Source organism: Schistocerca piceifrons, chromosome 4 (genome assembly GCF_021461385.2).
Source record: "Schistocerca piceifrons isolate TAMUIC-IGC-003096 chromosome 4, iqSchPice1.1, whole genome shotgun sequence".
NCBI classification, from domain to species: Eukaryota; Metazoa; Arthropoda; class Insecta; order Orthoptera; family Acrididae; genus Schistocerca; species Schistocerca piceifrons.
The window spans coordinates 2380095-2582441 of NC_060141.1; the positions used below are offsets into that span (position 1 = coordinate 2380095).

The following is a 202347-nucleotide window of genomic DNA, read 5'->3' on the forward strand; positions in this document are numbered from 1 at the left end:
TCGGAAACTCTCGGTCATTAGAGGTTCGGTCGCCTGACACTGTCACGTTCGTATCAGACAGACAGACACCCGCTCTCGCTCTCAGAGCCGGAAGACGAACGTTTGCCGGGTGGTTGGAACGCACTGTTTGTTGGATAAAGTGCTCGTGAAGGTCGGGTGAAGTGGTGGGGCATTGGCTTTCGGATAGTCGTACCCAGCTGACCTTCCGAGAAGAAATGTTGGTCTGTTGGCCAAACTGCCTACATACGTCCATTTTGTCGGACGGTCGGTCGGTCGGTTGTTGTCTGCATAGGGCGTTTTAATTGCACGCCGTCAAGTTCTGTGCATTCTTATTGCCCCAGCAGCCACATTGTAAAACACTATTTACACAACACAGTAATTACTCTGTAAGAAAACCAATAACATTTCACGACTGGACTTGTGATGTAACATCTAATTTTGTTTTGTATCTTTGTTCTACAACTGGACCTGATGCACATTAAATTGGCTATTTGAATTCTCATATCATTGTCCATGAGGCATCAAGGGATCACCAATTTAGTATTGGAGGGCAGCGTGGAGGGTAAAAATGGTAGAGGGAGACCAAGAGATGAATACCCTAAACAGATTCAGAAGGATGTAGGTTGCAGTAGGTACTGGGAGATGAAGAAGCTTGCACAGGATAGAGTAGCATGGAGATCTGCATCAAACCAGTCTCAGGACTGAAGACCACAACAACAACAATATCATTGTTCAAAATCGCATTGCTGTTTCTTTGGTAGTGTTCTTGCCTCTGTGGTTTGATACTAGGCAAGCACATATTTCCATTTGTGAAAAATCCCAGCAAAATCTTGCATTATACATGGGCCCATAAGTCGATAGTCGTCTACAGGCAGTTGGAAGTTTGTGGTAAGGTGTTACGGGACCAAACTGCTGTGGTCATCAGTCCCAAAGCTTACGCACTACTTAATCTAACTTTCGCTGAGGACGACACACACACACACACACACACACACACACACCCGTGCCCGAGGGAGGACTCGAACCTCCCACGGGGGCAGCCGCGCCGTCAGCAGGAAGCTGCTGCAATATGCCGCGCAGCTGGTGCATTAGCAACAGCCTTTTTAACATCAGCGTTTCTACTTTATATGGTATAGCCATAGGATCATTACATTTCCTCGAAATTGTTGCCTGTGCTTCCTTGCCGATTTTTTCTAAATTGTCTCTTGCTGTCACAATATCACTAGTGTGTAAGTGAAATGATAGTTTCACCTCGATGGTGTCTCGCAGAGGTGAACTTGGAGATATTAGCACACAGACAATCAAATGGTCGAAATGGCTCTGAGCACTATGGGACTTAACATCTGATGTCATCGGTCCCCTAGAGTTAGAACTACTTAAACCTAAGTAACCTAAGGACATCACACACATCCATGCCCGAGGCAGGATTCGAACCTCCGACCGTAGCAGCAGCTCGGTTCCGGACTGAAGCGCCTAGAACCGCTGGGCCACAACGGCCGGCTGGGAAGTTGCACAAGCATCGAACACCCAAGGAAGGATATAAGTGTAACACGCGGCCGGCACACAAACAATCGTTAAATGTCCTACACATTTCCTTGTTTAACATTAGAGATCGACTGTTCACAACTGTCGTAAGCACAGCATGCAGCATTAGGCAGTGCCACGTCGACTACCCACTCCAGAAACGGCGTGCAGTCCACCAACTAAGAAGTCGCCGCGCTGCCGCCGCCATAGCAGTGACTGGCGCCAGCGCCACAGCAGAGCGGCCAGTTCCAAGTCAGCTCGACTACCGGGGAGACCGCCCTCTACTGTGCAGTCCGCGCCGCATCGTCTAGCCTTCTAGCTGGTCCACACCAGCCCGTCTTCAGTGAACGTTCTACTGGGACAAGAACTGTTTACCATCCAGCCTTAGTCTCTGCAATAGTAGTTGAACTTCACGATCTGCTGCCTGAGACGCTTTGTACAAAGTTGACTGTTCGTCAATAAATGTGTGTGTTCTTGTCACTTTCATTAACATTGTTTCAGTGTCTTCCTCGTTCTCCTCTCATAGTGTTTCTCTTTTCTTTCTTATTTACTTATTTTTTATTTGAGTAATCAGTCTTCTCACTGGTTTGATGTGGCCAGCCAGGAATTCCTCTCCTGTGCCAATCTCTTCATCTCAGAGTAGCACTTGCAACCTACGTCCTAAATTATCTGCTGGATGTATTCCAATCTCTGTCTTCCTCGACATTTTTTGCCGTAACAGCTTCCTCTAGAAACATAGAAGTCATTCTCTGATGTCTTCTTAGTGTGTTCTCAGTGTTTTCCACATATTCGTTTCCTCTCCGATTCTCTGCAGAACCTCCTCATTCCTTACCTTATCAGTCCACCTAATTTTCAACATTCGTCCGTAGCACCACATCCCAAATGCTTCGATTCTCTTCTGTTCCGGTTTTTCTACGGTCCATGTTCCACTACCATACAATGCTGTGATCCGAACGCATATTCTCAGAAATTTCTTCCTCAAAGTAAGGCCAATTTTTGATATTGGTAGACTTCTCTTGGCCAAGAATGCCGTTTTTTCCAGTGCTAGTCTACTTTTGATGTACTCCTTGCCCCATCCGTCATAGGTTATTTTGCTGCCTAGGTAGCAGAATTCCTTAACTACCTCTACTTCGTGACCATCGATCCAAATGTTAATTTTCTCGCTGTTCTCGTTTCCGCTACTTCTCATTACTTTCGTCTTTCTTCGATATATTCTCATTCCACATTCTGTACTCATTAGACTGTTCATTCCATTCAGCATGCCGTGTAATTCTTCTTCACTTCCACTCAGGATAAAAATGTCATCAACGAATCGTATAATTGATATCTTTTCATCCTGAATTTTAATTCCACTCCTGCACCTTCCTTTTATTTCCATCATTGCTTCTGCGATGTACAGATTTATTAGTAGGGGCGAGAGACCACATCCCTGTCTTACGCCCTTTTTAATCCGAGCACCTCGTTCCTGGTCGTCCACTCTTATTATTCCCTCTTGTCTCTTCGGTGTACGTGTTGCATATTACCAGCCTCTCCCTATATGTCGACCGAGGTGGCCGAGCGGTTCTAGGCCCTACAGTATGGAACCGCGCGACCGCTACAGTCGCAGGTTCGAATCCTGCCTCGGGTATTGGTGTGTGTGATGTCCTTAGGTTAGTTAGGTTAAAGTAGTTCTAAGTTCTAGGGGATTGATGAGCTCAGGGGTTAAGTCCCATAGTGCACAGAGCCATTTGAACCATTTTCTTCCTATAGCTTACCCCTATTTTTCTCAGAATTTCGAACATCTAGCACCATCTTACAATGTCGAACGCTTTTTCCACGTCGACAAAAACTGTGAATATGTCTTGATTTTTCTGCAGTCTTACTTCCATTATGAAGCGCAATGTCAGAATTGCCCCTCTGGTGCCTTTACCTTTCCTAAAGCCAAACTGATTCTCATCTAACATCTCCTCGATTTTCTTCTCCATTCTTCTGCATATTATTCTTGTCAAGAATTAGGATGCTTGAGCTGTTAAGCTGATTGTGGAATAATTCTCTCACTTGTCAACCCTTGCAGTCTTGGGATTCTGTGGATGACATTTCTCCCAAAATCAGATTTTATGTGGCCAGGCTCTTACATTCTACTCACCAACTTGAGTAGTCGTTTTGTTGCCACTTCTACCAATCATTTTAGAAATTTTGATTTAATGTTGTCTATCCGTTCTTCCTTATTTGATTTTAAGACCTCCAAGGCTTTCTTAAATCCTAATTCTACTTCTGGATCCTCCATATTTCCTAGATCGACTCTTGTTTCTTCTTCTGTCACATCAGACAAATCTTGCCCCTGACAGAGGCCTTCAATCTACTCTTCACATCTATCCGCTCTCTGCTCCGCATTTGGTAGTGGAATACCCCATTACGCACTTAATGTTACCGCCCTTTCTTTTAATTTCACCGAAGGTTATTTTGATTTGACTTTCGCATGCTGAGTCAGTCCTTCCGACAGTCATTTCGTTTTCGATTTCTTCACATTTTTCATGCAGCCACTTCGTCTTACCTTCCCTGCACATCCTATTTTTCTCATGCCACAGATACTGGTATTTTTGTATTCTTGAATTTACCTGAACATTGTTGTAAGTCCTCTGTGATTGCCCTTTTTAGAGATATCCATTCCTCTTCAACTGTACAGCCTACTGAGCTATTCGTTATTGCTGCATCTATAACCTGCGACCGAACCGCTGAATCTTTCCATCAGTAAATGGGGTATGTTCTCCACTGACTCGGTTGTTTTAACCCCCTCCACTGACGGAATGACCCACTTCCCAATTCCGTATGTATAAAACCAATACGGACTTGTAGCTGTCACGCCTTTGCGCTTACTGCTACGTATTTTAACTGTAAATAGTTCAGTCCCAATGGTAAGAGGCAGTAGTGAATTCACGTGGTTAATATTTGAATCCAGCACAGCTGCCACAAGCTCAGCTCACTTTTACTCCACTCCTACCCTCGCCATTGCACCACATTAACTAGGAGCTACGTGGACCTTGCTAAATTCACTTGCGTATACATTTTTGACCGTTACTCGCCAGTATTTACCTAATGATTAGTACACTCCTAACCGGACTATTTCCCTAAGAGCTGTGATGATTGAACGGGTTCGATCCACGGCCTATAGTGCCCTACAGTTCACACGGTAACACTGCCTACCTGACCCACTTAACTTGGTAGTGAGCTTACGTATCCAATCACCACTGCTAGCAGCAGTGGATAATCCTATCAGCACGACGAGAGCAGCAGACTTACCGTCGAATCCTCCTGAAAATACTTATAACTACGGTCGCCAGCTCTGAAGGAGCAAAAGAATAAATCAATTTTTGGGCTCGTTTCAAAGTGAAATGGCTTGAGTTGAATTTAAACTTAATTCTGAATATTACTATTTCTGATCATTCTAGATGATTCTACAAAGCAAATACTCTCTCAATTTCTGTGAGTTGGCTTGGTAATTACTACCAAGACAGGTTATGCAACTTCGGTTAACAAAATTCTATCCTTCAACTTATTTAATGATTTTGGATATTACTCTTTGGACCATTGATACAGAATTAGTTAAGTGACTTTACTTGAAAGGTTGCTCAGAAAAATTTAAGTAACTGTAAATAGGCGACTCATTCTGGTGTGACCATTGCTCTTTTCAACATTCTTATACGCTAAAGTATTCTACAACCAAAAGAATTGTAAATGAAAGAGGCGATGGTGGCCTCAGTCTGATTTCACTATACTATGTTTGAGGTTACTACACTTTACAATGAACAACATGCGTCGTAATTTTACTCATTACTATATTCTGTCCTCTGCACTTGCATAAAAGAAAACTGGTATTCTCCTTTTACATGTTTACAAAGTTCGACTTAACAATTGCAAGCAGTCTTGCCTTGGGTAGACGTGTCGGTGCTGGTGGTGAGATGCATGTGGCTAACGCAGCTCTTCACGCCTCATGCCCTTAATGGCGGCTGGAACTATGAGCTGTAGCACTCGTATAAGCTACTGCACGTCCGCCATAAAATCTGGGCACAGGAACTCTTACAATCAGCCCCAGTGGCATAGAGGCGGCTTCAACAACCATTCGTCGCGTTTTACTCCAAAAACGGCGACGATATTCGCCTCTTCGCTGTTGCACAATCACTTTTGCGTGAGCACAGTTACGCACGTCCGATCACGTCAACACTCCCCAGGCCATTCCATTGTTCAGTCCCTGTGTCTCCAGCTACCCCTAGCTACGCTCGTATCACCAAGAGTGGGGGCGTTCCCCTACCACCTTTTTACCGAAATCATTTAGTATTTAAGAATATTTATATTTACTACCCTGGAGTCCATACCAGTCATAATAATTTACTACTAGCGCTTTACAACATTAAATTATACAGTAATAACTTATAATTACCAAGAAAAAGAATACATTTGACTCCAATAGCTTAGTGCATTGTCTGACAGGCAGCGCTAATTCCCAGCTTCGCCAATAGATGGCATCAGGGTGCACTCCCTGGCAGTCTCACACAAGCGCGCCCGTTTCCGACGCGCGGGCTCCAAATTACTGTCCGCCCACCATCATTTCAGTTCCGTTACAAACCTTAGAGAACTTCAAGGGTATCTCGTCATTCTTTATTACTTCCGTATCCCACTTCTATGCATATTGATCCTTCCTGACTAATCTCTTAAATTTGAACCTACTCTTCATCACTACTGTATCGTGATCTGCGCCTATATCTGCTCCTGGGACGCCTTACGATCCAGTATCTGATTTCGGAATCTCTGTCTGACCATGATGTAATCTAACTGAAATCTTCCCCTATCACCGACCTCGTCCAAGTATACCTCCTTCGCTTGTGATTCTTGAACAGAGTATTCGCTATTACTAGCTGCAATTGATTGCAGGTCTCAACTAGTCTTTCTCCTCTCTCTTCCCTAGTCCCAACCCCATATACTCCTGTAACCTTTTCTTCTACTCCTTCCCCTACAACTGGATTCTTGTCCACCATGACTATTATATTCTCATCTCCGTTTATGTACTATATTACCCTTTTAATATACTCATATACTTTCTCTGTCTCTCCATCGTCAGATTACGATGTCGGCTTGTGTATCTGAACTATGGTTGTCGGTGTTGGTTTCCTGTCGATTCTGATAGGAAGAACCCCGTAACTGAACTGTTCACAGTAACTGTTCACAGTAACATCCTTTCCTGCTCTACCATCCTGTTCATAACGAATCCTACTCCCGTTGTACCATTTTCTGCTGCTGTTGATATTACCATGTACTCCTCTGACCAGAGATCCTTGTCTCCTCTCCACTTCACTACACTGACGCCTACTGTATCTACACTACTGACCATTAAAATTACTACACCAAGACGAAATGCAGATGATAAACTGGTATTCATTGGACAAATATATTATACCAGAAATGACATGTGATTACATTTTCACGCAATTTGGGTGCATAGATCCTGAGAAATCAGTACCCAGGACAACCACCTCTGGCCGTAATAACGGCCTTGATACGCCTGGGCATTGAGTCAAATAGAGCTTGGATGGCGTTTACAGGTACAGCTGCCTATGCAGCTTCAACACGATACCACAGTTCATCAAGAGTAGTGACTGGCGTATTGTGACGAGCCAGTTGCTCGGCCACCGTTGACTAGACGTTTTCAGTTGGTGAAAGATCTGGAGAATGTGCTGGCCAGGGCAGCAGTCGAACATTTTCTGTATCCAGAAAGGCCCGTACAGGACCTGCAACATGCGGTCGTGCATTATCCTTCTGAAATGTAGGGTTTCGCAGGGATGGAATGAACGGTAGGGCCACGGGTCGTAACACATCTGAAATGTAACGTCCACTGTTCAAAGTGCTGTCAATGCGAACAAGAGGTGACAGAGACGTGTAACCAATGGCACCCCATATCATGACGGTGGGTGATACGCCAGTATGGCGATGACGAATACACGCTTCCAAAATGTTCAAATGTGTGTGAAATCTTAACTGCTAAGATCATCAGTCCCTAAGCTTACACACTAGTTAACCTAAATTATCCTAAGGACAAACACACACACCCATGCCCTAGGGAGGACTCGAACCTCCGCCGGGACGAGCCGCACAGTCCAGGACTGCAGCGCCCTTGACCGCTCGGCTAATCCCGCGCGGCAATACACCCTTCCAATGTGCGTTCATCGCGATGTCGCTAAACACGGATGCGACCATCATGATGCTGCAAACAGAACCTGGATTCATCCGAAAAAAAATGACGTTTTGCCATTCGTGCACCCAGGTTCGTCTTTGAGTACACCATCGAAGGCGCTCCTGTCTGTGATGCAGCGTCAAGGGTAACCTCAGCCATGGTCTCCGAGCTGACAGTTTATGCTGCTGCAAACGTCGTCGAACTGTTCGTGCAGTTGGTTGTTGTCTTGCAAACGTCCCCATCTGTTGACTCAGGGATCCGTTACAGCCATGCGGATAAGATGCCTGTCATCTCGACTGCTAGTGACACGAGGCCGTTGGGATCCAGCACGGCGTTCCGTATTATCCTCCTGAACCACCGATTCCATATTCTGCTTACAGTCATTGGATCTCGACCAACGCGAGCAGCAATGTCGCGATACGATAAACCGCAATCGCGATAGGCTACAATCCGACCTTTATCAAAGTCGGAAACGTGATGGTACGCATTTCTCCTCCTTATACGAGGCACCACAACAACGTTTCACCAGACAACGCCGGTCAACTGCTGTTTGTGTATGAGAAATCGTTAGGAAACTTTCCTCATTCCAGTACGTTGTAGGTGTCGCCACCGGTGCCAACCTTGTGTGAATGCTCTGAAAAGCTACTCATTTGCATATCACAGCATCTTCTTCCCGTCGGTTAAATTTCGCGTCTGTAGCACGTCATCTTCGTGGTGTAGCAATTTTAATGGCCAGTAGTGTAGATTGAGCCTTTACATTTCCCTTTTTAGATTTTCTAGCTTGCCTACCACATTCAAGTTTCTGACATTTGACACCTCGACTAGTAGAACTTTATCCTTTCGTTGGTTATTCCATCTTTTCACATGGTCACCTGCCCCTATGAAGTCCCATCCCGAATATCCGAATCGTGGACTGTTCCGGAATCTTTTGCCAGTGGAGAGATCATCATGACAATTACAGGTCACATGTGTTTAGTTACACGTTATGTGTCGTTAATGCAGCGATTTCCATTGACTTCTGCATCCTGATGCCTTTGATCTTGCCGATCTTCCGCCTGTACGGCAGTCCCCCACCCCAAGTACAAGAGGGTGCCCCGAGCCTCTGTCCGCTCCTCCGCCCTCAGCGCACTACAAATAGTTGAGGGTGGCGACGAGTGAACTCTCCTCCTGCGGTTGTGTCAGAAATACAATACAACAGCTGGGGACCAGGGTGGGCCAGGATCTGCACAAATTACAGGATTAATTTTGTTTTGCCTACCCACCCATCCTTGTTACTTGCTATTTATTTCTTGCTACTTCTTTTTATGTGTCTAGTACAGTAGTGTGTGGACTTTTCACTCATGACGGACACTACTACTGATACGAGTTTGTTATTTTGTGCGCAGCGTCTAGTCCAAATTCCTTACAGGCGTGGCTTCTGCGTCACAAGGTGGTTCTCCAACCCGTGTTATTCAGTGAAAGAGAGAGGAAATCCAGTCGCCGCTGCAAGCCGCGACAACAGTAACAGGCAGGAAGTGATAGTTCTGTCTTACACGTGGAACGTAGTTGGGACAAGGTGTTTGTTACTTTGATAGTAGCTAAGAAAGATGTCAAATTGCAGCTGGACATTGGTACTTCAGTTACATATGTGGATAACCTTACTTATGAACGGTTAGATAAACCACTGCTGAGTCGAGCTAAGTTGGTGTTGTCAATTTATACTGGACAGGAAATTCCAGTTTTAGGAACTTTCAGTACACCAACTACCTTTCAAGGTCTAACGAAGATACTTGTATTCACAGTGGTTTCTGCGAAATCTTAGCAGAATATTTCTGGCTTAGATTCTTTAGACATTCTTGGATTGTCAATCCACAAGTCAATGTCGCAAATTCCAGCAGATGTGCCTATAGACAATCTTCGAGCTCTGTGAGACAAATTTTTTGAACTTTTTAGTGACGGTCTCGGTTGTGTGAATAACTTTTAGCCCACGTGTCACTCCAACACAACGCACAACCGAAGTTTCGTCGTGCTAGACAAGTATCTATCGCCATTAGGCAACAGGTCGCTGAGCATTTACGGCTTTGGCAAGCTGGTGGGGTCATCAAGCATTTACCTGAGCGTTGAAAGTCTCTTTGGGTCGCTACTTAATCCTAAAATAAATTCGATTCGATATTTCGGCGATCCAACTGGTCGCCATCTTCAGGAGAATGCTGCTTCTGCTGATGAGTCCCGCTGAGAACTCGGAGCTAAGCCGGACTCATCAGCAGGAGCAGGAGTCTCCTGAAGATGGCGACCAGTTACGTCGCCGAAATATCGAATGGAGTTGATTTTAGGTTCCGGTAGCAAACCCGAAGAGATTTTCAAGACTTATTACGCCTACGAAGTCACATTTGCCTGTGCGATTTAGGAAAATCACGGGAAACCTAAATCAGAATGGCCGGACGCGGGTTTGAACAGTCATCCTCCAGAATGCGAGTCCAGTGTGCTAACCACTGTGCCACCTCGCTCGGCAGATTCATAACGAATCCTACTCCAGTTATATCATTTCCTGCTGTTGTAGATAATACGCTATAGTCGTCTCACCAGAAATCACTATCTGCTTTCCATTCACTGATTTCCACTATATGTAGATCCAGCCTTTGCATTTCCCTTTTTAGTTTTTCTAGCTTCCTTAGCACCCTCAAACTTCTGGAATACCACGTTACGATTCTTAGTACATTACTGTTTCGTTGGTGGGGAACGAGCGGGGGTGGGGGAAGTAAATCTTATGCCACTGGGGTGACCATCATTACAGGCCACATGTCGTGTGGATACACCTTAAGCGCCTTTCATTCTGTAGTTCCCATCGCCTTCTGCATCCTCATGCTGTTTGATCATAGCTGATTCTTCTTTTAGGGGCAGTTTACCGCACCAAGGGGAAAAGGATGTGATCCGCTGCCCTTCTTTGAAATAGCCTTTGCCAAAACGATGTTGACATCTTATTCCAGAAGTCTTCAGCCTCCAATGCTAATAACTTATATTCTAAAATTAAGCAGTCGCTGGGATAGAATCCGGGATCCCTTAAGTTTTGGTTACTAGTCACAGATGCTACGGTGTCCCAAATTATGTGACGGTAACACGACTGTCGATCAACAGATGGTAAGACCTCGAGGTCGATATCCTTGCAGATAGTATGTAGGCTACAGTCCAAGGAGAGCAACACACTACTTGACTGAAACAATGGCGCTTTCGGACAGTGAAACTTCGTAATGTACTGAAAACGAAAATTTATGTACACAAAGCGCCAGGAAGTGCTTAATGACAAGTGAACCAAGATGTCAGAACACAAACTATGACAACATTTTTACTTCTTATGATTTGGAACAAACTGATAAAAAAAAGGAACTGACAAGCGCCGGCCGGTGTGGCCGTGCGGTTCTAGGCGCTGCAGTCTGGAACCGCACGACCGCTACGGTCGCAGGTTCGAATCCTGCCTCGGGCATGGATGTGTGTGATGTCCTTAGGTTAGTTAGGTTTAATTAGTTCTAAGTTCTAGGCGACTGATGACCTCAGAAGTTAAGTCGCATAGTGCTCAGAGCCATTTGAACCATTTGCCAAGCGATGACTTTATGGGTAAATAGATAAAAGGGGAACTCATAGCTCTAAAACCCAAAGAAAAAAAAGAACTGAATTTTGGAGTAGGCTGGCGAAATCATGGATAAGGATCATAAAAAATACCATAAATTACCTTGGATTGCAAGAGTACTAAAGAGACTGTTGACACACTCGATCAGGTAACAACTCACTTATAAACGTAAGACTGATCGATAGCCAATATTTCGGCGCAGGATTCTTGGCGTTTCTGCTAAGAAAATTGATGTCATTCATGTTGGGACGCAAATAAATTGACGTTTTATCGTCAGAAGAACTTGTCAATTCGACCGCAAGGCGACATGATGTGCCAAGAATACTCCTTGAAAAATCAGATAGAGAACTGATGATCGTCAAGAGCAGACAACAACCTCGAAATAGTATTTTAGTGTCAAAGTTTGAAACTACAGAAAATAATACAAAATCTGTGAACTGTAAGTTCTGCCGATGAAACAACGGGAAGAAACGTAACTTGCGTGCAACGGGCCACAGAGCTATTTAGCTACCCACGTCACTTGCTGGTTCCAAAATAGTAACTAAGGAATAGGAATGCTGTTTCCATTTTTGTATATCTTACAGTTAAATGTGTTTAGTAGTTTCTTCTTTTACTGCAAGTATTAGTTATATAATACTATCATAAAAATATTATTATTTTAAAAGGCGTACTCAGCTGTACATAGAGATTGCTAAACCTTCCAGTTTTCCAGTAACTGAATGTAACGAATTTATTTTCCATTTAGTGTCGAATTTAAATCGACAGGATAATGTTGGTCCCACGAAGTAACGTCGAGAACAGCATACACAGGTGGACAGAAGTATTCTGACACAGGTCACATGGGTATCTCACGGTCAATTGTGACTGATGCATACACGGAATGTGTATTTGCGTATGTGCCATAATGCAGGGAATATTTCGAAAGACGTCGACTATGCGAATGTCACAGTACCCTCTACCTGGAACGATTTGTTCTGTGTCACCATCACGGGCGTGTGTTTCACTCGGGACAAAAGTAGTCAGACACCGCCCCGCTTGACAAAGTGGCCGCAGTCTGAAGGCACAACCCGGCGGCAGCAGCAGTCAGTGTGCGCAAGGAAGCTGTCTCGTACTGCAGCAAAGCACAGGCCTAGCCGGGAAAGAGCAACGTAACGCCACGCCCCGTGCAGGTGGGAGAGCGAAGGCTTCTTGTGCGGCTGCGTAGTGAGGGAAAATCGTGTGCAGAAGTACGCGAGGTCGTCAAGCGAAGCCGAAAAACTATATTTAATACTGTCCAGACATGGAAAGAAGAAAACTCGTCAATCGCCAACGGCAGAGGCGTCCTTAGAAACTCACGAACAGAGACAGTAGGAAGATATTTCGAATGGTGAGAAACCACCTGCGGACAACGGTCCCTGCTATATGTGCAGAACTGGCGGAACTCGTTGGTACCGACGTTGGTGGCAGAACAGTGCGCAGGTGGCTGGACGGTGCTGGGTACAGTGCCAGAGTGCCAAGGCGCAGAACGTTCGTCACTAAGTGTAACGCAAAAAAGCGGATGGTTTTTGCAGAAGAATAATTTGCCGGCATGGGTGTGACCTTCTGGGACAAGATTCTGTGGAGTGATGAATGCAAATTTACTTTGAGGCACGTGGATGGCCGCAGTTTAGTGTGTCGCCAAGCCACACAGAGTGGGAGCCCAAAAACATGCAAGCAACCATCGAACATGGAGGCGGCAGTGTGACGGTGTGGGGATGCATGTCTTCCAGACGTGTTGGCGAGCTTGTGTTTATTGAAGGCACAGTGGACAAATTTCTCTCGATAGACTCAAACAAAATTTGACGAAACGTGCTGCGAAGTTAGCTCTTGGAGGTGAGTTTTATTTCCAACAAGACAATGATCCTAAGCATACGGCAGAAATTGTCCAACTGTGGGCACCGTACAACACGCCTCATCGCCTCTTTACCCACCGCAGTGTCCGGACCTCAATCCCATCGAAAACATCTGGAATGAGCTGAAGACGAGACTACACATACGACATGTGAGCAGTTTGACACGTTTGCGTGCATTGATAGAAGAAGAATGGGTGAATATCGGTTCGGATGTAACGAAAAAGGTTGTTTACTCCATGCCATAAAGACTAAGGGCTGTAATACAGAGAAAGGGACGTATTACCAAATACTGACTGCTGAGTGTCTCAATACTTTTGCCCATTATATATTTCGATTATCTTTCTTTTTTTTTACACAAAACGTGTTTTGTTACTTGTTGTTCTGCATATGTTCAGACTGAAATATGTATTACACATTTGTAAAGAATAAAATATATGTTTTGCGTTAAAACACATTTAAGGTTTACTTCTCTGATTACTCCCAGTGTCTGAATACTTTTGTCCGCTTCTGTACATCGTTGCACAGCAAAAGCTTTACATTTCTCTTTGTAAACATGTCTTACAGGAAAACATTCCGCGTGACAAATGTTTCAAAATGGACCCCAATGGCTGACAGACGTTCAGCTAGCAACTGTCAAACTTCACAGTGCATTTTTCAAATTATCGAGATGCCACTTATTTGACATATTTGTAAGAGCATGTTTCTTAAATCTGAGAGTGTTCCGAAGCAGTGCTTCACTGTACAGCCAGCGGCAAGCAGTTCCACAGTAGTGCTTCACACAAAGAGCGGCGTTGGAACACCTGTTACTGACCTTTGCGGCGGTAGCCTGGGAGTGATGCAGCGGTGGCCAGCGCCTCTGCCGGACTCCTGTTGATAGACTGAGAGCCGCGCCGCAGCTGGAGTCTTAGTGGGGGGGGAGGTGGAGGGGAGGAGCGGACGTCACGCGACTGTCAGGATCCCGCAAAAAAGGGCACCGTAACACCTGCCTGCGTCACGCCAGATCCGACAGACTTCGTATCTTATTCGATCGTTATCTCGTGGCTCCCTCCCGATATTTTAAACGCGGCGGTGACTTTCCAGTTACTCCTTTCCACTGTCCGCTTCCGCATCAGAGAGGTCATTACCCTTCATAACATATGAGAGACAAAGGAGAGGGGGGGGGGGAGTATGGGGAGGGCGCCAAGGGGCACACATGATCCCTGAAACTACTCGTTACTTTTCCTTTTATGGTGCCTGGAACGTGGTGCATTTAGGAGCTACTTAAAGAAGTAGTGGTTCCGGTTTGAAAAGATGGTTTCAACAGGCTCAACGCATTTGCCATCTATTATCTAACGACACCGTAACGTGCTATGAAGTTTATATCAGTCTACGCTTACCGGTCACCTGATACCGGTTTTGTTTTTTCAGTCATTATCAGTAGTCCAAAACATGAATGAAACAATGTCAAAAACGACACAGCCAATAAATAAATATTACACAATATGAGTGTTGACTAAAACAAACTTCATAGTGACAGCTCAAGGACATGAACAAACGATTAGCTGTAGTTGACATCTCATGGCGCTCTGGACAGTTGTCACTTTTACTGTTTGTACCATGCAGTTTACTTACCTGTATCAATACAAAAAACAACGCAATGGATGTTACCCTATCTGTATACTCATCTCCACCTCAAGTAAATACTCTTGTCTGTTCCGTTCATATTTTCTCGTGTTTCTTCCTTCTTCCGTTTGGTACTCGACAGCTAGTTTGGGAAAAATATTCTCTTCTATCCGTTAAGCATGTGGACTATACGGCCTTGTGGAGACCAATGGCTTAGATTCTCCTCGTGCTGAGACACTCGTTTCACATTCGAATGGATCGGGCTTCAGATCCCTCTAAGCCGTCCGGATTTCTCCGAATCGATTAAAGCCCCTATCAGCGCGTTGCCTTCGAAATTGGCACGGCTGATGTCCTCCCCTCTCCATCTCCCACCCGAGTTTGCGCTCTGTCTCTTGCGAATTCGTCGTCAGTGGTACGTAATACTTTAACCGTCCTTATTTTCTTCCTCATATAGTGTTATATTTGGTGTCTGTTAATTTCTTTGTGTTTAGTGTACTGTATAAAGGAAGGGTCACCTTCATCTCGAAAACAGCCTCGAATGTGGTTTCTCCAAATGGACGTTATTAAAAGATCTGTGACTAATACCCGAGTTTGTACGTTTGACGTTTGAATGGTTTAACGTCGTCTATCAAACATCAGAATAGACAATGCTCTTTTGTGGTCGGCTCCCTCAATCGTTGCCACAAAGTCAATCCAACGTAATATCTTTAATATCTATTAGGCTTATGTTCAACTGCCACCTAATTAGTTGAAACTGCCAGTGCTTTTCCGATATTTTCACCATCTTTTGGTGGGATCTCAGCGTCCATAAAACGACTGTGAAGATCAAAGAATATTAGACATGGTCGGCCTTACGGAAGCATATCCGCAGGTCAGTGGGGGAGTGAGACGAAGCCACTAAGCTGGATCTCAACTCTTGAACGGGGCTTCTTCAATCAACGCGTGAGCGCAATCCTATGGAAAAGTTGTTTATTACGTTGGGTGTTTTCTACCGACCCGGGACGGGAACTGCTACATTCTCGTTTCTTTAGACGCCTTTTCCAGTTACAGTGAAGTTACTGCCTCTTTAACCATTCCCTGTTTCTCTCAAAACTTCTATCGTTGGCCCTCCCAGAATATACTGATAATGCGCCGGCGTCTTTATCCAAGGTCTCCAAGAAGTTCTAGTTTGGAAGCGCGGTAAAACATTTCTCTATGATTCTGTATTACCCCCGCCCTCATTTGCGCAGAGGATCAATCGTGACCGCAAATTCGTGTCGATAATAGGCCATGCACACACTCAGAACAAATGGAATACATCCATACGCTGCCTGAATCTAGCACTTTACTCGTTCCATCACGGAGCCATCAGGGCAACACCCACGTATTTGATTTTTAGCTACCGTCTCAGGTCTCCCTTGAGCAATTTGTAGTCCGTGAACGACCTTCTTGCTGACAAAACTACCTCTGATATTATCCAACAAAATGGGAGACGAACCAGGAGCAATATCATTTCGCACACAGGGGACACGTGCAGCTTTATAATAAGGGCCGGCGTGCATTTAAGGCAAATGTCGGTGACCAAGTCTTCATTCGTAACTCCAGCGTGCGAGGGTAGGGTGATGTTGCCACTTGGCTCAAGCTGTCGCCCTGTTTTGTGGGACCTTGCGAGGTGGCTAACGTACTGAATCCAGTCAACCTCAGTCCGCAATCTCGTTGCAGGCGAGACATCCATAGTGCATTCCATCCAGACGAATAGCTTCTCTTAATTATACCTGTTTCCAGTCCCTCCCGCAAAGGGAGGGGGAGCTCGAAGTGGGGGAGGACGACCTGTGCGAGCCCTTGTCGATCTTCTTTGTCGATGGGAGTTGTAATAGTTGCCAGTAGGACAAGCGGGGGAGTCACAGGGGGTGTGCGGAGTGAGTGTGGTGGGCGGGCGTGCGAAGCGCCGGCCGGCAGCCGGGAAGGACGCCTCGGCCAGCCGCCGGGAACTGAGGAGCCGTAACGAGGCGCAAGTGCAGCGAGGCGGGGTCACTCGCTGTGGTGTGGCTGCAGGTGGTTGGTCGTGTACTGAGTCACCCGCATGGGTACTGGGCTGTACCGTGTGGCCGTGACTGGTGGAGTGCCTTGCGCTGCATTTCGTGCACCCTGACGTCAGCTGCCTTTACCGGGAACGTGGATGTGTTAATTCACCTGCCTATTGTCGAGAGTACGTGTCACTCGTGAGCCATTTCGATGTTTGTATAATGCGGTGCTGTACTTTGCATCTGCCTGCTGATGTGGGACTCAAGATTATATTCAGGGCAAAACCTTACGTGTTTGGTATTCAATAATTATTGTTTCTGTTCAGTTTTCGTGATGCGTGATAGGAATAAGTAAATATGCTACCTTCTTCTGTTGGGTGAGCAAAGAGCTTTCGACTTGATAACTGTAGTCTTCTTATATTGTGCAAATCGATTACAACTCTTTGTTGATTACAAAGATTATGTGTTTTTGTGTTTGATTACAAAGGTTCTGTAACGATCCTGTGCAGTCTGAGTCATGTTGTGGAGTCAACACTGAGTCTTGTGCTGGGGGTTAAACAACGGTCTCATTTACTGTAGGTAGTTTCATTTATAAATGGCAGCTGCCGCTCGAGGGCCGTCACATGGCCGTTTTCTTTTAATAAACATAAATTTCACTGTGTAGTTGGCCGTATCCGTTCCGAACACTGTTTATAAAGAAAAAAATAACATGAAGCATGTATTTGCTCTGAAGTTAATGTTTTCAAATATTTCTAATACTATATATGAAGACAGTAGCTGGTCTCGAAAGAACAGGTACCATTGATGACCGTGCAGATTCTCTAGAATAAATTATAATTAACTGAAACCATCACCTGCCGACATGTGTTGTTGATATCCCTCGATGGGGAGAGCTGAAAATGTGTGCCCAGACCGGGACTCGAACCCGAGATATCCTGCTTACATGGCAGACACTACATCCATCTGAGCCACCGAGGACACAGATGAATAGTGCGACTGCAGGGACATTACGTATGTAGATATTGGACGGTTGGGAATGTGGGTCTTACGGGAAGAGTGCAAGGGATACGTCCCTGCAGTCGCGCTATTCATCTGTGTCCTCGGTGGCTGAGATGGACAGATAGTCTGCCATGTAACATTTTCAGCTGTCTCCATCGAGGTATATCAACAACACCTGTCGGCAGCTGACGGTTTCAGCTAATTATCATTCATTTGTAATACATTCTTGTGATTAGTGCTGTTGAAGCAGGAGGCCTTTTAGAAGCACATTGGAATCTTCTTGAAGGAACTGAATAGTGTAAGGTTTAAATTTCTGGTGGCCATCTAACTGCAGTATACAATTTTTTTTAAATATGTTCTTTATCTTCCTACTGTACCATCATTTAAGAAGATCAGGTGCTTAAACTGCGGTTAAAAAAGGAAAAGGGTAAATATTATCGGTATTCTGTTTGTGTGTGAAATGTAATTCTGAACTGTAGTCTGTTGTAGCGATCGGTTGCAACTGCCCCCCTGCCCTTCCCTCCGAGCCTGTACGGCCTGCTGCGGGGTACGCCGTCGTTCTTATCGCCGAAGGCGTCTGCATAACGATATACGTACAAAAACTTTTCTAAATGATAAACTCAAGATTTAAGTAATCGTGTTACCAATTGATTGAAAATTAATTATTCTTGGCGAAGACGGCTACCTATAATATTCTTGTCCAATAATTTTGTAAAGAGCTTAAGTAATTTTGCTATTAAACAATCGTAATTTAATTTCTTTTGTCGAAGGTAGATATCTATAGAGTCTTGCTCAGATTCTTTTGGTAAACGGTTTACAATCATGATTTAAGTAATTTCAAGTCACTTGTGTGTAAATTAATTCCTTAAAATAAATGTTTATTGAACTTCGCCTTCTAATTGTGAATGATGTTTGAAATATAATTTAGGTTACTTGTTGTGGATGACCTTCCCATCCAAGAGCTGATTACGCTGACGCCAAGGTGGCATGTCAGATTTCAATGCCTCTCCATAGTTCACAGAGTAACCAGCTGAAAAATACTCCGTTCGGAGCATAAAAAAGGCGAATGTGTTTCGACAGAGAAGTGCAGAACCAACTCTCTCAATTCTCATTCCATCTTCCTCATAACAACTTTTGGCATGCGAACATATTTGCGCTCTTTGAACATAAATCATTCTAAATCTTTTTATCCAGTCTCTCGTTGTAGTTAAGCCTTCATACTCAGCATCTACCTCTCACTGCCACTGTCTGTATTAGTCTTCGTCTTTTTCGCCCATAGATTTACAGTATATACCACCGCCACTGTCTCCTTTCTCACTTACATTGTCTCCTTTTATGTTTCTTTCCCACTTGCATTGTCTCCACCATACCTCAGCAGCTCAAAAATTCTGGAGTCCACCCTGTTTTTTCACCTTCGCCTACATGTTTAACATTTCAGTCCAAAATGCGCCCTCCCCTATGTATATGTGTTAAGGTTCGCGTCCAGACGCTCCAAGTCTATGTATGGTCTCCAATCATCTGTAGTTTTCATTTGCACCGTCTCCTCTATGTTTTGTTCCAACTGCTTCTAACCCTCTCTTTCTCTTTTGCTGCCACTCTTTCTCACTGACCATCAATATACCCTCTCCCTTTGGTTCCACTGGTGTTGCCTTCATTCTCGTTCTCAGTCGCTGTCACATTCTCTCTCCCACCATCACTGTCCCCTCTCTCTTTCTCTCCCACTGGCAATGACTCCCCTCTTTACCATCGTCATTGACTCTCTTCTACTTTCTTTCAGCACAAAAAAGCTCTAATATGTTCACATGATAAATATTTTGGTGAGGAAGGCGGAATAAAGATTTAGACAACTTGTTCCGCACTTTTCTGTTAGAGTCGTGCAAGGAGGAATGTATTCACCTTTTTTGTGCTCTCATAGGAAAAACTTTCTGCTGCTTCCCTTCTTTTCCCTGCTACAGAGTGTGCTGCTTGTGTAAGACGAATTCTATAGCTCGCTAAAGTTCTGACAGTTCATTTACATACATCGACACATTTGTATGCGTAGGCACCTATAAACAGCAAACAAGGACATGTAATATAAGTTTAACGCAAAATTGTTTGCTTTATATTTTTTCTTGATCGTAGTTACAGTCCAGATTATTTATTTCTATCTTAAAAGAGCGAAAATATTATTACATACATTTACTGAATTTGTAGACATTCGGGTTTTACACAGTTTTTTTGCAGTTATTTTGTTATTTTCAAGCCTCTTGAGACCCTTTGTATCAGTCTTTAACATCATGCAGCGCGTCAGCAACCGTATATGTATAGAAAATAAACAATTTTTTTCAGCCTTCAGTTGCAAGGTAATTTTTTACTCGTTTACCTAGGTTTCAATTCCAGTAATGGAATCTTCTTCAGAACAAAAATTAAATTATTTTGAGAGCCAAACACTGGCCATGTCACAGATTAAAAATTAAAACAATAAAGACGCATAATCATTAGATTATGTCTGTCAAGATTAAAACCATTAAGGCGAACGTAGACGGAGCTACGCCGGCTGGCGTAAACGAGTAAAAAATTGTGTGTCCGACCGAGACTCGAACTCGGGACCTTTGCCTTCCGCGGGCAAGTGCTCTACCAAGTGCTGGTAGAGCACTTTCCCGCGAAAGGCAAAGGTCCCGAGTTCGAGTCTCGGTCGGGCACGCAGTGTTAATCTGCCAGGAAGTTTCATATCAGCGCACACTCCGCTGCAGAGTGAAAATCTCATTCTGGTGTAAAAAATTTCCTTGCAACTGAAGGCTGAAAAAAATTGTTTATTTCCTTTGTATCAGATTTTTGTCGCTGCAGTACCACTTATGGGCATATTTGTATAGGAATGAAGTGCCCATTATATAGAGACCAATGTCATAAAGTTTTATTGGTGACAAATAGGTGACTAAGAACGTAGTTTGATGACCTCAGAATCCTTGTAATGACACTAGAATCCTTACCATGTGATCACAACGTTAGTTAAATTTAAATTTACGTCACAGACCAGATATTGAGTACATTTTTACACGCATAAGTACGGTAATATTGAACCTCTGGACCTCGGTAAAGGATGATGACATCGAAAAAATTTCAAAGTTTCCAGAGACAGTCATTTTAAAAATTTAGGGTAAAAATTCCGACGATCTGCCCTGAAGAGAAATTATAGAAGTTCAAATGTTCAAATGTGCGTGAAATTTTATAGGACTTAACTGCTAAGGTCAACAGTCCCAAAGCTTACACACTACTTAACCTAAATTATCCTAAGGACAAATACACACACCCATGCCCGAGGGAGGACTTGAACCTCCGCCGGGACGAGCCGCACAGTCCATGACTGCAGCGCCTTCGACCGCTCGGCTAATCCCGCGCGGCAAATTATACAAGTGACCATCCCCACAGTTTGTACTTTTCTTACCCAAATATATCGGTTTCTCTATGTTTCCTCAAGAACGGCCCATGAACCAATAGTGCTGGTATAAACCGCTCACATCCTCCCTAGACCTCAGCTAATGCAAAAGAACCAACCGATTTCCTTTGTTTTCCTGGGCTGGAGGAAGTGTGTGATGCTTAAAGTTTGACCAGTACGACAGGATGGTTACAGCATGCCTGTTCCTCAGCTAAGTATGTAACACCGACAGTTTCCAGAGACCTTTATGTGTCTAAATCTCTACAGTGGTCCAGCCCAATCCCTGTACAGAGCAAGGGGATAATATATATTTAAAACTGCTTCTCCGTTCGCAAGTTCGGCTTACTATACAATTAAGATTTTGTTGGTGGTAGGAATGGCGCTGTGCCCTGCTCTATTAAAAGAACGAAGACCTTAATTAGCTTCAATATGCATTAAAAGTAATTTTGTGAAGACGTCTTTAACCAAAGATATTTGAGTCTCTGAGTCTCTACGCGAGCCTATCTCAGTATCTCTAGCACCTGAGTTTACGGTGCAGTTAGTGAATTTCCTCCACTATGAAAATGAGTGAACAGCTGAGTGCGTTCAATCAGTCAAAGTTTACGTAATCTTCATATTTTTGTACTGAAATTGTCTGATAATTACCCGATTTAGATTTACTTGTACAATGTGCATTAAGTTTTCTCTGAGTCACACGCTCGTGTTTACAATGTCTGAGTGCCATATTCCATTCCATCTGTCCTTTTATTTCCCTCTTTGAACAATAAAAACGGATGAATGTGTGTATGTACAGTTATGAATTATACGTACATAACTGCGGGAGTAGAGTAGTGTGTTAAGATGACAGTGTGACCAGCTTCAGTAGATACTTGGTTGGTACCAAAAACGTTTGTGTTTCAAAATTCTGTACATGGCTGCACGTTCAGAGACGGTGAATAGTTACAATTGAAAGAAAATAGCCCTCGTTTACTATTTTTAATGAATTAACCGGGTTTAAACACTGTTAAGAGTGTCTTCCTCAGAATTTAAATCAAAGAATGGTCTATAACATGGTCACAGAATTATGACTAAAAACGTATGATATAGAGTATAAGTACAGAATCATCGTGAAAGACTGGCAGTACTTATATGTCATTTATAAAATAATAAATATCCCTAAAGGGCATTAGTCTCAAAGATATATAAGATAAAAATCTGTGATGGCGAGCCACTAAGGGCTGCTCGTTACTTACGCGGTTACAGGGTGCAAACGGACTGAAGGCGCCTGCGTTAAAAAATGCGGTCTGGTGAACATGTCACTGCAACGAGCGCGCCATCTAGTAGCCGTAGATACAATTAGGCTACTTCACATTGAAATATAGGCAGAAACGATTATAAATGATCAGTATTTGGTACATAATGGAAATCTATGTTTGTTTGATAGTAGCATACAACATAACATTTTGTCTACATCAAAGCTTATTACAGTAAGATGAAACATGAAAACATCATTATGAAAATGTAGATAGGATTGAATGACAACTTGTAGAAAGCAATATTGATGTGAAATACAGCCAAGAAACATTTGATAATTGAAAAACATAGGACTACCTTAGAAGGAAAAGAATATTTCGGCACCTGCACAAGGAGACCCGAAGTCAGATATCGAGTGATGGCTTTAGACCGTTGAAAAATTTTTTGTTACATAGCTATAGCTGTTCGTTAAGGATGAGGCTCTCCTTTCAAGCAAGATGTTTGGAGATCTCCAATTCTTCTAGAATATCTAGTCTACGCCCTTTCTTTTCGATGTGCAAAATGTTTCTATCGCAGATGGCTTTCAGTGAATGACCTGTAATTAGAAGATGGTTGGCAAAAGACGAATTTTGGGGGCTAGTGCCATTTTTTCTTAGCAAGTGTCCTTAATATCTGGTAATGAAGGCACGTCCAGTTTGTCCTATATAGTAAGAGGAGCAAGTATTGCAGACAATTTTGTAAACACCAGAATTTTCTAAAGGGGAACGAATAGAATGTAAATTATGAATGAAGTTTATTTTCAAATTGTTATTAGAAGAAAAAGCAACGTTGCAATCGTATTTCTTTCGAAGAATGCATTGGATCTGATAAGAGATAGGCCCCATAAAAAGAGTTTTTGAGTTAGACTATATAACAGAAGTGCCTAGCGTAGTAATTCTTTTAGCAGTTTTCTTTTTAAGGACGCCATCTACTATGTTAGGTTTATACTGGTTGTTAACTAATATTGTTTTAAGTAAATTGGTTTTGTCGTTCAGCTTTTCTTTAGAAAGTGGGATGGAAATGGCTCGGTGAACAACAGAATGAAGAAAGGTTTTTTTATGCGATTGTGGATGAGTAGAAGATTCAGGAACTTTCTGGTTGGTATATGTTACTTTACGAAATATATTGAAAGAAATTTTATTTGTTTCTATGGTAAGCGTCTAGTCAAGGAAGTTTAATTGACTGGTTTCATTTTCCAATTCGATAGAGAAAGAAATTTTCTGATGAAGATCATTGAATAGGTTAAAAGATACGATTAACACTGTCAGCGGGTCCTTTGTAGATGATTAGAATATCGTCTACGTATCTGGAATAAGAAATTCATTAAGTACAACTATTTAGAATTTAATGGACATTTGTACCAGCAATCCGACAGTCTCGCTATGGTAAATCTGTTAGCTGGTATCCCTGCTGATATTTTCATCAACTCCCTAGAAGAAAAAAATTTTTTTTTTGCTTTCAAGCTGCATCACTAGGCATTTAGGACATAATGTTTATCATATCTATTGTGCAGAAGATGGAAATTTATTTTATCCTTGTTATATTTTTGGAAATTATTATATTCACAAATACATAGCAAGTTTAGTTGGACTTAATTATGAATATCCACCATTCATGCTAGACTTTTTTAAACAGAATAATATATATATTCCAGATAAATTCGAAACAACTAAAACAGATTCATAGAATATACAGCAAACTGGACGTTGTTGGCAGTAACATCCATAATATACATATAAAAATTAAACAACAATCACAAGTCTTTCTTTATGCTTGTTTGGCGTTGTTTTAATTTTATCTAGTTTAACTTTAATCTTATAATTTACATCTACATTTTTATTTTTTATTTCTTCTTCCAACCAATGATTGGAAAAATAACAATCTGGTATATTTTCAAATTTAAAAATAAATCTATCTTTTCCTCAATAATTTTCGATTTTTATGTTGGAAATAATTAGCTGTAATCCTTGTTCTAGATCTTCTAAACGTTTACAATTTTTTTATTTTTATATTTCCTAGTATTTGGCCCATTTTTACATTTTCTATTATTTCTTTATCTTATTCTTTATACAGTAAACTATCTTTGCCTTCGAAAATCGTTATTGTTTTTAAGTAAATTATTTTAGGATAGCATGTGCATTAAAAGTCGAAAAACCATATGTTTTTATTTCTGAAAATGGTTCTTCCTTTGGATAGTAAAAAATTTCTAATTCTTGTCAAAGACTGTTATATGGAATACAAACAAATCCTTCTCTTTTTAGAATATTATTATTTTCTTAATTTCTATAAATGTATTTTTTGTAACTTTTTAGAAATATTTTGTATTATTTGCTATTAGTTCTAAACAATGTGTTAATAGATTAAATTCTTGTTCTTTTTGGAAATCTAGATTATGTAATTATAAAATGTTGCTTCTAATCTTGTAATTCCATTTTCTTTAGCTAATGTAGAAGCAAATGTTTCCCTTAATCATTTATCAGGACGATTTAAAAATCTATAATATGGTTACCAAGCTGTTTGTTAACACCAGGACTTGTTAACTGGCAAATAAATTTATTGTAGATTTTAACTCTAGAATTAGAATTGATCCATGTTAAACAGTCATTTCCAACAGAATTATGGTTGTTAACTATTACATTAAAATTTTCTTTATACTCTCCTTGTTTTCGAAAATTAAAATTGTTTGTTAAATGTTTACACATTTCTTCTTTGTTAAAAGTTGCTGCAAAAACTTACGTTATGTCTAAATCCAATAAATAACAGTGTTCCTTTTTAAGCTCTAAAATTTTTGGTAATTCTCTTAAAAATGTATCAAGTTTAACATCTGCTAATTCTATTTTGTAGGGAATAACAACAGGATTTTTATACTTTTGTTCTATAATTTTTATATCTTTGTTAATAATTTGTTTAGTGCCTTTAATTGTTTGTGTGTTAGAATTTAATAAATATGGAATTTTTGCTTTAACTCCATCTCTTGCAAAATTATATGTAGAAAATCTAGATCTTGAAAAACTATTAAAACTCCCACAAGCTTCCTTTTTTACAAGAAATTTTCCATTTTTAATTTCTCCTTCACAATCTATAAAATCTGTTATTTCAATTACCATTATATTATCGCAAAATGATTCTGTAATTGCTTTAAATTCCTTTAATTTTTGTTCTTCATTTGTATATATTATATATCTAATATTTGTAACAAGATTAATATTATTTAAATTTTCTGTAAGTAACCACAATGCAAATCTTTCATTAGTTGGTTTTACTTTATTTCCCAAAAGTTGTGTTAAGGAATATTTATTTTTGTTTGTAGCACATATTTTAATTTCAGCTTCCATTTAGAGATATAAAAATTTATTAGTCTTGCAAAAAAGTAGCTAGAAGTGGGAAAGGTTAAAAAATAGAAAAATAAAAACTAACTGAAACTGGGTAGCTGAAAGCATAGCGATGTGATTTGATTAAATATATGAAAGTGGTAGAACTGTAAATATGCGTTCCCTCAAAAAACATTTACAAACAATAAATCATAATAATCTTATGGCTGCTAAAGCAGAAAGTAAATAATTTTATATATTTAATTTATCATATATTTATTATTTTGACTTTATTACATTCACCTGTGGGAATGTACGTAAAATAAGTGATTTTTTATGATAGTTATATTATTATATATTATATTATATTATACTTATTAAATATTAGGTAAAGGGATGTAGGATGATTTTGTAGATTCTGGATAATTGGGTCAATTTTGTCAAAAATAACAAAATTGTGAGTGTTAACGAGCAATATTTTATTTTTTATAAAATTGAGCTAGTGAGCCAGAATCTACAAAATCATCCTACTACGGAATGACATAAATGTCTTCAGTGATTGTAGCTCAGCATACCGTTTTTCAGCTCTCTCTAAAATCAATGCACATTCGCAAGTAGGTGGTACCCACCAAGTTTCTGATGACCACATGAAAACCTCTCTGAGTCTACTCAACATGAAATAACAGTGAGTGTATCAGTGATTCACTCATTAAGGTATCTACTTGGAGGAAGCTCTTGTACTGGAGACGTCCTGCTACCAATGGTTCGGCACATCATGCAACTGGGCTATCGTCACACTTACTGACGCGCGATACTAGCATATTTTATCGCGGATAGATGGTAGATGTCTTGGCATGCGACTCTCCACCGCCGAGGCCGTGCAGTGATCGAATGTATCACGCGTCGTCGTGTCAGGGATGAACTGTATGTCGACTGGAGGAGAACAATCGTCACCAGATTCAAGTGCCGTGTGCTGTATAGTGTTAACGCCACACTTCGCCTTTGGCAGTCGCACCCTGTAACGGCTATCGCAGTGCAGCACTCATCGGCCGTTTCATTGATGGACAACAACAGTCAACGAGCAACCAATACTTAAGCTTGCCATTGGTGCTCGAAGTATAGAGAAAGCTCGGCTTAATCAATGAGCCGCGGTAACAAAAGTACATGCCAAATGCAGAATGTGACCACGTTGAAAACTGCATGACGAACTGTACTGATACCAACAGACAGATTTTTCCCAGACTATGAAGATACAAAGGATAAAGTTTAACTCTTCTCCTTAAACAATAAATCTCCCTCTTTCTGTCCATTTTTTATTGCAGTTAGGTGTCTGCAGTCCAGATAAACACATACTAGAGTACCGTAAGAGGCCGCTAGAGGAGCCAAAAGAATATGGCGCAGCCAGTTTTAGGAGGAAGAACGCTGGAAAGATGGTTTTTGAGTTCCGCATTAACGTGCCATCATATTACACAGTGCTTGTCGCACCAGACGCTTTCACCATAGTCAAACAATTGTGGGGTTCTAAGAAAGAACTGGGAGACCATTTTTCTGTAAAGACTCGGAAACTGCAAGAGGAAGATCTGGTGCTCGAAGACCAACGTATCATAATCGAGGCGACAGTGCCAAAAGAGAAATTGAGAGATGGATCAGTTCTCATCACCTTGCACTACATTTTTAGCGTGACAAATGCCACCGACTGCTGTGTTCACCATACAAAAAGCCCGCCAAGCCGAGGCGGTGATGATACTGTTGCAGCTGTGTCAGGGCAATTCAGGCGATTTCTTTACCCGAGTAGTCGCCTTGGAAGAGTGTTGGTTGCATCACTACAACCACGGCACAAAAGAGCAACGCTGTCACTGGTAACTTGAGGGTTTACCATTACTGACAATGGTAAATCTATTACACAGGCCAATGATGGAAAAACGTTTTTGCTAAAATTTCTTGTTCTTACATCTTTATTATGGGAAATCACCCACCATTTATTTACATTTTACAGTTAAATTTATTAAATTAAACGATTTTTTTAAAGAATTTAACAGCTTTTATTTAGTTAAAATAATTTCAAAAGGAGGTCTAATGAATGTAGATGACGATGGTAGCACTGTTGAAAAACGTCTGCTAGCAAAGAAAGGTCGATTCTATATTTGTGTTAACAGATGGTGTTTTGTTTACTTTCAACCTAACCTCACTTTCCTGTTTCCTGTACAGTGCTCAGTACAATGTCTAATCGTCGCTGTAAAAACACTGCTAACAGTTTTTGTTATATTTGTGGCGAATTTATGATTAAAAACACCAAATGACCATTACAGAGTTTGTGAAAAAATTTATCTATCATACTTTTGATCTAAACTTATTGATCAAGATAAATCTTGGACGCTGCATAAAGTATGTTATGTGTGTGTTGAAGATCTGAGAAAATGATCCAAAAAGGAGAAAAAAGCCTTTAGATTTGCTGTTCCTATGATATGGAGGGAGCCGATAAATCATTCCGATGATTGTTACTTTTGCAGTGTTGATATTACTGGTCATAATTCGAAAAACACGAAGGTAATAAGCTACCGTAACCTTCCGTCCGCCATCCGACAGGTGGGGCATGGAGTAGATTTGCTGGTTCCTGAACCACCAGGAGATATAAATTCTATTCCAAAAGAACTATTTTCTGATGTACAATGTGATTTAGGTGAACCAGCTGATAATTAATGAGTTACATTGTAATACAGAAAGTCTAGGGCCCAAATTGTTTACTCAGACGAGCTTAACGATTTGGTTAAGGACCTGGGCTTAACGAAAGAAAAATCTGAATTTCGTTGCTCCAGATTAAAAGAAAAGAACATATTGGCAGTTGGAACCAGTATATACATGCATAGAAAGAGAGAGCAGCAATTTTCCAAGTTTTTTCAACAAGAAGGTGATTTAGTGGACTGGTCAGATATTCCCAGTCTGATGAATGAGCCTGGTATTGAATACAAGAAGGTTGTTTATTGATTCATCCAAAACTAGTTTAAACGCTGCTTTATTACTCAATGGTAACATGAACGCATCTATACTTGTTGGACATTCTGTACATATGAAAGAAAGCTATGAAAACCTAGAAATAGTGCTAAATAAAATAGGCTGTTCTGCTCGGGGTTGGATGATATGTGGCGATCTAAAAGTAACATGTATGCTCCTTGGCCAGCAAGATGGCTTTACCAAATTTCCATGTTTCTTGTGTGAGTGGGACAGTAGGGCTAGGGATCAACACTGGTGCAGAAAGAACTGGCCTGTGAGGGAGTCTTTAAAACTGGGTGAGAAGAAAATTCTACACAAAAACCTTGTAGGTCCAAAAAAACGTGCTCCTACCACCTCTACATATAAAGTTAGGCCTAATGAAACAGTTTGTAAATGCTTTGCCTAAAGATGGACCATGTTTGAAGTATCTCTGCCAAAAGTTTCCAAACCTTTCAGATGCTAAACTAAAAGAAGGCGTCTTTGTTGGACCTGTCATGAGAAAATTGATGTTTGATGTTAACTTTGAATTCACAGTGACCTTAAATGAAAAGAAGCATGGATATCACTCAAGCAAGTCGTTACAAAGTTCTTAGCGCACGAAAAAGACCCAGAATATGTTTCTATTATAGCTACAACGTTAAAGAAGTTTACAACTTTAGGATGTTTAATGAGCCTGAAAGTTCACTTTTTGAACAGTCATCTTGATTACATCCCGGATAGTATGGGAGATGTTAGTGAGGAGCAAGTAGAGCGTTTTCAGCAGGACATTAAAGTGATGGAAAAATGCTACGAAGGCCGCTGCAACAACAACATGATGGGGGACTACTGTTGGTCATTTCATAGAGAAGTTCAGCAAGCGACTCAACGTAGAAAAAGCAACACAAGAAGCTACAAAGAAAAAAGAGAAAGAAAATACAAACCAATTCCAGCTGACAAGTGAAGCCTCTATTAACACATATCATTGTTTGAAGTAGCTTACCGTAAATACAAACCATACTTATGTTGTAACAAAGCGTTTCATTAATTTCCCCATTTACCGTATAACTTAGGATTTTTGTACTATATAATAAAATGCATATCGCTCTAAAACTATGGGTGATACAAAAAAACTGACGCCATATTTGGATTCAGCTCATAAAAATATATAAAGATCAGCTGTCAAAGTAAAAAAAAGTTTAAAAAAAATTTTATCGTTGACCTGTGTTATCGAACCAAGTGATGCTGAATTTCTTGGGGCTACCATGGTTTGGTGGTAACAGATTATTGCTCGAAAGGGGAAAACTGCAACAGGAGCATACCACTGAAATCTCCACACAAGGCTAGGACAAGTGCCACAGACTGAGTTTTTCGAGGTAATAATGAAAACTATCCCTCATGAGAAAAATGAGGCGCCTATTATTTCCACCCTCTTGTTCCATCTGCGAACGATACATGCACCTAGCACCCGATCGTGTGTATCCCTTTGTTCGTCCACAACACACCAGAGAGTACTTGCACTTTCGTCAAGACAACGCAGCTCTCCATGGTAGCAAAATTTTGTCGGTTGATTTGAGGAAAACGTCATGCAAGTGAGGTTGCTTGTGGTGCGCCACAGATCATATAATGACAGTCCTACTGACCGCATCCCCAGTCAGCTGTGAATAGCGGGTGAACTATCTTGAATCAGCATCGCTCCCCGTTGCATTTGGTGTCTCGTGGAGTCCATGTCACAATGCGTCCTTGCATTATCAGGATGAAAAGGCGTGCTTTACACAGCTAAAGATATGGTCTGAAACTTCAGGCAAAAATGTGAAAAAATAGAAACCTTTATGAAGACGAGAAAATAAGATGTTCTACGAGGTGCATTCAAGGTCTAAGGCCTCCGGTTTTTTTCTAATTAACTACTCACCCGAAATCGATGAAACTGGCGTTACTTCTCGACGTAATCGCCCTGCAGACGTACACATTTTTCACAACGCTGACGCCATGATTCCATGGCAGCGGCGAAGGCTTCTTTAGGAGTCTCTTTTGACCACTGGAAAATCGCTGAGGCAATAGCAGCACGGCTGGTGAATGTGCGGCCGCGGAGAGTGTCTTTCATTGTTGGAAAAAGCCAAAAGTCATTAGCAGCCAGGTCAGGTGAGTAGGGAGCATGACGAATCACTTCAAAGTTGTTATCACGAAGAAACTGATGCGTAACGTTAGCTCGATGTGCGGATGCGTTGTCTTGGTGAAACAGCACACGCGCAGCCCTTCCCGGACGTTTTTGTTGCAGTGCAGGAAGGAATTTGTTCTTCAAAACATTTTCGTAGGATGCACCTGTTACCGTAGTGCCCTTTGGAACGCAATGGGTAAGGATTACGCCCTCGCTGTCCCAGAACATGGACACCATCATTTTTTCAGCACTGGCGGTTACCCGAAATTTTTTTGGTGGCAGTGAATCTGTGTGCTTCCATTGGCTGACTGGCGTTTTGCTTATGGATTGAAAAATGGCATCCACGTCTCATCCATTGTCACAACCGACGAAAAGAAAGTCCCATTCATGCTGTCGTTGTGCGTCAACATTGCTTGGAAACATGCCACACGGGCAGCCATGTGGTCGTCCGTCAGCATTCGTGGCACCCACCGGGATGACACTTTTCGCATTTTCAGGTCGTCATGCAGGATTGTGTGCACAGAACCCATAGAAATGCCAACTCTGGAGGCGATCTGTTCAACAGTCATTCGGCGATCCCCCAAAACAATTCTCTCCACTTTCTTGATCATGTCGTCAGACCCGCTTGCGCAAGCCCGAGGTTGTTTCGGTTTGTTGTCACACGATGTTCTGCCTTCATTAAACTGTCACACCCAAAAACGCACTTTCGAAACATCCATAACACCATCACCACATGTCTCCTTCAACTGTCAATGAATTTCAATTGGTTTCACACTACACAAATTCAGAAAACGAATGATTGCACGCTGTTCAAGTAAGGAAAACGTCGCCATTTTAAGTATTTAAAAAAGCTCTCATTCTCGCCGCTGGCGGTAAAATTCAATCTGCCGTACGGTGCTCCCATCTCTGGGACGTATTGACAATGAACACGGCCTCATTTTAAAACAATGCGCATGTTTTTATCTCTTTCCAGTCCAGAGAAAAAAAATCGGAGGCCTTTGAACTTGAATGCACCTCGTACAAATCAGTGGCCTTACTGCGTTTGCGACACATACTGAAACTTAACCAGTTGCGAAACGTTTGAGAGTTGTGTCACGAATTAGCAATTCGTGACACAGTTGAATTCCCTCCTTGCACAGCAGATGGCACTGGTGTTCTTCGTGAAGTTCGGCTGCGCTGCAGGGTGCACTTATCAGCCAGCAGGTGGACGCAGCCCCCTGCTGAGGTGGGGTGCGGCTGTGGGGAGTCTGGTGACTGCTGCACCTGAAGCGGCGACAACAGCTTGTGCCAGGCGGCGCCTGGGACCTGCTGACCAGTGCCGGACACGCCCTCATCTGGCGCTGGGGCCACGCATAGCGCGCTGGCTAAGCTGCTCGGTGTACCGTCGTGGGTTGTTCAGGGAGCTGCCAGCGACAAAGCAGCTTCATGTGGTTGGTGGCGCTGTCAAGGCGGCCGTTGAAGAAGAACCACTACTAGCATCTTGGAGTGTGAGAACAGCTGGCTGGAGGGGCTGAGCAGACAGAGTGGGGCAGAGCAGCGGGCGAGGCGGCCTCGCCGAGGCAGGTGGTGGCTCGACGCCAACGCAGGGCGCTGTTGGTTGGTCGATTTGGGGGGAGGGGACCGAACAGCAAGGTCTTCGGTCCCATCGGATTGGGGAAGGAAATCGGCCGTGCCTTTTCAAAGGAACCATCCCGGCATTTGCCTGAAGCGGTGTTGGGAAATCACGGAAAACCTAAATCAGGATTACCGGACGCGGGTTTGAAGCGTCGTCCTCCCGAATGCGAGTCCAGTGTGCTAACCAATGCGTCATCTAGCTCGGTACAGGGAGTTGTTCCGACCACTGCCGCTGACGGAGCGTGGCTTCGTGATCCAGGACACACACAGCGCAGCCAGGAAGGAGTGCTTGGTTGCTGTGGCGTGTTCTCGGATACAACGGTTAGATGAGAGTGACTCAGGGGTAGCTTAGCCTATTCGTGAAACGCAGTGAAACCGCAGTTGGGCCTAGTGTATTCACTAGAAAAGTTATGTTTGGTCAAGTGTCTCTAGTGAGATTTCATTTGCCACTGCTCTTGACTTCATTATTTATTATTATTCTGTGTGCAGCAGAGTGTCCATATGATCGGTCTGACTGTGGATTTTGTCTCTCTTGTGTTGCCTGTCTGGTATTAAATAAGGTGTCGGCTCTGGTTGGCTGCGTTTTAGAATTTGGTTGTCAGGTAAGAATGTTTGCAGAGTACTCTCGTGTCCTACATTTACTGTGCGTTGCTATTTGTGTATGTTAAATCCTGAACGAATTCACAGGCGCTGATTTATTGATACTCTGTCCTAATATATTTGATATTAGTATTTATCTTGTCTTCATCTACATCATACTTCGTAAGCTACGAAACGGTGTGTGGCAGAAGGTACTTGTGGTACCATTAACTAACAGCCTCAGCCCCATTCCCTGTTCAATCGGGAATGCCGCAAGAGAAGAATGATTGTCGCTAAGCCCCTGTAGTAGCTCTTATTTGTCGAATTTTCTAGTCGTGGTCATTTCGTTACATACATGTGGGAGGAAGTAATATGCTGTCCGGCTGTTCCCGGAAAGTGATCTCTCGAAATTTCAGTAGTGAACTCCTTCGCGATGCACAACGCCTCCCTTGTAACGTCTGCCACTGCAGTTTGTCGGTAATCTCTGTAACGTTCTCACGTCGACTAAACGATCCCGTGACGAAACGCGCCGCTCTTCTCTGGATCTTCTCTATGTCTTCTATCAGTCCTACCTGGTATGGATCCCAGATAGATGAGCAATAGTTTTGTTTTCAGATAGGGCCCGCCTTGAGCAAAACACAGTTTTTATCTTTTATTTCCTAGACATGTTTCGGTGTGTGTGTGTGTGTGTGTGTGTGTGTGTGTGTGTGTGTGTGTGTGTGTGCGTGCGTGCGTGGGTGTGCGTTTGTGCGCGTCTGCACTCGCGTGTTGGTGGGTGGGCGTGGAGAGAGGAGGATTTAGGGTGTTTTTGGGTTGATGTTGTCTGATAGTTCTTTGAGGGCGGAGGACAGACTAGAGTTCTGTTGCAAACAACTGTGTACCCATTTATTATTTGTTTTCCGTCAACTTTGGCTTTTTGTATTTGACAGCTTTCTTTAATTATTGTTTTTGTGGGGAACGTTTGCTGCATTTGAGGATTTTTGAGTCAGTGTTGATGTTTGTTGGATTGTGTTGCATGTCCATAACGTCTTCCACAAATCTATTATGACAGCTGCTATTTCTTAATGCTCTTCTGTGATCTGTGTATCTCGTATTAAAGTTTCTGCTTGTCTGTTCTATATAAACTGATTTGCAGTCCTTGCATGTCTTTTGGTAAATGTTGTGTTCGTCCATGTTTATATTGGTTACCCTTCGTTTCCTCTGTATTGAGTAGTCTGTTGTTTTGAGTGTATTGCCTTTTCTTTGAGCTGTTTTATTATTGTAAGTGAGAATGTACCATTTCTTTGTTGGTATGTGTGTTCCTTGTTCTTGAGTGCCTGTCGTTTTTTCTGTGTGTTTGTGTTCTGTGCGTTTATATTCTGTGTGTCTGTGTTCGTTCTTATGGTTGTCTCTTGTTAAGGTGTGCTTGTGTGTGTATTCTACGTGTTTGTGTCGTGTTTGTTTACGTTCAGTGTATCTGTGTTTACAAGTTGATGATGGGCTGTTTGTTTTTGTGTGCTATGTGTTCCGTTTATCTTTGTTTAAATTTTTGATTCAGATTCCCTGTGATGTTTGCATAATATCCATTCTCTATAACTGTTTGTTTGAGAGCCTGCAATTCATTTTTGTAGTTTCCATACTGAGTGTATTTTTGTTCAGTCCGCGCAGCATATCCTGGAAACCAGCTAGTTTATGTGCAATTGGATGATTAGAGTATTTTTGTGTGGCTGAGCAGAATGTGGAGAGTTGGTGTTGGTTGTGTGTCTTTATACTGCAAAGTCAACAAAATTTAAAGTTTTGTCATTTTTTGTTTCGATGGTGAATCTTATTTTGGGGTAAACTGTGTGTATATCATTGTGGAGTTACTTGAAGGAAAACAGATGATAAATGAATACACAGTTTTCTGCACTGGAACTCTGTTCACTGCCCACGTACACACACATACACACACACATACATACAGACATACATGAGCAGACAATGTTCCACACGCAATTAATTAATGTTTAGCGTAGCCATAACGATCAAACTCGTAAAATTTCGAAGTAAATTACTGTCCCACATTAAGTTCCATATGGTTGCACATGACAAACTGTGAAATAAAACGACGACTATAGAATACATAAAAATCTAGGAAACGTACTGCATGTGGTAACGAGGTATATATGCAAACCTCGGTCTGGCATAGAGTTTTAATCTGCCAGAAAGTTTCAAAACTTTGTTTGTCATAAAAACCCGATTTTATGCGGGTTCAAGTAACAAAGTCCATTTTTCTTCTTTAATAGAAAGATAATAAAAGCCCACTGATGATGGTGAAACTTCAGCGAAACATGCCTCGTAAATGAAAGACAAAAAAATGTGTTTTGCTCATGGCGGACTCTCTTAAAAAACAAATTTATTTGAAAGCAAACACGAACAGAAGAGCTTCAATCTCAAATGATTGGCTGAACACTTATATAGAATTGGTCGAAAAAGCGCCTTGTGCGCTACTTCTTTCGTGGATGAGTTAAGTTCCCGTAAGATTATTCATAAGGCTCTTGGTCTGGCATCAGCTTTTCCCACTGTTTGGTTTATGAGGTCATTCCATTTAGGGTCGCTCTGGATACCTAGTCCTAGATATTTTACGGTTGATACTGCTTCGAGCAGTTTGTCATTAACAGTGTAGTTATGGAGCAGAGGATTTGTTTTCCTGTGTATGTGTAATATGTTACATTTATTTATGTGCAGGGTCAACTGCTAGAACCTCCACCTCTAATCAGTCCTTTGCAAATGATGCCGTCTTCTGGCGTTGCCACTTTCTTGTAGACATGCGATGGCCTTAAATAGATTCCGACGCTTTCAGTTAGATAGTTTACACTCTATACACTTGCTTGGGTTACTCCGCAAATTACATTTATATCTGTCGATTTTGTCCCGTTAAGAGCGACGTGTTGAGTTCTGTATGCAAGAAAGTCAAGAATCGCGTCGCGAATTTGATACGATACTCTGTAAGCTCATGTTTCTTTCACTCACGTTCATCTAGAAAGTATTTACTGACGTTAACGAAGGCGATGTTGGCCTGATGTACTCGACGATACCCTGTCTAAAAGATCGTCCTGAGAAATACCAAATTAAGATCAGCCTAAATAAGGCGAACCGCGTAGTTGATAAATAAAAAAAGTAAAATCGCAACCAAGACTGTTTTCAACTAATACATTGTAAACTTCTTTGAGGATTTCATTTGCTTTCCCTGCACAGAGTTCTCTTATTTGTCGCAAAGTATAATATTGTTGTCATCAAACAACAGAACTTCTTCCCGACGACTAAATCTATTGGAAATATGTAAATACTTTTGGACTGAAGTACTCACCGAAAAGCAGAAGTGTTGAGTTATCAGTAGGCACACACAAACAGAAAGAAAACTTCCTACCTTTGGAGAAGAAATTTTTCAAGCTAGTGTAAAAAAACCACACACACACACACACACATACCGACGCCCCTTCATGGTAATGGCTGGACACACAGCACGAGAGCTGCATTTCAGCAGGTGCACTAGGCTGTGGTGGGCGTTATATCGAGTGGGAGGGGGATAGAGGGGAAGAGAGCAGAGGAGTGGGACGCTGGGATAACAACTGGTGGCAGGCAGGCGGCCGGCAGCTGAGAGGGAGGCACCAGACCAGGTCTGCTGACTAGGAATGCTCGAGGGACAGGTGGTAGGTTCACAGGCTGGACACGTAGTGCATGGTGTCAGAACTGGTGGTGGGCAGCACACACTGAAGATGATGTGGGGATGTGAATTTGGAGGGAGTGTCAAGCAGACGAATAGGAAACTGTTGGGTCGAGGACGTCGGGACAGTGGGTTACTGGAGACTGAGCCCAGGACGATTACTGGATGAACTCAGTAGTTCAGAGAATCTTATGGTGGAAGGAAGGATCCAAATGGCCTTCATTGTGAAGCAACCATTGAAATTGAGCAAGTTATCCTTATCCTTCCACCTGTGCTCTAGGTGTGGCGTCTTTTATTCGTAATCAAATCTTCTTCGACGCCGCTGCTGCTTAGATTTGGATTAATAATCAGCATTGGCGGCCGAAGACTTCTGGCATAAGAAGTCAGCCTCATTCTGCCAACGGCCTTGTCAAAGAGGGCGGAGGAGCTGACAGAGGTTCAGGGCACTCTCTTGTCCTAGGGGTGGGAAACTGCCCTTAAAGGCGGAAGAATCAGCAATGATCAACGTCATGAGGATGCAGAAGGCAATGGAAACCACGGCATTAAAGACACGTAACGTTTATCCACAGGACATGTGGCCTGTAATTGAAGAAGTGTCATGATGATCTCTCAATTGGAAAAAGATTCCGGAATAGACCTCATTCGGATCTCCGGGAGGGGACTGGCAGGGGGAAGGTTACCATGGGAAAACGATTGAACAATCAACGAAAGGATAACGTTCTACGTGTCAGGGCGTGGAATGTCAGAAGGTTGAATGTGGTACGGAAACTAGAAAAACTAAAAATGGAGATGCAAAGGCTCAGTCTAGATATAGTAGAGGACAGTGAAATGAATTGGAGAGAAGACAAGGATATCTGGTCAGATGACTGTAGGGTAATATCAACAGCAGCAGAAAATGGTAAAATGGGAGTAGGATTCGTTATAAATAGGAAGGTAGGGCAGAGAGTGTGTTACCGTGAACAGTTCAGTGACAGGGTTGTTCTTATCAGAAACGACAGCAAACCAACATCCACGACGATAGTTCAGGTAAACATGCCAACGTCGTAAGCAGAAGATGAACAGATAGAGAAAGTGTATGAGGATATTGAAAGGGTAATACAATATGTAAAGAGGAATGAAAATCTAATAGTCATGGGGGTCTGCAATGGAGTCGTAGGGTAACGAGTAGAAGAAAAGGTTACAGGAGAATATGGGCTTGGGACAAGGAATGAGAGAGGAGAAAGACTAATTGAGTTCTGTAACAAGTTGCAGCTAATAATAGGGAATACTCTGTTCAAGAATCACAAGAGGAAGAGGTATACTTGGAAAACGCCTGGTGATACGGGAAGATTTCAATTCGATTATATCATGGTTAGACAGAGATTCCGAAATCAGATACTGAATTGTAAGCCATACCCAGGATCAGATATAGACTCATATCACAGAATAGTAGTGATGAAGAGCAGGCTGAGGCTTAGGACATTAGTCAGGAAAAATCAATATGCAAAGAAGTGGTATACAGAAGTACTAAGGAATGACGAGATATGGTGGAAGTGCTCTAAGGCTATAGATACAGGAATAAGGAATAGCTCAGTAGGCAGTACAATTGAAGAGGAATGGACATCTCTGAAAAGGGCCATCACAGAAGTTGGAAAGGAAACCATAGGTACAAAGGAGGTAACTGCGAAGAAACCATGGGTAACAGAAGAAATACTTCAATTGATCATTAAAAGGAGCAAGTACAAAAATGTTCTGGGAAACTCAGGAATACAGAAATACAAGTCGCTGAGGAATGAAATTAATAGGAAGTGCAGGCGAGCTAAGACAAAATGGCTGCAGGAAAAATATGGAGACATCGAAAAAGAAATCTTTATTAGGAGGACAGACTCAGCATACAGGAAAGTCAAAACAACGTTCGGTGACGTTAAAAGCAAGGTTGATAACATTAAGAGTGCAACGGGAATTCCACTGTCAAATGCAGAGGAGAGAGCGGATAGGTGGAAAGAATATATTGAAAATCTCTATGAGGGGGAAGATTTGTCTGATGTAGTAGAAGAAGAAACAGGAGTCGATTTAGAAAAGATAGGGTATCCAATTTTAGAATCAGAATTTAAAAGAGCTTTGGAGGACTTAAGATCAAATAAGGCAGAAGGGATGGATAACATTCCATCAGAATTTCTATAATCATTGGGGGAAGTGGCAAAAAAACGACTATGCACTTTGGTGTGTAGTATGTATGAGTCTGGTGACATACCATCTGACTTTCGGAAAGCATCATTCACATAATTCCGAAGACGGTAAGAGCTGAGAAATGCGAGAATTATCGCACAATCAGCTTAACAGCTCATGCACCCAAGTTGCTTACAAGAATAATATACAGAAGAATGGAAAAGAAAGTTGAGGATGTACTGGATAAGGATCAGTTTGGCTTTAGGAAACGTAAAGGCGTGAGAGAGGCAATTCTGACGTTGCGGTTAATAATGGAAGCAAGACTAAAGAAAAATCAAGACACGTTCATAGGATTTGTCGACCTGGAAAAAGCGTTCGACAATGTAAAATGGTGCAAGATGTTGTAAAATCTGAGAAAAATAGGGGTAAACTATTGGGAGAGACGGGTCATATATGAGGGCTGTCCAGAAAGTAAGTTCCGATCAGTCACGAAATGGACAGCACAGTGAAAACCCGATGAAGCTTTGCACAGATGTGTTGGCAGGGGCTCTGGTATTACCGTCGATCGCATGAAGACGCTCTTTTCAGTTGTGTGCGCACTGCGAGCGAGTAAAGGTGCCTAGAACAACGATGTCTCCCGCCAAATAGGAGGGACAGTTGGGAGGCTTCAACTTAATGAATGCAACCCACCTAACACAACTGCCACGCACTTCCTTCTTCATGGCAATTCTCAGCCGCAGTCTGCAGGGGCAGTGAAGACGCTCCTGCAGCCTTTTCGATGGGAAGTGTTCGATCACCCACAACACAGCCCTAATTGGCTTGTCCTGAGCATCATCTCTGTTCACACGAAACGCTGGATACGAAGACAACACTTGGGTGCAAGCTACGCGCTGTAGACCAGCGTAGAGAATCATCGGAAGGCACAGACGGCTGCCTTCTATGACGATGGTGTTGGAAGTTTGGTATACCGTGTAACACCACAGCTCTTATGTTGTATGGATTAATTTTTTTTTTTTTGCTTTATTTAATGTCACATTGTTGACCTTCTGTAAATGAGTTTGAATCGATAACATAATATTGTCTACTCTTTTCTTTGTCAAACCTTTGATGTCGTGATTTGATTCTATGCAAAGTAGTGTATCTGCAATTTATATTCTTTGTCCCATTTGGAGGGAACAAAACTTACTGTATATGACTGTAATTTTGTGTGAATAATTTTTTGTAGAAATGTTAATATGTGCAAATGTTCTGTTTTATTTAATGTATTTGGTTACTGTTATGTAAATTGCTGATCCTCACTTAGGGTTCTTAGTTGGTTTGTATGTAAATGGTGTAGTGGTTCCCCTCAGGAACGGAACTGTGTAGCGCGCGCAAATTGTGGTTGGCCTAGGTGGAAAAGGTGGAACTGATAGTCAGTCGGGGACGAGCCAGCAGTCGGGGACGAGCTACGAGTCGGAGACGAGCTACGAGTCCGTGCACTGCTATTATAAAGGTGCATATTGTGCTGATTCAGAGAGAGGCTTTTCTTGCTTCTTTCCAAGGCCTCGGATGGGTGGATAAATAGCTGGAACTATTCTGGAATTTGTATATATCATCGCCACCAAGAAATGATAGAGTCCAGCAATTCTGCCTACAATTCCACCTACCAACACGCAGTTGCCACCACATTGCGCAATCATTGCAACGTAATACTATAACGATGTACAGTGAAGGATCAGCCTAATGGATGTGTTAGTGTGCTGAAATATAAGGTAATTCATATCTGAATTTATGTACCTACCTTGATTTTACTCCTCATCATAACACCTTTCAGGGTCCTCTCCGTTTGAAGTAAAGTGATTACCGAGTGTCCTTACTGAAAGTACATTGAAACCCAGTTTTCTAATTTATGCCCTTTGAACATAGTAAAGAGAAAGTTAAAGTCAATGATGCTTGCTGAAAACAATTTTCCTAGTAAAACTGCTTATTAAAGTGCTGTTGCTAACTTAAAAATTAAAAGTTCTTAAGACTGAGGCTTATAAAGTAAATGAACACATTGTTACCTGTAGTAAATTCTAGAAGATGAGTCAGTTTCTTGCAATTTTGTCAACATTGTGTTTCGTTGTAGTAAAAGTGAGAAAGCTGCAGTTGTGAAACGTTACATTCTCATGTTTGCTAAGTGTTTGTCTCTCTTGTGTATTAGAAGTGCATATTAATAATAATGTTATAAAGACCATTCACTTTGTGTAAACCCTGAAAGTAATAGTGTGTTTCGGTATCTGTTATAATTTTGAAAATAGTTCCTGCTGCTCCAGTTGTTAGCTTCAATCTTAAAACATATGTGTGTCAGAGTTCATTGCACTCGCGTGTGGCTAAGTCTAGGTTGTGTTTGTCCATTATAGTTACTTATACCTACTTTCATAAACGAGAATGTTAATCTTTCTCTTGCCTAATTAGGCTGGCGACCGTTTCCCTTATTCTATAAACAGTATAGCTAGGCAAAATTTTGTTTGTCACTATTCCAATATTTACGTAATTCTTACTTTCATTTTCGATAAGCCACCTCCGTTAGGAACAACACGGTCAAACTAACAAAATTCCTCTCAGAGGGTAACACTGCTCTGTTGCTTTGTGCCATAGTTTCTTTTACAAAATTGTTTTATGTTACAACCTGCTTCTAGCATTGAGGTTATGGTACAGTAGTAGCAGACAGGTAGTGTTATACGTGGCGCTGCGTGACAGGACGTTGTTCAGTTTGCACCTACAGACGGAAAAAATTACAAGTAGTTAGGATTTTACAAACATAGAGTGAACATAAAACGTCCAGCGGCACGAACCTGTACATTAGTTGACAGAACTAGTAGTGGGAGTTCAGTTTAAATTAAAAATAAAAGGTATCAGTACTTAATAGTATCTAAAATGGACAGGAAACTAGAAATAAATGGAGACACGCGAGAGCAGAATGCAACCGAGAGCAGTTCAGGCAGCACACCAACAGATGGCATGACGCGCGAGTTAAATTACGTACGTTATCACGCAGACGTTAATAAACAGATCGAAGCTATGTGTGTAGCGCGTACTAAGCAAGACAATGTAGGCGATGTTGTCGAAGACAGTGGCTATGCTGATGAATCGAGGGATATGTTTGAATCACCAAAAACTGAAAGGGAAGTAGGACACGAACACAAAAATGTAGCAGAACCTAAAAGTGGAAAGACACCAGATCTGACTGATTTACTTAGAATACTGTCTGCGCAATTTGCAGCGCAAAATGACAATATCAATGACAGTATTAAGACGCAAATTGCAGCGCAAAATGACAATATCAATGACAATATTAAGGCACAAATTGCAGCACACAGTGACAATATTAATGCACAAATCGCAGCATTGGGGCAACAAAGTAAACAAATCGAAATGCAGGATACCAGACTTAGTAAACAAACTGAAGAAGTCAACTCAAGGGTAGGAACAGTGAGTAATGAAATCAAAAGTATTAAAAGCGAAATTACTGTCATCAGTGGCAATATTGCCAATGTACAAGGACAAATTGATGACATTAACGAAAGATTTGACTCTGAAGTAATTAAAATTCAAGGTCAAGTTGAACCCTTAGTCTGTACTAAGGTTGACGAAAAGGTATTCGGTATTAAATCCGAAATACAAACCGAATGTAACGCAGAATTTGCACAGATTAAACAATCTGTAACAGAAACAAGTAGAGAATTAACCAAACAGATTGTTACTTGCGAAAAGAAGTGTGAACATAACACTTCACAAATCCAAGGCAAAGTGTATGACTTGGAAAGGAAAATACAAACCGGACCTACACATTTTACTGAAAGAATGCCTCTCAGTAAAATATTAGAGGGCGAAGAGAAATTCGACCCTGCAAAGAGGCATAACGGATGGCACCCCCTAGACTTTGTAAAGAATTGCGAAAGAAATTTTCCTGAATATTTGTCTGATCAGGAAAAAATTAATGTTGTAATTAGTGCACTAACAGGAGAATAAAAAAGATGGGGGTTGAATCTGGATACTAACCAGATGTATTTTGAAACGTTTAAACAAAACTTTATTGACGAATACTGGTCCGAACAAAAACAAGACCAGTTGTGGCGTGAATTTCTAATGGCCAGGTTGTATGACATCAGAAGTAGGCAAACCATGAAAGAATTCTGCGAATCATGGTACATAAAACTGATACATTTGAAGGCTAGAAGAACTGAAGCTGAGATCGTTTGGGTTCTTTGGCAGAAACTGCCTGAGGATTCGAAACGATATGTTGGGAGTACACACAGAAGCTTTTCTGCGTTCTTGGAAAGGGTAGAGGATGAAGATCACTGGCGAAGAAATCGCGAGTACCGTCCCCATAATAACAATAATTATTCGCGAGAAAGTAATGACCAAGCTGAGCGACAGGAAAACGATAGATTTCGTGTAAACACGATTCAAAGAGGTCGTGCGAGAGGTAGAGGAAATTATACGACGCGCGGCAGAGGGTACATAGCACGGAATTCCCAAACTAGAGACGAAATGGAAAACTAAAAACCGCGTGTGTTACGGGCGGGATTCACGCGGAAACCGGTTTTGGGCCCAAAGAAAAGATGCCAAATATTAGATTCGAGAAGGAAAGATGTAAACTATGGGGCAGGAAGGTTAAGGGCGCGCCTATAGCAGACGGGCGCGGAGTGATACATAGTGGCATTCCCAGTGCGAAGTCACGTGACCGTTCGTGCTCGGGCCAGCGGTTGCCGGAGCAGCGTACATTGCACTTGGCAGCACACACAAATGGCAGACGTCAGAACAAGATGGCTGCCGTAGAGAGAGACAGAAGAGGCGGGATCGGACACTTCCGATGGCCGGTTTCAGTAGTAGATGAATGTAGAAATGAAAATAAAGTTAATATGTCATATGATAATGATAACTCGGTTTCGGAATCGTGTGAAAAGACTTTATTAAAGAATAAAAGGGAGCCAGAAAAGGCGAGTGAAAAGGAGAACATTTGTACTGTTAATGATGTGTATAAGGTAAAAGACGTAGATGTGGGGGAGGTTGTGATGAATAAAGAGGAAAGGAAGGTAAAATACGCCACGCAAAAGACGTGTGCTCAGTTAATAGTAGGTGAAAATGACGTAGAGAAGGAAGTTAGTAAACATTGCATTATAAGCAGTGCAGACGAAATTGTTGTTGATGGAAAGGTGTTCTGTGATTATAATGCAGAAGAGTCTAGTAGGAATTTCGCACGATTACCTGAGAATGACAACAAAGGGGAAAATGAAATGAAAGTTATCGAAGTATGTGACGATTATACTAAGTATGAAGTTAAGGCTGAAATCGTTCAAAGTGATATAACAGAAGTGCCTGACTGTCCAAACGATGTGCATTGTGTAGAAAATGAGACGGAAAACGAAGTGACTGAAACACCTAGTGATAATCTGCCTCACTGTTTAAAAGTTGCCTTCCTGCTCGAATCTGATAACGAAATAGAACCTAGTGATATCTCAGACGAAGGAGAGACGACAGATTCAGATACAGATGAGTTTTCGGAGGTCGACAAACATAATTATACCTTTACAGAAAGAGGTTACGAAAAAATTAACGACATCTTTTCGAAACAAAATCCGGAATGTGTAACTGAAACAAAACCGAAAGAGCCGCCGGATGATACTATATTAGGGCGGGCTTTACTAAATGAAATGACAGAAATAGATTTACAGAAACCTAAAGAATGTTCAGAGATAAATATAGTAGACCATGAACTGTTAAAGATCTGTAAAGATGTAGAGGTCCACAAACCCAAAAAGCCACCTGATGTACAACTGAAATCAGTAGGTAATATTTCATGGAAAGACATTATGATTGAGCAGGATTTATTATGGGAAGAACAGGAGGAAAAGGAACAGAGAATTATTAAACAAACTATAATACCTGTAAATGTTTGTAACACTGAACTGCAACTACTTTTAGACACAGGATCCCAAATCAGTGCCATATCAGAATCTTTCTTTGATCATATTTCATGTAAACCAGGGTTAGTAATAATGTCTGTTAGTGGAGTGAAAATTATAGGAGCTACTGGTAGGTCCAGCAAGCCCATTCAAAAACAAGTATTGATGGACTTTGAAATAGGAAGCCAAAAATTTGAACATGATTTTTTAGTGGTCCCTGAACTAAGTGCTGAAATGATTCTAGGTATTGATTGGCTAGACAAGGAAAAAGTAATTTTAGATTGTGGTAGGGGAACTGTTAAGATTAATAGGGAAACCGAAACAATAGAAATTAAATTTGAAGGTGACAACCAGGTCCAAGCTGTGAATGTAGAACCCATTGTATTAAAAATAGAATCTGAAAATGATGGTTTATCCCAACTATATGAAATATACCATGTGAGAGGTTTATTGCAGGATGATCAAAAAACTGACAGTTTTAGGGAAATTGTTGCTGTTATCCAAGAAATATCATGTGAACAGAAAGATGATTTATTTAATATCTTGAATAATAATAAGAAAGTGTTCTCTGATAAACCAGGAGTCGTAAATAACTTTGAATACCGTATGGATATCCTGGAACATGAACCATTCTTTGTCAGACCATATCCAATACCTATAGCTAAGAAAGAGGCAGTACAAGCTGAAATTGATAAAATGTTGGAATGGGGGGTAATAGAAAGAAGCAATAGTGAATACAATAGTCCACTTATTATAGTCAATAAGAAGGATGGAGGCGTAAGAGTAGTCATTGATGCACGGACACTGAATAAAATTGTCAGGAGAGAAGTAGACAGACCTGAAAATTTAGACGATTTATTACAAAAGTTCCATAATGTAAAATATTTAACTAGTTTAGACCTCACTGCTGGATATTGGCAAATCCCATTACACAAAGATTCTAGGAAATATACAGCTTTTTTGTTTGCAGGAAAGTGTTACCAATACAAAGTTGTACCATTTGGTTTAAATACCTCTGTTTCTGTTTTCATTAGGGCTTTGGATTCTGTATTAGGAAAAGAACTTTGTGCCAGATTGACTGTATATGTAGATGACCTATTGATTGCTACTGATAACTGGGAAGAACATTGTGACCTGTTAAAGAAAACCCTTATTGCTCTTCAAGCAGGGGGCATGACTTTAAAGTTAAAAAAGTGTGAATTTGTGAGACAAGAAATTAAGTTTTTAGGACACATAATAACCACATCTGGGATTAGCAAGGACCCAGAAAAGCTTAATGCTATTGAAAAGTGCCCTCCTCCAAAGAACAGGAAACAGTTGAAAGCGTTTTTAGGTCTTTGCGGGTTTTACCGCAAATTTGTGAAAGGGCAAGCTTTTAACAGCCCACATTTGAATAGCTTGTTAAAGAAAAATAGTGTATATATTTGGACATCTGAATGTCAGAAAGATTTTGAAAATTTGAAAACTGAGTTAGTAAGGGAAAACATTTTGCATCATCCAGTTTTAATTGAGCCATTCCACATGATTACGGACAGTAGTGCTTATGGTATTGGTGTTGATATATTTCAGGAAAACACAGAATCTGGGGAAACTGAACATAATACCATTGCTTTTGCTAGTAGAACTTTAACTAAATATGAGAAAAACTATACTATTTCAGAGAAAGAGGCTTTAGCAATCATTTGGGGATTAAAGAAATTTAGGAATTATTTATGGGGACATAAAACTATAATTCATACAGACCACAAGGCGTTAACCTTTCTAAAAAACTGTCGACTGTTTACCAGCAGGTTGAGTCGATGGGCCCTGTACTTACAACAGTTTGATTATGAGATATTATACATTAAAGGTAGTGACAATTATGTAGCTGATGCTTTATCACGGTTGCCTGATGGTATGAACAATTTACCAAGGGAATATAATGAAGATGGCAAATTTCATGTAAGATATATTAAGGAGGTTCCAGGTAGGAAAAGAATTGAGCGAATTTGTAAAAGTATGCGGTTCCACCAGAATGACGATGAAATTTGGAAGTCAGTGAAAGTTAATTTTAGTAACCCAAATTCCCCACAAATCTGTAGATTTTGCAAGATATTTAATGGAATTTTATACAGGAGAAAGAATACCAGCACTGAAGAATGGAAGGTGTGTTGGCCTAGGCAATTTGAGACTGAAGTAATTGATTATTTTCATCTTGCCTTAGGGGATTGTGATCCCAAGAAGTGTATGTAAAAATTAACTGATGTGGTTGTGATTAATGTAGGTGCTACTAAGAAAATTACTCAGAGAATAAGATCTTGTGATGTATGTCAGAGGGCAAAAGTAACAAATAAAAAAAAATCAAGGTTTCATGCAGAATACAATACCAGAGGACACATTAGAATTATTGTCAGTGGATTTGTATGGTCCTTTACCTAAAACCTTAGGTAATTGGTCTTACATTGTTGTAGTGTTGGAAGTGTTCTCCAAATTTATTAAATTATATCCAATCAGGAAAGCCACTGCTAAAGCAGTCTTTAGCAAGATGACTGAGTATTTTAACACCATTGGTAAACCTAAAGCAGTTTTGTCTGATAATGGACCACAGTTTACCTCAAAAATCTGGAAGGAAGGTATGAAGCAACATGGTGTTCAAGTTAAATATATTTCAGCTTACCACCCGGCTAGTAACCCTGTCGAAAGATATATGCGTGAATTAGGAAGGTTAGGTAGAACCTACTGTCACCATAACCATAAGGCTTGGGGCAGATTTGTAAATGACTTTGAAAAGACCATGAACACCTTATACCATGAAACCACAGGTTTTACCCCTGAAGAAATTCTGTTGGACCGTAAAAGTAAAAGTATTATTGAAGAGATCTTCCAATTCCCACCTATTGTAGGAATTAACCTGCATGCGAAAAAAGAGTTAGTTAAGAAAAGAATGAAAGAGAAAGCGGCTGCTAGATCTAAAAGGCATGATAATAATCTCAAAACAACTAAATTTAAGCTTGGAGATTATGTTTTAGTGAAGACCCATGAAAAATCTAGTGAAATTAATAATGAAATTTCTAAATTCAAATACATTTACAATGGGCCTTTTGAAGTGCAAGGAACTCCACATGCAAATGCTTATTTTCTTGTGTACCCTAGGTCAAGGAAGCCTTTAGGAGTTAGAAATATAGTCGACCTGAAATTGTATGTCCACAGAAACCAATGATGAATAAAATGTAGTAACCCTCAGGGGGCAATGCACTCTTTGCATTGTCAGGTGCCTGACGAGCACCAGGGACCCGAGTCGTTGCTAGCACTACTTCCGTTTCTTTTCGTGCTGCCAACCTTCCTCTTCATCATTCAGAACTTTTACTATCTTCCTTCCTTCTTCTCTATCAAAGTGTATTGAATAGTGTGGAAATAATGTAGAATACTGTGGGTACACTAGAAAATGGCCAAGAATAATGGAAGCATAGTGGATATTGTAAAGAGAAAATGTAATGGAAAAGTAAAGGGAAAAGTATAGATGAGAAAAGAATAAGTTACTGAAAACAAAAAGATAAATGAATGCCATAATATGACTAAATGTAAATGTTCTTGAAAATAGGGATAAATATGATAAAAAAACCTGTATGTGGTCAAAACTGAGGAGAGAAACCTGATTAATATGTGTAAAGTAGATATGAGATAAATGTGTCTAGTGCCATAAAAGGATTGGCAGAAATCACTTGCAATAGGATATGCAATTATTGTCCTGATCTTGATGTATGTAATGACCTAACTGTGTGTAGAAAAGCAATGGTAAAGGAGTAGTAAGAAATTCTTAATCCTGACTTGATCCAAAGTATGACATTTAATTTATGTTACCTGAACATTGTCATTATACCAAAAATGCCATTTAAAAATTTCTCTATTAATGATGTGTATGTTACCTGATTTGGTCATGGTGTAAAGAAATGATTTTGTTGCCAGTGTCTAGTTACTGTTTCAAAGTTGCAGGTTTAATGTTTTATACCATTAAAGCAAATTTTACCAAAGATGTGACATAATGATGAAAAAGCTTAAAGATGATGACTATAAACTGCTCAAAAATATGTTGTTGGGGAGCAAAACAAGACAAAAGAATAAGAATGCTGTGGTCCTGAAGTTGAGGACTACAAAATATGCTATGTGAGCAGTAGCCAAAGGACTTGCCATTGTGGGGCAAGAAGTTGATAAGTGGTCACGAACTGCCAAACCTAGAGGATGGGTCAGTGTGTCAATTTAAAAATGTGTTTTTTTGTGTGTTCTTAATTTAAATTGTGTTTTGTGTCTAAATGTTATAGGTAAAGACTGCCAAACCAATAATGGGCAGAATGTGTAACATGGACTGTTAGTGCTGAGGCAAACAGTGAACTAAGTTAGGTTTTTTGAGCAATATGTTATGAACTGACTATTCTTATTGAAGTCAGTGAAAAGTTATTATAAAATATATATGCATTCTTATTTAAATGGATGTTGATGTTTTTGATTCTAGGTTTTTTTAAATAACTTAAAGTTTTGGACTGCCTTGTTTTAAAACACAGCAGTGATGATTAAAGATACGCTCTGAATATGTTAGTTTGTTTATGTGCAACAAATATTTTGGACTGCTATTAATGAAGAGCAGCTTTATTTTGAAACATCCTTGCGAAGTTACTTTTGTATTTAAGGAGTCAGTTGGAAAAGGTTTCCATAGCTGTTTGTGTAAATATTCGTACATATGTGGATGCAAACTGATATTTTCAATATTTCATTAATTGCTGAACCTTGTAAAATGTACTGTGATCATTAATATGCTTGTGTGTCTGTGAAATTTTACATTCTTTTAAAAATATTGAGAGACAAACTTCTGTTTTGCTAAGTTAGAATGTTCTGTGTTGTTGTATATGTGTATTTTCTTTATTTTATTTGTAGGCTATACTATATTCTACTAATATGCAGATTATTTTTGTACTGTTTGTCTGTTACTTGAACTGTATGTGTATGGAAAGAACATGCTTGAAGATATCTTGTGTAATGATGCAAAATTAGTTTCCTTAAACCAGTGTGAAATTGAAAATTGCTTTAGATGTCTTATTTTGAAAATATTTTGGAAGAATGGTATGAAGTTTCTTAGTGTGTATACTGTATGTTTGTAATGTGTGTCTTTTTTTTCTCCCAACTGAAGTTGGATGGAATAATTTTTTTTGCAGCCAACACCACTTTGGTGTTATAGATGTTTCCTTGAAGTATCCCTGACAGGAAACTTCAACGAAACATGGGGCATGTGTAACACCACAGCTCTTATGCTGTATGGATTTTTTTTTTTTTTGCTTTATTTAATGTCACATTGTTGATCTTCTGTAAATGTGTTTGAATCGATAACATAAAATTGTGTACTCTTTTCTTTGTCAAACCTTTGATGTCGTGATTTGATTCTATGCAAAGTAGTGTATCTGCAATTTATATTCTTTGTCCCATTTGGAGGGAACAAAACTTACTGTATATGACTGTAATTTTGTGTGAATAATTTTTTGTAGAAATGTTAATATGTGCAAATGTTCTGTTTTATTTAATGTATTTGGTTACTGTTATGTAAATTGCTGATCCTCACTTAGGGTTCTTAGTTGGTTTGTATGTAAATGGTGTAGTGGTTCCCCTCAGGAACGGAACTGTGTAACGCGCGCAAATTGTGGTTGGCCTAGGTGGAAAAGGTGGAACTGATAGTCAGTCGGGGACGAGCCAGCAGTCGGGGACGAGCTACGAGTCGGAGACGAGCTACGAGTCCGTGCACTGCTATTATAAAGATGCATATTGTGCTGATTCAGAGAGAGGCTTTTCCTGCTTCTTTCCAAGGCCTCGGATGGGTGGATAAATAGCTGGAACTATTCTGGAATTTGTATATATCATCACCACCAAGAAATGATAGAGTCCAGCAATTCTGCCTACAATTCCACCTACCAACATGCAGTTGCCACCACATTGCGCAATCATTGCAACGTAATACTATAACGATGTACAGTGAAGGATCAGCCTAATGGATGTGTTAGTGTGCTGAAATATAAGGTAATTCATATCTGAATTTATGTACCTACCTTGATTTTACTCCTCATCATAACACCTCTCAGGGTCCTCTCCGTTTGAAGTAAAGTGATTACCGAGTGTCCTTACTGAAAGTGCATTGAAACCCAGTTTTCTAATTGATGCCCTTTGAACATAGTAAAGAGAAAGTTAAAGTCAATGATGCTTGCTGAAAACAAATTTCCTAGTAAAACTGCTTATTAAAGTGCTGTTGCTAACTTAAAAATTAAAAGTTCTTAAGACTGAGGCTTATAAAGTAAATTCTAGAAGATGAGTCAGTTTCTTGCAATTTTGTCAACATTGTGTTTCGTTGTAGTAAAAGAGAGAAAGCTGCAGTTGTGAAACGTTACATTCTCATGTTTGCTAAGTGTTTGTCTCTCTTGTGTATTAGAAGTGCATATTAATAATAATGTTATAAAGACCATTCACTTTGTGTAAACCCTGAAAGTAATAGTGTGTTTCGGTATCTGTTATAATTTTGAAAATAGTTCCTGCTGCTCCAGTTGTTAGCTTCAATCTTAAAACATATGTGTGTCAGAGTTCATTGCACTCGCGTGTGGCTAAGTCTAGGTTGTGTTTGTCCATTATAGTTACTTATACCTACTTTCATAAACGAGAATGTTAATCTTTCTCTTGCCTAATTAGGCTGGCGACCGTTTCCCTTATTCTATAAACAGTATAGCTAGGCAAAATTTTGTTTGTCACTATTCCAATATTTACGTAATTCTTACTTTCATTTTCGATAAGCCACCTCCGTTAGGAACAACACGGTCAAACTAACAAAATTCCTCTCAGAGGGTAACACTGCTCTGTTGCTTTGTGCCATAGTTTCTTTTACAAAATTGTTTTATGTTACAACCTGCTTCTAGCATTGAGGTTATGGTACAGTAGTAGCAGACAGGTAGTGTTATAACCGCTCCGACAAACGTCTAAGTCGGAGCGGCGACTATGTAGAGAAGCATCTGGAAAGTGTGATTTCCACTGTGGTTTCCATTTAGCGAGCTATCGGAACTTACGTTCTGGACTACCCTTGTACAATATGTCCAATAGCCAAGTAAAAATAATAAGAGTGGACGGCCAAGAACGAAGTGCTCGTATTAAAGAGGGTGTTGGACAAGGATGTAGCCTTTCGCCCCTACTGTTAAATCTGTACACTGAGGAAGCAATGATGGAAATAAAGGAAAGGTTCAGGATGGAATTAAAATTCAAGGTGAAAGGATATCATTGGTAAGTTTCAGTGATGACATTGCTATCCTGTGTGGAAGTGAAGAAGGATTACATTATCTGCTGAACGGAATGAACATTCTGAGTACAGAGTATGGATTGAGAGTAAATCAAAGGAAGCCGAAGGTAACGAGAAGTAGTAGAAATGAGAACAGCGAGAGAGTTGACATCAGCATTGATGGTCACGAAGTAGATGAAGTTAAGCAATTCTGCTACCTAGGCAGTAAAATAACCAATGACGGATGGAGCAAGGAGGACATCAAAAGCAGACTAGCAATGACAAAAAGTCCAAGAGAAGTCTACTAATATCAAATATCGGCCTTAATTTGAGGAAGAAATTGCTGAGAATGTACGTCTGGAGTAAGGTATTGTACGGTAGTGAAACGTGGACTGTAAGAAAACCGGAACAGAAGAGAATCGAATTATTTGAGATGTGGTGCCACAGACTAATGTTGAAAATTAGATGGACCGATAAGGTAAGGAATGAGGAGGTTCTGTACAGAATTGCAGAGGACAGGAAAATGTGGAAAACCTTGATAAGGAGAAGGGACAGGATGATAGGACATCTGTTAAGATGTGAGAGAATGACTTCCATGGTACCAGAGGGAGCTGTAGAGAGCAAAAAGTGTTGAGGAAGACAGAGATTGGAATACATTCAGCAAATAATTGAGGATGTAGGTTGCAAGTGCTACTCCGAGAAGAAGAGATTAGCACAGGAGAGGAATTCGTGGCGCAAACCAGTCAGAAGACTGATGACCAAAAACAGAAAAAAATGCTTAGCTATGTGTTCTACCACAAATTGGTCAACTTTGTTCTTGGCAACGGCTTGGCCAGCAGCTGGTTGTTGTCTTACCAACATTAACAGCTGTGCTGTGTTTATAGCAGAGTTGATATATGATTTGGCTGCTTTCTCAGGTGGCGTGGCGTATGATGGTGTAGGATTAGTCTGTAATAGGACTTGGGTAGCAAGCGCTGTGCAGGTCTTGCAAGCTGATCTACCACAAGGAAACCGCATCTGTGGCAAGAGGTTTGAAGACGAAATGGCATAGGGATAGACTAGGACGTTGTGTAGGTTGGGAGGGCTACCGCAAACCACTTCAGGAAGAGTCTAAAGGATCTTGGGCGGTATCCCTCATTTCAAGGTGTGGTAAGAGATAATCAAATCGTGATGAAAGGTATGGTTCAGCTGTTCCAGTCAATGGTGATATTGCGTGATTCGTGTTGCTTTGTAGCTGATTCTTTGGGGTGATGGTAGGGCTGGTGGTGTGTGCAAATATGCATGGGAAAAATGTTCAGCAACTAGGTCTGGGGATAGGACCTGTTTTGAGGGCTTCTATATTCTGGACAAAGGAGTTCTCATCACTGCAGATACATCATCCACAGGTAGTTATGCTGCATGGGATGGATTATTTTGAGTGGGAGGGATGACAGATGCCTAAATGCAGGTACTGTCGGTGGTTAGTGGTTTTCGTGTGGACAGAGGTGTGGGTGGAATCATCAGAGATGTGGACATCAACATCCAGAAAGGTAGCCCATTGGATTGTGGAGAACAGGTGAAGTGGATGGGAGAGAAGGTGTTGAGATTCTAAAGAAATGAGGGGTTTCTTGGTCCTGAGTCCAGATCATGAAGATATCATAAATGAATCTGAACCAAACTAGGATCTGGGAGTTTTGGGAGCCTAGGAATGTTTCCTCTAGAGGGACGATATTAAACAGCTTGATATAGGAGGGTTCAGTGTAGGAACCCATGGCTGTGTCACAGATTTTTTTATATACCTTCCCTTCAAAAGAAAAGTAGTTGTGGGTGAGCGTATAGTTGCATATAAGCAACAAGGTGCTGGGTTAGGATTCTGAAGGACTTTGAGAGAAGTAGTGTTCAATAGCAGCAAGGTCATGGGCATGAGGGATTTATATGGAGGTCGCATCATCAGTGGCGAGTGGGGATAAGGGTGGTAAGGGGGCGAGGATGGTAGAGAGTTGGTTAAGGAAGTGGTTAGTATCTTTGATGTGGGAGATTAGATTTTGGGCAGTTGATTGGAGGTGTTGGCCAATAAGAGCGGAAGCTCTCTCAAAGGGAGCACAATATCTGGCTACAATGGGGCATTGTATGTGATGTGAACGCAACGTGCATCATATGAAGACATTGCCCACCAGACGTATCCTTTGCACGCAGCCTCGCTGTGCGGTTATGTGGAGCCCCCCACAGTTGACTGCTGTCCTGGATGTGGAGCGACACGAGGTGTTCACCTGGTGCCAAATGAATGGACCCAGACACGTTGCCATACGCCGCTGTTCCCTGCTGTGCTGCTGATACGATGCGTGAAGGTGCACTTACACCTGTGTACCTCGGTAACGTGCGGCCAGTTGCCCCATATGCAAGAGAAGGCGCCAAGTGTGAACACAGGTGCGAGTGGGAGCTCTCGCACTCACATGCTGAGGAAGAGGCATGCAACCTACACACGTCTATACTTGCGTGTGGGGAAAGCACAGTCACATTACGACTAGGAGAAAGGTGCACAGATGTAAACAGGTGTTTACTGTCATCTACTGCTTCGCCACGATGTGAAGACTCCCCTCATAGGCTGCCTCCTTGAAGGTGGCGCGACGCGAGGTACGCACCTGGCGGCTGGTGAGCGGACGCAGACACGTTGCTGCTTGCCGCTGCTCGCTGCCGGGTCGCCGTCACTCGTGGCCTGTCCCCCAGGACGTGGAGTGGTGCGAGGTACGCGCCAAGTGGTTAGTGTGCGACTGCGCAGGCCGCTGCTCACCTTTACTGCCGACCACTGCTACCCTTCTCTCCACTCCCGGGGCTGCACTTCTCCATACATGACTCTGCACGTAACTGTAGCAATTGCACTGTCCACACTGCTTCTGCAGCAGTATATGAAGCTTTCTGGATCTAGATCGTTCTTTTTGTAGGACAACCAATCCTGAAACTAAGATTCTCAACAATAAATCACAAACAGGCCATACCCTCGCCAGAAATTTGAATCTTAAGTTTCAAGCCACGTGGGAAATATCATTTACAATTCCATCACTGTCGAAAAACCATCAAATGAACGCAACAGAAGGGGAAATGCACGACCAGATTAGTTGGCTTGACTCATGAAATCTTATTGATTGGTCATGCATATTACTGTAAAGCCCATACATCTAATTTAGAACTAAATGTAGAAAACTCTTTTGAAACGTGATCAGTTGTGAATAATAAATTAATATGTGAAATGACTGATTAAATCCTATAGGACTGATAACGTTGAGGAAAACAGAGTATTATAGTTTAAACCGAAGTAAGTACTTGCTGAATATTATTCACTTGTGTGAATGATGGCCTTACATATTGCACATTCAAATAAAAACAATTCAACACTAATTACTGCATACAATGCGAGCAGATCATCGAGTACAAAAAAGGGTGCAAGTGGAGTTCTTTTAAGTGCACATTAATACACGAAAATCAACACCAGACAGTCAATTTCCAAAACTACAGCTTCTCACTACGAGTCATCCTAAGTAACCACTAAGAAAAACATACAAGTCCATCACAAGCGAATAAAAATTATACGGCAGCAAAAACTGTAATGCATAGCTGCCTCGACTTCCGTAAAAAAATTTAAAGTTTCAAAAGCCGCGCAAGATCAGTAAAAAAAACATACAAATAATGTGATTACAATAAATGTGTAACTCGCGCTCGCAAAAATTATTCCAAGCCGACGAACAGTTAACGAACGTAATAGTAACCCACGTGGCTGCTGGGCAACAAAGCCCGCTCCACAAAAGGACAGTCAGCGACCACTCACCACCAAACGACGACCAAAAGACACAAATGCGCGGACTACAGCACACCATTTAAACTTTTCAGTGACCGCACATATTATTGAACCTATGTTAAGCGCATGCATAATGAACACTATTGTGACTGTACAGCTTCTTTGGGAACATACGAGTACATGTGGCGTAAATGCCGAAATAAAATAAATCTCTTTTATCAACTCGCCGAAAATCAAAGTTATAAGCTGTTCACAAGTTCTATATCAGCTCGAAAGATTTACTGCACGAAAAGATTTACCCACACATTGCACAGTACAAACAGTTCAGTGGGCCCCATAAATGCCGTTTGGCTACGTTTCGTCTATGGAACGCAAGCTCACATTCGCCTTACTTACTCGTTCGGCATCACAGAGGCATAATTTACAATATTATTATCACTACATACTAAAAAAGAAACCAATATAATTCTACACTATACTAGAAATGTTTTTGAGCCACTCTATGGCTGAGTCACTGAGTCTATGTATGTCCATGAGTTCACCACCATAGCCATACACTTTGCACACGAGTAGATGGTCCATTGCTGTATTTCACCGCACTCACATACAGCGCTGTCTGCCAGGCCCTACTTGTTCATCAGGTGTTTACATCTCCCAACACTCGTTCTGACCCGGTTTAGAGCTGTCCACACTCTTCTTGGTAGGTTGAAGCCATCAATCTTCTTGTTCGGATCGTGTACTAAATTTTTGTTCTTAAATTCACTTGCCGACCATACTTTGTTCCAGGCCGTTCTCGGTTCAAAGGGTTGTAGTTCTTCGCCGATTTTCCAAAAAGGTGATCTGGATTTAAGCCTGTTTGTCGGTGTCAGATCTTGGTGGATAGGGAGGTCCGGGTTGTCTATAATTTTCCTGTAGGTTTTTAGGGCTAGCTGTGATCGCCTGATTTCTGGAGTCTCTATGTTCGCTAGTACAGGAAGCCATGCACAGGGGATGGTCCTGAGTGTTCCCGAGATTATTCGCATTGTCTCCCTCAGCTGGACATCCACTTTAGATACGTGTGCACTTCTCCTCCAGACTGGTGAACAGTATTCAGCTACACTGTAGACAAGGGCTAGTGCTGAAGTTCTCAAAGTGCTCGCTCCACATCCCCATGTTGTTCCAGCCAGTTTCGAAAGGATAGCATTGCGGGATTTTAGTTTTTGCTTTGTGTCTTCGAGGTGTGAGCTGTACGTTAGGGTCCGGTCTAGTTTCACTCCCAAATATTTAGGTTTATCCTCATGTCTTATGCTTTGGCCATTCGAAGAGATCTGTAATTTTCTGTGTGTCTCTCTGTTGTTGAGGTGCATTATGGTGCTGGTTGTTTTGTTGGGGTTGGGAAGTAGGTGCCACTTGGAGTGATAGGTGTTCAGGACTTCAAGGTCTGCATTCAGTGTTTCGTCGAGATCGTTGTAGTTCTTACTCTGATATGCGATGGCCAGGTCGTCTGCATATGCAAATTTGCGTGATTTAGTTTCTGGCAAGTCAGCTATATATAGACTGAAGAGAGCGGGTGCTAGTGCCGAACCCTGTGGCAGACCATTATTCAGAACCATGCTCTTACTGTTCGTACCATGGCGTGAGACCTTGATTTTCCTGTTCGTTAGTATGTTCTTGAGTAGTTTGTGAGTCTGCTTGCAGTTTATGATTCTAGTTAGCTTAAGCAGTAACCCTTCAATCCATACTGTGTCGTAAGCTGATGTGAGGTCTATGAGGACCAGGCCAGTTTTCATCTTGTTCTGGAAGCCTTTCTCAATATAGGTTGTGAGGGACAGCACTTGATCGCAGCAGTTTCTACCTGCTCGGAAACCCGCTTGGTATGTTGGGAGGTTGGCTTCGATGTATGGAGTTAATCTAGTCAGCAATATTCTCTCGAATAATTTATAGGAGGTACATAGCAGGTATATTGGTCTGTAATTCCTAGGATTGTCTCCAGTCTTTCCGGGTTTCAGCACTGCGATGACTTTTGCTTCTTCCATTCCTTATGCACAACCCCCGTGCTTATGCATTCCGTACAAAGTCTGGCCAGCCACCTTCTTCCTAAAGTTCCCAATTCCTTTAAGAATTCTGGTAGGATGTTGTCGGGTCCGGCTGCTTTTCCTGTCTTCATTTGCTTCAAGGCCTGGGATATCTCTTCTGTCTCCACTTCTTTTACAATGCCCATGTTGGTTGGGTTATTAAGCAATAAACTGCTTAGCTCTTGGGAAGTTTCTCTCTTTTCGGCTGTTTTTAGCTGGATTTTGGAGGTCTGCTTCGGGACAGCTGCAATCTCAGATGCGCTGGTTCCAAGAGTCGGCCTGTTAGGCGCTGTGGCACCGCCTAATTTCCTCAGCAGGCCCCAGCTCCTCCTGCTGGAGTGGGTAAAATCTAGATTTCCCATCGCCTCCTTCCATCTACTCCTACGTTCCCCATTCATGGCGTTGATCAGTTGGTCTGCACTCTCCTGGTCCCCAGTCTTCTCATATTCCTCCAGTAGTGTTTCACACTCTTTCGTCCAGCAGGGGGTGTATTCCTTTCTCGATCCTCGTGGAATTGCATTTAGGGCCGCCTTTTGTAGACATTATACAGTGTCATCTCTTCACATTCGCCGAAATGTACCTAATGTTCCACAAAAGTATTTAATATAAATGTAGGCAGGATTTGCTATGCAGAAAATGACGTACACGCTCATTTATTTTTTAAAGCTTCACAAATTCGTTTTATTTCCAATAAGAACACAGAAAAATCGAGAGTCGTAGTTCAAAATAAATTAGTCTCGCAGCCCAGGCGAATTTCTTAAGGTGTTGGAGGCGGCTGAATAAACCATGATTAATTGCGTGAGTTATCTCAAACCATAAATTCCACATTGGCTAGGACAGAAACCTTCTATGAGTAGCTTGTATCACATGCGACCCGAAAAATAACAAGTCTATCACATGCCAAAAAATTTTTATGTCTGAAAGTAGGAACTCTCAATAACTCAGACACGCAAACTAGCGGCTGTTTCGCCGCTTATCAGATAAAACTTTCTCGAAACACACACTAACACAGCCTTACCGCTTCCAACGGCGTCCGAACACAAGCTCCCTTTTAAAATGCCGCTGTTCACCAGGGAACCTCGGTCAAGCACAACTGAAGTCAGTTAACTATTGAACATTAAAATTGCTGAAATTCTTAATTTTAACCTTTTATACACATATGATACATCAGATCATAGGGTATTTTTCCGCTAAATACTATGCTGTTACCAGTTTTCTTTTATCTTCCATAGTTTATTTACAAATAATAGTTTCTATGGTTTTCCTCCACTTTCGGATTTATAATTGTTAATATTAAGAAACGATTTAAATTACACATTAAATAATTTCCTGTACACCTCAAGTTTGCAGTACTGCCACTAGTTTTAATGTTTATCAATTTATTTAGTAATTCTCATTTAAATATGTGAATAATTTCAGTAACTATACTATCAGAGTCCGATAAAGTTCTACGTGATGTATCCGCAGACAGCTCATTCCTAGCAATCTCGTAATTCGTTGCCGAGATATTCACTTTTCCAGTTCAGGAATCATTTATAGCATTTAACTTACAATAGCTTATAAACTAATGTGGATATCGAACGCCTGTCTTCACGGTCGTACTCATTCATCTTTTCCGCTTCAAATGAATCTACTGGCTCTTCAGTGACACGTATGTTTCAATATTTTGTTAATTTTGGGGTGAGCTTTAATTTTCCACAGGACGCGAAAAGCGGCCATGAGAGAGGAGCAGCCATTCTGCTGGCTGACGGACGTGTTTCCCCGGTCACGTGATCGCCTTAGCGGCCTGTGGAAGTCCTGAGACAGCCCGCCCCACCTGTGTGAAGACGGCCCTCCACGTGATCCTCCTCTCAAGCTGACGTCAGCTGTCCACACGATTGTGACTCTATCTCAGCCGCCGCCTGTACGTCCGCAGTAGCGTGTTTGTGATTGAATAAAATGTCTCTTCCCTTTGCAATAGGCTGTCACATTACACCATTCATATCTAAAACTAATTACACCTACACATAAAATAGTACAATACAGTTAAAATTGTTGTGATCATTTTGCGATCTCTTGTTAAAGGGGGACTACAGCATCAGACAGGTAGGTTATCAACAAAACCCATGAAGCATGGCTGCATGGAATTTTAGAAAATGACTGTAAATTACATAAATTACAACTGCAAATTATAGGACTTGTTTGAAGAACAAGTGTCCGGCTCTTTAGCTGCAATCTCTATTATTTTCATAACAGTTCACGCCTCCATAGTGGTTCTACATTGTTTTGTTAATTGTTAGCTACATATCTAAACAATGAAAGCCTGTCAGACAGTAAACTGTGCATTCGCATCCAGTAGAAAGATTAGTTAAGTATCTAGAAAACTCACGAGGAACTCTGTGCCGCCTTCATACTACGTGTAACTGTGTAGGATTTATAGTAGTGACACATTTGCTTGTATACTTTCAATAAACCCATATTTATTTACACGTTTGCATGATTTCAAAAGCAGTTTGTTGTAGCGTTGGTTTACATTGTCAGTTTTCATTTGAAACTTCATTTAATAAGATCTCTACAGTGGTCCAGTTGAATTATTTTTATAATCCATCATAGTTAAAACAGTTGTAATTTTCGTAATATTTGTCGTAGAATCATGCTTGAAGATGCAACGAACTCGTCCCATTGTCGCGATTTTTCTGGTGTACCTGGTGTTCATGTATCATATCTGTAGGTTCTGTAACGTAGTTTTTTAAAATATGATATTCATCTTTCACTTAGTCCATCTTGGCGGCCACTGAGCCGTCTCCATCCTTTAGTCAAACATGCGCGCTTCCACCTCACTGAAAACACCGCACTCTGTCGCCAGGTACCATGTGTCGCTCGCCCCGTCAGGTAGCGGCCGCGAACTGTCAGAGCTCTCACCTGAGCCTCTCTTTCTGCAGGCCAGCTTCTGGTAGCGTAACGTTCCATGTTGACGATGAGCTCCTCATACATTGAGATAAACTCGGAAATTTGCAGCTGACTGCGTGGTCGGAGAAGACGTAGCACCAATCACCATTGATACCTATTCGATTGACTGTCGGTCTGAAGGAGGAGATAACAATCTTTGTCACTACAATGATGTGTAGGTACACTTAGGTGTACTTTAATGACGCTTGCGCGCAGGTCTCTCAACTTCCTCTTGCGGCTCCTTCAGCTCAGCAACGAATGGCGTAGTAGCCAGCAGGCCGTTGTGCTACTTTGTGGAGGGATGGATTTTCCTTTCCTCCAGCTATTCTGCACAATGTCAGTTTTCTTTCGCATAACTTGGTAAGCAAATAACACTAGATGAACTGGACATTTCGTGTACATAAGCCACTTTCTTAGAATTTCTGCATGTTGTCAGAGCGTTACATGCCGAAGCGATGTTTCCGAAGTGCTTTTTAACATATGAAGTATCTGTAATGTAAGACCGTAACCACACACATAACTCGGTTTTAATAAATTGTGGAAACTAATACTAGCTAAATATGGTAGTAAATGCTGCCACCAGTTGCAATCTACTGTTGTTCACCAATATAATACTTTTGCTATGAGTGATATCTTTACTTCTGATTCTGCCTTAACGTCACATATTTTCGTAATCGTGATATCTTTCTAATTAAAACTCATGAACTCCAAGGCGTTTATTATTTGAAAACACTGCCGTCTGACGCTATATACAGTGGATGACTCTGCTTGTAGAGTCCGATTGCTGACGTAGGAAGTTTCAGTCTTCCAACAATTCACTGTAAAGTTTATCGAAGAGCGAAAAACTTCAAAAACTTCTATCTTCACACTCGAGAACACATTCTGACACTTCGTGTTCCGTTGTCAATTCCCGGTGTCATTTCAGCTGGCATGTCTTCAGGAGAAATGAGCGGAGAAGTTCTCTTGTTTAATTGGATGTGATTCCAATCTGCCGAGCCAGCAAAATTTCTGAGAGTGTGTTTTACAGATCCTATGATCCATTTTCTCCCAGTGAGAACCTGCAAAGGACGTAATCAACATTTTAAAGCAACTAGGTTTTCTGTAGAGATTTGAGGCTTCATTTTCAACTCTTGAGTACCTAGGAGAAAAATGGTCGAGTATTTACTTAACTTAATATATCTTATATTCTGTCAGTCCAAAAAGTTTCGTGACTGAATTAATAAAAAAAGAGAAAACTTAAGATAGCGCTTTTAACGCCCAGGTGTACTTCATATATCCTGCATCCTGTTAGTCCAAAAAGTTCCGTGACTCGATTAATAAAAAAAAGAGAAAAGTTAAGTAGCGGATTTAAACCCTCGGGTGTTCTACATAGTGGAACGCACAGAACATTCATGCAATCGTATAAAACTGTTGTTTATCTCGCGCGAAACATTTTGCTTGAATGTCGGTTATGTTGACAACGCGTTGAGCCTTCGTTGGATTTCTGCACTGTCGTTTTGTGGTTGTTTCGTTCTGATAACACCAAATCTTGTCAGCTGTGATAACTTTTTCCAGAAAATAATTATCCTTGTTTTGCATTTCAGTCAAGTAGTGGCAACCGTCCACATGTCGTAGGTGTATGGGACGAACTTTGTGCATACTTTTCTCGTCTTTAAAACATTGCGAAAAATGGCTTCTTGCTTCATTACTATTTCTGACGACAACGTTCACATTACAAGCGCACGTCTACTACTTAACACAGAACTAACTGGTCGAATGCACGTATGTTGTTTACAGTTACTACTTCAAGCTGCCACTGCTGTTTCTGCACTGACGTCGTTTGTACGCCAGGAATAAAATCAGTCTCTCAATTCTTTGGACAGACGGTGTATGGCTGGGCTGAGCAAGTGCCCTAGATCCAGATTGTTAAGGTTTACAATTCTCCAAAACACGCTACTTTTCGATGTCGCACTCAATGATGGCTGCTGGTTACAGTACTGGACGACTGTGGTGCTGAACAGGCACAGCTTGGAAAACTCTCACTAGGCAGATCCATGCACGGTCAATGTCCCTGAGTTGATCGCCATTTGGCACAACCGTCGGAGCACGTGGTAGCTTATAAAGCATTAAAAACGTGAAAAGCAGTAGCCGACACGTTACGCAGAAGTTTCCTACCATTTATATATCGATTTCTTACGTGAGCTCTATTCATACAGGTAAATACACTCCTGGAAATGGAAAAAAGAACACATTGACACCGGTGTGTCAGACCCACCATACTTGCTCCGGACACTGCGAGAGGGCTGTACAAGCAATGATCACACGCACGGCACAGCGGACACACCAGGAACCGCGGTGTTGGCCGTCGAATGGCGCTAGCTGCGCAGCATTTGTGCACCGCCGCCGTCAGTGTCAGCCAATTTGCCGTGGCATACGGAGCTCCATCGCAGTCTTTAACACTGGTAGCATGCCGCGACAGCGTGGACGTGAACCGTATGTGCAGTTGACGGACTTTGAGCGAGGGCGTATAGTGGGCATGCGGGAGGCCGGGTGGACGTACCGCCGAATTGCTCAACACGTGGGGCGTGAGGTCTCCACAGTACATCGATGTTGTCGCCAGTGGTCGGCGGAAGGTGCACGTGCCCGTCGACCTGGGACCGGACCGCAGCGACGCACGGATGCACGCCAAGACCGTAGGATCCTACGCAGTGCCGTAGGGGACCGCACCGCCACTTCCCAGCAAATTAGGTTCACTGTTGCTCCTGGGGTATCGGCGAGGACCATTCGCAACCGTCTCCATGAAGCTGGGCTACGGTCCCGCACACCGTTAGGCCGTCTTCCGCTGACGCCCCAACATTGTGCAGCCCGCCTCCAGTGGTGTCGCGACAGGCGTGAATGGAGGGACGAATGGAGACGTGTCGTCTTCAGCGCTGAGAGTCGCTTCTGCCTTGGTGCCAATGATGGTCGTATGCGTGTTTGGCGCCGTGCAGGTGAGCGCCACAATCAGGACTGCATACGACCGAGGCACACACGGCCAACACCCGGCATCATGGTGTGGGAAGCGATCTCCTACACTGGCCGTACACCACTGGTGATCGTCGAGGGGACACTGAATAGTGCACGGTACATCCAAACCGTCATCGAATCCATCGTTCTACCATTCCTAGACCGGCAAGGGAACTTGCTGTTCCAACAGGACAATGCACGTCCGCATGTATCCCGTGCCACCCAACGTGCTCTAGAAGGTGTAAGTCAACTACCCTGGCCAGCAAGATCTCCGGATCTGTCCCCCATTGAGCATGTTTGGGACTGGATGAAGCGTCGTCTCACGCGGTCTGCACGTCCAGCACGAACGCTGGTCCAACTGAGGCGCCAGGTGGAAATGGCATGGCAAGCTGTTCCACAGGACTACATCCAGCATCTCTACGATCGTCTCCATGGGAGAATAGCAGCCTGCATTGCTGCGAAAGGTGGATATACACTGTACTAGTGCCGACATTGTGCATGCTCTGTTGCCTGTGTCTATGTGCCTGTGGTTCTGTCAGTGTGATCATGTGATGTATCTGACCCCAGGAATGTGTCAATAAAGTTTCCCGTTCCTGGGACAATGAATTCACGGTGTTCTTATTTCAATTTCCAGGAGTGTAGTAATGAAAAATAGCGGTGTTAAATATAGCAAACTGGAAACTCTCCTCTTCATGTACTAAGCAACACTATTCTCTTACGCAGGAGATACATAGAATGGAACGAAGTCAAACGAAAAAGTAAGGAAAAAGTAATAAAGATGTAAGTCAAGATTAAACACACTCTGCCACCAAAATAAAATCTATTGCAACACATCATTTGATTAGTTTGTGACGTGGTAGCTTGCATAAATACGTGCAGTGAAATACGGTTGTATTAAATTCTTGCTGTGTATTCAGAGACAATTAGTATTTTACCGAAGGTGTCATACTTTTTTTCATTCGAAATGCCAACAATTAGCACCGCATTTGGGAAACGAATATGCAGGTTTCAACGTTTTCAGTCCACGTAGCTCCGAGGAAGAATAGGCTGTGGCCTTCTTGAAGGAATCATCCACAGAAATCTAAACTAGGGTAACGAGGATCTGAAGGCTGTTCCTCACGATTACAAACCTCACTGCTAATCCCACATCACACTTCTTTGATCTACATGTGATTAAAGTATGTGGGTTATTACAGGATATCTTAAGCCGAAAGCCATTGACAAACTAAGTATCCGAACTTCAACCGCACCACTAGAGATGCGAACTGTTTGCAAATGCAGAATAATAATATATGGAACACAATAAATGATGCCTATGAGCAGCTATTAACCACTCACAGATTCTGAAGTCCGGAAGAAACTTCCTCAACAGTACAACTTCTGTAGACACCGTACTTCATCTAGACTCGAGATATGGCGAGCTAGGCTGAGCAACCTGCCTCGGTTGGTATTTCCTAGAGAAACTCTACCAGCTAATGAAAAGCGGAGCTAAGTCCCTACACAGATTAAGGAGCACAGTGAGAAAGACAGAAGTATTTCGTGCAACACGTAATCTTTCCAGCGTCCGAACCACTCTCTGTAACCGCAGAGAGCTACGAACTAGACAGCACCAGTACTTGCTGTCCATAGGTGTTCACTGAAAGCCCTTCTTCGTCCCAGAGAAGGGAGGAATTTCCGAGCTCAACCAGTTTAGTAATTTTCAGAGGCTGAGGTTGTAAGTGTTCATTTTTTCTTTAGCTTTTTTCTTGATACTGTTTACTTACTCTGGTGCATTTATAAATCGTATCAGTCTGCGTTCTCTTCTTTCATCAGAAAAACATAATTTGTGTGGCTGCTATATGCACAGGTTTTGACACAAACTAAAAGGAGACTTCTAGAATTTGACGGATGAGATTTTCCATTCTTTGCTAACTGCGATCTTTGTTTAAAATTATTGTGGGTGATGAACTAAGTTTTTCGTTTCGTCGTCCACTCTAAAATCTTGGAGAAAAGGTCGCAAATGTAGCTTAAGAATTTTCTTTTACATTTCTGTGTTTGTAATCTTGGTTTGTAAAAGGTTTTTCGTATGCAGTATTAACCATTAGAGACAAAACAACGGAGATGGAAAATTAACAGACACACACATATTTCTATACAAACAAGCGATAATTTATTAATGAGATAATGTAGCGTGAACACTTGAACAATCTTGAACAACTACTCGTAAGCATCTACAAGTTTATATGTGTAAAATAATTTTGAAAATGCATTTCATGCGATAACAGCTGAAAGGGGCTTGTTGCTACTTATTACAATATAGTACTAGAAGTAATATAGTTGTAAACAAAAAATATAGCCACGTTTACTCATGCGTGATGTGTATCATATTTATTGCGTGAAACGACTTCAGTTATCAATACCATTTACAAAAATCTTACGACAATTTAATATGACTGAAGTTTTCATGGAGAACAAAGCGTCGTGCATGTAGTGTATTATAATAGGCTGAAGACAAGCACTTATAATCAGTAATCGTTTATCAAAGCTATGTTGCATGATACTAACATATCTGCCAACGTAATATCGAATTTACCAAATCGCGTTCGAAATATTCTATAATTCGCGTTGACTTACATCGTCGCATTGCCTCCGTTGCATGTTCATCGACAACTAACCGTCTTGAACAATAGTTACTACGACATTCTGCACGACAATGCATGTGGGTGGATGAATATTAGCATCCATCCTCTGACAGACAACAGATAACTATTCATGTCTGGGGTTGGTGATAACAGAATGGCAGATCAAACACCTTTCAGCCTTCTATTTCCCAAACTGTTATGTTATTTGGCTATTAGTTTCGACGATTTACGACGCCAGCTTCTGACCCCTTGATAGACGTGTAGGATGATTCCAACCTCGGTTCCGGTCAAAATAGGGGCCAGACTAGTATCTGTAGATTTCTGCTTGACACAGTGTTCACGTCAACCATCATCACATTGGATGATGGTTAGAGTGATCGCTATATCGAGCAGAATCTACAGGTATCAATGTGGCCCTATAACCGATGCTGTAATCTTTCCACACGTCGATAAAGGGGGCAGAAGCTGGCGTAGTAAATCCTCGAAACTGGTAGCCAAATAAAATAACAGTTTGGGAATTAGGTGTTGGATTTGACATTCTGTGCTGCACAGCCGAGTGCTGTACCCATGGACATACACAGAGACTTTGTGATAATAGTCGCTCCTTCTTATCCCACTGACATTTATCCCAAAACTAGTGTAGCCGGCCGCGGTGACCGAGCGGTTCTATGCGCTTCAGTCCGAAACCGCGCGACTGCTACGGTCGCAGGTTCGAATCCTGCCTCGGGCATGGACGTGTGTGATGTGCTTAGATTAGTTACGTTGAAGTAGTCAGTCCCCTAGAACTTAGAACTACTTAAACCTAACTAACCTAAGGACATCACACACATCCATGCCCGAGGCAGGATTCGAACCTGCGACCGTAGCGGTCGCTCAGTTCCAGACTGTAGCGCCGAGAACGGCTCGGCCACTCCTCTGTTATTCCATACGGTTGTTTACGCCCTGAAGTAATATAAATAAAAGCGTATAGGTTCACTTTCTGGAGGGACGTCAAAGTGTCACTCATTACACTAGAAGCGTGCTTAATCACTCGTGCATCAAATTCTATCCGCTAAGAAAAACACTAAATGGCCTCGTTAAATCCTATAAAGTCTAGCTGAGATCTTGAATCATGTCATATAATCTACTTAAATTGGTAGTATGGTATATAAGATAAACAGAGCAAGTGAACAAAAGTAACAGAATAATATTATGGAGGCTACAGACAAAAGCACACTTAAAACGACACACTTGCACTTAAAACAGTAGCATAGCTCTTTGTGACGTAGTAACCGTTTTGCTCTGACACGTATGATTTCACAGGCACAGTACGTTTTACAAGTGCGTGTAACGTTGTGTGGTGAGGAGCGGCTGGGGCGCTGGCTCAGACCCTCAGACCCTGCTTCGAATCCCGAGCCAGGCGCCGCCTTTGACGGAGAGCGTGGCGCTGTCCGGCTGGAGTCTGAGCGGCACCGGCGTCTCGGCGACCGCCTGGAGGCTGAACCTGGACAGCAGCTGGACCAGCACCGCCTTGGACTCCATCAGCGCGAACCTCTGGGCTGCAAAGGCGTAAGTCAGCAGTGGACTACACGGAGACTCTATAGGCGAGCAAAGAGAGGGCAGTGATAGGAAACCAGTTTCGATGGAAAAAGTCAAACAGAAACACCATGAAGGAAGTAACGCAATGTGACAACAGCAAGGCCGCGAAAGATAGTACAACGTCTTTCACAGTCCTGGTTCGCTTCTCGAGTCCAGCGGTGCTGGGGCAACGTCGACAGATCGACAACGTCTGCTGGGAAAAAAAATGTTCAAATGTGTTTGAATTCGTAATGGACCAAACTGCTTAGGTCATCGGTCCCTAGACTTGCACACTACTTAAACTAACTTACGCTAAGGACAACACAAACACCCATGCCCGAGGGAGGACTCGAACCTCCAGCGGGAGGGGCCCCGCAGTCCGTGACATGGCGCCTCGAACAACTGTAACGTTCCCTGGCATTCTCACAATTTATTTGTAACATATACGCCGATCTGGGCAAGTCGTATATACATCGTAATTATTCAACCAAAGATATTACTGAATGTGGTATAAAATATGTTTGTTATTTTCATTATATTTTTATTGTAATATTTCTCTGTATTTAGGATAGGAATTTTTCTGTATTTTTTATGTGAATGTAAAACGTGTCAGTATTTGCGGTATCAGCGATATAAAAATTTGCCAGAAATCAATTTACAAAGAAATGTTAATAGTCGCGCCGCTGTTTATCTTTGCGTGTGGAGACTCTCTGTCGCGTGGAGGACAGAGTAGCTTGAGTGAGGAAAGAGGGAGGAAGTGTCAGTTGGCCGCTCTAGCAGACGCGATGTGCAGCTATGCTCGCGCCCATTAGACGCGCCTGATTCGTTAACCCGTATTGTGGGCACTGTAACGTTCTCTGGCATTTTCACAGTTTATTTGTGACATGTGCGCCGATCTGGGCGAGTTGTGTATCCATCGTGGTTGTTCAGCAGAGTTAAGACGTTATCGAGGTAGGACGCTGTGGAGAAGCTTTTAACGAATTTATAGACTTCTCTTGTCTCTGTCTGGACTTAGCCGCCATTAGATGAAGAGTTACGAATTAATGTGAGTTGACTTGTTGTTTGTGCGAAATATATCAGTATTTATCAAAAGTGTGAATTATTATGTAAATTAGCTTGCCCACGTCATCTATAAATCAAATGAGTAGTGAAGTAGGTTTGATCAGTGATAAATGTCGGCTTGGCAGTAATTAAAACATTTTCTGCTGATAGAGATAATCTTGTGTTCTATGGCTAGTGCCGGGATAAACTTCAGTAAAAAATATTTAACAAAAAAAAAAACCACTGCATCTGGAAAGTGTATGCCAAGGCCGAATGATTTAAAGGACTCAGTTCTCAACCAAATATTACTATCCGGTTAATATGAGTGCACGTAATATTTTTCTTTAAATGTACGTAATCCTTAAGACATTTTGTTTTACCACAATAAATTAAGAGAGTGGTTCTACAACAAGGTTCGCACGACAGTAAATTAAGTTAAAAGCAAAAGATAAAATTTAATATTTCTTTAACGACATTTCATAATCAATAGCATTCCATTATTTGACGGAGAGGCGAAATTGCCACATATGGCGCCCAGCGTGGGGCCCGAATATGCAGTGGCCACTAAATACCCGTGAGATAACTAGGGAATTAATATAGTCGAACTTTGTTGGAGAACATTTAATAATTTTTTCATGTATTGTATGTATTGCGTGTAGTAATACCTGTGTATGATTTTTTGCATGAGAACACTATGTATCCGGAGCAAGCTGAAGAAGAGAGCTCATTATTTTGAAAAATTAATAACCTTCCACAATATCAGGGGGCAGCTGCACCCAAGATAGATCACCAAAAGGTAAAGCTACAGTGTAGTTGTCCTGTGGGTAGTAAAGTAGCCTCAGTGCAGTGTTCTCGGATCATTAGTGGTGTGCTTGTTGTTAGTATTTTGTTTTAAAATAACAGGACACTTAAGTAGTTAGTCATTGTAGTATATAGTAAGTGTGTATTAGTTAATGTCCATTTCTTGTGTGATTATGTCAGTGAAACCTGAGTGTTAGGATATTTAGTTCAGATTTTATTTCCTTTGCTTACTATGGTTAAATTGCGTAGTCAGAAAGATATCAACATGGATAAAGAGCAACAGTCAGTCAGTAGTGATACCGAGTTGGAAAGTGGGACACAAAGTAATATTAGTGACGTAGTTCAGGAAGTACAATGTGAGAATCTGGGGGCAGAAGGGCAAGAAATGTTGCCACTGCCACCCAGTAATTCAGTTGATAGTGAAAATACTGTGCCCACCGCAAGCACTGGACACGGACCAGAGAGTGGTGTGATGTCAGAAGTGCAATCATTAAGAGTTATGTTCGAGCGCATGCTCAATTTCCAAGCTGAATTTGTACAAATGCAAGCAGAACGGGACCAGAGATTGGTAGCTGAATTTGCCTGTATGCAAGCAGAACGCGATAAAGAACGTGATGCTAAACAAGCAGAGCGTGACCGACGCCTGCGAGAGAGGGACTTGCAGTTGATGCAAACTTTAGAAGTTATGCAAGGTGACATTGTCAGCTTGAAACAAAAATATGAAACCATGCCCCAAACGATGCAAGAATTAAGCGAAAGACTAGATAGTATTCAAGTGGCTAATGCCAATATCGCAGAGGAAGTCAGTGTCCTGACTAATAGGGTCGAACAACTAGAACTTAACACAACTCACGTAATTGAGAACAAAGTGATCGAACATGTGCACAAAGTAGAACGTAACTTCACAAAGGAATTAGATGAGAAAGTGCACGCCGCAATTGAGGCCAGAGAGGTGGACTCAACTACGGATGTGCAAAATCTTAAAAAGATAGTGCAAAAGGACATTCCGCTGTGGCAGCGGAGTGTGGACCGCCGTCTTGCCGAAATGGAGCTAAGCCTGCGGCAAGACGATGCGCAGGCGTATGTCACGCCAGCCACGTCCAACAATGATAGGCATATAAATACTGCAGTAAAAAATTGCGACTGCGAGACAGAACAGGCAACCAATGTAAGCGGAACAAATAAATGTCATTCTAAAGTAGTAATTGAAGAAAGTCTGATTAGGAATCGACAGTTTCAGATCTTTACAACGGAGAAGAAATCTGTTCACCCTGTAGTGTTTATCAAGGGATTTAGAAACATTTTGCCTAGCGTTTGGAGTCATACCCAGAAAATACAGTTTGTTATGTCTTACATACAAGGAGATGCTGCATTATGGGCAACCGAAGCAGCTGACAGTTGTGATACATATGAGCAATTCGAAAAGGCATTCTTGGCCAAATATTGGTCAACATGTATTCAGGAGAGATTACGGAAGGAAGTATATAATCCAGAGCCGTATTCTCCACGACTAGGCAATTTGCGAAAATATTTTGAGAAGTACATTAATAAGACCCGTTACTGGGACGAACAGATTTCATCTCGGGATTTGATCAGACTTTTGAAATCACACTTGCCGATACATGTAAAGGAAAAGCTTATACACGTGCCCGAAAATGATATGGAACATTTCTTGTCTGTTCTGGACTCAATTGACCTGATTCAGGAGGACGTTAAGGCAGCCTCTGAACAGGCTAGAAGTAACGGAAACGGTTATAGAAATGGTAGAAATAACACGCCCCCAACCAGTAATGGAAACGGCGGAGGTAATAATAGGAGACAAGAGTATGCACAAAACGGAAATAGAGGTAGAGACCGGAACGGCAATAGTCAGCCGGTGAATAATGACCGGAAGAGGAGGTTCGATGACCGGTATGAAACAGGCCCACCAAGCAATTATAGATGGAAAAATGCCGGGGGGCCGTACAACACTAATACTTATAATGATGCAAACCGAACTTGGCCACAGAACCAGAGGCCCAGTCCGGACCGGCAAAACAGTGATAACCGACCGCCACCACAAAATGCGCCAATTGCGCAGCCGTGGCGGCCGACGCAACACAACGTGCACATAGTGGAGGTCAGTGACACAGAGCAGTCACGCCCATCCACTAGCAATAATTCAACAAACTAGATGCAGCCGAGATACGCTCTCCATCGTCGGCTGAGGTTTGGAGTGAGAGCAGCCCGACACAAAACAAAACACCGAACAAAATCTATATCCTTAGGTATAATGACGGGGTACAGATGGGAGATGAATTAATAACTGAACCATCCACGTGCATAAAGGAACACAAAGACAAAGTACAAGTGATAATAGAAATTAAAATTAACAATATTGATGTGCAAGCGGTCGTAGATACAGGTGCTACTGTTAGTGTCATGAGTATGGACTTATTCAAGGTACTGGGGAAGGAAAGGCGTATGCTGACTTTTCCCGTGAATAATTGTAGAGTCACTGGAGCCATAAGTGCACAGCGACAAATAATTAAACTCCAAGTGCGGGTAGAGATGTATATAGGGGAAGAAGCCATAGCGAGCTCATTCCTGGTAGTAAAGGGTTTAAAGGTAGCCTGCATTTTGGGGGTAGATTTTTTGAGAGAAAGGGACGCAATAATCGACCTTTCTCGGGGAAAATTAAGTTTGATGAATGCTGGTAGGAGAATAGAATTGTCGATGCTCAGATCAGAAGAGGTACCTGTACCTAATTGTAACGCTATTAATATCAAATGTAGGAATCAGTCGATACTACAATTAGACAATCATTGTCCAGGACAGAATCTCTATTATCCTGACGTACAAGGTGATCAATTAAAAGCGAATATGGACGTATTAGTGAACAAAGTGTCACAGTCCGAAAATTTAAATTCAATGCAACAGCAGGAATTAGTACAGTTATTATCTAATTATGCAGATGTATTTTCTGAACGACCAGGAGTTGTTAAGGGATATCAATACAAGATCGAGGTAAAGCCTCACAAAACTTACTGTCGAGCCTCATACTCCATTCCTTGGTCCAAGAAGGAAATAGTAGTTAAAGAAATAAGAAAACTAATCGAGTGGGGAATAATAGAACCGTCTTTGTCCCCTTATAGTAGTCCATTTCTTGGCACATTCCTTTCTATTATGTGTATGTATGTATGTATGTGTAGCTGTCAGATTGACAGATCCGAACCCAGAACAATATCAGTAATATAAGGCCCTGAGAACTTTATTATCTCACCAGTATTATAAAAAAAAAAAAAAAAAAAAAAAAAAAAAATAATGCACCCAGTAGTGACCCGAGGGCACCACGGGAGGCAACCTTGTTGTAAAGTTATGGAATGTGAAGTTACTCACAAAAAAAAAAAAAAAAAAAAAAAAAGCTTCAATTGAAGCATGTGCAGATTCAGTCAATAAGAAAGAGCTAGCTAGATACAGTCCAAGTAAATTTTTGCCTACAGAGACTACACTGTAGTTACGTAGGACGTTGATAGTAAAGTGTGACATGTGAACAAAGGAGTTATTGAACAATATGCCTGAATCCGGCTGGAATGCACAAATATAATCTAATCGAACACGAATATAGATGACTTTGGGCAAACTAATACGAATTTTGAATATTTGTTACCATGTACGCAAATCTCACACCCTGGTAAAGAGTTACGAATGTGCTGTTACAAACAAAATTGAGCAGCGGACATTGTAAATAGAAATAAAGGAACTTTAACAAAAGTGCAGTATTGTGCGGCAGAGACAGACAGTGACTGTTAAACCTGCAGCAATACGTCACGGAGTAGTGGTGTATAAGTAATAACTGTATCATCGCCGTGTGTGCAAGTGGATAGGGAACTAGCACAACACGAACAGTGAACCGATAACGGACGGTGGATAAACTTAGTGTCAAATTTTAACTCTTTGTGTGTCAAGGGACGCTAGGAAAGCGCATTGACTACAAAAATACATTTTGATTTTGTCCTAAGGTGAAAACTTGTGTGTGACTAATGACAAGTCATGACATGGTGAAGAATATTGTGTGCCCATAAAAGTGTTACTGTGACAACGAAACATTGTGCAAACCAGACTAGTGAAGGCCTACTGAGTAATAACTACCACTAACTGTGTGCGTTCTTTCCCACAGCAGGAAATAAGGATAGTATACTGTTTGTGAACTTGTTGCATGTTTCCTGGAGCACCGCGAGAGGACGTCGCACGGGCGAGCTGATATCCAACGCGCATCCGGCTACATCAGCTATGCAGCGGCCACAGCAGCCCGTAGCAGACCAGACAGCCACGCCCCTCCGCGCCGTAGCTGTCAACGATGGGGGCAGTGGCCTACACGGAGTCAGCGCGCCGCGCCGAGCGCCGCCCAACAATCACTCCGCACCGGTCACCAAATACATTATTGACTTTGTGAAATGTTCACATAAACTGAATAACATGTTAATGACTTCATTTTGATAAACATTGAACATGTGTATGTGACTGTGATATTGTGTAATTGTGTAACCTCGTTTGTGACAAACTGCAAATTTAATTCAAATGAATAACTGGTAAAAGGACAATACTGACTATAAACCAACTGGGATGGCTGGGCTCCGGCACAGTTTTGCCCAGGTTTCCTGATTGCCTACGCCCAAATGGGGGAGCCATGAACTTATATAACCCTGGGACTAAATGAAAGAGCCATTCCATAAAACATACAGAAGTGTAAAGAACGTTACTGGCACCATTGTGTCAAAGTGTAAAACTTCTTTGCCAAATGCTGCCAGGGGGCAATGTAACGTTCCCTGGCATTCTCACAATTTATTTGTAACATATACGCCGATCTGGGCAAGTCGTATATACATCGTAATTATTCAACCAAAGATATTACTGAATGTGGTATAAAATATGTTTGTTATTTTCATTATATTTTTATTGTAATATTTCTCTGTATTTAGGATAGGAATTTTTCTGTATTTTTTATGTGAATGTAAAACGTGTCAGTATTTGCGGTATCAGCGATATAAAAATTTGCCAGAAATCAATTTACAAAGAAATGTTAATAGTCGCGCCGCTGTTTATCTTTGCGTGTGGAGACTCTCTGTCGCGTGGAGGACAGAGTAGCTTGAGTGAGGAAAGAGGGAGGAAGTGTCAGTTGGCCGCTCTAGCAGACGCGATGTGCAGCTGTGCTCGCGCCCATTAGACGCGCCTGATTCGTTAACCCGTATTGTGGGCACTGTAACGTTCTCTGGCATTTTCACAGTTTATTTGTGACATGTGCGCCGATCTGGGCGAGTTGTGTATCCATCGTGGTTGTTCAGCAGAGTTAAGACGTTATCGAGGTAGGACGCTGTGGAGAAGCTTTTAACGAATTTATAGACTTCTCTTGTCTCTGTCTGGACTTAGCCGCCATTAGATGAAGAGTTACGAATTAATGTGAGTTGACTTGTTGTTTGTGCGAAATATATCAGTATTTATCAAAAGTGTGAATTATTATGTAAATTAGCTTGCCCACGTCATCTATAAATCAAATGAGTAGTGAAGTAGGTTTGATCAGTGATAAATGTCGGCTTGGCAGTAATTAAAACATTTTCTGCTGATAGAGATAATCTTGTGTTCTATGGCTAGTGCCGGGATAAACTTCAGTAAAAAATATTTAACAAAAAAAAAAAACCACTGCATCTGGAAAGTGTATGCCAAGGCCGAATGATTTAAAGGACTCAGTTCTCAACCAAATATTACTATCCGGTTAATATGAGTGCACGTAATATTTTTCTTTAAATGTACGTAATCCTTAAGACATTTTGTTTTACCACAATAAATTAAGAGAGTGGTTCTACAACAAGGTTCGCACGACAGTAAATTAAGTTAAAAGCAAAAGATAAAATTTAATATTTCTTTAACGACATTTCATAATCAATAGCATTCCATTATTTGACGGAGAGGCGAAATTGCCACACAACACGGCTACTCCGCGCGGCCCCGTCTGCTGGACTGTTGCCATTGTGTTGCACTGTGGTTGTCAGAAACCACCTGGACATTATCGTTGGCTCGTGGAGTGGGAAAATGCAGTGTATTCGGGACTCCTTCAAGCAGTCGAGGAGGGACCTCAGCCTGTGATTCACCGACTTCGATGAGCTTTTAAATGCCAGTCAGATGTCGCTCGAATAAAGTAACTGTGAAACCGTCTAGGTCACTACGCTCCCGTTTATGAAACAACAGAACTCAGAGAGCATGACGCAGAATCCAGGTGGAACCGTTAGCACACACGAAAATATGGAAATTGTATTTATACGTTTCAGCCCTGCAACCAAGTTATTCGTGACAAATCGTGGAATTAGTGATTAGATCTGTTGCAGAGATGCTCGGGGATGGAAACCCCTACCAACACGGGCAGTGGCTACGTGAAATTAAAAAAAAAGAAATGAAAAGTAATAAAAGGCCTGCATTCAGATCAGAGTGAAGGGTTTCGAGTCGCACTTCTGGCAACATATTTCCTCTTTTTCCAAAGGAATGGAGGCTGTCGCAGAAGTTATATACTGTTGTCACAAATAAAATAAATTGATCGTGAAAAAGGAAAGAAATATGATCAGTTTATGTGCCTACAAGCTGCGGTGACAAGTGTTTGATCCACGGTGCAGGCTTTGCTCCTTTCCCCATCCCTCTCTAATCCGATGTGACCCAAGACTTCGCTGTTTGCCCCCCCCCCCCCCCCCCCCCCCCCCGAAATGAACCAACCAACTAATCTTTCTGTTTCTTGAAGGCTCGCTTATTTTCACCTTATAATGGTAAGTTAAGTATCGTGTAATTAGGAGAAGCAGAGAAATCCTTTGCAAATGCACATTGCGCACGCTGGCTTCCAGCCGAGTACGCTTCGGGGGGCATGCTTTGTTATCGTTTTATAAAGGCATTTCTCTTGGATATTAATTTCACCACGTTCATGACCAATACAGATAAAAGTTCCTTAGTTTCGAGCTATCGAACGATACCATCTTGTCTGAAATGCATTCTTCGTCGTAGCATTTGATGTCGGTCACTTCGGGAACGAACATGGTAGTGACGTAAACCTTCCATAGGCGGTCCTTTCGAGGAGTCCCCGACCATTGCCAGTAAGCCAAAGGTCGTCGAAATTGGTAGATCGCACGATCCAGTCTCCCCTTTGGAACTGCAGAGACGGTCCTGTTCATACTGCACACTGACTACAGTTGTGTGCAAGTAGGACGGCATCATTCGCAGAGAGGGACGGTCAGTGCTGAGCCGAGTCACCTCTGGCCTTCCTGACCCACGCCTCATACTCCAGCTGGTGCGTACCCTGAGAACTGGTCATACAGCGGGTAAGCAACACGAAGTCCACCGTTTCTGTTTGTGACCACTCTACAAAAAATTATATATTAAGAAGCCGTCACTCGATAACGTAACAAAATAGAAAGGATTTGAGCAATTCAGAAAGGATCTGCGAAATTTCAGTGGAACATGTACACAACACACCTGATGGGAATGAAAAATGTAGTGTGTTCTGTAGCATAGTTATAGGGCACTATGAAAACTGTTTTCCTTAGAAATTAATTGGTGAAACAAGATTAAACGCAACTAAAGCCTCGATTACAAAAGGCGTGTGAATATTATGCCTAAAGGAAAGAAGACTCTACTTGGGATCAAGGAACACATACACTCCTGGAAATTGAAATAAGAACACCGTGAATTCATTGTCCCAGGAAGGGGAAACTTTATTGACACATTCCTGGGGTCAGATACATCACATGATCACACTGACAGAACCACAGGCACATAGACACAGGCAACAGAGCATGCACAATGTCGGCACTAGTACAGTGTATATCCACCTTTCGCAGCAATGCAGGCTGCTATTCTCCCATGGAGACGATCGTAGAGATGCTGGATGTACTCCTGTGGAACAGCTTGCCATGCCATTTCCACCTGGCGCCTCAGTTGGACCAGCGTTCGTGCTGGACGTGCAGACCGCGTGAGACGACGCTTCATCCAGTCCCAAACATGCTCAATGGGGGACAGATCCGGAGATCTTGCTGGCCAGGGTAGTTGACTTACACCTTCTAGAGCACGTTGGGTGGCACGGGATACATGCGGACGTGCATTGTCCTGTTGGAACAGCAAGTTCCCTTGCCGGTCTAGGAATGGTAGAACGATGGGTTCGATGACGGTTTGGATGTACCGTGCACTATTCAGTGTCCCCTCGACGATCACCAGTGGTGTACGGCCAGTGTAGGAGATCGCTCCCCACACCATGATGCCGGGTGTTGGCCCTGTGTGCCTCGGTCGTATGCAGTCCTGATTGTGGCGCTCACCTGCACGGCGCCAAACACGCATACGACCATCATTGGCACCAAGGCAGAAGCGACTCTCATCGCTGAAGACGACACGTCTCCATTCGTCCCTCCATTCACGCCTGTTGCGACATTACTGGAGGCGGGCTGCACGATGTTGGGGCGTGAGCGGAAGACGGCCTAACAGTGTGCGGGACCGTAGCCCAGATTCATGGAGACGGTTGCGAATGGTCCTCGCCGATACCCCAGGAGCAACAGTGTCCCTAATTTGCTGGGAAGTGACAGTGCGGTCCCCTACGGCACTGCGTAGGATCCTACGGTCTTGGCGTGCATCCGTGCGTCGCTGCGGTCCGGTCCCAGGTCGACGGGCACGTGCACCTTCCGCCGACCACTGACGACAACATCGATGTACTGTGGAGACCTCACGCCCCACGTGTTGAGCAATTCGGCGGTACGTCCACCCGGCCTCCCGCATGCCCACTATACGCCCTCGCTCAAAGTCCGTCAACTGCACATACGGTTCACGTCCACGCTGTCGCGGCATGCTACGAGTGTTAAAGACTGCGATGGAGCTCCGTATGCCACGGCAAACTGGCTGACACTGACGGCGGCGGTGCACAAATGCTGCGCAGCTAGCGCCATTCGACGGCCAACACCGCGGTTCCTGGTGTGTCCGCTGTGCCGTGCGTGTGATCATTGCTTGTACAGCCCTCTCGCAGTGTCCGGAGCAAGTATGGTGGGTCTGACACACCGGTGTCAATGTGTTCTTTTTTCCATTTCCAGGAGTGTATGACATCAAGATAAAATCTCGTTAGAAAGCGTACTTTAAAATTCTAAGCAAAGTAATCAAATCATCAAAATGTATGTGCTCCTCGCACTTTCAAGACAAAAATAAACTACTCCTGCCACAACAAAGAACTATCTGGAACAAAGTAAAAGATGAGACAGGAGACACAAATCAACAAAATGAATACGAATCCATCATAAATAACCCTAGGGTTATAGAAACATTCAATAACTTTTTTTCTGTCACTAGCAGATAATTTAGTTTTGAACCCTTCTTTAGGAGACAGCCCATAGTTCCTAAGAAAGACCTTCCAAAACAAACCTGAAAAAATTCAGCTTCTCTAAAAGAAGATTTCAGTGTTATCAGCCGCATTAAAAATAAATGTTCAATCGGGAATAAAGACATCAGTAGCAAAACAATGAAATGGAGTTAAGCTCTGCTTCAGCAGTTACTTGCGTAATCAATCTTTCCACAACCATATTTCCTAGAGACGTTTAAAAATGCTGTTTTCAAGCTATTTCACAGAAAAGGAGACAAAAAGTTAGTACAGAATTACCGACTCATCTCATTACTACCACTATTTTCAAAAACTTTCGAGAATATAACGTACAATAAACATAATAGTACATAAACTTAGTACAATAAAACATGCTCAATACCGAACAGTACTGACAAGTGAACACGCTATATTTACATTGACAGATGAATGAGCCGTGGCGGATATCGATAACTTCTAGCTAGCCTCTCACCAGGTGGCGCGTATTACTAATGTGCGGTTACCTCTGCCCCAGATAGGCTCCGAAAGCGGCCGCTAGAGGGGCGTCGAGAAAGTCCTTGCAACAGCGCAGTGTAGGCAGTCTACGTGTAGACTTCGCGCAGTGTGGAGCTGGGACACGCGGTGCGGATCGGCAAGACGTCTTTTCCAGATCGTCGCTCACTCTTTTTGCCAGGACTGGGTCGAAGGCAAAAGATTTGTTTCTCCTATGTCGTGCGTATCTGGTTGTTGGGCTCTGGGCACCGATTTACCGCTCTGCAAGCTGTTTGCGCAGATGTTCGTGTTTATATTCATTGAATCGTCACGCATGCCTTTGTTATTTGACTCTGTGTGATTCTAGGACAAACTAAACAGATTCTGCCTACTCTGTGTGCCTTTAAGGTGACTTGTGTTAGTATGTTGGGCAGCGTTCTCTCTAAAATTGTTAATGTTGTTATGGCGATTTTTAATGTGCCCAGTTATCACGCATAATTATGTCAGGGACCTATGAATTATGTAGTTTTTTAAAATTTCACGTTTCTTTTTAAATTGTCTTATCTGAGAGAACAAATTGTTTCTGAATTTTAATATTTGTTTTCACTGTGTTTTAGGAGCTGGTGTGCTCTCTGGTATTACTACTGTCCAGCCCTTTAAGTTTTGTGTGTTATGACACCAAGCGAATGGTAAGACCTTAGAGAGTCCTTCTTTATACTCACTCCTTCCTGGAAGAATTTACGGCTCCATTTCAGTAGTTCTCTTTTACATCTTATACGTTTAGCGATGCTTATTTACTGTGGCGTATGACCTTATTGGAAAGGTTCTATAAGTGGAATCGTGGTTAAACAGTAATTTTCATTTGTACACTACTGGCCATTACAACTGCTACACCACGAAGATTACGTGCTACAGACGCGAACATTAACCGGCAGGAAGAAGATGCTGTGATATGCAAATGATTAGCTTTTCAGAGCATTCACACAAGGTTGGCGCCGGTGGCGACACCTACTACGTGCTGACATGAGGAAAGTTTCCAACCGATTTCTCATACCCAAAACAGCAGTTGACCGGCGTTGCCTGTTGAAACGTTGTTGTGATGCCTCGTGTAAGGAGGAGAAATGCGTACCATCACGTTTCCGACTTTGATAAAGGTCATATTGTAGCCTATCGCGATTGCGGTTTATCGTATCGCGACATTGCTGCTCGCGTTGGTCGAGATCCAGTGACTGTTAGCACAATATGGAATCGGTGGGTTCAGGAGGGTAATACGGAACGCCGTGCTGGATCCCAACGGACTCGTATCACTAGCAGTCGAGATGACAGGCATCTTATCCCCATGGCTGTAACGAATCGTGCAGCCACGTCTCGATCCCTGAGTCAACAGACAGGGACGTTTGCAACACAAAAAGAAATATTGGAACACGTGAGGCAATACTGACCCTACGGCTTATCTTAGAAGCTAGATTAAGGAAAGGCAAACCTACGTTTCTAGCATTTGTAGACTTAGAAAAAGTTTTGACAATGTTGACTGGAATACTGTCTTTCAAATTCTGAAGGTGGCAGGGGTAAAATATAGGGAGCGAAATGCTATTTACAATTTGTGTAGAAACCAAATGGCAGTTATAAGAGTTGAGGGGCATGAAAGGGAAGCAGTGGTTGGGAAGGGAGTGAGGCAGGGTTGTAGCCTATCCCCGATGTTATTCAATCTGTATATTGAGCAAGCAGTGAAGGAAACATAAGAAGGTATTAAAATCCATGGAGAAGAAATAAAAACTTTGAGGTTCGCCGATGACATTGTAATTCTGTCAGAGACAGCAAAGGACTTGGAAGATCAGTTGAACAGAATGGATGGTGTCTTGAAGGGAGGATATAAGATGAACATCAACAAAAGCAAAACGAGGATCATGGAATGTAGTCGAATTAAGTCGGGTGATGCTGAGGAAATTAGATTAGGGAATAAGACACTTTAAGTAGTAAAGGAGTTTTGCCATTTGGGGAGCAAAATAACTGATGATGGTCGAAGTAGAGAGGATATAAAATCGAGTATTGGTTTAAGTGTTAGGAAGTCGTTTCTGAAAGTATTTGTGTGGAGTGTAGCCATGTATGGAAGTGAAACATGGACGATAAATAGTTTAGACAAGAAGAGAATAGAAGCTTTCGAAATGTGGTGCTACAGAAGAATGCTGAAGATTAGATAGGTAGATCACATAACTAATGAGGAGGTGTTGAATAGGATTGGGGAGAAGAGACGTTTGTGGCACAAATTGACAGAAGAAGGGATCGGTTTGCTAGGACATGTTCTGAGGCATCAAGGGATCACCAATTTATTATTGGAGGGCAGCGTGGAGGGTAAAAATCGTAAGACAGATACCAAGAGATGAATACACTAAGCAGATTCAGAAGGCTGTAGGCTGGAGTAGGTACTGGGAGATGAAGAAGCTTGCACAGGATAGAGTAGCATGGAGAGCTGCATCAAACCAGTCTCAGGACTGAAGACCACAACAACAACAACAACTACCTGCACGAACAGTTTCGACGACGTTTGCAGGTGCATGGACTATCAGCGCGGAGACCATGGCTGCGGGTCACCCTTGACGCTGCATGACAGACAGGAGCGCCTACGATGGTTGTACTCAACGACGAACCTGGGTGCACGAATGGCAAAACGTTACTTTTTCGGATGAATCCAGGTTCTGTTTACAGCATTGTGATGTTCGCATCCGTGTTTGGCGACATCGAAGTGAACACACATTGGAAGCGTGTATTCGTCATCGCCACACTGGCGTATCACCCGGCGGTGGTGGTATGGGGTGCCATTGATTACACGTCTCGGTCAGCTCTTGTTCGCACTGACGGCACTTTGAAAAGTGGGCGTTACATTTCAGATTGTGTTACGACCCGTGGCTCTACCTTCATTCGATCCCTGCGAAACCCTAGATTTCAGCAGGATAATGCACGACCGCATGTTGCAGGTCCTGTACGGGCCTTTCTGGATACAGAAAATGTTCGACTGCTGCCCTGGCCAGCACTTTCTCCAGATCTGTCACCAATTGAAAACGTCTGGTCAGTGGTGGCCGAGCAACTGGCTCGTGACAATACGCCAGTCACTACTGTTGATGAACTGTGGTATCGTGTTGAAGCTGCATGGGCAGCTGTACCTGCACACGCCATCCAAGCTCTGTTTGACTCAATGCTCAGGCATATCAAGGCCGTTATTATAGGCAAAGGTGGTTGTTCTGGGTAATAATTTCTGAGGGTCTATGCACCCAAATTGCGTGAAAATGTAATCACATGTCAGTTCTAGTGTAATATATTTGTCCAATGAATACCCGTTTCTCATCTGCATTTCTTCTTGGTGTAGCAATTTATTGGCCAGTAGCGTAGTATGATTCTGTGAGACATTTGTGTTCTTTGTTTGTTGACAGTACTAACTAAGTTCTGAGGAGAGCATTCCATGTGTGCGGCTTCTTGGTGCTTGGACCCGGGATGCTTGCAGCCGCGTGGACGGCTCTCGAGCGCTTCCGAGCCTGGCTTGCTACTAGTTCGCGGTCGCGTCCCGTGACTGTGTGCACTCAAGTTGAGTACCTTATGTTTATCTGACTTGCACCGTAAATGAAATTTTGCTTTCTGCGAAAAGCCCTTTCTCTGAGTAACTGGCTTCGCACAGGGAATTGTCCCTTTAAGTTTATTGTTGTGTTTAACACACATTGTAGCCTTATTTTAAATTTTGTTTTAAATTATTTGCTGTAAACGCTTTGGATAAGGCGTAAAGGCGATCTGTTACGTCTTGTTAACTAGTTAACATCTGTCTTTTGGAGGACTGCCTAACGTCTTCGTTTTGAGATCGCTTGCAGAAATTTATCTAGAGCTCGGTTTTAATTGTTTGCTGGTTTATTTAATTTTCTTTTAATTTAAACGTTTCATAGGTCAATGTTGTTAGTCTTATTCTTCTTGCATTTTGTTAAAAGACATCAAAAGGGCAATTGTATTATTCACTATTTTTAACGCTTTCAAGTGTGTAAATTTAACAAGGCAAATTAACTTTTGATTTCCTTACCTGTTTTTTTTTTAAAGAGGACCTGTTGTTAATTTAAAAAATACACTGGTATCCAAATTTAAAGTAACAAACCGATTTTTGCCCGTCCTGTCGTCAACAGAAGTCCGTACGACGGTGTTCTGCACGGCAGACGGCATTCCGGCCACCGAACAACCACGCCATCGATCAGGACAGGGCACCTGTCAGAGGGGACGCAGTTTGCCAGCTAGTGCCACATCCACAGTCGCCGTGGGCACAGTCACAGACGGTGCAGTACGGCACAGAGAAGACGCACGCCTACCACACTCTCTGCGGTGGAGGGCCTGAGGAAGAATGGAAGCAGTGCAGTCGAAGACTGGTGTGGCCCGATGGTTTAATGTGAGTCGTTTTGTTGCTTCTCCTATTGCCGACAGTTTATAGAGGCTGAACTGTATTCCGAAGACCAGGATGGGGCCGACCATATGTGACACACGAAAGAGAGGACCATTATTTGGTTGTAAGGGCACGGCGGTACCGCCTCAGCACTACACAGCACCTGGCATCTGACCTCGAGGCATCCACAGGACGTGTTGTGTCGAGACAGACGGTGTGCAGAAGGCTTCTAGAGAGTGGCCTGTATTGTCGGAGTCCTGCTGTATGTGCACCTCTGACGCTTCTTCAGAGAAGGGAACCTACAGAGTGGAGTCGTCGACATGCTACTTGGACGGTCAAATAATGAGCCAATGTTCTTTTCACAGATGAGTCCCGAATTGGTCTGGAGAGTGATTCTCGACGGATTCACATCTGGAGGGAAAGTGGAACAGGATTTCCGAACCCAAACACTCTGGAAAGAGCCTGATATCGAGGAGTATCCCTAATGGTGTGGGCAGGGACCACCCGACCACTCAAATACCTCTTCGTGAAATTGCCTGGGTGAATCGAGAAGGTTTAACTGCTGATACCAATTTCAATCTGAACTTGCCTGGGATGCACTAGGGAGACGGGCTGCATCACGTCAGCATTCACCAACCACCGTCCAAGATTTGCGAGCAGCGCTGCAGGAAGAATGGGAGTTATTGCCTCAACATGGGACTGGTGACATTGTGCACATGTCCCATCGTTGTCAGGCCTGTATTGCTGCAAAAAGTGAGCCCATTAGCCAGTTGTCAGAATGTGTGCGCAAAGTTGGAAACATGAAGAACATTTTAGTTTACCGTTATGTACGTTGCAGTTGTTCACGTTTTGTATTCTTTAAATTTTTTCTACTTGACTATCATCGTTTGTACTGCTTTGTGGCAAATAAAAGCAACGTTGCAAAATGTTCGTTTGTTGCTTTTATTTTGGACAACAGTGTAAATGTCTGTTGTCAAAAGGATTAACGACGATAGTTAACGGTGCCTAGTCCTTCCATGTCATTTCCATGATGCTGGGATTTCCTGATCACTGATACACTATAATCAATAAATCGGGAATGATTACCGTTGGGAGTATTTTATGACTTGACTGAGGGTTTTGTTTGTGTGATCCATGATACGCTTGGGTAAAAGTTAAGATATTCGGTTTATAGGATATTAGGCACAGCAGATTCATGGTTTTTATCTTATGAAAATGACATAATGCAAAGTGTTTCGGCTCCGTGTCAATCACGTAGCAATACTCACTCAGAATTTGATAGAATGGTGTAAAACAAGATTCGTTTGTGGATCCTCTTATTTCTGATAAACCGAAATAATCTTACACATTTTTGACATCTTTTTCCACATCAAAGAAATAAAAATGCAGTATTTAGCATGTTTGTTTTATGCCATCCATAAAGAACACTCATCATAAGAAAACTAACACGAAAACCCATGCCAAATGTAGCATGCTCACCCCAAAGCACACACGACTGACAGACACATTTAAATGCCGCTACTGGCTGGAGAATCATACGATATATTCCTACTGCACATCGACCCACCACCCGCCTTCTTACGTGCTCACCATATGTGACTGCAAACTATCTCTTCCCTCGTGCAACTCTACACAGCTGCTTTCAGCAGTACGACAGCCACTTGACGAGAACGACCAGCACGACTTCTTTCGAAGAACGAGTTGTACCACTTCCTCAGTGCCCTCCACATTCGTCTGACACGCCGCCTTTTGAACATGTTTGGATCAAGACTGTAGGGTAAATCAAGATTGTAGGGCCACTTGCTCTCCGTGGTCCTCCAGTCAACACTGCTGATTCTTCACTGACGTACTTAACAGCCATGTGGAGAAGGATATCCAGATGGCAGAATGCAGCAACCAGTGGCGAATGATCTGAATTTATTGCAGATCGATTACGACTATATAAAAGCCATAATCGGTGCTAGAGGTAAAAGAAACAAATAAGATACAAGATTTTACAAGATAGTGTAATGCAGTAAAAATACTAAGGGGAAAAATGTGTGCCACTCATCACCCAGTATGGTCACATCAAACTTGTGCTCAAGCGCGTATATCTTTCAGATTCGAATGCATAGTCACATGTATAAGCATACTGAGAAAAAGAAGCAGCACATTTTGCAGAATATCAATTTATAAGTGAAGTAGTTGTTTACAGACTATTGTAGCACCAATGGTTTTGCCAAATTGACCAAGAGCACCATCAACGTGGGTAAATAATCAAGCTAAATAATATTTTTGTAAAAACTTCAAGATAGGTGAGTGGCATACATATAGACATAACATAACTGTTAATAATAGAAGCTACCAAATAATTTATAAAAATTAAATGAACAATCTAAATACAAATATAAACATAACTATGTCAATACATTCTAAAACCAGTTAAAAAAATGTAGGAAGTGTCATCTATGGATGGCGAGAGCATACATTTGCATACAAAAACATAAAATTTAGAAAACCATGGACGCAATGTCGTACAAATACAATGAAATACAATGAAATTTAATAAAACGATAGTTTTGTGTAAAATATAAAACGTGGTCATTTACAGAGGACTCAAGAAAACGTTTATAAGTTAGCCTGAACTTACAAAAACTAAGAGATGACACTGGCAAACAAGCAGCATCAAAAATGACAAACTCTCAAATAACATTTTTACAAAGCTAAATGTAAAACTTTACAATAAGCACTTAAAAGCGTAAATGTTTCCTACCCCATCTTGACATAAAGTTAAAAAGGAATACATGATAATCTAGAGCCTATAAGAAATGCATTCAAACTAACATATAAAGACCTGTATTATAAAGTAGGTGCAAATCTGCTCAAATATCGCACACATTATAGGCTGTGACACCTGATCCTATCTTACAGACGGTTTTTAGACAAGAGGACATTTTTAACTACCACGAGGTTAATGCCAGATATATCACATATAGTCGTCTTCTTAACTCCTCTATAGATGGTCGTGTTTCTCGCATCCCTTTCCTTTTCTGTGTCACGGTTTTATGTTTTGAATAAAGTTGTTATCCCATTAAATTTCTTATGACCTATCTTTTAAAAAAAAAAATTATGCCGTTGTATGCATTGTATCCTCTCGCCATTCATAGATGCCACTATCTACATGTTTGTAACCGGTTTTTCGATGTACTGAATTCGTGTTGTTGTTGTTGTGGTCTTCAGTCCTGAGACTGGTTTGATGCTGCTCTCCATGGTACTCTATCCTGTGCAAGCTTCTTCATCTCCCAGTACCTACTGCAATCTTCATCCCTCTACATCTGCTTGGTGTATTCATCTCTTGGTCTCCCTCTATGATTTTTACCCCCCCCCCCCCCCCCCCCCCCCCCCCGCTGCCCTCCAATACTAAATTGGTGATCCCTTTATGCCTCAGAACATGTCATACCGACCGATCCCTTCTTCTAGTCAAGTTGGGCCACAAAGTTCTCTTCTCCCCAATCCTATTCAATACTTCCTCATTAGTTATGTGATCTACCCATCTAATCTTCAGCATTCTTTTGTAGCACCACATTTCGAAAGCTTTTATTCTCTTCTTGTCCAAACTATTTATCATCCATGTTTCACTTCCGTACATGGCTACATTACATACAAATACTTTCAGAAACGACTTCCTGACACTTAAATCTGTACTCAATGCTAACAAATTTCTCGTATTCAGAAACGCTTTCCTTGCCATTGCCAGTCTACATTTTATGTCCCCTCTACTTCGAACACATCAGTTATTTTGCTCCCGAAATAGAAAAACTCCTTTACTACTTTAAGTGCCTCATTTCCTAATCTAATTCCCTCAGCATCACCCGAGTCAACTCGACTACATTCCATTATCCTCGTTTTGCTTTTGTTGATGTTCATCACATATCCTCCTTTTATGACACTATCCATTCCGTTCAGCTGGTCTTCCAAGTCCTTTTCTGTCTCTGACAGAATTACAATGTCAGCGGCGAACCTCAACGTTTTTTTTTTTTTCTTCTCCATGGACTTTAATACCTACTCCGAATTTTTCTTTTGTTTCCTACACTGCTTGCTCGATATACAGATTGAATAACATCGGGGAGAGGCTACAAAACTGTCTCACTCCCTTCCCAACCACTGCTTCCCTTTCACGTCCCTCGATTCTTATAACTGCCATCTGGTTTCTGTACAAATTGTAAATAGCCTTTCGCTCCCTGTATTTCACCCCTGCCACGTTCAGAATTTGAAAGAGAGTATTCCAGTCAACATTGTCAAAAGCTTTCTATAAGTCTACAAATGCTACAAACGTAGGTTTGCCTTTCCTTAATCTAGCTTTTAAGATAAGTCATAGGGTCAGTATTGCTTCACGTGCTCCGATATTTCTACGGAATCCTAACTGATCTTCCCCGAGGTCGGCTTCTACTAGTTTTTCCATTCGTCTGTAAAGAATTCGCGTTAGTATTTTGCAGCCGTGACTTATTGAACACCGACCAATGTGGCCGAGCGGTTCTAGGCGCTTCAGTCTGGAACCGCGCGACCGCTACGGTTGCAGGTTCGAATCCTGCCTCGGGCATGGATGTGTGTGATGTCCTTAGGTTAGTTAGGTTTAAGTACTTCTAAGTTCTAGGGCACTGATGACCTCAAATGTTAAGTGCCACAGTGCTCAGAGCCATTTGAACCATTTGAACCATCTTCAGTAGTCCCCGCCCGGAGATCCGAATGGGGGACTATTTTACCTCCGGAATATTTTACCCAGGAGAACGGCATTATCATTTAGGCATACAGTAAAGCTGCATGCCCTCGGGAAAAATTAGGGCTGTTATTTCCCCTTGCTTTCAGCCGTTCGCAGTACCAGCACAGCAAGGCCGTTTCGGCTAGTGTTACAGGGCCAGATGAGGTAATCGTCCAGACTGTTGCCCCTGCAACTACTGAAAAGGCTGCTGCCCCTCTTCAGGAACCACACGTTTGTCTGGCCTCTCAACAGATACCCCTCCGTTGTAGTTGCACCTACGGTACGGCTATCTGTATCGCTGAGGCACGTAAGCCTCCCCACCAACGGCAAGGTCATGGGGGAATTTGGGGGGGGGGATTCGGGTTAACACTGTTAATTTGCTTTTCATAAATTATTTGGTAGCTTCTAATATTAGCAATATGTGCTCCATCTATGTGTACCAATTTGGAACTAATGAGATGTATCTGTCTTGATACCTTTACAAAAATAAACTTTAGCTTGACTATGTGCCCTCATAGAGAGGCCTCTTCATCGAGGTGACCAAACCTGTGGTTTTTCAGTAGCCTGTAAACAATAACTTCAATTCATGCTGGTATTCTGTAAGATTGTCTGCTTCTTTTTGTCAGTATGCTTATGTGGGTGACTATGTGTTAAATAAGTGAGTTGTTGTGTTGAAGCACAAGTTTGATGTGACCACGTTTAGTGACGTACGGACATATTTTCCTCGCTGGTATTTTTACTGCGTTACAGTGCCCTGTGTATGCTTGTATCTTACTTCTTGTTGTTCCTCTAGCACTGAAGATGGCTATTCTACAGTCGAGATCGATCTGCAATAAATTCAGGTTATTCACGACTGACCACTGCATTCTTCAATTTGTGTATCCAATGGCCGCTGCGCATGGGAGTCCTATGGATTTCAACATAAATAGAGTTCCCAAGGCTTACCTCCAGGCCGATTCCTCGCCACAGCTCTTAGAGGTTCTGACTGTAGTAAGCAGAGGCCTTACACCATACTGATCTTTGAGAGAACAAATACACTTCGAGAATTCTAATCATGTCTGAATTTTCCTCTGACTAATGTGTGGTGAACCGTTCATTTCAGTCATATGTATTCTGCTGATGTTGCGTTTTCACAAACAGTATGTTTAGTAAATCTGTGAAAGAATTTCTTAAATACATCGTATTAACACGAAACAATATACACTCCTGGAAATGGAAAAAAGAACACATTGACACCGGTGTGTCAGACCCACCATACTTGCTCCGGACACTGCGAGAGGGCTGTACAAGCAATGATCACACGCACGGCACAGCGGACAGACCAGGAACCGCGGTGTTGGCCGTCGAATGGCGCTAGCTGCGCAGCATTTGTGCACCGCCGCCGTCAGTGTCAGCCACTTTGCAGTGGCATACGGAGCTCCATCGCAGTCTTTAACACTGGTAGCATGCCGCGACAGCGTGGACGTGAACCGTATGTGCAGTTGACGGACTTTGAGCGAGGGCGTATAGTGGGCATGCGGGAGGCCGGGTGGACGTACCGCCGAAATGCTCAACACGTGGGGCGTGAGGTCTCCACGGTACATCGATGTTGTCGCCAGTGGTCGGCGGAAGGTGCACGTGCCCGTCGACCTGGGACCGGACCGCAGCGACGCACGGATGCACGCCAAGACCGTAGGATCCTACGCAGTGCCGTAGGGGACCGCACCGCCACTTCCCAGCAAATTAGGGACCCTGTTGCTCCTGGGGTATCGGCGAGGACCATTCGCAACCGTCTCCATGAAGCTGGGCTACGGTCCCGCACACCGTTAGGCCGTCTTCCGCTCACGCCCCAACATCGTGCAGCCCGCCTCCAGTGGTGTCGCGACAGGCGTGAATGGAGGGACGAATGGAGACGTGTCGTCTTCAGCGATGAGAGTCGCTTCTGCCTTGGTGCCAATGATGGTCGTATGCGTGTTTGGCGCCGTGCAGGTGAGCGCCACAATCAGGACTGCATACGACCGAGGCACACAGGGCCAACACCCGGCATCATGGTGTGGGGAGCGATCTCCTACACTGGCCGTACACCACTGGTAATCGTCGAGGGGACACTGAATAGTGCACGGTACATCCAAACCGTCATCGAACCCATCGTTCTACCATTCCTAGACCGGCAAGGGAACTTGCTGTTCCAACAGGACAATGCACGTCCGCATGTATCCCGTGCCACCCAACGTGCTCTAGAAGGTGTAAGTCAACTACCCTGGCCAGCTAGATCTCCGGATCTGTCCCCCATTGAGCATGTTTGGGACTGGATGAAGCGTTGTCTCACGCGGTCTGCACGTCCAGCACGAACGCTGGTCCAACTGAGGCGCCAGGTGGAAATGGCATGGCAAGCCGTTCCACAGGACTACATCCAGCATCTCTACGATCGTCTCCATGGGAGAATAGCAGCCTGCTTTGCTGCGAAAGGTGGATATACACTGTACTAGTGCCGACATTGTGCATGCTCTGTTGCCTGTGTCTATGTGCCTGTGGTTCTGTCAGTGTAATCATGTGATGTATCTGACCCCAGGAATGTGTCAATAAAGTTTCCCTTCCTGGGACAATGAATTCACGGTGTTCTTATTTCAATTTCCAGGAGTGTAGTATAAGAAATATGTTGTTCAGTTTGGGTAGCTAAACTTTCGAAGTTTTAAAAGATGTGAGACGTTACGATGATGCTTACCAATGCAAATGCGAGGTCCAGACCCGAAGGGGAAGTAGGTGAACGACTTGATGAGGTGCTTCCTCTCCGGGCTGAAGCGCTCCGGGTCGAAACGTTCCGGGTCTGGGAAGTACTCGGGGTCGTAGTGGATGCCGAGCACCGGCATCCAGACGCCGTCGCCGGGTCGCAGTCCAAGGCCCGGGCAGCCCCCTGTGGCCGGCAGCCTGTAGGGGCGCACGCACGTGCGTTCCAGGGAGGCCAGCGGCGTGTACATGCGGAGGGTCTCTGAGGACACGGGCAGCGGCGGCGTCAGTGAAAGTACGCGCCCGTGAGCAGCCGAACTGAAGACGGCTGGTGGGTTGGATGGAGGGTGGTTCTGGCGCCACGGCGAATCGAATGCATCTAATCTACATCAATTTTTTTATACACCACTGTGAGGCGTATGGTACGGGATACTTTCCATGGTACCATGCACTGGGTTTTCTTCCAGTTACATTAACTAATGAGGAGGTATTGAATACAATTGGGGAGAAGAGGAGTTTGTGGCACAACTTGACTAGAAGAAGGGACCGGTTGGTAGGACATGTTCTGAGGCATCAAGGGATCACAAATTTAGCATTGGAGGGCAGCGTGGAGGGTAAAAATCGCAGAGGGAGACCAAGATATGAATACACTAAGCAGATGCAGAAGGATGTAGGTTGCAGTAGGTACTGGGAGATGAAGAATCTTGCACAGGATAGGGTAGCATGGAGAGCTGCATCAAACCAGTCTCAGGACTGAAGACCACAACAACAACACATTCGGAAATGGAGCACAAGGAGAATGAAAGGGTCACTGCTCCAGTGCACGTCGTAATTAGTTTAATCTTGTACCCGAGATCCCTTGAGAACTATATGTAGGAGTCTGTAGCACTTTATTGTCCTCAGAGTCTTTCGTACCGGCATGACTCAATGAAATTTTGTCGACTTTGAAGCCGCATCAGTTTGAATAAAATGCTCGATTTTTTGATGGAAATTTCCGCCATCGTCTCCAGGAGTAAAACCGCTGGCGCTGTTTTTCCACTTCTACAGCCACGACAGCGTCCTCTGGCACTAGTGGGAGAGGGCTGGAGCGACGCCTGCCTGGAAGCTGGTCGGGCAGGTCGCTCACCCCAGCTCCGGCACACCACAGGGCGGCGTGACGTCAGCTGGAGCGGGAGCCTGGCGCCACATCTGAAACTGCAGCAGCGCCCACCTCCCTGCAAGCGTCAAGCAGTCTTCATCGTGCGCGCCTCGTTTCGGCCTTCTCTGACTGGTTACAGACGCTGCAATCGTGGCTACATAAACAGAAAACTATGCCAGCCCCGGAATGTGGGGATCGGTGATAGTGGCCCAAACCCTGCAGCCAATGGTTTTACTCATGGCGATGGCGGCGTGGATGAACATCGAAAGCTCGAGAATTTTATTAGAATCGGAAACGGAGAAGATTTTATTCGCTTTACTGTATTCCAGTACTAGAGTAAAGGTGTTTCTGTGCCACTTTTTATCTCATTTAAATTATGTAAATTAACAAATGGATCAGTTAGTCCTCTGATGACGTTATGGGTTTTCCCCAGCCGGCACGAGTTACCTTCCCCACCATCACTCCTCTGGGAAATGACTTCCCCTCCTCCCACACAGCAAAAATGGCGGGAAATTCAAATTATTGCGGTAAATTGAATTTTGGCAGTAAATTAAAATGCTAATTACATTGTATTGCAGAGGACATTATAATAATACGTTCATTATTTATATAAATTCAATTTGCATATCATCTATGGAATACTGATGCAGCCTAATTATGACATCACAATCCAAGATCTCCAACACAGAACACGGGTGCACAGAATAGGAGCGCAGTCTACCTCCCTCTTCCTACTGGTGCAAAGTTCAAAAACTAGTGCGAAAATCCAGACTCTTTCCTCTGCCTGTGAAGCACGGGAGAGGTAGTTGCCAATGATCAACCACAAGACAGTAGCTTTACCCACTTCCGTCAAAAAGTGCCGGATGGAGAGATGATACTTTCGCTATTACAGCAGCACTAGAGAATTGCTCCAATCACTCTAGCAAATAGCCCTACAGAATACTGATTAGGAGTAAATCGAAGAACGACAAAACTAATGAGAAGTAGCAGAAATATGAATAGCTAAAAGCTTAACATCAGGGTAGATGGTCTCGAAGTAGATAAAATTACGGAATTCTACTACCTATGCAGCAAAATAACCAATGACGGACGGAGCAAGGAGGATATCCAAAGCAGACTAGCACTCGCAAAAAGGGCATTCCTGAAAAAAAAAGTCTACTGGTATCAAAAATAGGCCTTAATTTGAGGAAGAAATTTCTGGGAATCTACGTTTGGAGGACAGCATTTTATGGTAGAGAAACATGGACTGTGGGAAAAGCGCAACAGAACAGAATCGAAGAATCTGAGATTGGGTGCTACAGACGAATGTTGAAAATTAGGTGGACTTATAAGGTAAGGAATGAGGAGGTTGGTGCAGACTCGGAGAGGAAAGGAATATGTGAAAACACTGATAAGGAGAAGGGACAGGGTGATAGGACATCAGTTAAGACATCATGGAATGACTTCCATGGTACTAGAGGGAGCTGTAGAGGGCAACAACTGTACAGGAATACAGAGATTGGAATACATCCAGCAAATACTTGGGGACGTAGCTTCCAAGTGCTAGTCTGTGATGTAGAGGTTGGCACAGGAAAGGATATGGTGGCGGGCCGCATCAAAGCATATTTATGACTCAAAAAAAAAAAAAAAAAAGAAAAAAAGGGATACGTAATGAAGAACCAATGTATGTCAGCCAGTTTGGTGGTATTTGCACTAAAATGGCACATTCTAGACGCCTTGCCTCTCAGTTTCAGCACATTTGGCAGTTTTCTCTTTTTGCGAATAGTTTCAATACCAACATTAATAAGCGTTGTGTCAAAGCACTCGCTCACTTAAGAGCTCTCAAATGCCGTTACAATGGTGTACTGATCCATTTAAAAAGTGTACATACTTATTGTTTCAGGTGATAGAAAAGAATATTATCATTATAGCAAAATTAAAAGATTAATTGGGGGATGGCATAAATTCCACAGAAAGACAGGTGAATTTGAACGAATAATGACAAAATTCCCTCTCGTTCAGTTTATCGTCTATCCATCGCAAGCTGTCAGTTTTATTCCCTTAAAATACCAAGCATATAAATTACATTACTGATCAGTTTCGGGGTTAGGCCACTTCCAGATGTCTGCAGTACGACACCAAATGTACAACAAATAGTTAATACAAGTACAATAAACAGGTAAGACACGTTAGTGAACAACATACGTAGTCTTCCACATATGAATGTGCTTACAAGCACAAATTTTACAATACATCGTGCAGGCAAAAATCCCAACAGGTAATTTACCAGTTCTTGTACATTCATGTAACAGCACACCGTGCACTTTTCGGTAGTCATACGTACGCTTAACTGTCACATATTGTGGGAAGCACGCTTCAACCAAAGAGCATGGGTAAGAGCTGGCATTTTGCTGAGATAAAGGTATCGCCAGAGGGAGATGCTGCCATGTGATCACAGCGTTACGCGCAAGTCAATTCTTTTTAAACTTTCTCCGTAATGGACTTTCACAAATTATTTACATTCGTTGTTACTGTATGAAAATCAGTGTCATTCTGGTAATATTTTTCTCTAAAGTGATCTCACGAGTTCGCTTTAAAAAAATAGTGCATAGAAGCGCTTTTGAAATTTTACTACTGACGAAAATGATTAATTTTAATATAACATTTTAGAAAAACGAAAGCGTGTTGCCACTTCAGAAAAAAATATTACCAGAATGACACTTATTTTTCTGCAGTAACAACGAATGTAGATTACTTTAGTATTTAACGCAATTGTAAACAATTTTAATGGTACTGTAAACAATTTTAAAAGTTCGCAGATAGGTATGACGTATGACTATAACCCTGTGGTGCATGAATTTCACTGCAGTGGACAACTTTTAATGGTCAATTGTCTGGCGGTTTCAACGAGCCATGAGGCTGCAAATGCATGCAGGACACAACACCAGCAGGGAGTGCCCACTCTAGTGAACTGTGTGCATTTTCAGCCTCAGATCTGATTGAAAATGCAAAGAAGCGACCATTAACAGTTGTCCACTGTAGTGGACAGTATGCGCCACAGGGATAATCTTATGTAGGGATGTTTTACTGTAGTGGCAAGGGTAATTTATATTGTGCCACTTTATGTACTGTGCAGTGACAACAGGCACAGAGACTTTTTTCAGCAATGACTAATAAAACTGAGGCCATTTTTCTTTTAAAGCTGGGATGAGACAATGTAGCATCATTACAGCCATAACGAAAGTTTCATTGTATCTACAGTGGTTGTTGTTGTGGATTGGCGAGACAGCCCACCCACTATGGGGAAGCCGAAAGGCACGCGTTTAAGCTCACGCAGGCTGGCGTGAGGTCTGGAACAGGACACGGAAATGAGACTAGTAACAAACGTACGTATCTTCTGGTATACTTAACTTTAATCCATAATTGGTGAACATCGCTCTTGACGGTACATGTTTTACAGCATCAATAGTAACTGGTAATGTCGCCTTGCTTGGTCGTAGCAAATGACGTAGCTGAAGGCTATGCTAACTATCGTCTCGGCAAATGAGAGCGTAATTTGTCAGTGAACCATCGCTAGCAAAGTCGGCTGTGCAACTGGAGCGAGTGCTAGGAAGTGTCGCTAGACCTGCTGTGTGGTGGCGCTCGGTCTGCAATCACTGATAGTGGCGACACGCGGGTCCGACGTATACTAACGGACCGCGGCCGATTTAAAGGCTACCACCTAGCAAGTGTGGTGTCTGGCGGTGACACCACAGTTGTAAGTACTGTCAAAGTCCATTGTACACTGGAGATAGTACGTTCATATTCACAGCACATGTACGTTAGTATGTTCTGCCAAAATGATTAGCATTTGAACCATGTCGGCCTGCGGATTCAAGGTCAACATCGATATCGCGGCGCAACGCCATCTGCGGTAAAATGTGCCTGCGGCTCTGGTTGTCACTATAAACCGAAGGTAGTTGATCAGTGTGACTGAGCAGACGTGCAGGATGCCTCGCAGAAGTATGCGCGAACCGTACCGTCAAATCAGTGAGTTTGAAAGAGGGCACACTATTGGCAGGAGAGAAAGTGATGCCTCTCTCCAGGAAATTCCTACTCGTGCTGGACGAAGAGTTTGGGCAGTGCAACGGGTGTGTACAAAGTAGTTCACGGAAGACCGTAGAACCCTACTAGATGGGTCAGATCGCACCATCCAGACCAACCCCCGAGTGGATCGACACCTCATCCGAATAGCACTGCAGGGCAGATCTGCGCCGTCCTCGGCTGTGGCGCAACTGTGGAACAGTGTAACACGTCTCACACTATCAGGACTGACAGTCCGTCGCCCACTTCTGCGCCTCCCTTTGACGAATGCTGGATGGCAATGGTGCATGGAGCGACGTCACTGGGAAAAGGACTGGCATCGGGTAGCGTTTCCGGACATTTCCATATTCTGTTTGTATGACAATGATGGCCGCATTTTGTTTCGCCGCAGACTGGGGGAGCATTTGCGCAAGGCGTACAGCGCCACACCAAGCCCCGTGGTGAGGGGTGCTATTGAGTACAGCCGCAAGTCACCGCTGGTGCGGGTTCAGGACACTGTGACCAGTGTGGCTTACGTGAAGGACATCCTGCGACACGTAGCCACTCCCTTTCTGCACAACGCCCCAGACGCCATTTTTCAACAAGACAATGCACGACGACACGTTGCTGCACGAACAAGTGCCTTCTTGGTGTCACAGGTTGTCAGCCTTTTGCCCTGATCTGCCAGACGACCAGACCAGTCCCAAATCGAAACTGTGTGCGGTATGGAGAGACGATGGGTGCACTGCTGTGGCCTAGTCCCAATCACCACAGATGAACTTTGGAACTAGGAGAATGCACCAAGAATGGCTGAACCACAGGACGCCTTCGCGTCTGATACGCGTCCGTGCCATCACGCGTGGAACAAGCTACCAGGGCCAATGACGGGCGCTGTGTCTGCTAGCCAACAGGACACTTGCTGAACCAAGATGGCTGAAATGATAATCATTTCTGCAGACCACACTAACGTACATGTCCTGTGAACATGAACGTTCCATCTCTAGTCGTTCAGGTTGTTCTGTTTTTTTCTTCTGAACATGAGTGCATAATAAGTTTAATCAGAATTAACGACGTGCGCACAACGCTGCGATCACATGACAGCAGCCTCCTTTGGTGATGACTTCGTCTCTCTAACATGATAGGTCATAGCGTACTTTTTAGTTTATGCATGTTTCCCGCTATTTCTAACAGTTACGTGTGTGTATGAGTGCAGAATAGAATGCAGTACGTTATTAATCAAATGTGCAAGAACTGTTAAGGTAGCCATTAGTAAGGTTTTTGCCTACACAACGTGCTGTGGAAATTGTACTTGTGAACCCATTCGTATGGGCAAGACTATATTTGCAACATTATAACATGTGTATGCGTCCTCAAAGTTTTCGATTGTTTATCGAAGTGTTCTTACCGAAGCGTACGTCGTAAGTCAGTTATCGTGTTTTTGTGTGCACGCGGACGTGTTCGCGGAAGTACCTACGCAATGGTCCTGTTTTTCACGAACAAATTCACGGATGTGTGACGACGATGATGTCTGGTTTGTGTGGCGCTCAACTGCGCGGCCATCGACACTCGTACCAAGTCCCAATTTTTACACAGCTCAATTTTTACACAATCCATTCTAACCACTGTCACGAATGATGATGATGAAATGATACGGACAACACAAACATCCAGCTCCCTGGCAGAGAAAATCACCAACCCGTTCACGAATCGAACCCGGGACCCCTTGATCCAGAGGCAGCAACACTACCCAGTAGACAACGAGCTGCAGACATGTGTGCGGGTGACGGCAGGTTTATAGGTTCCCGATCTGAACGACATGGCCCCCGCCCCGGACGCAGAGGTGGACGCAACACTGAGTCACAATATACAGCAAGCACTGAACGACAATAACAAACAAAGCTTAAAGGCGAGGTCCACTCCAGACACCAAAATGAAACACCAGGAGGAGAAAGATGCAGAACAGAGACGTCAACGTCAGCAAGTACTGGAGGAAGTACAGTCTATTCAACGACAAATATTTGAAGACCCCGATGCATTTCTGAAGTTTCAACGTCGTCAGATACCTCTGCCGTCATTGTAGTCACAACTGGCAAAGGCACCAGGAAGACAACAGATCACCTTACGGAATCTCATGATGATGAGGGTTTCGAACCTGTACTAAAGTAGAAGGCTATCCGACGGAAGACAATGCAAACCTCGAAGCAAACCACCCAGCACCAATTGTAAATTGCCAATAGATATGATACTTACACTGAAGATCCACCGCAGGAGTCTGCAACTGCCGAGGCGCCGCGCCTACTGACGGCTGCGAAACTGCAAAATGCCCCGCCCATTGCAATTTTTAATTGCTAAAATAACGTAAAAGTATGCAGAGAACTAAAGGCACTATTTAGTGGAAGCTTAAGAGCAACTTATACAGGAGATGGAGTGAAATTTCACGTCGATACATTTGAGAACTATCAGAAGGTGTCTTCTCTTTTCCGGGAACAACAATTACCGTTCCATGCGTATCAAGATATCAAGATCAGGGGCCTAAAGGTGGCAGTTAAGGGTCTACCAATGTCAGTCACAGAAAAGCCAGTTCCACAATACTTGCAGCAGCCCCGTGGTTTCACTATTAATGACGTGCACCAGTTCAAACGCTAGAAGCCCGGTAAACTCCACCCACCACCCGTAGATGCTGTGACACTACCGCATAGAGGAAGGTCTTATACCATTTACTTAGTACGCTATGTACTTTCGACAAAAGTGCCAGTGAAAGATTATCGATCACGAAATGAACCTTCGCAGTGTAAGCGCTGCCAACCCTGGACTGAAAGAGCCAGTTACTGCTGGTTAGCTGCAAGGTGTGTTAAATGTGGAGATTTGCGCCCAAGCGCCGAATGCAACCAAGCGCCTGACACACCCCTAAATTTGCTGACTGCTAGGGCCAACATAAAGCTTCTTGGAAAGGATGTAACGAGTTCTAGAAAGCTCTGAAAAAGTTCCGAGTAACTACGTCTAATACCGCAAAACTATGCATTGAGTTTCAACCCACAGCTAACATCGTCAAACCGGTGATACCCGACAAGACAAGGTCGGGAGCTCAACTACCGCCACCACCAACCCACCGAAACACGCACTGAAACCCGATTCCAACAACGAGAGAAGCAAGTGGAGAACGTACGTTTACTTCAACACTTCAAGGAGAACAACAAACCAACACGGATGCTTCGAGATAAAGACTCAGATACAGCACTTAACGAAATTACTACGGTCTTAAAACTTCTAAGCAGTCAGAATTTTCTACACAAACTGATCCTCCATGGGAAACGAACGCTGGCAGCAAAAGACAAGCTGTCAAAAATAGCTATCTTGGTAGAAACCCTAGAGCAAATCGAAGAGTCAGGATAACATCATGGACACACAAACACAGGACCTTCGAATCTGTATATCGAAGGCAACAGGTGTTCACCACAAAAAGAATTAATTACAGGATTTCATTACATTACAGGATTTTATTACACTATATAAAACTGGTATTGTTCTTCTGTTCGATACCTACCTCCGACTGACTGAAAGCTGTAAGCTTCAAGCCGGCCGGAGTGGCGGAGCGGTTCTAGGCGCTACAGTCTGGAACCGCACGACCGCTAGGGTCGCAGGTTCGAATCCTGCCTCGGGATGGCTGTGTGTGATGTCATCAGGTTAGTTAGGTTTAAGTAGTTCTAAGTTATAGGGGACTAATGACTTCAGATGTTAAGTCCTATAGTGTTCAGAGCCATCGTAGAGATGGACAACTACGATGAGGTGGCGGCACAGCTATCTGCCTCCACCGCGCCATAACCCATCGAGAAGTGGACCCACCACAACTGCGAAAACTGGAGCAGTACCATTTGGACTGACCTAGGAGACATCGATCTAGTTGTGATATACCTCCGACCAGCACCCCAATTAATCAAACAGAACATAAGAAACTTCTTGGCACCACATGGAATGACATACATTGGAGGTGACTGGAACGCCAAGCACTTGGCTCTCAAGAGTAAACAACCCGACAGGCCCTCGAACATATTCGCCTAGAACAGAATTAGACTTGATGATTTGAGGCCCACTCGAACCAACTCATACTCCACGCCATACCCACCATCATCCAGATGTATTAGATATTGTTATCACTGAAGAACTCGGAATCGACCCTCAGCTGGTAACTACAAACGATTTATCGTGGAACCACGACCCTGTTCTGGCAAAAAAAAAAAAAAAAAAAAAAAAAAAAAAAAAAAAAAAAAATGGTTCAAATGGCTCTCAGCACTATGGGACTTAACTTCGGAGGTCATCAGTCCCCTCGAACTTAGAACTACTTAAACCTAACTAACCTAAGGACATCACACACATCCACGCCCGAGGCAGGATTCGAACCTGCGACCGTAGCGGTTGCGCGTTTCCAGACTGTAGCGCCTACAACCGCTCGGCCACCTCGGCCGGCTTCTGGCAACACTTCCGAGGATAAACCACCCACAGTCCCGAAGAATACACCAAGAAAATAACTGGGCACAATTTAAAAGACACCTCAGAAACAACACTGGAGGTCCAGGCAACGGACCAGATCGACTATGCGGTGGATTGTATAACACGAAAAATACGGAAGGCGCGTAAATTGTCCTCTGTGGGAAGACAAGATGTTCACCTTCCTACTCCAGACGAAAAATGAATGGAAACGAGTTAAAATTATACGAACCGACTCAACTCCTGTGAAACCTATCCAAACGCCCGCAGGTACTATCCGCAGACCCACTGACCAAAGCGGAAACATTTGGAACATCCTTCGAACAGCAGACAACATTACTCAGGGAACCATTAAACGTAGCCCAGAAAGGGTACGAATATACCACCAAGCAACTTGTGAAGCGGACTATGACAGAAGACGATACATCGCAACCAAGCCTCCCTGCACCAACAGAGGTAGGAAGAAACTCCACGCGAGTAAGGCACCAGGCACTGACAGAATAAGCAACCTCCACTTCAGGAAGTTGCTAAGATAACTTCTAGTTCTGTTAAACGGAATTTACAGCGGTTGCCTAACCCAAAGCCAGGGCTGGATGTAACAATAGCTAAAATTACAGACCTGTTAGCATCTGTTCAGCGGGATGAGTAAAACCTTGTAAAGCGTTATCTACACCCGTTTCCTTGAATGTCTAGTGCCTGATGCTACAGTTGGGGCAGAACAATACAGTTTCCAAGGGAAACTGTCGGTGGAGCTGCAATTATTACGACTAGCAGAACATGTTACAAAGAACCTTAACACAACCAGTGCCTCCGCTACAATTTTCTAGACATAGGAGAATCATAGGACACGGTTTGGAGAGAACACCTGAACCGGAAACTGGAACAACAAACGCCAGTACCAACGTGTTACAGCAAACTCATTGCCAATTAGCTGGAAGTCAGAAAAATGATCTTAACAATCCGAGGCCAACCATCTGACTGCCACCCGGCAAGAGCGGGCCTACCCCAAGAATCGGTTCTCTCACTCCTATTATTCATTAATTACGTCAACGAGATACCAACAGCCTTTGGAGTGCAAATAGCACAGTTTGCTCAGGATACGGCCTGCTTTACCAGCAGAAGACACATTCGGGTCAATATCAGATGACTGCTAGAATAACTCGAGCCGCGTGGGGTAGCGGCACGGTATGGATGTGTGTGTCGTCCTTAGCGTAAGTTACATTAAGTAGTGTGTAAGCTTAGGGACCTATGACCTCAGCAGTTTGGTCCCATAAGACCTTACCACAAATTTACAAATTTCCAACAACTCGACGCTACAGCGACAGGGTGCAAGATCAACAAAGTACAGTTAAACTCGACCAAGACGACTGCCGTTTACTTCAGTAAAAAACACCCGCAGATGCCTGTTGCACTGAGACTGAATGGACAAGACATTTCACGGGGTACTAAGGCGACCTACTTAGGGGCTACCCTACACAAACAATTCTTCCTCCTTATGCATATAAAATATTTTAGAAACAAAGTCATTAGAATGGATAGAAAACTCTTCTACTTTTTTAAAAGCTCAGACCTAAGCACCACAGCCAAATTACGACTGTATAAAGCAACAGTCCTTTCAAAAATGCTGTACGGCAGCTGTGTTTGGGGTATGGCTAGAGACAAAGCCATTGGAATGGATAAGAAACTTTCTCCTTTTTGAAAAGCTCAGACCTAAGCACCACAGTCAAATTACGAATGTATAAGCTACAGCCTTTTTAAAAATTCTGTACGGTAGCACTGTTTAGGGTATGGCTAGCTAAACACAGATCAATCGCCTTCATCTAGAACAAAATATGATACTTCGATGGATGCTGTGTAATCGTATTGTCATATCGCTGGCTTAGTTGTGGAGTATCTTTGGGGGCAGCCACGTCTGTCGAGTCGAGCGCAGGACATGGAACTGTTATGTTGTGTAGTGTGTAGCTCTGCATGTGAGATGCATTGTTAGTGTGGAAGCTGAAGTGTTGCTACAGGTGTTACTACAGTAAAGTGATAAAATAAGTAAATGATTCAGAGGAATGTGCGTCAAGAAGTAATTTAAAATGAGCAGTGCTGCTGATAACGTATTTGTGTATCCTCTCGTTGCGTGTCGTACCGTACAGTATCAATCATCCGCGCCGTGTTCGGTCTCTCAGAATGAACTGAAGCGAACCAGCAAAATTTAGTTACCACAAAAGAGCACAAACAAGTGCGAGTGTCTTGTAGCGAGCGTGAGGACGTGCGCTCGATCATCGCGTTTCCGCCTTATCAACAATCAGCCGCGCCGCGACGGTTACGCGCACGCTCGTGCAACTGAGAACTGAGAAGTGAAAAATTAACTTTACGAACAGTGTTACATCATTACTAGTGAGAAAGAGGACTATTACCAGACATCTCTATGTGTGACAAGTGTAAGAACTGTCGTTCGATCATTCGACTTCCGCATCATCAACTATCATCCGCGTCGTGTCGGTTACGCGTACGCTCGTCCGAATGGTATTTTGGACTGTTAATCATCAAGATTGTTAATTGGGATAAACATTTACGATTTAGAGTGTAATCAGTGCAACCTGTGGTTTCCATATCGTCTCAGAATATAGATGTTCATACCAGACATAGGACGGTGTTGTGTTTTAACGTTGAGTGGCTCCCCTAAACCCGCTTGCATATTTCAATAAATAATTTCAGGCAAGCCAGCAGCACTGTGGAGCAGAACAATACGACCGCCGCGGGATTATCAGGTACGTGGTGTTGACAGGGCGCACGGTCACGAAACGTGAAGTCAGTATAAGGTACCCCCCCCACCCCCACCCATTCGTACTCTCGGGCGTGTTACATGGCATCGTGTATTCACGACTTGCAATTTTCGGATAAGAAGTGCCGTATAATTTATTAGGAGAGCCAACCATTTATGTACAAACTCTGATTGTTAGTTTATATTATTGAGTGACGTTACGCGAGCTCTAGGATTTGTACGTCAAAGAACTTGTGACACAGTGTATATACTCTTCCGATCCATGACGGAGCAAAGAACTAGTGCTATGAAGTAAACATACTCCACGGTGGTGCACTTTTGACGGCGCTAGCGGCATCTATGTGCGAAAGGGAACAGTTATTTGGCAGCCATTGCGGAAGACGACGCTAGTGGCAGCTATGGGCAAAAGTGAAAACTTTTTGGCAGCCATCACCGTATACGACGTGAGCGGCGCCAAGGAGCGATGCAGCAAATATTAGCACGCTTCGCAGAGAGGCTGCAGTGCTGACAGCCGACGGCGTCAACTGAGTCGGCGCTACGCAACAGCCGCGACTTCGGAGCCAGCAGACAACGCAAAGTAAGTCGCGCATCACAACGTCACCTCACGCAACTCAAGCAACGAGAGTAATTAACTGGCAGTGCAGATTGCATTCTATAATTACGTAATTACAAACAGTGACAATTTTAAATTCTATTTTTATAACCAAAATTACGAGACATTGCTTACTTGCCGACCGTATTGTAAAGTAAATGTCACTGTCAGACCCTGCTTCCTTAGTGGTCTAATTTTTAATAACAGTTAATACAATTGCAGAACTACATTTACACTAGCTTATATTTAATTCTTTTTTTTTTTTTCTTTTACGTGATCTTGTTTCTTATGTGTGCTTCTGAGCACGAATTACAGCGTTGAATGTGTACGGTGTTGTAGTTTGCTTGTGGATATTGCTATCGATTCTATGCTACGAGAGTTACTGCGATCTGTTTATTTTTTCCTTGGGTGACTTTACAGTGGTTCAATATGGCAAGTAATGAGCTTGGTGCAACTGCAGTAGACAGGAATGTGAAGGCAATCTCTTTAGGTGAAAGTAATCAGGTGGAGACGAAAACAGAAGCAAGTAGTAGTGAAAAGTCGAAGGATTCCGGTATAGGTGACAGTAGTTTATTAGCAGAGATGGGAAGTCCTAATGCAGTGTCGTCACCAACCATGGAGACGCCCAAACGAGATGATTGTATACTTTGGCCTGACCTGTCTATCGTTGACATGCTCAAAATATTATTGAATTGTAACAAACAAATAGAGGAAGACATTAAGCGCCAGAGGGAAGATATTATCCATCAGAGGGAAGATATTATGTGCCAAAAGGAAGATATTAGGCGATCAGTAGACAACCAGAAGTTATTATTTCAAGAAAAGAAACAATTAAAGGAAGATATTAAGCGATTGGTAGAGCACATAAACGAAAGACTCAGTAAAAAGATCGACGAGACTAATGAGGCTCAAAGGAAACTGGATGAGTCAAGTCATCACAGGATAGATGAACTTACTGTTCCGGTAGAGGAGAATGTTGCAGGCAATACTAAACGTTTTGAAAAGGTAGAGTCAGATGTTAAACAAGTGAATGAAGAAATTACTAAAATTCGGTTTAGAGTTACGTTGAGCATTTTGAACAACTATATGAGGAAGTGAAACACTGTAAACACAGGATATCAGCTGTTGCGCTAAACCAGGATGCTTACGCATGGTGAGTAGAAGAGGTGTACAGTGAGATAGGAAAGACCAAAGAACAGGTCGGTCAGCAGGTGAAGACTGAAGTGAAATCACTATTATGTGATGCAAGCATTTCTGGTGGTAGCTTAATTGGTATACAAAATGATGAGGTCCTCCTTGGCATAGGGAATTTTAAGAACTTTGAACCACATAGGAGTGGCATCCTAAAGATTTCTTAGATCAATTTAAGGGCATGTTACCTCAATTATGGGTCGAGCAAAGAAAGGTACGCTTCGTTGCAGCAAGAATGGATGGTGAAGCTCTTACCTTGGGCATGAGAATAGGACATAAGTGTACAACCTGTGCTGAATTTGAAAAGGAGTTTTTGAAACAATATTGGTGGAGACGGAAGCAAAATGAAGTACATAACAATCTTTACCAGGATAGAAAGTTTGAGAGAGGGCGTGACCAGAAATTCTTTCAAGATAATTATGAGAGGAACTTGTATTTAGGCGAACCAGTGACGACAGAAGCAATAGTGTCTCTAACCATAAGTAAGCTACCAACTGGAGTTCAGGATAAGTTGCTAGCTATCCCTAAAGATGACTTAGAGACAATGAAATTAGTCTCAGGACAATTAAACCCATTGTATGAATCACAAGGAACAGGAAGAGGAAAAGATGATAGAAGAGTATCAGGGAACAATGAAACCAATATAAATACCCATTCAAACCATGACAATAGACATAGTGGACGACATTGGAATAATTATAATGACAGGAGACATAACGGTGGTTTCTGTGGGCATGGTGGTCACAGAGGCATCCATGGCGGCTACGGATATCAGAACGCAAGGCACGATGCATCGGATGACCAGGTGTGAAATTGGAAACATAGCAAGTGGAAAGCGTATATAACATATTTTTAGGGTGTAATCAACAGCATACCTCATGTCACAAGGGCAAACACCAAGTGGAAAACATTAAACTATAGTGAGCAAGATTAATGACAGTGATACATTGTGATGTGTCTGAATCTGTACACATGTCAGCTGCTGTTGTCCTTAAGTACAGACATTAATTTCTGATTATTATGAGGTTTCATGAGGACACTCGAATCGAGTGAGATTTAAATAGGATGTGTTACAGCCATATGCAATTTTTTTCTTTCTTTTCACCTTCTATCTGTGTAATCTAGATTATATGTATTACATTTCTTCTTGCCCACAAAGTGAGATGGTTTGAGTGATTACTAGTGTCTAGTGTACATAGGTTGTGCTATCCTAAAGTTTTTCATTAATAGTTTCTTACTACTCATGCTTAATGATTGCTACTACTTTTTGTACCATTCACTTACTAACTAAATTTAACTTAAAGGACATCCATATATTTTTTTCTTCTTAATAGCCTGTGTGTTTATTATGTCATATAGAACATCGTAATGTCCACTGTAGTAGTAACAGACTAAGGCTAAGTCGAATAGGCATTGCTAGGGCAACACTCAGAGCACCATTAAACTGTTTCATGTATGACAATGAACGGATTACCACGAGGCGAGAGAGACGAGCTGACGACTGTACTCCACTTCTGCTGGCTGGCACAGCATCGACGCTACAGTCACTCCCCACCCCTTTCATTGCAAAGAACGCTCCCTTGTGACGCAGTGTTGTGAGTAGTGAAATAATAATTTTTTCTTTTCCCTGGATTTTGACAGCCTAGTGCTGATGGAGATTCTTCAGTGTTTGCCTAATAGTGTCACCAGTGATATTGTCTACCAAGAGTAGCAGTGAATGCATGTGTTTTTCTACTAAATTTTTTATTTTTCTTTCAGTCACCTATCTGTCATATCTAACCTATTGTATTTGCAAAAGTTTCTGTTTCAGGGACTTAATATTTTGTGTCTTATTGTATTAGCTCCTTGTTTACCCACTCTGTTGTAACTGTGTTTTGCTATACAGGTTGCACTGTAGGTAGGGTTCTTTTATTATGTAAAATTTTGCGTATTTGACAACTGTTCTTTATGTTTCCATGATTATGTGTAACTCATGTCTGGTCTATAATGTGGCAGTGGTATATAACTGTGGGATGGGACAGTATACACCCCCCACCACACACACACACACACACACACACACACACACACACCATCTCTTTAACCGCCTGCAGTAGAGAATTATCTATATTTCGATATTCTCTTCGACAATTCGAAAACATGCGGGCAGCCACGTCTGTCGAGTCGAGAGTGGGACACGGAACTGATATGTTGTGTAGTGTGTAGCTCTGAATGCATTGTTATTATGGAAGTTAAAGTGTTGCTACAAGTGTTACTACAGTAAAGTGATAAAATAAGTAAATGATTCAGAGGAATGTGCGTCAAGAAGTAATTTAAAATGAGCAGTGCTGCTGATAACGTATTTGTGTGTCCTCTCGTTGCGTGTCGTACCGTACAGTATCAATCACCTGTGCCATGTTCGGTCTCTCAGAATGAACTAAAGTGAATCAGCAAAAATTAGTTACCACAAAAGAGTACAAACAAGTGCGAGTGTCTTGTAGCGAGCGTGAGGACATGCATTCTACTATCGCGTTTCCGCATTATCAACAATTAGCCGCGCCACGATGGTTATGCACACGTTCGTACAAGTGAGAACTGACAAGTGAAAAATTAATTTTACGAACAGTGTTATATCATTACTAGTGACAAGGAGGACTATAACCAGGTATCTGTATGTGTGACGAGCGTAAACACTGTCGTTCAATCATTGGGCTTCCACGTCATCAACAATCACCCATGTCATGTCGGTTAAGTATACATTTGTCCGAATGGTATTTTGGACTGTTAATCATCAAGATTGTTGATTGGGATAAACATTTACGATTTAGAGTGTAAACAGTGCAACCTGTGGTTTCCGTATCGTCTCAGAATATAGATGTTCATACCAGACATAGGACAGTGTTCTGTTTTAACATTGAGTGGTTCCCCTAAACCCACTTGCATATTTTGATAGATAATTTCAGGCAATCCAACAGCAGTGTGGAGCAGGACAATACGACCAACGCAGGATATCAGGTACGTGGTGTGGACAGGACGCATGGTAACGAAATGAGAAGTCAGTATAAAGTACCCCACCCATTTGTACTCCCAGGTGGGTGCCAGCCATTACACCAGAAGAGTTGATCTATGTAATGAGCTCATCTACATCTACAGCTACATCTACATGGATACTCTGGAAATCACATTTAAGTGCTTGGCAGAGGGTTCATCGAACCACCTTCACAATTCTCTATTATTCCAATCTCGTTTACCGTGTGGAAAGAATGAACACCTATATCTTTCCATACGAACTCTGATTTTCCTTATTTTAACTTGGTGATGTCGGTGTCAATCAAATATTTTCGCATTCGGAGGAGAAAGTTGGTGATTGGAGATTCGTGAGAAGATTTCGTCGCAACGAAAAACGCCTTTCTTTTAATGATGTCCATCTCAAATCCTGTATCATTTCTGTGACAGTCTCTCCCATATTTCGCAATAATACAAAAGGTGCTGCATTTCTTTGAACTTTTTCTATGTACTCCGTCAGTCCTATCTGGTAAGGATCCCATACCGCACAGCAGTATTCTAAAAGAGGATGGACAAGCGTAGTGTAGGCAGTCTCCTTAGTAGGTCTGTTACATTTTCTATGTGACCTGCCAATAAAACACAGTCTTTGGTTAGCCTCCCCCACAACATTTTCTATGTGTTCCTTCCAATTTAAGTTGTTTGCAGTTGTAATACCTAGGTATTTACTTGAATTTACGGCTCTTAGATTAGACTGATTTATCGTGTAACCGAAGTTTAACGAGTTCCTTTTAGCACTCTTATGGATGACCTCACACTTTTCGTTATTTAACGTCAACTGCCACTTTTCGCACCATTCCGATATTTCTTCTAAATCGTTTTGCAATTTGTTTTGATCTTCTGATGACTTTATTAGTCGATAAACGACAGCGTCATCTGCAATCAACCAAAGATGGCTGCTCAGATTGTCTCCCAAATCGCTTATATAGATAAGGAACAGCGAAGGGCCTATAACACTACCTTGGGGAACGCCAGAAATCACTTCTGTTTTACTCGATGACTTTCTGTCAATTATTACGAACTGTGACCTCTCTGACAGGAAATCACAGATCCAGTCACATAACTGAGATGATATTCCATAAGCACGCAATTTCACTATGAGCCGCTTGTGTCGTACAGTGTCAAATGCCTTCTGGAAATCCAGAAATACGGAATCGATCTGAAATCCCCTGTCAATAGCACTCAGCACTTCATGTGAATAAATAGCTATATATGGACAAAATAAATGAAGCGATCAGGAAGCGGTCGACGAAATTACATAATAAAGTAGACCAGTTGAGAGTCTCAATGTTTCATAGACGAATATTAGGTCAGACAGTGCTCATTCCCATAGCACCGTTATAAAGTTCTCGATCATTAGTACAGCGAAAATATGAGCTACTTCATTAGCTGGAGGTGTCTTACGCACCAACACAAAGTTCCTGATAAGTTAACTTCAAATGTTCAAGAAATAAATAAAATAAACACTCATCCCTACTTGACGCCAAGAAACATGGATAAAAAAAATGTATGGGTGCATGCCTGTCCCCACGACACGAAAAAAATTGTTAAATGGGACACATAAACACACACACACACACAATATCATTTAAATAATATAAATAACAATTGTAATATGTATACTTAATGTTGTTCACTAATGTGTCTTTGGTATTACTTTGCAGACTTTTGAAACTGGCCTTAGGGGGAAATCTGGCAAATAAAATACTTTATATCCATGGTGCATTAAAGTAATGAAACTGACAGCTTACAGTGGTGAAAACGGTTCCATCACTTAGACGAATGACAATAAAACACCTTGTGCTGCAATCTACATTAACTCCACTGATGTGGGACCCACCAGAGAGCACCATGTCGAGGTACTGGCAGCCCAGGACCTGCTCGTAGCTGGGCTGCCCTCCGCTCTTCTCCATCAGCTCGTCCACCTCCCTCTGTAGCCGCTGCTGCACGTCCTCATGCGTGGCCAGCAGGTAGCTGCAGAACGTCAGCAGTGTCGACACGGTGTCGAAGCCGGCGATGAAAAATATGAGCGCCTGCGCCGTGATATCATCATCAGTGAGGTCTGCAATGAGGTGAAATGCAGAGTGCAGGTTACTGTGTGCTGAAGAAAAAACGAAGTACATAAATTGACTCTGCTACCTGTCTTGACATGTTATTAATTTACACACATTGTCAGTCCAAGAGAGACTGTGTTCACGGTAGTTAATAAAACGCTATGTGTCGGCGAGCCATATTTACCTTCCGAGTGACACTCTAGCACGGTGTGGGTGATGTATGCTAGTTCAGTTGTAAAGTGCAGTTCATAACAACCAATGGAATACCATTAAAGATAAGCCAAACACATAAACACGAGTTAGTAAATTCTAAATGTTTGAACATTCTAAATGTTTGGACTACCAAGCTGATTAGGATTTGAAACGGGATGTTTGTGTTCCTCTTCAGTACAGAACTGGAAACAGATAAATTAGTATGAACTCTGTTGTGTGTGTTTCTACGCGTCGATGTTTGATGACATAATAATGCTGGGTAGCTCGTACTTTATTAAAGAATAAATATTCTGCTAAAGTGTACAAATAATTAACCATTTTATTTGCATCTTAATTACAAATATATTCACCAAATGCATCCGAATCTGAAAATCTTAACAATGAGTTAAAGTACAACAACTCTTTCCCCAAATGTTTGTGTGACTTGACTCCCTCTAGCTATGAGCCATTAATTCCTTGAACCGTGAATATTCCATTTATCCCATACGTTTCTAGAACTGCACAACTTTATATACGTCAGCATTAAGGAGATGTTGGGTGAAGTTTAGAATTCGTTTTTTATACAAGCTTTATTTTTATCGAAATCATCATACATGCATCCTTGTATAATTTTTTTTTTATCTTATAACGAATTAGAAGTGACAGTTGAACAGCCTGGTTCACGAGAATCATTGTATAGACTCGAGGCTATTTTTGAAACCTAAAAAAAAGAAACTCCCTACATTAGAAAGAATCTGTGGGGCCATCACGATGGGATTCTAGCTGTTTGATAAACACACAAGTTTCTTGGCATGTTTTTTTTTTTTAAATTAAAATGTTTAAAAAATATTTAAGATTCGAATAGAAAACGCTCACGCCATAACTCCTAAATTTAATTATCTTTAATTAAAGAAGTGAAATGAATCGATTAATCTGTTGGGGCTCTAGAATGCTTTGTGTCAAAAATGTTGTTTCCAGAAAAACGCGTTTAAATTTAAGAGTAACAAAGAAAAGTTGTTTCAAAAATCACGGTGAATCTGCAATACCAAGACCATAGATTCATCTTCTTCCTCAAACATGCTCTGATACTGAATTTGGTGCTGTATTCGTTTCAGTCCGAGCTATTTTAAGAAAGTGAGGCATTCCTTGCTCCGCGACCGCCGCGCGTTTCCTCAGAGAACTCCGCGAAGTTTTTACACTCCGTCCCTATGAGATTCCTAAAACGTTTGTGGTTTTAAGCATAAGCGAATACGCTTCGCTGAATATAGCTGCAGTTATATATGCTGCTATGTCAACAGCTTTTGCCCTACGGTGGAATGTTTCGGTACAAGTTTCCAAATGCACGCACTGAAGTTGGCATATGGCGTATTGATACTGGTGCATCTTTTAAGGAAATATTCATTGGACAAAAATTCGTGTACTAATCGAATCTTTTCTTGAACTAATTCATCGAACACTTTCAGCTCCCAATATTTTGCTCGGCGCGCGGTTTCGTTCAACTTTCACGCCAAAAAATTCCTTTTGCAGACATAATGTATACACTTCGATGCAAATTATGTAAAAACAGTACCCATTACTAGTGTGTGAAGCATCTAAGAGAACGTGCTATGAGAACCGTTACAGTTTTTAAGTAAAACAAACGTTGTGTGATCTTAGGATTACCCGGCGAATCAACTCCCCTTTATACTCTGATCACTCCCCACCCCATCTCCCACGTCATGCCGCACGCGGCGCTGCGTGGAGTGGTGGTGGGGAGGAGCGGGCTGCTGGCTGCTGGATGCGAACTGTGGACCATCAGATGTCCTGTGGCCTTCGTCGGGCGCGGAAGTCGATTTGGGTCGGCGCTGTGCTTTTAGTTGGCTGAGTGCTGGGTCCCAGGCTTTGCTGAGGTTGAACCCGGCGTCTCTGTTGATCAGCCCATCGGCTACACGTAGGTCAATCGCCTCCTTCAGAACACAGTCCCAAAAAAGACGAGGCCTGCCGTAAAACTTCCGTTTTCGCGTACTCCATAGTATCTCCAGTATCCATGTAATGCTCCGCAACCGCAGATTTTGGAGGCTGCTTCAGTTCAGAGTGCCTTCCGCGTTCCTTGCATCTTTCTTCGATTGTCGGTACAGTTTGCCCGATGTAAGCCTTACCACATTTACACGGAATACGGTAAACACCCGGTTTGCGAAGCCCCAGGTCATCTTTTACTGTACCTAGCAGGGCACGCGTTTTCGTAGGTGAGCGGAAGACACATTTGATGTTACACCGAGCCAGAATTCTGCCGATTTTGTTGGGTACTTTGCCGGCATAAGGCAGGTACGCCATTGTCTTCTCGTCCTCTTCGTTCTCTCTCTGCTGGGCTTGTGCATTTTGCGTGGAAGCACATCGAATTTGACTCTCGATATATCCGTTCTTCTTGAAAACGTCCTTAAGGTGGTTAAGTTCTCCTTGTAGGCTTTCCTCATCCGATATTGCGCAGGCCCTGTGAACCAGTGTTCGCAGTACACCCTCAGGCTGTGAAGGATGATGGCAGCTGGTAGCGTGGAGATACAGACCAGTGTGGGTTTCTTTCCTGTATACAGTGTGTCCCCAAGTGCTTTCCGCTTTGCGCTTGACTAGAACGTCCAGAAAAGGAAGTTAACCATTCTCTTCCACCTCCATGGTGAATTTGATTTTAGGATGCAGAGAATTCAGATGTTGGAGAAACTCTTGAAGTTTTTCTCTTCCATGCAGCCATATCACAAATGTGTCATCAACATATCTGTAAAAGCACATAGGCTTCAATGCTGCAGTTTCCAGTGCCTTCTGTTCGAAGTCCTACATAAACAAGTTTGCTACCACTGGTGACAGGGGTCACCCCAGGGCAACAACGTCCACCCAAAGCGACATTCCACGCCCGACGAAGGCCGCAGGATATCTGATGGTCCACAGTTCGCATCCAGCAGCCAGCAGCCCGCCCCTCCCCACCACCACTCCGCGCATCGCCGTGTGCGGCATGACGCAGGGGAAGGAGTGGGGAGCGATCTGAGTATAAAGGGGAGGATATTCAGCAGAGACGCTCAGTCTGCAGGTATCACCTGAAGATGACGGCAAGAAACACTGTCGAAATATCGTGGTTTGAAAACGACTGCACCCCAAGAACAGTACAAACAAAACAAACGTTATTAACATTCCAAATCTTCATTGTTAATGTATACATATTTATGGCTCCAAATTGTAATGTATAACACGGCGGTGTATAAAGTAACTATGTCAGTATATAAGAAACAGCATGTTGTAATCGAGTTTTGAATCTGAAGCGCTCGTCAACACAAGTAGCACTTCTCCTTCAGCATGACAATGCTGGACCACACACGCTGCGACACCTGCTACATTCCGGTGCGTTGAGGTACCGTGGGTTCACTTGTCACCGACCATCCCCCCCTACAGCCCCGACTTGGCCGCACCCGATTTTTATCTGTTTCCAAAACTTAAACAGCGCCTTGGAGAACTTCCTTCACTTTGATAGTAATCAAGTGGTACACGCAGAAGACAGGTTGCGGCTCCGTCAACAAAGTCAGACATCCTACGGTGGCGGTATCAACAAACTGGTCTCGCTGGGAGAAATGTGTTCGTGGCTAAGGTGAGTGTGTTGAGAAATAAATACGTAGACATGAAGAATAAAGATATACGATGTTAATAACCATTGTTTTATTTAAAAAATCTTTAAAAGTTTTCACATTAAGAAATTCGGAGGGATTATTTTCCCGCCCGCCCTCGTATACTACTAACCAATTAAATCGGTTCATGGTTCGCGGTTTATGGCGCTTGTTTCATGTTTCGCAGTCCCCCAGTTGCAGGTTGCATACATGTAGATTCCAAGGACAAAATTTTGTACAATTATTGAACGAATTTAAAAATTTAAAATGTTGTCGTCATCTACTCATTAAGAAGTATAACCTTATGTTGTAGGTTAGACACAGTAATACAAATATTACAGTTGGAAACTGTACGTCTGTCTCTAGGCAACATAGCTCATAGGTGCAAATTACCTAGACTGTATTTATCCAGTATTTGAGGATGAGAAGACTTAGCGATTTTCACCAAACGCTAATTATAATTTCAAATCTTTTCTGAACCTATCCTCTCTTACACGCTTAATGTCAAGTATTGAACACATAAACTGATTTGTAAAGCAATTAGACTTTTGAAGCTGTTTTATACGTAGGAGTTCACGTCTTTAAAGAATCAGAGGTTCTACTGGTAGGGTATTGACATATTTAGTTCTTAGGTCAGCTTACAATTCTTTCTCCGATTCCAGAATGAGATTTTCACTCTGCAGCGGAGTGTGTGCTGATATGAAACTTCCTGGCAGATTAAAACTGTGTGCCCGACCGAGACTCGAACTCGGGACCTTTGCCTTTAGCGGGCAAGTGCTCTACCATCTGAGCTACTGAAGCACGACTCACGCCCGGTACTCACAGCTTTGCTTCTGCCAGTACCTCGTCTCCTACCTTCCAAACTTTACAGGTTCGCAGGAGAGCTTCTGTAAAGTTTGGAAGGTAGGAGACGAAGTACTGGCAGAAGTAAAGCTGTGAGTATCGGGCGTGAGTCGTGCTTCGGTAGCTCAGATGGTAGAGCACTTGCTCGCGAAAGGCAAAGTTCCCGAGTTCGAGTCTCGGTCGGGCACACAGTTTTAATCTGCCAGGAAGTTTCTTTTTCTGATTATCTGAGTGGTACGATGAGCGATCATTTTTGTGATCGATTTTAGGCCATTATTATTATTATTATTACCTTTCTTTTCTCAGACGTTATGTCCAGTCAAAAATCGAAAGTGAAGCAGACCTTGACCAAGCGTGACTTCCTTTTAACTGTATTGTATATGTTATATTGCATTTAGGAACTTTTGGGTAATTGAACATGTATCAATAATTACAGATTTCTGTAGTTGTATATATAAGTTTGGATGTAACTGTATTGCGTTTATGCACTGGTGGATATTGTGTGGTATGACTCCTGTAGTTGATAGTATAATTGATATAATGTCAACTTTATCCTGATGCCACGTGTCCTTGACTTCCTCAGCCAGTTGGATGTATTTTTCAATTTTTTCTCCTGTTTTCTTTTGTATTTTTGTTGTATTGGGTATGGATATTTCGATTAGTTGTGTTAATTTCTTCTTTTTATTGGTGATTATGATGTCAGGTTTGTTATGTGGTGTTGTTTTATCTGTTATAATGGTTCTGTTCCAGTATAATTTGTATTCATCATTCTCCAGTACATTTTGTGGTACACACTTGTATGTGGGAATGTGTTATGTTGTTATGTATTTATATTGTAAGGCAAGTTGTTGATGTATTATTTTTGCTACATTGTCATGTCTTCTGGGGTATTCTGTATTTGCTAGTATTGTACATCCGCTTGTGATGTGATCTACTGTTTCTATTTGTTGTTTGCAAAGTCTGCATTTATCTGTTGTGGTATTGGGATCTTTAATAATATGCTTGCTGTAATATCTGGTGTTTATTGTTTGATCCTGCATTGCAATCGTGAATCCTTCCATCTCACTGTATATATTGCCTTTTCTTAGCTATGTGCTGGATGCGTCTTGATCGATGTGTGTCTGTGTTAGGTGATACGGGTGCTTGCCATGTAGTGTTTTCTTTTTCCAATTTACTTTCCTTTTATCTGTTGATGTTATGTGATCTAAAGGGTTGTAGAAATGGTTATGAAATTGCAGTGGTGTAGCCGATGTATTTATATGAGTGATTGCTTTGTGTATTTTGCTAGTTTCTGCTCGTTCTAGAAAGAATTTTCTTAAATTGTCTACCTGTCCGTAATGTAGGTTTTTTATGTCGATAAATCCCCTTCCTCCTCCCTTTCTGCTTAATGTGAATCTTTCTGTTGCTGAATGTATGTGATGTATTCTATATTTGTGGCATTGTGATCATGTAAGTGTATTGAGTGCTTCTAGGTCTGTGTTACTCCATTTCACTACTCCAAATGAGTAGGTCAATATTGGTATAGCATAAGCGTTTATAGCTTTTGTCTTGTTTCTTGCTGTCAATTCTGTTTTCAGTATGTTTGTTAGTCTTTGACTATATGTTTCTTTTAGTTCTTCTTTAATATTTGTATTATCTATTCCTATTTTTTTCTGTATCCTAGATATTTATAGGCATCTGTTATTTCCATCGCTTCTATGCAGTCGCTGTGGCTATCCAATATGTTATCTTCTTGTTTAGTGTGTTTTTCCTTGACTACGCTATTTTTCTTACATTTGTCTGTTCCAAAAGCCATATTTATATCATTGCTGAATACTTCTGTTATCTTTAGTAATTGGTTGAGTTGTTGGTTTGCTGCAGCCAGTAGTTTTAGATCATCGATGTTTAGCAAATGTGGAATTTGTGTGGGTATGTTCCAGTAATATTGTATCCATAACTTGTATTATTTAGCATGTTGGATAGTGGGTTCAGAGCAAGGAAGAACCAGAAAGGACTTAATGAGTCTCCTTGGTATATTCCACGCTTAATCTGTATGGGCTATCATGTGATATTATTTGAATTCTTTAGGATATTAAGTGTGGTTTTCCAATTTTTCATTACTATGTTTAGGAACTGTATTAATTTAGGATCTACTCTGTATATTTCCAATATTTGTAGTAACCATGAGTGGGGTACACTGTCAAAAGCTTTTTGGTAATCAATGTATGCATAGTGTAGCGACCTTTGTTTAGTTTTAGCTTGATATGTCACCTTTGCATCTATTAACAGTTGATCTTTACATCCTCGTGCTCCTTTGCAACAGCCTTTTTGTTCTTCATTTATAATTTTGTTCTGTGTTGTACACTCCTGGAAATGGAAAAAAGAACACATTGACACCGGTGTGTCAGACCCACCATACTTGCTCCGGACACTGCGAGAGGGCTGTACAAGCAATGATCACACGCTCGGCACAGCGGACACACCAGGAACCACGGTGTTGGCCGTCGAATGGCGCTAGCTGCGCAGCATTTGTGCACCGCCGCCGTCAGTGTCAGCCAGTTTGCCGTGGCATACGGAGCTCCATCGCAGTCTTTAACACTGGTAGCATGCCGCGACAGCGTGGACGTGAACCGTATGTGCAGTTGACGGACTTTGAGCGAGGGCGTATAGTGGGCATGCGGGAGGCCGGGTGGACGTACAGCCGAATTGCTCAACACGTGGGGCGTGAGGTCTCCACAGTACATCGATGTTGTCGCCAGTGGTCGGCGGAAGGTGCACGTGCCCGTCGACCTGGGACCGGACCGCAGCGACGCACGGATGCACGCCAAGACCGTAGGATCCTACGCAGTGCCGTAAGGGACCGCACCGCCACTTCCAAGCAAATTAGGGACACTGTTGCTCCTGGGGTATCGGCGAGGACCATTCGCAACCGTCTCCATGAAGCTGGGCTACGGTCCCGCACACCGTTAGGCCGTCTTCCGCTCACGCCCCAACATCGTGCAGCCCGCCTCCAGTGGAGTCGCGACAGGCGTGAATGGAGGGACGAATGGAGACGTATCGTCTTCAGCGATGAGAGTCGCTTCTGCCTTGGTGCCAATGATGGTCGTATGCGTGTTTGGCGCCGTGCAGGTGAGCGCCACAATCAGGACTGCATACGACCGAGGCACACAGGGCCAACACCCGGCATCATGGTGTGGGGAGCGATCTCCTACACTGGCCGTACACCACTGGTGATCGTCGAGGGGACACTGAATAGTGCACGGTACATCCAAACCGTCATCGAACCCATCGTTCTACCATTCCTAGACCGGCAAGGGAACTTGCTGTTCCAACAGGACAATGCACGTCCGCATGTTTCCCGTGCCACCCAACGTGCTCTAGAAGGTGTAAGTCAACTACCCTGGCCAGCAAGATCTCCGGATCTGTCCCCCATTGAGCATGTCTGGGACTGGATGAAGCGTCGTCTCACGCGGTCTGCACGTCCAGCACGAACGCTGGTCCAACTGAGGCGCCAGGTGGAAATGGCATGGCAAGCCGTTCCACAGGACTACATCCAGCATCTCTACGATCGTCTCCATGGGAGAATAGCAGCCTGCATTGCTGCGAAAGGTGGATATACACTGTACTAGTGCCGACATTGTGCATGCTCTGTTGCCTGTGTCTATGTGCCTGTGGTTCTGTCAGTGTGATCATGTGATGTATCTGACCCCAGGAATGTGTCAATAAAGTTTCCCCTTGCTGGGACAATGAATTCACGGTGTTCTTATTTCAATTTCCAGGAGTGTATCTGCCAACGTCATATCGAATTTACCAAATCGCGTTCGAAATATTCTATAATTCCCGTTGACTTCCATCGTCGCATTGCCTCCGTTGTATGTTCACCGACAACTCACCGTCTTCAACAATAGTTACTACGACATTCTGCACGACAATGCATGTGGGTGGATGAATATTAGCATCCATCTTCTGACAGACAACAGATAACTATTCGTGTCTGGAGTTGGTGATAACAGAATGCCAGATCAAACACCTTTCAGCCTTCCATTTCCCAAACTGTTATTTTATTTGGCTATCAGTTTCGAGGATTTACGACGCCAGCTTGTGACCCCTTGATAGACGTGTAGGTAGATTCCAACCTCGGTTCCGGTCAAAATAGGGGCCAGACTAGAATCTGTAGATTTCTGCTTGACGCAGTGTTCACGTCAATCATCATCACATTGGATGATGGTTAGAGTGATCGCTGTATCGAGCAGAATCTACAGGTATCACAGTGGCCCTATTTTGACAGGAACCGACGCTGTAGTCTTCCCACACGTCGATAAAGGGGGCAGAAGCTGGCGTGGTAAATTTTCGAAACTGGTAGCCAAGTAAAATAACAGTTTGGGAATTAGGTGTTGGATTTGACATTCTGTGCTGCATAGCCGAGTCCTGCACCCAGGGACATACACAGAGACTTGGTGATAATAGTCGCTCCTTCTTATCTCACTGACGTTTATCCCAAAACGAGAGTGGCCGGCCGCGGTGGCCGAGCGGTTCTAGGTGCTTCAGTCCGGAACAGCGCGACTGCTACGGTCGCAGGTTCGAATCCTGCCTCGGGCATGTATGTGTGTGATGTCCTTAGGTTCGTTAGGTTTAAGTAGTTCTAAGTTCTAAGGAACTGATGACCTCAGATGTTAAGTCCCATAGTGCTCAGAGCAATTTTTGAACCAAAACTAGTGTGAAATTCACGTCACGGTACTTTTTCTTTGGAAACTCTGGAATATTCGCGCAACTCCATCATAATTCCGTTATTAAAAAAAATGAAATAAAAAATAACTAAATAAATAAAAAGATTCAAATGGCTCTGAGCACTATGGGACTTAACTGCTGAGGTCATCAGTCCCCTAGAACTTAGAACTACTTAAACCTAACTAACCTAAGGACATCACACACATCCATGCCCGAGGCAGGATTCGAACCTGCGACCGTAGCGGTCGCTCAGTTCCAGACTGTAGCGCCGAGAACGGCTCGGCCACTCCTCTGTTATTACATACGGTTGTTTACGCCATGAAGTAATATAAATAAAAGCTTATAGGTTCACTTTCTGGAGGGACGTCAAAGTGTCACTCATTACACTAGAAGCATGCTTAATCACTCGTACATCAATTTCTATCCGCTAAGAAAAACACTAAATAGCCTCGTTAAATCCTATAAAGTCTAGCTGAGATCTTGAATCACATCATATAATCTACTTAAATTGGTGGTATGGTATACAAGATAAACAGAGCAAGTGATCAAAAGTAACAGAATAATATTGTGGAGGCTACAGAGAAAAGCACAGTTAAAACGACACACTTACACTTAAAACAGTAGCATAGCTCTTTGTGACGTAGTAACCGTTTTGCTCTGACATGTACGATTTCACAGGCACAGTACGTTTTACAAGTGCGTGTAACGTTTGTGTGGTGAGGAGCGGCTGGGGCGCTGGCCCAGACCCTCAGACCCTGCTTCGAATCCCGAGCCAGGCGCCGCCCCTGACGGAGAGCGTGGCGCTGTCCGGCTGGAGTCTGAGCGGCACCGGCGTCTCGGCGACCGCCTGGAGGCTGAACCTGGACAGCAGCTGGACCAGCACCGCCTTGCACTCCATCAGCGCGAACCTTTGGGCTGCAAAGGCGAAAGTCAGCTGTGAACTACACGGAGACTCTATAGGTGAGCAAAAAGAGGGCAGTGGTAGGAAACCGATTTGGATGGATGAGATGAAAAATGAAACACCTTGAGGGAAGTAACGCAATGTGACAACAGCAAGGCCGCGAAAGATAGTACAACGTCTTTCGCAGTCCTGGTTCGCTACTAGAGTACAGCGGTGCTGGGGCAATGTCGACAGATCGACGACGTCTGCTGGGAAAAAAATGTTCAAATGTGTTTAAATTCCTAATGGACCAAACTGCTTAGGTCATCGGTCCCAAGACTTGGACATTACTTAAACTAACTTACACTAAGGACAACACAAACACCCACGCCCGAGGGAGGACTCGAACCTCCGGCGGGAGGGGCCCCGCAGTCCGTGACACGGCGCCTCGAACAACGCGGCTACTCCGCGCGGCCCCCTCTGCTGGACTGTTGCCACTGCGTTGCGCTGCGTTTGTCAGAAACCACGTGGACGTTGTCGTTGGCTCGTGGAGTGGGGAAAAGGCAGTGTAAGCGGTCGAGGAGGGACCTCAGCCTGCGATTCACCGACTTCGATGAGCTTTTAAGTGCTAGTCAGACGTCACTCGAATAAAGTAACTGTGAAAGAGTCTAGGTCACTACGTTTCCGTTTATGAAACAATAGAACTCAGAGGCCATGACGCAGAATCTGATCTTAACCAGGTGGAACCTTTAGAACACACGAAAATAAGGAAATTATATTTATACGTTTCAACCCTGCAACAAAGGTATTCGTGACAAATCGTGGAATTAGTGGTTAGCTCTCTTGCAGAGGTGTTCGAGGAAGAAAACCCCTACTAACACAGGTAGTGGCTGTGTGAAATTAAAAAAAAAATGAAAAGTAATAAAAGGCTTGCATTCAGGTCAGAGTCAAGGGTTTCGAGTCGCACTTCTGGCAAAGGAATGGAGGCTGTCACAAAAGTTACATACTGCCTACCATCTGCGATGACAAGTGTTTGATACACGGTGCAGGCTTTATTTTTTGTACTTATTTTTTCTCACGACATACAATGACCAAAAGTATTACGCACTTAGTGCTGGAATCTTTCAGATTTTCTATTATATCCTTCCGTAATCCGATGGAACCGAAGACTGCCTGTTTGGCCCCCTCCCCCGCGAAATCAACCAACCAACTAATCGTTCTGTTTCTTGTAGGCTCACTGACTTTCACCTTATCGCGGTAAGATAAGTGCCATGTGATTAGGAGAAGCAGAGAAATCCTTTGCAAATGCACATTGCTTCCAGCCGAGTACGCTTCGGGGGTATGCTTTGTTATCGTGTTATAAAGGCGTTTCTCTTGGATATTAATTTCACCACGTTCATGACCAATACAGATAAAACTTCCTTAGTTTCGAGCTATCGAACGATACCATCTTGTCTCAAATGCATTCTTCATCGTAGCATTTGATATCGGTCAATTCGGCAACGAACATCGTAGTGACGTAAACCTTCTATAGGCGGTCCTTTCGAGGAGTCCCCGCCCATTACCAGTAAGCCAAAGGTCGTCGAAATTGGTAGACCGCACGATCCAGCCTCCCCTTTGGAACTGCAGAGACGGTCCTGTTCATACTGCACGCTGACTACAGTTGTGTGCAAGTAGGACGGCATTATTCGCAGAGAGGGACGGTCAAATACTCAGCCGAGTCACCTCTGGCCTTCCTGACCCACGCCTCATACTCCAGCTGTTGCTTGCCCTGAGAACTGGTCATACAGCGGGTAGGCAATATCAAGTCCACCGTTTCTGTTTGTGACCACTCTACAAAAAGTTATATATTAAGAAGCCGTCACTCGATAACGTAACAAAAGAGAAAGGATTTGAGCAATTCAGGAAGGATCTGCGAAATTTCAGGGGAACATGTGCACAACACACCTGATGGAAATGGAAACTATCGTGTATTCCGTAGCATAGTTATAGGGCACTATGAAAACTGTTTTCCTTAGAAATTAACTGGTGGAACAAGATTAAATGCAACGAAAGCCTCGATTACAAAAGGCGCGTGAATATTATGCCTAAAGAAAAGAAGACTCTACTTGCGATCAAGGAAAACATATGACATCAAGATAAAATCTCTTTACAAAGCGTACTTTAAAATTCTAAGCAAAGTCATCAAAGAATCAAAATGTGTGTGCTCTTCGCACTTTCAAGAAAAAAAAAACTACTCCTGCCACAACAAAAAAAAAAAAAACTATCTGGAACAAAGTAAAAGATGAGACAATAGACACAAATCAACAAAACGAAGACATTTCTTTAAAGGTATGTAATGAACTGATCACAAATAACCCTAACGTTATAGAAACATTCAATAACTTTTTCTGTCAGTAGCAGATAATTTAGGTTTGAACCCTTCTTCAGGAGACAGCCTATAGTTCCTAAGAAAAACCTTCCAAAACAAACTTGAAAAAATTCAGCTTCATTCAGTATCTCTGAAAGAAGATTTCAGTGTTATCAGCTGCATTAAAAATAAATGAAGACATCACTAGCAAAACAATGAAATGTAGTTAAGCTGTGGTTCAGCAGTTACTTGCGTAATCAATCTTTCCACAACCATATTTCATAGAGACATATAAAAATGCTGTTTTCAAGCTATTTCACAGAAAAGGAGACAAAAAGTTGGTACAGAATTACCGACTCATCTCATTACTACCAGTATTTTCAAAAACTTTCGAGAATATAATGTACAATAAACATAACAGACACTTAGTACAAGGAAACATGCTCAGTACCGAACAGTTTGGACTTCAAAAAGTACTGCCAACATTGACAGCTGAATGAGCCGTGGCGGCTATCGATAACTTATAGCTAGCCTCTCACCAGGTGGCGCGTATTACTATTGTGCGGTTATCTCTGCCCCAGATAGGCTTCAGAAGCGACCGCTAGAGGCGCGTCGAGAAACTCCTTGCAGCAGCTCAGTGTAGGCAGTTTGCGTGTAGACTTCGCGCAGTGTGGAGCTGGGTCGAGCGGCACTGTTTGGAGCAACGGACACGCGGCGCGGATCGGCAAGACGTCTTTTCCAGATCGTCGCTCACTCTTTTTTTCCAGGACTGGGTCGAAGGCAAAGGATTTGTTTCTCCTATATCGTGCGTATCTGGTTCTTGGGCTCTGGGCACCGATTTACCGCTCTGCGAGCTGTTTCGCAGACGTTCTTGTTTATATTCACTGAGTCGTTACACATGGCTTTTTTTTATTTCACTCTATGGGATTCTAGGATAAACTGACTAGATTTTGTCTACTCTGTGTGTCTTTGAAGTGACTTATGTTAGTCTGATGGGCAGGATTCCTTCTAAAATTGTTGATGTTGTTATGGCAATTTTTATGTGCCCAGTTACCACGCATAATTATGTCAGGGACCTATGAATTATGTAGATTTTTAAAATTTCACGTTTGTTTTGAAATTGTTTTATCTGAGAGAACAAATTGTTTCTGAATTTTAATATTTGTTTTCACTATGTTTTAGGAGCTGGTGTGCTCTCTGGTATTAGTACTGTCCAGCCCTTTAAGTTTTGTGTGTTATGACACCAAACAAATAGTAAGACCTTAGAGAGTCCTTATTTATACTCTTTCCTGGAAGAATTTACGGCTCCATTGGAGTAGTTCTCTTTTACGTCTTACACGATTAGCGAGGGTTATTTACTAGGGCGTATGACCTTATTGTAGAGGTTCTATAAGTGGAATCCATGTCAAACAGTAACTTTCATTTGTAGTATGATTCTGGGAGACATTTGTGTTCTTTGTTTGTTGACAGTACTAACTAAGTTGCCAGGAGAGTATTCCGACTATGTGGCTTCTTGGTGGCTTGCTATTTGTTCGCGGTCGCGTCGCCTGACAGTCTGTGCTCGAGTTGAGTACCTTATGTTTATCTGACTTGCACCGTAAATGAAATTTTGCTGTCTGCCAAAGGCCCTTTATCTGATTAACTGGCTTAGCACATGGAATTTTCCCTTTATATTTATTGTTGTGTTTAACACATATTGTAGCCTCACTTTAAATTTTGTTTTAAATTATTTGCAGTAAACACTTTGGATAATGCGTAAAGGCGATCTGTTACGTCTTGTCGACTAGTTAACATCTGTCTTTTGGAGGCCTGCCTAACGTCTTCGTTTTGAGATCGCTTGCAGAAATCTATCTAGAGCTCGGTTTCAATTGTTTGCTGGTTTATTTAATTTTCTTTTAATGTAAACGTTTCAAAGGACAATATTGTTAGCCTTATTTTTCTTGCATTTTGTTTAAAGACTTGAAAAGGGCAATTGTATTATTCACCATTTTAACGGTTTCAAGTGTATAAATTTAACAAGGCAAATTAACTTTTGATTTCCTTACCTGTTTTTCTTAAAGAGGACCTGTTGTTAATTTGAAAAATACAGTGGTATCCAAACTTAAAGTAAGAAACCGATTTTTGCCCGTCCTGTCGTCAACAGAAGTCCGTACAACGGTGTTCTGCACGGCAGACGGCATTCCGGCCACCGAACAACCACGCCATCGATGACGACAGGGCATCTGTCAGAGGGGACACAGTTTGCCGTGTAGCCCCACGTCCACAGCCGCCGCGTGCACAGTCGTAGACGGTGCAGTACGGCACAGAGGTGATGCCTACCACACTCTATGCGGTGGAGGGCCTGAGGAAGAATGGAAGCAGTGCAGATTGTTGTGGCCCGATGGTTTAATGTGAGTCGTTTTGTTGCATCTCCTATATGGCGACAGTTTATGGAGATTGAACCGTATCCCGAAGACCAGGGTGGGGCCGACCATATGTGACATACGAAAGAGAGGACCATTATTTGGTTGTAAGGGCACGGCGGTACCGCCTCGGCACTACGCAGCACCTGGCATCTGACCTCGAGGCATCCACAGGATGTGTTGTGTCGAGACAGACGGTGTGCAGAAGGCTTCTAGAGAGTGGCCTGTATTGTCGGAGACTTGCTGTATGTGTACCTCTGACGCTCCTTCAGAGAAGGGAACGTATAGAGTGGAGTCGTCGACATGCTACTTGGACGGTCACGGATTCACATCTGGAGGGAACGTGGAACAGGATTTCGCAACCCAACATTGAGGAAAGAACCTGATATCGAGGAGTATCCCTAATGGTGTGGGCAGGGACCACTCGACCACTCAAATACCTATTCATGAAATTGTCTGGGTGCATCGGGAAGGTTTAACTGCTGACAGGTATCGCGAAGACATCTTGGGATGTCATGTGCGGTCGTTGCGAAGTGCAGTACGCCAGACTTCGTAACGATGGACAATAATGGTGGTGGTTGACTTTTCCCTGGAAATGGAAGACATTGCACGAATGGCGTGTTCTGCTCGCTCTCCCAACTTCAGTCCCATAGAACCTGCCTGGGATGCACTAGGGAGACGGGCTGCATCACGTCAGCATTCACCAACCACCGTCCAAGATTTGCGAGCAGCTCTGCAGGAAGAATGGGAGTTATTGCCTCAACATGGGACTGGTGGTATTGTTCACAACATGTCCCATTGTTGTCAGGCCTGTATTGCTGCCAAAAGGGAGAACATTAACCAGTTGTCAGAATGTGTGTGCAAAGTTGGAAACATGAAGAACATTTTAGTCTACCGTTATGCACGTTGCAGTTGTTCACGTTTTGTACTCTTTACATTTTTTCTACTTCACTATCATCTGTTTGTAAAACCAACCTTGCAAAATTTTCGTTTGTTGCTTTTATTTCGGACAACAGTGTTAATGTCTGTTGTCAAAAGGATTAATGACGATAGTTAACGGTGCCCAGTCCTTCCATGTCATTTCCATGATGCTGAGATTTCCTGATCAGTGATACACTATAATCAATAAATCAGAAATAATTACCATTGGGAGTACTTTATGACTTGGCTAAGGCTTTAGATTGTGTCATCCATGATACGCTTAGGTAAAAGTTAAGATATTCGGTTCAAAGAATATTAGGCATAGCAGATTCATGGTTTTTATCTTATCAAAATGACATAATGCAAAGTGTTTCAGCTCCGTGTCAATCACATAGCAATACTCACTCAGAATTTGAAAGAATGGTGTAAAACAAGATTCGTTTGTGGATCCTCTTATTTCTGATAAACCGAAATAACCTTACACATTTTTGACATCTTTTTCCACATCAAAGAAATAAAAATGCAATATTTAGCATGTTTGTTTTATGCCATCCATAAAGAACACTCATCATAAGAAAACTAACACGAAAACCTATGTCAAATGTACCATGCTCACCCCAAAGTACACACGACTGACAGACACATTTGAATGACTCTACTGGCTGGAGAATCATATGATATATTTCTACTGCACATTGACCCACCATACGCCTTCTTACGTGCACAATATATGTGACTGCAAACTATCTCTTCCTTCAAGCAACTCTACACTCTTCAGCAGTACGATAGCCACTTGAGGAGAACGACCAGCAAGATTTCTTTCGAAGAACGAGTTGTACCACTTCCTCAATGCCCTCCACATTCATCTGACACGCCGCCTTTTGAACATGTTTGGATCAAGACTGTAGGGTAAATCAAGATTGAAGGGCCACTTGCTCTCCATGGTCCTCCAGTCAACACTGCTGATTCTCCACTGACGTACTTAACAACCACGTGGAGAAGGATATCCAGATGGAAGAATACAGCAATCAGTGGTGAATGATCTGAATTTATTGGAGATCGATTACGACTATAGAAAAGCCATAATTAGTGCTAGAGGTAACAGAAACAAATAAGATACAAGATTTTACAAGATAGTGTAATGCAGTAAAAATACCAAGGGGAAAAATGTGTGCCACTCATCACCCAGTATGGTTACATCAAACTTGTGCTCAAGCACGTATATCTTTCAGATTCGAATGCATAGTCACATGTATAAGCATACTGAGAAAAAGAAGCAGCACATTTTGCAGAATATGAACTTATAAGTGAAGTTGTTGTTTACAGACTATTGTAGCACCAATGGTTTTGCCAATTTGACCAATAGCACCATCTATGTGGGTAAATAGTCAAGTTAAATAATATTTTTGTAAAAACATCAAGATAAGTGAGTGGCATAGATATAGACATAACATAACTGTTAATAATAGAAGCTACCAAATAATTTATAAAAATTAAATGAACAGTCTAAATACAGATATAGACATAACTATGTCAATACATTCTAAAACCAGTTAAAAAAGTGTACTAAGTGTCATCTGTGGATGGCGAGAGCATACATTTTCATATAAAAACATAAAATTTAGAAAACCATGGACGCAATATTGAACAAATACAATGAAATACAATGAAATTTAATAAAACGATAGTTTTGTGTAAAACATAAAACGTGGTCATCTACAGAGGAATCACAAAACGTTTATAAGTTAGCCTGAACTTACAAATACTAAGAGATGACACTGACAAACAAGCAGCATCAAAAATGACAAACTCTCAAATAACATTTTTACAAAGCTAAATGTAAAACTTTACAATAAGCACTTAAAAGCGTAAATGTTTCCTACCCCATCTTGACATAAATTTAAAAAGGAATACATGATAATCTAGAGTCTATAAGAAATGCATTCAAACGAACATGTAAAGACCTGTATTATAAAGTAGGGGCAAATCTGCTCAAATACCGCACACATTATAGGCTGTGACACCTGACCCTATCTAACAGACGGTTTTTAGACAAGAGGACATTTTTAACTACCACCAGGTTAATGACAGATATATCACATATAGTCGTCTTCTTAACTCCTCTATAGATGGTCGTGTTTCTCGCATCCCTTTCCTTTTCTGTGTCACGGTTTTATGTTTTAAATAAAGTTGTTATTCCATTAAATTTCTTATGACCTATCTTTTTTAAAAAAATTATGCCGTTGTATGCATTGTATCCTCTCGCCATTCATAGATGGCACTATCTACATGTTTGTAACCGGTTTTTCGATGTCCGCAGCTCGTGGTCGTGCGGTAGCGTTCTCGCTTCCCACGGCCGGGTTCCCGGGTTCGATTCCCGGCGGGGTCAGGGATTTTCTCTGCCTCGTGATGACTGGGTGTTGTGTGATGTCCTTAGGTTCGTTAGGTTTAAGTAGTTCTAAGTTCTAGGGGACTGATGACCATAGATGTTAAGTCCCATAGTGCTCAGAGCAGTTTTTGGTTTTTCGATGTACTGAATTCGTGTTGTTGTTGTTGTGGTCTTCAGTCCTGAGACTGGTTTGATGCAGCACTCCATGCTACTCTATCCTGTGCAAGCTTCTTCATCTCCCAGTACCCACTGCAGCCTTCATCCTTCCACATCTGCTCAGTGTATTCATCTCTAGGTCTCCCTCTATGATTTTTACCCTCCACGCTGCCCTCCAATACTAAATTGGTGATCCCTTTATGCCTCAGAACATGTCCTACCAACCGATCCCTTCTTCTAGTCAAGTTGTGCCACAAACTTCTCCCCAATCCTATTCAATACCTCCTCATTAGTTATGTGATCTACCCATCTAATCTTCAGCATTCTTTTGTAGCACCACATTTCGAAAGCTTTTATTCTCTTCTTGTCCAAACTATTTATCGTCCATGTTTCACTTCCGTACATGGCTACAAAAATGGTTCAAATGGCTCTGAGCACTATGGGACTGAACATCTATGGTCATCAGTCCCCTAGAACTTAGAACTACTTAAACCTAACTAACCTAAGGACAGCACACAACACCCAGCCATCACGAGGCAGAGAAAATCCCTGACCCCGACGGGAATCGAACCCGGCAACCCGGGCGTGGGAAGCGAGAACGCTACCGCACGACCACGAGATGCGGGCGTACATGGCTACACTCCACACAAATACTTTCAGAGACGACTTCCAGACACTTAAATCTATATTCGATGTTAACAAATTTCTCTTATTCAGAAACACTTTCCTTCCCATTGCCAGTCTACATTTTATATCCTCTCTACTTCGAAAACATCAGTTATTTTGCTCCCGAAATAGAAAAACTCCTTTACTACTTTAAATGTCTCATTTCCTAATCTAATTCCCTCAGCATCACCCGAGTCAACTCGACTACATTCCATTATCCTTGGCTTGCTTTTGTTGATGTTCATCTTATATCCTTCTTTCAAGACACTATCCATTCCGTTCAACTGGTCTTCCAAGTCCTTTGCTGTCTCTGACAGAATTACAATGTCATCGGCGAACCTCAAAGTTTTTATTTCTTCTCCATGGATTTAAATACCTACTCCGAATTTTTCTTTTATTTCCTTTACTGCTTGCTCAATGTACAGATTGAACAACATCAACGAGAGGCTACAACCCTGTCTCACTCCCTTCCCAACCACTGCTTCCCTTTCATGTCCCTCGACTCTTACAACTGCCATCTGGTTTCTGTACAAATTGTAAATAGCCTTTCGCTCCCTGTATTTCACCCCTGCCACGTTCAGAATTTGAAAGAGAGTATTCCAGTCAACATTGTCAAAAGCTTTCTCTAAGTCTACAAATGCTAGAAACGTAGGTTTGCCTTTCCTTAATCTAGCTTCTAAGGTAAGTCGTAGGGTCAGTATTGCTTCACGTGTTCCGATTTTTGTACGGAATCCAAACTGATCTTCCCCGAGGTCGGGTTCTACCAGTTTTTCCATTCGTCTGTAAAGAATTCGCGTTAGTACTTTGCAGCCGTGAGGTATTAAACGCCGACCAGTGTGGCCGAGCGGTTCTAGGCGCTTCAGTCTGGAACAGCGCGACTGCTACGGTTGCAGTTTCGAATCCTGCCTTGGGCATGGATGTGTGTGATGTCCTTAGGTTAGTTAGGTTCAAGTAGTTCTAAGTTCTAGGGAACTGATGACCTCAGTCCCATAGTCCCACAGTGCTCAGAGCCATTTGAACCATCTTCAGTAGTCCCCGCCCGGAGATCCGAATGGGGGACTATTTTACCTCCGGAATATTTTATACAAGAGGACGCTATCATCATTTAGGCATACAGTAAAGCTGCATGCCCTCGGGAAAAATTAGGGCTGTTGTTTCCCCTTGCTTTCAGCCGTTCGCAGTACCAGCACAACAAGGCCGTTTGGGCTAGTGTTACAAGGCCAGATGAGGTAATCATCCAGACTGTCGCCCCTGCAATTACTGAAAAGGCTGCTTCCCCTCTTCAGGAACCACACGTTTGTCTGGCCTCTCAACAGATACTCCTCCGTTGTGGTTGTACCTACGTTACGGCTATCTGTATCGCTGAGGCACGCAAGCCTCCCCACCAACGGCAAGGTCATGGGGGAATTGGGGTGGGGGGGGGGGAATTCGTGTTAACACTGTTAATTTACTTTTCATAAATTATTTGGTATCTTCTAATATTAGCAATATGTGCTACATCTATGTGTACCAATTTCGAACTAATGAGATGTACCTGTCTTGATACTTTTACAAAAATACAATTTAGCTTGACTATGTGCTCTCATAAAGAAGCCTCTTCATCTAGGTAACCAAACCTGTGGTTTTTCAGTAGCCTGTAAACAATAACTTCAATTCATGCTGGTATTCTGTAAGATACTCTGCTTCTTTTTGTCAGTATGTGTGTGACTATGTGTTAAATATGTGAGTTGTTGTGTTGAAGCACAAGTTTGATGTGACCACGTTTAGTGACGTACGGACATATTTTCCTCGCTGGTATTTTTACTGCGTTACAGTGCCCTGTGTATGCTTGTATCTTACTTCTTGTTGTTGCTCTAGCACTGAAGATGGCTATTCTACAGTCGAGATCGATCTGCAATAAATTCAGGTTATTCACGACTGACCACTGCATTCTTCCATTTGTATATCCAATGGCCGCTGCGCATGGGAGTCCTATGGATTTCAACATAAATAGAGTTCCCAAGGCTTACCTCCAGGCCGATTCCTCGCCACAGCTCTTCGAGGTTCTGACTGTAGTAAGCAGAGGCCTTACAGCATACTGATCTTTGAGAGAACAAATACACTTCGAGAATTCTAATCATGTCTGAATTTTCCTCTGACTAATGTGTGGTGAACCGTTCATTTCAGTCACATGTATTCTGCTGATGTTGCGTTTTCACAAACAGTACGTTTAGTAAATCTGTGAAAGAATTTCTTAAATACATCGTATTAACACGAAACAATATAGTATTAGAAATACGTTCTTCAGTTTGGGTAGCTAAACTTTGGAAGTTTTAAAAGATGTGAGACGTTACGACGCTGCTTACCAATGCAAATGCGAGGTCCTGACCCGAACGGGAAGTAGGTGAACGGCTTGATGAGATGCTTCCTCTCCGGGCTGAAGCGCTCCGGGTCGAAACGTTCCGGGTCTGGGAAGTACTCGGGGTCGTAGTGGATGCCGAGCACCGGCATCCAGACGCCGTCCCCGGGCCGCAGTTCGAGGCCCGGGCAGCCCCCTGCGGCCGGCAGCCTGTAGGGGCGCACGCACGTGCGGTCCAGCGAGGCCAGCGGCGTGTACATGCGGAGCGTCTCTGTGGACACGGGCAGCGGCGGCGTCAGTCAAGTACGCGCCCGTGAGCAGATGAGCTGAAGACGGCTGGTGGGTTGAATGGAGGGCGGTTCTGGTGCCACGGCGAATCGAATGCATCCAATGTACATCAACTTTTTTATAAATCACTGTGAGGCGTATGGCACGGGATACTTTCCATGGTACCATGCACTGGGTTTTCTTCCAGTTACATTAACTAATGAGGAGGTATTGAATAGAATTGGGGAGAAGAGGAGTTTGTGGCACAACTTGACTAGAAGAAGGGACCGGTTGGTAAGACATGTTCTGAGGCATCAAGGGATCACAAATTTAGCATTGGAGGGCAGCGTGGAGGGTAAAAATCGCAGAGGGAGACCAAGATATGAATACACTAAGCAGATGCAGAAGGATGTAGGTTGCAGTAGGTACTGGGAGATGAAGAAACTTGCACAGGATAGGGTAGCATGGAGAGCTGCATCAAACCAGTCTCAGGACTGAAGACCACCACAACAACACATTCGGAAATGGAGCACAAGGAGAATGAAAGGGTCACTGCTCCAGTGCGTGTCGTAATTAGTTTAATCTTGTACCCGAGATCCCTTGAGAACTATATGTCTGTAGCACTTTATAGTCCTCAGAGTCTTTCGTACCGGCATGACTCAATGAAATTTTCTCGACTTTGAAGCCGCACCAGTTTGAATAAAAGCTCGAGTTTTTGATGGAAATTTCCGCCATCGTCTTCAGGAGTAAAACCGCTGACTGCCGGGGCTGGCACTGTTCCTCCACTTCTACAGCCACGACAGCGGCCTCTGGCACTAGTGGGAGAGGGCTGGAGCGACGCCTGCCTGGAAGCTGGTCGGGCAGGTCGCTCACCCCAGCTCCGGCACACCACAGGGCAGGGTGACGTCAGCTGGAGCGGGAGCCTGGCGCCACATCTGAAACTGCAGCGCCCACCTCCCTGCAAGCGTCAAGCATTCTCCGTCGTGCGCACCTCGTTTCGGCCTTCTCTGACTGGTTACGAAGGCTGCAATCGTGGCTACATAAACAGAAAACTATGCCAGCCCCGGAATGTGGGGATCAGTGATAGTGGCCCAACCCCTGCAGCCAATGGTTTTACTCATGGCGATGGCGGCGGGGATGACCATCGAAAGCTCGAGAATCTTGCTCGACTCGGAAGCCGAGAAGATTTTATTCACTTTACTGTATTCCAGTACTAGGGTAAAGGTGTTTCTGTGCCACTTTATATCTCATTTAAAATATGTAAATTAACAAATGGATCAGTTAGTCCTCTGATGACGTTATGGATTTTCCCCAGCCGGCACAAGTTACCTTCCCCACCATCACTCCTCTGGGAAATGACCTCCCCTCCTCCCACACAGCAAAAATGGCGGGAAATTCAGATTATCGTGGTTAATTGAATTTTGGCAGTAAATTAAAATGCTAATTACATTTCATTGTAGAGGGCATTATAATAATACATTCATTATTTATATAAATTCAATTTGCATATCATCTTTGGAATACTCATGCTGCCTAATTATGAGATCACAATCCAAGATCCCCAACACAGAATACGGGTGCACAGAATAGGAGCGCAGTCTACCTCCCTCTTCCTGCTGGTGCAAAGTTCAAAAACTAGTGCGAAAATCCAGACTATTTCCTCTGGCTGTGAAGCACGGGAGAGGTAGTTGCCACTCATCAACCACAAGACAGTAGCTTTACCCACTTCCGTCAAAAACCGCCGGATGTAGAGAGGATATTTTCGCTATTTAAAAAAAATGGCTCTGAGCTCTATGGGACTTAACATCTGAGGTCATCAGTCTCCTAGAATTACTTAAACCTAACTAACCTAAGGACGTCACACACATCCATGCCCGAGGCAGGATTCACCTGCGACCGTAGCGGTCACGCGGTTCCAGACTGGAGCGCCTAGAACCGCTCGACCACACTGGCCGGCCTTTCGCTATTACAGCAGCACTAGAGAATTGCTCCAATCACTCTAGCAAATAGCCCTACAGAATACTGATTAGGAGTAAATTGAAGAAAGACAAAAGTAATGAGAAGTAGCAGAAATAAGAATAGCTAGAAGCTTAACATGAGGGTATATGGTCTGGAAGTAGATGAAGTTACGGAATTCTACTACCTATGCAGCAAAATAACCAATGACGGACGGAGCAAGGAGGACATCAAAAGCAGACTAGCACTGGCAAAAAGTGCATTCCTGGAAAAGAAAAGTCTACTGGTATGAAAAATAGGCCTTAATTTGAGGAAGAAATTTCTGGGAATCTACGTTTGGAGGACAGCATTGTATGGTAGAGAAACATGGACTATGGGAAAACCACAACAGAACAGTATCGAAGTATCTGAGTTTGGGTGCTACAGACGAATGTTGAAAATTAGGTGGACTTATAAAATAAGGAATCAGGACGTTCGGTGCAGACTCGGAGAGGAAAGGAATATGTGGGAAACACTGATAAGGAGAAGGGACAGGGTGATAGGACATCAATTAAGACATCATGGAATGACTTCCATGGTACTGAGGGAGCTGTTAGAGCAAAAAATGTTGAGGAAGACAGAGATTGGAATACATCCAGCAAATAACTGAGGACGTAGGTTCCAAGTGCTACTCTCTATATGAAGAGGTTGGCACAGGAAAGGAAATCGTGGCGGGCCGAATCAAAGCAGACGTATCACAAAAAAAAAAAGGATACGTAATGAAGAACCAATGCATGACAGCCCGTTTGGTGGTATTCACAATAAAATACGACATTCTAGACGCCTTGCTCTCAATGCAATTTTCTTTTTTTGCGAATAGTTTCAATGCCAACATTAATAAGCGTTGTGTTGAAGCACTCGCTGGCTTAAGAGCTCTCAAATGCCGTTATAAAGATGTACAAATCCATTTAAAAAATGTACGTAGTCATTGTTTCAAGTGATAGAAAAGAATATTATCATTATAGCAAAATTAAAAAATTATTTGGGGGATGGCATAAATTCCACCGAAAGATAGGTGAATTTGAACAAATAATGACAAAATTTCTTCTTGTTCAGTTTATCGTCTAAACCATCGTAGGCTGTCAGTTTTTTTCCCTTAACATATCAAGCATATAAATTACATTACTGGTCAGTTTCGGGGTTAAGCCACTTCCAGATGTCTCCAGTACGACACCAGATGTACAACAAATAGTTAATACAAGTACAATAAACATGTAAGACACGTTAGTGAGCAACATACGTAGTCTTACACATATGAATCTGCTTACAAGCACAACTTTTAAAATACATCGTGCAGGCAAAAATCCTAACAGGTAATTTACCAGTTCTTGTACATTCATGTAAGAGCACACTGTGTACTTTTCCGCACTCATACATACGCTTAACTGTCACATATTGTGGGAAGCACGCCTCAACCAAAGAGCATGGGTAAGAGCTGGCATTTTGCAGAGATAAAGCTATCGCCAGAGGGAGCTGCTGCCATATGATCACAGCGTTACGTGCAAGTCAATTCTTATTAAACTTTTTGCGTAATGGACTTTCACAAATTATTTACATTCGTTGTTACTGAATGAAAAGCAGTGTCATTCTGGTAATATTTTTCTCTAGAGTGATATCACTAGTTCGCTTTCGAAAAATAGTGCATAGAAGCGGTTTTTGAAATTTTACTACTGACGAAAATTATTAATTTTAATATAACATTTTAGAAAAACGAACGCGTGAGACCACTTCAGAAAAAAAAATATTACCAGAATGTCACTTATTTTTCTACAGTAATGTTGTTGTTGTTGTGGTCTTCAGTCCTGAGACTGGTTTGATGCAGCTCTCCATGCTACTCTATCCTGTGCAAGCTTCTTCATCTCCCAGTACCTACTGCAACCTACATCCAAATTGTCCTCTGTTGGAAGACAAGATGTTCACCTTCCTACTCCAGAAGAAAGATGAAATGAAACGAGTTAAAATTATACTAACCGACTCAACTCCTGTGAAATCTATCCAAACCCCCGCAGGTACTAACCGTAGACCCACTGACAAAAGCCGAAACATTTGCTACATCCTTCGAACAGCAGACAACATTACTGAGGGAACCATTAAACGTAGCCGAGAACGAGTACGAATATACCACCAACCAACTTGTGAAGTGGACTATGACAAAAGACGATACATCGCAACCAAGCCTCCCTGCACCAACAGAGGTAGGAATGGTAAAGAAGAAACTCCACGCGAGTAAGGCACCAGGCACTGACAGAATAAGCAACCTCCACTTCAGGAACTTGCTAATATAATTTCTAGTTCTGTTAAACGGGATTTACAGCGGTTGCCTAACCCAAAGCCAGGGCTGGATGTAACAATAGCTAAAATTACAGACCTGTTAGCATCTGTTCAGCGGGATGAGTAAAATCTTGTAAAGCGTTATCTACACCCGTTTCCTTGAATGTCTAGTGCCTGATGCTACAGTTGGGGCAGAACAATACAGTTTCCAAGGGAAACTGTCGGTGGAGCTGCAATTATTACGACTAGCAGAACATGTTACAAAGAACCTTAACACAACCAGTGCCTCCGCTACAATTTTCTAGACATAGGAGAATCATAGGACACGGTTTGGAGAGAACACCTGAACCGGGAACTGGAACAACAAACGCCAGTACCAACTTGTTACAGCAAACTCATTGTCAATTAGCTGGAAGTCAGAAAAATGATCTTAACAATCCGAGGCCAACCATCTGACTGCCACCCGGCAAGAGCGGGCCTACCCCAAGAATCGGTTCTCTCACTCCTATTATTCATTAATTACGTCAACGAGATACCAACAGCCGTTGGAGTGCAAATAGCACAGTTTGCTCAGGATACGGCCTGCTTTACCAGCAGAAGACACATCCGGGTCAATATCAGATGACTGCTAGAATAACTCGAGCCGCGTGGGGTAGAGGCACCGTATGGATGTGTGTGTCGTCCTTAGCGTAAGTTACATTAAGTAGTGTGTAAGCTTAGGGACCTATGACCTCAGCAGTTTGGTCCCATAAGACCTTACCACAAATTTACAAATTTCCAACAACTCGACGCTACAGCGACAGGGTGCAAGATCAACAAAGTACAGTTAAACTCGACCAAGACGACTGCCGTTTACTTCAGTAAAAAACACCCGCAGATGCCTATTGCACTGAGACTGAATGGACAAGACATTTCACGGGGTACTAAGGCGACCTACTTAGGGGCTACCCTACACAAACAATTCTTCCTCCTTATGCATATAAAATATTTTAGAAACAAAGTCATTAGAATGGATAGAAAACTCTTCTACTTTTTTAAAAGCTCAGACCCAAGCACCACAGCCAAATTACGACTCTATAAAGGAACAGTCCTTTCAAAAATGCTGTACGGCAGCTGTGTTTGGGGTATGGCTAGAGACAAAGCCATTGGAATGGATAAGAAACTTTCTCCTTTTTGAAAAGCTCAGACCTAAGCACCACAGTGAAATTACGAATGTATAAGCTACAGCCTTTTTAAAAATTCTGTACGGTAGCATTGTTTAGGGTATGGCTAGCTAAACACAGATCAATCGCCTTCATCTAGAACAAAATATGATACTTCGATGGATGCTGTGTAATCGTATTGTCATATCGCTGGCTTAGTTGTGGAGTATCTTTGGGGGCAGCCACGTCTGTCGAGTCGAGCGCGGGACATGGAACTGTTATATTGTGTAGTGTGTAGCTCTGCATGTGAGATGCATTGTTAGTGTGGAAGCTGAAATGTTGCTACAGGTGTTACTACAGTAAAGTAATAAAATAAGTAAATGATTCAGAGGAATGTGCGTCAAGAAGTAATTTAAAATGGGCGGTGCTGCTGATAACGTATTTGTGTATCCTCTCGTTGTGTGTCGTACCGTACAGTATCAATCATCCGCGCCGTGTTCGGTCTCTCAGAATGAACTGAAGCGAACCAGCAAAATTTTGTTACCACAAAAGAGTACAAACAAGTGCGAGTGTCTTGTAGCGAGCGTGAGGACGTGTGTTCGATCATCGCGTTTCCGCATTATCAACCATCAGCCGCGCCGCGACGGTTACGCGCACGCTCGTGCAACTGAGAACTGAGAAGTGAAAAATTAACTTTACGAACAGTGTTACATCATTACTAGTGAGAAAGAGGACTATTACCAGACATCTCTATGTGTGACAAGTGTAAGAACTGTCGTTCGATCATTCGACTTCCGCATCATCAACTATCATCCGCGTCGTGTCGGTTACGCGTACGCTCGTCCGAATGGTATTTTGGACTGTTAATCATCAAGATTGTTAATTGGGATAAACATTTACGATTTAGAGTGTAATCAGTGCAACCTGTGGTTTCCATATCGTCTCAGAATATAGATGTTCATACCAGACATAGGACGGTGTTGTGTTTTAACGTTGAGTGGCTCCCCTAAACCCGCTTGCATATTTCAATAAATAATTTCAGGCAAGCCAGCAGCACTGTGGAGCAGAACAATACGACCGCCGCGGGATTATCAGGTACGTGGTGTTGACAGGGCGCACGGTCACGAAACGTGAAGTCAGTATAAGGTACCCCCCCCCCCCACCCATTCGTACTCTCGGGCGTGTTACATGGCATCGTGTATTCACGACTTGCAATTTTCGGATAAGAAGTGCCGTATAATTTATTAGGAGAGCCAACCATTTATGTACAAACTCTGATTGTTAGTTTATATTATTGAGTGACGTTACGCGAGCTCTGGGATGTGTACGTCAAAGTACTTGTGACACAGTGTATATACTCGTCCGATCCATGACAGAGCAAAGAACTAGTGCTACGAAGTAAACATACTCCACGGTGGTGCACTTTTGACGTCGCTAGCGACATCTATGTGCGAATGGGAACAGTTATTTGGCAGCCATTACCGACGACGACGCTAGTGGCTCCTATGAGCAAAAGTGAAAACTTTTTGGCAGCCGTCACCGTGTACGACGTGAGCGGCGCCTAGGAGCGACGCCGCAAATATTAGCACGCTTTGCAGAGAGGGTGCAGTGCTGACAGCTGGACGGCGTCAACTGAGTCGGCGCTACGCAACAGCCGCAGCTACGGAGCCAGTAGACGACGCTAAGTAAGTCGCGCATCACGACGTTACCTCACGCAACTCAAGCAACGAGAGTAATTAACTGGCAGTGCAGATTGCATTCTATAATTACGTAATTACAAACAGTGACAGTTTTAAATTCTTTTTTATAACCAGAATTTCGAGACATTGCTTACTTGCCGACCGTATTGTAAAGTAAATGTCACTCTCAGATCCTGCTTACTTAGTGGTATAATTTTTAATAACAGTTAATACAATTGCAGAACTACATTTACATTAGCTTATATTTAATTCCTTTTTTTTTTTCTCTTACGTGATCTTGTTTGTTATGTGTGTTTCTGAGCACGAATTACAGCGTTGAATGTGTACGGCGTTGTAGTTTGGTTGTGGATATTGCTATCGATACTATGCTACAAGTGTTACTGTGATTTGTTTATTTTTTGCTTGGGTGACTTTACGGTGGTTCAGTATGGCAAGTAATAAGCTTGGTGCAACTGCAGTAGAGAGGGATGTGAAAGCAATGTCTTTAGGTGAAAGTAATCAGATGGAGACGAAAACAGAAGCAAGTAGTAGTGAAATGTCGAAGGATTCCGGTATACGTGACAGTAGAGCAGAGATGGGAAGTCCTAATGCAGTGTCGTCACCAATCATGGAGACGCCCAAACGACATGATTGTATACTTTGGCCTCACCTGTCTATCGTTGACATGCTCAAAATATTATTGAATAGTAACAAACAAATAGAGGAAGACATTAAGAGCCAGAGGGAAGATATTATGCATCAGAGGGAATATATTATGTGCCAAAAAGAATATATTAGGCGATCAGTAGACAACAAGAAATTATCATTTCAAGAAAACAATTAAGGCAAGATATTAAGCGATTGGTAGAACACATAAACGAACAAGTCATTAAAAAAATCGACGAGACTAATGAGGCTCTAAGGAAACTGGATGAGTCAAGTCATCAGAGGATAGGTGAACTTACTGTTCCGGTAGAGGAGAATGTTGCAGGCAATACTAAACGTTTTGAAAAGGTAGAGTCAGACGTCAAAGAAGTGAAGGAAGAAATTACTTAAATTAGGTCTAGGCTTATGTTGAGCGTTTTGGACAACTAGATGAGGAAGTGAAACACTGTAAACACAGGATATCAGCTGTTGCGCTAACCCAGGATGCTTACGCATGGTGAGTAGAAGAGGTGTACAGTGAGGTAGGAAAGACTAAAGAACAGGTCGGTCAGCAGGTGAAGAGTGAAATGAAATCACTATTATGTGATGGAAGCATTGCTGGTGGTAGCTTAATTGGTATACAAAATGATGAGGTCTTCCTTGGCATAGGGAATTTTAAGAACTTCGAACCACATAGGAGATGGCATCCTAAAGATTTCTTAGATCAATTTAAGGGCGTGTTACCTGAATTATGGGTCGAGCAAAGAAAGGTACGCTTCGTTGCAGCAAGAATGGAAGGTGAAGCTCTTACCTGGGGTATGAGAATAGGGCATAAGTGTACAACCTTTGCTGAATTTGAAAAGTAGTTTTTGCAACCATATTGGTCGAGACGGAAGCAAAATGAAGTACATAACAGTCTATACCAGGGTAGAAGGTTTGAGAGAGGGCGAGACCAGAAAGTAAAGAAATTTTTTCAAGATAATTATGAGAGAAACTTGTATTTAGGTGACCCAGTGACGACAGAAGCAATAGTGTCTCTGACCATAAGTAAGCTACCAACTGGAGTTCAGGATAAGTTGCTAGCTATCCCTAAAGATGACGTAGAGACAATGAAATTAGTCTTAGCACAATTAAACCCCTTGTCTGAATCACAAGGGACAGGAGGCAGAAAAAATGATAGAAGAGTATCAGGGAACAATGAAACCAATACAAATACCCATTCAAACCATGACAATAGACATGGTGGACGACATTGGAATAATTATAATGATAGGAGACAATACGGTGGTTTCTGTGGCCATGGTGGTCACAGAGGCGTCCATGGCGGCTACGGATATATAGGAACGCAAGGCACGATGCATCGGATGACCAGGTGCGAAATTGGAAACATAGCAGGTGGAAAGCGTATATAACATATTTTGAGGGTGTAATCAACAGCATACCTCATGCCACAAGGGCAAACACCAAGTGGAAAATCTTAAACTATAGTGAGCAAGATTAATGACAGTGATATATTGTGATGTGTCAGACATTAATTTCTGATTATTATGAAGTTTCATGACGACACTCGAATCGAGTGAGATTTAACTAGGATGTGTTACAGCCACATGCAAATTTTTTCTTTCTTTTCACCTTCTATCTGTGTAACCTAGATTATATGTATTACTTTTCTTCTTGCCCACACAGTGAGATGGTTGTCTTGTGACAGCCAGAGCGAGAGGACCAGCAGCAGCGAGTACTGTTTGTATAAAGCGTTTATTTTGCATTTTGTTTACGACCTTCCACTAAGGAAGGGATTCTATTTGTGTTTATCTGCTCTGCATAGTAACTAACAGTTCTTGATAAAACTTTACGTAGTTTTCGTGTTAGATTTCTTAGTGTTTTCTTGATCGTTTAGAACAGAAAGCGCCCTAAAACCGTCTTTTGTTTGTTTCGCGGCCGTTAGCCACTAGTCACTTGAATCAGCAGTTGTCTTGTGACAGCCAGAGCGAGAGGACCAGCAGCAGCGAGTACTGTTTGTATAAAGCGTTTATTTTGTTTACGACCTTCCACTAAGGAAGGGATTCTATTTGTGTTTATCTGCTCTGCATAGTAACTAACAGTTCTTGATAAAACTTTACGTAGTTTTCGTGTTAGATTTCTTAGTGTTTTCTTGAACGTTTAGAACAGAAAGCGCCCTAAAACCGTCTTTTGTTTGTTTCGCGGCCGTTAGCCACTAGTCACTTGAATCAGCAGTTGTCTTGTGACAGCCAGAGCGAGAGCACCAGCAGCAGCGAGTACTGTTTGTATAAAGCGTTTATTTTGCATTTTGTTTACGACCTTCCACTAAGGAAGGGATTCTATTTGTGTTTATCTGCTCTGCATAGTAACTAACAGTTCTTGATAAAACTTTACGTAGTTTTCGTGTTAGATTTCTTAGTGTTTTCTTGATCGTTTAGAACAGAAAGCGCCCTAAAACCGTCTTTTGTTTGTTTCGCGGCCGTTAGCCACTAGTCACTTGAATCAGCAGTTGTCTTGTGACAGCCAGAGCGAGAGGACCAGCAGCAGCGAGTACTGTTTGTATAAAGCGTTTATTTTGCATTTTGTTTACGACCTTCCACTAAGGAAGGGATTCTATTTGTGTTTATCTGCTCTGCATAGTAACTAACAGTTCTTGATAAAACTTTACGTAGTTTTCGTGTTAGATTTCTTAGTGTTTTCTTGATCGTTTAGAACAGAAAGCGCCCTAAAACCGTCTTTTGTTTGTTTCGCGGCCGTTAGCCACTAGTCACTTGAATCAGCAGTTGTCTTGTGACAGCCAGAGCGAGAGGACCAGCAGCAGCGAGTACTGTTTGTATAAAGCGTTTATTTTGCATTTTGTTTACGACCTTCCACTAAGGAAGGGATTCTATTTGTGTTTATCTGCTCTGCATAGTAACTAACAGTTCTTGATAAAACTTTACGTAGTTTTCGTGTTAGATTTCTTAGTGTTTTCTTGATCGTTTAGAACAGAAAGCGCCCTAAAACTGTCTTTTGTTTGTTTCGCGGCCGTTAGCCACTAGTCACTTGAATCAGCAGTTGTCTTGTGACAGCCAGAGCGAGAGCACCAGCAGCAGCGAGTACTGTTTGTATAAAGCGTTTTTGTACTTATTTGCTGCGCTTAGCTTTTAAATAGTTTTTCTGGGAAAACCTAGCGTAGTTTTCGCGTCTCGTATTTCAGTGAGTGTTTCTTGATTATCAGAGTAGCTCATCAGAAGATTATCTTGGGAATTTGTCACCGTATAGGGTAGGGTAAACAGTCATGTGTAGGGACTGTGGTTGTTGTGAGCGGACGCAAGGAGAATTGGCCACTCTTCGGGGGCAGGTGGAGGCTTTGTCTGTTAGGCTCATCGAGCTCGAGGCGCAGGCGTCGGCTCGTAGTGGCGTTGGGGCAACTGTGGTGAGACCTATGCCTACTTCGGTGGCCTTGAAATCACATGGAACCCCTGATGTCGCTGCGTCTTCCGGCAGTGAGCATCTTACCGGTCAGCCATCACTCCAGGGTGAATGGCGGACAGTGGTGGGCTCGCGCGTGCCTGGCCGAAAGGCGAAGGTGGGATCTGGCCGCGTGGCAGCTGCCTTACCCCTTTCCAACAGGTACGGGGTGCTTCCTAGTGGTGATGACATCGTTTCCGAGCCACCACAGGATGCCTCGCCTGTTGGGCCAGTGGCCGATTCTCCGGCAAGGTCCCGACAGTCACAGAGGGCGGGCCTATTAGTTATAGGGAGCTCCAACGTTAGGCGGGTTATGGAGCCCCTCAGGAAAATAGCGGGTAGGTCGGGGAAGAATGCCAGTGTGCACTCGGTGTGCTTGCCGGGGGGTCTCGTCCGTAATGTGGAGGAGGCCCTTCCGGCAGCTATTGAACGCACTGGGTGTGACCGGCTGCAGATAGTAGCACATGTCGGAACGAATGACGCCTGCCGCTTGGGTTCTGAGGCCATCCTTGGTTCCTTCCGGCGGCTGGCTGATTTGGTGAAGACAACCAGCATCGCACGCGGAGTGCAAGCTGAGCTTAATATCTGCAGCATAGTGCCCAGAGTCGATCGCGGTCCTCTGGTTTGGAGCCGTGTGGAGGGTCTAAACCAGAGGCTCAGACGACTCTGCGACTATAATTGTTGCAAATTCATCGACCTCCGTTATTGGGTGGAGAACTGTAGGGCCCCCCTAGACAGGTCAGGCGTGCACTACACACCGGAAGCAGCTACTAGGGTAGCAGAGTACGTGTGGCGTGCACACGGGGGTTTTTTAGGTTAGAGGGACCCCCCCTTGGGCGAAACGATAAAATACCTGACGGCTTACCAGAGAGGACATTATCATCGTTGATAAAGAACGTCCGTCCTCAGAGACCAAAAACAGGAAAAGTTAACGTAATATTGGTAAACTGCAGGAGTATCCAGGGCAAGGTTCCTGAATTAGTATCTCTTATTGAAGGAAATAGTGCGCATATAGTATTAGGAACGGAAAGTTGGTTAAAACCGGAAGTGAACAGTAACGAAATCCTAGACACAGAATGGAATATATACCGCAAGGATAGGATAAACGCCAATGGTGGAGGAGTATTTATAGCAGTAAAGAATTCAATAATATCCAGTGAAGTTATTAGCGAATGCGAATGTGAAATAATCTGGGTTAAGCTAAGTATCAAAGGTGGGTCAGATATGATAGTCGGATGCTTCTATAGACCACCTGCATCAGCAACCGTAGTAGTTGAGCGCCTCAGAGAGAACCTGCAGAACGTCGTGAAGAAGTTTCGTGATCATACTATTGTAATAGGGGGAGACTTCAATCTACCAGGTATAGAATGGGATAGTCACACAATCAGAACTGGAGCCAGGGACAGAGACTCTTGTGACATTATCCTGACTGCCTTGTCCGAGAATTACTTCGAGCAGATAGTTAGAGAACCAACTCGTGAAGCTAACGTTTTAGACCTCATAGCAACAAATAGACCGGAACTTTTCGACTCCGTGAATGTAGAAGAGGGTATCAGTGATCATAAGTCAGTGGTTGCATCAATGACTACAAGTGTAATAAGAAATGCCAAGAAAGGAAGGAAAATATATTTGCTTAACAAGAGTGATAGGGCACAAATCGCAGAATATCTGAGTGACCACCATCAAACGTTCATTTCTGAGGAAGAGGATGTGGAACAAAAATGGAAAAAATTCAAAAACATCGTCCAGTACGCCTTAGAAAAGTTCGTACCGACTAAGGTCCAAAGCGAGGGGAAAGATCCACCGTGGTATAACAATCATGTACGAAAGGTACTACGGAAACAAAGAAAGCTTCATCATAGGTTTAAGAGTAGTCGAATCATAGCTGATAAGGAAAAGCTGAACGAAGCGAAAAAGAGCGTAAAGAGAGCAATGAGAGAAGCATTCAACGAATTCGAACATAAAACATTGGCAAACAATCTAAACAAGAACCCTAAAAAGTTTTGGTCATATGTAAAATCGGTAAGCGGATCTAAATCCCCTATTCAGTCACTCGTTGACCACGATGGCACCGAAACAGAGGACGATCGAAGAAAGGCAGAAATACTGAATTCAGTGTTCAGAAACTGTTTCACTGCGGAAAATCGTAACACGGTCCCTGACTTCAGCCGTCGCACGGACGCCAAAATGGAAAATATTGAAATAAACGATATCGGAATTGAAAAACAACTGCTATCACTTAGTAGCGGAAAAGCATCCGGACCAGACGAGATACCCTTAAGATTCTACAGTGATTATGCTAAAGAACTTGCCCCCTTTCTATCAGCAATTTATCGTAGATCGCTGGAAGAACGTAAAGTACCTAGCGACTGGAAGAAAGCGCAGGTCGTTCCTATTTTCAAGAAGGGTCATAAATCAGATGCGAATAATTATAGGCCTATTTCGCTTACGTCAATCTGTTGTAGAATAATGGAACATGTTTTGTGTTCTCGTATTATGACGTTCTTAGATAATACAAATCTCCTTCATCATAACCAACATGGATTCCGCAAACAGAGATCATGTGAAACTCAGCTCGCCCTATTTGCCCAAGGAATTCACAGTGCCGTAGACACTGGCGAGCAGATTGATGCCGTATTCCTGGACTTCAGGAAGGCATTTGATACGGTTCCGCACTTACGTTTAGTGAAAAAAATACGAGCTTACGGAATATCGGACCAGTTTTGTGATTGGATTCAGGATTTCCTAGAAGAAAGAACACAACATGTCATTCTTAACGGTTCAAAATCTGCAGATGTAGAGGTAATTTCGGGAGTACCGCAAGGAAGCGTGATAGGACCTTTATTGTTTACAATATACATAAATGACCTAGTTGACAACATCGGTAGCTCCGTGAGGCTATTTGCAGATGACACGGTTGTCTACAAGAAAGTAGCAACATCAGAAGACTCGTACGTACTCCAGGAAGACCTGCAGAGGATTAATGCATGGTGCGACAGCTGGCAGCTTTCCCTAAACGTAGATAAATGTAATATAATGCGCATACATAGGGGCAGAAATCCATTCCAGTACGATTATGCCATAGGTGGTAAATCATTGGAAGCGGTAACGACCGTAAAATACTTAGGAGTTACTATCCGGAGCGATCTGAAGTGGAATGATCACATAAAACAAATAGTGGGAAAAGCAGGCGCCAGGTTGAGATTCATAGGAAGAATTCTAAGAAAATGTGACTCATCGACGAAAGAAGTAGCTTACAAAACGCTTGTTCGTCCGATTCTTGAGTATTGCTCATCAGTATGGGACCCTTACCAGGTTGGATTAATAGAAGAGATAGACATGATCCAGAGAAAAGCAGCGCGATTCGTCATGGGGACATTTAGTCAGCGCGAGAGCGTTACGGAAATGCTGAACAAGCTCCAGTGGCGGACACTTCAAGAAAGGCGTTACGCAATACGGAGAGGTTTATTATCGAAATTACGAGAGAGCACATTCCGGGAAGAGATGGGCAACATATTACTACCGCCCACATATATCTCGCGTAATGATCACAACGAAAAGATCCGAGAAATAAGAGCAAATACGGAGACTTACAAGCAGTCGTTCTTCCCACGCACAATTCGTGAATGGAACAGGGAAGGGGGGATCAGATAGTGGTACAATAAGTACCCTCCGCCACACACCGTAAGGTGGCTCACGGAGTATAGATGTAGATGTAGAAGTAGATGTTTGAGTGATTACTAGTGTCTAGTGTACATAGGTTGTGCTATCCAAAAGTTTTTTATTTAAAAGTTTCTTAATACTCCTGCTTAATGATTGCTACTATTTTTTGTATCATTCACTTAGTAACTAAATTTAACTTAAAGGACATCCATATTTTTTTTCCTTCTTAATAGCCTATGTGTTTATTATGTCATATAGAACATCGTAATGTCTACTGTAGTAGTAACCGACTAAGGCTAAGTTGAATAGGCATTGCTGGGGTAACACTGAGAGCACCATTAAACTGTTTCGTGTACGACAGTGGACGGTTTACCACGAGGCAAGAGAGGCGAGCTGACGACTGACTATACTTCACATCTGCCGGCCAGCACAGCATCGATGCTACAGTCACTCCCAACTCCGTTCATTGCAAAGAACGCTCCCATGTGATGCAGTGTTGTGAGTAGTGAAATAATAATTTTTTCTTTTCCCTGGATTTTGACAGCCTAGTGCTGACGGAGGTTCTTCAGTGTTTGCCTAATAGTGCCACCAGTGATATTGTCTACGAAGAGTAGCAGTGAATGCATGTGTTTTTCTTCTAACTTTTTTAATCTCTTTCTTTAGATCACCTATCTGTCATATCTAACCTACTGTATTTGTAAAAGTTTCTATTTCAGGGACGTAAATATTTTGTGTCTTATTGTATTAGCTCCTTGTTTATCCACTCTATTGTAACTGTGTTTTGTTATACAGGTTGCACTGTAGGTAGGGTTCTTTTACAATGTAAAATTTTGCATATTTGACAACTGTTCTTTATGTTTCCATGGTTATGTGTAACTCATGTCTGTTCCACAATGTGGCAATGGTATATAACTGTGGGATGGGGCAGTATACACCCCACCTCCTCACACCATCTCTTTAACCCCCCGCATTAGAGAATTATCTATATTTCGATATTCTCTTCGACAATTTGAAAACTTTTTCATGCGGGAATGTAAGCATATTGCCATATCGCTGGTTTAGTTGTGGAGTACCTTTGCGGGCAGCCACGTCTGTCGAGCTGAGCGCGGGACATGGAACTGTTATGTTGTGTAGTGTGTAGCTCTGCATGTGAGATGCATTGTTAGTATGGAAGTTGAAGTGTTGCTGCAACTGTTACTACAGTAAAGTGATAAAATAAGTAAATGATTCAGAGGAATGTGCGTCAAGAAGTAATTTAAAATGAGCAGTGCTGCTGATAACGTATTTGTGTATCCTCTCGTTGCGTGTCGTACCGTACAGTATCAATCATCCGCTCCGTGTTCGGTCTCTCAGAATGAACTGAAGTGAATTAGCAAAAAACTAGTTACCACAAAAGAGCACAAACAAGTGCCAGTGTCTTGTAGCGAGCGTGAGGACGTGCGTTCGATCACCGCGTTTCCGCATCATCAACAATCAGCCGCGCCGCGACGGTTACGCGCACGCTCGTACAAGTGAGAACTGAGAAGTGAAAAATTAACTTTACGAACAGTGTTACATCATTACTAGTGACAAGGAGGAGTATTACCAGATATCTGTATGTGTGACAAGCGTAAGAACTGTCGTTCGATCATTCGGCTTCCGCATCATCAACAATCATCCCTGTCATGTCGGTTACGCACACGCTCGTCCGAATGGTATTTTGGACTGTTAATCATCAAGATTGTTGATTGGGATAAACATTTACGATTTAGAGTGTAAACAGTGCAACCTGTGGTTTCCATATCGTCTCAGAATGTTGATGTTCGTACCAGACATAGGACTGTTGTGTCTTAACATTGAGTGGTTCCCCTAAACCCGCTTGCATATTTTGATAGGCAATTTCAGGCAAGCCAACAGCAGTGTGGAGCAGGACAGTACGACCACCGCGGGATTATCAGGTATGTGGTGTGGACAGGACGCATGGTCACGAAACGAGAAGTCAGTATAAAGTACACCACCCATTCGTTCTCCCAGGCAGGTTACAACTTGGTGCCAGCCATTATACCAGAAGAGTTGATCTACATAACGAAGTCATCTACATCTACATCTACATGCATACACTGGAAATCACATTTAAGTGCCTGGCAGAGGGTTCATCGAACCACCTTCACAATTCTCTATTATTCTAACCTCGTTTAGTGCGTGGAAAGAATGAACACCTATATCTTTCCGTACGAACTCTGATTTTCCTTATTTTATCTTGGTGATTGTTCCTCCCTATATAGGTCGGTGGCAATAAAATATTTTCGCATTCGGATGAGAAAGTTGGTGATTGGAGTTTCTTGAGAAGATTCCGTCACAACGAAAAACGCCTTTCTTTTAATGATGTCCATCACAAATCCTGTATCATTTCTGTGGCAGTCTCTCCCATATTTCGCGATAGTACAAAACGTGCTACATTTCTTTGAACTTTTTCTATGTACTCCATCAGTCCTATCTGGCAAGGATCCCACACCGCACAGCAGTATTCTAAAAGATGATGGACAAGCGTAGTGTAGGCAGTCTCCTTAGTAGGTCTGTTACATTTTCTAAGTGTCCTGCTAATAAAACACAGTCTTTGGTTAGCCTCCTCCACAGCATTTTCTATGTGTTCCTTCCAATTTAAGTTGCTCGCAGTTGTAATACCTTGGTATTTAGTTGAATTTACGGTTTTTAGATTAGATTGATTTATCATGTAACCGAAGTTTAACGAGTTCCTCTTAGCACGCTTGTGGATGACCTCACACTTTTCGTTATTTAAGGTCAACTGCCACTTTCTGCACCATTCTGATATTTTTTCTAAATCGTTTTGCAGTTTGTTTTGATCTTCTGATGATTTTATTAGTCGATAAACGACAGCGTCATCAGGAAACAACCAAAGATGGCTGCTCAGATTGTCTCCCAAATCGCATATATAAGTACGGAACAGCAAAGGGCCTATAACACTACCTTGGAGAACGCCAGAAATCACTTGTATTTTACTCGATGACTTTCTGTGAATTGTTACGAACTGTGACCTCTCTGACAGGAAATCACAGATCCAGTCACATATCTGAGATGATATTCCACAAGCACGCAATTTCACTACAAGCCGCTTGTGTGGTGCAGTGTCAAATGCCTTCTGGAAATCCAGAAATACAGAATCGGTCTGAAATCCCTTGCCAGTAGCACTCAGCACTTCTTGTGAATAAAGAGCTATATATGGACACAATAAATGAAGCGATCAGGAAGCGGTCGACGAAATTACATAATAAAATAGACCAGTTGAGAGCCTCAATGTTTCATAGACCAATATTAGGTCAGACGCTGCTCATTCCAATAGCACCGTTATAAAGTACCCCGATCATTAGTACAGTGAAAATATGAGCTACTTCGTTAGCTGGAGGTGTCTTACGCACCAACACAAAGTTCCTGATACGTTAACTCCAAATGTTCAAGAAATAAATAAAATAAACACTCATCCCTACTTGGCGCCAAGAAACATGGATTAAAAAACAAAAAAGAGTATGTATGGGTGCATGCCTGTCTCCACACGACACGAAAAAAATTGTTAAATGTGACACACACACACACACACACACACACACACACACACACACACACACACAATATCATTTAAATAATGTAAATAACAATTGTAATATGTATGGTTAATGTTGTTCACTAATGTACCTTTGGTATTACTTTGCAGACTTTTGAAACTGGCCTTAGGGGGAAAGCTGGCAAATAAAATATTTTATATCCATGGTGCATTAAAGGAATGAAACTGACAGCCTACGGTGGTGAAAATGGTTCCATCACTTAGACAAATGACAATAAAACAAACCGTATAGAACTGTTGTTCAAGGTCTTTCTTTGCCGGAGCTTAAACTGTTCATGCCAGAGAATTATGTGGAACATAGCTACTCAGGAAACAGCCAGTTCCTGAAAATTGTCGGTATCGCACATAACGGAAGTTTCTACTCGGTCTGTTACAATTAACGGCAGTAAGATGCGACCTTGTGCTGTAATCTGTATTAACTCCACTGATGTGGGACCCACCAGAGAGCACCATGTCGAGGTACTGGCAGCCCAGGACCTGCTCGTAGCTGGACTGGCCGCCGCTCTTCTGCATCAGCTCGTCCACCTCCCTCTGCAGCCGCCTCTGGACGTCCTCGTGCGTGGCCAGCAGGTAGCTGCAGAACGTCAGCAGTGTCGACACGGTGTCGAAGCCGGCGATGAAAAATATGAGCGCCTGCGCCGTGATATCATCATCAGTGAGGTCTGCAATAAGGTGAAATGCAGAGTGCAGGATACTGTGTGCTGAAGAAAAAACGAAGTACTTAAAATGACTCTGCTGCCTGTCTTGACATGTTATTAATTTACACACATTGTCCCTCCAAGAGAGACTGTGTTCATGGTAGTTAATAAAACGCAATGTGTCGGTGAGCCATATTTACCTTCCGAGTGACTCTCTAGCATGGTGTGGGTGATGTATGCTAGTTCAGCTGTAAAGTGCAGTTCTTAACAACCAATGGAATACCATTAAAGATAAGCCAAACAGATAAACGTGAGTTAGTAAATTACTCAGAACATTATAAGTGTTTGTACTTACAAGCTGATTAGGATTTGAAACGGGATATTTGCGTTCCTCTTCAGTACAGAACTGGAAACAGATAAATTTATATGAACTGTGTTGTGTGTCTTTCTATGTGTCGATGTTTGATGACATAATAATGTTGGGTAGCTTGTACTTTATGAAAGATTAAATATTCTGCTAAAGTGTACAAATAATTAACCATTTTATTTGCATCTTAATTACAAATATATTCACCAAATGCATCCAAATTTGAAAATGTTAACAATGAGTCTAAGTACAACAACTCTTTCCCCAATTGTTTGTGTGACTTGACTCACTCTAGCTGTGAGCCATTAATTCCTTAAACCATGAATATTCCATTTATCCCATACGTTTCTAGAACTGCACAACTTTATATACGTCAGCATTAAGGAAATGTTGGGTGAAGTTTAGAATTCGTTTTTTATATAAGCTTTATTTTTATCGAAATCATCATACATGCATCCTTGTATAATTTTTTTTATCTTATAACAAATTAGAAATGACGGCTGAACAGCCTGGTTCGCGAGAAGCATTGTATAGACTCGAGGCTATTTTTGAAACCTATAAAATAGAAACTTCTTACATTAAAATGAATCTGCGGCGCCATCACGATGGGATTGTAGCTATTTGAGAAATACATAAGTTTCTTGGCAGATGTTTAAAAAATATTTAAAATTCAAATAGAAAACGCTCACGCCATAACTCCTAAATTTAATTATCTTTAATTAAAGAAGTGAAATGAATCGATTAATCTGTTGGGGCTCTAGAATGCTTAACATCAAAAAAAGTTGTTTCCAGAAAAAGTTTTTAAATTTAAGAGTAACAAAAAAAAGTTGTTTCAAAAATCACGGTGAATCTGCAATACCAAGACCATAGAGTCATCTTCTTCCTCAAACATGTTCTGATACTGAATTTGGTGCTGTATTCGTTTCAGTCCGAGTTATTTTAAGAAAGTGAGGCATTCCTTGCTCCGCGACTGCCGCGCATTTCCTCAGAGAACTCCGCGAAGTTTTTACACTCCGTCCCTATGAGATTCCTAAAACGTTCGTGGTCTTAAGCATAGGCAAATAACCTTCGTTGAATATAGCTGCAGTTATATATGCTGTTATGTCAACAGCTTTTGCCCCACGGTGGAATGTTTCGGTACAAGTTTCCAAATGCACGCACTGAAGCTCTTGTTGACATACGGCGTATTGATACCGGTGCATCTTTTAAGGAAATATTCATTGGACAAAAATTCGTGTACTAATCGAATCTTTTCTTGAACTAATTCATCGAACACTTGCAGCTGCTAATATTTTGCTCGGCGCGCTGTTTCGTTCAACTTGCTGTAATTTGTAAAATACTTTCACGACAAAAAATTCCTTTTGCAGGCATAATGTATACAATTCGATGCAAATATGTAAAAACAGTTCCATGTTTTCATCGGTCTCGACCAGAACCTCCCCTTGTCTCTCTTTGCACTAGGCAGATTTTCTTAGAGAACTACTTGGGTATTACTGGTTATAGTACAGCATGCAGTTTCCTCATAGATAACTGCATCGCATGTGAAAAGCCTGATATTGCAACTGATACTGCCCGCTGAACCATCAGTGTGCAACATGAATATAAAATTTGGATACTATGTCAATGTGAAAAGTGACTATTCAACCAGGATATCATGCTGTGTCCATCCAGTCACAAACCTGGTCAGATGTCCCACAGGAACTCAATTTATTTAGAAGTTGTTAATGTACTGGACCATGAAATTTTCTGAAGGCAAGAAATATCGTTCAGTCATGTTTCCTTTGGTCATAGCACTGAGCTTACGATGTACGAAGAGCACGACTAGAGTCTGGCATGATCAGTGTCTCCAGAACCCATGGCTGTCTTCATGGAAGCCTGATGCATCAGAATATTTGAACTCAGAACATATCCTACAATGATGCTAGGTTTACGTACGCTCTGTTATGAGTACCCATTACTAGTGTGTGAAGCGTCTACGAGAACGTGCTATGAGAACCATTACAGTTTTTAAATAAAACAAACGTTGTGTGATCTTAGGATTACCTGGCGAATTAACTGTTTGCACAGTTCTTGGATCTCCAGCCGGGTACAGTCGTTTTCAAACCACGATATTTCGACAGCGTACCTTGCCGTCATCTTCAGGTGATACCTGCAGACTGAGCGTCTCTGCTGAATCTCCTCCCCTTTATACTCTGATCGCTCCCCACCCCATCCCCCGCGTCAGGCCACAAGCGGCGCTGCGTGGAGTGGTGGTGGGGAGGGGCGAGCTGCTGGCTGCTGGATGCGAACTGTGGACCATCAGATGTCCTGTGGCCTTCGTCGGGCGCGGAAGTCGCTTTGGGTTGGCGCTGTGCTTTTAGATGGCTGAGTGCTGGGTACCAGGCTCTGCTGAGGTTGAACCCGGCGTCTCTGTTGATCAGCCCATCAGCTACACGTATTTCAATCGCCTCCTTCAGAACACAGTCCCAAAAAAGACGAGGCCTGCCGTAAAACTTCCGTCTTCGCGTACTCCATAGTATCTCCAGTATCCATGTAATGCTCCGCAAACCGCAGGTTTTGTAGGCTGCTTCAGTTCAGTGTGCCTTCTGTGTTCCTGGCATCTTTCTTCGATTGTCGGTACAGTTTGCCCGATGTATGCCTTAACACATTTACACGGAATACGGTAAACACCCGGTTTGCGGAGCACCAGGTCATCTTTTACCGTACCTAGCAGGGCACGCGTTTTCTTAGGTAGGCGGAAGACACATCTGATGTTTCACCGAGCCAGAATTCTGCCAATTTTGTTGGATACTTTGCAGGCATAAGGCAGGTACGCCATTATCTTCTCGTCCTCTTCGTTCTCTCTTTGCTGGGCTTCTGCATTCTGCCTGGAAGCACATCCAATTTGAATCTCGTTATATCCGTTCTTCTTGAAAACGTCCTTAAGGTGGTTAAATTCTCCTTGTAGGCTTTCCTCATCCGATATTTTCGCGGGCCCTGTGAACCAGTGTCCGCAGTACACCCTCAGGCTGTGAAGGATGATGGCAGCTGGTAGCGTCGAGATACAGACCAGTGTGGGTTTCTTTCCTGTATACACTGTGTCCCCAAGTGCTATCCGCTTTGCGCTTGACTAGGACGTCCAGAAAAGGGAGTTCACCATTCTCTTTCACCTCCATGGTGAATTTGATGTTAGGATGCAGAGAATTCAGATGTTGGGGAAACTCTTGAAGTTTTTCTCTTCCATGCAGCCATATCACAAATGTGTCATCAACATATCTGTAAAAGCACATAGGCTTCAATGCTGCAGTTTCCAGTGCTTTCTCTTCGAAGTCCTGCATAAACAAGTTTGCTACCACTGGTGACAGGGGACACCCCAGGGCAACAACGTCAACCCAAAGCGACTTCCACGTCCGACGAAGGCCACAGGACATCTGATGGTCCACAGTTCGCATCCATCAGCCAGCAGCCCGCCCCTCCCCACCACCACTCCACGCTGCGCCGCGTGCGGCATGACGCAGGGGAAGGGGTGGGGAGCGATCAGAGTATAAAGGGGAGGAGATTCAGCAGAGACGCTCAGTCTCCAGGTATCACCTGAAGATGACGGCAAGGTGTGCTGTCGAACTATCGTGCTTTGAAAACGACTGCACCCAGCTGGAGACCCGAGAACAGTACAAACAAAACAAATGTTATTAACATTCCACATCTTCATTGTTAATGTCTACATATTTATGGCTCCAAATTGTAATGTATAACATGGCGGTGTATAAAGTAACTATGTCAGTTAGTAAGAGACAGCATGTTGTAATGGAGTTTTGAATCTGAAGAGCTCGTCAATACAAGTAACACTCCTCCTTCAGGATGACAATGCTGGACCACACACGAGCGCTGTGACATTTGCTACAATCCGGTGCGTTGAGGTCACGTGGGTTCACTTGTCACCGACCATCCCTCCTACAGCCCCGACTTGGCCGCATACGATTTTTATCTGTTTCCAAAACTTAAAGAACGCCTTCGAGAACTTGACTTTGATAGTAATCAAGTGGTACAAGCAGAAGACAGGTTGCGGCTCCCTCAACAAAGTCAGACATCCTACGGTGACGGTATCAACAAACTGGTCCCGCTGGAAGAAATGTGTTCGTGGCCAAGGTGAATGTGTTGAGAAATATATATGTAGACATGAAGAATAAAGATATACGATGTTAATAACCATTGTTTTATTTAAAAAATCTTCAAAAGTTTTCACATTAAGAAATTCGGAGGGATTATTTTCCAGCCCGTCCTCGTATATTACCAACCGATTAAATCGGTTCATGGTTCATGGTTCGCGGTTTATGGCGCTTGTTTCATGTTTCGCAGTCCCCCAGTTAGAGGTTGCATACATGTAGATTCCAAGGACAAAATTTCGTACAATTATTCGCCGAATTTTAAAATTTAAATGTTGTCTTCATCTACTCATTAAGAAGTATAACGTTATGTTGTAGGTTAGACACAGTAATACAAACATTACAGTCGGAAACTGCACGTCTGTCTCTAGGCAACGTTGCTCACTAGGTGCAAATTACCCAGACTGTATTTATCAAGTATTTGAGGATTGGGAAGACTTAGCGATTTTCACCAAACGCTAATTATAATTTCAAATCTTTTCTGAACCTGTCCTCGCTTACACGCTTAATGTCAATTATTGAACACATCAACTGATTTGTAAAGCAATTAGACTTTTGAAGCTGTTTTATACATAGGAGTTCATGTCTTTAAAGAATCGGAGGTTCTACTGGTAGGGTATTGACATGTTTAGTTCTTAGGTCAGCTTACAATTCTTTCTCTGATTATCTGAGTGGTGCGATGGGCGACCGTTTTTGTGATGGACTTTAGGCCATTATTATTACTATTATTATGTGTGATTAGATCTTGTTGGATAACGCAAAGCTTCTTGATTCTTTTTCCTTTTTTTCCACACTACTTTCATTTTTTCTGCATGGGCTCTCTTCGTTTCCTTTGTCCATTATGTTGCTGCTTTCTTCGGAGCTTTGTTCTCTGACTTAACTTCCCATCTGCCAGCTTTCTGCTTAAATACCTTTCTGTCCAAAATATCTGAATAATTTATCCGAGCTTTTTGCAGGCCCTTTTTGACCTCTTGTATCCAGGGTAGAATTTTATATCCTTCTGTGTATTTAAGATTTTTGTGCAGAAGTCTTGTTTTGGGAAGCCTGGAGAATTGCCCATAAAATTTTAATCGCATTTCTCTGATGTCTGCTGCAAGGTTGGACAATTTCTCAGTAGTTTGACGAGATTGTATCCTATAGGCCTCTTCTGTTTTCTTTGACCATAGTATCTTTGTGTTTTTTCTTTTGTTTCTTTGTTTTTTTCGGTAACCTTTTATGTGGACTATCAGTGTTTCACTGGCATACAGGACTTCAGGTTTTAATAATGTATTATGGTGCCTAATTTTAGTGTTTTTGGACAAGCATTTTTTTGTAGTACACCTTGTAAATTTTTCCATAGACTCTTTTTAGTTTTTGGAGGCGAATATCTTGTGCTAAATTCTCTCGCCCCGTAAGTTCGAGGACTTCACCTGAGCATTTCAAATATGAGACACAATTGATATGACCATATTTTGTAGTCAAGTTTTGGGTGTTAGTTTTTGAGCTGATGGACTCAGACGTTAGGAAAATATTTGCAGAGCAACTTTCTCTGCCCATTTCTGAAGGGTTTCAACCTGTTCAATTGCTATTAGCTCATAATCCACTAGTAAGGCTAAGTTGCCAGCGAAAGCTAAACATGACATTGTTAAAAATGGTTTTTTATTTCAGTCTTTGATCACAATATAAAGTCCTTTGACGATTACCGGTTTAAGTCAGTAATGACCATCTTCAGATCTGTTCTACACCATGTCCTAATGTGATAAAGCCCTAATGTCATCGTCAAAACTTATAAATACTCTCAGCAAAGCATCGTCACGTAGAACTGGCCAGTTGAAAAATGTAATTCTGATGTCATTCTTGACTCGCCCCATTTGTATAGGTTTCCAGCAGTTTTTATTCTTCAATTTCTTTTCCCATTCGCGGACGACCTTGTCCAAGACAAGGCTGAATAGGAGAGGAGACACACCGTCACCTTGTCGGGCGGCAGTTTCGATCAAGAAGGGCTCGGATATTTCACCCGTGAATTTCACCTTGGAGGTAGTATCGGTCAGTGTTTCTTTGACGAGGTTAAGGGTGTTTGGATCTAACCCTTCTTCTTCTAGAATACCAAGAAGTGCTTGTCTGTCAATTGAGTTGTATGCCTTTCTAAAGATAACAAACGTACAAAGTATTGGGCTGTTTCTGACTGCTTCGTATTTGAGCACGGTCTTTAGGCCATTATGGTATTTAATAATCCTTATATGCCCAGAACGTAAAGAAACACCCAAACAAATCATTAAACATAATGCTTAAACGGACTTGTTTCATACAGTTACGTGAGGCAACATGGAAGTGTTCCCTGAAACATGAAATTAACATCTGTATGTATCACTTACACAAACGCCAAGGAATGTCAGTCAGAAAATTCAGGTTCAAACTAGTGTCTATGCACTTACAAGGAGACGGCACGACCGTGACGTCGGGGATTTGTCCGCAATTTCGTGTGGTGAAAGAGGACCCCTAACACCTCACGTGGTTAACATATTAGCACGCACTACTCGGAAAATCCCGAGAAAAATCGATCCAAAGTTTCTTAGGCACCTTATGAGTATAAAATTTTAGTCCACTGCCCAGCTGCCGTCTGGCCTACATGGTTAGCGCTCGGACAGTTATGCCAATGGTCTCGGGTTCGATTCCTCTTCCGGCACTTTCTTTTTTTTTTTTTTTTTCTTCTGTTGCTTGCAAAATTGCAGCGCATTGTTACAGGAGAATCGTGAAATTAATTCCCGGGAAGATTGTATAAAAATTCATTCTATGAACACCATCAATTATCGTCACCAATATTCCGAGACATGATTCAATATGCCTAGTTTGCCTCAAAATTGTCAGAAACTCGAAACATTTTCGTAAATGTTAATGGGGCATGTTTTTGTACAGATTTATTGCAAACGCCTTGTGATTGTAAAAAGTCCGCTTTTATATGTTGCACAATATGTTGCAAAAATTCTTGCTTTGTTTGTTTTTACGATAATTACCACAGCGGTTCTTGTTTATAATTATTATATGTATAAAAATTCAATGTTTTCCAATTGACTTTGTTATTCTGATTAAAAAGGCAATGTTTCTCTTCATATACTTTACAATGAAAAATGGAAAACCCACCGCCATGAATTGTGTTGTTGGACAAAAAGAAAATAATTTTTATTCAATAATGAAACTAATTTGTTAAAGGTAATGTAGGTTTGGGAAACTTTCTGAATAATTGTTGGAATAACCAAAGAAAATGAAACAGAAGAAAAAAAGAAAATGCCAGAGGAGGAATCGAACACGAGACCTATGGCGTATGAATCCAAGCCCTAAACACCTAGGCCAGTCGGCGGCTCGGCGATATACTAACATTTTATACTCGTAAGGCACCTAAGAAACTTTGGATCGATATTTCCCGCGATTTTCCATGGTAGTGCGACCTAATATTTTAACCAAGTGAGGTGTTAGGGGTCCTCTTTCACCACACAAAATTGCGGACAAATCCCCGACCCCACGGTCGTACCGTCTCCTTGTTAGTACTAATAACTTACACAAAGGCCACAGAATGTCAGTCACAACGTTCAGGTTCAAATTAATGTCTATGCACTTGGTACTAATTTCTAACTAGCGCAAAATGACTTTGTGTGCTTCGAACAAGCTTAAATTTCTTTCGAAGACGGAACATCGATTCGTCAAGATCAGGCAGTTGTGTAAGGAAGTGACGAGGACACTGGAACACTCTACTCACGTCGTCTTTTGCCATCGGTGGCGCCATTCGCCTCCCCTTCGTCTGGCGCCAGTTCTCCGCGGCGGGCCTGCATCATGAGGTGGATCATGTCGTGGCGCACGATCCCCTGCTGCTCTCGCGTTTTAATAGTCTCGGTCAACATGGTCCTGAAGAACTCCACTGCTTTCATGTTGACGAACTGTGCACCTATTAACTGTCGCATGCAAAAATAAATAAATAGATCATATGAAACAATACCGTTCTAGAGACCTTTTCAAGTCTCAAACATTACATGCAGACTGAAACGAAGAATGAAAAACTTGTATCAAGGCTGGGATCTGATCTCCTGCTGGCTGGGCAGATGCCCCAACCACTACTCCACCCTGGCACAGTGGCTTCACACCACCGTATGGACAACTGCAGCACGTATCCCTCCTCAGTCCAACTTCCCATTCACGTCTCAGCCCACTTGGTATTCTCCCCTAAGCTAGAAAATCATTGCAGAGACTCTCTAACAGTACAGGAATAGCACCTCAACATCGGACAAAACCCAAGAACAGATGCCAGGGTGATGTAAAGGTTAGCGCATCTGTCTAGCCAAGAGGTGCCCCGGGTATGAATACTGGCCTTGGTACAGATTCTTATTCGTCGCTTCAGTCTGCATATACAGAAAATAAATAAATACAACCACAAGGAATACAAGTAGTCACATGCAATTAAATTAGTAACAACTTAATGTGCATAACATACCTGCATAAGCCTTGGCACTAGCATGTATCCAATTACCGTTCCCGATTTGATTGTTGTCAGCTCACGGCCCGTTGTGTAGAATGTGTTGTTTGGTTCTGCCAAGGAGTCCACCTTTACTCCAAATGCAGTCGTCGCGATGACATCATTGGTCACGCGTGTAAATAGGTCCTTCATCTCCAGTGTCAATACCCGATTTTCTCCAGAAGGAACTAGAACATAATTACATACCGAATCACCAACTTTCTTCCCTAATTTATGTAGTTAGCTGCATGCCGTAACTTGCGACTGAGTCCCAGGTCTGATTTGACATGTTGAATGAAATTATAGGTTAAGATAATACGAAAACTTATTATAGCTAATTGAAGAAAAGCGGTAAGAATCGTAAGTGTGAATTTTCCCGTCAAATCTTCCTAGTATTTCACAAGCGTCGAGACGTAGTGGAGGAGATCACGCGACCATGGCTGCCCTTTTATTGTCGAGGGAACCAAACACAGTAGGAAAAAGGATTAACTCCCTTTATATAATAAACAGATTATACCTCCAATTGCGACAAAAATGTGTCGACTATTATGTCCTATTGCAAATAACATTTACACGTTGACGACCCTCAGTTATACCTAAGTGCAAAATCAACAAATCTGAGCACAGCTGTCCAGAACGTAAACGCTTACTTACTTGCTTCATAAGAAGGGGTGCAGAATATGAGTGTAACCATCTAAAACGCAAGCAGTCTTAGTCACTCAGAAAGGCTCCAAGAATCTGTTCCACACTTAATCCGAAACAGCACAGAAATACGCGTTTCTTTTTCTGAAAAGAATTTGGGGATAATTCTGAACCATCACTTAGACAGGGCTGAACACACAACTGCAGTTGGAAAGAAGGTGTCAGCATCACTTCATTCCCTTCATAAATATAACAAAGTATTTCCTTTTCAGCTTAAAACAGAAACTTGTAAAGTCTCTAATACTCGGCATCCTTGATCATGAAGATCCTTTTTTCCAAGGACTTTCGTATGAGAGCTCATGTCGCTGCAACTGGCGATGAACGCTTGTGTGCGATATTTTTGTGATCTACACTATTTCGAACATATCACTCCTGCCTATGAACCGTTATTATTACTACTTACCGATAAACGTAGATATTCTCACACGCTGCGTTTGCTATGTCGTCCACTCAATTATTGGGCTCCTTCCTATTTATCTTTGCCCCTTACGTTACTGTCTGAACGACTTAGTTGAAACACTCGCTGTCAACAAAATAAAATCCTGTCTGTAACACTACACAACACTGCTATGTCCTCTAAACATTTTCTGTCCCAGGAACCCGAATTTCGAACAATCGTCCTCATAATATGAGAGAAGTGGAAATCTTTCAAGACAGCTAATGACCCACCATGTATCACAATAGCTATCTCTTCTCGCAGCTCAATCAGCGCTCCCATCCCCACCACTTTTCTCTCTGCTAGTCTACTGAGTTCTCTACTGAGATTCTCTTACTTCCTAATAGTCATTGTCACTATCATTACAGTCATCCCCTCTTTCATCATCTCTTTCACTTCTTCTAATACTAAACAAGGTTTCAAAAGTGCTAAAAAAAGCAGCATCACTCTTAATGCCTACATTTTATCATAATAATAATATTACTGTTGCTAATTATTATTATTTTTTCAGATTAGATTAGATCAGATTTACTTTCATTCCAATTGATCCATAGTGAGGAGGTCCTCCAGGATGTAGAACATGTCAGAAAAACAACGATACATGACAAATATTTACAACTCAAATAAATAAGCTGATGTACCATTCCACAGGTCCCAAGCGGAATGATCGTCATTTTTAATGAACACTATATGAAAGAATCATTTTATAAATACTAAAGCACTGAATTTAAAATAAAAAAGTTTTATTTATTTATTTATAAGGTAATAAACGTGTAATACAACTACTATAATACTTATTTACAATGAACATATTACTGCACTGAAATGGTGCTGAAATTAGATTTTACTTACACACACACACACACACACACATACATACACACTTATTTACAATGAACACAGTACTGCACTGAAATTGTGCAGAAGTTATGTTGTACTTATATACATACACACACAAATCAGTTGGTTCTACTGAGAAATTCATCAATGGAGTAGAAGGAGATGGCCACCAGTAAATCCTTTAGGCTTCTCTTAAACTGAATTTCGTTGGTTGTTAAGCTTTATATGGCTGCTGGCAAGTTACTGAAAATGTGCGTTCCTGAATAATACACACCTTTTTGTACAAAACTAAGTGACTTTAAATCCTTGTAAATATTATTCTTATGTCTAGTATTGATTTCATGAATCGAGCTGTTGGTTTGAAAAAGTGATATATTTTTAATAACAAATTTCATTAAAGAATAAATATATTGGGAAGCAGTAGTTAGTATCCCTAGTCCCCTAAACAGGCTTCTGCAGGGTGTTCTTGAGTTCACACCACATATAACTCTTACTGCACGTTTTTGTGTCTGGAAAACTTTAGCTTGGCTTGATGAATTACCCCAAAAAATAGTCCCATATGACATTATGGAATGAAAGTAAGCATAGTATGCCAGCTTTTTCTTTTTTATAGCCCCCATGTCTGACACAATTCGCATTTCAAATAGAGAATTGTTAAGATGCTGCAGCAGTTCTGGGGTGTGCTCCTCCCAGTTGAATTTATTATCAAGCTGTAATCCCAAGAATTTAACACTGTGTTCTTCTTCTATCTGCTTGTCATCATATGTTAGGCATATACTTGTGAGACACCCCTTACAAGTTCTGAACTGCATGTAGTGTGTTTTTTCAAAGTTTAGTGACACAGAATTGGCTAGGAACCAGTGATTAATGTCCATAAATATTTTATTACCTGATCTTTCTAAGACTACACTTGATTTGCTACTTATTTCAATGTTTGTATCATCGGCAAACAAAACGAACTTGGCATCTGGTAACGTTACTGGTGAAAGGTCTTTGATATAAACAAGAATAAATAAGGGCCCTAAAATGGAACGTTGTGGGACCCCACATGTAATTAGTACCCAGTTGGATGATGCCAGATAGCTTGATACATGTCTCTTTCCTAATAAGACCCTTTGCTTCCTGTCAGAGGTATAAGATTTGAACCCTTTTGCAGCATTTCCTGTTACACTATAACATTCTAATTTACTTAAAATGATATTGTGATCTGCACAGGCAAATGCCTTTAACAGATCACAAAATATACCAGTTGCCTGCAATTTTTTATCTAATGAATTAATCAGATTTTCACTGTAAGTGTAGATAGCCTTCTCAATATCAGGACCCTTTAGAAATCCGAACTGTGACTTTGACAATATGTTATTTGAGATAAGATGGTTATAATGCGGATTGTACATTACTTTTTCTAAAATTTTTGAGAATGCTGGCAAAAGTGAAATTGGACGGAAATTTGATGCCATTTCTTTATCTCCCTTCTTAAGCAGTGGCTTAACATCATCATATTTTAACCATTCAGTAAATATTCTACTGATTAACGACTGGTAACACAGATAGCTTAATATGTTACTTAACTCAGAATTACAATCTTTAATTAACTTTGTTGATATTTCATCATACCCACTAGATGTTTTTGATTTTAAAGATTTTATGATGCCCATTATTTCTGCCGGGGTAGTGAGGGTCAAATTCATATTATGGAAGTTACTTGAAATGTCTGGTCTGAGGTATTCCATAGCAGCATCTACAGAATCTGACAACTCCATCTTTTCAGTAACAGTTATGAAATGTTTGTTAAAAAGTTCTGGAACACTACACACATCTGTCTCCAATGTATCATTTACTCTTAATGCTATTTGTCCCTCTTCACGTCCGGTTTTCCTCCTTCACTATATCCCATATTGTCTTTATTTTATTATCTGATATGTCTATCTTTTCCTTGTAATATATTTGCTTTGATGTCCGTATTACAGTCTTTAATATTTTCGAGTATTTCTTGTAATGTGCTATAGCATCAACTTCGGAACTGTTTCGGATTGACAGATAAAGTTTTCTTTTTGTTTTAAAAGATACCTGTATTCCTTCAGTAATTCATGGCTTCTTTGTAGTCTTTCTTCTAACCTTGGTAAATTTTTGGAGAAAACAGTGTTCGAATAAGGTAAGTAATTTATTAGCAAATGTGTTATATTTTGCATTCATGCCATGAGCACTGTAAACATCAGTGCAGTCAATGTCTCTGAGGAGTGTCCTAAAATAATCAATTTTTGGTTTATTGATTACCCTCCTAAGCTCAGATTTAACAGATTTTATATCCTGTTCAGTGTTAACATTTAACAGAAGGAACTGCATGTCATGATCTGAGAGGCCATTAACTATTGGTTCTGTAATATAATTTTGTTCACTGGATTTTTCTATAAAGATATTATCAATGGCTGTTTGTGAGCAATTGGCTACCCTAATGGAGAACTTTACAGTGGGAATTAAGTTGAATGATAGTGTTACTAACTCAAATAAGTTCTTATTGGGAGAGTCTTTAAGGAAATCTACACTGAAATCACCAGCGACCACTATTTCTTCTTTTTTGGTTGTTAAGTGGGCCAGTACAGCTTCAAGGTAGTTTACAAACAGACTAAAGTTACATGCAGGTGCTCGATATACACTTAATATTATGAAGGATTTTTTGTGAAATTCTACTTCTGTTGCTCCTGCTTCCATATGCTGTTCTAGGCAAAATTTATGAATGTCTATGTTCTTAAATTTATTACACTTCCTGATGAACGTGGCAACTCCTCCTTTCTCCATTTCTGATCTACAAAAGTAAGATGCTAACCTAAACACTGTAACACTTAAAAGTTGTATACTAGTGGTCACATGATGTTCAGAGAGGCAGATTATGTCAACTGGGTTTGAACACTCATAATTCATCTATGCAGACAATTAATTAATTAATTTTATTTCTCAGTCCTCGAATATTTTGATGCAATAAAGATAGCTGACATTTCACATTGACTGGGGTAAATTTGGGTAGAGTTAAAAATCTGATGACTGTTGAAAATTCTTAACCAATGGCTATTTATGCTGATGTAATAAGCTATAATTATGTTTTTTCGTTTCTTTCTCAAACTGAAGGTTTGTCTCAGTCCTAACCTCTCTTAAAATTTGGTTTCTTTCTGTCCTCACTACCCTAAAAAAGGGTCTTTTCTGAACCCTATAACCGCTGGTATTTTATCACTCGCGACAGTCATAATGCAAATTATTATTGTTGTGACTGTTGTGTAACGTTTCCTGATGTGTTGTCCCTGGTCAGCGGTAAGTGACGACTTCAAGGCCTCAATCTAGTCAGGCTAAACAAACAGTGACTAAATAAATAAATAAATAAAACAACATAAACATCATTCCAGCAAAAGCAATGTTTATTTATCTATATAATCTCTGCGGAATATGTTTGAACCAATATCGTTTTGCTAATGGTGTTGTACTGATTGCATTTAGCGCAGACAAATTTCGACAACGAATGGAAGAGCGAAAAGGAAAGTAAGCTTTGAAGGCGGTCTGAATGTCAGTTTAAGTAAATTAATGTGTAAGCAACGCATCGAAAAAAGAATCGTATAGGAAACGAAGTCATAATACTAGTTGATGACAACGACAGATAGGTAAGGAACAGAAAGAAACAGAATAGTAAAAACCAAATAGAGTTTTAAGATTCCTATGTGTATTACCATGGAATTGTAGCATTGAGATTGGACGTTTAATGTGAAAAGCATACGAAAATCGAAGACTGACAAATTGAGCAATGGAGATATTATTGTTAAGATTTACCAGGAGATACATGAAAACAAATATGTGATCCAGGGAAAAGACAGGAGCTTATAAAGGTCTCTACCACTACAATTAATTTGTGGTGCAATGTTACAGACTATGTCTCACTCTGGATTCCTACTTGACAGTCTTTCTGGAGCATATAATTCTCGCGTAGTTCAGTCAGCGGGAAACGAGCGTTCTTAGCGAAATAGAAATACGGAGGATTAATGTTAGAAAGGCGCTTTCATTCCTCGTATTTGAAGAAGTAAGCGAAGATAAGAGTTCGACGAATCATCGAAAGCAGGGTTATTAGAGATGGAACACAAGCTCAGATTACGAAAGGATCTCGAGGAATTCGTCTGGCCGCTTTTTCAAAGGAACCATCCCACCAATTACTTCGAACGATTTACGGCGATCATAGGAAACCAAAATCTGGATTGCCGGACGCGTATGTGGACCTTCGTCCTCCCGAGTCCAGGTCCAGTGTCGTAACCACTGCACCACCTTGCTCGATCCCTTTTTTTAAAAAACAAAAACACTAGTTACAAGTTCTGTTTGTGGCAAAACTTTAGCTTTTGGCTGGAAGCGGTTATGCAGTACCGTGATATACTGCAATGCCTTGAATAAAGAGCCAAGTCCGTTGTAGCCCAGCAAAAGGCGAAAACCAGACATTGTCCGAGTCCGCAGCGTAGGTCGCAACAAATGGGTAACCGGCGCGTACGTTATAAGCGTGTAGACTGAATACGACAGTCGTTTGTTGTCGCAGACAGGCAAGTAGGTATGCTTCTTTCAGTCGGGACAGTAAATCCAAAACGAGCTTATCGTAATATAAACTCTGGGGCTTAGCCAACTGTAGTCTTTATAAGCGATACACGATATCGTCATGCGTGCACTCTTATCTCAGGTTAACTGAGCTCGGTTGGCGCTGCTTACCGATGGAGTAGAGCCAATGGCAGCATGCAGTGCTCATGGTTGTCGTTAAGCCACTCGTGTTGGCGAATAAGTGGATTCTGGGGAAATCGGGTCTTAGTGTAGACTCATCTCGCCGCGTGTTGGCATCTAACAAGGGCACAGGGTTCGCCAGCCAACTCTAGCAGGTTGTTGTTGTTGTGGTCTTCAGTCCTGAGACTGGTTTGATGCAGCTCTCCATGCTACTCTATCCTGTGCAAGCTTCTTCATCTCCCAGTACCTACTGCAACCTACATCCTTCTGAATCTCCTTAGTGTATTCATCTCTTGGTCTCCCCCTACGATTTTTACCCTCCACGCTGCCCTCCAATACTAAATTGGTGATCCCTTGATGCCTCAGAACATGTCCTACCAACCGATCCCTTCTTCTGGTCAAGTTGTGCCACAAACTTCTCTTCTCCCCAATCCTATTCAATACTTCCTCATTAGTTACGTGATCTACCCATCTAATCTTCAGCATTCTTCTGTAGCACCACATTTCGAAAGCTTCTATTCTCTTCTTGTCCAAACTATTTACCGTCCATGTTTCACTTCCATACATGGCTACACTCAATACAAATACTTTTCAGAAACGACTTCCTGACACTTAAATCTATACTCGATGTTAACAAATTTCTCTTCTTCAGAAACGCTTTCCTTCCCATTGCCAGTCTACATTTTATATCCTCTCTACTTCGACCATCATCAGTTATTTTGCTCCCCAAATAGCAAAACTCCTTTACTACTTTAAGTGTCTCATTTCCTAATCTAATACCCTCAACATCACCCGACTTAATTCGACTACATTCCATTATCCTCGTTTTGTTTTTGTTGATGTTCATCCTATATCCTCCCTTCAAGACACCAACCATTCTGTTCAACTGCTCTTCCAAGTCCTTTGCTGTCTCTGACAGAATTACAATGTCATCGGTGAACCTCAACGTTTTTATTTCTTCTCCATGGATTTTAATACCTACTCCGAATTTTTCTTTTGTTTCCTTTACTGCTTGCTCAATATACAGATTGAATAACATCTGGGAGAGGCTACAACCCTGTCTCACTCCCTTCTTAACCACTGGTTCCCTTTCATGTCCCTCGACTCTTATAACTGCGATCTGGTTTCTGTACAAATTGTAAATAGCCTTTCGCTCCCAGTATTTTACCCCTGCCACCTTTAGAATTTGAAAGAGAGTATTCCAGTCAACATTGTCAAAAGCTTTCTTTAAGTCTACAAATGCTAGAAACGTAGGTTTGCCTTTTCTTAATCTTTCTCCCAAGATACGTCGTAAGGTCAGTATTGCCTCACGTGTTCCAGTATTTCTACGGAATCCAAACTGATCTTCCCCGAGGTCGCCTTGTACTAGTTTTTCCATTCGTCTGTAAAGAATTCGCGTTAGTATTTTGTAGCTGTGGCTTATTAAACTGATGGTTCGGTAATTTTCACATCTGTCAACACCTGCTTTCTTTGGGATTGGAATTATTATATTCTTCTTGAAGTCTGAGGGTATTTCGCCTGTTTCATACATCTTGCTCACCAGATGGTAGAGTTTTGTCAGGACTGGCTCTCTCAAGGCCGTCAGTAGTTCCAATGGAATGTTGTCTACTCCGGGGGCCTTGTTTCGACTCAGGTCTTTCAGTGCTCTGTCAAACACTCTAGCAGGTAGTGTGCCGGAAAGTCGTAGGGAATATGGAATATGTGCCGTCCGTCGAAGCCTTCTGCAAGGTTTGGTTTGAACTTCTCTGGTGGAATCGCTGGTTGTGTAGAATCTCTTTGCCAGAGAGGCTTGTGGTGCATGTGTGGTCGGCGGGGCGGCGAGTGGCGGGCAGCGGAAAGTCCTGAGTCGGCAGCGGCACCGGGAAGGTGGCGAGCTGTGTCCTGTATAGAGAGCAGCCAGAAGACGGCCTGGCCGCACCTGCAGTGATGGCGAGGTCCATTTGTAGTTGGGAACCGTTGTTTACGAAGCCGTAATTTGCAAAGGGGCCCCCCTTTTGCATGCAAGAGCGTTTCGGTCGCACAATCCCGTTGTTGCCCGAAAGAGATCGGCGGGTAAAGCAACGGTTGGAGGTCTGTACAGCCCTCACTATACTGTCACTGCGCCCAGATTGCATCGACACACGAGTACTGGATAACTCCACATGAAGCTGAGCAACCTAATTATCGACTACTTGTCCATCTGTGTGTTTTAGTTGTTCATCTTGTGGAGCGCTATTACTTCCACTATTTCGTGACTTGTCATTTGTTTGGTTTTACTACTCATGTTACAAAGCTGTCGTTGAGTCTGCCCTGGTGGGGCCCATTATTTGTATCCAGACGTGGGCCAGTAGTAACTGATTTCTGCTTCAGGTCTTACCACGCCAATTCTGTTATGTGTGTAATCTATTGCCAGGAAGTGCGAGAAAGACTGACGTGTTAAATGAAACAAGATGGCAAGATTACGGCTCTCTGAACCCACTGAGGCAGCAGCGGATGAATTCTAATGCTGCAGATTTGTTCTTGACTTAAGTAATTACCTTCTGCAATTGAACTATCCACGCGTCTTAATTTGGTGTTCATCTGAAGAAGTTTGCACCTAAACTAGTTGGAAATGCTTTGGTAGTCATATACAGTAAATGAGCAAATTTTAAACTGAAGCACGAGAAAAACTGGCGTGATAAAACTTGTGATAACGTGGTCCCACTGTAGTTTATTACTTATTTCAAGTGCTTTATTAGATGTATTTACCTTAAAACTGTTTTTAGGTTTGAATTGATGATAGTCTGTTATTATAAATTTGTTTAACGGTTACTACATGCATTTTCGAAATAGCGTCAGGCATTATAAACGTTTTATCACAAACAGTTACTGAGCTTGAGTTGAAACATTTAACTGATGTTATAACTGCTTTGGGCTCAAATTTGGCACTACTGTATCACCAGTATATTACCCTTGATGTTGGATCAGTGTAAATATTATTAATTAAGAGTAAGCCTTGTAATAGGGATCCTTTAAAAAAAAATAAAGGGTGAGCCAATGTTTTTTACACTCCTGGAAATGGAAAAAAGAACACATTGACGCCGGTGTGTCAGACCCACCATACTTGCTCCGGACACTGCGAGAGGGCTGTACAAGCAATGATCACACGCACGGCACAGCGGACACACCAGGAACCGCGGTGTTGGCCGTAGAATGGCGCTAGCTGCGCAGCATTTGTGCACCGCCGCCGTCAGTGTCAGCCAGTTTGCCGTGGCATACGGAGCTCCATCGCAGTCTTTAACACTGGTAGCATGCCACGACAGCGTGGACGTGAACCGTATGTGCAGTTGACGGACTTTGAGCGAGGGCGTATAGTGGGCATGCGGGAGGCCGGGTGGACGTACCGCCGAATTGCTCAACACGTGGGGCGTGAGGTCTCCACAGTACATCGATGTTGTCGCCAGTGGTCGGCGGAAGGTGCACGTGCCCGTCGACCTGGGACCGGACCGCAGCGACGCACGGATGCACGCCAAGACCGTAGGATCCTACGCAGTGCCGTAGGGGACCGCACCGCCACTTCCAAGCAAATTAGGGACACTGTTGCTCCTGGGGTATCGGCGAGGACCATTCGCAACCGTCTCCATGAAGCTGGGCTACGGTCCCGCACACCGTTAGGCCGTCTTCCGCTCACGCCCCAACATCGTGCAGCCCGCCTCCAGTGGTGTCGCGACTGGCTTGAATTGAGGGACGAATGGAGACGTGTCGTCTTCAGCGATGAGAGTCGCTTCTGCCTCGGTGCCAATGATGGTCGTATGCGTGTTTGGCGCCGTGCAGGTGAGCGCCACAATCAGGACTGCATACGACCGAGGCACACAGGGCCAACACCCGGCATCATGGTGTGGGGAGCGATCTCCTACACTGGCCGTACACCACTGGTGATCGTCGAGGGGACACTGAATAGTGCACGGTACATCCAAACCGTCATCGAACCCATCGTTCTACCATTCCTAGACCGGCAAGGGAACTTGCTGTTCCAACAGGACAATGCACGTCCGCATGTATCCCGTGCCACCCAACGTGCTCTAGAAGGTGTAAGTCAACTACCCTGGCCAGCAAGATCTCCGGATCTGTCCCCCATTGAGCATGTTTGGGACTGGATGAAGCGTCGTCTCACGCGGCCTGCACGTCCAGCACGAACGCTGGTCCAACTGAGGCGCCAGGTGGAAATGGCATGGCAAGCCGTTCCACAGGACTCCATCCAGCGTCTCTACGATCGTCTCCATGGGAGAATAGCAGCCTGCATTGCTGCGAGAGGTGGATATACACTGTACTAGTGCCGACATTGTGCATGCTCTGTTGCCTGTGTCTATGTGCCTGTGGTTCTGTCAGTGTGATCATGTGAAGTATCTGACCCCAGGAATGTGTCAATAAAGTTTCCCCTTCCTGGGACAATGAATTCACGGTGTTCTTATTTCAATTTCCAGGAGTGTAATAACTGTTGGGTAAGAATTGTTCGTTAATAAATTTGTTTAAAAGGATGTCTGAATTCATGTTAGCCCGACACCTTACCGCTCCTTAATAGCTCCTCCCATACCAGAATACTTGGCGCAGGATTTTGTTCCGGATGTGAGGTAACGGGCAAGTGTGGCGCCCTGAAAGTATTCCGAGTTGGGAGTTGGCGTGGCCGCACGGGCCGCTCGGCCAGCCAGAGCTAGTCAGCAGCCACGTGGTGGCGAACGTTAGCCGGGGCAACAGGGGTAGGCAGCCCCAGCGCGTGGTGCAGGCCGAGCACGTGGCTGGGAGTTCCACGGTGACGCTGCGTCGATGGAGGAGACTTGTATGCCGGGAGTGCTAAGGATGGCGGGCTTTGTGGAACTTTAATGGCAGACATTTCACAGTTCGTGTAGATATTAATAGTAGCCAGATGAATCATGATACCTCAAAAAGAAACATGTACATTACCATTATCTGCACGATTATTCTGATGGTGTAATCAGATTTTCGATATCTTTATTAGTTTAAAGTTTAGTATCTGACGATAAATTATACAAGTAACACCGAGCAACGAATTTCCAAAATCTAAACAGCTCATCCGATTTTATCGATGGACATGTCTTTAGAAAGCTATTAGTGTAAACATAAATTGGTATAAATTACAGGCATGTAACTTGAACAGTACATGAGTTATTGGAGGTCAAAGTGGCCGATTACTATCAATTGTGTCAGGCCATAAGTACTCCACAGTTACACGAAAAAACGGTGCTTATAAATATATTTATTCATCTGTGTCTTTGTTTATATCCTATATATACTATTCATGAAGAAATTGGTTAAATATTTACTGTGTTTTAGAAAGCAGAGAGACATTAAGCTAGTGGCCTACCTTTCCTTTCTATTCCTTTAATATATGTTTCTTTGAATTTTTTCTTTATTTAATAATGTGTGTTAGAGCATGTTTATGATCCAGCCATAGGAATATTTATTTAATTTCAAGTTATTTAAATGTAAGTCCGGTATTTCGAATGTGTTTGTGAGTGTGCGTGGGCTGGGAGACAGGGCGGGAGCGCTCTAGCCAGTGACAGCGATCGTTCCAAAAAGGACACGTGGAGAGACTGTATGGAAGTGGGGGAGTAGGATGGTTTCTGCAGAGGAGACGTAGTATGTGTTTAGAAGTGAATATCTCACGAGCTATGTTGTTGTTCATAACTAATTACGTAAAGTCGGAATCTATTGTTTCCCTGTAATTCAACTTATATTTTAAATAAGTGCTGGACCATCGACACCAATAAGTGTTTTGCAGTAATAAACGGCATTCTAAAAGGTACTTCTGCTATAGTACTCATCATGTAAAGTCGTCAAGATAGTACATGCAGATTTTATTTAATTGCAGTCTTTCATTTATAAATTACTATGTTTCATTAGAAATTCGCAATTGCCGAGTGATAGGAACCTTCGACCGATTCATGTGTATATTCATATTGTATACTGCAGACTCAGCACTATTTGCCTCATAATGTCCAACTACATATCCTAGCCACAAGACAACGAAACCAGCCAAAACTTTTAATATTTCAGCTCTGAGTCACAGGGTACGTAGTTGGAGGACCATCACTTCATTTCGTTTTTATTTTAGAAAGCCTGGACGGATAATTTGTAGTGGCTTGATGTGGCTAGGAGCTGCATTCCCTCACACTTCACTGGCGTAGTTCATTACTGACCCGCTGCGTCCTTTGCTTGTCCACGTGACTGATTTACTCCTGCCTTGTGAAATCCTGCTCTAAAAAGATCACTAGGTACTACAAGAAGTTGGTCCGTTCATTCGGATGTCCAAAGAGCACTACATTGGTGACCGCTGGCAGACAACACTTGGTGAGGAGCATGGTTCGGTTTTTGGCGACACTGAAACTGACCCTCCGGTTCCCAGCTCATTCTTCAACATGGTGGAAAGTATATTGCAGTTGGATACGCACAACAATCGGCCACCAGCTGTGTGTGGGAGTATATCGTCAGTGTACGTAGCTTTCATGACTCTCAGTGAATCTGGGAAGTTTGTTGTGTAAGCTACTCACGTCACCGCACCCAAAAACGGAGCTCTGTAGTACCCCAGTCTTAATGTCCCATTCGGTAGATATCATTTCTCCATTAAGAATGATGAAGGTACAGTGCTCAAGATAACTGTGGACGAGTTGGACAAACACTGGCGAGAAGCCTATACAGCAGGTCACGGTGCCAGACGCTGTCAGACGCCTTTGGCACGTCCAGAAACACTTTATTTTTAAAAGCTAGAGTAGCCTCCTCAATTACGGATAACATCTACTGAGTAGTTGAGTGCTGCTGGCGGCAGCCAAATTGCTCATTAGGTAATACGCCGCCTTGCTCCATATGCAGGGTGTCTTGCAAGGGAGATATGCTGCCACCATAAGTGCGTGTTTCCAGGCTTGAGGGTAATTCTTCTGGGTGAAGATGACATAGAACAACTTCATGACGTAGGTAATCGCCGCCGCTGAATGTAAATTGAGAGCTCGGTCCGCGATGTTATCATTCCCAACATGGAAGACGTCGCAGATGACCTCCCTTTCAGTGGCTGGCCCAGTAGCGTCTTCGGAAAAGTCATTGACAAAGAAGATTTGAAACCTGTCTTCAACAAGCTGCACGTGCGGAAGGTCGATTGATCGCTCAAGAGGCTGAAAATGACTTTAGAGAACATCAGCCAGTGCTATGGCTTGGGCACACGGCATATTTGCCCTGCGGTGTACCTAAAGGAGGAAGTCGAGGACGTTACTTGGTGAAGCGACAATCCATCTCCCTAGGCTGGGCATTGGGTTTCATCATGCCCTATTTGTCCTCCTAACGCTCGCTGCGAAGCTTTATTGGGGCGGCTTTCACTTGTCGATGCAGGAGACTGAACCGACTCTTGGCGGCCAGGTATCTGGCTAGGTGCCTCTTCCGACTGAGCCTGTTACGTTCACGTGTGACTCGTGGTATCTCCGGAAGCAGCAGTCGTGGAGCGCGCCCAGTACAACGTGGAGTCGGTGTTGCTGTCTGCACCGCCACAGAGACCACTTGTTAGAAGAGCGGTGCAGCATCATCGACACTGACTTCGGCTTATAGCTGGGTATGCTCGAGGCGACGTGCAACACTCTGTTGATATAGGTGCCAATCTGGATTTGTCATACTAAAGTCCGGTCGTGCTGCAATTGACGCAATTACTAGGCGGAAGGAAACTAGCCGGTGATCGGAGAGTATATATGACGTGCAGAGCAACGAACCACTTTCATCTTTCAGCTATCCCAATCTTGATGACGTCAGGAAGACCTCTCGAGTTCGGATATACTATCAGCTCTGCTGGTCCACAGACTCCTCTCCGAATTCCTTCCATGGCTCGGAGGAGGCGTCGGCCTCTGATATTCGCGATGCGCGAGTTCCACGTTCGACTCTTCGCCCTAACACCGCCAGTTACAAACAGATTTCCTTGTGACTGCAGCATCGCCGTCGCACCTTCAACGCAGTTATGTCCCTTGGTGGCCGACGGACTGCTGTAAAGGTGACAACTCCTTGGAAAATTTCCACCGACATAGCAGTAGTGCCTGTGTTGGTGAGTCCTGGAGTGGGGATTTCGTAATTGTGAACAGAGGTGTTGATATACAGGGTGGGGCGGTTAAAACTGTTTTGGAAAATATATGGGAAACCACTCATCGGACTACAAAAAGGGTTGTAAAAACTGTTGTTCATCTAGAGGGGGGATGTCCAATGACACTACACTCTACCACTCCCCCTTCCTTCCCACCGTACACCTGGGGGGGGGGGGATGGAAGGGTAATCGACTTTGAACTCTGCAATAGGAAGCCCCAATTTTTATTGCGGATTCTGATTATCCGAAAAAATACATAACTTTTGTATTCAACAATTTCATCGTTGCGAAATGTTGGCACTGCATCTCACAAATTTTCATGTTTTACTGAAGCAAATGTTCGAAATGGTGCTCTTTTGCTGCAATACACACTGCACCCCTATTTCTGAAAAAGAATTCCTTCGTTTTTAACTGTCTCTTCGCTAATGTTTGCACATTCAGTGATAATTCGCTGCCTCATATTTGTAGGGGTTGTTGGTACGTACACTTAAAATTTCTGTTTTAGCGTGTAAGTACGCTGTTTAGGTTTTTATATTGGTAACGCCACGTAGCGTTCTACAGGGCTATTACAAATGATTGAAGCGATTTCATAAATTCACTGTAGCTCCATTCATTGACATATGGTCACGACACACTACAGATACGTAGAAAAACTCATAAAGTTTTGTTCGGCTGAAGCCGCACTTCAGGTTTCTGCCGCCAGAGCGCTCGAGAGCACAATGAGACAAGATGGCGACTGGAGCCGAGAAAGCGTATGTCGTGCTTGAAATGCACTCACATCAGTCAGTCATAACAGTGCAACGACACTTCAGGACGAAGTTCAACAAAGATCCACCAACTGCTAACTCCATTCGGCGATGGTATGCGCAGTTTAAAGCTTCTGGATGCCACTGTGAGGGGAAATCAACGGGTCGGCCTGCAGTGAGCGATGAAACGGTTGAACGCGTGCGGGCAAGTTTCACGCGTAGTGAACAGACACAATGTGCGAATCTGGGCGGTAGAGAATCCTCACGCATTCGTGCAGCAAATTCGCAATTCACCAAAAGCTAACGTGTTTTATGCAATCTCACTGTTTAAAGTTTACGGCCCCATTTTCTTCTGCGAAAAAAACGTTACAGGACTCGTGTATCTGGACATGCTGGAAAATTGACTCATGCCAGAACTGGAGACCGACAGTGCCGACTTCATCTTTCAACAGGATGGTGCTCCACCGCACTTCCATCATGGTGTTCGGCATTTCTTAAACAGGAATTTGGAAAACCAATGGATCGGTCATGGTGGAGATCGTGATCAGCAATTCATGTCATGGGCTCCACGCTCTCCCGACTTAACCCCATGCGATTTCTTTCTGTGGGGTCATGTGAAAGATTCAGTGTTTAAACCTCCTCTACCAAGAAACGTGCCAGAACTGCGAGCTCGCATCAACGATGCTTTCGAACTCATTGATGGGGACATGCTGCGCCGAATGTGGGAGGAACTTGATTATAGGCTTGATGTCTGCCGAATCACTAAAGGGGCACATATCGAACATTTGTGAATGCCTAAAAAAACTTTTTGAGTTTTTGTATGTGTGTGCAAAGCATTGTGAAAATATCTCAAATAATAAAGTTATTGTACAGCTGTGAAATCGCTTCAATCATTTGTAATAACCCTGTATATGAAAATCACTGGCTGTGTTGTGTGCAGTCTGTGGCTGGTTGCCATTGTTGAATACTCGCTATTGTAGTGTTGGGCAGCTGGATGTGAACAGCGCGTAGCCTTGCGCAGTTGGAGGTGAGCCGCCAGCAGTGGTGGATGTGGGGGGAGAGATGGCGGAGATTTGAGAGCAGCCTACTTACAAGCGTTCTGCACACGTAAAAATCGGCAGGCGTCAAACCGGGTGAATGCGCAGGCCGCTCATGACGACATCCTTGTACAGTCAGTATACCGGGATACTGTAGATTCAGAACTTTACGAGGTATCCATGAATATTGCGCAGGACAGCCATTGTTTGAAACCATATATCCGTTCTTGTTTAATGTGGGACATCTTCCATGTACCTAAAGAGCCGCCGTACATTGGACCGTTCACATTAGCGTCTACGAAGTACGGGCCAATTATTCGGCTACCTAACACACCGCACCAAACACTGACACTCCAGGGCCGTTGAAGCTTGACTTGTCTTCACCACTGGGGATTCTCCACGGTCCAATAAATGCGTATTATGTCGATTCAGGTGACCACTATTCGTGAACGTTACTTGGTAAGAGAAAATTACCCGTGAATGAAAGTCATCATTGGCTGCTAGTTGCTCTAGTTGCTGTTGTATCCAATTGCAGAAGGCGCGCCATGTTCGGCTTGTTGCAACGACAAGTTATAAGGGGAGGCATTTGCGTTCATGTAGTACGTGCAGAACGCTTCGCGAAATTCGTACGAGCCATGCGATTTGCCGCGAACTGATGTGAGGATATGCAGTAGTTACACCTAAAACATCCACTGCGGAATTTCCGCTTTGCAGGCCGTGGTTGGATTCTTCGTGTGGGCTGAACACTTCCAGTTGCAGTAAACAGTTGGATAATTCTGTGAAATGTCGTTTCAGAAGAAACTTCCTTCTCAGGGAACACGTTCGCATACCATCGACGAGCTTCTCCAGCATGCCTATCTGACACAGATGATATCTACCCGCTGTCTCCAGACGTCAGCATCGCTGCACATGTAGCGAGAGATGTTTGCAGTACGAATGTCTGGAGTGAAGTGAATGGCACACCGCTTCCCGCCGCCGTTCGCGGTAAGGTGGCAGCCGCGGTCTGGAGAATGGAGCTGCATCCGTGCACCTGGAGGAGTCGCATCTACAGCCAGAGGCTGACCACCGGCTGCGACGCATAGTCGCCGGCCGTCCAGCACATACGATTGTCTAAATCGTACACACTGTATCGCAGACAATGGTTGACATATCTAACATTCCCCTATCACTTTTCAACGGTTTGTAATCCATTTTGATGTGTGTCGACTCCAGCGCCATACATCATGCAACGACAAAATTGTTCCACACAAAGGCTACGTAATTTTTCCCGGATAATCAGAATCCGCAATAAAAATAGCAGGTTTTTTTGTAGAAGCTTTCAAAGTTGACCGGCTCCATTAACGTGAGGGTGCGCTGAGGGGGACGAGTTTAGCGTCATTCGAAGCCCTTTTCGAGACGGAAAACTTATGTTTTCGCCTATTGACCATGCAAATGTTGTAAGGCGGCTTTAATTTCACACCTTACAGGCACTCATCTACATACTTAGTCGTGATTTACAACCGGAATTAGGTATTATTTGATAGGTTGTACATCGTATATGTGAATATTTAAAGGAGACTGACATTGTCACGTACACCCTGTAAGTAGCTGTTAACGCATATTGCATGAAAGGTGATGGAGTGCAAAACGGCGTAATGAACGATTGCCTATTCTAGCAGAGGTTGGAACGCCAGTGGAAACGAAACCCCAGGCGTAACTCAGGCGTTGGGTGGAAAAGCCCGCACAGGTGTGTCGGTCCAGCTTAATACAGGAAGTAGCCAAGATGGACGGTCGGCGCACCTGAGGGCTGGAGCACAATACAGTTTGTTTTTTGACTGTATAGCTTTTCTGTTAAATGACTTACACTGACCTCCTTCATGTCCAACTTTTGTTATATCTGATTACACAGTGGAAGCTGGCTTACTTACAGAGTTTAAAGTTATTTTATTTTATCTTCACTATCTAATAAGTACTAATGGCGTTTATGTAACACAGATTTTTCTGTTCTGACGATGTCTTCTCGGTATAACCAGGAACTAAAACTTATTTTTAGTGCGGAACCTTCACGCGCTTAACTTCTTAAACGGGTTCAGCACCTAGCTACGCTACAGGCACGCCTCCACGCAGCAGGTAGCTGGTGAACGCGTGCTGCGCCTCCAGCACGCCTCGGCTCTGCGGCGCCCACAGCCTGCTGTCGATGTCAGGACTGCAGTTCCCTTGCAGAGTTCGCCACAGCTTGCACGTACGCTAGCGCTCCCACCCTGTAGGTGTCTTCGACGCCGTTGATGACACGAGTCTGGTGGCTGATTTCTGTCACACGTACTATGTACGATGCGGAATTTGGTAGTTAATTGTTTGTCATTAATCGCACGTAACATATATCTTTAGCGATGTCACTCTGTTTTTTTGGTACTGTAGCACAGGCATGACGTGGCTCTTAAGCTTAACTGTTTTACAGCTGTTTTAACAAACCTGTTTTACTTCTACTGTACAGTCCTTGTACATTCGTTTTTAATATACTTGCTTTATATATGTATTTTTGGCTAATCCGTTGGAGGACACTGCCGTCCAATTCTTCTTCTTCTTCTTCTCTCTCTCTTTTCCTTTCTTTTTCTTTCTATTCTAAGTGGGACCAAACAGCTGAGGTCATTTGTACCTAGGCTTACACACTACTTAAACCAACGTATGCTAAAGACAAGACACACACCCATGCCCGAGTGACGACTCGAACCTCCGACGGGGAGAGCCGCGCGAACCGTGGCAAGGCGCCACAGCCCAGGCGGCTACCCCGCGCGGCGTCCGATTTTTATTTTGACATTGGTTGACTGATGGTTCGAGGCTATTTCGCTTCTGAAGATGACAGTTTAAACTGTCTAAGTCGGTCAAGTGAACCAAACAAAGGTTTTCTTGCGCAGCTGACGACTGATTTTTTATCTTTATTGGAATAAGAGAAGTAAAAGTCTCGATTTGAGAGCTGTTTGTCACGTACAGAAAATCGGGAGGATTTCTGATGGGGTAGATATAGTTACTTAAATTAATAAGAACTGAGTCAAACGCTTGACGATGTTGGAAATCTACTAGCTGAAGGCTGTAAAATGCACCCAAACACACAGTAAAACTTTGTAGACGTATGGCCAGCAGTTGGACAACCAGAAGGGATAAGTGATAAATTTGGACACGATGCTTTGGAAGAGGTGTACGGCTTTTGCTGTCTCGGATGTAGAACAAGTAAAGAAGGAAAAAGCAAAGATTGCATAAGACAAAACAGCTTTCTCTAATAAGAAAGAGCTACAATCATACACAAAATGTAAGACCCGAGACCAGAAAAACTTAAAGAAGAGCTGTGTTTTGTTACGGCAGCAACCAAAGGCAGGACCTCGCAGCCAGCCGAGGAGTATGTGGGCCACCCACCGACGTAAACCCCCGGCTCTCCACAACAACAGTGCTTGTACAGTAACCTTCAACATGGCGTTTTGTCATCACTGAGTGGCTGGATCACTATTCGCTGCAGCACAACGTGGCGTTTCCACAGCAGACTACATGGTGGCAACCTAGTACCTGTCATAACACGTGTAGATGGGGGCAGTATGTATGCTCTCAGGTCAGCGGTTGCACGATTCCAGCAAAGCTAGGCATTCGACTGGCACATTCTTTACGCCAGTCATCAGTTGAATGTTGGCTGAGCTGCTAGCTTAGCATTTCGGCCGCAGCTCTCGGCCTTCTGTGTGGAAGCACCCAATAACAAAAGGAGTTCATCGTTGAGTGAGCATTCTTGAGTCTTGTGTTCGCCACGGCACTGTCATCCTATATCACAGCTTCCTGCACATCCAGCTTCGGACTAGAAGTGGTGATCCTGCAACACTGCCGCTCCGCCCACTGTAACGATTTGGAACACAGCTCTGTGTGGCTGCAAAACATGGACAGTTGAGATGACATAAATGAAATGTTGAGGTCTGTGAAATGTGATGTCAGAGGTGCCTGTAGATTGAAGGGTTGACCGAGTAAGAATGAAGACGTCCTACGAAGAATCGACCAGAAAAAAAGTCTAATGAAGAACGGTATGAAACGAAGAGATACTGGGTACAAATTACATATCATTGCTGAAGAACAATAATTGAAAATAGGGGAACAATCACTGCTGCAGCTCTAGATATGAGTATACATGGCGAATCGTCGACGGTAGAAGATACACCAGTTACGCTGAACTGGATAACTGGCAAGCAATAGGAAACGGTAACCACGCCAAAGCAATTTTCAGGTTAATGAGCGAACGCCAACAGCGAATTCTGTGCATGGAGAGATGTCCAGTCCAGGAGGCACAGGCCACTGAACGATATTGTACCGATGAACATCGGCTCTCCACTGTCATAGACTTCCTCAATGGACTTTGCACGTACTACCAACACAACGACTTCTCGACTCTTCCCGTTTCACTTATCATGAAATTAGTGAAATAATGATTACGTAGAACGAGTGAAAGAGAGAGACAACAACATGAACCCTTCTTCAAAATAGCAGCACGGATTTCCTTCGGTTACTTTTGCCTGAGGTCCGTGTGCATATCTGTTTGTCTACGGGAAAACATTTAAATTTTTGGAATAGATGTACACCAGATCATGGGCTATCAGCGACGCACAACATCTTTTTTGTAGCGTCCCCCAGTCCCATCTATAATTAGCTGAGTGTGCCCCTGATATTCTTAGATACATATTTTCAATAGAATAGTTGTCTAGGCGTATCCGCGGTAACGCGTGCAGCTGTTCTTTGTATCTTCTACACGCCTCTCATTAGTCAGTACTGGTTAAGATTCCCATTCTGACGAACAGACCTCAACTATAGATCAGACGAGATTTTGGTAGGAGACTTAACTTCACTGATGAATTACAGTTCCCTGGAATTGTTTCACTGACTCTCTGTGTGATATCTGCTGCCGCAGAACTGCCGGTGATTGATCGGTAGTGCTGTAGTGAAAACAATCGGATCTTTCCCTCTGATTATGGATATTGTCGTAAACTGGCGTCACGTGAGCACTATTTAATAGTGTACCAATAACTGAACACCTATAGATACTTTTGCACTTTTAACGAACCTTTAATGATGCTTACTTATTGTAAATGTATAATAGTTGACCAGAGGTGGTTTACATTAATCATTAACTTCTTGTAGACAACTGTGGTGTTTTGCTAAGAGTGGCCACGATGCAGTAACATTACCGGTTACTTTCAGTTTCACAACCACAATGAATTTTTGATTCTACTCAGGCTGTAAGCTAGTTGGACTGACCAGATGCACAAATAAATTTTAATTTTTGAGGAATCATAGTTTTAACATTTAACTAGTATCGTTATTTCTTCTTTATGTATTTATTGAATAATAACGGTCGTATCACATAACCAGTTCGTTTCTATTTGAGTTTTTCTTCCAGCACCAAATCTGTGACCATATCCAAATACTGACTGACGATTATGTTGACGTGGTACCGGCTTACGCGCAAAACATTAACTCAGTTGCCTATTAGTTGTTTAGACCTAATTCAAATAACCTCTACACGAAAGCAAGTTTCATTACATTTCCATTACCCATTTTGGGAGAATAACATTCCTTTATTGTCATTAGCTTCCTTTCTCTCAGAATTAATATCAGTAGCAACAGAAAACACAAATGTTGCCAAAACACGAACAGGGCTTATGGTGGTTGAAGATGACAGAAACTATAGAGATAAATTTGACAAAATGTGGATGCTGCTACAGGTACTCACCTTCGACCTTGGCACATTCCTTTGTTATGTATTCGACCACCTGCTGCCCTATCTCTGCTATGAGCAGGAACATGTTTCTCATTTTCTTCGACGTGAATGCAGGACTTAGCGTCGCCCGCATGTCGTGCCATTCTTTTCCTGCAAGAATAAAACAGTGTGAACAATGTTCCCTTCCTGTCAAGCACCCCTCACTGCTTTATAAATCTGTGTACCCAATCTATTTGTTTGTTTAGTATGATTTATTAGTTCGTGTTATAAGTATGAATGCGAAAAAGTATACTTTACTCGTAACGGACAAGTATGTTCTTAAGGAAGGGAAAAGTGTGATTTTTAATTAGAAATTCAGGACCACGGACGTTTTGTTCATGAGATAACTGGTATGTTCGGGAATTTAGTGTTTAGCCCCAAAATAAAGGAGATCGGCTGGCTCTGAATGGTAAATGGCTATAAAATTCGTATTTGTGACATCCTTATACTGATGCGAACGTAGACTAAGTAAGTCATCCAAATTTAGGAGCACTAAACAAAAAAAAAATCAGCTCGGAGTTTTTCGACCAACCAGTTGTCACCGACAACGCTGTATCTTGCGTCTCTAAAAATATAAAAAAATTAGTTGTGCTGTTCTCGATGCAACTTAGCTACAAGAATGCTGTTAGAAAGCGAATCTGTGCTATGTTGTGATATAGTTTCGACTTCATTATTTTCTCATATTTTTCAGTCAACGTTAATTGATTAATTTCCTCTTAGCCAGTTATAATATTTGTAATTAAAGTATACACTCGTATTTGTGCAAAAAGTTACTTATACGTAAAAACTAAACTGCCTCAAACTAGGCGATACGCAACATTAAATTTACATTTACATCCACGTAGATACTCCGCAGGCCACCGTACGGTGCATGGCAGAGGGTAGCCGGTCATTATCTTTCTTGTTCCACTTGGAAATAGAACAAGGGGAAAGCGACTGTCTGTACGCCTCCATATGAGCCGTAATTTCTCGCATCTTAGCTTCTTGATCCTTACGCGCAATGTACGTTGGCGGCAGCAGAGTCCTTCCGCAGTAAGCTTCAAATGCCGGTTCTGTAAATTTCTGCAACTGTATATCTCGGAGAGAATGTCGACTTCCCTCCAGAGATTCCCATTAGAGTTCTCAGAGCATCTTCGAAACACTTGCTTGTTGTTCGAACCTACGGTAACAAACTTAGCAGCCCGGCTTTGAATTGCTTAGGTGTCTTTCTTTAGTCAGACCTGGTACGGATCCCAAACACTCTAGCAGTACTCAAGAACTGGTCGGACCAGCGTCCTATATGGTGTCTCTTTCACAGATGAACCACTCTTTCCTAAAATTCTCCCAATAAACCGAAGTCGACCATTCGCCCTCCCTACCACTGTTCCATTTCATATCGCTTTGCAAACTTACGCCCAGATAGTCAAACGACGTAAGTGTGACAAGCAGGCCACTACTAATGCTGTATCCGAACATTATGGATTTGTTTTTCTGTTCATCGGCATTAACTTACATTTGTCTACATTTAGAGGCAGATGCCATTTCACCACACCAACTACAAACTTTGTCTAAGTCGTCTTGTACCCTCGTAGAGTCACTCAACTTCGACGCGTTACCGTACACGACAGCATTATCAGCAAACAACCGCAGATTTCTGCCCACTCTATCCGCTAAATCATTTACGTATGCAGAGAGCAACAGCTGCGGTCCTGCCACACTCCCCTGGGGCACTCCCGACGATGCCGCTGTTTCTGATGAACACCCGCCGTCGACGACAGCAGACTGGGTTCTGAAACCCAAGAAGTCTTCTAGCCAGTCACACGTCTGTGGAAGTATTCCGTGTGCTCGTATCTTCGTTAAGAGCCTGACATGGGGCACCGTGTCAAATGCTTTCCGGAAATCTAGAAATGTGGAGTCTGTCTGTTGCCTTCCTCCAAAATTTGCAGTATATTATTGGAGAAGAAGGCAAGTTAGGTCTCGCACGAGCGGTACTTGCCAAAACCACGCTGATCAGAATGTAGTTCAAGGTGTAACTTTTATATTTAATTTCTAGTGCGCGGGAAACAATCCGACACGAGTTTTCATTTTACAGCTACGTACCAAATCACTGAAACAGAGGCGCAGCTCAGAATATAGGTTTCTAATAAAGTCTGTCACAAGGCTGCTTGAAAATAAACATCGTACAATGGTATGAAGCAATGGAAACAAGAGTCTTACCTTTCATGAAAATCAGTATCCGCTGTTGCGCTGGATGACCCTTATCTTTAAGTTGACGTGGTCAATGAAGAGTTCAAAACCTTTGACTTTGAGGGATCTGGTAAGATTGGGATCCCTCACCAAGTACAGGACCTTAAGCAATGCAAACAAAAGTCTCACCTTTCATGAAAATCAGCGTCCGCTGTTGGACTGGATGACCCTTGTCGGTGTTCAGAAAGTTGATGTGGTCAACGAAGAGTTCAAAACCCTTGACTTTGAGGGATCTGATAAGACTGGGATCCCTCACCAAGTACAGGACCTTAAGCAACGGAAACAAAAGTCTCACCTTTCATGAAAATCAGTATCCACTGTTGGACTGGATGACCCTTGTCGGTGTTCAGAAAGTTGATGTCGTCAACGAAGAGTTCAAAACCCTTGACTTTGAGGGATCTGATAAGATTGGGATCCCTCACCAAGTACAGGACCTTACGCAATGGAAACAAAAGTCTCACCTTTCATGAAAATCAGCATCCGCTGTTGGACTGGATGACCCTTGTCGGTGTTCAGAAAGTTGATGTGGTCAATGAAGAGTTCAAAACTCTTGACTTTGAGGGATCTGATAAGATTGGGATCCCTCACCAAGTACAGGGCCTTAAGCAATGGAAACAAAAGTCTCACCTTTCATGAAAATCAGCATCCGCTGTTGGACTGGGTGACCCTTTTCGGTGTTCAGAAAGTTGATGTGGTCAATGAAGAGTTCAAAACCCTTGACTTTGAGGGATCTGATAAGATTGGGATCCCTCACCAAGTACAGGACCTTAAGCACTGGAAACAAAAGTCTCACCTTTCATGAAAATCAGCATCCGCTGTTGGACTGGATGACCCTTGTCGGTATTCAGAAAGTTGATGTGGTCAACGAAGAGTTCAAAACCCTTGACTTTGAGGGATCTGATAAGATTGGGATCCCTCACCAAGTACAGGGCCTTAAGCACTGGAAACAAAAGTCTCACCTTTCATGAAAATCAGCATCCGCTGTTGGACTGGATGACCCTTGTCGGTGTTCATAAAGTTGATGTGGTCAATGAAAAGTTCAAAACCCTTGACTTTGAGGGATCTGATAAGATTGGGATCCCTCACCAACTACAGGGCCTTAAGCAATGGAAACAAAAGTCTCACCTTTCATGAAAATCAGCATCCGCTGTTGGACTGGGTGACCCTTGTCGGTGTTCAGAAAGTTGACGTGGTCAATGAAGAGTTCAAAACCCTTGACTTTGAGGGATCTGATAAGATTGGGATCCCTCACCAAGTACAGGACCTTAAGCAATGGAAACAAAAGTCTCACCTTTCATGAAAATCAGCATCCGCTGTTGGACTGGATGACCCTTGTCGGTGTTGAGAAAGTCGACGTGGTCGGTGAAGTGGTCAAAGTCCTTGACAGTGATGGACCTGATGAGATCGGGATCCCTCACCAAGACCAGAGACTTTGCGAACGTGTAGAACCCAGCGTAGGGGTGTTTCTGGAAGTGCCTGTACATGTCCACCACGACCTCGGGCATGGCCTTCCTGCTGAGCACCACGTCCAGCATGTTCCCCACCACGGGCAGCGGCGGCAGGGACGGCACGCCGGCGCTGGAGAACTTGGTGGCGTAGCGGCGCCACCACAGGAGCACCAGCGTCAGCGCCACCAGCGCCGCCGACGCCGAGAGCTTCCACCAGTCAGGAGCCATTGTCTGCGAAAACATTTGCGTTTAATTTCACTGCTAGATCAGTCGAAAAAGTGTAGACTAGTGGTTTGATTGTAACTCAAATACGTCTATTTGACGTGTCATGTCTTGTAAATCCTCTTTTCTTTTTCATTGATTATACTTCCGATCAAACAACCAATGGTTGTTTTATATTGTATTTGAACTATCTCACACTTGTATTTATTTCAGAGCCCGTAGAAAATGGCTGTACACAGCCGAAACCATGCAGCAGTGGTCAATCCAAAATGAAAGGATATTTTATTACAACTGACGGCAGCCAATGCAGCAGATTTCTGTAATTCAGAAATTTTGGTTCGGCTGCTGACTCTCGTTCAATTAAAACACTTCGTGGTCACCAAAAATGGGGCACTTACATGGTCTGAAAGGACATGGGTCATATTCAAAGGAACTGACCCGTAATCAGCAATAAACGATTGACGGGACCCATGTAAAATGTAATGAAGGTGGCCGGAGGGGATGTTGAAAACCAGTCTGCAAGACACAGTGCATCATACTGTATATATGTTTAGAACCAGTGTTTATGCGTGTATGTATTTACGTTTGAAAGTGTATTTAAAGGCTATTAGTGTGTTCTTGCGCGTATATGGGCTTATTAGTCGGTTTTATACGAAAGACATTAAAACTTCTGTTTATTTACTGTCCTCTTCCGACTACACGTATGGTAGGGGGACTGTTGAAAGACTGCATCTAGATGAATGTATGGTTCGGCTGCATCCCGACAAGGCTATCGTTTGTTAATACGCTGGGAATGTCAGCGAAGTCACAAACGTTCACCCTCTTGACAACCGTACTCAGGGCTCCTACTATGATGTGACTAGTTTCGACAATTTGTATCATCATCTGTCAGTTATCATCCTCAGAAGTAGAAATTTTTTTACTTACTTCGTCTTTTATATTTATGTTCTTGCATCGATTTTCAACAGATAGGAAAAAAGGAGAAAAATATGCAACGTCTTTCTAGAACAAGCTAACTGCAGGCCGTAACTGGCGAACTAACAAGCCGCGCACGATTTAGTCGTACCAGAGAACCACCTGTCGTGCTTGGGTTGCTCAGATGGTAGAGCACTTGCCCGCGAAAGGCAAAGGTCCCGAGTTTGAGTCTCGGTCCGGCACACAGCTTTAATCTGCCAGGAAGATTCATATCAGTGCACACTCCGCTGCAGAGTTAAAATCTCATTCTGGAAACGTCCCCCAGGATGTGGCCGAGTTCCGGCGAGATCGTGCACCAGCACTCTCACCTTAAGATGGCGGTCAGGTGGACCGCTGAAATATTGTGTCAAGATGACGTTGTGATCCGGCTGCACACCCGAGAAGAATATTATCAACTATTACGCCGGGAAAGCCTTCGTAGCGACATTTAGATTGACCAACAGTGTGTGGGAAGTGAAAATTGAGGTACATATGCTGGATGAGACATTCGCTGGACGTAATCTCGAGGCTAAAAGGAAGGGAATACCAGGAAGAGATACGAGAACAGTACCAGGTGTTAGCCTGTCCTATGAATGGTTATGAGAACAGTTTCGCCAAGTAACAGATCCAGCACCTTACAATTTGTGGTGTCCAGAAAGGGAATGGGTATTCGCAGATGGAAAATGATTGAAAACAGAATTTGGGAAGGCAGATGGCTTCAAAATGGCTCTGAGCACTATGGGACTCAACTTCTGAGGTCATTAGTCCCCTAGAACTTAGAACTAGTTAAACCTAACTAACCTAAGGACATCACACACATCCATGCCCGAGACAGGATTCGAACCTGCGACCGTAGCGGTCTCGCGGTTCCAGACTGCAGCGCCTAGAACCACACGGCCACTTTGGCCGGCTGGGAAGGCAGATACTGAAGATATCCAGCATCTAAAAAACAAGTTGGGGCAGGTGCAGGAAATAGTGGATAAGAACAGACCAGCTGTAAGGTGTCAGGAAAATCCAACACCTTCCATGAAAATCCTGACATGATAGCAAATCCGACAGTATGTCACATAGCTCAGAATAAATGCTGACATTAAATTAACCAAAGTAATACGATCAACGAGTGAGCAAATGGAATACCACAGACTAACACAAGAATGCCTAAATGCATGTCACACCTTCCCACCGTGAAACAGACGCAGTTCCAAGGGGAGAAACGAGAACAGAAGCCAAGAGCAGAGTCGTGTAAGCGAGAAGGCCCTACGATAAGGGACGGACACCCACGTCGCTAGCCGACCGCCAAGATCACCCCCACCCCATGTTAAAAGATAGAGCCCTCCAGAAGAACAGTATAGATCTTACGATAACACTAAAAGGGCCACACCAGCTGCGAGTTTTAGCGTGAGACTATACGCGTCTCTGTTACATTGCAAACATTAAAAACATTGCCCCACCACGAAAAGTATAACGTTTCCCATTGGACAGACAGAATTTTTGTAGGCGGAGCTCAAGGTTAACATTGAGACGCTGATTGGTCAGTTGAAAACACAGCCAGATACCTTTTTTTAAAACCAACTTCGGTACATTGTAGTAAGGAGAAGTTAGGGGGAGTTGCTTCCGAGACAGCGAGATACATGGAGCTGTGCCACCCGCCACCCCCTGACGCTGCCTAAACACCGACAAGGTAATGAACGCACGCGATGCCGCATTTTTGAGCGCATAAGGCTTCACTCAGAACTGCAGAAGTCTCATCTGTTACATCCCCCTTTTTGCGTAATACTAGTGTCGATCGTCAATTAAATCTCATGGTGTTCACATTTGCTACTTTAAGTAAAAATCTGAAATGCGAAGATTTTTCTGTTATATAATTATTGAGAAGCCACATCAGCCACTGTAATTTACGACAAGTTAGATAAGTAATTAAAGATAACTGAGGGTCACTGTAGACCATTTTGATAGTTTTCTCTTTTATGAAACTTAAATCTAGATTATAGATGTGATATGGCATAGGTCATCCTTCGATCCATTGTAGAACTTGGAAACTCATTCAGGGAATATTCGTTCACATTTTTGTTGAACGCAGTTGGTTTTTATCATCCTGTATTAAAATATTTCCTTTTATCAATAGTGCAATTTATAAACAATGTTTTGTGAGTAGAATAAAATTTCCAATGGTAAACTTAACTGCTTTTTCGACGTTATTTTACCAGCTAACTAAAAATAGGAAAGCCTTGAACCCCTTCCACTAAATTTAGTTAGTATTAAGATTCTTTTACAGGGAGTGCAGTGGAGCTGACGCTGAAATCATTAAGTATTTGGTTATAACATCGCTAGTCTCACTGAACTCTTCTGAATTCTACATGTCATGTGTCGTCTGGCGTCTCCTTACCAGCGACAGGTTCCAGGTTCAAACTAGTCATTTGCCTAAAAAACACGCTCAGAGCGTCGTTGCGCGAAAGTGGTAGGGAGACACGACTTTGAACAAACAGACACCACGCAGAATGTTAGACAGCTACAGATTGTCATACCACGCAACTGACGAACAGCCAGGAGTGTTAAATAATACTCGGGCGATACGGGAAATGACTACAGAACTAACAGAATACCTGAAAACAATCGTGGGTGCAGTGAATCGTGGTTAAAACGTTATATACATCCGACTGAATTTGTTGGATGTTAGAGTAGCAGTAGCGATAACGGATAGCATAGGAGATGCAAGATTGAAGTTGACAGCTTCACGGGAAGCTAACTGGCCGTACATATACGGACACTTCTGTAATGCACTGCTATCACCAGGATAGTCCCTAGCTGGATAATAGAAGGTCCAGCAAGAGCTAACAGTCGAACTATGGCATACGGTCAAACTGAGGAGTAGATATCGAATGACAGTGGTAGAAATCGGCACCGATACAGCCTAACTCCAGATACCCGTCCAATTCCCGGTATCGAGCAACGATGCACGTTACGAGTGTTTTACAGTCCACCCCTATTTGGTGAGACAGAAAGCTCTGGGCAAATATGTGTAAGTGAGAACGTGAGAGGTGTTGTTGGCTTCCTATAACAGGGAATCCGTCAATACCAAAGGGCAAGAGTTACCATACGCCCATGCGGGATGGTGGAGGCTGACACGAAATCGTGCGAGTTACACATGTTTTTAGGTGAAATCAATGCAGAAGGACGCCAAAGCAACGTTCTGGCGCTGAACCCGTACTTCCAAAGTGTCGGTAGGCACTGGATGCACTCTGTGTTCACAAGAGAAGTAGCAATTTAAATTCTTAGCAGCGCGATCATCCCAAAGGAATGACGAGGATAGAACGCGCAAGGTGGTGGATTACTGGTTAATGGTACTGCCTGTGATATACGAGGAACTGTCTTCTGCCTCTGAGCCACTATCACTATAATGAATATGACACAGCCCTCGCTGTATTGGCCTGCAAAACTAATTAGACGTGTTGCTAACCCAGAACCTGACCTACCTAAAAACAGGCATGCTTCATACGTTGGATGAACGCATTGCCAGACGAAAAGGTCGTATCACCGCTGTGTAAATGTTCCATCATGTACGGCAGTACCATGATATACAGCATGATAAAATAATGACCACGAGCGTCTCGATTTCTGAAGCGATTGTGGTTCCGATCTTACTTTGTGCAATATATATCTGCTTTAGAAGGAAAACTGCTTGACCAGTTCAGCTTCCATTCACCATATCCTCACGGATTATGTTAACTCTAAGAAGCGGTCAATCTTTATCCGGCTCTAAACTAAAGGGAATAAGTGGCACCACTCATCAATAGCTTGTATGGAGAAGTACAGTACGTAGTTACTGTGTGTGTATAGAGAATGTGTTTTAGGGGAAATTGCAAGGGTAGCTTTTCTGGCAAAGACAAAATTCCGGATGTTGTACGAAAACAGCGAGGTAAGAAAGTACCTGATAAAAATAAAAAGTGAAGAATACCTAGCATGAGAAATTAGTTGTGTGGAATCATCTGCTGTTGGATGATTGATAAGAAATTTATTAAGAACAGTGAAACTCATAATTTTATTTCACTAGTCTGTTGTGTGATGATTCCAATTAGCCTTTATATTAATATGCAGCCATTGAACCATGTGGCTTACGTTAAATTAGAGTAAGGAAACGTGAAGAATGTGGTATCTCTTATCTCAACCTGTGAAACATGTATTGAGATCCTTTTATCGTAACATGTAAACAGTACACAATGCAGGGACCGCATTCTTTAAACAAGGAAGGAATGTTGCTCCATGGCCTGTCCTGTATCAATCAGCAGAATGACGTCATTGAAGAGGAAGAAGTCGTCAGCCTAAAGCCAGTCCAAACGCTGTTATGGAGGAAGGCGAATTTAGAGTGCAGGAGTACTCATTGAGGATGGTGACAACACAGAAGGCGCATATCAGTGCTTCTGAAAGGCAGAGCTGGGAAATCTTGCAATTCGAGCAACGCTCTGGAGGAGATGGCCAAACAAGAAAACCAGAGCAAATGAAGGCATCACCGCCCATTTTGGACATCCTGCTGCGCCAGTCTGCTAGAATCTCTGGGTTGGGAGTGATGCCATTGGAGAAATACTGACCATCCAGCACATGTGTAAAACCTCCGCCTCTGTCATGGGTTCTTTATTCCGAGCAGTATCCAGGTGCATGTCGTATGCCAACCATTATGAGATGTAGACTGCCTGTGGCACAGGATAACGCAGACATCTGCTGTCCATGGACTCTGCTGCCATCGGCCGCACCCACTCTACTGTGTCACTAGTTGGGGGACTACCTTCCACTGTTGGCCACCACTCTGGTAAGCTGCCTGTTCGAGCCTGGGCCTGCTTACTCCCCGTCCTCTCCGTCACTGCCACCCAGGCTGTAGAGGTCTGCACTAACGCTGCTCAAGCCTCAGGGCATGTGCACGCCATCATCTCTGATTGTGTTGGGTGCATCAGGACTGCATGTCAGTGTGGACGTCAATAATGATGGCTTCCCAGAGGTATTGCCAATTCGGTCAGTGCCTCCTAATTACATGCTTGATCTACCCATCTAATCTTCGACATCCTTCTGTAGAACGACACTTCATAAGCTTCTACTCATTTTTTCTCTGAATGCTTTCCGTCAACGTTTTCCTTCCTTGCAAGGATACACTCAAGCAAAAACATCTAGAAAAGACATCTTAAAAATTAACTTATATTAGATTTCTAAAAATTCCTCTTTTCTGAAAAGCTTTTCGTGCTATTAACCTGTCTACATTTTATATCTTGTTTACTCTGGACATCATCAGTTATTTGCTGTTATTTTTAGTGTCTCATTTCCGATTCCAGTTCCTCCAAAATAATCTGATTTGGTTCGATTGCATTCCATTACCCTTGTTCTACTTTTGTTGACGTTAATTTTATAATCTCTGTTGAAGACATCCGGAATGTTCTGCTCCAGTTCCTGAAGATTACGAGCGTTGTTGCGGTACACCTTTGACTTGAGGGCTCCCCACGCGAATTAAACGCACATTGATAGAACAGGTGTCCTGGGAGGCCAGCTAGGGCTCCTTCCGGACTGACGTCTGCTAATAACTCCGTCAGGCCAGAAGATTGTGTAAATGTGCTCCAAGGTCCGGACGACTGTATGGGCTGTTACTCGGTCCTGCTGCAAATAAATGCAGGTCCTTTCCTCCTCCGTTAAAGCTGCCACAGACGGTCTGGGCCACTTTCATTTGCCTCATCCTGTATATTTATTGCTTTCCTTAGTTACAAAATGAATTACATACATCAAAAAGTTTTTCCATCACCTCGGTTCCAAGAGTTCCGGAACCAGTACAGAAAATTGGAATAGAGATCAACATAAACATCATTTCTGCCCTTTTTATTACTCATGAAAACCACAGATTCCTTGTTCTACCGCCATACAGCGAGACCTTCAAAGGTGATGGTCCAGACTGCTGTAGACATCAGTACCTCTAATACACAGTAGCACGTCCTCCTGCATTGATGTATGCCTGTATTCGCGTGGCATACTATCTACAAGTTCATCAAGGCACTGTTGGTCCAGATTGTCCCACTCCTCAACGGCGATTCGGCGTAGATCCCTCAGAGTGATTGGTGGGTCACGTCGTCCATAAAGAGCCCTTTTCAGTCTATCCCAGGCCTGTTCGATAGGGTTCATGTCTGGAGAAGATGCTGGCCACTCTAGTCGAGCGATTTCGTTATCCTGAAGGAAGTCATTCACAAGATGTGCACGATGGGGGCGCGAATTGTCGTCGATGAAGACGAATGCCTCGCCAGTATGCTCCTGATATGGTTGTACCATCAGTCGGAGGATGGCATTCACGTTTGCACAGGCGTTACGGCGCCTTCCATGACCACCAGCGGCATACGTTGGCCCCACATAATGCCACCCCAAAACATCAGGAAACGTCCACCTTGCTGCACTCATTGGACAGTGTGTCTAAGGTGTAGAGCCTGACCGGGTTGCCTCCAGACGCGTCTCTGATGATTGTCTGGTTGAAGGAATATGTGACACTGATCGGTGAAGAGAACGTGGTGTCAATCTGAGCGGTCCATTCGGCATGTTGTTGGGTCCATATGTACCGAGCTATATGGTGTGATTACAAAGATGGACCTCGCTATGGACGTCGGGAGTGACGTTGCCGATCATGCAGCCTATTGAGCACAGTTTGAGTTGTAACACGACGTCCTGTGGCTGCACAAAAATCATTATTCACATGGTGGCGTTGCTGTCAGGGTTCCTGCGAGCCATAATCTGTAGCGGTCATGCACTGCGTTAGTAGGTCTTGGGCGGCCTGATAGAGGCATGTCATCGACAGTTCCTGTCCCTCTGTGTCTCCTCCATGTGCGAACAACATCGCTTTGGTTCACTTCGAGACGCCTGTACACTTCCCCTGTCGAGAGCCCTTCCTGGCACAAAGTAATTATGCGAACGCGATCGAATCGCGATACTGACCGTCTAGACATGGTTGAACTACAGACAACACGAGCCGTGTGCCTCCTTGCTGGTGGAATGACTCGAACTGATCGGCTGTTGGATCCCCTCCGTCTAACAGGCGCTGCTCATGCATGGTTGCCGGCCGCGGTGGTCTCGCGGTTCTAGGCGCGCAGTCCGGAACCGCGCGACTGCTACGGTCGCAGGTTCGTATCCTTCCTCGGGCATGGATGTGTGTGATGTTCTTAGGTTAGTTAGGTTTAAGTAGTTCTAAGTTCTAGAGGACTGATGACCACAGATGTTAAGTCCCATAGTGCTCATAGCCATTTCATGCATGGTTGTTTACGTCTCTGGCTGGGTTTAGTGACATCTGTGTACAGTCAAAGGGACTGTGTCTGTGATACAATATCCACAGTCAACGTCTACCTTCAGGAGTTCTGGGAACCAGATGTGTGTAATTATATAAAATAATACTGTGATAGCAACATTATTATTTAAAAGTCATAGTTAGTTGTGTATTGCGATAAATAATTGTAAATGTCTTTGGTATGTGGTCCGCAGGCCGCACGCGTCCCGAATCAGTTGTAAGTGCGGCCCACGCTGCTCAGCCATATTTTAGAAGGCACAGTGGAACAGTTGGGTGAATTATCGCCCAAAATAGGGGGACAAAACTTACAAGAAAAGTACCTTTATTGGCCTTGAACGTAATCACGATTACCTACCACACGCTTCTTACGCCGATAGTAAAGCAATTGGAAACTTGCAATATCCAGCGGTGTGTGACGCTGTGAAACCTATCATGGGTGTACTCAGACTCCACCACACTCCCCTTAAGAATCAATGTTAAGTGTAAATTGCGTAACGGAATCGCCATCTTGACAAGCCGTAGCACAGAACTTTAAGGTGGGAAATTGAAATAATCCTACCATATAACTACTTGTTTAATCAATAGAATATATCAGTGAATCGAAGGGAACTGCTTGCTCCTTCAAATAAAAATGCGAAGGAAACATGAACCGATTACTTATTGTGTTAAACAATCACAAAGCATTGGCATCAACATTCTACGAAAAACACAGTTAGTTGCTGATGACAATTTACGAGACAGGCAAGCGGAGGGGTGGGTACACTATGCTAGCTGCACATCAAGTCATTAACCCAATACAAGACAACGATTAATTTAGTAACACCTCTGGTCGACTCAATACAAGATCAAACGATGCTGAGGCACGGATCGTGTTTAGTGGAGCTGTGGCATCAGTATGGTCCCTGTCTAAATATTAATCCCCATGTAGCGGGCCGTGCTGCTGTATAGTCCTTACCAGTCAGCTGTAGCGCTGAGTGGGAAGACGGTGGTCGTAGTGGAAAATCAGAATGTCGCTCATCAACGACACGTCTCCATCCACAATCAAAGCACGAGTGTCCCTTTTTCTTCCACCCGCTCCCGATTCGGCAATTTGCGCCAATCAGGAAATACGTTACTGTTTTCCGGCGATAGCGTGTCAGTGCCACGTTTTACAGATTCCAACCCCGGAATGTCGTCAGTAAGGGGCCGATCAGAGGACATCTTTCTCGATAGTTTGTCCCGCAAATTCCCGTCTCAGCCGGCGATGTCCGAATCTGAGCGTTGTTTCACACTTGTGAATTGTCAGAGGTCTCTGTCCTCACCGTCAATTTGCCTCAACCATCCAAAACTTGCACAGTTCTGACATAAACTGCGGTGTCCCACCTCGACGCTGTTGTCCTCGGACATCTCAAGAGATGGCTCGTGCCACAGTTGGCTCGCCCCGACTCGGTGGGCAGAGCCGGCAGGTCCCACGAGCTCTCGTCGCTGGCCGCTCGACGCACGCACGCGTCGCGACACGAGTCCGCCGCTCGGCTCGCTGCGGCTCACTTCGCTACCGCCGCTCGCCGTGTCGGGACGCGGAAAGGGACGCAAGCTGGCTGCCGTGGCCGAGCGCCGGCTCACGCCGGCGGGAGATGGCCGGGCAACGAGAAGGAGAGGCGAAGCAGACCGCAGCAGGAGAGGCAGCGCTAGCGCCGTGTGAAGGGCGGGCACGGCGCCAGGACGTGCGAGGACGCAGTCGCGTGTCTGAAGTGCGCCGAGGCGCACGGAACGCGTGACTGCAATAAACCGCAACGCGTCACGCCCACGTGCGTGAATTGCGGTGGCGCGCACGCTGCAAACTCGCGCAGCCGCGTGTGCTTACAGAAGAGGACACAGGCCGCCGCGAGAAACGCGGCACAGGAGGAAGAGGGCGCGGCCCCACAGTCCCCCCCCCCCCCTGCAGGGGGAAAAGGACGGCGCCGACCAGAAGTCGGCTAGGCTGGAGTCACGCCCAGCGCCGCCACCGACGACGCAGTGGCTGCTCTCAAAGCCGCAACGGAGGCAGAGGGAGCTCGTCGCCGTTCACCGGCAGCTGCAACAGCTGCGAGAGGAACTGAGGATGGCGACGAAGAAGACAGCCGCCCCCGACGCCACCTCCGCGGTGGGTCGACAAGAAGGGTGGACGCGGCGACCCAGACGGGTGTTCCGCCGCGGACGGACGCGGCACTCAAACGGACGTCGCCGCGGAACCTGCAGCAGTGCAGGAGACCGGGCAGACGTGGCACCGTCCTGCCCTTCCCCGACTCCCGACGGGGAGGTGCAACACCAGGGGAAACACGAAGAAGACGCTGGGAGACTGCGCAGCAGCGTCATCCCATTCCCCGACAGCAGCAGCGTGCCGGCGGTGCTGAAGACCGCCACCGTGCTGCGTTGCTTCGACGACCACAAAAACCCACACCTCTTCGCCCGGGTCGAAGGGGAGCAGAAGCCTTCGCTGCCACACAGGCCGCTACACCTCCGTGCTGGACACCGGGCAATAATGCTCGAATTCGCCACAAGGAAGGATCTGAACGTCATGAGTGCCAACCCCGCCTTCACGCCGTGCGACTGGGACTACATCCTGGAAGACGCAGTCGTGCGGCTGAGCAAGGAGGTTCGCGACGGCGAGAGGCAGCCGACAGCAGAGCTCGAGGCAGCAGTTCGACAAGCAACGCGCGAAGGGAGGAATACCCAAAGCAACAAAGTCCACCGCTAGCATGCCCGCATGCCAGCAGCCAGGAGTAATCGACGGACCGCGCCAGGGCAGACCTTGAAGACAGGAAACACCTTCACACACCCTGCAAGGAACAGGAGGCGAGGCTCTAACAAGCTAGAACTCCACCAGCCTCGGGCCGAGGATGAGGCCTGTCAGTACAGCGTCACGCGCAGGCCACCACAAAACTCGGAGGGCCCACGACACACCTGCCACATTCAGAACACTGTGCAGCCTGTGCACTTCTCACGTTCTCACAGACTGGAACCAATAGCCCCTACAGCGGCGACTACCGAAATTTCATAAAATACATTTCTCCGTAATAAATCAACGTAACGACACTTTAAGTACACGCAACTACAGAGCCCTGCCTCGTGCCACTCGTGGAAAGGGGCGGACAGGTTCAGTACAAATGGAAGGACGCAAGCTAGACGGCTTCTAACCTTCCAAGCTGTCATCCTTCTCTTCTTACCGAATGGCTCGCATCACCCTGGCCAAACGCAAAGTCTGTGAAGCGTCAGTATTTCAGAGATAATTTAAGGCGAGGAAACTAAAGGAGATTAGCCGGCGCCAAATCTATATAATAAGAAACATGTACATGATCAGACACCTTGCGTTATACATGCACACGTTGCGGGTATCCAACAGCGATTGACCACGCTGCTTCGAGCGATCTACATAGTTACTCTACAATTCACACTTACGTGTCTCGCAGAGGGTCCATCAAACCATTTTTTAAAAAATGGTTCAAATGGCTCTGAGCACTATCGGACTTAACTTCTGAGGTCATCGGTCCCCTAGAACTACTTAAACCTAACTAACCTACGGACATTACACACATCCATGCCCGAGGCAGGATTCTAACCTGCGACCGTAGAGGTCGCGCGGTTCCACACTGTAGCGCCTACAACCGCTCCGCCACCTCGGCCGGCTCAAACCATTTTCATACTACTTTTCTACCATTCCACTCTCGAATGACGAATGGGAAAAAGGAATACGTAAATCTTTCCTTTCGATCTCTGATTTCTCTTATTTTATTATGATGATCATTTCTCCCTACGTAGGTGGGTGCCAACAAAATATTTACGCATTCGGAAGAAAGCTGGTGATTGAAATTTCGTAAATAGATCTCGCCGCAATGAAAACCGCCTTTGCTTCAGTGACTGCCACCCCAATTCGCGTATCACATAAGCGACACTCTCACCCCTATTGCGCGATAACACGAAACGAGCTGCCCTTCTTTGCACTTTTTCGATCTCCTCCGTCAATTCCACCTGGTAAGGATCCCATACTGCGCAGCAATATTCCAGCAGAGGACGAACAAGTGTTATGTAGGCTATCTCTTTAGTGGGTTTGTCACATCTTCTAAGTATTCTGCCCACAAAGCGCAGTCTTTGTTTCGCTTTCCCCACAATATTATCTGTGTGGTCTTTCCAGTTTAAGTTGCTCGTAATTGTAGTTCCCAGGGATTTTGTCGAATTGACTGCCCTTAGATTTGTGCGATTTATCGTATACCCAAAATTCTTCGGATTTCTTTTAGTACCCATGTGGATGACTTCGCACTTTTCTTTCTTTAGTGTTAGTTGCCACTTTTCACACCATACAGAATTTCTCTCTAGGTCATATTGTAATTGGAACTGATCGTCTGATGATTTTACTAGACTGTTGACTGGAATACTCTCTTTCAAATTCTGAAGGTGGCAGGGGTAAAATACAGAAACCACATGGCAGTTATAAGAGTCGAGGGGCATGAAAGGGGAGCAGTGGTTGGGAAGGGAGTGAGACAGGGTTGTAGCCTCTCCCTGATGCTATTCAGTCTGTATATTGAGCAAGCAGTAAAGGAAACAAAAGAAAAATTCGGAGTAGGAATTAAAATCCATGGAGAAGAAATAAAAACTTTGAGGTTTGCCGATGACATTGTAATTCTGTCAGAGACAGCAAAGGACTTGGAAGAGCAGTTGAACGGAATGGACAGTGTCTTGAAAGGAGGATATAAGATGAACATCAACAAAAGCAAAACGCGGATAATGGAATGTAGTCGAATTAAGTCGGGTGATGCTGAGGGAATTAGATTGGGAAATGAAACACTTAAAGTAGTAAAGGAGTTTTGCTATTTGGGGAGCAAAATAACTGATGATGGTCGAAGTAGAGAGGATATAAAATGAAGACTGGCAATGGCAAGGAAAGCGTTTCTGAAGAAGAGAAATTTGTTAACATCGAGTATAGATTTAAGTGTCAGGAAGTGGTTTCTGAAAGTATTTGTATGGAGTGTAGCCATGTATGGAAGTGAAACATGGACGACAAATAGTTTGGACAAGAAGAGAATAGGAGCTTGCGAAATGTGGTGCTACGGAAGAATGCTGAAGATTATATGGGTAGATCGCATAACTAATGAGGAGGTATTGAATAGAATTGGGGGGAAGAGGAGTTTGTGGCACAACTTGACAAAAAGAAGGGACCGGTTAGTAGGACATGTTCTGAGGCATCAGGGGATCACAAATTTAGCATTGGAGGGCAGTGTGGAGGGTAAAAATCGTAGAGGGAGACCAAGAGATGAATACACTAAGCAGATTCAGAAGGATTTAGGTTGCAGTAAGTACTGGGAGATGAAGAAGCTTGCACAGGATAGACTAGCATGGAGAGCTGCATCAAACCGGTCTCAGGACTGGAGACAACAACAACAACAACTTAAAAGGTGTAGGGAACCCCCTCCACTATGGAAGGTGTTTGTCGTGCAAGAAAAGGTGGAAGTGTCGGTAAATCTGGGCGGCAAGAGAAAGGGCGGGTTAGGCAGTTGTAACGCCGGAAATGCATATCCTCCTATTTCCATCTATTGTACTATAAATTTGTTTTCCTTATTTTTGTTACCTGAATATATGACATTTCTGTGTCTTTACATATTGCTCTCAAATATCTAATTACCGCCAATTAATTGTTAATGTGACGACCGCACATTTACTTTCTTTATTAACTTTACCCCTTTTCAAAATTAATTTCCACCAGTTTCATTTGCATTTTTCTTTTCATTTAGATGTAACCCTTTCCTCCCTCTTTACCGACAAATCAACCTCGGTGACGATTGCTTTTCCCAAATTTCCATTGGGTACACGCAGTTTAATTTTTCACTGTCATTAAGGTCGATAAGTGAGGGGGAGGTTACACAGTCAGCGGCCACAAGTCGCATAGTCAACACCGCGGATGGAGAGTGAGGCGTTCTGTAACCAAATCTATGATGGTATGGCCTCGGATGTGGTTCCGGCTGTAATAAGGGTGCTCTCGTATTTGGAAAAGCTCTAAAGGTGAAGATTACGCCGCCAAGAAGAATTAAAAAGAGATTCAAACCGCCAGAAGGAGACCTGATACCCAAAACGTGCTTGCCACCTCCATTGCGCAACTGTTCGAACAACTTTGGAAAACAGGTATGTATGTCAGTATGAACCAGTGTGCTTGTGTGTGCTTTTGCAATAATAATCAGTGTTGCAAAATACGTTTTTAAACTTTGAACTTGCGGCCCGAGATGCCGCCTCAAAATGTCAGTAATGACTCTGAGCAGAAAGTTTGGCGCTCACTGCTTTAGGCCTCTCTTCGCATACTTAACTTTTAACGACAGGAAACTTTTATGTATGGCAAAGGTTTCACGACATCCAATGACCGACAGACGTTCAGCTGACAACTTAGAAATGCCACTGTGAATTCTTCAGATTACGCGTATTTAATATGTTTGTATGAGCACGTTTCTTAGCTTTGAGATTCCTCTGAAGCAGTCGTTCACTGAACAACTAATAACCAGCAGCTTTGTGGTAGCACCGCGCACACCTTACTTCGCTAACGCCCCGTTTGACAGACGAGCCATCACTCACCTCTGGCAGCACTCGGAACAGCAGACTGCGCGTGCCGCTGCGGGATACCAGCGCCTCTAGCGGACTCGCGTTGATATACCGACAGCCACGGCGCAGGCGGTTTCGTGGTGGGGGCCTGGGGCAGGGGAAGAGCGAACGCCGCCACGTCATCGTCCCGGATCCCCGCAGGAAAGTGCATCGCAGTATCGACCAGCTTATCTGGTGGCTCCCTGCCGATTTTCGAGAGATCTGGGCAGAATGAAGTGTCAGCTTTCCACTGCCCTCCTTTCATTATCTGCCCCCGCATCAGACAGACTTAATGTAAGATTATATCGATGACAAAAAAACCTAGTATTTTCTTCTGTCTGTGAAAACTCTTAATTCCAGTATCCAATAACTCCATAACCAAAGATCGAAGAACTGAAGCCACCCTTAAACGGCCGTAAGCCATTTCAAAAGAATAAGTAGTGTTTAAAGAACATCTAGGCGTAAGAAGTTATAGTCACGTTAGCTGTTGCTTTGAACA

General features: G+C 43.0%; 2 protein-coding genes across 2 annotated transcripts; both read right to left on the reverse strand.

Moving 5' to 3' along the window:
* Window positions 1–67894: 67894 nt before the first annotated feature.
* Window positions 67895–119537, reverse strand: LOC124794839 (cytochrome P450 9e2-like). The gene is made up of 4 exons (XM_047258504.1): window positions 119468–119537; window positions 110721–110981; window positions 91617–91997; window positions 67895–68061 (listed from the first exon to the last, which is right to left on the reverse strand). The coding sequence occupies exons 1-4, from the start codon at window positions 119535–119537 to the stop codon at window positions 67895–67897; spliced, it is 879 nt and encodes a 292-aa protein (XP_047114460.1).
* A 1513-nt stretch (window positions 119538–121050) lies between these two features.
* Window positions 121051–186966, reverse strand: LOC124794840 (cytochrome P450 9e2-like). Its single transcript, XM_047258505.1, has 7 exons — window positions 186640–186966; window positions 183096–183233; window positions 160748–160956; window positions 160019–160211; window positions 151579–151800; window positions 132412–132675; window positions 121051–121217 (listed from the first exon to the last, which is right to left on the reverse strand). The coding sequence occupies exons 1-7, from the start codon at window positions 186881–186883 to the stop codon at window positions 121051–121053; spliced, it is 1437 nt and encodes a 478-aa protein (XP_047114461.1). The 5' UTR covers window positions 186884–186966.
* Window positions 186967–202347: the final 15381 nt, after the last annotated feature.

Coding starts and splice junctions, on each gene's coding strand:
- LOC124794839 (XM_047258504.1), bottom strand. CDS start 119,537: ATGGATGCTAATATTCATCCACCCACATGCATTGTCGTGCAGAATGTC. Junction 110,982..119,467: donor AGTAACTATTGTTGAAGACG/GTGAGTTGTCGG, acceptor TTTTTTCTTCAG/CACACAGTAACCTGCACTCT. Junction 91,998..110,720: donor CCTCGACATGGTGCTCTCTG/GTGGGTCCCACA, acceptor GATGTAGATTAG/ATGCATTCGATTCGCCGTGG.
- LOC124794840 (XM_047258505.1), bottom strand. CDS start 186,883: ATGCTGGACGTGGTGCTCAGCAGGAAGGCCATGCCCGAGGTCGTGGTG. Junction 160,957..183,095: donor GGAATGTGCCAAGGTCGAAG/GTGAGTACCTGT, acceptor ATTATGTTCTAG/TTCCTTCTGGAGAAAATCGG. Junction 160,212..160,747: donor TAGTGCCAAGGCTTATGCAG/GTATGTTATGCA, acceptor TGCATGCGACAG/TTAATAGGTGCACAGTTCGT.